Genomic DNA, 252,102 nt, shown 5'->3' on the forward strand with positions numbered 1-252,102 from the left:
GCAGAGTGGGGAGGAAGGACAGATGAGAAAGGAAAAGGGGGCCTCAGGACAGAGAATGGTGAGAATGAGCAGCCAGAGCTGGGGCTACATGTGGGGAAGTTTCAGGGTCAGCAGGGACTTAAAGGCATCATCCAGTCCATCCACCTGCGTCATGCCAGTCCATTCATCCACTTGGAGGCAGGATCAGTGACAGCTAGATTACCACAGACAGAGGTATCACCTGATCTTAAACCCCCCCACAGTGAAGGTGATTCAACAATCCTCCCTCTTCCAGTCTACAGATATCCTTACAGCTAGATAGTTCTTCCCAATTTCCAACTTCCTTTAAGATGGTTTGTTCTCGTGCTTCTCAAAGGGCACAAAGAATCACAGTCTTCTTTAGAACTCCTTTTTTCACACCTTTAAAGGCTAGGAAGGGTTTTCCCCCTCCACCCTAGCCTGCTCTGGGGAGGAAATAAATGTACCCCTGGTCCAGAACTGCTGGTCTAGCCCGGTGCATTCAGAAGCATACTCACACTACTATTACACTGGAAATGCTTGAAAACCTTGGGTGATCACTTTTAGGTGAGAAACCATGAAGCTGTCGGAGTGGCTCAATGCCACTCATTTCTTCTAGATATGTGGACCAAAACAAATCCTTTCTGTGCATCCTGGACATAGAAATTGAGGGCTATATTTCAGTTCAGCGCTGTTGTTATTGCAAATAGAATGTGTGCATGTGTGTGTGCGTGCGCCACCCACCACACTGGCAGGCAGCACTTTGTTCAGACCCTCCATGTAGTCTTGGTCTTCACTTTTTTAGGGAAAACCCTTTTTTCTTTTATTCTTTTTTACCCAAGAAAACAAGCTAGAATGGGCATTCTTAAAGAAGCTGCACTATGGCAAGAGAGAGTAGCGAAAACCTGGCTGAAAACCTCTTTTTTTAATAATAAAAAAGAGGGGAAGGTGCATGGTGTGTGGAAGGACTGTTCTTAGACATGCAAAGCCTTAAAAAGATATTTTTAGATTTTGCGTGAGGATGACCATTAAGTCATATTTTGATTACAGCAGAAAGCGCGCTATGCTAGATGCAATGAAACATGAAAGCATGAATGTTGTAATACTAAAGCCTGAAGCCTGTAGCTGTGGGGCCTTCAGGGATGGTGGGGGAAAGACTGTTTTGCCCCAGCAGGGTAGAATACCACGGCCAACAAGCTGCCCAGGCTGGAGTATATTTGGATGTAGAGCAGGGATGGGCAAAATGTAGCCTGGGGGGCTGGATGCGACCCGCCAGGCCATTCTAAGAACCTGGCCTGTGAGGCCCTTAAAAATTTAGAGAATTGGTATTAATCTGCTCTGGGCTGCCTGTCATGTCGCCCTTGATGGCTTGTTGAAACTCAGTAAGTGGCCCTCTGCCCAAGGTGATTGCCTGCTCTGATGTAGAGTTTACAAGTAAGGTTAAAAAAATTGGGACTAAGTTTAAAAAAAAAGTGGGGCTACACAGACAAAGAAAAAGGGTGGTGTGTGTGTGATGCCCTTGGTAGTGAAAAGCTGGCTGAAAAACTTATTTTTTTTGTGAAAAGAATAACATTATATCACAAAGTTTATTTTCAGCCAACACTTCAGATCTGCAGGTAGTCTTGGTCTTGACTTTTAGAGAGAACTTTTTAACCCAAGAAAACAGGCTAGAATGGGTGTTCAAGAAGCAAGAGTAAGAGGAGGCATGCAGGCCACCACCAACCAGGGGTGCTGTGAGCGAGCCACCAGTCATGTAGAAAGCATAATTACTTGGGATAATTATCTGCACTACATGAAAAGACAAAGAAAAGGAACATTATATTGCATTTTTACTGGAGACACAAATGGCGCCAGGCAAGTGTCTGAGGCTTCTGTTCTTTTCTGCCTGCTGTGCACAGCGGGAGCAGCATACGAAACAGCATTCGGGAACTAGAAACAGGAAGAAGGGGGAAGTTAAGAACATAAATCTTTGTATTGTAAAACCACCATGCAGTCATTCCAGCCCTGAAATGGTTGTACTTCTCCTATACGTAAGTGGGGAGGCTGGCGGGAGCGAGAAGGCAGGGAGGGTGTATCCCTCACCTTGCCTCGAAACCTTGTCCTGCAACTGCAGGACTTCATGCTGTGGGATAGCTTACACCAAAATTCATGGCAATTAAACCCTGTTTACATGAACATTTAAATAATCCAAGCCATGCTCCCTGAGGGCATAGCCGAGTGTCTTAGCTTTGCCTTGTTTGGGTGTCCTGGTTCAAGTGTTGCAAAAGCCCAGCAGCCAGCACTGCTGTTGAATTGTTCTTGAGGGGGCAAGCATCCTGCTGGACTGAGTCCTATCTGCCTCCAAATTGTGGATACGCTGCACTGTGCCAGATATCAGCAGCAAGTGTTGAACTGGTGGAACTGGTTTGTACCACCAGGACAAGTGTCCCACTGGGCTGAGTCCCATTTTCTGTTCGTGGACAGCTTACGCATCCCTATCCCTGCTCAATGAATTTAAAGACCCTCGGGACAGCTTCCACCTGCCAGCTGGCCTTTTCCTGGTGTAAAAAACCCAGACAGTCTGGTGCCGGCATGAAAAGCAACATGGGCTGCAAAAGCATGTGAAAAGCACAGCCTCAAAACCCCAATAAAACAGAACTGCTCTCTGTGCTGGAGCTAGCTTTGTAAAGTGAGTGCGTGGGAGATGTAATGCTTGTGTACACTGCAGCCCTAAAGTACCCCGCACCTAGCGCCTGGTGCCGAAAGTGTGCAGAAAAAGAGGCTGTTGCAAAAAGCACCAAAAAAGTGAGGGGAAGTAGGGCAAAGCAGAAGGCGTTGAAAACAAAAGAGACACTTGCAATGTGGGTGAAAAAACGTGTTGCTCCTGGGGGAGGGAAGAAGGTAGAGCGTTTGCACATTGGGGAACAATGAGAAGTTTGCAACCCCTTTTTAAACTGCTTGCACCCCCCCCCCCGGGGGTCACAACCCATAGTTTGAGAACCCCTGTACTGATGTATTCACACAATACGACGCCTTTGTCTGTGTTTAGAAACTGTCTATATCATGGCAGAGAGAGGCTTAAATTTTATACATACACTGCTAATGGATTCATAGATTCATAGATGTTAGGGTCGGAAGGGACCTCAATAGATCATCGGGTAGGCAGGAAAGAGTGCTGGGTCTAGATGACCCCAGCTAGATGCATATCCAACCTCCTCTTGAAGACCCCCAGGGTAGGGGAGAGCACCACCTCCCTTGGGAGCCCGTTCCAGACCTTGGCCACTCGAACTGTGAAGAAGTTCTTCCTGATGTCTAGTCTAAATCTGCTCTCTGCTAGCTTGTGGCCATTATTTCTTGTAACCCCCGGGGGCGCCTTGGTGAATAAAGCCTCACCAATTCCCTTCTGTGCCCCTGTGATGAACTTATAGGCAGCCACAAGGTTGCTTCTCAACCTTCTCTTTGAGAAGGAGGCTGAAAAGGTCCAGGTTCTCTAGTCTTTCCTCGTAGGGCTTGGTCTGCAAGCCCTTAACCATGTGAGCGGTCCTTCTCTGGACCCTCTCCGGGTTATCCGCATCCCTCTTGAATTGCAGTGCCCAGAATTGCATGCAGTACTCCAGCTGCGGTCTGACCAGTGCCCGATAGAGGGGAAGTATCACCTCTTTGGATCTATTTGTCATTGTACCTGCCTCCGTTCTACCAGGAGTTCACGCGCTGCCTTCGCCCGGGCCCCAGATCTTGCGTACCCAGGCTTTGCTAGTGCGCCCCGGAGTTTACCCCGGCTGGTATCAAGGGGGACCCCAGAACTGGCCTGCCACGACTTTGATGACGCCTTCAGTGGGGGGGGTCTTCCCTTGGGGTGTACCCCGGCGCTGGCGCGCTCCTCCGCGGGTACTCTCGGGGCTCCGTCCTCCCCTACACCCCGGCCATTCGCCACCTTAGGGTCTTCCTATTCTGGTCTCTAACCTGTTCTTGCCTTGTCCACACTTGCCTCACTCCACGTGGCCGTCAACAGCGGTCTTCGGACCGGGTATACCCCCAGTAGGGACGCTGACTTGGTCCCTCCTTCCCTGGGGTGCAGCTGGCCTCTTCGCTGCTCCAGTAGCCCACACCGTGGTTACCCTTGCCGTCAGCTCCGTGGTGCGGGATGCAGTCTGCCTCGCTCTGGGTGCTGCTGCCGGCACTGCTGCCGCCTCGGCTGCCGACTTCCCCACTGGCTGTGTCCCCACTTACGGAGCTGACTCCTCCCCTCCTCGTGCTGCTCCCGGCTGCTCCGCCGTGTTGCTCGCAGCCGTCTCTGCCTCCTTGTGCTGTCCCGCACTCCGCGGGTGGCGGCTGATTCCCCCCTCGCTGGGGCTCTGTGCTCCAGCTCTCTCCTCTCAGCCGCCTCGTTGCCTCGGTGGGGCCGCCTTTTGTTTCTCCTGGCAGGCGTGCCCCGCCCCCGCCGCTCAGCCGCAGCCAGATAAACACCCGTCTGATGACCCGCCGCCGGCACAGCCGGCGGGTTGGTATCCCTTCGGTTCCTCCGGCCCTGCGGGAGGTAAGCGGACCCCTTTGCCACTGCGGGGTTCTCCCGGCGTCCCCGTTCCCCTGGGACACAACCCCCCCCCTCAAGATGCCTTGGGGCGCTCCTATTTTACCTTTCCGGGGTACACCGGGGAAGTTGTCTGCCTTGTACATCTGCGGCTCTATTGTCTCGCCCGAGTCGCTGCTGTTGCACCTAGACAGGAAATCCGCCACAGCGTTTGATTTTCCAGGCCTGAACACGATTTGAAACTTGTAAGGTTGTAGGGCCAATGCCCACCGGGTGATCCGGGCATTATTGGTCCTGGCAGTGCTCAGCCATTGAAGCGGGGCATGGTCCGTTACTAGCTTGAATTCTCGGCCCATTAAATAATATCGGAAATGGTCCACGGGCCACCGAATGGCCAAGCATTCCCTTTCTATTGTGGCGTACCTCTTTTCTGCCGGTGTCAACTTGCAACTGGCATATGCTATCGGTCTTTCAATTCCTTCCTCCTCCTGTGTGAGGACGGCCCCCACTGCCGTTTCGGACGCGTCCATCTGTAAAACGAAAGTTTTCCCGAAGTTAGGAGTATGCATTATCACATCCTCACAGAGGGCCTGTTTTAATTTTTTAAAGCACTGCTCCATGTGCTTCATCCACCTTACCGCCCCGTTCTTCCTCCCCTTTAATGCCTCTGTCAAGGGAGCCGTCAGTTCCGAGAAGTGGGGCACGAACCTCCGGTAATAGTTGGTCAGTCCCAAGAATGATCGGAGCTGACGGCAATTTTGGGGGGCTGGGAAATTCCGCACTGTTTCTACTTTGTCGGCCAGGGGTCTGATAGTACCTCTACCTACCTACCAGGAATCCTAGGTATTTGGTCTCCCTTTTTGCTAAGGCGCATTTCCGCAGGTTCACTGTAAGCCCGGCCCACCTTAGTTCCAACAATACGGCCCGGAGGGCTTGTTTATGGTGCGTCCAGGTTGGTGAGTATATAATAATGTCGTCGATGTAGGCCGCCGCGTACTCTGCGTGTGGGGCCAGCAGTCGGTCCATCAACCGCTGGAATGTTGCGGCCGCCCCATGTAGCCCGAAGGGCATTCTTATGAACTCATATAGGCCCCATGGCATGCCGAAGGCCGTCTTTGGCCGGTCGGCCGGGGCCACTGGGATTTGTCAGTATCCCTTGGCCAAATCCAGCGTTGATATATATTGGGCCTCTCCGATCCTCTCTATTAACTCGTCTACCTGGGGCATGGAGAATGCGTCGAAGGTGGCCAGTGCGTTTAACCTTCTGTAGTCAACGCATAGTCTCAGTGACCCATCTGGTTTTTGTACGGGGACCAATGGGCTTCTCCAAGGGCTTTGGGACGGTCTCACCACTCCCAGTTGTAGCATGGAGTCCACCTCTTCCCGCACAGCGTCTAGCAAGTGGTGCGGGATGGGCCTCCACTTCTCCCTTACTATAGCCCCGGGAGGTGTCTTAATGGTATGCATCGCGCCATGGACCCACCCCGGCTCTTTACAGAACACATCCCGGAACTCCCGAATTACCTTCCATGTTTCCTGCTTCTGTGGTTCAGACAAGTCTTCCCCTATCCCGATTAGTTGCTGTGCCTCGCCGGTCGGTGTCACATCTCGCTGTTGCCCTTGGGGCCCCAAATCGTCCCCTTCAGTTTCCACGAAAGTTACCCAGCCCGTGGGTTCCTTCCATTCCCGCAGCAAATTCACGTGGAAGATTTGCTTCTCTCGGCGATGACCTGGCCGGTGCACTTCGTAGTCCACAGGCCCGACTCGCCGGAGGATCTCGAAGGGGCCTTGCCATTGCATCAGGAACCGGCTCGCGGACGTGGGTAATAGCACTAGTACTTGCTGCCCAGGTTCGAAGATCCACTCTCTGGTGGTGTTGTCGTACCTCTCCTTCTGCCGCGCCTGGGCGTGTCTCAAATTCTCGTGAGCTAAGTTCTGGGCCGTTCGTATTCTTTGTTGGAAAGCCTGGCAATATTCTGCCGGTTCCTGCAGCCCCCCGGGGTCCCGCTGCCACTCTTCTCGGAGGACCAGCTCAAACGGGGAAAACTTCATGGAGTCCTGAGGGGTATCTCTGAGAGAGAATAGGACCAACGGCAACAGTAGATCCCACTTCCGAGGATCTCCCTGGATGCACCATCTCAATACCCTCTTTAGGGTGCCATTCAGGCGTTCCACCAGCTCGTTGGTTTGGGGGTGGTACACCGAGGTTCGTATCTGTCGTATTTGCAGGGTCTGACACACCACCTTCATGACGCCGGACATAAACTTTCGGCCCTGGTCGGTCAAAATCTCTTCAGGGACCCCCATTCTTGCGACCCACTTTATCAGTTCTTCTGCCACCCGGGGAGCCGTGGCGGTTCGCAACGGGACGGCCTCGGGATACCGTGTCGCATAGTCCACCATGACTAGCACATACTGATGGCCGGAACTGCTGCGGGGTAAGGGCCCCACATTGTCTAGGGCTATTCTTGCAAAGGGGGTATCTATGACCGGCATTGGGTGTAAAGGGGCCCTAGCAGGGCGTTTGGTTCGGGTCTTCTGACACTGGACAGGCCGCACATCGGCGGGCCACTTCTCCCATCCCAGGCCAAAAGAACCACTGTCCTACCTTGGCCAAGGTTTTATCTCGCCCCAAATGGCCCCCCACTGGACTCGCATGGGCGAGTTGCCAGACCGCCTGGCGGACTTGTCTCGGGACTACCAGCTGCATTTCTGTGGGGCCCTCCCGCCTGGGCCCTGGTACGCGATAGAGGAGGTGGTTCCTTACCTCGAATTGGGGTTGCTCTCCTCTGGGTGACGCAGCCTCGGCTCGGTCCTTGCGGGCTCACCTCCAGTGGGTTTCAAGTTCCGGGTCCTCGTTCTGCGCCTCCCGGAACTGTTGGCTACTGGCGATACGGTTTAAGTCAAGGTTTACGGATCTCTCAATGCTGGTCGGATCTGCTTCTTCCTCACCTAGCCATCCTTCGCTGGCTCCCATCTTTTTACGGGCGCGTTCTACATCCCTCACTCGCTCCAGTACATCGTAGAGGGGTGTCCAATCCTGACCTAGTAGCATCTCGCATGCTAGCTTTGGCACCACCCCGACGAGAAGCTCCCCTTGGTGCTCCATCACGCGTAGCTGTATCCATTGTCGCCTCACGCGCTCGGTTTCTCCTTGGAGGCAGGCCACTGTCGCTGGTGGGGCCTCCCTTCCTTCTTGGCGTCGGACCACGTCGGCTCTTACCCTAGATTGGGCACACCCTGAGTCAAGAGTGGCCTGTACAGGCGGCCATCTACCCAGGCCTGGGCGGTCAGGCGGCTCCACGTTGCGTTCCCCTCACAGCGGGCGTAGCTGCAGTCCATAGGTTCACCCCCTTCCGTGCCGCGGCACCGGTCAGGGAAACCTCTGGGTTGGTTAGCTGGGACCCATCGTGTAGCGGGTTGCGTGGGGCATTCTCGCGAAAGTTGCCCCCTCTGCCCGCAGCAAAAACACACTACGTCCTTGCCAGCCCCCCGGATAGGGGCCTGCTGCCATTCCGTTTCTCTCGGTGGCGGCGATGTTGGCCTCGGGTTTCTCCGTTCCTTCAGATAACTCGCTTCTGCAGCCGCGTAGGCTTCCGCCAGTTTCAACGCTTCCTCGCAATTCCGAGGGGCGTGCTGCTGCACCCAGCGCTGCGTCCTCTTGTCTAGGTCAATCTGGAATTGCTCCAGAACGACCTGATCCGCCAAGTCCTTGCGGTCGGACCCCACCAGGCTCACCCATTTGTCGAGGAGGTCCTGCAGCAACTGTAGTAGCACCCGGGGACGTCTCTCGTCAGGCCTCTTCTTAGCCCGGAACAGGTGTCAATAATAGTCTGGGCTGATCTCCAGCCGGTAGAGCATTGCTGGTTTGACCCGTTCATAGTCCCGGGCCTCCTCTTGCAGGATGGCCTGGTAGGCTGCCTGTGCCACCCTGACTACCAGGGCTCCCAGCTGGCTGGCCCAGTGTTCCTGGGGAAGGCCGGTCATCAAGGTGTGATGCTAGAAGGTCTCTATGTACGCCTCAGGGTCATCGTCGTTCATCATTTTTGGCATCTTAAAAGGCGCCTGGCCTCGCCTGAACCATTCCTGCTCTTGGTCAAACATCCACTGCTGAGAGCCAACAATTTGGGTGAGGGCTTGCAGGTTTTGTCCCAAAACCTCAAGCGCTGACATAGGCACGGGTTGGGCACCGGCAAAGGCCACCACGTCAGGGTCTTCCATCTTCCCGGCCAATGCACTACTTTGTACCCGCCTCCGTTCTACCAGGAGTTCAAACGCCGCCTTCGCCCGGGCCCCAGATCTCGCGTGCCTGGGCTTTGCTAGTGCGCCCCGGAGTTTACCCCGGCTGGTATCAAGGGGGACCCCAGAACTCGCCTGCCACGACTTTGATGACGCCTTCAGTGGGGGGTCTTCCCTTGGGGTGTACCCCAGCGCTGGCGCACTCCTCCGCGGGTACTCTCGGGGCTCTGTCCTCCCCTACACCCTGGCCATTTGCCACCTTAGGGTCTTCCTATTCTGGTCTCTAACCTGTTCTTGCCTTGTCCTCACTTGCCTCACTCCACATGGCCGTCAACAGCAGTCTTCGGACCGGGTATACCGCCAGTAGGGATGCTGACTTGGTCCCTCCTTCCCTGGGATGCGGCTGGCCTCTTTGCTGCTCCAATAGCCCACACCGCGGTTACCCTCGCCGTCGGCTCTGTGGTGCGGGATGCAGTCTGCCCTGCTCTGGGCGCTGCTGCTGGTGCTGCTGCTGCCTCGGCTGCCGGCTTCCCCACTGGCTGTGTCCCCACTTACGGAGCTGACTCCTCCCCTCCTCGTGCTGCTCCGCCGTGTTGCTCGCAGCCATCTCCGCCGCCTCCTTGTGCTATCCCGCACTCTGCGGGTGGCGGCTGATTCCCCCCTCACTGGGGCTCCGTGCTCCAGCCTTCTCCTCTCAGCCGCCTCGTTGCCTCGGCAGGGCTGCCTTTTGTTTCTCCTGGCAGGCGTGCCCTGCCCCTGCCACTCAGCTGCAGCCGGATAAACACCCGGCTGACGACCTGCGCCGGCACAGCCGGCGCGTGGGCCCCCTTCGGATCCTCCGGCCATGCGGGAGGTAAGCGGACCCCTTTGCCACCGCGGGGTTCTCCCGGCGTCCCTGCTCCCCTGGGACAATGTGCATTGATGGTACGAGGTACAGATGGACGGTTTGCCCGCAGGGGTATCGTAACGCTCCGTTGCTGGCTACTGGTGCCATGAACAATACCCTGAAGAATTTTCAAGCCTTGCATTCTCTTCCCCCAGAGGAGGAATTAAGAATCTGGAGTTATGTCGACGACATTGCCATCATGGGTCGTGATAGTTCTGTAGTTACTAGTGTAGTCAACCAACTAGTCGCTCACCTTCAGAGTGAGGGATGGACGATCAATGAAGAAAAATCATGCCTACATCCTGTAGATGACATCACGTTCCTCGGCACCCGATACATCGGTTCCATCCGCCACGGAATCTCACATGATGGTCCTAACATCGATCCATTAAAAACATTCTCCCCTGTTACTAAGAGACACTGCCAACAGTTTTTAGGTCATTTGAATTGGTATCGGCATTATGTTGAACCCAGTCATTTGGCGTTCCTCACTAAGTTGCAGCGACAGATCCGTGACAAATCCTGAAAATCCATGCCTTGGATGGAGGGAGATCAGCGGAACCTGCTTTGCCTACTAGCCACGGTTAAAAACACACGGCTCCACGCCATCAATCTGGGTGAGCCATTAACCGTAACCCTTGGGTTCACCGCGAACCACGTGTGGGCTGTCGTGCACAACCCTCGCGATGAGCTAGTATACACTGCCCATAAGACGCTTCAAGCGGCACAACATTGATATGGAGCTGTAGGGAAAATCCTCCTAGCTGGACAACTGGTGGAGCCATTAGCAAGGCGGCATGGGACACTACGCGCTTCCAGTGCCACATTGTTACCCTTGCTGGATGCGGAAAAGGTCGACCCGCGTTTTCAGGGGGAGCCTGGCACTGCTGGAAGTTTGAAGATACGACGCCTAATCCTAGCCCAGAAGATGAGGAAAAGGTCCCTACACTGTATGGAACCTCTGCCCCGGCATGGATGGCCTCAGATGGATCCTCCCGACATGGCGGAGGCTATGGGTACTACTCCAAGGCTTGTCACGATAAGAAAATTATTTCAAGCCTACCCAGATGACAGTTTGGCCCAAAAATGTGAATTGTTAGGACTCCTCAAGGTACTGGAACATTGTCTGACACATCATGACGATACGCTCCCTGTTCCAATCATCGCAATCGACTCGCAGTACATTTACAAAATTCTTACTGGTACAGCCCTTCCTACCGAAAATTTGAATGATTGGCAAGATATCTGGAAAACGTTAACTAAATTTACACGGCTCCTGTTGGTTAAACACACTAAGTCACACCGTCCGGATACTGATCCAGTACATGAGGTCATCGATAAGCTCTTAGAAGACCCACTCTGGACCGACGTAGTTTTGCCTATTACATCTACCTCTGGTCCTGAAGTAAATCCATTCCTCGCGTGGCTTCATGAAAATTGGGGTCTCCCAGGACCGTGAGCTTGCCATCAACGTTGGTGCCAAACCATTACGGAGCCGGCCTCATATGGAGTTCGGCGCGGTTGGGAAAAGGTAGCTCAGGCCTGTGAGATATGTGCTACGGAAAAGTGTCATAGAACTAAACATCAGCTCGGAGCTTTCAACTCTTCGCAGTTCCAGGCAGGACAAGTCTGGCAGGTAGATCTGCTAGGATCCCTCCCAGGGTCTAAGCCGCCAAATAAAGGATTAGTCATTGTCGAGTTGGGAACGAGACAGTTGCAAGTCATTCCCTTACGAAAAAGCAATGCCACTGCTGTTATTTCCGCTTTAACTGCTGTATTTGCTACCTGGCAACCTCCTCATGAGATTCAGTCTGATGGGGGACCCCCTTTTAACTCTAAGGCTCTAGACAAATTTGCTCGTCTTCACAATGTAGCATGGCATCTCCATCTGCTGTACCACCCGCAGTCCAATGGCGTTGTAGAAAGACATATAGGCCTATACAAAGAACTTCGTCTCAGAGGGGGAGGGACGTTTAAAAACTGGACTAAATTCAATCATGATGTTCTCATCTCGCTGAACACCTCAAAACCGTTATGGGACAAAGCTAATGTCAAGAAACCTCTACCTTGGGAACCTAAGTTCCAACCAGATGAGTTAGCGTGGATCTCAATACCACACCCCCACCAGTCTCATCCGCAAGTTCACAAGGGAACAGTTCAACGGTCGGGACAGTATCCTAATACCTATTCTGTCCAATGAGAGGAAAAGCCCGATCGTCCCCCTATTATTGTTCATCACAACTGGATGACTCGTCGTTCTGACGTTCACCCAGTATCCTTATAGTAAATTCAATTACGATTCTCTTTTGTTTTTGTAACCCTGGGTGTGACACTACATGCACCCTCACCTGAATGATGGGATCCTGGGGTACCCGGTAGCCAGTCTCCCTGCCCAGCCCCCCTGGGGAGCTGCTGCAGTGCCCCGAGCGGAGAGCCTCCCCGTACAATCAAGCACCCTCGCAGACAGTTCTCAAACTGTTTACAAGATTTAGTTATTTACAGCATAATAAATAATCATGAAATAAACACATGGGTATCTGTATAATAAACCCTCAAGAACTTATTTACAGTCTCTCACTTGCACACGGTGTACTGCGGATCCCGTGTGCACGACCCCTGGCGGGGTATCCCAGGGAGCGGGACTGTCTGTGTCCCTGCACGTGGTCTTTGGGAGCTCTCAGGCACTGGTGTCCGTCTCCGTGCTCCTGGGGACTCTGGGCAGCAAGCGGCAGCTCCTCTGCAGTTCCTGCAAAACAGCCTTCCCCTGCCTTTGCCCCCCTTCCCTGGTTCTGCTGTGAGCAGTGTCTGGGCTGCAGGCTATAGCAACCCTCCTACTGCCTCACACAGCCTCACAGCCCCGGCAACTGCAGCCCCTCCCTGGGCTTTGCCTGCCCCTGGGGCCCCTCACCCCTCAGGGAAACTAGGGCAGACTCCGGCAGTCCCACCCCGGTTCTGCTGTGCTCCCCCAGCCTCACTGGCTGCAGTCAGGTCTCTCCGACTTGGGTTCTCCACACAAGCAGTCCCCGCCGGCTCCTGCCGCCGCAGCTTCTCCCTCTGCTCCGGCAGGCCTGTCTCGGGCTCTCCGAGGGACCACTCCGCTGAAACACTCAATCTGGTCTCCAGCCTGTCCCTCAGCCCCTCTCTCTCGTTCCCCCTGCGGGAAAACTTGCTCCCCCTCTTATCCGAGCCTCGCAGCCAATCCCAGCTCAGGGCTCTTCCCGGGCTTTTACTAATTGCCCTCTTTCAAAACTGTCTGTCTGGGGTTACATCACCCCTCCCACTTCCAACAGGGCTGCTCCCAAACAGCTTCACTTGCCCTCAGAGCCTACAGTGTCCCCTCTGGGACAAACTGTGTCTCTGCCAGGCAGCTCTTCCCCTTCTGCTCAGGTGGGTCCATTTTTAGAGGCTGCTACATCCTCCCCCGCGTCAAGGTTCGCTGTCTCAGAGAACAGGGCTGTATGCAGTCTCAGTCCCTAGTACTTCCACGGTGAAGAGATGGAGACCTCACCGCTGACTCCCGGCACATCGTATGTCAGCCGGGATACTCCTTTCCTTATTCGAATGGGCCGGGGTGTATCGAGCGCTATCTCCTTGAAGCTAACTTCTTCAGTGCCATCAGGACTCCAACCCTGACCACGTGGGGACTCCAACTCCTGGTCCCAGCTAATATTGCCCTCCTGTCCCGCACTGGTGCTGCCTGCAGCAGGATTTGATGAGAGTCCTGTTGTATTCTGAACCGGGCTACTACTCTGCCGGGCTCCAAGTGACGCCAGGCGACCCCAGTACCTAGGTCTAACCCTCCAGAATAGTCCTCTTCAGACTCACTACTGGGCTCGTGCCAGCGGTCCGTGAGCTCACGCCCTTCCTGCCTTGCACGACGGATCCGCCCCCGTGTGGTATTTTTCCGTGGGGACTCATGACCCCCTTCTCTTGTCAATGGGGGTCCCACCAGCTCCCCTACCGGAAGGAGCAAGTTCCTATGCACAGTCTTTTCTGGGCCGCTTCCACTTTCAGGGCGTATTTTGTAGACTGGTAAATTCCCAAGTTGTCTTTCAATAATATAAGGGAGAGGGCCGCCACCTATCAGCAATTTTGTGTTTTCCTACCACCCCAAGGTTCCTCAGCAGCACCCTATCTCCAACCTGTAGGCCTTGCGGACGCACTCGAAGGTCATACCTCTGCTTGTGCCGGGCTGTGTTTCGATGGGCAGCCTCCATTGCCAGCCGGTACGCTCGCCGCAGTCTCTCTCTCTCAGCTTTTGAGCATACTGCCCATATGATTCAGACTCGCCCTGGTCCTTGGCAACCCCGAAGCAGAGATCTATTGGTAGTCGAGGTTCCCTTCCAAACATGAGTGAGTAGGGGCTGGCTCCGGTGGCATCATTTCTGGTAGCGTTGTACGCGTGCACCAAAAAAGCCAGGTGTTGACTCCAACGATCCTTTTGTTCGTTCCTCAGTGTACACAACATATTATGTAGAGCCCGGTTAAACCTCTCTGGCTGAGGGTCCCCTTGAGGGTGATAGGGAGTGGTCCGTGATTTCCGGATGCCAGCCATCTGGAAAATTTCTCTTAACAGGTGACTTTGGAAGTCTGGACCTTGATCAGAATGGATTTGCTCCGGAAGGCCATACACCACAAAGTATTTTTCCCACAGAACCTTTGCCCCAGTGGTGGCCCTTTGGTCCCTGGTGGGGTAGGCCTGGGCATACCTGGTAAAGTGATCTGTGACTACTAGTACCTTGCTGATGTTTTTGCGATCAGTTTCAATAGTTAGGAAGTCAATACACACCAGCTCCAAAGGCTTTGAACTGCTGATGGTGTGCAGGTATGCCGTCCTAGTCGGCAAAATCTTCCGCTGTGCACAGCGTGCACAAGTTTCACATTTCTTTTGGACATCTCTGGCCATCCCAGGCCAATAAAATCGGTCCCGAACCAATGACAGCGTCCGCTCGATCCCAAGATGCCCGAGGTCGTCATGCAACGCTCTTAGTGCCAGTGTCCAGTATTCTTGGGACAGCACTAGTTGCTTGCAAGTGCCCCCATCCGGGGTGGTTACCATTTGATACAGCACTCCCTCTATGACCCTCAGTCGGGGCCATTCACGAAGGAGGTGTTGGCCACCAAGTGTTTTAGGCTTGAACTCTTTTGACAAGTCCCCCCCTTTTTTTTTCTCTGAAATTTCTTTTGTGTCAGGGTCAGCTTCTTAAGCTTGCCGCCATCCCATGGCATTGAGTCGTGGCAGCGGCGATTGATCTAGAGTCGCGTAACCCACCGTGGCCTGTGGGACACTGTCTGGTGGCAGCCCCAGCACTTCTGCTGCACAGTCAGGTGGTCTCTGCCTCAGATGTTCTTCTTTCCTCCAAACCACAGATGCTCTGCACTTCATCCACTGTTGCTACTTCTCTCTCCTGCTTATACCGTTGTCGCGACAAAGCATCAGCATCTATGTTTTTCTTCCCTGCTCTATAGTGTAAGCTGAAAAGGTACTCGGCCAATGCTGCCACCCATCGGTGCCCTGTTGCATCCAGCTTGGCACTTGTTAGCACATAGGTCAGTGGATTGTTATCAGTCCAAACTTCAAACTGGGTCCCATACAGGTAGTCCTTGAATTTGTCAGTCACCGCCCACTTGAGTGCAAGGAACTCTAGCTTATGCGTCGGGTACCGAGTTTCACTGTCGACTAAACCTTGGCTGGCAAAAGCAACGGGTTTTAATTTTCCTTGGTGCTCTTGGTATAGCACAGCCCCCAACCCCTCAAGGCTGGCATCCGTATGCAATACAAATGGCCGTTGCGGGTCTGCATAAACTAATACTGGGGCACATGTCAAACTCCGGATGAGGGCTCTGAATGCCCGCTCACAATTTTCATCCCATCGCGGCCCAAATGACTCTAATGGGTCCTGCAAATCTAAGGGCCTGTCTGCTCTTGCCTTAGACAGAGCTCCTTTACTTCGGATCTGGCTCCTTTTCACCTGACATCCCCGAGTGAGGTCGTTTAGGGGTTTTGCCAATCGGGCATAGTTCTGGACAAATCGTCTATAGTACCCAGCAAACCCCAAGAATCGCTTAAGTTCCTGAAAGTTCCTTGGCCACGTTGCCACGGCATTGATCTTATCGGGGTCTGTGCTGAGTCCCTCTTGGGACACTATATGTCCAACGTATTTGACTGACGTCTGGCAAAACTGGCACTTGTCCAGGGCAAGCTTAAGCCCAGCAGCTTGCAATCGATCCAGGACTTTCAACAGTCGCTCTTCATGCTCCTCTAGCGTCTTGCCAAATACTATGAGGTCATCCAGGTATACCAGCACTTGGGTCATGTTCATATCTCCCACTACCTTTTCCATTAACAGTTGAAATGTAGCAGGGGCACCGGAGATCCCCTGGGGCATCCGCTTGAATTGGTAGAACCCCAGTGGGCAGATGAAAGCCGTTTTTTCTTTATCCTCTTGTGCCAGTGGAATTTGGTAATAACCGCTCCACAGATCAAGCACTGAGAACCACTGGCTTCCCAACAAACAATCAAGGGCATCTTGCACTCGGGGAACGGTGTATTGGTCCACCGTAGTGTGGCTGTTGAGGGTTTGATAATCAATGCACATCCGAATTTTGCTAGATTTTTTCCTCACTACCACAGTTGGGGAGGCGTATGGGCTACGTGTCTCGGATATGATACCATGGTCCAAAAGTTCCTGGAGGTGACGCCTTACATCCTCCATCTCTGACAGGGCGATTCGTCGGGAACGCTTCCGGAACGGTCGGGTGTCTTGAAGCCGAATAGAATGCTCCGCTCCTTTAGCCAGCCCAACACCCCACTCATGCACAGAAAATGCGTTTCCTCGAGCACTTAGCTTTTCCTGCAGTCGGGTTTTCCAAGCGGCTGGCACTGGAGAGCTCCCAAAATTGAACTTTGCAGGGTCCACAATCTGGGTTTGTGAAAACTGTGTAGGCGACACAGCTACCTCTGCTTCAACCAGTTCAGCTACACATTGTCCCGGCTTCAGTGTGATGTCTTTTCCTGTGGGGTTCACTACTAATACAGTCACTGAAGATGGAGCTTGCCCTCCAATATCAACTACCCCACTGGGAACCAGCATCTGCCTTAAGGGTCCAGAGTTCTTAGGTGGCTCTACCACAGCCAGCTTCTTGCGATGGGTCTGGGCAATGCCCTTAGGGGCAGTGAGTAAAAACTGGCTGCTTCGCGCAGGCACCTTTTCGGGAGTCTCGCCTGCATAATACAAAGCTCCCAGCCTGACATCAGTTTCAGGGCCGGCTGAGGTCTCAATCCGCTGATATGCTCCAGCGCAAAGGGCGTGCATGGGCAAAGCTTTTAAGTACTGCTTCCCGGCCTTTTGCCGACAATATTGCGCTAGCACCTGGAACAGACTGGAATTCGTTCCAACAATTATATTGGCCCCCTGCATCCACTTAGGATCTGGGCACACAAGCGCAGCAACAGCCACAGACTTGCATACCCCAGCCACTTCCTTGGGGAACTCTAGCTGGGCAGTAACATACCCACTGTACGGGTAGACCTCTTGGCTTAAGCCACATAGCCCCAGCCCGTTAGTGGTAAATGCTTCAAAAACTTGTCATAGAAGGACTGGAATATGATAGTTACTTGTGACCCACTGTCTAACACAGCAATACACCTCCATCCCTCTATCACCACAGGGACCTCTGCCTTAGGTCCCACTAGTCCTGGTGGGAACTGCGCTGGGGTTCCTGGACTGTTAGAGCCTGAGGGAGCTGAGACTCAGGTCGGCTTCTTCCTTGATGCCTGTAGTCGCTGCCATACCAGGGACGGGTTTCCCTGACTTGTACACTGGCGCTTGAAATGTCCGTCTTCCCCTCACCGGTAACAAAATTTACCTCTCCCTTCAGGCCATCGAGGCCATTGTGACCTGCTAGCCAGTGAGCCTTGGGAGGCCCTGGGCTGATTTCCCTGTGTCACCCGGGCTTGCTGGTGCAGCACGGCCAGTGGCTGTGGGGCATCGTTGTCAAAGTCAGTCGCAGTCGGCATCTTGACAACCAATGCTTGTGGTGGGCACGGAGCCACAGCGATTCCCTGGGCTAGTGCTGGTGTTACCACTTTGATAGAGGCCTTTACAGCTTGTAGGCTTTCAGCCTCCCTGATTTCCTGAAGTAACTGCCCGAATGTAGGGGGATTCTCTCTCCTCCCAGTGAGGTTGAGATCCCTTACCAGTTGCTCATCCTAAAGTATTCCTACCTGGAGTTGCTGCAAGCGAACTTTGCCAGCCATCTCCCAAGTGAGTCCTCCTTGGGCCACTAGCTGCTGTAACACTCTCTCTAATCGCAGGATGTAAGCTGAGGCTGGTTCCCCCTTCTGTTGGTACGTCTTATTAAATTCCAGGAACAAAGCCTCAGCTTGCACTGATTTTCCAAAGACACTAGACAGAAGTTTGAGACACTGGAGAACGGAAATGTTGGAGTTTTCCTGCTTAATCATTCAAACCACTTCAAAAGCTGGATCTCGGAGACTCTCCAGCAGCCGCCTCCGCTTTTCCTTTTCTGAGACTGCCCACGAGGCCAAAGTCTCTGTCACATGGGAATGCCAAGCCTCAAAAGTCTCTTCCCCTGGGGGAAGTGAGTCCTTCCCTGAAAATATGCGGAGCCTTTTGTAGGCAACCGACTCAGGTGATGGCTGGAGTGCCTCCTTCAGGGCTTTTCCCAGTGCCCTTGCCCACTCTGGATCTGGTGCTCTGGAGCCCACCCCACTCTCACCTGAGGCAGCTGGTGCAGGGTCTTCAGCTCCTCTGGAGGCGGGTTCTTCAGATTCCCCTCCAGAGTCTGGGTGAGGAACCGGCCCACTATCTACTAGAGTTACAGCCCAGACTTCCTCATCTGTGACCTCTAGCATTTGGGGAATACACAGGGCATCCACTGCGGTTGTCAGTTCACATACTGCCATCTGATGATCCCCTCTCCCATCAGGGCGCACTCCACGCACCTGACATAGTCTAAGGCATCGAGAGGACCCCCTGAGCAGATCCCGAATGGCCTCGCCCGAAAGGCCCTTGGGGATGTTGGTAATCACAATCACCCTCCCTGGGCTGACCTGCAACTCCGTGCACTACTGCAGAAGCTCAGCCATGGCCATAACGATTGAGAACAACCCTCACACCAACACTCCCACAATACAGTGAAAAATTATTTGGGACAAGCAAATCAAAACATAAACACAAGCCTGAAGCAGGGTGGGGGAGACGCTCATCTACGGGTACATGCCACCTGTTAAAATGGGTACACTGCCAGAGATCCCGGACGAGCCCCCAAAATGTAACCCTGGGCGTGACACTACATGCACCCTCACCTGAATGATGGGATCCTGGGGTACCCGGTAGCCAGTAGACCTGCCCAGCCCCCCTGGGGAGCTGTTGCAGTGCCCCGAGGGGAGAGCCTCCCTGTACAATCAAGCACCCTTGCAGACAGGTCTCAAACTATTTACAAGATTTAATTATTTACAGCATAATAAATAATCATGAAATAAACACATGGGTATCTGTATAATAAACCCTCAAGAACTTATTTACAGTCTCTCACTTGCACACGGTGTACTGCAGATCCCGTGTGCATGACCCCTGGCGGGGTATCCCAGGGAGCGGGACTGTCTGTGTCCCTGCATGTGGTCTTTGGGAGCTCTCAGGCACTGGTATCCGTCTCCGTGATCCTGGGGTCTCTGGGCAGCAAGCGGCAGCTCCTCTGCAGTCCCTGCAAAACAGCCTTTCCCTGCCTTTGCCCCCTTCCCTGGTTCTGCTGTGAGCAGTGTCTGGGCTGCAGGCTATAGCAACCCTCCTGCTGCCCCACACAGCCTCACAGCCCCGGCAACTGCAGCCCCTCCCTGGGCTTTGCCTGCCCCTGGGGCCCCTCACCCCTCAGGGAAACTAGGGCAGACTCCAGCAATCCCCACCCCGGTTCTGCTGTGCTCCCCCAGCCTCACTGGCTGCAGTCAGGTCTCTCTCCGACTTGGGTTCTCCACACAAGCAGTCCCCGCCGGCTCCTGCCGCCGCAGCTTCTCCCTCTGCTCCGGCAGGCCTCTCTCAGGGCTCTCCGAGGGACCACTCCGCTGAGACACTCAATCCAGTCTCCAGCCTGTCCCTCAGCCCCTCTCTCTCGTTCCCCCCGTGGGAAAACTTGCTCTCCCTGTATTTGTACAGCAGCCACTGGGAAACCTGCTGCAAATATAAGTTGGGAAGGAGACTTCGGTAAAATGGAGCGTAGTTCAATTTCCTTTCCAAATAGAACGGAAACAGTTACAAGCCAATATAAGATCATTCCCACTAAATTTGTGAGGGGAAGGCGTATAACTTGTATTGTGAAACACCCAGCTTTGGACAGGGAAATAAGGTATTCTCACGTACTAGACATCCAATATGCTCCTGAAGTGTCAATAACTGGCTATAATAAAAATTGGTTTGTTGGACAAAAAAATGTTCAACTTAAGTGCAATGCTAATTCTAACCCGCCACCTATAAAGTTTACCTGGGCCAGACTAGATGGACAATGGCCTAAAGGCTTACTGTCTGTAAACAGTGCTCTGCATTTCAATAGCCCATTAACCCACAATCATGGCGGGACTTACATTTGTAGGGTGACAAATTCCCTTGGTCAAGGAAGCGATCAAAAAACTATTTACGTATTAGATCTCTCTACCATCGCTACCACACGATCACCCACGGTTTTATGGTATCCTTCAACTAATAGCATTACGGGTTTAGCACCAGCATTCACCCTAACAGTAATGCAGGAACGCAATTGGGGTACCATCATCGGTAGTGCAGTGGGTGGAACTATCTAATACTTGGAAGTATTTTAATTGGCATTGTCTGTTATGGGAGAAGACGGACGTTCCGCGGTGACTATTTCATTATGAACCGTATTTCACTAAGTAATAAACGAGGGGAGTCCCAAATAGATGTTCTCCAGTCAGATGATGACCAATAGTTGTTGTTATATGTTGAAGTTATTGTATTTTATAGTTTGTTAAAAAGACCAGTCTGTAAAATGGTTTGTTTGTATATATATGTAACCCTGGGCGGGACACTACATGCACCCTCACCTGAATGATGGGATCCTGGGGTACCCGGTAGCCAGTCTCCCTGCCCAGCCCCCCTGGGGAGCTGCTGCAGTGCCCCGAGCGGAGAGCCTCCCCGTACAATCAAGCACCCTCGCAGACAGTTTTCAAACTATTTACAAGTTTTAATTATTTACATCATAATAAATAATCATGAAATAAACACATGGATATACTGTCTTATAAACCCTCAAGAACTTATTTACACAGTCTCTCCTTTGCACACGGTGCACTGGGGATCCCGTGTGCACTGCCCCTGGCGGGGTATCTCAGGGAGCGGGGCTGTCTGTGTCCCTGCACGTGGTCTGTGGACGCTCTCTGGCGCTGGTGTCCGTCTCCGTGCTCCTGGGGTCTCTGGGCAGCAAGCGGCGGCTCCTCTGCAGTTCCTGCAAGACAGCCTTTCCCTGCCTTTGCCCCCCTTCCCTGGTTCTGCTGTGAGCAGTGTCTGGGCTGCAGTTTATAGCGACCCTCCTGCTGCCCCACACAGCCTCAGCAAATGCAACCCCTCCCTGGGCTTTGCCTGCCCCTGGGGCCCCTCACCCCTCAGGGAAACTAGGGCAGACTCCGGCAGTCCCACCCCGGCTCTGCTGTGCTCCCCCAGCCTCACTGGCTGCAGTCAGGTCTCTCCAGACTTGGGTTCTCCACACAAGCAGTCCCCGCCGGCTCCTGCCGCCGCAGCTTCTCCCTCTGCTCCGGCAGGCCTCTCTCAGGGCTCTCCGAGGGACCACTCCGCTGAGACACTCAATCCGGTCTCTACCCTGTCCCTCAGCGCCCCCCCACCCCTTGTTTCCCTCCGCGGGAAAACTGCTCCCCCTTTTATCTAAGCCTCTCAGCCAATCCCAGCTCAGGGCCCTTCCCGGGCTTTTGCTAACATCTCTCTTCCAAAACTGTCTGGGGTTACATCACCCCTCCCACTTCCAACAGGGCTGCTCCCAAACAGCTTCACTTGCCCTCACAGCCTACAGTGTCCCCTCTGGGACAAACTGTCTCTCTGCCAGGCAGCTCTTCCCCTTCTGCTCAGGTGGGTCCATTTTTTAGAGGCTGCTACATATATATTTTGTTGTTGTTGTTGTTGTTGTTGGTTGCTTAAGCTCTGTAAGGCCAGTGAATCCTGAAACGAAAATCCCTTATAACATGCTCATGTGTCTAAAATTCCAGTTGTGCCGTCGGCAAGGGGGCATGTCACAACCCAATGATTTTAGTGCCTCGGCACGATGGAATTTTCCCGCCGCATGAGTCTCTGTGCACAGCAAATTTTTCTGTTGCAATAGAAAACCCTGGTGCAAGAGAGTTCCCGCCATTCGTATGCAAATTTGTGTCCCACTATTGGCTAGTTCCAAATTATTCCTACATGGCGGCTAGTGATTGGCTAGTGATTGGTGGAGGTTTTAAGGCGCCTCCTTCTTGCCTTTTCCCCAGGGCGCACCGTGTGGGATTTCTCGGGAGTTACCTCGCCGCGGGTAGTCCCCCCACACTAGCCATCCCTGATAGGGTGCTAACCAGGCCTATCCTTCCTCTACAGTCCTCGACTACTTGGCAGCTAGGAGTCCATTTCTTTGCCACTGGCTATTCTCAAAAAGGGTCGACCCCCCCCTTTCTTTCTTGGTCACGGTTTTCCTGTTGCTCTCGGCCCCCCTTCCTCCTCATACTGCCTCGAGAGGAAATCCGCACTTACATTCTTCTTGCCCGGGTGATGTTTTATTTCAAAATAATAGGGTTGCAAACTCAGGGCCCATCTCATCAACCTGGCATTGTCCGTTTTCATGTTCTGTAACCAGCGGAGGGGCGCGTGGTCCGTAAGCAGCGTGAACTGTCTTCCCAGCAAATAGCAGCGGAATGTCTCCACGGCCCACTTGATGGCCAAACACTCTCTCTCTATTGTGGCATAACTCTGCTCTGGTGGATGTAATCTCCTACTTATATATGCTGTGGGACGCTCTTCCTCCCCTTCCAGCTGGATCAGTACCGCTCCAATCGCCGCTTCGGACACGTTGGTCTGTACCAAAAAGGGTCTATTAAAATCTGGGGTATATAACATAGGTTGCAGGCGTAACACTTCCTTCACTGTTTGGAAGGCCCTCTCCGCCTCCGGTGTCCATCTTACCTTGGCTGGTGCCCTCGCTTTGGTCATCTCTGTCAATGGCACCACTAGATCTGCAAAGTGGGGTACGAACCTTCTATAATAATTGGCTAGCCCCAGGAAAGCCCTCACTTGTTTTTTAGATTGGGGCGCTCGATACCTCTGCAAAGCCGCCACTTTGTTTAATAGCGGTCTCACTTTCCCGCTTCCTACTAGGAAGCCCAGGTACTGCGTTTCTTCCTTCCCTATGGTACATTTTTTTGGGTTGGCTGTCAGTCCCACCCGTCTCAGGTCACGTATCACCACCCTGAGTGCTTGGAGGTGGTTGGCCCACTCTTCCGTATAGATGATAATATCATCTATATATGCTGCCGCATGATCCATATGGGGGGCCAAAACTCTGTCCATCAATCGTTGGAATGTGGCTGCAGCTCCATGGAGTCCAAACAGCATGCGTTGGAACTGGAAGAGCCCCCATGGTGTTGCAAAGGCTGTCTTCTCTTGGTCCTCCGGGGCCACTGGCACCTGCCAATAGCCCTTTGTCAGGTCTAGAGTGGAGATGTAGCGGGCCTGTCCGATGTTCTCTACCAGTTCGTCCACTCTCGGCATGGGGTAGGCGTCAAACTTCGCCACCGCATTTACCTTCCGGAAATCTACGCATAGACGAATCTTCCCGTCCGGTTTGGGTACTACGACAATGGGGCTCTGCCAGTCACTGTGGGACCTGCATATGACGCCCTTCTCCAACATCATTTCAATCTCAGCTTTTATCTGACTCTGTATCCTCTGGGGAATCTGTCTCCAGCTCTCCCTGATCACCTGGCCTAGAGGAGTTTTTATCCGGTGTACCACACATCGAGCTTCCCCAGGCGTTTCCTGGAACACGTCTGTGAACTCCCTGATTAGCTCGGCAGCCTGTTCCCTCTGGTCCTTCGATAATCTCGACGCGAGATCCACGTCGCCTGGTCTGCTCTTCTCTGTCAAGGAGGGTCCTAAATGTAGCTCATTGGGCTGAGAGGCTAAATACATACACTCTCGCTCTTCCCACTTCTTCAGCATGTTGACATGATATACCTGCTTCTTCTTCTGTCTATCGGCCTGATATACCTCGTAGTCCACGGGCCCCACTCTGCGTGTGACTTCATAGGGTCCCTGCCATCGGGCGAGTAGCTTACTCTCTCTATCAGGTAATAGAACTAGTATGCGGTCTCCTTCCTCAAACCTCCTTTCCCGGGCACCTCGGTTATAGTACCCCGCCTGACGTTGCTGGGCCTTTCTGAGATTGCCCACGACCTCACTGCGAGCAGCCCCCAATTGCTCTCGCAGTTGTACCACGTGTTGTATCAAGTTCTGATCTTTATTGTGCTGGTCCTCCCAACCTTCTTTAATCAAATCAAGTATTCCCCGGGGCTGTCGGCCACATAACAGTTCAAAGGGTGAAAACCCTGTTGAGGCTTGGGGAGCCTCCCTTACTGCGAACAGCAAAGGTGGTATCATTTTGTCCCAGTCTTGTGGTCTCTCGGTTACGAACTTGTTTAGCATCTGTTTCAACGTCTGATTGAACCGTTCTACCAACCCGTCTGTTTGGGGGTGATAGACAGTCGTCTTCAGATGCTTAATCCCCAGGGCTTTACTCACGCCTTCAAAAATGCGGGAAGTAAAATTCGTCCCCTGGTCCGTTAACAATTCTTTGGGGAGTCCTACCCGCGAGAATATTTTCAATAGTTTGCTTGCCACCTTTGGAGCTGATATTGTCCTCATCGGCACAGCCTCTGGGTACCTGGTCGCATAATCCAGTATCACTAAAATATACTGGTTCCCAGTACTACTTCGGTGCAGTGGCCCCACAATATCCACAGCTACCCCTTCAAACGGAACCTCCATCAAAGGCATGGGAATTGAAGGGGCCTTTGGGGGGCGCCTCGGGTCGGCTTTTTGACACACCGGACAAGAGGCGCAATATCTCGCCACTTCTCTCAGCAGTCCGGGCCAAAAGAATCTTGCCCTAATGCGTGCTTCAGTTTTGTCCCGGCCCAAATGTCCCCCCATAGGTAGCTCGTGAGCCACCTTCATAACAGCCCGTCGATATCACCGAGGTACCAGGAGCTGCATGACCTCTTCCTCTCCAGGCTTGCCTCGCTCAATGCGGTAAAGAAGACTGTTCCATACCTCGAACCTCGGCAATACCTTCATCAGTTCAGGCCGTAGCACCTCGTCGTCTCTTCGCGCTAGGTGTTTGTGCAACGCATGGCGAAAATCTGCCTCGCGACTCTGCTCCAGCTGGAAGTGCTCATCCTCCCACAGAGCAGCGACATCCACCTCTCGTTCAGCCGCTTCTTCAGGGTGTCCCGTCTCCACGGCGAACCCCTCAACCGTCTTCTGCGACCTTGCCCTAACTATCTCCCCTAACAAGTCAGGCCAGTCGCAACCCAGTACCACTGGGTAGGGTAATTGCTCAACAACCCCTACTAGCATCTGCCGGTCTCTATTACCTACCCGAAGCCTGATCCTTATCCTGTCAATCTTACAGGAGTCCCCGCAATAGCATTGCACCTGTACACAATCGACTAACTCCCTTCCTCCTGTCGGTAGCACCTTGTTCTGCACCAGGGTCTGTAACGAGCCTGAATCTAGCATAGCTCGGACCATTCTGCCCTCTATCGTTACTTCAGCCGTGACTGCAGGTGGCTCATCTCCCACCTCAGGGTCCCACTTGGCTCCGTAGCCACACATCCCTACCGGGATCGCCGGTCGGGTGGGGTTGCTTTCCATCATTTCTGCCAACAGAGCCTGTTGCCTAGCGGTTTCCCGCAGGCCTTGAATTGCTTGCTGAAGCAACACCACATCCTGTGATAGAAACTCTGGGTCTGGGCCGGGCCTCTGTTCTCCCTTCTCTCTCTTTCTGGGCCCAAGGATTCTTTTCCTGATACGGCCAAACCAGTGTCCAATGCTGCGCACTGCCGTACAAAACTTTCCTGGCCAATGCACCATTGTAACAGGCATTGTTTCCGAGCCGAGCCAAGCTGCGGCCCGCTCACCTGTTCCTGTGGCAACTGCCCGCCTTCTCGCCTGCCACGTCTTGATGTTAATTAATTAATTAACGGGAGGCTGCCATTGTACTGCCACGATGCCAGGGGGCGCTATCTGCAGCTCCTTCCTCCCCCAGTACCGCAGCCCAAGCCTCGCGGATGTAATTGCTGTTATCTAATGTTGTCCCCCTTTCTCGGGGCTCACTGCGCCCTCGCTTGGGCTCCTCAGTGTTGCCTCCTCCTTGGGGCTCGCTATGCCCACACTTGGGCTCAATCGCCCCTCTCTGGGGCTGGGGTCTACGCACCCCGTACTCGCTATGCCCACACTTGGGCTCAATCGCCCCTCTCTGGGGCTGGGGTCTATGCACCCCGTAAACTGCGCCCTCACCGGCACCTGGCTGCGCCCCACTTGGGCTTACAAAATGGCCCCCTTCCTGGGAGCTCACCCCGCCCATGCTGGGGCTTCAGAAATGCCCTTCCCTAGGGCTGGGGTCTATACACCCCGTATGCTGTGTCCTCCTGGGCGCCGGGGTCCCCACACACTGCTGTGTGTTACCCCTGAGGATACTGCGCCCTCACTGGCGCTAGGGCCCCACCCCCTGTGGGTCCCTACGATTAGGTTGCGCCCGCACTGGCGCGTAGGCGGCGCCCGCACTGGCGCTGGGGTCCTCACTTTACCGTGAGTCCCCTATGAGGCCTCCTCCAACCCCTAATAGCCTCACCCAAACCACCGGTATAATAAACAAAACGAAACACAAGCCCTTAGGCTGCAACATAATTATAAGCTGCCTGGCTACAACCACACTGCTCTCACATCTTGGAGCTGGCTCTCAAGCAGTACCTGTGGTCGCATCTCTCCTCTGGGAGCTCCTGCCTCTCTGGCTGCTGGCAGGAAACTGCCAGCCTGGCCTCAGCCCTGGGCTTTATAAGGGCCGGCCCCTGCCCCCTTCTGGCCAGCTGACTCCCATTAGTTGCCCCAGCAACCTGCAGCTGGGCCCATTATGTTCTGCCAGGGATCTCTCTCCCTGGCAGTTTTCACTCCTTAGGAGCAAGGCACTGAGGTGCCCTGCGACAAACTTGTATTGTGAAACACCCAGCTTTGGACAGGGAAATAAGGTACTCTCACGTACTAGACATCCAATATGCTCCTGAAGTGTCAATAACTGGCTGTAATAAAAATTGGTTTGTTGGACAAAAAAATGTTCAACTTAAGTGCAATGCTAATTCTAACCCGCCACCTATAAAGTTTACCTGGGCCAGACTAGATGGACAGTGGCCTAAAGGCTTACTGTCTGTAAACAGTGCTCTGCATTTCAATAGCCCATTAACCCACAATCATGGCGGGACTTACATTTGTAGGGTGACAAATTCCCTTGGTCAAGGAAGCGATCAAAAAACTATTTACGTATTAGATCTCTCTACCATCGCTACCACACGATCACCCACGGTTTTATGGTATCCTTCAACTAATAACATTACGGGTTTAGCATCAGCATTCACCCTAACAGTAATGCAGGAACGCAGTTGGGGTACCATCATCGGTAGTGCAGTGGGTGGAACTATCTAATACTTGGAAGTATTTTAATTGGCATTGTCTGTTATGGGAGAAGACGGACGTTCCGCGGTGACTATTTCATTATGAACCGTATTTCACTAACTAATAAACGAGGGGAGTCCCAAATAGATGTTCTCCAGTCAGATGATGACCAATAGTTGTTGTTATACGTTTAAGTTATTGTATTTTATAGTTTGTTAAAAAGACTGGTCTGTAAAATTGTTTGTTTGTATATATATATTGTGACATCGGTGGGCCTCACGTCCAGTACCACCCTTCGTCTGGTAGCCCCTCCCCCTCGTCCCGCCTGCCACGACTTGGATGTTAAGTGATTCGAAGGAGGGGTTCAGTGGAGATTCATAGATTCATAGATGTTAGGGTCGGAAGGGACCTCAATAGATCATCGAGTCCGACCCCCTGCATAAGCAGGTCTAGATGACCCCAGCTAGATACTCATCTAACCTCTTCTTGAAGACCCCCAGGGTAGGGGAGAGCACCACCTCCCTTGGGAGCCCGTTCCAGACCTTGGCCACTCGAACTGTGAAGAAGTTCTTCCTACTGTCCAATCTAAATCTGCTCTCTGCTAGCTTGTGGCCATTATTTCTTGTAACCCCCGGGGGCGTCTTGGTGAATAAATACTCACCAATTCCTTTCTGTGCCCCCGTGATGAACTTATAGGCAGCCACAAGGTCGCCTCTCAACCTTCTCTTGAGGAGGCTGAAAAGATCCAGTTTCTCTAGTCTCTCCTCGTAGGGCTTGGTCTGTAGGCCCTTAACCATACGAGTGGCCCTCCTCTGGACCCTCTCCGGGTTATTCTCATCCTTCTTGAAGTGTGGTGCCCAGAATTGCACGCAGTACTCCAACTACGGTCTGACCAGCGCCCGATAGAGGGGAAGTATCACCTCCTTGGACCTATTCGTCATGCATCTGCTGATGCACGTTAAAGTGCTATTGGCTTTTTTGATGGCTTTTTCACACTGCCAACTCATGTTCATCTTGGAGTCCACTAGGACTCCAAGATCCCTTTCCACTTCCGTGCCACCCAGCAGGTCATTCCCTAGGCTGTAGGTGTGCTGGACATTTTTCCTCCCTAGGTGCAGCACTTTGCATTTCTCCTTGTTGAATTGCATTCTGTTGTTTTCTGCCCACCTGTCCAAGTCTGCCTGCAGCTGTTCCCTGCCCTCCGGCGTGTCCACTTCTCCCCATAGCTTTGTGTCATCTGCAAACTTGGACAGAGTACATTTCACTCCCTCGTCCAAGTCACTGATGAAGACATTAAAGAGTATCGGTCCAAGGACCGAACCCTGCGGGACCCCACTGCCCACACCCTTCCAGGTCGAAGCCGACCCATCCACCACGACTCTCTGGGTGCAACCCTCCAGCCAATTCGCCACCCACGGGACTGTGTAGTCATCCAAGTCACAGCCTCTTAACTTGTTCACCAGTATGGGGTGGGATACCGTATCAAAGGCCTTCCTGAAGTCTAAGTATACGACATCCACCCCTCCTCCTGTGTCCAGGCGTTTCGTAACCTGGTTGTAAAAAGAAACTAGATTGGTCAGGCACGATCTGCCTGCCACGAACCCGTGCTGGTTTCCCCTCAGCATAATTTGTCCTGCCGGGCTCTCACAAATGTGAGCTTTGATAATTTTTTCAAAGACTTTGCCAAGGATGGAGGTGAGACTGACTGGCCTATAGTTGCCCAGGTCCTCCTTCCTCCCCTTTTTGAAAATGGGGACCACGTTGGCCCTTTTCCAGTCCTCCGGGACTTGGCTCATGCGCCACGAGCTTTCAAATATTCCCGCTAGTGGCTCTGCAATGATATCAGCCAGTGCCTTCAGCACCCTCGGATGGAGCTCATCTGGGCCTGCTGACTTAAAGGCATCCAGTTCTTCCAAGTGACTCTGCACCACCTCAGGATCTACGCATGGAAGTCTGGCGCCTTGCTGCTGCCTCTCTACAACCCCAGTGAGAGCCTTGTCTTGCCCCTTGCTTAGGAACACTGAGGCAAAGAACTCGTTGAGGAGTTCAGCCTTGTCCCCTCTGTCCATCACCAATTGTTTCTGCCCATTTAGCAGGGGTCCTATTCCTCCCTGGGCCTTCCTTTTACTCCCTATATATCTAAAAAACAATTTCTTGTTGTCTTTTACTTGGGATGGCATCCTCAGCTCCATGGTAGCTTTGGCCTGTCTAACTGCCTCCCTACAAGCACAAGCAGAGGAGGTATATTCGTCTTTGGGGATCTCTCCCTGTTTCCACTTTTTACGTGCTCCCCTTTTGTCCCTTAGGCTGCCCTGGATTTCTCTGGTCAGCCAGGGAAGCTTCCTGGCCCCTTTCCCTCTTTTGCCTCGCTCGGGGATCATCTTGCTTTGTGCCCGAAGGATGGTTTCCTTAAGGCACAGCCACCCTTCTTGGGCTCCCATCACTTCAAAACTCCTACTCTGCAGTGTGTCCTTGACTAATCGCCTGAGTGCATTGAGATCAGCTTTCCTAAAGTCTAGCACTTTCACCCTACTAGTTACCTTACCCACTCGACGTCTTATGGTGAATTCTATTATTAGGTGATCGCTGTCCCCCAGATGGCTACCGATCTGGAGGTCCCCTACCATGTCATCCCCTGTTGCCAATACCAGATCCAGTATGGCATTCCCCCTAGTGGGACCGTGTACCTCCTGTGTCAGGTGGAGGTCCTGTACACAGGTTAGAAACCTGCGTGAGCGGTGGGACTTTGCTGTCTGTGACTCCCAGCAGATGTCCGGGTAGTTTAGGTCCCCCATGACTACCGCCTCTTTAGCTTTTATGGTCTCTGAGAGTTGCCTCAGGAGCCCCGAATCTCTTTCTTCCCCTTGATGTGGGGGTCTGTAGCAGACCCCTACCACCAAATCCCTTTCTCTTTGCCCCCCATGTAGCCTAACCCACAATCCTTCTACTTCCTCATCCTTGGATTCCGTCTTGATGAGGGTTGATGTATATTGCTCACTGACATAGAGCGCAACCCCTCCCCCTTTCTTCCCCGACCTGTCCTTTCTGTACAATCTATAGCCCTCAATATGTACTGCCCAGTCATGGGATGAATCCCACCAGATTTCCGTTAGCCCCACTAAGTCATAGGTGTTTAGTGCAAGCAGGAGCGCTAGTTCATCCTGCTTGTTCCCCTGCTCCTAGCATTAGTATATAGGCACTTGAGCCCTGCGACTGGTGCCTTTGCTGCCCCCCCCGCTCCGAGTCCCAAGGGGCCCTTTGATTCTTACCTTCTCGTTTCTTACCTGTGCCATAGTGCTGGCCTCCCCATGGCTTTCAGGTTCCCAATGCTCTCTTTCTTCAGGCTGGGCTGTCCTTGTGGGTGCCACATGGTTTGGTGGTCCACAGCTTCCCCCGCCCTCATCTTCCCCTCCCCCGACGAGCCTAGTTTAAAGCCCGCCGGAGGAGATCTGCCAACTTAGAAGAAAACATATGCTTCCTTTGGGGGACAGGTGAAGCCCATCCCAGCTGAGCATGTCCCTCGTCGTGATGTGCGGGTCGTTGTCCAGGAAGCTGAAGCCTGCCTCGAGACACCACTGCCGAAGCCGCCAGTTAGTCTCTCGGATGCAGTTCTCATGCCGTCTTCCGCGTCCGTTCACTGGTAGGATGGAAGAGAATACCACCTGTGCACCGAACTCCTTCAGCACGCCGCCCAGAGCACTGTAGTCCGCCATCAGGTGATCGGGGGTTCTCCTGGCCGCATCATTAGTACCCACACGGACTAGGACCATGGGAGATCTTCTGCCAGAGGGGCTTGCCCGACGTGAAGTGGGGGTACTCGCGGTTGGGTCCTTAGATGTTCCACGGGGCTCCGCCACCCACCCCGTCCACTCGCCAACCAGTCACTTGTTGATAAGATGGTCATCCACCGCTACTTGCAGCCCTTCTTACTGGCAGGCCTCCCCGAGGCCAACGGTCGTCCTCAGGCAGCCTGGCTCCGCCTCCGCCTTACCCGGCTGCTAGCTCAGGTCCTTTCCTTTCTTCTCTTCCCTGCTCTCAAAAATACTGCTCCTCGGGAATGGGAGAACTTCCCGAGTTGCTGCTCTGCTCCCAGCAACCCCTAGGAGTCACTCCTCTTGCACCGACCGGGGCTTCTGGCTCTCTCCTCAGCTGCTGGACTGATGCCCAGTTGCCTGCCTGAGGCTCTGGCTTTGGGGAAGCCGCAGCGGCAGCGATGTGCTGCACGCCTCCTCTCCCCTCCTCTGGCTTCCCCCTTACCGCGGGGTTTGTCGGGGCTTTTAAACTTCGGCTGCTGTGATTGGCTCAGCTGCTCCCCTTGTTGGGAACAGCTGTTTAAACAGCCGGCGTAGCACCGGCTCGCGCGGCCGTAATAGCGGCCGCGTCTCCCGCTGCGGTCCCAGCTCCGCCGCCGCCGTCCCTCCCGGGGGTGAGTAGCCCGGCCTGTGGCTTTCTTGAGGGGGAGTTGTTGCCCCCCTGTCCTGCCTATCCTCCGCCTGTACCCACAACGGCAGCCCGTCGTCGTCACATGTATACATATTTTTTTTTGTTGGTTGCTTAAGCTCTGTAAGGCCAATGAATCCTGAAACGAAAATCCCTTATAACCTGCTCACGTGTCTAAAATTCCAGTTGTGCCGTCGACAAGGGGGCATGTCACAACCCAATGATTTTAGTGCCTCGGCACGATGGAATTTGCCTGCCACATGAGAGTTTCTGTGCACAGCAAAAGTTTTCTGTTGCAATAGAAAACCCTGGTGCAAGAGAGTTCCCGCCATTCGTATGCAAATTTGTGTCCCACTATTGGCCAGTTCCAAATTATTCCTACGTGGCGGCTAGCGGTCCCAGCTCCGACGCCGCCGTCCCTCCCGGTGGTGAGTAGCCCGGCCCGTGGCTTTCTTGAGGGGGTGTTGTTGCCCCCCCTGTCCTGCCTATCCTCCGCCTGTACCCATGACGGCGGCGCGGCGCCGTCACAGACCTTCCCCTTCAAGTCGCCTTGTGGCGTCTGGGTAGTGTGTTGCGCGTTCCTTCTGCCGTGGCTCTCCTCGCCATGGTAGTGGTCTGGCTCTTCGAACCAGTCCGGGTCTTCCCATCTGGATGGGAAATCGGCAACAAAGTTATCCTTTCCCGGATGGTGTATTACAGTGAACTTAAAAGGTTGCAAAGCCAATGCCCAGCGGGTAATTCTGGCGTTAGTACTTTGCTTCCTTGTTAGCCATTGTAACGGAGCATGATCTGTTATCACTAGGAATTCCTTCCCCAGGAGATAATATTGGAAATACTCTATGGCCCATCGTATGGCCAGACATTCCCTCTCCATGGTAGCATACCTTGTCTCGGTGTGGTTCAGCTTCCGACTTGCAAAAGCAATCGGATGTTCGCCTTCCTTCCCTTTTTGTAGCAACACAGCTCCCAACACCTGTCCCGATGCGTCTGTCTGGAAGATAAAGGGGGTGTTAAAATCTGGGGTATGCATTATGACATCCTAGGGCATCGCCTCCTTCAGATGGTGGAAGCTGTCTCTCGTCCCTCGGGTCCATATTAAACATGCCGAGGAGGCTCCGGCCAACGCATCCGTGAGGGGGTGCTGCCATCCTTGCAAAGTGCAGTATGAACCGGCGGTAGTAGTTGATGAGCCCCAAGAAAGAGCGTAACTGCTTACGGGTCCGGGGCTCTGGAAACTGACTGACTGGCCCTGATTTTATCGGCCAAGGGGCGTATTGTTCCCTGTCCTACTCGAAACCCTAAATAGGCTGTTTCCCTCTCTGCCAACTTGCGCTTCTTAGGGTTAGCCGTTAAGCCCGCTGTGTGGAGTTGTGCTAGGACCGCTCTCAGGGCCCCTAGATGCTGCTCCCAGTTAGAGGTAAAGACGATTATGTCATCGATATACACTGCAGCGTAAGCTGCATGGGGAGCTAGTAGTGTCTCCATTAACCTTTGGAAGGTGGCGGCCTCTCCGTTAAGGCCAAAGGGCATTCTTACAAATTCGAACAGGCCCCAAGGAGGTCCAAACGCTGTCTTGGTGCAATCGCTGGGCCGCAGCGGGATCTGCCGGTAGCCCTTAGCCAGATCGAGGGTGGATATGTATCGAGCCTCTCCAATCCTCTCGATGAGGTGGCTCACATAGGGCACTGGGAAGGCGTTGAATGTTGTCAAGGCGTTTACTTTCCTAAAATCGATGCACAGTCTGAGGGAGCCATCGGGCTTAGCTACCGGCACGATGGGACTACGCCATGGGCTACGAGAGGGCCGTATAATTCCCTGCTCCTGCATCTTTACGACTTCCCGCCGTACCTCCTGCTGCCATTGCTGGGGTATCGGCCTCCATCTCTCTCTTACCAGTGTACCGATTGGCGTTCTTATTTCATGCTGGATACTCGCCGTCCTCCCTGGACTCTCTTGGAACACCTCGTGGAACTCCTCGACTATAGCCAATAGTTCCTGTCGCTGGCGATTATTTAACTCGTTACTCAAGTGGACGGCCTCCTTCGGGACGGCTCGCCCTAACCCTGGACAAAGAGGCCCTAGATCCCCCTCACCTGCCTTTTCTTGGGCCATCCAGCCTTGAGGGGTCTTCCACTCTTTCAGCCGGTTTACACGATAGACCTGCTGCTCCCGGCGGTGACCCGGTTTACGCACCTCGTAGTCCACTGGCCCCACTTGTCTAATGACGGAGAAGGGCCCTGGCCACGTCGTCAGCTGCTTACTGGAGGTGGTCGGTATCGAGACCAAGACTTGGTCTCCGGGTTGAAAGGCGCGGGGCCTCGCCCTCCTGTTGTAGTAGGTTTCCTGCCATTCTTGGGCCTCCCTCACGTTATGTCGTGCGATCCGTTGGGCCTTCTGAATACGATCCTGCAGGTCCCGGCGGTACTCTTCCGCGGAGACCCCCAACCCCATCAGGTTCCATTTTGATAAGGGTCGATGTATATCGCTCATTGACATAGAGCGCCACCCCTCCCCCTCTCTTCCCCACCCTGTCCTTCCTGTGCAGCCTATAACCCTCAATGTGTACCGCCCAGTCGTGGGAAGAATTCCACCAGGTTTCTGTTGACTCTACTAAGTCGTAGGTGTTTTCTGCAAGCAGGAGTGCTAGTTCATCCTGCTTGCTCCCCCATGCTCTTAGCATTAGTGTATAGGCACTTGAGCCCTGTGACTGGCGTCTTTGTTGCCCCCCGGCTCTGATGCCCAAAGGGCCCCTTATTGCTTACTTGCTTATTGCTTACCTGTGCTGTACTGCTGGCCGCATGGATTTCAGGTTCCCGATGTTCTCCTTCTTCAGGTTGGGCTGTCCTTGTGGGTGCTGTCACAACCCCAAATTGTGAGTTTTTGTTTGTGTGTGCTTCGGCATCGCTAAATTATGTTCCCGCTAAATTGCAGCTTCCTTGCACGGTGGAGTTCTCTGCTGCAGAAGAGAACTCCGGTGCAATGGGGAATTTCCCGCCAATTTGTAGCTTTCTTTGCATGGTGCATTTCTTTTGCATCTCAGAAATGCACGGTGCAAAGGAGTTCCCGCCATTTGTATGAAGATTTGTGCCACATTTTTGGCTGATTCTAATATATACACACGTAACGGCTAGTGATTGGCTTGTTAGCCGTATAAAGAGCTTGAGTGGTTTCCGCCCAAGTTGGAGGACTCCACGAACACCAGGAGAGAAATCACTTAGAGAGTGTGAAGATCTCTAAGCGCTGCGGATCCTCATGGACCCAACGCATTTCTTAAGCAGGCAACAGAGGTCTAAACAGCCTTTGGCCTCTCCCTGTCGCCGAGAGCAATCCTAGACGTATCCCTTTCCTTTATACTCAATTTTTGAACCCACGGAGATTTAACAACTCCGGGGCCTGAGAACCGAACAGAGCCCACGGAGCTTCGACAACTCCGTGGGAAAGAAATTGCCGAACCCGCGGAGCCTTAACAACTCTGGGGCCAAAGAACCGAATTTGTTGTAATCCTCCAACGAGGATTTAAGCGGAGCTGCACCTGGAAACTGTCCAGCCTACACCGCGACCATCTTGGGTGTAAGTAAACTTTCAGTCAACCATTACGCCGCTGTGACTAATTCTAGCCCGTGCGTGCCTTGCCGCTGCACGGTCTCCTCCGACCCTGCGTGCCGGGGCTGCTGGCCACAGCCCACGTGCGCAAAGATGGGCCTGGCTCGCCCCCGGCCCGCACAGGTGCCACATGGTTTGGTGGTCCACAGCTTCCCCCGCCCTCATCTTCCCCTCGCCCCGACGAGCCTGTTTAAAGCCTGCTGGAGGAGATCCGCCAACCTAGAAGAGAACACACGCTTACCTTCAGGAGACAGGTGAAGCCCATCCCAACTGAGCATGTCTCTCGTCGTGATGTGCGGGTCATTGTCAAGGAAGCCGAAGCCTGCCTCGAGACACCATTGCCAAAGCCGCCAGTTGGTCTCTCTAATGCAGTTCTCGTGTCGTCTTCCACGTCCACTCACTGGTAGGACAGAAGAGAATACCACCTGTGCACCAATCTCTCTCAGCACGCCGCCCAGAGCATGGTAGTCTGTGATCAGGGCTTCCCCTGGCTGCATCATTACTAGTTGTATCACCTAGTTGTATCAGCACCATCTCTGGTAGCCTAGCAAACTCACAGAGCCTTTCTTTTTATAAAGGAATTGAAAGCAAGAAGTAAAGACGTTGTGTTGGATATATGTTACTCATTGTGTGTGATGGTTTATCTTGTGTTTTTATGTGTATTATGGGGAAAAAAAGGGAATGGTTACAGAAATACATTTTAAGGAGCTTTTGGGTTGAAAAACCCTTTGTCAGGCTGAGGAAGCACCTGCAGTTTGTAAGTCTGCTGGTCCTGGATGGAAGGAATAGTAAAGAAGCCAGAGGCTGGCCAGGCATGCACTGCAGGCAAGAAAGGCAGTCAGTGAAAATGGAAATCGAGGCGTTGGGGGGTGAGGGACAGGCTGGGTGGGGAGTGGGGATGTAGCAGTGCAGGCAAAAGTGCAGATGTACCTGGAAAGTCAGCTCTTCGGCAGTTTGCAGTGTGTCAGAATTGCACTGTCTCTGCAGGCAGTCCTTGGACTTACGACACAATTGGTTCCTGAAAACCGCATCTTAAGTCAAAATGTTGTAACTTTGTTTCTTATGAGAAAATTGGTACCATGTTACAAATGGGGGATTCGTTCCTGAACCAAGGCCTGATACCCTATTTTCATGAAAAATACCCCAGAATATTGTATTAGAAGAGTTATAGCAATTGTATTGATTTGCAAGGACTTCTTTGAGGTGACGTTGCTGGACTTTTTGAAGGGCTCCAGGCTGGAGTCTTCTCAGGAGTCTTGGCTGCAAGTTTTTCTGGAGTCTTGTCTGCTTTCTTAAAGAAAGTGTCCAAGCAAGTTTGAACAGACGTTCTCCAGGGAGATGAGCAACACAGCAAACTTGTTTGCCGGCATGGCATCGCATCAGATCAAACGTTGTAAGTCGAAACTGATGTCACAAAGTTGAAACAGGGTGTCAGTTTATAAACGTAAGTTGAGGACTGCCTGTATTGAGTCCGTGAGTTTCTGTACCTACTACCTAGGAGGCTGAAGAAGTGAAGTTTATAGGCCCAGCTCTGAAAAGCAGTTTATAAATCCAGACAAACACCTAACCATCACCAGAACTGAAGCCAACTTCCTACAGCTCAAAACACAAAACCTGTCAGCTACCTCCAGTACCCCACAAACTGCACACCAGAATCTCTCAAAGACAACGAAACCCAACTACCTGTGGGGGCACGGTCCTCACCAAGAAAACACTCTGCCTCCAGTCTCTCCGGCCTGGTTGGTGGACAGGACAGGTGCTCGCAGGCAACTGTGGCCAGATCCAGCCACATCAGGCTGTGGCTTGCCCAGTAGGCCAAGGGGTCACACAGCAGCGGCTCCATGTCCGTGGCAAGATAGGCAGTTACCAAGGCACGAGCGCTACCTGCCTGATGGTTATCTGGTGATCTGGACCCCACCATGGAAGCCATGCTCTTGGCCCACATTGGCAGCACCTGTGGTGGAGGAAGAGATTGCTGGTGGATGGCATGCTAGCATGGGACAGTGGATCCCCCTGTTCCATGTCCGCTGTTCTGCCTCCCTGACGTTCTTTACCAGCACCTCTGTCCACTGATTCAGCATTTGGCTGCTGCATATGGTGCCCTTCACCTTTGGGTCACATGGACCACCTTCACCATATTGGCCCCATTGTTGGTGACTGAACCCGCGAGTGAGCTCGTCCTGCCTAGCGAGCCACCCCTGCACCAAGCGGTTCATGGCTCCCATTATCTCTGTTGCCATGTGAGACTCATCCATCACCTCAGTTGGAAAGAAAGCCCACCAACAGTGTGACTGGTCACGTCAGTGCCCTGTGAGGAAGAGGTAGGCATGATCTCCACCCCAGCTGCTCCAGATGTCTGAGGTGAAGTGTACGGCTACCTGTGGACCTGCCTTGGCAGTTCCTCCCTCAAGTACTCCCTGCAGGCCTCATACAGGGATGGCACCACTGTCCTACTGGAGGTGGTGTGTGTGGGCACCTGGTAAAATGGGGCCACGAGCGCCATGAGTTGCCTGAACCCTGGCCGCTCAACTAGGGAGAAGGGCGGCCATGGACAGTGTCGTGGAAAAAACACGCTGTAGAATTTGGAATCAGGTCAGGTAGAAACTTTATTTCAATAGCTATCGGAGAGAGACCCTTACAGGAAGATTTCTGCTGTGGCCTCTCTACTTTACATCCAGGACAATTAACCTTTTATAGATTCAAGACAAAGGGTTGCCTAAACTAGCTTTTCCCGCCTTGGGGCTATCTGTCTTGTGTCCTTCAAGACCGTTTAATGGTCATCTTCCTCTTATCGAAGGAATTTCTCTCTCCCCCCTTGAGGCCTTAGCCATCCTTTGCTTCCACAGCATCATGGAGTACCAGAAACAGATGTAAGCTGGGTGGTGGCCCAATAGTTGCCACCTCTGCCCAAATATCAGGGATGGTGTGGTGAGAGTGGGGCAGGGCTTCTGGCCAGCACCAATTTACTTTCCAGCCGGCCCCTGCTCCCCACAGAGCAGCCTGTGGTCCCAAGAAGGTCTAATACTTAACTGATTTAACTATTTACACTTCATTTGCAAACCAAGAATAATAGGAAAGGTTATTTACAAGTGAACTTAAATGGCAAAACAAACCAGAATGCATTAGTCAACCCTTGACCCAAGAAGCCCAGGTAGGGTAACTACCAGCTTTCAGCCACTGCTGAGACGCTACAGCAAGGAAGCAGGGTGCTTGTTTCCAGCAGCTCCAACAGGCTTCCCAATAAGCGACAGACTGCAGCAGTGTAAGCTCTTCTGGTCTGCAGCAATCATTGTATCAACCCCTCAAAGAGGCTAAAGGGTGACCCTCCGTGGCAACCAGAAAGACAAGCAACAGAGTAGGCTCCTGCAGGAATTGGCATGCCCTAAGCACAAAGCTCAGGGACTCCATCCAATGTCAATCAGCTGCAGAATAAGGGACATGACTGAGTCCCCTCTGGGGCAGTCTATGGCAGAGGTTAGCAGCACCGGCAGCTCCCAGGGGTCGCTGCTCTAACCTCCTGCTCCAGATGACTGGCCAGGCACCCCACACGCCTCGCCATTCCCTTTCCGAGCACCGGCCTGCACCCCGAACTCCTGGAGACTCTTGTCCTAGCGCTCTGCCACGCCTCAGGATCCCAATGCCTTGCCTCCTGCGGTCCTGCTTCCCCCGCATAAGTAAAGGGTTTCCTCAACTCACTACCCCAGCTCCCTGCTCTGGATAAAGATGCCATCTATGCTCCTGGCCACTGCTTCTCCGCAGTGGAGTGGGGGGCTGACTGCCACCCCTAGCCTCTGGGACTCCTGACATGTCCAGCACACTGTGATGGGGCCTTGGGGCACCAGCTCTCTGCCCCAAGCCCAGGCTGCGGCTCCCTCTCTGCTGCAGGGCTGGAGGCACCATCGACTGCCGCTGCCATCTTCTCCCAGGGCCTTCGAGGCTCTTCAGAGGGGTCTCTCTGCTCCCTCAGCTGGGTCAGCTCACCCCAGCTCTTCTTAGGCCTCCTGCGTTGTTCCCTGGAGTCACTGTCAGCAGCCCCCATGTGCCAGTTCGGCTGCTGCTTTTATCGGCTCTGGCAGTCCCTCCCTGGCTTGCAAACCGGCCAGCCAGGGCTCAGGGTGGCTGGCCCACAACCCCAGCCATCCCCCTTCCATGTGAATGAGGGGATTGAAAACTCCTTCTTTCAATTGGCTTCTCCTTTTCCATGGGGCAGGGCTCCCCTGCTCCAGCCCTGGGGTCGCTCAGAGTTCACTGGCACTTTCTACCCCAGGATAAGTATTTCAAGTCTATCCGGTGAGCTCACATTGGCAGTCTGTTACACATAAAATGGTACAGGATGGGCCTGTGGTGCCCAAGTGGTGTCTGAAACTACCCACTCTGATCTCAGCATCTCTGAGCCTAGAGGAGAGCACTAGAGAGATCCCTGTGTGCTGGTGGGTACTCCATGTTCACGTGCAGCCACCACTGATTTCAGTCGTTTCAGTTGCATTTGCAGTAGTTGCCTGAATAGAAGTTTGTGGCTGGCCGGTTTATCAACTTTACCAGGCTCGCTTCTCCACAGCTCACTGACAAAAGAAATTACGTGTACATTGTATGTAACTTGATTAGCATTTGGCATTACACCTGGAAGCAGATTGGAAAGGTTTCATGATGTAAAAGTTCCATTGTTGCTAATGAAAGCAGACCCTTGGTTGAAATCTGCACCGTATTTTGAAACACTTTTAATTATCTCTTGATAAAGTGTAGTGTAGTTGACAGCGTTCAGGTAAAGGCAGTTGGGAGAGCACTAGTTAACTTTCCTGTCTCCATCTTCAACCTGATCAGAAATAAAAATCAAACTAAACATGCGGTACATGATAGTTGTCTTGCTCACTGGTGGACTCATTAGATATAATGGCCAAAGATTTACATGAGTTAATTAGAGACTTTTATCTCCTCAAAATTTGTAGCAAAAACCTTTGAAAGGTAGCCCTGTCCTAGTTTATTTGCACTTGGCAAGCAATCGGCATTTTGTACATTGTGTCAAATGAATTCCTGCAGCTTTGCGTGGTCTTTTTCCAAAAGTATATTAGGGCTTGCAAAAGCATCCACAAATCCCATTGTAGCCAAATGACAGGGCTCAGCACTGACTCCAGGATTCATAGCTTCACAGATGTTAGGGTCGGAAGGGACCTCAATAGATCATCGAGTCCGACCCCCTGCATAGGCAGGAAAGAGTGCTGGGTCTAGATGACGCCAGCTAGATGCATATCCAACCTCCTCTTGAAGACCCCCAGGGTAGGGGAGAGCACCACCTCCCTTGGGAGCCCGTTCCAGACCTTGGCCACTCGAACTGTGAAGAAGTTCTTCCTAATGTCCAGTCTCAATCTGCTCTCTGCTAGCTTGTGGCCATTATTTCTTGTAACCCCCGGGGGCGCCTTGGTGAATAAAACCTCACCGATTCCCTTCCGTGCCCCCGTGATGAACTTACAGGCAGCCACAAGGTCGCCTCTCAACCTTCTCTTGCGGAGGCTGAAAAGGTCCAGGTTCTCTAGTCTCTCCTCGTAGGGCTTGGTCTGCAAGCCCTTAACCATACGAGTGGCCCTTCTCTGGACCCTCTCCAGGTTATTCACATCCCTCTTGAAGTGCGGTGCCCAGAATTGCACGCAGTACTCCAACTGCGGTCTGACCAGCGCCCGATAGAGGGGAAGTATCACCTCCCTGGACCTATTCGTCATGCATCTGCTGCTGCACGATAAAGTGCCATTGGCTTTTCTGATGGCTTCGTCACACTGCGACTCATGTTCATCTTGGAGTCCACTAGGACTCCAAGATCCCTTTCCACTTCCGTGCCACCCAGCAGGTCATTCTCTAGGCTGTAGGTGTGCTGGACATTTTTCCTCCCTAGGTGCAGCACTTTGGATTTCTCCTTGTTGAACTGCATCCTGTTGTTTTCTGCCGACTTGTCCAACCTGTCCAGGTCTGCCGGCAGCTGTTCCCTGCCCTCCGGCGTGTCCACTTCTCCCCATAACTTTGTGTCATCTGCAACCTTGGACAGAGTACACTTCACTCCCTCGTCCAAGTCGCTGATGAAGACATTAAAGAGTATCGGGCCAGGGACCGAGCCCTGCAGGACCCCACTGCCCACACCCTTCCAGGTCGAAGCCGACCCATCCACCACGACTCTCTGGGTGCAACCCTCCAGCCAATTCGCCACCCACTGGACTGTGTAGTCATCCAAGTCACAGCCTCTTAACTTGTTCACCAGTATGGGGTGGGATACCGTATCGAAGGCCTTCCTGAAGTCTAAGTATACGACATCCACCCTCCTCCTGTGTCCAGGCGTTTTGTAACCTGGTCATAAAAAGAGACTAGATTAGTCAGGCATGATCTGCCTGCCACGAGCCCGTGCTGGTTTCCCCTCAGCATAATTTGTCCTGCCGGGCTCTCACAAATGTGAGCCTTGATAATTTTTTCAAAGACTTTGCGAAGCATGGAGTTGAGACTGACTGGCCTATAGTTGCCTGGGTCCTCCTTCCTCCCCTTCTTGAAAATGGGGACCACATTGGCCCTTTTCCAGTCCTCTGGGACTCGGCCCGTGCACCACGAGCGTTCAAATATTCCCGCCAGTGGCTGTGCAATGACGTCGGCCAGTGCCTTCAGCACCCTCGGATGGAGCTCATCCGGGCCTGCTGACTTAAAGGTATCCAGCTCCTCCAAGTGACTCTGCACCATCTCAGGGTCTATGCTTGGTAGTCTGGCGCCTTGCTGCTGCCTCTCTACAACCCCAGTGAGAGACTTGTCGTGCCCCTCGCTTAGGAACACTGAGGCAAAGAACTCGTTGAGGAGTTCAGCTTTGTCCCCCCTGTCCGTCACCAATTGCTTCTGTCCATTTAGCAGGGGTCCTATTCCTCCCTGGGCCTTCCTTTTACTCCCTATATATCCAGAAAACAATTTCTTGTTGTCCTTTACTTGCGATGCCATCCTCAGCTCCATGGTAGCTTTGGCCCGTCTAACTGCCTCCCTACAAGTGCGAGCAGAGGAAGTATACTCCTCTTTGGTGATCTGTCCCTGTTCCACTTTTTATGTGTCCCCCTTTTAGCCCGTAGGCTGCCCTGGATTTCTCTGGTCAGCCAAGGAAGCCTCCTGGCCCCTTTCCCTTTTTTTCCTTGCATCGGGATTGTCTCCCTTTGTGCCCGAAGGATCATTTCCTTAAGGCACAGCCACCCTTCTTGGGCTCCCATCACTTCAAAACTTCAAAACTCCTACTCTGCAGTAGGAGTTTTGACTAATCGCCTGAGTTCATTGAAATCAGCTTTCCTAAAGTCTAGCACTTTCACCCTACTAGTTACCTTACCCACTCGCAGTCTTATGAAGAATTCTATTATTTGGTGATCGCTGTCCCCCAGATGACCACCAATCTGCACGTCCCCTACCATGTCATCCCCCGTTGCCAATACCAGGTCCAGTAAGGCATTCCCCCTAGTGGGACCGTGTACCTCCTGTGTCAGATGGAGGTCCTGTACACAGGTTAGAAACCTGCGTGAACAGTGGGACTTTGCCGTCTGTGTCTCCCAGCAGATGTCTGGGTAGTTTAGGTCCCCCATGACTACCGCCTCTTTAGCTTTTATGGTCTCCGAGAGCTGCCTCAGGAGCCCCAAATCTAGTTCTTCCCCTTGGTGTGGGGGTCTGTAACAGACCCCTACCACCAAATCCCTTTCTCCTTGCCCCCCATGTAACCTAACCCACAATCCTTCTACTTCCTCATCCTTCGATTCCGTCCTGATGAGGGTCGATGTATATTGCTCATTGACATAGAGCGCAACCCCTCCCCCTCTCTTCCCCACCCTGTCCTTTCTGTGCAGCCTATAACCCTCAATGTGTACCGCCCAGTCGTGACACGAATCCCACCAGGTTTCTGTTAGCCCTACCAAGTCATAGGTGTTTTCCGCAAGCAGGAGTGCTAGTTCATCCTGCTTGCTCCCCATGCTCCTAGCATTAGTATATAAGCACTTGAGCCCTGTGACTGGTGCCTTTGCTGCCCCCCAGCTCCGAGTCCCAAGGGGCCCTGTCACGGCGGGGTCCTCGTGGAGGGCCGTGATCTCCTTGAGGCCCTCTCACCGCGCTACTCCAGCCCGAGGGCACCCTCCATTCTCGCCCGCCACGTCTTGATGGAATATATGTAATAGGGAGGCTGCCTTGTGTTTCCTCGGGCCTGTCAGCTCCTGGACCCCTCGTGGGTCTCCCCGTATAATGGGCGCTACCCAAGCGCCCTAGCCTTATGGGCTATGCGTGGCTCCTACCTCCCCTGATACCACGCCCCAAGCCTCGCAGATGTAATGGACGTTGTTTGGTCTATACGCCCGCTTCCCAGGCCTCCTCTCTCATGTGGCCCACTCTGGGCTCTCTCTCTCGTGCCCAGCCTCTTGCTGGGACTCCCGTCTAGCCCACTCTGGGCCTCCCCTGCCGGTGTGGTTCCGCTCCGGGACTCTCCAGCGGGCCTCCGGTCCTATGGGCCAACCGCACGGACACCCTCCCTGACTCTGGCTCCCCGCGCTGCTACTCCCTGTCTTCTCAGGGGCAACCGCAGCGCCCTGCCTTGGTCTGAGGCCGAGCTCGCTATGCCCGTGCACCCACACTGGGCTACTCAACAAAGCACAATGGCGTTCCCCCTCTCTGGGGCTCGCCGCGCCCACACTGGGCTACTCAATACCGTACAAGGGCGTTCGCCCTCTCTGGGGGCTCACCGCGCCCCCGCTGGGCTACTCAATAAAACACAATGGCGTTCCCCCTCTCTGGGGCTCGCCGCACCCACACTGGGCTACTCAATAACGTACAAGGGCGTTCCCCCCCTCTGGGGGCTCGCCGCGCCCACACTGGGCTCCTCAGTAATACCGCCCCTTTCCTGGGGCTGGGGGGCTATGTTCCCCCACACGCAATCCGGGGTCTCGGTCCCCGTCTGCAACCTACGGGCTGCGCCCGTGACCCACTGGCCGCGCTCCTCGCCGCCAGCTGCTCGCGCAGTGGCGTGCGAGCTGCGCCTTCGGGGTCTATGTTCCCCCACATGCAATCCGGGGTCTAGGTCCCCATCTGCAACCTACGGGCTGCGCCCGCGACCCACTGGCTGCGCTCCTCGCTGCCAGTTGCTCACGCACTGGCGTACGAGTAATTGAGGCCTTCTCCAACCCCTACAGCCTCGCCCAAGCCTCCGGGTGTAATAATACAAACACAAAGCAAAACCACAAGCCCCTAGGCTGTAACACAAATGCAAGCCGCCTGGCCATAACTCCTCATCATAGCTCAAGCCTCCAGGGCTACCATGAGCTGTACTTGCGACTTAGGCTCCTTCCCATATCTCGGCCGAGGGAGCTCCTGCCTCTCCGGCTGCTGGCAGAGAACTCCCAGCCTGGCCTCAGCCCTGGGCTTTATAAGGGCCAGGCCCTGCCCCCTACAGGCAGCTGGCTCTGCTTGGTTGCTCCGGCAACCCACAGCTGTGCTCACTTGGTTCTGCCAGGGCTCTCTCCCTGGCAGTTTCTCCTCTCTTAGGAGCAGGCACTAAGGTGCCCTGCGACAGGCCCCTTATTTCTTACCTGCTTATTGCTTACCTGTGCTATACTGCTGGCCGCCCCATGGCTTGCAGGTTCCCAATGTTCTCCTTCTTCAGGCTGGGCTGTCCTTGTGGGTGCCACATGGTTTGGTGGTCCACAGCTTCCCCCGCCCTCATCTTCCACTCCCCCCGACGAGCCTAGTTTAAAGCCCGCCGGAGGAGATCCGCCAACCTAGAAGAAAACACTCGCTTACCTTTGGGGGACAGGTGAAGCCTATCCCAACTGAGCATGTCCCTCGTTGTGATGTGCGGGTCATTGTCCAGGAAGCCGAAGCCTGCCTCGAGACACCACTGTCGAAGCCGCCAGTTGGTCTCTCGGATGCAGTTCTCATGCCGTCTTCCACGTCCGTTCACTGGTAGGATGGAAGAGAATACCACCTGTGCACCGAACTCCCTCAGCACGCCGCCTACAGCACTGTAGTCCGCCATCAGGTGATCAGGGGTTCTCCTGGCCGCATCATTAGTACCCACATGGACTAGGACCATTGGATAGTAATTGGTGGGCTTAATCCTGGCCTGGATTACCTCCTTCACGTCCCGAATCTTTGGTCCGGGCAGGCAGTAGACCTGTCGTGTTGAGGGGTCCTGGCGACAGATCGGCCCTTCCGTACCTCTCAGGATGGAGTCGCCTAAGACGAGCACTCGTCGCCTCCTCCTCTGGGTCCGCGTGGATCTCTTGACCTGTTCGGAGTGTGGAGAATGTGGTGTTGCTTCCTGCCCAAGGGTTTTCTCCTCTCCTTCCATCTCCTGCAGGGTCGCCAGGGCCACGTACCTGTTCTCCAGTCGGACTGGAGGAGCTGGTACCAATTCGCTGCGAGCAGCTCCGGTCCTGGATGTGACCGTCTGCCACTGTTGTGGAGGGCACTCCCCGGGATGCTACTTTCTTAGGTGCCTGGTCCGGCAGGGAAAGGAAATAACTGTCAATTTCCTCCTCCGCCTCCCTGATCCCCCTCAGCCTGCCAACCTCCTCCCAGAGCTCCCTCACCTGCGCCTCCAGAGCCCTAAGACGGGCACCTGCCGGACAGGTGTGGGGGCCCCCAATTTCTGCCCCCCCTGACCCTGCTGGGGATCCCCCGCAAGCCAGGAGGTAGGGGGACATCAGCTCCCCCATGGGCTCGGTCTGGGTGGAGGCCTCAGACCAGCCCCAGGTAGGCTTGGCCCCCCCGGGGAGAGGCCCTAGCAGCACTCCTCGTCGACACCATTCTATAAGCTGCTATTGGTAGATCTGTGTGGTGTCTACGCCCTACCCATACAGGAGTCTCTCTCCTCACCCTTCCTGCCCACCTGCTGGCGCGAATGCCTGCGCAAATGCTGGTGCGCTGTGTTCGTGTTGCGCAGCTCGGGAGCGCGGCTCCCTACTGGTTCAGCTATGTGGGACCCGGGGGGCTTCCCCTCCATATCTGGCTCAGCTGTGCCGGGTCCCTCCGCCCCACTTACCTTCGGGGGATCAGCTGTTGCTGCCCCCGCTGCCGATTCCTCTGCTGCTGCTGCTGCTACCTCCGCCTCCGGTCAGCAAGTTAGTAAAGGGGCACATGTGCGTGCGGGACACACGTGTGCCTGGATCCTCTCCTTCCTGCTGCTGGTTCCTGTGGTAACCCATGGTAGTTACCAGTAAGACCATACTTGAATTTCTAATGTAATAAAACATGAAGAAAAAGAATTGGGAGAAAAGTTCCTTTTTAAGTCTTCTGCTATGTTAAAAAGAATCAGAAGAGGTCACAAACTTATATGTCATCCTACAGTTATATAGGGTATGATCTTGTGGTTAAGCATTGTTGATACTTGTGTTCTTAATTTTTTTTCTTTATAATATGGAAATTTCTCTGTTCTACAGCCAAGAACATTCAGTGCATTTGTGATGTTTGAGGAACCATATCCCAGAAAAATCTATTTGGATGCTAACTAGCATCAAAGCAAACTTTATTGAAGGTGTGTAAAGGAGGGCGTCACCTTGCAGGTTCCTCTTTGGCGAGAATGTTTACCCCTCAAGTGAGACTTGAAGAACAGCCCAGAACAACCTATCAAAAAAGTAGGCAGCCCACTTAAGATAGTATTGGAAGATCAGTATACGTGAATGGCTGACAAAACACACAAAAATGTAGTCTACGCATAGAAGCTGCTTGTTGAACTGTTCCCTAGGACACAGGAAATGGGGAAAAATTGTTTGAGTGAATTTCCCCACAAATTTCTCTGAACAAATCAAGGTGGTATTGACATGTCAACTGTTAAAATGAATAACTCAATTTTTATAGGCAACTAACTTGAAAGAGCGCATAAACAGTTACAAACCCACATCCTAAGGAAAGAGGAAATATAAATAATTGTTACTTTGAGTTCAGGCTTTATGGCAAAACTGCAGATATGGAAGGTTCCTATTTGGAAGGACTCATGATCTAATCCAGAGGCAAATGGATGCAGTTACATGATAACTGGGAGGCTGACTTTATATCTTTTTTCAGCAATTAGCAACTTTGGGCACTGACACAAGTGATATTTATCACATGATTGGTCCCCTGAAAGCACTCTACAGACATGCCCTGACTCTGCACAGCTGCAGAGTGCTTTAAAAGAGCCTGATTGCATGACAGATTAACCCTCATTTAATGAGGGTTCGGATGAAGGCACTCCAAAGCAGAGCAGCTTCATTAATTTCTGTTTCTCCCTGCATGTGAGTAGGGCTGGGCTACGTCGGTCCAGCCCCACTCCTGGTGCTGTTGAGGAGCTCCAATCCCCTTGCTCCCCCAAGTGCAAGCTGAACAAACCCCAGATCAGAGCTCCCTCCCCTGCCTTCTCCCCACTCTCATTTTGAAGACAGCATTGGAGCTGTGGGGGTGGGGGCATGGGGCTAGGGGAGAGAGGCTGCAGACATGTAGTCTCTCTCCACTGAATCAGCTCCAAACTGGAGCTCAATTTCTCCTCCCTCCTCCCCACAACGAAACAGTGAACATCTGTTGGGTCAGGGTGTTCGCTATAACTCATGGCGCTTTGTGTGAAGCACCATGAGTTACAGCAGGGAGCTGCATGTCTGTTAGTGCCCTTAGTTTTAGTCTAAGACATTCCAGCTTTCCTGTGTAAAGTCCCTAAAGAAGGTGTGGCACAAATGGAAGTTCAAATAAAACCTCTCCCTTGCCATCTGTAGCAACTTGTACCTTCTCCTTGCTCCACTCCAATCAGCCCTTCTCCCCAGGTGTTCCTGTCTGTTTTGCCTCCTACATCTTCATCTTATTCAGTGTGCAAGTCTCTGAAGAGAAGGAGAGTCCAGCAGCCAGGACATGTGGTTTTGCTGGACCTCCTAGTATGCGATATTCTTAGTTTGGACTTTCTTTTAGATACCCCTTTTATTTTTGTTGCCTATCTCTACCGGACTTTTTCCTACCTGGTAAGTCCACTAGTTATCCTTTTGCAGGCCAGCCCCTTCTTTTTCAAACTCCTGAATCCTTCTGAACAGGCCCAGCACTAAGCTGGCCTTTTTTGCCTCCTGTTAGGCCTCCCTCAGTTCTCTCCAGGCTTACCCATGTCATAGCCTGAGGTTTCTTCTTCTCCTCCAGCAGTTCTTTGCCTGCTGCCTGATCAAAACCCTTCTGACCCTACACTGTTGGGGCCCTTCCTTTATATTTCCTTGCACACCTATAGGCTGGGGAATACCCTTCTTGTCAACACGGTGGCAGAAAGGGATCTTGGAGTCATTGTTGACACCAGGATGAACATGAGCCGCCAATACGAGGAAGGTGTCACTAAGGCTAACCGGACCTTGTCATGTGTCTGCAGATGCATCACATGCAGGTCCAGGGAGGTGATTCTTCCCCTCTATGCGGTATTGGTCAGGCTACAGTTGGAGTACTGCATCCATTCTGGATGCCACACTTCAAGAGGGCTGTGGCTAGCATTGAGAGGGTCCAGAGGAGGGCCACTTGCATGGTCCAGGGGCAGTGGGGCAGGCCCTACAAGAGACACTAAAGGGCTGGAACCTATTTAGCCTCCACAAGAGAAGGCTGAGAGGGGATCTGGTGGCTGTTTACAAACTCACCGGGGGGACCAGCAAGAATTGGGGGAGGCTCTGTTCCCCCGGGCACCACCCGGGTTTACTAGGAATAACGGCCACAAATTATTAGAGAGAAGGTTCAGGCTGACCATCAGGAGACATTACTTTACAGTTATGGCTGCCAGGCTCTGGAATGGGCTCCCAAGTGGGGTGGTGCTTTCTCCTACTTTGGGGGACATCAAGAGGAGCCTGGACAGATATTTGGCTGGGGTGATATGGCCACAGCACCCATTCCTCCCTTGGGCAGCAGGTCAGACCTGATGAACTGTTTAGATCCCTTCCAACCCTAAGCATTATGATAGTATGATTTCTCTAAGGAGCAAGGCCTCCAGCCTGTCAATTTTCCTTGAAAGGCTCTGCCCCCTTTCCCCTGTAATGGGGATTAAAAGGGCCCTGTTATACCATCCCTTCCCTTCTACAAATATGTTATGAGCAAAGCGTGCTCCCTGCCCAGCTTTTCTCAAAAGAGCAGATAAAGATACCTACCCTCAGGAGAAGATTCTGGGCTCTAGATGCCCAGTGCATGGAGGCACCTATCTACATTCCTGAATAAGGCAGAGAGGTAGGAATTCAGAAACATCTCGGTCTTCTTGTTGGCTAGCTCTAGGTAGCTTCCCTTTTGCCATGCCTCATTTTTTCACATAGTCTGTGTAGGAAGTCTATACATCTTACCCAGGCATTGCAACACTGAATTTGTAGGTACCCAAGTCCTTTATTAGCCATAAGTGCCTATATAACTTTTGCAAATGAGACTAAGCACCTTAAGTGTGCTTTTTGCAAATTTCTCAGTGGGTTAACATTAGCGAACTGGATGCCCTATTTAAAGTGCATCCACCTTTTCTCTCAGTGTGGCAGGGCACCAATTGGTGCCTGCCACTCTAAGGCTTGAGAGCAGGCAGCAGGGCAGCCTGCAGGTGTGAGCTAGTGCTAATGAGGCAGTCCCATGACTGCAGGAGAGCTCTGGGATAGGAGGAGAGGACTGAGTTGTCTCTATTTTCGATCCAGGCTCTCAGGACTGAGGGAGCAGAGTGCTGCTGGCAGCTGGAATAACCACATCCGGCTGAGCTGCTGCTTGGAACATTTTGGAGGTAAGGGCAGGAGCTATGGAGATGGCAGGAAGCTCCTGGTCCTGGGTATGCTGTAAAACTGCAACCTGCTGAGGAAGGATGGCTTGGTGGGACTGCCCGTGGTGGGGCAATTCCCCAGAAATGCCAGGTCATTTGCCTCTCCAGTGAAAGGCAGATAGTGGGGACTGGGATTATAAGGCACCCCTATTTTGCAGGGAATTATGAGTGGGGACAGACAGTGGGAGGGCCAAGCATGCCTGGAGAGAGGCATCTGAGCCCCGCAGGGGTGTAAGACTCTGGAGGCCTCCGAGTGGAAGCAGTGGAAGGGAGCAGCCCCAGTGAGTGGGACAGAAGTTGTGTGTAGCCCGCCCAGAGTAGGGTGCACCATTGTGGCCTGAAGGCCTGGGTGTTGGTGGGTACAGAGTAGGGTTGCATAGGGTGACCTGAAGGGCTGAGTAGGGTTGCAGGAGAAGCCTGAAGGGCAGCACATGGGCCAACCCCCATGTGAGGGACAACAGGAGTAAGTTGCCCAGCGAGGGGTTAGAGGCTGAGCTCTACCCAGGGCAGGGCATAAGGTCAGTGCCTCGTAGAATAGGGATCGCTTGAGTGACCCAAAAGTGCTGCCTGTGCACTGGCCAGCGTGGGAGTAGGTAAGCCTGATGGCCCGGGGCGTTGCTTAGGAGGAGCAGGGCGAGTTGAGAGTGGCCCAGTGAGGAGCAGTATGTAGGAGGCCCTGTGAGACGGGGCGGAGTGAATGAGGTCTTGTGAGCGGGGCGGAGCGCGCGAATAGAACGTGAGAGGCCCAGCAAGGGGCCGAGTTGGCTCAGCCTCGAGCCGGAGTTATGATCAACTTATGATGCCATCTGCGAGGCATGGGACACCGTGTAGGAGTGGTATAGAACTGTGTACGATGCCCCCTGGCCTCAGGGCATTCAAATGAGCAGCCTCCCACATTTTACACCAGTTTATAAAACAGCAAGTCGTGGCAGGAAAGATTGGGTGGACTGTCCCACATAGACAAGGGGGTGGGCCCATGTTGAGACCTGGCCTTAAGCAGGCCCCCTGTCACACTCAGTTACAGGATTATAAATCTGGGGATAACTCCAAAAAAGATCAATGTAGCTACCCTGGAATTACATCAGGGCAAATGAAAGCAAAGTACGGCTTTTGCACTGGAACAAATCAGCCTGATTCTTGTAATCCGACTCTGCATTTTGTGAACCCTAATGCTAGGCAGGATAGTCAATACTGAACTGGTAAAAGGCAAACTGGCCCTTGGCCCTTAGGAATCAAAGTCCATAGCATTAACATACTACATTGTCTTGCTTTGTCCAGTATGCATTACCCTCTGCTTGTCAAATAATAATAATTCCACTTTAAGCTGTATCTCCAACAGCTCTCTACGATGGCATGATGTACACTTTCTCATTAAACAAGATAAATATGATTTGTGAACTATTTAATCAATGACAGACAATAATCTTGCAAATGTGAGAGATAAATATAGAACACTGACATTAATTATTAATTAATAAATAATTAATAATTAATAAATTAATAATAATTGTGTGTATATAATTTTTTTTATTTTTTTTTTTTACCTACAATTTTCTTTTAACTAGAATAACAAAAAATCTGTGCAGATGATGTATCAGCAAGGTAGATTTAAAATGGCCCACATACAAGAGATCAACGCTCAAATTCTTGAACTCCCTTATAATAAAAAATCACTGAGTAGGATCATACTGCTACCAGATGACACCACCGATAGAGATAATGGCCTGAAAAAGGTAGAGACATTATCCTGTGGAATAATACATAAGTGCCTGGATCCTGCCTTTCATGTCTATCTGAATTCAATTTGGATGTAGAGCTAAAATTTTAATAATCTCTCATTCCTCTATAGTTTATTTTGATCTCTCTTTTTTGTTCGTGTAGATTGAAAGGACAGTGACTGCTGTTCACAAGGCCTATGTGGAGGTTAACGAGGAGGGCACTGAGGCAGCAGCAGCCACAGGAGCAGTCATTAACCAAAGCTCCTTGCCATCTAGTGAACTATTTATGGCTGATCACCCTTTCTTCTTCTTTATCCGGCACAATCCCACCAATACCATACTCTTCTTGGCAAACTGTGCTCTCCTTAAAATCAAAGTACATTTTTTGTTTTTTACCACAGCCAGGGACAGATGGAACAATATTGAACTGCAGCCTGACATGAAATATTAAGGGAAAAGTTTATTTTCTCAATACTTTTCTAATCCCTTGACATTCAAACTAGAAATGCTGATGATAGCTCCTTCAATCCCTTTCACAGGGGCCATAGACTTAGGGTCCATTCTGCTTCCACATACCAGAATTCTTACTGTAATGTCATGTAGGCCAGCAGTTCACAAATGTTAAGAGCTCTCTGAAAGTCAAAAAAGGTACATGGTATACCACCCAAATGCTTATATTCACTACATGTGTAGCTCAGTCTTAGTGCTTTGGTTAGGGGCAGATCCAGGATTTCCTAAAGCAGGGTTCAGAATCAGTACCCCACACTGCAGGGGTATCTGTAGTCCCCCGCTCCCAACCTCCTCCTCTCCTCTGGTGCCAGTGCTGCAGAAACCTCTGGAGTCTTTTTTGAAGTCCCTAAAACAAATGAAAATTCCCCTCTCTCTTACCCTTCATGCTCAGAGGCACATCCCCTCCCTTTCCCTTCCTCCCAGGGGGGTGCAAAGTGTGCCCTATTTGATTCGGATTCGGCCCAAATCGGGGACAGTGATTCGATTTGTTGATTCGGATCACTGTCCCTGATTCGATTCAGCCGAATCCAAAACTGAAGATTTGATGCTGATTCGGAGAATCAGCACTTCAGACATAGACACAGCTTTAAATGTGTTTTTCTACGTACCTCAGGGTACTATGCGCAGCTTGCGAACACTGCAATGCTGGGGTGGGTGAAGTGTCCCACAGGAGCGTGGGGGGCCTTCCACGTGCTTGGCGGAGTACTTCTGGTCCATTTCCGGGTCTGCCAGGGGGCATGCAGGGGGGCACCCCCGCACCCTCCTGGCTCAGCAATCAGCCACAGGGGGACCCCAGGTGCCCCCTCAGATCTAGGAGGCACCAGTCGCCGAGCCGAGCACCCCCCAGTGCACTCCCCGGCAGACCCAGAAGTGCTTCTGGTCCACTTCCCAGTGTGCTGCCAAGCTTGCTGGGGAACCCCCTCGCACTCCTGTGGGACGCTCCATGTGCCCCAGCTTTGCCGCATTCATGAGCCGCCTGCTACCTAGAGGTATGTAGAAAAAACATTTAAAGCTGTGTCTATGTCTGAATCACAATCTTTCCGAATCGATTCAGAGAGATTAAAGGGTCCTCTGATTTGATTTGGAGATTCGGCCCCCGAAGTTTCGCACAGCCCTACGTCCTCCCTCTCCTACCTGCTGCTGCTGCTTTCCCTGCTGCCCTAGGAGAAGGAGGACCCTGTGTCTGCCCCAGTCAGGCTGCACCAGGGACTGGACTCAGCTGGGTTGGGGATTGGACAGTAAGAGCAGGAATGGGCAGAGGTAGCTCCCTTTCCCGCTGCACTGTTGCCCCTGTCACCATCCCCATTTGAGCCCAGCTGGGCTGGGCTGGGCAAAAGTGACTCTGAAGCTCCCCTTGTCCCCAAGACAGAAAAGAAAGGAGCAATGGGCAGGGCGGGGCAGGGAGGGAAGGAGAGGGGATATGCCTGTGAACACCGGGGGAAGGAGAGGGGGTTCACTTGCTTTAGGGTCTTAATGAAGTTTTCAGAGGCTCCCACCATGCACTCCAGTCCAAAATGGGGAGGGGTGCAGCAGCACCATTGCATTCCCTCAGGATCTGCCCAACTCTGGTATTACACGTCTAATCAAGCCGTATAGCAGCCAGTGGCAGCCACTGTACCTTCAGAGATACATATCCCTATTTGAGCAAATGGACAAAACAAAGCAAATAAGTGGCTTCCTTGAGCCAGATCGTCAACATCAGGGGCCAGAATGTTAATTCCAACTCAGCTGTCTGAAGAGACTGGCTGAAGACTGCCAGGTATCTGGCTTTCAGCTACTTGCTCCCTCCTACCTCCACATAGAGGATGTCTGTTGTGGAGCAGGATCCTGATCTGCACAGTGGCTCTTTACTTCAAGGTGGTCACTGAAGTAAGTTGACTTTGGAGCAGTCCTTAGAGTGCTTCTTTTGGGCTCTTTTGACACCTGACCAGCCTAATAACATGGAGCAGAAAGGTGATTTAGAGCCCTTCACAGCACACTCTTCAGCCCTGCCAAATCCCAGCTTGGCATTGAGTCGTGTCTGGCCCTATCAATTCTCTGTTTCCTGCAGCAGCCTTTGTATTCGAAGCAGGAAACATTTCCCATTTGATGAATCTTGCTCTGCTTTACCTTGTTGTGCTCACTTGATCTGTCTTTGTGCTATTTTGCATTATATTAAACCAATTGCTGCACGTGAAGGTTTTTGTGATTTGGACATAAACCTATAGCATTTGAGTCTGCCAAACTCCAAACTGGATGAGTGATGTAATGTGATATATTATTCACGTGACACCTGAATTTTGTCACATAGGGAGATCATTATTATTATTTTGTATCTCAGTAACCTGAAGGGGCCCCACCCAGGCAAGCTGACCCTGAGGGTCCCCTCCTAGCTGGGACTGCTCGGACCCCGCTCAATGTGCTGCAGTCTGGCCACACATGTAAACTGCACGCCCAGGAGCTTTCCAGGAGCAATAAGCTGTGGAGCAATAAGCTCCGCCATTTATTGCTGCACGCTAGTGGCACATGTAGATGAGCCCAGAAGTTACTATCCTCATTTCACCAATGGGGCAATGAGACAGAAAGATGAAATGAGTTGCCCGTGGTTGTAGAGGAAGTCTGGTAGAAATGGAAATTACTTAAATTTCATCCCATAGGTTACTCTCAGGATCATCCTTTCGGTTGTGCTGCCAGAGAGAAAAGGCCATAACACCTGAAAAGAAGCCTTAAAACAAAAAAAGGAAAAAAAATAGGGGCTTGATTCACCACATTATGACCAACAAGCACATTGGTTATCTGTGTTGCAGGGGGCTTAGCAATGGGATCATAGAAAGGGACAGATTGCTATGGTCCCATTGGGATTTAGCAATAGCAAACTCTCTTTTATATATATCCCTGTACATCTGAGCCACCCTGCAATATTTGTCATCATCGCCATAGTCACATTTATGATTCCACTTCTGAACGTTTTCAGGCAGTCGGAGCGCCAGTCCTCCCTGTGCTTTTTTCTTGTATTTCTTTTTTATTTCCTTTATTTGTTATGCTGCCCTTCCCAAAAGAGGCTCAGGGTGGCCTACAATTAAAAAAAAAAGTCACTTATAAAAACAAAACAAAATATTAAATAAGCTAGTGTAATGAAACAAACTCTCCCCCAAATACCTCAAAATTCAAAACCATCCACCTAACCCAACCCCCCTGCCTAAGGGTATTCCCTCTTAGCCCAACCCAGCCTCACTTTTCGACCCCCATTCACTGCCTCCATAAGAGAGAAACCTTTTTCTGCCCATATTCCCTCCCACTCCTACCTACTTCCATGTCCCTGCCTCAAAATCAGAGGATACCCCCTCTCTCCCTTACTGTCCCCCCTGAGCCCATGCCCTGCTCTTACACAGGGGGGCCATGGCTGTGCCATCCTACTCACTCCCCTGCCTCACACCCAGGGGACTCTCCTCCTCCCTCACTTAACGTCTCATGCAAGCCTGTAGCTGCCTCTCACAGGGGGACTGCGGCTGTTCCACCCCAGATATGTCTACAACTCAATGGCAAGGCCATCAGACAATAGGAAACTCAGACAGTGATGACAGTAAAATATGCAGGTAGCATGGATGGAATGGAACCAGAATAGGCATGAATGAGATTGGAAAAAATCATTTATTTGCAACAGTACTGTTCAAGTTCAGGGTGGCTGGGGGCCACAGGCCCCCTGGCCATACACCGCACGGACTGTACACTCAGCAGGATGCACGCCATGTAGGACATGCTGTGATATGACATGCTGCACAACAGCCACCCTCTCCCCCTCACTGCTCTGTGCTGGCAACCCCACGCTCTGTATGTCGCACCATGCCACATGAGCCCCTCTCACTGTACTGTACAGACAGGCCTGTACTGTGCTGCATGGGGTCCTTGGCTGCCCGGCTGTGGGCTCCTGTGGGCCACTCCCCCGCTACCCCATCCTAAGGGGTGGGGGCAGAAAGCAGAAGCCAGAGGAGGCAGACGGAGACTCTGCTGGCAGCAGCTGGAACAGTAGAGAGACTGGGAGCCTGAGGACCTCAGGGTAACCCCTCAGGGGCCAGATGTGGCCTCCAGGCCTCCACGTGGACAGCCCTGTTTGACAATAAAAAAGGAGAGAGAGGAAAGCATTGAAGACTGAAGACTTCCAAGGCTACTTGAAGGGCTGCAGAAATGCCTGCTGTATTCTATCCTGTTCACGGACCTCACTTAACAAAACTCTGGGGATGGGCACAACATCAAAGGGGGCAGGGACTTGGTGCATGCCAGCTGCCTCACGGTAATTACCTGGGTGCATGCTTTTATCCCACAGCAAAAGAAAAGTCCTGCTCAGTCTGGTCAGCTCTGCAGCCCTAAGCTGGAGCAGGTTTAGTTGGTGTGTGAGAACTGAGCATGTGCCATCCTGGCAGACGTGCGCTCCAAAAATCTGCAAAAGTTTGGCCCGTTCCCCTCCACTCCCCCCGCACCCTAAGGGGGGATTATGTGTTCTGTTTGCTGCCAACATAAACTATGCCGCTTACAGAAAACCGTGTAATTTAGATCAATGCTGCCTTGGCCTTTTGAATGTTGGTACCTAGCTCAGAAGTCCTTCACTAACTGTAGTGATGTTTGTGTGAGAATCAAACCTCTTTCCACACTTCATAGCTGGAGCCTGCCTTCATAACAAGCTGAAGATGAATGCTAACTGTGACCAGTGACACAATCGTTTCTCAGAAGAAACATTTTTTTGTGTTGCAACCTTGCGACTTGAGCCCACAGGGATGGAAAATGAAGCATCGAGATGCTCAAATGTTTTCTCGTGGAAAAAACAAACTAACCTCTTTTTCCAAAGCGCGGAAGTTGAGGTTGAAATGTTATTTTGCAGCTAATAACTCTATACCGCATGGTCAGGGAAAGGGGGAGAGGAGGGGAGGAGAGGGACAGAAAGAGAAAGATCACTACGACAAGCTGCCTTAGAGTGTCATGTTCTGACTTTAAGGGCGTGTGTACATGTGTGATTAAATGTGACCGAAAATACTCCAGCTCAAGTCGGAGTAAACTAATTACAACATCACCATCTACACATGTGTTTAAGCACATTAATTTACTGTGCTGCTGGATACCACTTGTATCTGACAGGACTATCCAGCAGCACAGTAAATTAGTCTACTGTGCCCTAATTGCCACTCATGTAGACAGTGACGCTTTACTTTGCAGCCAGTTAGGCTGCTGCACAGTAAGACATCTCATGTAGACGCACACTAAATGACTGAAGAGGATCACTCAGGATTCCCTGCTGTCTTCTTTCATGATCCAAGACTTGGATGGGTGACATAGAAACTGAAGGCCAGCCAATTTAACCAATAAATTCCTGGCTTAAGCCGTGCAAGGGGGTGCCCTGGTAACATTAGCAGCTTGCACAGTTATAGGTAAGCTGATATGTATCTCTACAATGACTGAAATATCTCTTATAATATATATGGGGTGTCTGTCTCTACTAGCATTTTTACATATGCAGACGCCACACCACAGCTTGGGGTGCTTTGAAATGTGCCCGGCGCTGCAGCACGTGCATTTGTATAAACAGTGAAGTGTGCATTGGTGTGTAGAAAATGGCGGCGGTCTGCTTTTGAACTAAAACACATCAGAAGTGTTTAGTTCAAAAGTGCGTCGCCACCATGTTCTGTGTACTGACTCCCATTTCACCATTTATACAAATGCATGCAACGCTTAAAGGAGCTTAAAGTTATATCACCACATAAAAATGAGAGCAGGAGGGCTGAAAACCAGAGGCTGGGGAAGCAGCTATGTTTCTCATTTGGAGGAAAAGATAACATTAGCGAGCGACTGTTGGAATTGCCTAATTATTGTGCCAACTCTGCCAAGGAAATGGGGCAAGAAAGACCAAGAAGATGCAAAGGCAATGGAAACAAAGAAATACATAATGTTAAGACAACAGCAGACCCTAAAGCCAAGACTTGCTAGATCTCTTGCACCTAGCCAGTCATTTTTGGAGACCACGAGAGCATTTTGTTCTGTACTAAATTTAACTGAAATGGTACTGGAGATCATGCTTTTAAAGGTTGACACAGAAAATGGTCAGCACTGGGCACTGCATTAGCACTAGGGATTTAGGTAGGGGAGACTCGGTGCAATTGTTGATTTTCAGAAGGGCTAAATTACAACAGATTTTTTTTACCCCTTAATAAATGTAAATAGCAAAATGTCAGTTCCAAAGTTTTATATGAAAGCTGTATGAATCACCACAGTATTATATACATGCACGAGTTCTTGCTAAATGTCAAAGTTTGGCCTATTTTGATGATTAGGAAAAGAAACACTGAGCGAGTCATGCTTTTCATGAGCAAGACCATCCATTGTCCCAATCACACATTTCAGTAAACTGGTCTCTTTTTAGAAAGTGTCTAAAACTGGAAAGAAATTCTTAAGCAAGAAAATGAAAGGTAATATTGTACATGGGTGGATCCAGCATTTTGTTAAGGGGGTGTGGTAGTAGCAATGGACATGGCAGGAGTGCCTGCATGCCTCTCAAGGTTTCTTATCCCACTTTCTCCCCAGCCTCCCAGCAGGCAGACCATGCTGCAGAAGCAGCAGCGGGGACTTTTATGTTAAGCCCCTAAATCAGGTAAGAATCCTGTCCCCTCCTTTCCTTCCTGCTCTCAGCACCCCTTCCCTTCCCCTCAGTCCTGAGTATCCCCTCCCTCCCATTCATGCCCTTCCCTGCCTGCTGGTGCCACTGTCACCAGCTGATTTGGAGGGGAGCTGGGATGCTTCAGAGCCACTTCTACCCCACTCTAGCTGGGAATAGCAACAGCATTGGAGGCAGTGGGCAAGCTCCTCCTCTCTGCCCAGTGCCCGCAAGTGTTCTCTGCCAGCCTGGGAGCAAATGCGGGATGGGAGAAGCCACCTGCTGCTCCTGCTGCTGTCCCCTGTAGCAGCCCTAGAGCTTCCAGCCCACAACCCTCCAAACTACAACTCTCCCAATTCATTTCATTGTCAGAAGGGACTTCAGAGCCACTGCAGTCAGGCACAGCAGGGACAGTGGGCAGGTTCCCTCATTTCAACTTGTTCCCAGGCTGGCAGAGAACACCTGGGGCGACGGAGCAGAGAGGAGGAACCTGCCTACTGCTGCTGCTGTTTCCAGCTAGAGCAAAGCAGAAGCAGCTTTGGAGCCCCACACTGCCAGCAGCTGGGGACAGTGGCAGACAGGCAGGGCAAGGGGTGAATAGGAGAGAATGGAATGTGCTGCCAAGGACAGAGGGAAGGGAGCAGGTACCAAGAGTGGAGGCAGGCATTTGGGGACATAAAGAAAAGTCCTCACCGCTGCTCCTACATTGAGGTCCGAAACCCGGGGTGGAGAATCTGTGCCACTGCACCTCCTCTGGATTCACTCCTGATGGTGTATAAAGTCATTTTACAAGACAGTGGATTAAATGTGAAAATACACACCACTAGATGATCTACGTGCACTGGAAAGAAAGCTTACTAAAGAAAGATACCATCTCGGTGGAAATTATGTAGCTGCACTGAACACACGCAGAGTATTTTCAGGGCAAATATGAAAAAGAAGTTTGAATCATATGATTTGCTCGTTGAACTTGCTATGTGTTTTATATAGATCTTTATAGGATCATCGGGCCATAGGAAAGTAAGGCTAGAAAAGAACTCCCAAGGTCATTTAGTCCCCCTCCCCCAGCTCAAGGCAGGATCATCCCTGAGTAAGCCATCCTAGCCAAGAGGTTTTCTAACCTGCTCTTGAAAATTTCCAGGGATGGAGATTCCACAGCTTCCCTGAGTAACCTGTTCCACTGCTTGACCACCTTCATAGTCAGAGAATTCCTCCAAATGTCCAGCCTAAATTTCCTCTGCTGCATCCTGAGGCCACTGCCCCTTGTCCTGTTCCCTGCAGCCACAGACAACTGTTTACCTCCATCCATCCTTTCTATAACTGTCCTTCAGATATTTCAAGTCTGTTATCAAATCCCCCCTCCGTCTTCTCTTAGCCAGACTAAATAACTCTAGTTCTTTCCACCTTAAGTCTTGTTTCTCAGGTCCCTGATCATTTTTGTTGTTCTCTGCTGGACTCTTTCCAATCTGTCCACATCTTTCTTGAAGCACGGGGCCCAAAACTGGACATGGTATTCCAGGGGAGGCCTCACCAGCGCTGAATACAGCAGAAGAATCACTTCCTTTGATCTGCAAGAAACATTCCTGTTAATGCAACCCAGGATGCTGTTGGTTTTTTTTGCAACAAGAGCACACTGTTGGCTCACATGTAACTTATGATACACTGTAACCTCAAGGTCCTTCTCTGCAGTTCTGTAACCTAGCCAGTGTGTATTTGTGCATAGAAAAATACTGCATCTTTGTGAAAAAATAAGTGGCAAGAAAACTCCTTCAGTAAAGCCAGTCTGAAATGCAATTGGGGTTAACAATGGGGAAGAATTTTATGTCTGAGAGAAGCTTACACAGAAAATGGTTAGCACTGGGTACTGCAGCAAGATTGGTGTGGGGGTGTGTAAGGAAGTGGGGGTGACCGCGACACCCCTGGGTGGTTGCTCAGCCCTAGCCTTCTGGGGAAGCCATCCCTTTGCTTTCCCACCATGCCTTGATGCTCTAGTCCTTTGAAGGAAGTGGGCTGCCCGAGGGCTCTTCAAGCCGGGTCTCATTCAGTGGCTCATGGGCTAATTGTGTGTCTTATGGTACCTATATATATATTTGTGGGGGCACGGTCTTCCTGACCTCAGTCCCCTTTTTCTATTGACTGGTTCCTGTGGCATAGGTCTACTGCGCCAGACTTGGCTTCTGGGTCCCAGCCTTGTCTCAGCCTTCCTTGGGCCTTGTGTCTGCTCAGCTCTGGGCTCGGGGCTCTCCAGCCCCAAAAGCTGCCTAGCTCTGGGCTCCCTGGCCCCAAATGATGCCTGGCTCTGGGCTCTGCATGCTTGCTCTGCCTTGAGCCTGACCCCAGCAGGGCTCTAGTATAACTGAAGATGCAGCAAGCAACCACTTAACACAAACCTTCCCTTCTGGGAAAACAAACATCAATTCACAGAAAACAGCATGCTACCACTTTAAAAAATAAAACCTTCCAGGCCCATCAGGGTCGGTAAGCAAACACCCAGGGTAGCCCTCCCTGTGTCCCACCAGAACCCCCAGCTCCTTATGTTATGTTATGTTCTCCTGTAGGCTCTAAGGCTGTGTGTAGATGAAACGAGAGGTTTGTTTGCATGACACTAAAGTGGGCTAAATGCTTTTGCACCGTTTTAATGGTGTCAGTGTTTGCACACCTCGGCGGCGTATTGCACGTTAATTCCAGCTGCTATAGGAAATTCGGCGGCATAATGTGTCTTAAATGACTTGGGGCGCAGCAAACTAAAACTCCTTGGAGGAGATTTAGTTTGCTGCCCCTACAGCCCTGGAGCCTGCCTGCCTGCCTTGCAGCTTTCCTAGCCAGCAGCTCCTTCCACTGCAGATTGCAGGGCCAGACTGCCATACTTAACTCAGGGTCTGTATTTATATGGCTTCCTGGCCCTGTCCTCTGCTGGTCACTTGCCTCTGAAAGCTGCCACAGGTGATTTATGATTTGGCTTGGTGGTACAGCCCCAGGGAGGTCCTGTGCTACTGGGACTTGTGGGGTTTCTATGCAAGCCCTCTAACCAGCAGGCCTTGAAGTGTGCTCCCACTTCTCAGTAATGGGGTAGAGGGTCTGTTTCAGACTGATTTTGCATTCATAGGCCATGTCCAGATGAGTGTGGACATTTGGCTCCCTGGGGACAAGCAGCAGTGGTGCACCTTGTGCCATAGCTACTTGTCCTTGGGGAATGCCCGTGCCATGTGACCTTTGGTGCACGGCAAGTTACCCTGGGGGTGGTAGGGGAGGCTGAGGCCAGCACTGGGCTGGCTCCAGCAGCCTCACCTGGGGTTCTGGGGGCCTCCTCGGGCTGCAGCAGCAGCAATCCTCCTGGGTAGAGCCTGGCTGGCAGCCGCAGTGAGGCTCCAGGTGCACTCATCTGGATGCACCCATAAAGCACGTCTACACATTGCCGTATGACAGTGTTGCTACGGCACTATGCCTTAGTACTTCCTTTTGAAGCAGTCTAAGTGAGAGGGGTTGGGAAGTCTGCTTCCTTTTGGAAGTACTAAAGCACGGCACAGTATGGGCACTTAATGCACCGCGCACGCAGGCACAGCTAGATTTTGCCTGCTACATCTCTGTAGCAGTGCGCTATACTGGGGGAGTGTGCCGCTATGGCAATGTAGCTGGTGATCATGTGCAGACCCACGTGATTGCTATGTCAACGTAGTGTGCTGCACAGCAATATAGCAATTTGCTACATCAGTGTAGGGTGACATGTAGACGCACCCATGCAGTCATGAGTAGGAATATTTTCCTTGAAAGTCATAGGTACAACATTGTGCTTGACTGCTCCGAGAATCTGCCTTACTCAACAGTTTATTCCCTGCAGGGCTGAGTGAAGAACTGGAGAGGAAACTGCTTTTTCTGCAAGAATGATTTTTTAAGAGCCAATATCCTATTCTTCTCAAGTCTTACAGGTTAAAATTTCAACTTCCCAACCTCTCTCACTGAGGCGGTTACCAAGCGTGAGGCTACTCATTTGTGTATGACTAGGAGGAAAGCCACTAAAACCTACGAAAAGAGACTGCCGAATTTGTATGTCTTGGTTTATTTTGTCACAGGCCTGTTGGATTTCAGGATGTCCTCTGTCTGTGAAGGAATACCAAATTTTGACGCAGTACTTTCAGACAGCTGGATGGAGAATTTCACGCTGAAGACATTTTCTACTTACCTCCAAGTATTTCAGTGGCCCTTGGATATGGTCCTTTTCTGGTATCAGAGGCAACACTGTGAACTGGTTAAAAAAAAAAGCAAGTATCAACAAGTCATTTCTTCTTTGCTTGTATATTTGTTCAGCAATGAGAAACCACTACCCTGTCACCAGGGTTTGAGGGCATTTCTTTTCCTGCAATTCAGTGTTTTTCCTTCTGTAGATATAGCCTATGTGCAGCCAGCAATTGCTCTTGTTAAGGCCTCAGTGGCCCTTCTACATTGAACAGTGTCAATGTCTATAGAAATAAAAAGGCTACTGGCACAAGCTGCAGGCTGTGATCAATAATGTGAACTATAAATAAATGTTTCACCTTAGGAACAACATATTTTTCTCCAATAATGCCTCATTCTTCAAACAATTACATACATGAATAACATGATTCTTCTGATCAGTGCATGAATCACGTTTCCAAGTGTCTCTGAGACCAGATCCTAAATATGTTGCAGCATCAGTCACTCTCTGCTATGGCTCATTCCTCTTACCCTGCAAACTCGTTTGAACCCCTCATCCCAGAGCACAGGGGTGGAAGGAACCTAGAGTCTTAGGGTAGAAACAGGAGTTGCCAAACGTAAGCAGATCCATCTTACTGAATGAAACGCACATCACCTGTTCTCCCACATCATCCCCGATGTGGGACAATGGGTATGTGTTCCCCTTGCCTGAGGATTCCCCTCATCCCTTAATGCCCTACATCACCTTGCAGAGACCCATGTCATGTCCCACACTGATCTGTGCCTTAGACGGAGTTACTGTGAACATGCTCAGTAGCATATTTGTCAGTGTTGAATGGTCTCCATTTTGGGTCACACTTACTGAAAAAAAACTGAACACCTAGTTTTGAAAAATTATAAAACTATTTCAAAGCACATTTTTCATGAGATAACATTTGTGGGGGCTAAAGCTTGGCAGGTAATAAAAATTAGTTTTTAGCAGTCTGGCCTGGCATTAACTGTGGTTGTAGCAGGATGAATTTATGGAAACTTGTCCTGGTCTCTAGGTCTACAGATACATTTATTTTTGGTGGCTGAAAGGATATTAGTTAATAAGCAGGCTGGCCAGAGGTGGCAACGTTTCCCCGCCATCCCCCCCGCCTCCCTCCGATCCTTGGGTGGCTGCCCAGCCTGGATTCTGGTAGTTGTTGGAATACACACAAGGGGAAGCAGGAATTCAAGGATAGAACAAGGGGAATTTATTGGACAGGAAATAAAAGAATAAAAGGAAGAGGGTAAAGGATAAGAATAACAAGATAAAAAAATAACAGCAAATACATTAAATACGTTAGCACATACAGCTGATGCAGATGAACAGTCAATACAACAGCTGCACACGATTTGAACAGATGAACAGAGGCAAACCAAGAGCAAAATCCAATGAACGGGTCCAAGAGTCAGCAATCTGGGAAGTCAAAATACAAGTCACCAAGAATCAAAAGACTGGATTTTCTTGTGAAGCAGCTCCTCCCTTTTCACGAGGGCAGTGCGCTCTCTACTCGCCATAGTCCCAATCACACCAGCACACATCACACCAAGACACACTGGCTACACAAAGCAAACACCAATCACTCCAAGCAATCCATACCACATGATCACACACCACTCAGTACCAGAGAGACTCACAAGAATACAACTCCTCAAGCACCCCATACGCACATGCCATGAGCACAGTCAAACCACTCTGAGGCACCAAAATGCAGGTATTGAAGGACCACTATCAGACCACGCTAACCAACCAATCATCTGAGGTAAAGTTATTGTCAATCAGTGTCAATCGTACAGTGACCAATCGCCTACGTTCACATTTGATACATGCTCCTGTCACTCAACAACCGTAGGCGGCAGAAGGCTGGGGCTAACGGGACTTTGTCCCCCCAAATGTGGGGCAGTGGGTAGGGCTGCAGGGCAGCCCGGGCACAGGCTGTGGGTGGCTGCAGCAGGTGGGGAAGGGGCTGCATAGACTCAGACACTGGGCTGCAGCCTGCAGCAGCCTGGGGGCATGTAAAGCACAGCCCACTACATCAAGTAAGTCTGTCATGGGGAAGGGGCATGGGGGGACAGATTGAGGCCCCCGCAGTGACGGAGGGAGTGGGGCAGGGGCTGCGGTAAATGGGGCTTCAAGGCCGGGGTGGGTCATGAGACACTTGGAGCCTGGCCGGCTTGTACAGGGGTTTGGGTCCCACCACTGTGTGCACCCTGGGGAGGCAAGGCACGTGCCCCCTGATCTGTGCATGGGACAGAGGCAGACTGCGCAGCGTTCCTCTTCGACATCCATTTTGACAGAACAGTGTTTCATTTCGAGTGTTGTTTCATTTTGAAAGCACTGTTCTATTCCATTTTGTTGAAATGGTTTTCCTGTTCTGATGCTGTTTCGACCTTTTGGTCGGGCTGAGATCAGGCCGGGTGAGTTCCCCTCCCCAGCACTGCGATCGGCTTCCCGAAGCCCTGTGGAACTCAGCCTGGTGGCGGGAGGCGGAGTGCAGCGGCTCTGCCCGCCTTCTGTCACTGGGCTGAGCTCCATGGGGCTGGCAGAGCCGACTGGAGCGCAGCCTGGCAGCGTGAGGCTGGCACAGCCGGCGCTGCATTCCCGTCGGCTCCGCCAGCCCCGCCAAGCACAGCCTGGCTGCAGGAGGTGGGGAAAGCCAGGGCTGCGCAGCCCTGGTTCTCCCCTGTCTCCCACCACCTGGCTGGCTGCTTCGAAACTCAAAACGTTTCGAAACTTTCATAACATTTTGACTGCCCTTGTTTCGTTTCAAGGCTGTTTCGAAGCCCTTTGTTTCATTTCGATTTTGCTGTTTTGAGCTCAAAATGAGTTGAAACAGTGTCGAAATGAAACAGTCAGAGAAATGTCACACAGCCCTAGTAAACAATAATAAATCTCTATATAGTTAGGTATTTGTATTGGCCTGGCTCTGTAGAGGAAAGAGGGAATTATCCTCCAATGACACACCCCGCTCACAGCCCTCTTGCCTGACCACCCCATCTCATCCAACTGAGGACAGGGCACACCCCAAGGGTGTACCCGGGCTACACCTATATACGTATATAGATGTCTTATGAAAAGAATCTCCATGGACTCAATTCAACCAGGGTTTATGGTAATCACAGCAGAAAGGTGTTTTAGGTTTATAAAAACAAAGAGGCTTGTGATGTTGTGGCAGATCTATACTATGGCTCTTTGCACCACAGAGGGGCCTCTGAGCTACAGGATTTCTACATCTGATCATAAGGCGGTCAACAATGAACCAATTTTCTATCTTAATGTTCTTTAGGAAAATAGGTATCAACTAGGGTGTTCTTTGCCAGGGCTCCCTGACAGCACCCCGATGGACAGGTTGTCAGAAAGTCAGTCGGCCCTTCTCCCCCTTGTTGGTAGGAGAGGGAGAGCAAAGCACTGTGGGATATTAAGGGCTGGATAGACTGGGGCAAATGTTAAATGTGTCACAGGACAATTCTGTGCTACAAGGAACTTGTCATTTCAAACAACAACTTATTTCAACAACTTCTTTGTATTGGAGTCATCTTTTTTTGTTACAAATGCACCACTTTTATAGTGCAACACAGTGCAAGCATGTGGCCATTCACATTTTGTCATTCAAACCGCATGTACCGCAACAAGAAATGTAATACCTACCAGCATCCTCATGTGGAGCACGCACAAGCCAGTTCTCCATAAGTTCAGTTTATCCAAGGTAAAGAATAAACTAGAACATTCTGCGCCTCTTCCTCCTCTTCAAGTTCAAGAGCTAAGAAGCTTACGTGCATTGGAACCACAAACAGACATCATCTATTTTCTTGCTCAGCTACTGAAATCAATTTCCCAAAACATGTTGCTTTGCAATGACATGTAGGCATCTTGTGAGTGCTTTATCAGTTTTATGTCCATTTCTGATTTCACAGCATGCAAAACTCAGAACATCTGGATTTAAAAGAGGTAGGCAAATCGAACTCTCAAGGATGACTCTATGAGCAAAAGTTATGCGAGCTAAAGTTAATGGGCACTGACCCTTTAGCCAAGGCCTAAAGCTAGATTCTCAGTTATTGTGAATCAGCATAGGTCCAAGAAAGTCAATAGAGCTTAAACCAATTTGCATCAGGACACAGTATGGGCAGGAGCTGTTAACATATGTGAGGAGAAGATGGTTATTTATATGGATACCTGAAAGATGCAATAATTCAAGAAGTGGGACAAAACCAGTCCAGCATCTCCCAGCCAAAAAGACACACTGGTTCTCATATCTAAAGGAGGGAGGGTAAGTCTCATTGATTAGACTGTACAGCAGCTTAGTAGTTTAGGGGATCCAACCAGACACAGTCGTGCTTTCCTGCAACTGTGTTGTACCCTTGATTTTTGTCCTCTGGGTCAGGCCCAGTATCTCTACCTGTGAAACAGGGGTGTGCAAAATGGCTATGTTTAGTTTCCATTTCAGATTTGGCCGTTTTGGAGGGACAGTGATTCGTTTTGATGTTTTGGATCACTCTTCCATTTTGATTTGGCTGAATCTGTTTCAGAGTTTTGACACACTTTCAGCTTTGATTTGGAAATTCGGATCAGCCGGGAAGAGACAGGCACAGCCAGGCAGCTGCAGGTTCTCCCATGGCTCCTCTGGTTGTGCCTGCCTCTCCCTGGGTGGGGGGAGCCATGGGAGAAGCCTCCATGGCTGCCCTACCTGGCCCAATCCCCGGCCTGGCCCTAGCCTCCCAGCACTTAAAAAAAAAAAAAAATGCCCCACACTCACCTTCTGTAGCAGCGGTGATCAGGGCCTGGAGGGCTCATGGCAGAGCCCCCCTATGCAGTGGGGGGCAGCAGGGATTGCCTTCCCCCCCACTTGGCACCTGCACAGCAGCTGTCATGTGCTTTCTGGGAGCTGGGGCAGCTCCACCTGTCAGCTGGAGCCTGGCACCACTCAGCCCCAGCTCCCAGGCAGCGTACGGCACCCTGCCGAGCTGCGCTGCACCCACGCCATGGGGCAGCTGCCATGCAATCTCCGCTGCTCCCCACTGTCCTACACTGCATGGGCGGGGCTCTGCCACGAGCCCACAAAGGCCCTGATCGCCACTGCTGCATCCAGTGAGTGCGGGGTTTGGTTTTGTTTTGTAAAGTGCCGGGAGGCTGGGGCTGGGCAAGGCAGTCATGGGGGCTTCTTGTGAAGCTCCCCCAGCCCCGGGAGAGGCAGGCACAGCCAGAGGAGCTGCGGGAGAACCTGCAGATGCCTAGCTGTGCCTGCCTCTCCCCAGCTGATCCCAATCTCCGAATCAGTGTCGGAGCTCCGAAACAGATGCAGCCAAATTGAAATGGAAGAGTGATCCGAAACACCAAAACGAATCACTGTCCCTCCAAAACAGACAAATCCACAACAGAAATGAAACATAGCCGTTTTGTACAGCCCTTAGGCTCACTTTCTCTCTTGCTCTCTCTTTCCCATATTTGTCCAGAGTAACAGAAAATAATTTGGCAATGCAGTACAGAGGCAGCCTAAGTCAGTACAAGGATATCTTCTGAAAAAACCCTCCATGAGCTCAGTTCAAGCAGGGCTTGTGATAATCACAGCAGAAAAGTGTTTTAGGTTTATCAAAACAAACAGGTTTGTGATGTTGTGGCAGATCTATACTATGGCTCTTTGCACCACAGAGGGGCCTCTGAGCCCCAGGATTTCTACATCTTCAGCAGAAACGTGCTTACAGAAGTTCTTGGTGACATACGGCTAAGTGCCAGGAAAGGTAGTTGCCACATTTGGACCACAAATCCCTTACTAAATATTATGATTTCCCAAATCCCTTACTAAATGTTATGATTTCCCATTTTCTTGTTTTGCATGCTTCTCTCTCTCCCTTGTCTGCTTAGAAAGGCATGTTCTGATACAATTGAGAACTAGCTTAGGTATAAATTATGCCACTATTTATTTATGTTTGCAATCAGATTACTTAGGTACTTATTGGGCCTAATTTTTGAAGGATTTATTTCCAAGGAAAAAATCTGTAGCCTCCTTCACTTCTAGTAACTTGATCCTGGATGTAAAAACAGTAGAGAGAGATTTGTTTTTTTCAGTTGGAAATGAATATTTGATTGCATCTCCTTTCCTTTGCTAGGAGACATGAAAAGTTGACCAAGATTTTATTTACCTGTCACTGCCCTGAACTCACAATTATTATATTAATTACTTGCAATAGAGAAGATGATGAATCACTGTGGATGAAAATTGCACATACACTGGTGGGAGTGGCCATGGCTTTAAATTTCAGCACTCCACCGGACACCACACCAAACTTCCCAGCCAGCCTTTAGCACCACATCCAAACAGAGAAGGTAAATATTTCGAGTGCTTTATCTTTAATGTCCTTCTTACTATTTGTATCATTGCAGTGACCTTAGCGGCGAACTACCTGGTACCTTTGCACTGTATTGTGTTGACCTAAGGAGTTGTTCCTTGTGGGGAATTCAACAGCATAGATACTGCTGGATAGGAACATATTTGCCTGAAACTTTTGGTGGATGCAAGGCAGTAGTTTTCATGCCGTAGTTTTCTCATTTGCCAGTTCTGGAGACAGTATTTTAAGGGTCAGATAGAAGAAAATCCAAAACCATTTGCAAGTACAGTGCAGGTATACAGCAGAAAACATTCCTGAATATTCTTGTGAATAAAACCAGCAGCTTTTCTGCAGGTGTTCCCAGCTCCATGCATTTCAAGGCATTTGGCTGGGCAAATTTTCATTACAAGTATCTTTGTGGAAAACAGAATTGTGAGCATACTGGCAGGAATAAGTTTTTATCTAAGTATCTGCACTGGAAGTGCTCTTGTATTCAATATAAAAAAGCTCTTTGATATCATGCAGAAGATTAATTGAATGAGGACTTACCTTCCTGCCTCTCAAGGGGACACCAGGATTTTGACCCATGTGCACAGGTGTAAGCGAAGCTACTTGCCTTCTGAGTGTTCTCCTGGAAGGATGGGAATTGCAAACACCAGGGAATGGGAAAAGCATTGGCTCCACTGGTGTATAACCGATGGACAGAATTGCTGAGTCAATATGATTAGTAGAAGTTTACTGCTGGTACAGACATTTACTGTGAAGCTGACTGATTAGCCCCGCAGTAAATGTCTCTCAGTGCCTACATCTTAGGCCCTATTAGTTTGAAGTAAACTAATGAACTTCACTGTAGGATAGTACTTATGAACACGTAAATACTAGCCTGCACTAAGTTTTTTAGTGCACAGCGACGCATGTGTAGACACTAATGTGTCTGGCTGGGGCATCAGGGTGCTCCAGTGCAGGCTGTGCATGCCTGCTAACCCCATTCTGGAGCACCCTTGTGCCCTAGTCAGCCCCTCTGCAGTACGTTGAACCGGGTTGGAGCAGCCCCAGGCTGGCAGGCTGACCCCCTTCCAGCCAAAGCTGCTCTGACCTGGCTCAATGTGCTGTGATCCTGGGCACACATTCAAACGCAGCACCCAGGAGCAATATCTGACATGAACTGTGCCAGAATGTATTGCTTTGAATTAATTGCATGTGTAGAAATGCCCCCCATGCCTAAAGTCACTCTACATTAGCTTCAAATTGGTTTGAAAAGATCACTGCTTGCAAATACACTGAGAACCAGGAGGGGTGGATACGAGGAACAGAATGACTTGGCTTCTTCGTATGAAGCGAGTTATTAGTGCTGCCTATATTCGAGGGGTACAAAACATGGGCTTTACAGAGAGGACACAGAGCTTTCCCAGAGATTTTACAAACAGCAGTTAGGGAGCAAAAGAAGGAAAGAAGTCTTTCATCTTTCTCTGGACAAAGCATGTAGCAGTGCTTGCTGTCGCCCTAGCAAAAGAACATCCTATTTAACAGCTGTTTTCCTAAAGAAAATTAAGATAGAAAATGTGTTCATATTGATCAGGGCTGAGAAGATGCTACTAGAGATGCACGGACTCCTATATCTTTTAATCATTTAGACATGCATACTGAGATGTTTCTTTAAAAATGTATTCTTACATAGAACGTAGCACAAATAATGACGATTTTCATTTCAGTGGGCCAGGATTTTACGGGGTAATTTAAAAGCTCCATTACAACAGCAGTAAAGTGACTTAAGAGCGCTAGTTTCATTAAAGTCCCGTCCCATTCCCTCATCCCCCTTCTCCCCTCCCATAAATACATGGGCATTCCAGTGACTTCAGTAGGCACTGAGTGCACACTAAGTCAGGATCTGCCCCCATTTATAGAGAGCTTATTTACATGTGTTAGGCAAAAAAAAATCTTTATTAAGTTGAATTAGTCTATAAGGTGCCAGTCTGCCCTGTCTTCTTCATTAAGGGCATGTCTACACATTGCCCTACATTGCCATAGCAATGCACTATGTTGTTGTACAGCATGCTGCGCTGATGTAGCGATCACACGAGTCGACACGTAATCGCTAGCTATGTTGCTGTAGCAGTGCGCTCCTATTTTAGCGCACCACAACAGCAACGTAGTGGCAAAATCTAACCTTGTGTTGCGTGCACAGCACAGTACGGGGGGTTACTGCATTGTGCTTTAGTACTTCCAAAAGGAAGTACTAAAACACAGTGCTGTAGCAATGTCACCGTACGGCAACCCGTAAACACACCGTAAGGATGTTATGTGCACAGTACCTACAAGGAGAAGACTAAGATACATGCATTCCTTAAGAGATTCTGTTCATTAAGGAAAGGAAGATGACATTCTTCACTGATATTAATTCCATTGGTGTCATTATTTGCAGAGAATTTGGTACATCGCTAAGACATATAGGGAAGGCAATTGCTCTCAGCTTTGGATGTAAAATGGATAGAGTCGATATACCACACGCTTAGACTCCTGGACAGATGTAAACCTTTAGATCACTTTATTCAGGTTAAAGTTAGTATAACATAAGGATTCCACAAGCCTTGGGGAAGTCCAAGCAATAAAAGTAAGTAGGGACTGAACAAGGGCTATTACATTGTACAACCTTTGGAAGGTAAGTCAGAAAGCGACTGTGATTGATTAATCTGAACATACAGTGAACCACAGAAAACTGTTACTGAGAATTGATAAATATCTACATTCAGGTGGTTGGCCACGGGGAGGATATAATTTGCAGTTTATGAAAAGATGAAGAGCTTTATGAGAGATGAGAGTTTTTCATGATATCTTCTATTGGACCAACCGTGTTAGTTGGATGAGTTGTGCGACACACTTTCAGGCACCACATGCTCTTCCTCAGGTCACAAAAAGCTGCCAGTTAGCATTTCATCAGTGAGAGGTGGGAAAAGGCTCCTTCTGTCTGAGAAGGAAAAGGCACGAACTTCGAGACAATCATGAGTCTCACACTTTAATTCTCTTGTCCCAGGCTTCACCGTCTTCACCATGGCCTCACTCAGCGAAGCAAATGCTAAATTCTGCTTTGACTTTTTCAAAGAGCTCCAGAAATCAAAAAGAAATGAAAACATCTTCTTCTCCCCTCTGAGCATCTCTTCGGCCATGGCCATGGTCCTCCTGGGTGCTAGAGGCAACACGGCCAAACAGATGGAAAAGGTAGGCTTTCCTCACTCTGCTACTGTCAACACTGCCTGTCAGTGCAGTGTCAGAATACAGGGGACTCCAAAAATGTTGTTAACAACGCACAGGATCTGAATAATAATGGTCAGATTTATAAGCCTACATTTGAAGCTTTTGACACGTTTCCCACATGTAGGAAACAGTAATCCAGCAAATCAAGGGGGCCCTCAGGAAGGGACTTATGCCTTTCAGGCTACGTCTACACAGTAAACTCGCTATCTTTAGCAGTGGTGCTAGGCTCTGCATGGGTTGCCTCCATGACCGGAAGCTTGCTGCATGGCAGAACTGGCTGAGTTGTTATTGATGGGTTCCCTCCAGGGCATCCTTCCCTTCCCTACCGGCTAACCAAGGTGTGTCAGGCCTTGGCCTCAAACAAGAGCTCTTTAGGAAACTCTGCTGTCCATTCAAATGCATCGCCAATGAAATGAAGTACATGAGCTTCCCTACCTGGCATGTCTAAAGGGTTTTCCAGTGTGCCAGGGGACACGCCAGTCCAGCCTCAAAATTATGTTTTGATGACAGTTATAGCTGCAATCACCCAGCATTTTTGTTTCAGGCGCTTCATTTTGATGAAGTTTCAAGTTCTTCTGGAGGAAGTACAAAGCATGGTAGCTCTGAGGTAAGGCAGCAGGTACATCAGGTTTGTCCTTTTCCCTTTGTATCAGCACTTCCCCAGAGAAGGGCATAGATCTGAGCATCCTGTCTTCCCAAACTCTCATCCCATATATTTACACTACATAAGGCCCATTTTTATTATATGAGTGGCATCTTTTTTTAATAAATAACCCTCTCCTTCAATGCTTGCAAGTGTTGAAAATGAAAGAGACTGTGAATGAGGAAAGTCCTTTTTTTGCATTTTTTTGGAAAGTGGAGGTAGAAATGTTTCATGTCCCTTCTTCTATGCCTATGATTGCTATGAGGGAGAACCACAGAAAGAGAAGAATCCAGGCAAAATAGTTTAACAAAGAAAAATATGTCTTTGTATGATAATTAAAGGCCCTCATGTTGAGGGCTAAAATAAGGGGCCTAGTCTATGATGTTTGACCTGGAGGTGTCATGAGGATATTTTGGTGGGGAGGTAACAATTCTACATCAGATACAGCTTCATGGTTGAAAGGGGAACCCTGCTAAAGAAATTATTATTTTGTTATTTGAAGTGTGAAGAAACTGGAGAAGTTCATTCTCAGTTCCAGGCACTCTTATCAGCAATCAACAGGCCCAGCACCCATTTTTCTCTAAGCATTGCTAACAGGCTGTACGGAGCAAAGGGTTTTCAATTCCTTGAGGTAAGCTGCAATGGTGTCCATGCTAGTAATGAATTTAGCACAATTACTGTCTACCCGGGAACATAATGGAATGTGTCCAAGATGGCATGGTGAGAGTGTTTTCCATAAAGATGTCCTATACAGTAGTCAAATTTGTTTCTTGTTTTGTTTTTTTCCATACAGGGAGTAAAGAAAAAAGCAAAAGCATAGATAGGTACTTGTTCACAACGGCTAGCAGAACTCATTAAACGTCTGACTTTCTCTTTTTTTGCAGGCAATATCAGTGTTTTTAATTTTGCTTTCATTCCAGTTCAGAATGAAGGCAGTTATTTGTAAAATTCTCACAGCAAAAAATACTAAAAAAGTTTATTTGGAAAAGTCCATGTTGGAATTTGTAAATGTCATGTTTATTTCAATTTCATGTATTATTATTTATAATATATTATTTTGGGACACGTTTATCCTTTATAATTTGCATTAGTAGTACTGATATGTCAGTTTGACAACTAGCAGCTACTGCATTCTCACATTGTATCATAGGCATTACTATAATTAACAGCTTGTGAAAACTATAAAAGTGACATAGACACGCAGAATTCCATTAAAGAAAGTACTACAAAGATTCACAATTTTTTTAAATGAAAACTTCTATTTGAGATTGTTTTATATTGATATATTTACCAAAACCAAATATTTAAAAAATTGAATTAAATAAAAAGGGTTTTTTGCTTTAAAAAACCTATCTATATGTGTATACACACACACATCTAGATAGACATACATACATACATATATATGTATCTATATATGTACACATGCACATATATATAAAGACATACTGTTATATTTTCTGACATGATCAGTGTCCCAGTTCTTATATGCACTTCACCTTTAATCAGAGGCCTTGTTTGGAAAACACCCATATTAATACATAATTTCTAATAAAAAATTATAAGGAATTCTAAGATTGTAAAATTAATTGCTCATAAAAATGCCAAAACAGGGTCACTTTAGCCCCAAGTGTGCACATTATGAGGAATCTTGCATGAAGTGATTAAAGAATATTCTTTCTGCAAGATCGTTCCTGCAAGAAGTGAATGAGGTAGATCGTCCACATTTGTTTCTACTCAATTCCTGTGAAATCAGTTGGACTCCACACAGGGCAACTTGCATTCCACATAGAGTACGCTTAGTGGGAACTTCCACACAGGATGTACTGCTGTTTCACACGCAGAACTAGGAGACCATTGGAAGATCATCAATAAAAAGAAGCTGTTGTCTGTTAGAAACAGAACGCGTTAGAGCCCATTTTGCAAACACTTTTAATTCAGACAACTGTCACATTATCTTCAGTGAACTGAGAAGGTCACATGTCTGACCCAGTACTTCTCTCTTGGCTAATATTGGGTTTCAGTAATGCCACAATCTTGCTCAAACGATTTTCAGAAATGCTATTTCTTATCACAAAGGTATATTCCTTTCATTGCTTTAATGCTCAAAAGCAGCTAATCCACTTTTGCTGAAACAGAAACCCTTGGCAAAGAAGGACCTTGACAAAAAGAAGGAGATCACCCCCCAAAATAAGAACATTGACAAAATTATAAGGAACTAGAAAGGGGCCTCTTGAATGGGGATACAAAGAAGATGCATCTTCAGTAATAGCTAACTGTGCCTAACTACTACAATAAAAGATATAGCACCGTCAAGGATACCTTCAGTATATATTACCTGGCACATATTCACTAGCACATGTTCACTTAATGGCACATGTGCATGGTCAACTGCACTATATTGGGATTGGGGATTAGATTGCAATCACATCATTATGCTGGCCAGTCCAGGGAGAGTCCAGGATTATGATCCTGATCCTGCCCTGCACCTGCAAGTAAAGAGCCAATTGCCCAGTGAACCTGTGCAGTCCAGAGAGCTGGGACTGACAATCACGTGGCACAGGAATTGTGACTGGAATCTTATCGTGCCAGTAATTGCCTGAACATGTGGCTGGATTACTATTTAAAACACGATTAACTGGTTAATCACATCTTAAATTTAACATGTGTCAGGGGCCTGAATGTCCTCTGCAGGCTGCAGAATTGCTTATGTAAAGTCTACACCGTGAACAAAAGAGAGTTTAATGCACTTCAATTATGAGGACAAAACATTTCAAAAAATCATTTCCATTTTCCCTTTTTCACTATAGTACAAGCTCAACCCCTCCCCCCACCTCGCAAAAAAAAAACAATAAGCAAGCCCAGCAGCCTAAATTTAAGTCCCTAAAAAGACATTAAGGGCAAAATTGTGAAAAACACAAGGCACAATTGGGTGCTCTGCTCCCTCTGAAAGTTAATGACAGATGTGTAACAATGGGTTTAGGGCATAAAGAGAGGCTCCTGTTTTGGACTTTACCAAATTTTCCTGTCAAGGAGTCATTCTGAGTTGCATCTTGAAACTGTAAAATAACTGTTACTATAACTGGAGACAAAGAAAGAATGAACATTGATTAGAAAAGTGGGTTTGAAAATAGATTTTCTTGAAAATAGTCTGTGCAGGATATGGGAGGTTGCACTGGCACAGCCTCAGATTTTAGTCTCACTCTCTACCCATATTCCATTCTTGCTCTGGTGCAATAGGGAAGGGTCTTGCACGCAGGAAGTTATAGGCCCTGTTACACACATTTGTCTCTCCTACTTTCCAGCAATACTTGAAGTGCACAGAGACACTGTACCATGCTGGGCTGGAAACTGTTGACTTTAGCAATGCTCTAGAAGAAACCAGAAAAAAAATTAACACCTGGGTGGAAGAACAGACCAGTGGTAAGTCCAGGAAATATTGGGTGCTTGGATGAATACATACATATGAGAATTAATGAGTAATATAATACCTGAAGATGAAGTTTTTTCTGCTTTGCTAAGCCTCACAGGCTTTTCAGTTTTTCCACAACATTGTCCTTTACTTGTTAATGCTAGAAAATTGGACACAGGTTCAAGACTTCTTTGAACATGTCTATCCTGCCTCCCAGCAGAACCAAGAAGTGCTACCAAGTTACAAGTCTCTTTCTCAGGAGAGAGGCACTGAGTCGTTCACTCCTGACCTCTACGGGCCAGCCACTCTGCCCCAGGAGAGCCTCGGAGTGGTGCCGGGGCATGCACTCAAGACCACTGTAACTTACTGATCTGCCTAATGATTAGGCTTGCCCAGGGGAGTGGGCAGGTTTGCTTCTTGACAGTGGTCTTAAGCTTGGCAGAAAAGAGCTAAATAGACATGGCCTCTGAGGTCTTCTGGCTTGCAGCTCTACAATAGTTTACTGTTGATGCATCAGTTTCATTTCAAGATCATTCTTGTCATCATTGAACTCTGAATTATTACAAATCAAGTCTAGTGGAATATCTGAACAAAGTATGTTAATGCAGCTGAATTGATTATTTTTAAAGGTAAAATCAAAGAGTTGTTCGCAGAGCGCGTTCTAGGTTCAGCTACTGTCCTGGTGCTGGTCAATGCTATCTACTTTAAAGGAAAGTGGACTTTAGAATTTAAGAAAGAAGACACCAAGGAAAGACCTTTCAGGTTAAACAAGGTACAGTATGGACTATGGCTGAAGTGAAGGAAACACAACCCTCTCTTTATTTTTATTAAAAGAGGTTGAGAGCTTCTCCTTGCTGCCTGTCAACCCTTTTAACTAACTCTATAGAGATGTTTCTACCACAATTTACTCAGGAGTTGCTCTGACATTCATCCCTCCACATTGTTATCTTCCACTGAAACCTCTTTGAGGATATCTCAGACGTATTTATGTATAAGGGAACTGGCCAATTAGGACTTCTATTTAGATACAAAAGCCTGGTAAGGGGAAAAGGTCATGTGAGCTGAACACACGACACACCTGATAAGAAGTTGCGTTCATGTTCTGTTCTTGAGCCTTAAGCAATCCAAATCTATAAAACAGGATCCTGGCATGGCGCTATTCTGGCTTTTATAATGTTGGGTTCCAAAATGAGGAATGTAACTATATCCAGGGGATTTTAACTTAATTCTTCTCCTTAACAAATGGATGTTTTGCTCTGGTGTTCTTTAAAACAAAATGTCCTCATTTGAGATGTCAAAACAAATGCATGATGGGGTTGAGGGAAATTCTATCCTAACCCATAAGTCGGAAAAAAGTCGATATTGTCCTCTGTAGAATGAAAAGGAGAGTTATAATGAACTTGATGTGAGAGGGGCTGAAAGGGAGGAACACAACATGCCACTGTTCAGGTCCAGAAAGCCGACAGATAGAACAGGGGCTGGCTACCTGTGGAGAATTTCATCCTGGGCCAGAAACAGATCCTAGACCCAGTTTGACTGTGTGACTTCCAGTACACAGATTCTGGATAGGGGAATGTCTGTGCTTTCTGCTTCTCTTCGTGTCTGTTCTTCATATTACAGAATCAGACCAAGAATGTGCAGATGATGTTTCAGAATGGCTACTACAATCTGGCCATCATAGAGGAACCTGAGATTCAAGTGCTCGAACTCCCCTACGGTGGAGAAGGAGAAGGAGAACTGAGTATGTTCATTTTTTTACCAAAAGATATCAAGGATAACTCCACTGGCCTGGAACAGGTAAATCCTCTGATCTCTGAGGGTGTGTATAAAAGGCTTATATACGCTGCCTATGAATGCACTGATATCTTTGCTCATCTTCAATTACCTGGGCAGTACAGACAGAAGAAAAGGCAATAGTAAAGGTTCTTTATATTTTCTCCCATTTACTGTGGATTTTGAAGATGCCCGTTATTAGACCGAGAACATTCTATTTCATTTCCTTAGAGAAAATATACATGGTAAATTGCTAATGAATAAAACTTTGGGGATTTAAAAAAAATTCAACAATTAATCCTGAAAATATGACTTTTTAGTGACAATCTAAAAAATGTTACTTTGGGAGTGCGGCAGGATTGAGCATCAATTGTGCTGGTTAGATATTTCCCGCATTTCAAATACAATTTGATATCTTTATCTCAAAAGACACAGGAAAAGATTAAAATATATTTGGAAACGGTCCTACTTCCCATTCTTCATTTGATTATGAGCTGTGTTCTGGTAATCCATTTGTTTTTTGTAATTAAATAAGCATACTAAACATGAAATTGAAAACCAGAATCACTCCACTTGCACAAATTCAGCTCTTTGGTCTCTTTGTTTTTTCATCCTAAGTTTTCTATTCTCCTGTTTTTGCCCCTGTAGCTTAACAGCGCACTCACCTATAAAAAATTTGTAGAGTGGACCACGATGACGAACATGCATAAACAAAGCGTGAATGTGTACCTGCCCCGATTCAAGATTCAGGAAAGCTATGACCTTGGGGAAACTCTGCAGGCTATGGGGATGCTTGATTTGTTTGACACTTCAAAGGCTGATTTATCAGGAATGAATGGAAAGCGTGATCTGGCTGTGTCCAAAGCCATCCATAAATCTTACGTGGATGTTAATGAAGAGGGCACTGAAGCAGCTGCTTCTACAGGGGTTGACATAATTTTTACAAGTCCTGGGATGCCTTATGCGTTTAAGGCTGACCACCCCTTCCTCTACCTTATCAAAGACAATGTAACCAGGAGCATTCTCTTTTATGGCCAATGTACCTCTCCTTAACTGGAGGGCACTTTGAAACAATATAGGAAGACCTACAACCTTGTTGTAGTGAGGATAAAAGATAATATTTCTCAAGTTTTTTGAAATTTTGCAAATTTGAAATGAGAGATTTTTTAATGCAATGGCTTCTAAGAAAAGTCTCCTAATACAGTGGCCAGCAACCTTTGACAAGCTGTGGCCAAAACCATACGGCTCCAGTCTGGTGTGGACCAAGTGCCTTTAGCAGCACATTGGCAGTGGGGAGTTTTTCCTGCGCCCAAGCCAGGGTCAGGCATCTAGGAGCTGTGCCTGTGCCACTGCCACTGCTTCTCTCAGCCCCCTACCCTCTGGCTGGGGGGGAGAGTGCAGCTTCCCACTGGCTGAAAGCTTTGCCTATGCTACAACTGAGGGACGGTGGTGGTGATAAGTGGCAGAGGCCTGGGTGCAGCTAGAAACTGCCCAGCTCTTGCACAACCCCTTGCTGCCTGACCTTGACATGGGGGCAGGTGCAGGCACAGGCAAAGCTCTCCACCGCCAGTGGTTCTGCAGACTGAATCTGAATATGTTGCTGGCCCCTCTTCTATGATGTTATTGTCTTTTGCCTTTATATTGCTTAGAACTTATTGTCTTTATATTGGTTATTATAATGTAACCAAAGCAGCTATCTCCTAAATTTGAAATCATTTTGACTCCATTACGTGTTCTTGTTTCCATGTGTTTTAAACTGAGGAAAGTCTGAGTAAATCAGGTGGCCAAGCGATGCCCCTGTTCATACAGAATGTGGCTGGAGACATTTCCCACAGTGAGTGAGCTGCAATCCTATTTTCTGGCTCCCTGGAGCCTTTCTTATAGAAAACCCAATGTTATGCCTTCCCTCACATCCTGGCATTACTCCTCCAATATAATCACATCAGCACTGCTTTAAAGAAGGGGTGCTTTCATGTACACTGAAAATTGGCAACAGAAGTAACTGGATAAACCCTCAGGTTTATGAAGTTTTGTAGTCACTCACCATATCGACAGCTACCCGGAGACCTTCTCCTTCACCATCATCCCCGTCCCCACCCTGGCCTTTCCCTGAGCACAGGGAAGGGGGAGATACTGTTGCACAGGTAGCTGACCTTCTTGCTGTGCACATGAGTAAAATCTCCTCCTTCCTTCATCAATCAGGTAGAGATCTCGGGAAAATTCTACAAATGTGGCAAGCGTTCCCATCTCTCTGCCCAAACGCTGGGAAGCAGGATGCCGCCTTCAAAATAACCCAACTTTCTGTCTGAGGACACCTGGGCATAAAGGTGCCTAGACCTAGACAACAGGAACCAGAGGGTTGTCTCTGAAATCCTGCTCCTCCTCAGAGCCCAGGTGCCTGACTCAGGGTGGTATGTCTGGCACTAAAAGGAGCCTACCTCTGAGGGGAAGCTGCAGTCATGTCCACCTTTTGCATAAGCTTAGTGGTTAGAGCACTCTCTCAGGAAGTTGGAAACCTGAACTTGAGGTCCCCCTCAGACTGGAAAGATTGCACCCTCCATTTCCTACTTCCCACAACAGTGAGCTAAGCCCTGACCACCAAGCTGTAGGCAAGGCTGGGATGGGAGGTTGGCGACACCCTCTACATCTCCCGAATGTGGCCAATGCGCAGAAAAGAATTCGTGAATGACAGGATGGGAAGGGGTCACAGTGTAGAGAGCACTCATCAGAAGCCCAGTGTTGAGCACACGTCTTGCAGAATGGAGAGACAAAGGTTTTTGCCTGTTCCAAGGAGTGGTCGAGTATTATACACTGGAGATTCCCTGGATAACGTGGAGGGAAAATAACTTGCGGAGCCTCCCTCCACCCTCGAACTTTTCTGGAGAGCTCCAGCCCAGCCCAGGTGGTATGCAGGGTTTGGGGCTGGACCGCGTGGCTCCGGGGCCGGGGTGGGGAGCGGGCTGGGGCTGCAGGCAGCTCATCCAGGAGGCAGGGTGGAGCTGGCTCCCCACATCTGTGCGCACTCCCAGAGGGGTATGGGGGACACATACTCCCAGATTTGTGTGCAGGGTGGGGGCAGGTGAGATTCAATGATTCGGACATAGACACAGCTTTATATATTTTTTCTACATACCTCAAGGTACCAGGTGGCTCGTGAACATCGGGATGGTGGGGCTGACGGAGCATCCCATGGGAGCGCAAGGGGGTCCCCAGCACGCTCAGCGGTGCACCCGGAAGTGGACAAGAAGCACTTTCGGTTCACTTCCAGGTCTGCTGCGGAGCGTGCAAGTGACCCCCCTACCCCCTGGCTTGACAACTAGTGCCTCCTGGGTTGGGGGGGCACCCGGGGTCTACTTGCAGCTGCTCACCGAACTGGGAGATGCGGGGGAGAGGGGTCCCCCACGTGCTTGGCGGCGGACCCGGAAATACTTCTGGTCCACTTCCAGGTCCGCCGCTGAGCACGCGGGCCACCCTCCCCCACGCTCCTGTGGGACGCCCCATCTGCCCCACCATCTCGGCGTTCACAAGCCGTGCCTGGTACCTCGAGCTATGTAGAAAAAACATTTAAAGCTGTGTCTATGGCTGAATCGCTGATTCTCCAAATCAGCACTGAATCTGCAGATTTGGATTCAGCCAAATCAAATCGGGACAGTGATCCAAATCAACAAATTGAATCAGTGTCCCCTGAATCAAGCCGAATGCAAGTCCAAATCAAATACGGCCTGCTTCGTACACCCCTAAGAGCTAACCTCTGGGATGAAATCCTCAGGGCTCCTTTAAAACAAATCACCTAATTTTCCCAAGGGGTCTTTGTCCCCTCAGTGATCCAAGACCAGAAACAACCCTCTGCTTGGTGCTACCAGTCCATTCCTTTTCTTTGCACCCTCGCCTTTTGGGTCCTGAACCCCCCCAATTTCTTCTCTCTGGCTCCCGTACCTTCTGGCTTAACTCTGGGAGGGGACTTTCCCTCTTCAAGGGGACGGAGCGCACCCAAAGCAAGCGGCTCTTCTTTGCTTTAAAGAGAAAGCAGTGTGTACTGGTCAGCTGCAATACACCGGGTGAACCCTTGGGCCCCAAACACCTGGCTACCTTGCAGGCAGTCTCTTTCAGGGAACATCCCTGCTGGCTTCTCACTTGTGCTCTCAGCTTCCTCCCCTGCTGCCTTTCTCTCTCAGTCTCCGTTTGCCTCTAGCATCTCCCTTTTCAAAAGGGTCTTTTTTCACTGCCCTGCCCTTCTCTCAGGTGCCTCCCAGGCACAAGAAACAGCGAGGAGCAGGGATCCTAGTTTTCTCTGATTTTAAAAACATCCCCAATTTTCAGTTTAAAAAAAGGAACTCCAAATCCACATTTTTCCACCATTTAAATGAAACACCACAAATATAGAGATGTGTACACAGTGGTGTTGCATTTTAATCATGGAAAAATGTAGATTTGGAGTTACTTTTTTTTAACTGAAATTTGGGATTTTTTTAAATCCGAGAAAATCAGGATCCCTGGTGGAAACTCTTACGTGCAGTTAGGTGGTGGCTGAAGTCCACTTGATGTGGCAGCATTGGCAAATGAGCTCCTTGTTGCTTGTGGGCCCGTTACCTACCGAACACCTAGGCGTATCTCTACAGCGCTGGTTCGAAACACAATTAATCCCCTTTTTCCCTGTGCACAAGCTACTTGGGGAAACTTGCATTTTGCCAGCTACAATTGAGCACCAGTTCACCATTTCCCATCCCCCCCGCCACCTATTTGTCTCACACTTATTGTCCCCCATCCCTTCTGATCCTCGCTGCCACATATTCGCATATTCACAGACCTGCAGTTTGCATATTGACTTCTTTTCCACCATGGAGAACACAAAGCGCCAGTGGATTGTCCCTATGCCTGAAGAAGGGTGTTTGTGCCCGAAAGCTTGCAAAGAACAGTTTTTCCAACTATTTAGTTGGTCTAATCAAAGATCAAGCAGCGTCCTTCCATTCGCACCGCAGCTCAGACTTACCACAGGAAACACCAGCAGCTGGTCTGCGCCTCCATGCAAGCCCCAGATAAGTACCTGGGGTTTACCCTTTCCCAGGGGGAGTCCATACTCACTGAGAGAGGGTTGGTACTCCTCAACCCCGTCGCCCGCAGGGTCGTTTTGCCGACCCCTCTGCAGAGCGCTCCTCGATGGCATCATCATCACCGTTCTCCCCTGCGTGTCCCGGGCAGCAAAGTTGTTGGGCTCCTGCGCTGCATTCCCGTCACACTGCCGCGTGGACCAGGCAAGCCTCCCTGGCTTGTGAGGGACAGCTTCCCCTCCATTTTGTGCGATACTGAGAGGCAGCGTCCCCTCCGTTTTGTGAGGCCGCAGAGCAGGCAGCTGCCCCTCCGTCTGGGAAGCCTTCACAACCCCTGTTACTGAACAGGACAACTCTTGGGCTAATTACCTGAGAAGAAGCCAAATCCAGAATATCTTCATTTTAATTATACAAGGACTCTTTAATTAGGTGTCATTAGTCAGTTATATGTATACCGAAGGCCACTTTAAATCTTTTAGCAGTTAGTAGATTGTTGTTTCCTGAAGGCTGAGGTGCTCAAGAGGTTGGCTATATAGTAACATTGTTTTTACCTCCAGACATTTCAGCACAGGCATTCAGGGAAGTATATGACTTGACATGACATTATTACCACTTCCTTTACTGCTTTGGTTAGTGGATTTTCGTATCTTAGTGAAATTAGTAATATTAACACATGGTCGATGGTGCAATAACAATCTGTTGTAACTGTTTAGTGTGTGGAGCGGTGAGTGTGGTCGTGTTAGTTGAAGCCATCAGGGACCTGGATGTGACCAAGCAGTGAGATATTGCTCTGGGGGTTTCTTGGTTACGTCTTGTCTTATGTCTTGTCCCTCTCTGCCCCAGGAGCTTGGCAACTTCATTCAATGTACAATGGGGATAACTAATGACAATGACTGTCATGTCATGCAATGGGAGAGCATTGAATGAGCCCACCGAAGGGACGAAAGTGCTCAGACCATTACCATCTCTGGACAGTCAGATTGCTTTTCTTACTAGAAATGCTTTGAAAAGCTGTATCCCACTCTTCGCGCAATTCTTGAAGCAGAGGTACAGCTATATTCATTCACAAACTAATAGCTGTCACATTCATTAACAAATGGGGCGACTCTGAGGGGAGGTAAGAGTAGTGGAGATGCTACCTTTTTGTCATACAGTACCAATATGTCAGCAACAAAGTCCAATCTTTTGGGTGGTGATTGGAACTGCGTATTGGATACGGTGCTTGAAAACTCAGTTACTGTTAACAGAGTCTATCAGAAAACTGAAAACAAGCCCTCTTATTTATTAAAAAGACCTAGGATTGGTAGATATCTGGAGGCTTCACCAACCCAGAGGTGAGAGGCTAGACCTGTTTCTCACCAGTTCACTTTTCGTACTTCAGGATTGATTATTTTCTCATACCCAGTCTCTGGTTCCTGCTTGTTTAGGTGCAGAAACACAACACATCTTAATTTCTGACCCAGCTCCCATTATAATAGCAATGGATTTAAATCATCGTATTAAGAACAAGGGAAGCTGGAAGCTTCATACTTCATTGCTTAAAGATACTAAATTCTGTGAGCAATGGAGAAATCGATCGCATAGTTTACTGAAGACAACAGGCATTACATGTCATCTGCTGTGACTGGTTAGGGAACCTTGAAAAGCTACTTTTTAGGGGGAAATAGATAAAGTGTGCTAATGAAAGGGCAAAAGACAGGTCTCAAATGTTATTTGCAGCAGAGCAAGATATTTCACATCATGAAAGAGCACATAAACTAGTTCCACAAAATGAAAATATATTTAGATCCCTCACAAAAGCAAAACAGAACTCCAACTAGCTGAAAACCTCAAAACAGTCACACTTAAGTTTTTATTGCAAAAGTATTTCTTTAAATACAGGATTTTTAGTAATCCTTTGACCAAGTACTACTGCTAAATGATTTCTTCAGTCAGCTTCTAAAGGTTGTTTTCTTTCTTCAGCCAATTCCTTTTTCTCTTGCTTGCCTGTTTCGCATTCTGTCATATTCATGTTCACTAGAAGGACTTCTAAGTCTTCCAGACTTCTTAAATTTTCTTTCCTGAAATCTTCTTATTCCATCATTTTAAAATTTTCTATTATAATGCCCTGCTTATTCTGCCTGTCATTAACCATTGTGACTGACTGCCAAGAATCGATAGTCTACTGCAATCTATTACTGGCGGGGACGGTGCATGGGGCACTGGAATACCACCAAGGCCGAGCTTCCCTGAGCACGGCCAGGCTTCCGGCGCCCCGTGCACCATTGGATCCAGTGGGTGCTGCTTGTGAGCTGGGGCTGCACCAGTGCGTCTAGCTCTCAGCCGGGTGGCTGCAGGGGAATCGCTGCCGCCGAGGGAAGCACCTGGGCCCCCGCAGCGCATGTGTTACTTGCTTTGGTGTGGTTTCTTTGGTGTATTTCTGTGATGACATGAAAGGAATCTAGAGTTTTACTTCTGTTTAAATATTGCAGTAAGATCCCCAAGGGTGTAAATTAAAATAATAATAATTCAAAACTAGATGAAACCAACAAAACATTTGTGATTACATTTTTATTGCAAAATTATTACTTTAAATACAGGATTTTAGGATAGTGATTGACCGAATACTTTAACAGAATCAAAAATTCTCACCCTTCAAATGGCTACATAAAGCTGTCCATGTGTAAACACAGGCTTAGGAATACAAGCACATATTTTGTCAAAAGTTTGACCTTGTGACTTGGTTACAGTCATAGAATAAGAGGGCCCTTGTATACGTGACTAACAGCTCTTGTATATGTGAGGAAATAGCCCATTTAAGTGGCTTCGTTGCCCATTTTTAACCATTTAAATGAGTAACCATGTACAGGTTCGGTGGCATGTTAAGATTTAATTGAGTTTTTACATAGCAAAGTAAAACACATCCCGTGTGTATTAGTTTTCTTCATAACATATTACAGCACTATTCCTCACATGTACAAGGGGCCTATCTGGAGGAGGCGATGGGGATGGTACATGGGGTGCTGGAGGAAGCTTGGGCTTGGTGGGTATTCACTGCCCCGTACCCCATCCCTGACACCTTCTCTGGCTGCCATCACACCCAGCTGCCATCCCACTACCATCCCGGGGCAGCCAGTCCATTCCCGGGTGGTTCCAGGTGGTGGGAAGGTGGCAGGGATGGTGCGCGGGGTGCTGGAAGCCCACCAAGCCTGAGTTTCCCTGAAAACACCCAGGCTTCCAGCGCCGCATGCACTGTTGGTTCTGGCAGATACTGCCTGAGAGCTGGGGCTGCACCCGAGCAGCTAGCACCCTGCCCAGCCGGCCCAGTGGGGGTCTGCCACCGCTGCGGGAAGTACAAGGCCCTCCTACAGCTCAGGGGCTGTAAGACCCAGTGGCAACTCATGCAGGCAGGCTCTGCCAAGTAAAAAACCCCACAAAAACAGTGAGGGGCCTGATCTTCATTTTTTTTCCTCCCGGTACCTGCCTGCATCTCCCGTGGCTGAGGAGTGAGCTGCCAGTGGTTCATGCAGCCCCTGAGCTGCAGGGAACTCCAGTGCTTCCCGCTGTGGTGGCGGCACTGCATGGGCAGCACCCACCCGCTGACACCCAGCCCGGCAGTCCTGTGGGGCACCATCACCATGCAGGGAAGCACTGGAGGCCCCCAGCAGCTCAGATCCCACTGGCAGCTCTCCCTCTGGCTGCAGGAGAGGCAGGCAGGTTCTGGAGGGGAAAAAAGGGGAACGGGCCCCTCACTGCTTTATTTCCCCACCTCTCAACCCTGCCCCCTCACCCCCGTGCCCTCGTCGGACCCTACCCACTCCACAGCAGAGCGCCCCAGTGCTTCGTTCTACCTCTAAGTTGTCTACATATCTGTCTGAAATGGTCTTATTCTGTCTGCACTTTTGGTTGTTTCAGTTTCAGCATTGCGATTGGCTGCCAAGACAACTAATCAGAGTGCTCCAGACAGACAGAATAAGTCTCTTGTGATGATACATAAACATTTTGACATGGGATTGCATGTCAGGTCAAGAGAGTTAACATGACTATGAGTGGCGTGACAAGGCAGGTAAGTTATTGGCTAGAAGACTTTAGGCAGAGGCATCAAATAGCAGATCTCTGCAATAATTACCTCCAATGATAATACAGTATTAGATTAGAAGCTATATGAATTAGATTTGAATATGTCAAGCAATTGAACTAGAGAAGGAGATCACGTTACAGAAAGTTACGGAGGTGCTGCATTTCTTAGAGAGGGGAAAGCTCTGGCAGTTTTCCATCTGAATTTTAGAAAACTTTCCAAAAAAGTCTGGCAACAATTATTATAAACTATGTACAGTGAAATAGTTGAAAATGGAATTCTGTCTAGAGAAGCAAGAACAGCTTTATCTATTTTTCTACTCAAGAAGTGAAAGAAAGGTTTAACATGTGGAGCCTACCGCCCAATCTCAATATTGAAAGTTGATAACCAGTTTCTCACAACACGATGAGCTCTAAGACGTAGTAAGGTGATTCCATTCTTGGTACATGCTGTTCAGGTAGGTTCTATAAAGGGTACTTTGGCCTCGGATAGTTCACACAACTGCCTGACTCATCAGCAGCTGTTCTCTCACTACACTGGCAAAGGTGCTACGATTGGAGTTGTGGGAGAGCTGTGCCTGGCTGCATCCGATTCTAAGAGACTGGTGAGTGTAATCTTCTCTGCTCCACATGGAGGGTGAGGCAATAGTGCTGAACAACCCAGTCCCAGGTGACCTTCCAACCTATTTGAACCACCTTGGATTGACAGACTGGTTTCATCCTCTGGATGCCATAATTTTCTGCCCTGTTCTTAACTGTCTGCTTCCTTGATGCCATTTTCCATTTTCCTGTTATTTCATTTGGGCCTTCCAGCTGATTGTGATATTTAGTAAAGTACTGCATCGGTATTATTGTGTGTGCTTCCCATTGTTTACCTGCCTTGTCATTATCACCCTTTATACTCTTTATTCTCATGTTCCTCTTAGTCCTAAAGCAATCCCTTTTATGTTTTTGAACCCTTAATCTAATTTCAGTGCGTCTCTCGCAAACACCAGCCAAATTCAGAGGGGTGTCCCAAGCAGGAGTCCCCCGCAACACCAGTGCTGCTGGTCAGTCTGGTTGAACCTTAATCCTCCTGTCCACTGGTAACAAGTGGGCATCCTGGGGCCGGTCAAATCGTTGACCCACCCACTTGTCTCAGGGCTAACCGCCCGCCTCCCTCACCTGCCACAACCTTGATGATACAGGTGAAAGATGAGAACATGGCAGGAAGCTGCCCACTTACTTGCACTGTGTAACAGGAGGCCCTTCCTGCCCACCTATTTCTGGGCTAAGCGCCCGCCTCTCTTTCCTGCCACACCGTGGCAATACAAAAGGATGGTCTTAATTAAGCGGTACGCTGTCCATTTCTTGCCCGAATGCCTGGGGATGTTACCTGCAGCTCCAAATCCTCCCCTATGCTGCAGCTCATGCCTCACAGCTGGCATCCCAGTTCTTAGCATCTTTGGCCCCATCCTGGGCCCCGTAATCCTCCAGTCTGGACCCCAACTGGCTCCTTCCAATCAGGCGGCCTACTCCGCCCTCATTCTGGGCTGTCTACCTCCCTGCACTCTTCCCCCTCTCAGGTGTGCCCCACACCCCGGGACCTTTGGCCACACAGGCCCTGGCCTCCCCTCCAAGGCCAGTCAGAAACCCCAGCCCCTTGGCTCTGGGCGTCCCTCACAGTGGGCCCCTGGCCCTTTTGACCCTTCTGATCCTGGCCCCAGCACTGACCAGTTGAGGGTGCCTCAAGTCAGGATTGTGAGCATCTAGTCCGCTCTCTCACAGGGGTCCGCCGGCTCAGGCCTACTATGGGGTTACCCACCTGGTTGTGGGAGCTGGGGTTATTAAGGCGCCCCGACCCGCCTTTCACCGGGGTGGTAACTGGCCTGGCATTTCCTGGGGGCTCCCACGCCACTAGGAGCCCCACCAGGCCACCCATTCCCGGCAGGGTGCAGTTTTCGGTCGTGCCCAGGACCAAGAGCCTCCTAGCCATCCCCATAAGCTCTTTCCCTTACCGCCTGGTTGTTCCTGCTGCAGCTCAGCGAGGCGATGTTTCTGCCTCGGCTGGCAGCAGCAGACTGCAGCCTTTATATACAAAGTTGTCAAAATGACTGCTGCCATCAGGCACTTGCTGGATGCCTGGTCCAGCCCTTAAAGTGGCAGGCACTAGCAGTGCCCTGCCACACGCTGATACCTAGGGCTTATATACACGGCTCCGACCTCCCCTACACCGTGTCCCATGCCTCGCAGTTGGCATCCGTGGCCTCACACCCAGCCTTCGCTTGCATCAGGATGGATGGGGCTGCTGCGGAGAGGAGGGGATCCTTGAGGCACTCTCCAGATGACTGTGCCTCTGCAGCTCTTTGGGCAGCTGATGGAAGCATTTCAGGATCAGGAGCTTCCTCAGTACCCTGACGGGAATTTCCTTCTCCTGCAAGGGTACACAAACCAGTCAGGGACTCCAGGGCCACCAGGGACAGTCAGGTAATGACATTGGAGCCAGCACAATCCCAAACCAGCCCAAAGCCATGTCTACCAGACGCGTTGTCCCCCACCAAACACACACCGTCTTTTGCTTCCCTACCGAGAAATCACCCTCTCCTTGGCTAGAAGTGAGAGTGTGTGTCCTGCCACTCATTTCCTGAATCCAACCATGCTGCTCACCTCTGCCCCCGTCAGGTGGCCAGCTTGTCCCAGGATGGCGTAGAGCAGAACCACCCCGGCCTGGCTCACGTGCAGTGTGATGTGGTGGATCCCCAGCAGTGCCCTCTGTGCAAACGCTCTCCTCTGGTCTTCGGAGAGGATCTTCCTGAAGGCCTGAAACCCACAGGACACAAGGCATTGTTGCATCCCAGAGCCAGGTTCCCTGTCAAGGAACTGGAATGCGTTGCCCTTTTGATGGGCTGTGGGGAGGATGAGAGCCTGGCTGGAGCCATGGCAGGTCACTCTGCTCGACAGCCTTTCAAATCTCTCAGCGGATGCAAAGTCCAGATAAGGAGAGGAGGACTCAGGTCTTGTTCCCCTCTCCTGCCCTGGCCTTCTCCCTGCCTTTCACACAGGGCTGTCAAGTAGCCTGGGATGGAAGCTCACAGTGCTGCCTACTGAAACCCAAGGGGAGGGTGGTTCTGCTTTTTAACTGTGGAGAGAAGAGCACAGCATGTCTGCGCTTCTGCACAGAATGGGACTTCCTGCAAGGATCTGTTGGAGCAATGGTGGGTGTGTGCTGGCTGCTTGCCAGCCCCAGGTCAGAGCTGCCCAGCTCAGGACCTCCAGTGTCAGTCAGGGAGGGACAGTGGGGTCCTGCAGTAACTTCCCTCCCAGGGGATTGTCCTTGGGCCACATTAGCATGACACCACGCAAGACATACAAACCGTGGACGCGACTAGGACTCGGACATACAACCATGCACCCTTGCTCCTCGTTCTAAGCCTGATGGAGGGTGCTGTGGGCTGAAGGTAGAGCCTTCCTCCTGAAGGCAGGAGGCAGGTATTCCAGGGAAACACAGCCCCATCCCCTGAGCTGGTGTACAGAATGGGCAGAGCATCCTTACCTCTCCCGTTGTGGCCAGATCGATGTAGAGGAGGATTCGGTGTAGGTGGTGCTGGTGCTGGCTGATGGGCCACAGCTCCTGTGCCTCTTGGATGTCTTGCCCTAGGACAGAGAGAGGCTGGTCAGAGCTGCTGTTCTGGCTTCAGAACTGAAAACATGTGAGTGCTCTGAACTGCAGACCCTGGGATTGGTGCCATGGTACAGATGATGTCTAAGAGGGGAATCTCCTGATCTCACTGAAGCCAGGCTGTAGCCCAAGGGTTATGTAACACCCTACAGTCCCTCCCCTGAGTTCAAGGCTGCTGCTCCTGCCCTCCCTGAGGCCACTTTGCCCTCATGTCTCCGTGAACTCTCCCCCTATGTCAACTTCCCAGCTTGCAGACCCTGGACAGGCTGATTTTCTTAGGTGATTCCCACAGCTGGACTCAAGGTTTCCATACCCTTCTGATGCATCAAGATCTTGTAGAGGTGGGAGAGGCCCTCCTTGGCCTGGCGGCTGATCTCCTCCACTGGGTCGCTGATGCACAGACCCAGCAGGGCCACCAGGTCACCCACCAGGGGCACCTTGGGCGAGTCCTAAGGAAAGGCAGAGGACAGGGGAGTCCATCTATGTCTGACTGGCAATCACCTCAGGCTCTCTGGGCCGTGTGCATCTCCTGAAGTCTGAGAACGAAATCCCTCTGCCTGCCATACAGCAGGAACCCAAGTGTCTAGGAGCGGGCCCCCCTGAGGACTCCCTGCATTTGTTGCTCCAGGAGGAGCAGCACGACTCCTGAGACAGGCATGAATCTGCCTGGAGCACTCTATGGCAGCTGCTGTCCTCTCCTGAGACAGGGGCTCTTAGCCAGGAGCACAAGCCCTTGAATCAAACACAGCCACTTCCCAGCCCTCACTCTGCCATGCAGGGATCCTCTCTCCTATCCCGCACTTACCACTGCCACTGCTATCCCACAGGCTTTTTCACCAGCCCTGCCTCTGCCTAAAGTCAGGACCTGACACAAGGCTCGTTTACCTCAAACTGTGGGAGGAGGGAGACTGCAAAGCAGAGCAGGCTGGTGGTGATCTTCATGGCCGTGGCTCTGTCCCTCTCATCTTCCAGCTGGAGCCACAAGGTCAAGTGCTGTGGGTGGAAGAAGTTCATGGCAGTGGACACGTGCTCCTGTTGTACCAATGATCCTCACCCCTGCCCGCTCCTGAGTGCTGCCCCTTTAAGCCCAGGGTAAAACATCAGCCTCAGGGGGCCAAACTCTGTAAGAAGGGATTGTTGCACCCAGCACGGCCCTGCCCCCAAACCCCCTTTCCCAGCCCCGACCCCTCCCTCTGCATCTCAGGGCTGGTTCTTGTCTCTTAAAGCTGGGACCAGATTCTGTCTCAGGGCTGCTCCTCTCCTCCCTGAACATAGACAGCATGACAGGAAGGAGACAAAATCCTGTATACCTGCCAAGTTTCAAACCCAATATCTAAAGTGGCATCTACCACTCGCTGGATAATGCCTGAGGGATAGGCATGCTGAACTTGCACCAGACTGCTATCCCAAGGAAGGAGCCAGGGATTCTTCTCTGAGGACCAGCTCCTGCAGTGCACAGGTCATTGAAGCTGCCCCCGCCCAAAACCCAGCCTCTCCCCATGGTGCTCACCTCTCCGATGAACTGCAGCCTGGCCAGGCTGGGGGCAGTTGCCAGCAGACACCTCAGCGTGGCCTCCAGGTACTCCACGCTGATCCGCTGCATGCCCTGGAAGAGGACAGAGAGCCAAGAGGGTCAGTGCTGGAAAGCCCTGTGCCATGTCTGCCAGGGGATGGCTGGTGGGACTGTGCGGTGAGAGAAAGAGGTACCTGGATGTGCTGGCTGTTGTGCCCTGTGGCCATCAGGAAGGTCTTGTGGAGGGCGGTGTAGAGGAGGCGCGATTCCAGGGCTGGCTCCAGGGCTGGCTTCAGTTTGCTGTCAGGAAAGAGGAGCCTGTCTGGATGGAGCTCTGTAGGCTTGGGAGTGGCTCTGATGTGGGCAGGTCTCGACAGGGAAATAGGCACCCAGAGGCGATACTATGAATTGAAACCTCAAGGAAGGCTGAAGTGTGCCACCATTTACCCAGGGTTGGCCCACTGACCCCTCTTTTGCCCTTCCCACCGATCCTTGACCCTCCTACAGCATCCGCACGGCCGCCCCTTTGCTGAAGGCCCTTGTGTCATCGCTACAGGGAAACTCAGTACCCAGCCTGGGGAAAGGACACATTCCCACCCCATCAGCAAAGCAGAGGAACTAGTTTAGGTGGGGTTGGGCCAAGGAGGATACTGAGCAGTGCTGCAGTTAGTGAAGTTAGACAAATGACCAAGTACCTGAGGATGCAAACAACAGCCATGCTGTAAGGAAGGATGGTGCTGGGCTCTTCACAGTGGGACAGCTTGTCAATCAGCACCTGAGACACACATGGGGGAGCGTGAGAAGGAGACCTCACAGTGCTCCTGGGGCACCTGGATGCCACCGCCAACCTGGGCCCCCCCTACTAGTTCTCTCCTCTGCCCTCACTGAACACGGCTCTCCTCTTCCCTCCGACATGCTCATGAACACCCTGTTGGTCACCCGGTTTCCCCACCCGCTCCCACATCTGTCCTCCAGCCCTCTCATTCCCCTACCACCCTGTACCCATTCACCCCACAATGTCCCGCTTCTCTACCCCCTATCCACACACCTAGCAACACCTGCCCTCTCCTCTTCACTCCAGCCCCCATTCACACATCCTCTCCTGGCTGCTTAACTTCTGACCCAAAGCAGCCAGTGCTCTTTTGAACTCACCACAATCCTCTCCACAAGTGCCGCTTTGCAGCAGGGCGGCTCCAGGCTGTCCTCGCCCCTCTCCATTGTAGCCAGGCACAGCGTGGGGATGGCACGGAGGAAAGTGAGCCCCTCATTCACAGTCTGCATACACCATAAGTTACAATGGGAAAAGGCCGGCTCATAGCCAGCGACCTGCCTGCCCTCCCAAGGGGAGCGTGGGGCTCAGATCTGGTGGTATCCCCCGTTCTCAATCCACATCTCCTCCTGGGCAAATGGGGTCTGGCACAGGGGTGGGGTCTCTGTGGGGAGGGGTCCCCAGGTTGTTTGGGACAAAAGCACCCCCGACGAGGGTCCCAGCCCACGTGGGCTGCACGTGCCCATCAAAGGCTGTGGCTCACTCGGTTCCTCCTCCCCAGAGGGCCACATGGTGGGAGAGTGGACGGGCTGGTGCTGGTGCTGGTCCAGCTCTGGGATGTTCCTACCTGGTCCGTGCTCTGGAGGTGCCGTAGGATGACTGAGAGGGCGGCTTCCTCCAGGTAGGTGAAGTCCTCCCTCTGCTCTTCCTCTGCCTTGTAGAAGGGCAGGACTGTATCTGCAGGGAGAGGGAGAGACTGTGATGCCTGCTGCTGCTGAGGGGAAACAGAGGGGCAATGCAGAGGAGAGGTGTGTCCACGTTCCTGCAGCCCAGGAAATGGCCCCGTGGCTGCCCAAGTGCTGTATGGCCCCTCTCCATGCACTGCCTCAGGCCCCGCCTGTCCCAGCACCCCAGGGAGGTGCCTGCCCCTCTGGGAGATTTGGGGACCCTCACGTACAAGGCTCCCTCTTCCCGCTCCCCACCCAGGACCATGTCTGTGGCCCACACTGGGGGTGCGAGGCCTCCTGTCACTCAGGCTGTTGCTCTCCCTGGGATCCCCCGGCCCCATCACAGAGCGACTCACTGCACTCAGGGGTCACTGCCCTGTTTGCACAGGACGTCTGGGTGTCACCTCACCTCTGGCGGTGGCAGCATGTTGCTGGAGGCCCACAGCCTCCTGGGGGCTGTCGCTGTCCTCCCTGGAGGAGCTGGAGCCCAGCTTGAAGCAGGGCCTGTGCAGCTCCTGCCCTGGGGAGCCTGGCTTCTCCTCCCAGGCCACACGTGGAGTGGCCTTCGGCTGGGCTTCAGCGCTGGGGTCCTGGCTGCTGAGTTTGGGGCTGGAGCTGCGCGGGGGCTGTGCCGGGGTCTCTGTTGGTGCTGGGCCCTGCCTGCCCAGCTGTATCCTGGGCCACCTCCATCGGGGCCTGACTGGCTCCTCTCCCTGCTTTTCTGTGGCTGCTGGAGGTGCCCTTCTTGTCCAGCCCACGAGACAGTGCCACCACCTGCCCTTCCTTGATGCAGCCTCTGCCTGGTGGTGGCCGACCTGCTCCTCCTCCTCAGGTTTCTTCCTGTCCTTCTCCTGTCCTGGGGCCATTCTTGCCGTCCTCTTTCTGAGGATCCACCTCAGCCTCTCCATCCTGACACAGAAACAGTCAGGAGTGTGGGTTCAAAGCTGTCTCTCCCTACTTGTCTGTCTGCCCCTTCCCCGAGCTGGGTGACTCCCCCACATCCCATGCTTTCCCCTCAATCTTGGGTGCCAGCTATTGGCTGTCAGAGGTTTCCAAGCTGTTGGCTCAGGACCAGAGACCTTCAGTTAGTTTAAACTAACAACTCCCTCCTCCTGCCCTTGCCTGCTCTCCTCATTCAAGTCAGGGGGACTGAACGTTGGGACTCAGGATACATCCTGGGAAGTAGGGCACCTTTTCTGGGAGCTGTGAGCTGTTAGAGGCTCCACAGATTTGGGCCCCCCGGGACACGTGGCCAGGGGAATAGCCCCTGGCAAGGGAGGTGTTGGGACCTCCACTCCTTGGGGATGTTTGCAAACACACTGATGATGGTGCTGGAGAGCCCCAGAGGAGATGTCACCACTTCTGGGGTTATGGTTTCCCGCCCACAGCTGCTCCTCCCTGGCCAGAAATGGGAAGGCGGCTGGGACAGGCTGCGGACCACTCACTTGCCCTGGAGGGCTGGCGGACTGCTAGGTAGAGTCTCGCAGTCCCTCTGGCTGGTTTCCTCGCCTTCTTCTGTGGTCCTTGGCCTCAACGGGTCCTGCCTCCCAGGAGTCTCTGCAGCTGCTGGGTGTCTCAGTTGATGTAGCTAGGTGGATCTCTCCTGTACCTGGAAGGGGACTCTGCCATGTATTAGGAGACTTGTTGGAATACACCGTCGTGCACTGCCCCTTCCCCTACAAACACATTAAAGCACTTCCCTTTCTCCTGCATCCCTCCTCCTTCCCCCTTCCCTTCCTGTCTCCCAGCCATAACTGCCCCTCCCTGATTTCCCCTTACAGCCCTCGGTGGCAAAACTGGATAAACTTGTACAGGCGCATTGCCCCTCATGGCTGCTCTTGGCCTCTCTTCTCAGAAGGCGTGCTCCCTCAACCTTTTCTTACCCAGTTCCTTTTTTCCAGACAAGGCCTGTACCCATGTTTTGCACCCTAAGTATATCTAACACGGTATCTCCTTAACCAACAACGGTTGTTGCCTCTACACTGGTGGGGTGCCAGATGCCATCCGTCCTGGCTGGATAGGGGGACCTGGAGCAGGAAGGATTTGGCAACCTGGAGTCACCAGGGCAGGCAGAGATGGTCTGAATCAAAAATAAAATACACAGACAAGGTTAAATTAGCACAAGCAATTCCTATCATGTGCTATTCAGGGCTTGGCCTCCAGAGTGACTTGGGCTCCTCTGCACTGCTCACGCGCTTGGAAGAAAACATTAGTAATCCCCAACCTGACATCAGAAAAGACCATTGCTTCCCTGCCACCTTCACAACCACCTGCGCCTCAGGGCGCATTGTCTCATTACCTGATCCTCAGCTGCTTGTGCAGGGGAAAGGTGACAGGAAAGAAATCCTCGTCTGGAACAGGCTCTCCTGGGACTCGGCGACGGTCACCAAGAAAATCACTAACAACAACAAAAGGTGTCTTTCATTCTCATGGATTTGTCTGAAATAGTTGCATCTGTTGACTGTGGGGCTAGGAAAGAAGTGCATCTTTCAATGCGATCAGTGAAGAGGTGTTGTGATTGAGCGACACCTCTGTGGGTTGCAATGTTAGGAGCTGTCTACGCTGTTAGCTAATAGTTTCATGGGTGAGTTTGAGGATGTGACAGGCAGAAGGAGGAAGGAATACAAACATTTCCTAGACGAAACTGCATCCTTTGGAGCCGCAACCTGGTAATCTGAGGTGTGATCCTAACGTGGCGCTCATGTTTGGCTGCCCTATTTAACCAGGGGGGGCATGGCCCTCTACGTCAGACCTCTTGAGCGCACATTGACAACATTTCGTAGAGGCAGGACACTGACTGCCGTGCTTCCCCTCTTTCACCTCTGTCAAGGTTCGGGTGTTAGGTGTGTGTTGTGGCAGGGTTGAGAGCAGGCTGGTACAGGGCTCGGCTAATGGTGTGTATGGGATGGTCTGAACAGGGCTGATGCTGCCTGAGGAAGGGGCTGGTGAGTCCTGTCTGCAAGCCTTGCTCACCTCATGTCGTGGCAGAAGAGGGGGCAGCTTTCCCCATCCCTCACTTACCCGCTCCTCTCCAGATGGAGAACAGCCGTCAGCACCGCTCCGGCCGCCGACTGCAACTGACTGCCGTTCCCCGGCGCCGGCGCGATGATACGAACGCTGCCGCGGCAACGCCCGGGGATGAGTTCCGCCAGGCCCCTCCCCCTCCCCCCAGGCTCCCCCGCCCCCAGGTCCACGCCCATTTCCTACTTCGCCCACGCTGCACGCTCCCCGGTGGCCCACGGTCCTGCGAGCACATCAGTTGACCCCCAAGTGAAGGGGGAAGAAAATGCCCCTTTTACTTGGCCATTTCACCAGACTGGCCTGGAGATTGGCAACGAGCAGAGCAAGGGAATTGAACCAGCCCCGAGGGCTGTAGGTTCCCCAAAGGAGTGCTGTTTAAGACTCTCTGACTTGGAAAATCAGAATGGTTTGGAAACCAGTGATACTTGTATTTATTTGGTTCCTTGGCGGCTTTCACATTTCTGTGAACATTTTGGAGAGCACCTGGTTCAAGTGCGTATCTATGGATGAATGAACACAAGTGGTGGTCTGCAACACTGACAAGCCAGTGCAGAGTATCCAAAAGGACGAGCCTGAATATGGCTCTCCCGTATTCCCTCTTTCCTTCCTCAAGCTCTTGTCTTCCTCTCTGGCCTGCCAATGATGCCAAGTTCACAAGTTTAACAACGCAGCTGGGCACCTGAGGAAGAGGCAGTGCATGGGACAGGTGACCTGCAGCCGTAGAGAGGTCATTTGAGAGATAGGAATGAGGCCACCAAAGAACCAGTGCTAGAGCTGGGATCAGTCCCCTAGTGCCTTGAAGGGGCACTTGGAGACACTGCACTGGTAATCGTCAGCTACCATGGGACCTTCCTGCGGGTTATGACCTGGTTTCCACTGTTTGCGCTTATTGTTAAGACTAGTTTGATTGCAGGATGAATTTGAATGCACCTGCAGCAGACTTTATAGCCACACACAGAAGAGATTTGAATATTAGTGCTATTTGTGATTTTGGTCAGTCTTGGGCTACCGCAACCACCACCACCAACACCCGAGAGCATGAATTCCACCACCTAACTCACTGAGACAAGGCCCGCAATCTGCACAATGGCCACAGGGACCAAGGTAAAATACCACTTCTTTCATAAGCAATAGGAAAAAAGGACTGAATCATTGTTTCCCCTCCCATTCTACAACTGACTCCATTAGAGCATTCAATGCCACTGACTGCACTGACATTATTTGAACACCCTTTACTGTGTAGTGCACAGTTTCCTTTTAGGAAGTTAGATCAAGTTTGGACCTGCTCATTAATTCATTCCTTTGGTGATTTTAGCCCGTCCTCCTAGGATTCTGGTTCCCTTGTTTGTATCTCTAGAGCTTGAAAAGACACTCACCTCTCAAATAGTAGCAATGTGTACCTGCCCCAGTTCCAGATGGAGTGAAGTTATGATTTTAGGAAATAGCTTTGAAGTAGACCTGTAGCAAAACCCCCAGTTTTTCTTTTGTTATTATTATTTAAAAAGATATTCCCTCCCCTTCCCCAACCATTTCTGACTTTCTCTCTGCCCTCTCTATCCCTTCTAAGTAATTACAAGTAGTACTAGGGAAACTAAGATAAGTTTTTATACTTCTTTATAGTAACAAGCCCCTTTTATACTGTCAATAATATTTTGTTATGTTTGTATTGATGTTTAATGTTTTATATTGAATTGATATGATTTAGGCCTGCATCTGTAAAGTAATGTCAAGTAATGTCAAGTTTCCATTATTTATGTCGAGCCTCCCTTTTGTGTCTTCTGCCCAGACACAACTTATTGAATAGTATGTTGTAACTGTGACTCATGTCTAACCAGTCTCATGTAAATTGGTTCCCGGATGAAAGGGAATGAATGAGGGTGCTTGAGGTATAATGATAGCAGGCCTCTACTGAATGATCAACTCAATGACTGGACCATCAACTTAACGACCGGACTATTCCCTTGCATTGACTCACCCAGGAACCACATGCCTCAGACAGGAACAGAGACAAGACCCAACATTTGTAAGATAAAGAACCTATAGGAACTCAACTTTTGGAAGACAAAGACCCTACAAAACCAGCAACCCCACCATTGTGTCCCACCAGACAATGAGGACACCCGGATCTGCACCTATACATCCGAGTAGGAATGTCCTTACCTCAACATGCCCTTCCCATAGGAGACACAGGTAGCCCACCCCTGTAAAAGGGATGGTAGTGTGTGATTTCTTTGGGACGCCCTCTCCATCTGGACCAGCACTATGCCACACCACCTATCCACCCATAGGCCCTGCCGACAACCCCCTCTGGACAACACCTTGCTACAGAAGACCCCGACTGGCCATCGAGAATCAACTCAGAGCCCAGGATAGGTAGCTATCACCCACCTTCCTTCCCCAAGCAAAGGACCTGGACACTGTCCCCGCACACCTTGACTCCAATCCCTCCACCAAGCCTTTCCTCTCCTGCTACCATAGTGTGTATGTGTGTGTGTGTGTAAACCAATAATTTTGTGGGGCTGTATAGTGAGCTGGCCCCCTGCCAGCTTGATGATGAGCCCAAGGATGAGCTTGATCTCTCATCCTTGGGCATTACTATAGGACATAATTTCTTAAGGTACGGTACATCCTAAAATCACACATACCCCGCGGCGTGTTGGAAATGTATAGAAAGTAGGTGAAAGAAAGGAATAGGAAAGCAGAAGGGGAAAGGGAAATATAGTTGGAGAAAAAGAAAAATGGAGAACAATTCTACGTATCTCTTCGGGTGTTAGGCAAGACAGGGTAATGCCTGAAAGACTGACTGGCTCAGAAAGGCATTAGCTTTTCTAGGCAACAATGTACTTTGATAGATGTTGGAAGGGTTATAGTGTGGTTGTAGTGACATACGCTATTACTTTTTTATTATCCATAACACAGAATCATAGGGATATCCAGCAGTATAACACAATTTAAAAGGGTACAGAACTGAAAAACATTTGTGAACCACAGCTGTTAAAGGCTAGCTGAAACTACAAGAAATTTTCTGTAGCGATGCCAAAAAAATTGCCCTCTTCTTTTTTCTGCCCCATGGTTCAAGAAGCAGTCACGGGAGATGCAATATATTTCAGCATCAGCCTATCTTACCATGTATCTCTGGTGTGTTTTGTCTTTGCTTTCTTTCTCTTACTGTCAATATAATTCATCTACTGTAAATTTAATTTTCATCTGTTTAGATTCCTTCATCCATCTGCCAGGGTTAGGCAATAAAATAATCATAGTATGTGCATTAAGATTCAATCATGGTTTTGATTACAATGTTCTCTTCCTACCTGCATGCAATCTCTGGACAGTGCCACACTCCAGTGAAACGTCCTTTCCTGGGTCTCAGCCAAGATAAGAAATGTTATGAAAAGTTTGAAAAAAATCTCCAAAGCCATGTTGAGTGAGTAGAGACTGAGGCTAGGTACAGGCGTTCAAAAAATCTGAGGGATTGATCTAAGTGACGTGGTTTTCTGTAAGTGGCACAGTTTAGATTGGTAGCAAACAGAACACATATTCTCCTTTCGATTGGCGGGAGGGCAAATCTTAAACCGGCTTCTGCCATCTTAAAACCAGTCTGTGTGCCAAACTTCTGTTCAGTTATGGGTATAGACTGGTTTCTGATCACTTACATTGGTAAAAGCGTAATGTCTGTACCTGGTCTGGATACGAGGAAAGAAATCCTTTGGTCAGCCTTTGATTTTACTCACTAGTAAGTACAGACTGACTGTAGGGAAAGGCCACCAAAACTGGGCTTAGTTTTGTCTGTTATAAGAAGAGGGTGGGAGACATTACCGCCTCCCAGAAAAGTGCAATACTTCCCAAGGCCCAGGTGGGGTTGAGAGGGGATGCTCCTTGCTGCAGCTCTTCAGTCATTTCTTTTAACACTTATCTCCAGGGATGGGGATGGAGCAATGGATCTGCCCAGGAAGATCCACTCTCTGGCCATGCGTGTCCTCATCTGGAACCTCTAGATGCTACAGTAATACGATAAAAGTAAGATGCCTGGATAGTTGGTTAGATGAGACATTTAGAGATCACTGAGGGAGTGACAGTGGCTGCTACTGATATGGAGCTTTGCTTCCTCTTTGTCAATGAGGGATTATAATGGAAACCCAGGGGCAACTAGTTTGAACAGTTTCAGGGAAACTCTGATGGTATCTTCTCTCTGTGCTATTGCTATCTACAGTCTATCTGTCTAGCTTCTTTCCTCCAGTGTCTAAGATCTATGTAACCTTCAGAGATCATAATGCCAGAGCCTTGATTCAGCAAACTTCTTTGCCGAAATGACCAGCTCCCTGGCTTCAGACCTTAGCTCCCCCACACCAAGTAGCACCAGAGGGAAAGCTTGCTCTGTTTAAGGGAAAAGACCCATTTTTCAGCTCTTGAACTGAACTCCTCTCTGACTGGAGGGGCTGTATTTCCACAGTCCAAGCAGCATTTCACATCAGTAGCTTCCTGAGATGAAGGAGATGTGAGGACAGAGGACTGGTGTTTGGAGCAAAGGCAGGGAGGAAAGGCAAAATGCCCTTTCTTGTTTCACAAGAGCACCTATTAAGACTTGCCTGTATTTCAGTAAAACACGGAGGGTACATTTATAGATTAATAGAAAATTAGGGTTGGAAGGGACCTCAGAAAGTCATCTAGTTTAATCCCCTGCTCAAAGCAGGATGGTCCCCAACTAGATCATCCCAGCTAAAGCTTTGTCTAGCCTGGTCTTAAAAACCTCCAAGGATTGCTGTGGGCAGGCTGACTTTCAGCTTTGCAGTGAACATCCACTCTTTTCCCTAACATACTGTTAGCCAGTAGTCTAACTGGGGGAGAAGCGAAAGGTGGGAAGAGGAGGGTGGAGAGGAGAAGAATTTGCAGTTAGCAGCCACTGCAACTGCTCTGGGGAACCTCTCCCCCTACCAAAAAAACTTTGTTATGCCTTTGCTGTTAGCCTTTTGATTTAGTTCTGTAGCTACAGGATAATTTTTCTTGCACTTGGTAACAGCTACCTTTCCTTACAGATCCTATTAGTTATTTTCAAAGTTAATTGAGGGACTGTAGCACAAGAAAAAATTGGTGAAGTTGCACGGACTATACAGAATTCCCACTTCGGACTGCAGAGCGCAGGGTTTAGGTTCAGCCCAGTGCATGGTACACATATCTTTTTAAAAAACTTTCTAACACTTTTTATGCTATCCAGTGTAACTGTGTTAGTTCATATTGTCTGCATGAATGTCTAAGCCTTTTTTTTTACTCTAGATCAGGGTGGGCAAAATGTGGCCTGCGGGCTGAATGCAGCCTGCCAGGTCATTCTATCTGGCCCACGGGGCCCCTAAAAAATTTAGAAATTTAATATTTATTAGTCCCTGGCTGCCTGTCATGTGGCCCTCCTTGATGGCTTGCCAAAACTCAGTAAGTGGCCCTCTGCCCAAAATAATTGCCCACCCCTGCTCTAGATGGTCTTTTTTACTTCAGGAATATCCTGTGGCAAAGGGTTCAATAAGTTAGTTATAAATATTTCCATTTACCAGTTTTAAATATGTTGACTTTCAGCTTAATAATGTGTTGTAAGATAAAAAAAAAAGTGAACAGGACCATGCAATCTGTCTTCTCTATACCATTAATAATAATAAATAATAATAATAAATTGTTATTCATACCACCATCACAGACTGATGCTCTTCAAGGCACTATCCATAGTGATGCTCAAGTTATTGTTCTCAGTGCCTAGAGTTAATTTAGAGCCCAACAGGGGTTATGAGCAGTTCAGATTATTTATTTCAACATGTGCTTACTGCTTAGTTTCTTTTATCAACACTGAATCTGCTACCATGCAGCCTGTTCCTTCAGCTGAGAGAGCTCCTTCAGAAGTTGATCCGAGTCTTTACCAGCCCTGACTTCATTGCTTTGTACCATTGTACCATCTCAACTTTCACCACCTTTGTTTTAGGTATCAATAAATCCATTGTGTTCCTTTACTAGCATAAAGCCATGTGAACACACTTATTATTTTGAAAATTAGCTTGAGTATGAGCATGAAAGCAGAGCTGAATTTCCTTTTTTTTTGCTTTCTGTTGTAAATTTTTAGATGCCTGAAGAATATCTTTATCCAGTGGCTGTAGAAACAGTCCACCATACAATACTTCTTAGGGGATGGAGCTCACTTCTAGGAGGGACCGTTAGACCTATATATCCCTGATTCCTATAATTTTAGACCTCCTCTATATAAAAATGCTCTGAGGTCCTTTTCAGGGGGTTGCTTCAGGCATGGTTGACACTTTAGACTAGTGACACTTAGGCCTAACAGACTCAGGAGCCACCTGTGAAGTCAGTGTCATAAGCCACAGCCATGTACAGTAAAAGCTCTGTTATCCGGCATCCCCCGGGGATGGGGGATGCTGGATAACAAAATATGCTGGTTAATTGAGCGGCCCGAACAGGCGTCCTTGGCTGTTCGGGTCACTGCTTCTCCCACCACATCCAGGGTGTTACCACCCCTCCTACGGGATAGGGAGGCGGGCTCCGTGCAACCTGTTATCCCATGTGGGCTCGGCAGTGCAGGCTGCTTTGCCCCAGGCCGTGGAGGCTCGGAGAAACCAGAAGTGCCATGACGGGCACTTCCGGTTTCACTTTACCTTACGAGCTAGCATGCTGGTTAGTAGAGCATGCTGGCTTATAAGGTGCCGGATAACACGGCTTTTACTGTATATAACTTTGGGTGAATTGGGGCAAATGCTGCAGTTCAAAAGAAAAACTCTGCCATACATGAGTAGCTCTCTCGTTATCCTAGGAGTATGATTCTTACTTGCATGTATGGGGTTTGTGTTTTCTGCAAGCACGAAAAATACCAAACAGGCGTTATTGGATGGTGCAAAATGTTATTTGGGCTAAATACAGGCGTTCAAAAAGCCTGAGTCTGAATTGATTCAATCTTTGCAGGTTAATCTAACCTGCATAGACTGAACTGGCAAGCAAGTGAATAGACATTCACTTTTGATTCAGGAAATGCAGGCACATACCTGCAGTGGGTCAGGCCAGCAGCTGCGGGGTGCTAGAACGAGCCCTCCCTTTCCTTCCACAATGCTGAGCTGAGGGGTGGGTGCAGCCAGGCCTGGGCAGACCACTATGATTAGGGAGGGATTTAAATCCCCACCCTGGGCTGTACAGTCCCCAGCTGAGGTGTGCCTGGAGGGGGAAGGGGAAGCAGCCCTTGTCTGGTTTCCCCCACCCCCTCCTCTCCTTGTTTGCTGCTCAAGGGATGGGGAGTGTTGCCAGAGGCAAAGTGGGGGAAGGGGGGAGGGAGGAGCTGCTTGTGTGGAGTGCACGCATTGGTTGATGATAGTGCATGAGCATTTCAATCTCCCTCTCCCTGCTTCTTCGTACTGTCTGCCGCTGTAGACAGGAAGTAAGTGGCACCAAAGCCTCTCAGAAGTGCCTCTGTTCTCTTGTTCTTTGAGGTATTCACAGCCACTTCCCAAATCGTTGGTGAGGGCAGCGTGACAGTGTGAACTGGTTTGCTCCAGGCAGATCTGCCGCCACCTTCTTATTATCCTGCTAGCTAGTGCTTCATATTTGCCTAAATCTCAAACTGACAGCACTGCCAGGTTCCATTCATTGCAAACCAGGTCACTTCTCACACCTTTCTCTGTCCCCTATTGAATACTGACATGTTGCAGGACTGGGAAGCCGCACTCTAACCAGGCTGAGTAGCTGATGTGCAGAAGCAATCGCCAGCATGAATCGCTGCATAGTGAAACTTCATTTGATATAAGGGTTTTAGGGAAGGGGATGCACTTGGGATGCCTGCACTCTGATGGCTTTGAAGCAAGCCAGCAGGGAGCTTATCAGAACACAAAGCATATCAGCCCATCAAGTTGCTTCTTGACTACAAAAGAAAATAAAAACGTCTCTCTCATTAGTTCCAGCTCTTCTTACCTGTAGCATGCAGACAAGGTTCTTTGGGTGAATCTGATATCTTTTATAAAAGATATCAGATTCACCCAAAGAACCTTGTCTGTCTATGTCCTCAGACCAACACGGCTACCACCTACACCCCTGTAGGGCGCAGGCATTTACAAGGCTTTTGCAAGCCACTGGCTTCTTGCTCAGCCATGCTGATCCCCACTCACACTCTCTTTCTAACAGCAACTGGAATGTAGCTGGAAAACAGAGCTGCTTTGCTGCTAGCCTCATCCCATTTAAGAAACAAAGAAGCTAAACAGAGAGAGATCCCAGACACACGCACACTGCTACCACTAATAATCACAGCAATGCAACTCTAGACCTCAGTGGGAGAGAGAAATGTACCTGCTCACTCTGTGCACTTCCACTGTGACGGGAAGATTAATCCCTATATAAAGAATCTTTGGGATTAAGCAAAGTGGTCAGCAAAGGTCTGGACATTTGATGTGTGGCAGGGGAAGTGTGGAGAGGGTGGCGAAAGCAGGAGAGCCACAAACCTCAAAGAAACCCAGGAAGAAGGGAGGGAGAACTGCAACCCTGGCTGGCTGACAGATATTCCCAGCTGACCTGCTGATTAGTTCCAGAAAGCCCTAAGTGGACACTGTTCTGTCTGCCTCCAGTCCAGTGAAATTGGAGACATGCACACATAGACACCTCTCAGCATTAGCTAGCATGGGGGGCATGGCCAGATGCCAGTAGCCTGAGGCAAAGGGGGATCCTGGCTGAGACCCTGCTGGTGGGAGGGGAGGGAGAAGGGGATCCCTGCTTGAACAGTGAGCAGGGAGGGAGGGTGGGGCAGGGGGAAGCCTGTCAGATGGTGCTGTGCCCCTGCCAGGCAGACCCTGCTGCAGTCGCCCACCCCCTTCTCAGTCAGCCGGAGCAGTGATAGTGTTGGGGAGGAGAGAGGCAGGGCCAGCCCTGGTCTCTGGAGCAGACAGCCCAGCCCAGCCCAGCCCAGCTCAGCTCAGAGCTGAAAAGCATGCTGGGATGCTGGGGGACTCTGATTTAACTTAAACCAGGAAGGCGTCTGGGACAGAAGTTCCATAAAGCGGCTTGACCTCAATCACTCAGTTAAGTCCGATACTACATTCAGCCAGGTTTATCTTAAACGAGTTTCAGCCGTCTTGAAACTGGTTTATGTGCACTGAACTTTTGTTCTGTTACAGATTTAAACCAGTTTCTGATCACTTAAACTGGTTTATGTGTAACTTCTGTCCCTAGCCCTAAAGTTTGCGGAGGGAGGGGGAGGTTTCAAACATGCTGCAGTTAAAAAAAAAAACAAGCCCCCCCCCCCCCCCCAAAAAAAAAACTTAAAAAACACACACACGCACACAACCCTCCACCCCCTAATACCTTTGATTTGAGCCAAAAGGCTGAGAAGTGATGAAAATGATGCACCCAAACGATACTCCATGATGTATATGAGAATGTTTTTTGTCTAGTTAAACAAATTTAAGATGAAGGCCAGTTTTAGAAGGAATATGTTTTTTTTAAATGTGTCATATTCAAAGAAATACAATAGTTAGTTACCTGGGAGAGGGAGAACCGGAAGATGATGTTTCTGCTGGGCAGCAGTACCCTCTAGTGGGAAATACAGTATCCTGCAGGTTCAGTTCACTACACACTGACTTCAAGCTGCTGGGGTGTGAAGATGCTGGGAAACATTTTCCTGTTCTCTGACAGTGACAGGACCTGGGTGATTATGTCTGTAGTCTAAGAGAGATCTAGACCTCCAGAGTAAATTGCTAATGCTAACTCCTCTCACACATCTCTCACGTACAGCTTACACCCCATTCGTCCCCCCTGCCTTTCCAGCTGCGGGGTTTGGACAGGTTTTGTTATATAGCGACAGATCTTGAAGCTTTCTGATGTGGCAGTGAAGTAAACGGGAAGATTTTGGCCAGTCCAGAACTTTGGGCACTGTGCATCTTACCTGAGTCCTCCGAGCAGCTTCTCAGTGCCTGGGCTCCACTTCCACCCCTGCTGTCTTGCTCACCGGGGACACGTTCTGATGAACGCGCACATGTGGTTTATGGTGCCTCAAAGCTGAAGCACCACAAACCACACACAGCACATATGCACCCATGCACTTCTCTGCTTATTTAAAGCACAGCAGTTTTTTTGCGGGGGGTTTCGACACCAGTATCTCCCTGTGTAAAAAACCCCCACCATTACACAAGTGGTGTGGCACATGGAGCAGCAGCATGCAGCACTATAAATGGAGCCTGGCTGACCAGAGCTATGCTCCTAGTGGCTGGCTCAATGCTGCTGATGCCCCAGGAGGTCCCCAGGACCCCACGTTAAGGCACAAGTGCTGGCCCCAGCCTCCCCTACCCCACCCGGGTCAATTTGCCATGCACTGGAGCATGCATGCAGGAGCATTTCCTGGGACAAAAGTGTTTTGAATACTTCAAAGTTCTTAGCCTCAGTGATATTTTGTGGTAGACAGCTCCACGAGTTAACTATGTTTCCTTAAAGCAAACCTATATTTCCCCCCTTTCCAGCCCACTCAACCTGTTCTCCTCCCTGTACTGTACAGGGCACCTGGGATAATGCCTAATATCGGGAGAATGGCAACCTTGTGCCTGATGGAACGAGTCCATATGCTTGGCATGTTACAGCTAGGTGTGTGTCTAGGGAGAGAGCACAGCTCTTTTTGAAAGCCATTTTTGAAAGCAGGGGGGAGGGAAGGAGAGAAGTATCATATGCTATCTGCATATGAAGAAGCTGCAAATAACTGAGATAATTATGGAGTCAATTGAATACCAAACGTGCAAAAAAAATGTTGGTAAACAGCATAATGCTTGAGGGTTGTGTTTTAAGGAATCTGCTGGTGAAATGACCCCAAATTTGAATCTGCAATCCTATCATGCACCCCCAAAAGGCACACCAACCTTCAAGGCAATTTGAGTATGCACATGGGTCTTAGAGCACTTAGGTATCTTGACCTGTAAATAGGAAGTAGTACTCGACCTTAACTATAGCAGAGCTGTCACTCCTTTGTAATAAATGACCCCCCTTTTTCTCTTCAGGTTCCTCTACTGCAGTTCCCAATCAGGGTGCCATGAGATCCTTTTAAGGGTGCTGCAGGATGCTGTACACTGTTAGCACTATTTGGTTTGCAATCATGATTCACAAGGTTACCCCAGAGATTTCAGAGAGAGACCACAACTATAGATGTCTAAGTTCTTTGCATCAGAAAATTTGCTCTATTATTTTTTAGTAAAAACAAAGTGTGAAAAATAAGAGCTGGCATTTTTTGAGCAGTGCCTCAAGTCTATCCAGGGAAGCCTCCAACCTATTGGGGGTATTGCAAAATCTCCTTCACTGAAGGTTTCTAAGAACAGGTTGGACAAACGTAGGTTAGGGATGATGTACTTCTCCTGCCTCAGTGCAAGGTAAAGGACTAGAAATTTAGTTGACGTCCTTCAGCCTCCATTTCTTGCATATACTAATATTAGCCATGTCCTAGCCACTCAGATTTAATGCATGTTTTGTGAGACTTGAAGTAGCATCTGTTTATTAAAAATATACTTGATAGGATTGAACAGAAGGCAACAGACATGTCAATTAGTTGTTAAATCTCAAGCAGTCCTTTTAATAACTACTGTTAATTGATGTTTAATTGATAGGTCTGTCTTCCTATTGTGCTTGGCTTCTTTCAAAGTCATGAAAAGTCATGCTGTATAATGCATGGCAATTGAGTATAAAGTGAATGTAATAAATCCAGTGTTATCAGCATTGTTTTGTAATCCAAACAATCCCTAAAGACTAGATTGTAAATTAGTTGCATTGCTGAATGATTAGTAGAAGGCGACTAGTGATTTTTGTCCCCTGGACAGAGAGGATGAAGAACCGGGACCAGGAGTTGGGGTTTCCAAGCACTAGAGAGCCTTACCTGAGCCTGGCTGCTGCTGGTGCACAGTTCCCCATGCACACACGGCTGCTACTGCTGCAGTGTCCCTGGGGGCTGCCAGCAGCCCCGCTTACCCAATCCTAGTTACACTCCCAACGATTAGTACCAAAGGTTGCAGATTTTAGATTCAGCAAGTGCTTGTCCACGCAAGGTCGCTCTGCACAGCACCTCAGTATTAAAAAAGTATATATTGCACAAGTATAAGACCAGGGTTATTTTTAATAGTCAACACATGACTAGTTTTTAATTAACATCACATTCTTGTTACTTGATCTATTTCTTTTAATGTATTAAGCTTCTTAATGTAACTACTTAACAAAATGGGAGCTCTTTTTTTAATTACATGGTCACATTTGCAGCAATGCTGCCTTTATTATATAAAATAAAATATAACAGGAGCAAGCAAGTAATTAAATTTGCTTTAACACTGTAAAATATACCTGCAATGCTAACTACATACATTCAATTTTATACTATTTACTCCAAGTCTGATTCCAGTCTAAATGATTCCTAGTTTCAATCTGTTGGCATAGGAGACCAAATCTACATAGCCTTTTAATTGTGTAAATACTAGGAGTGTATTCTGCCTGAAATCAGTAAGGCGACTTTGTTAAAAGGGATCACATGTATAAGTTAAGACTGTGCACGCTCAGTTCTCTGGCTTTATATTGGTGTAACTCAGATCAGAATCTGGACCCAAACATTTACACCATTTTCTATATTTGTTGTTTAAGCAAACCTATGTGGACCCACAGCCAGTCCTGCTCCTGCTCCTACTACTTCAGCTCCTGGACTTTCATTGCTTAAGCAAAATTAAATAAAGAGCCTAATGATTGTGCTGGCTGTGATACCATAGTCAGAGTGTGTCCTCCATTTCTCCATTTATTTAAGTCCCCAAAAGGACAGAGTCACTAGATATAAAATTGGTTTAGATGGAGACATAGTGGTAAGCAGCACTAAATGAGATTTCCTTCTCCCAAAGGAGAAGAGAGCATTGGTTAGATTAGGTTTTGGTTGAGAAATTCATTTCACTCGGAGCAGTGCAATTAAATCCCCCCGTCAGAATTGAAAAAAATCTTTACTTCTTCCTTTTTTTGTAATTCATTATAGCTTCTAGAGATACTGTATGTGTGTATTAATAAAGCTTCATTAACATTAATGGAGTTACACCTGCAGAGAACCGAATTAATACATTTTCTACTGACAATTGATATGCCTATGATACAGAACCTTATAGTAGTTCTATGTATATCTGTTGCCTAATACTGCTATAAAAGAGAGGTCCTTCATGAAAGGGAAGTGATTTTCCTTATCAAATTGAATTTGACATCTCAGAATGAGTGGCTCCTTTTACATACTCACAAGAAGCAGTAAAGATGCTCAAACCACAACTCGCAGGCTAGTATTATAAGCCTCCCTTTCCCAGTCTTACATACTTGGTTGATGGGACATAGGTGATGATGGCTTATTCCTGCTGGCAAACATGAGGCTGGACTCAGCAGCAGATGAAGAGAAGACCCAGTTCTGGGTTGTCTTCTGGGACACGCCGAAGAAGCGGAAACAGTGTAGCTGCACCCGGCGACGGAAGTGGTGATCCATAAAGGCATAGATGATGGGATTGATGCAACTGTTCATGAAAGCCAAGTAAGTACTAAGGCTCAGACCCCATTTGACAGCAATCTGTGCTGAGCAAGAGAGTGATGCTTCTTGGTCGAGCTCTGAAGGACTAGAGAGAATGAGGAATGCTTTAAAGGCATTGAAGGGCAGCCAGAAGCAGATGAAGGTGGTGATGATGGTGAAGATGATCTTGAGGGAGTTCTTTGTCCCCTTTCCCACACTGATGTGGCTCAGCAGCTTGTTGCAGATGGAACAATAGCAGAACAAGATGACCCCTAAGGGTAGGAGAAAGGTCAAGATGAGCAAAGCCAGGCTATACTTCTGGTAAGCGGAAGAGTCCTCATCCTGACAAAATTTATCAGAGGCGTTGAGCTTCCTGTACAGCAGAGATGGGATGCCCAGAAGGAGAGAGACAGCCCAAATGCAGCCACAGGTGGTGAAGATACATTTCTTAGTCACGGAGGACTTGGAGCGCACACGTTTCGTGACCACCAGGTAACGCTCCACGCCCATGCCCGTTAAGAATAGGATGCTGGAACAGCGGTTCACAGAGATGATGTAGCTGCTGACCTTGCATAGGCTTTCTCCGAAGTACCAGTGATTATTATGAGCTGCTGACAGCGCCCAGAAAGGCAGGGTGCAGACGAAGACCAGGTCAGCTACAGCCAGGTTCAGGACAAAGTTATCCACCATCCTCTTGTTGCCCTTCTTCACGGCCATCAGCACAATTACAAAGAGGTTGCCAATGAAGCCGATGAAAAAAACAAGGAAGTAGAGGATGGGAATGTAGACATGAGCGTAGGGCAGCTTCAGATGTTGGCATAAATCTCCCAGCTCGTAATCTCCAGACATTTCAAAACCAGTTGTCCAGGCTTCAGTTGTCATTTTAGCAGCTGTCTCCTGCACTGAGCAGATCCAGTTCAATGAGAGGTCCGCTGAGAGCTTTTGTAGAAATCGATGCAGGGGCTGAAGGAAATACGCTAACTCTGTAGCTACCTGGTTGTTTTTTAAAAAAAAAGTCAAGTGGTTTTCTGGTTTTATGAACTCGTGAAACAATATTTTGCATTTGCTTTCATCCCAGTGGTAAGGGCTGTGGGGCGGAGGACAGCACTGATGGGTGTGAGCAATTTGGGCTGAGATGAGTTTTTGGAAACCAGAAAAAAATAGTGAACAAAAATACAAACAAAACAAAGCATAGAGTGCAATTTGTAGGCAAATACAAAGTAACTGCAAAATGCCCTCCAACCTCCCTGCTAACTCAGGATCTTCAAACCTTAGTTTTCTCTTCTAGTACTTTTTAAACAACAAACTGAAAATATTACAAAAAGGGCATGATCAAAGCCAGTGTGTGTCGGGTGGGGGAGTGGGGATGAGGCTGTGGGAGGTTTTAAATCATTATGATGTTACACCGAAAGGCTGAAAGCTGATTTTTCTCTGAGTTTTACTTTGAAGAATTCAGGTTTTTTGTTTTGTACTTCACAGGTGGATTTCTTAGACCTTGCTTGGCTTAATTATAGGAGTGGAAAGATGGCACTTGAACAAAAGCTTTTCTCTAAAATATTTCTTAGGCATTTGTACTAATTCACCAAATAAAAATGTTAAAAGTCTGTGTAAACCTCTTGCAACCGGCATTTGATTCAAAGCCCATTCAAGTCAATGGAAAAGTTATTAACTTCAGGGGGTTTTAGATCAGATCTTTAAATCAGTTTAATTTGTATGGCTTTTCCTATGTCAGACTCATAATTCAGCCATCCACAGAGTCTTCCGCAGCAGACAAATCTACATTTCTTCCCCCCCACTACATAGAGTGATTTAAAAAACACAGGAAGGAAAGAAGATGCAAGCTTGGTTATTTGCAGGTCCCTTCAAAGCAGTAGTACAAACACAGCCATCTTTGGTTACCCTTTGGTTTGTAGTATCTGTTGTCTTGGATTCATTTCTGGCACATCAATAATTGTTTGGAGTCCTTGGCTCCTCAGTTGAGGTAGAAAAGTGTGGAAGGGTGTAGGTTGTAGCTGTGTCGGTCTAAGGACACAGGCAGACAAAGTTCTTTGGGTGAACCTGATATCTTTTATTAGACCAACTTAAATAGTTGGACATTTTTTTTCACTGTTCGTATGCTGCTAGAATCAGTTTCAGACAAAAAGTTAATCAGGAGCATGTTTAACTGGGAATCAACCAAGAAAGAAGTCAACATTGTCCTAGGCAGTGGGATGTGAGCCTTGCCTTTGTATAAAGTGTTTAATGATAGACAACTAAATCATTCTAGACAACTCAAATGGCAGAAATGTTCCACCATAGGTAACAATAATCATATTATTATACCCCCGATTGTTCCGTCACTTAAAACAGGATCAGATGTCAGCAGAGATACACCAGTTTACAACCAATATTGGAGGAAGAATCAGGCTTATTTATTACAGTAGTGCCCATAAGCTCAAATCAGAATCAGCCCCAGAGTGCTCTCTGGTGTACAAATGGACACGGATGGCACGGTTTCTACTCTGAAGATATTGCCATGTACCTGCCACCATTTGAAAGGCAAAAATACCAACACCTGGAAAGAAAGTTGCGGTCACTGAAGTGTATTAAATATTTTTAGAATGGAAGCATATGCAAAAAGATGCTTATAAACAGAGTAACGGAAGTATACTCTGCTACACCCAGTGCCCCTCTTAACAATGTGGCATGTGCCACAAGACTTAACAAAATGAAAACCTAACAGAATAAATAACCTGGTTTGCAAGACATTTTTGCATGGATGCATATCTAGCTGGGGTTGGGAATTTGGTTTCTTTTGGATCTGCTTATTCATGATGTGCCAGCAGGGCAAGAACTGGACAATCCCTTCAGTTTAATTGTTATTTTACCAACTACTGATTTCTCAGCCCATGGGAAACTGGCTTTCTTCTTTGTGTGGGCTCAGTGGATGAGGCGCTCCAAAATTTAGCGATGCAGCCAAGCAGAACAGTCTGACAAAGAAACATTATGACAGAACTCAACAAATGAGCAAATCTGAAATTCAGAGATGAATAGAGGGGACTGTGGTGCATTCCAGGTGATTAGATTAAATGTGCAAAAGCATTAGTATAGATGAAATTACTAGGGTTGGCAAGCTGATCAATTGACTGCATATTTTTGACTGGTCAAAAATTATAGCAATTTAACAACAACCCCCTCCCCCTACTTTTTTGTGGTTTTCTTGACAGAAATATGAGTTTTTATTGTTTTGACACATTTCTTAATGGAAAACGTGTGCTTTTCAGTATAGTATTTGGATCTACTGGCAATTTTTTACAATTTTTGACCAATATTTGACTGGTCAATTGACTGAACTTTATTTGACCAATCAAATTCCCAACTCTAGAAAATACTCCAGACTCTCTAATCCCAACTAGATCCTAACACTAGGGTTATCACTTTTAACCAGACTCCATTCATTCCCTGGTCTCTTGGTCCAAATAAGTGGTTCTCAACATTTTTAGATTCCTGACCAAGGTAGGAGGTCTTGCCAAATGTATAACCGTTATACGGATACATCTTTCAAATGCAGTAGAGTCCTGACTGCTCTTACCATTAGAAGTTGGAAAGTATTGTTGACTGCAATGGGAGAATAGATAGGTTTCTACTGAGAATATGGTCACATAGATGCAACTAATTTTTTCCCCTATGAGTTTCAAGGGCTTAGTCTTGCAGCTATGAATATCCCAATGGCTAGGCAAAAGGATTGCATTAGCAAGAATGCTTTTGCAGGGCCAGATATGAATTACATGAATCTTTTTCAGGGATGTAGTTTCCCATTGTCCAGTTTTGCAGTGCACTATTTCTATTTGAAATCTCTGGGTTTAACTTGTAAATCATGTTTGTGCACCTGGCTGGGCTAACATATGGTGGCATCCTTGAATGTATCTCTTGTCAATTGGGAGTCACTGCCCTAGGCTTTTAAGTGATCCCCTGCATATCCGCAATGGAGAAACATATCTCCCTGAGCATTGGTTTGGTTGGCAGTCTGAGCTATGAGTGTCCAAGGGCTTTGACAAAGCAGCATTATCATAAAAATGTGTTGCAAGGGTCAGCACAGCCAAATAACTCCAGTTCATTCCTTCGATACATCAGAAATGCCCTGAAGGTGAAATACTGGGGCCTCATGACAGAGGAACCTAATATTAGAGAAATGGTTATACGTTACTGAAATCTGTTTGTGGGCATAAGTCGTGCGCTATCAGAAAACGGATGACTTGGTTGCCTTTGTAGCTCTAACCACATATGTCTAATTTCAGATGGCACCCTCCCTACTTTTTCAGAGCCAACAGTTCCAAATAAGGTAAAAAATATATCAGTTGGTTTTGGCTTGACATGGGTATGTTGGCCTTTCTGCAAAGCCACTGTCCCCATGTTTTTTCACGTTCCTCTTGCACAGCCCCACCTCATCCCTCCACAAAAGCCTTTTGTTGCTGATGGATTTTACAACATTATCTTTAAATGCTTTCTTTTAAGGAAGTTGTCATCAAAATTGATCAGAGAACAAGGGCAAAACTAAATACTAACTATAATCACAAGCAAAACAAAATGTAGATCAACTGCTAAGGCAGGGACACAGATCCCTAAAAGCTCTTGCTTATGGTACCAATTCAGGAAGGCACAAAATCACACACATTAAAGGCAGCGCAACTTTGATACTCGCTTATTTAAAATTAGGAACTACCCAAAGCTGCAAAAATTCATATAAGATTCAGATCCAGCATCTGAGTTCTGATTTGAACTATAACATACTTTATTTACAATTACAAACAAAAACTATATGAAAAGAACTTTATTTATGTTACAAAGTCAAGCAAAGTTAGCAAATGCCAACGTTAAGGTTGCCTGTGTTAACAGTATAGAAGTCTTTAATTATTACATGCCCACATACTATTTTTCCACAAGATGTGTCTCATTTAGTCTATATGATGGGTGGTGCTCACTTTTTGAGCAGGTATTCTGTATTTTGGCTCAGCATCAATATTCAGTGTGACCCCAGACCTTACTACAAACTATTTCAACTTTGTTTTAAAGGTTGAATTATTAATGACCTCTTGGGCTTTCATTACAATGGTATCTGAGTATTTAACATACTTAAATCAATTTGCCTTAAGAAGTATCCACTATTCTTAGGGACTTAATCAGAGATCATTAAGCCCTGATAATGCTTCAATTAGATGAGCGCTTGTACAAGTGATGGGGGTTAGTCCCCTAAATTGAAATTGTGGGTTTTTAATTGCAATGATTAAAAACTCACTATTTCAATTTAGGAGCTTCCATCCCTGTTACGGTGAGGGACCCGATCCTTTTTTTTCTCCCCACAAGAGACCACCACCATGGAGGGAAGGGCCAGGTTGTCCTGCTGCTCAGGGGCTGTGTGGCCCACCAGTAGCTTGTGTGGGCAGGCTCTGCAGGGAAAAAGAAAAGAAAAAGTGGGGAGGGGCCCGATCCTTTTTCTCCCCGCAGAGCCTGGCAGCTTCTTCCACAGCTGGGAGATAAACTGCTGGCGGGCCCTGAGCTATGGGGGCCCCGGGTCCTTCCCTCCGTGGTGGCAGCGCCCCCTTGGGCCATCAAGGTGGGTGGCTAGTGGGTGGGTGCTGCCCCAGGTTGGAGGCAGCACCCAGTCCAATCCAGCTGTTCCCTGAATCTGAGTCGCGGCAGCATCCAGTCGGCTAGCAGCCCACCTGGGGGGTGCTGCCACTGCAGAGGGAAGGACCAGGGGTCCCCCACAGCTCAGGGGCCACTTGGCCTGCTGGCAGCTTGCCCCCTGGCCGTGGGAGATGCGGGCAGGCTCTGTGAAGGAAAAAAAACCCCAAAAGGATTAGGTCTCTTGCCACGTCTGCCTTCAGCTCGCCTCTTCTGTGGCAGGGGGAGCTGTCAAAAGGCTACGACATTACACATGGCTAGGTTGCAAACTAAAGTGCATGCAGATGTGGTTTCAATGAGTTTGTTACATTGCAAACTAAACTACATATGCATATAGTTTAGTTTGCAATGTAACAAACTCATTTAAATCGGCAAAAATCCTGCACGTGTACAGTGTGACGCAATTAAACTTAAAAAAATGGGCAACTTTGGTCATGTCTACAAGCACCCTTTAGTACCATATAGTACACACCTTTCCCCCTCACAATCAGGGTTAGCAGCAGGGGCACTCCAGGAAACCAGCAGGGAGATTCCTGAAAACACAGGTTAAAAGGTTCAGTTCTTATACCTGTTATACCCTAATTTGGAGCTGATAGGAGCAGCAGTTAGTGGGAAGATCCAGCTTCACCCCTACTGCTTTGGAGAAGAGGGAGCTAGCTCACCTGCTGGGTAGGGGTGGCACATTTGCAGTCTTGTTAACACAAGTTCAAGCATATTTAGTGAAGACAGAATACATGGAGGTGTAACTGCTAAAATTTGCAAAAAGACCCTACTGAGCATGTTTAAATTGCAATCTTTCCAAAGTCTATAATTCAGCTAAATCTGGATGGATTTACATGCAAGCAGGAAAAGGTGCAGCTCCGGACAGAAAAGCCACATATTTCAGTCTCTTGATTCATTGCATGGTGATGCTACGACTATTCAAAACAGTGTCTCCAGTTTTTTTTTAATGCAAGCATAACAACCTGCAGTATTTTCTCTTAACCTTGGTTTCATGAAGAGGCTGAGACATTTTGACTGAAATGTAAAAAAAAGCAATTAACCCTGAGAACAAAGTACAAGCAACTGAAATTAGAGGCTTGTGATGGGAAAGGCCAGACAACCTTAAATGCTGTAACAGGCAGCGTCACCAGCCCTGTATACCGAGATACTGAGGCATATTCCAAGTACCTTCTGTGCCAGAATTTCAGAGCACTACAAAGTATCATCAGTTTAGCCCCAAAACCACCCTTGGAGTAGCTGAGTATAAATATCCTAATATTACAGATAAAGCATAGCGAGGAGAATTGATGTACCCAGTGTCACACAACAGGTCAATGTTCATAAACCTTTCACAGCATCTGATAAAGTGAGCCTGGGCTCATGAAAGGTCAAGCCATACATCTCTGATTTAGTTAGCCTACAAGGTGCAAATCTGTGCTGCCTTCTACATGAACCTAGTGGCAACACAGTGGTGATAGCCAGATACCAGATACGGTTGTCTTGAAACCAGCTTCTAAAATGAAGTGTGCATGCTTCAAGAACTTTATTTTTATCTCCCTTTTGCAGCCATTAATAAACACAGGTTACATTTTTGCATGAACCTGTGGGATTGATATAAGCCCATAAAAGCCAGGTAGCATTTGGAGACCTGTGACACGGGATGTTTTGGAGAGGGGAGAAGGAAAGGGTACTCAACTCGTTCTGATTTGGTTCTGGTCTATGTGGATTTGTACATGCCATGCTCCCTCCCAAGTTTCCCTCTGAGCCCCAAAACTCAAAGTAAAATTTGAAACAGCCAATGCTACTCTTCTGCTACATCTACCTGCGATGCTGCTGAATTTCACGTGCACTCAGTTTGAACCCATAAATAGACTTTAGGTTCAGCTGCAATTGGACCTGGGTGCTTTTGAGAGATTCTTCAAGTCTAGTTAACAGACTAGACAGTGGATTTATTTTGCAGTTTCAGATTTCTTTGTGAACATTTGCAAACTCCAACCCTCTGTCTACTTTGCTGTCTCCCTTAAGACAACCTTTACTATTATGCCCAGGTTTGAGACCCATCATGATAGCTGATGTGAGGCACTGAGTCAGTTTTCAACATTTAGTCTGGATAGCCCTGACTTTTTGGGGCTAGATTAGAATATTAGCTAGATATACTATTGACCCAAAATGTATAAAGACCTGTCCAAATGCTTTGACATGGTCAAAGGTGGGTTCCAAGTCAAAGGTAGCTTTGACTTGGAACCCACCTCTGTACTTAATGTTACTGTATATTTTCTAAGTGTTTCATTTTTCCCTTCTTTCTTTATATCCTAATCGCCTTGATATTCAAAACTATATAATTACTAAACTAGTCTGATAGCTACTATTCTCGGGGACTTGATGGCTCCACCTGTACTGTAATAAATGTTGGAACCTGTATGCAGAATGAGCAGAATTTGAAATGCTGTTTCTGTACCACCCAGAAGTGATGTTTCTAAATAGAAAACATGGTTGAGAACAAGACAATTAAACAAGGAGGGCCTGCACCCTCAGTGAGGTGGGACATAGTCCTGAGAGGGAGGAGAGGGGAGAGATGGAGGGGTGAGATGGCTATATTGCATCTCCCTTTTCTTTATACCTGCTGCGTCTGCATTTCTGCCTTATCTGCTACTGTACATCATTGAGGATGTTTTATTATTCAAATGTGGCCACAATGCTGCTGTTTCCGGAAGCTGCTCTCTTAAAAAAAACAGCTTGCAAAACAAACATCTGAAAAATGTTCTGTATGCTGGGTGCTGCTAGGCTCTTTTAAAAAGATGGCCCTTATTTGAATGCCTGTAGGGAACTGAGGCATCAGGAAGAGAACAAAACACGACAAAAAACCAAGCATAGCCAGTCAGTGGGGACATTTCTATTAAGAATATACTGGGAATTAGAAATCAAGTGCTCTAATACAAGCAAGAGACCAACCAGAGGAAATTCCCCATCTGAGGGTTCAGCCAGAAGCGTGGAACCTGGCTTTTCTTTGGGGAATACGTGTCCCCAGTTTTCAAACAGCCAGGTCATATAGCCTGTCCGTTGAACACTTAATTTTTTTTTAAATAAATGTTTCACGTTCCAAGCCAAATCAAGTCCAAATCCATGAGTCAGTCCAGAGCCATATGTGGCCCTACAACTGGCAAACATCTTCCACCCCCACCAGGGGCTTCAGATGTTTCCAGCGTCTTTTGGCGGGCATCCTGCATGCAGGCCCAAGCCCGGAGACTTGGGATTCGGATGCCCCTGAGTTTCATCTGCCCTCAGTCATATGGCTGCAGGAGCAAGCTAGGGAGGAGCTTCCCATTTCCAAAAAGTGGGCTTTAAGCCCCAACACCTCGGCAGGTACTAAACCATGCCACAAGAACAGTTTTCCCTGGGAACGCTTAAGGACCCAGATACATGGTGTTTCCCCACACTGGGGCATCTGGAGGGAGGCAGGTGGCAGGGCTGCGCCAGTGCCATTGAACACTTAAAAAAGGTTTGGGACTCAGAGACCAGTTGAGCAGAGGTTACCCTTTTGTTCCCTAAAGAGTAGATAGTGCCCTCAGAGCTTGCACAGATAAGTGAGAGTTTTTCAATGTTCTTGAGACCTAAAAGTTTGGCTTAGTTTTATTTATAGAGAGATAAGTATAGGCATGTTTGTGCTCTCTAATGACAGCAGACAGGAAGGGAACAGTGGTGAGAGCTAATCCCATCAAGAGATTTGTGGAGAATCATAAACTGCAGGAGCTTGGGATGAGCACAAGTGCTTTGCTGATGCAAAGTGCTGTGTAACAGGGATCTCCCATTGGCTCGGTAGCTTTGAAGTCCTCCCCTGCATAAGAAATCCTGGCTTCCTGCTGGACATCAGCTCTCTGGTCTTCTAGACAGATGGAAGGCATACACTCAGAAGTCAGGAAGCATTCATATCTGTTGTGTGGCAGGCCCTCCAGGTTGCCACTCCATGCAGCGATGCTGACACAAGCCTATGTAATCAATAAGCTTGGTCTTCTGTCTTTCCAGGCTAGAGGGAAGAGAGCCATTGTAGCTGTTGGCAAAACAGAAGGAAGGGAGAAGACTAATATAAGTACACATATACCTATAACAGAGAGTAAATGTGCATGTGTGTGTGGGAGAAGGTTGAGGGGGAAGAAGCAAGAGAGGGCAAATATCAGGATCCCTCGCCAAATATAAGGCTTCTTAAAATTACCTGGTTGCACAGTAACTGTTTATAATACATGTCCATCCAGCCCACAGCAGCCTGGGCAGATTTGCCATCTCCCATCCCATAGAGTCTGGGCTAGAATCCTGGCTGGGGAGTCTTTCATTGGAAGCCTCCAGGAAGTGATGGCTCTTGCTGAGCACCTCATTCTCCCACCGTGGTCCTGCCTGACGGGAGCGGTGCTTCCCTAGCCACCAGGGCAGACGCAAGCCAACAGGGTCTGTGAAGGGCACTCACTGAAAATGCACTTGCCTTGCACAGAATGCTTCTGCCTGGGATTCTGCAAAGGAGCCTCCCCGGAGCTGGCTTTGCCGCCTGTCCCTTACGTCTGCCTCACGCCTGTTTCTGCAGACAGCTTGATCTTCTTCAGGCTCTCCTTGACAAGGATGAACTCAGGTCTGCGCTCCTGGTCCTGCTTCAGGGCCAGCTCTTGCTCATACTATAAAGAGGACAAAATGCATGTCCTAGCTGAACTAGTCTCAGGATACGTCCCTCCAACTAAATCCCAACCCAAACCCAAACCTTCTGCCAAACCTCAAATGGTCTCCACAACCCATCCTGAACTCCACGCTGTCATATTGAATGAAATAGTTTGAATGTTTGTAATGGTTGCCCATTAGCCAGTTTCAGGAAGAAGATAAGATTTATCTCCTTATCTAGGTCATTGTGTTGGACTACGTGCAAAAGGTCCTGACTTTGTTTAAAGTTTTAACTTTTGAATTTTATCTTTAGAAGTCTTTTACAAAGAGAACCTGAAATTGATCCTTTAGCAAATATCCTGAGTTCCGAGAGATCAAACCCTAGGGCCTTTTGACCAGATTGGTAAGAAAAGGTCACTTGCAGTGATATGGAAGTTTCCCAAAAGTAATTAAAATGATTAACAAAAGAAACTAATTACTAAGCAAAAGAATCTGTTGAGTAAGATCCGAGCCCAAATTTGGGGGTAATGACAGGTTTGAGTAGGAGTGGCCCAAGATGGCAGCTCACTCAATAAAAACTGTAACTTACTGTCCCAATTTGGAGGTGACTATACTTGCAGAACAACGAAGGAAGAATCGCAAGTGTAGGCCGGATCAGACTGATCACCTGAACCACCCTCTCCGTGAACACGAATTTCTTAGTTCACGCTGAAGCTGCAGAGCGCCCGAAAGGGACTGAAGGAAGGGGACTTAGTCCTATCACTGCTGAGCCCAGCTCATTGAATCGTATTGCTGAGGTGAGCCCATTGAACCGTACTACTGAGGCCAACCCATTCAATTGTACCACTGAGGAATGAAACCATATTTTGGTATTTGGCTTCTCGGAATTCTAGGATTGTAAGTATATTATGAAAATAATAGTATTGATTCAAATTTATCTTTTAGTTGTAATTGTAGTTGTTTTTGTAATACTAATTCTTATAGCAATGTTTGGGAAGGAAGTGCATTCGGAGCATTGTTTCTGATATATGTAATTATTGTGTTCTTAATGTTTGTGGTATTTCTTAAAGCTAAGCAGTGTTATATGCGTAGCAAAGAATTTTAAAATAAAATTGTGTTGTATGAATTAAGTGTGTAATCATTGTGAAATCGTGCAATCAGCTAACTACTTCCCCAGCCAGTGCATCAAAACGAATCAGTAAATTGTGTGGGATTTTCTCTATTCCATAACCCACTAGAGACACACGCCCACGCCTTCATCCATGCCTTGAATGAGCTCACAAGCCCAGACTTCATCCTGTGGCATCGATTAAGGGCATCCTTTGTGTTTTTAACAAAATTAGCTGCAGGTTTCCTCTGCCTGCTCCCTGTTTACATGTTATTTTTGAGATCAAAGGAATCATAGGAGCCAACTTTCATTTTTGCCAGGGTGGGGGGATGCCTAAGATGATGGACACGTAGAAAGTTTTACTCATTTCAGGTGACAGCCCTCTTCCCAAGTGGGGCCAGAGCCCTCGGGGCCCCATGTACTCAGCACCTCTGAAAGGAATAGTTGGACTCTCTCAATCAATGTTCATATAAATGTCCTAAAAAATTGTAGCGCAGCAACTGGTCAGGGGAAGATCCCAAATCCTGTCTTATAAATGAGTCTTACTGATATGAATGGAGAATGAGATGACATTTCCTGGACTATCACAGCTACAACACTCCAACTTAGGGTTACCATATTTCTAGTGTCAAAAAAGAGGACACGTGTGGGGGGGCAGGGGCATATGATTGGGGGGAGGCATTGATATGCCTGTGCCCTGCCCCTGCCTCTCACTCCCAAGCCACAACCCTCCCCAACCTTGCTGTGGCCCCTCACTCCCGACCCACAGTACCCTGCCCCCCAGACCATGCTGATACCCCTCACTCCTGACCCACATGCCCCTGACCACCCCAGCCCTGCCAGTGCCCCTCACTCCTGACCCACAGCCCCTGCTCCCTTGGCATTGGTGGTGCCCCTCTCTCCCGACCCACGGCCCCTTGTCCCCCCCAGCCCAGCAACTCCCTGCTGCCCCTGAAGGACCCCCCCACCCTCTTCTCCTGCCTCCTTGCCCTGCTGCAGTGCCAGCAGATGCGTGCACACGCGCACACACACACACACAGACTCACCTGTATGCAGTTGCTGTAAAGTAGAGGCAGAGCAAAATCCTGGACATTTGCTGATATTTTAAAAAACCACCTGGATGAGATGGGAGGACCCAAAAAGAGGATATGCCTGGGTAAACCCGGACGTATGGTAACCCTACTATAGCAGGGATAAAATTTGCTATCAAATAGTGTTAGCTGTTTTTAAAGTCTAAGGAAAAGACTTAATTCTCTGTTAGATTTTCTAAGAGCTTAGAGTAATCTCCAGCAAACCCTCTTGGTTTCAACCCTATTAAATTCTACATGACTTCAGCTAATTGGGGAATCCACTTAGATGCTATTTAAGTCACCTCTCTCTAACAGTTGCCTTAAAAGCTGTCAGCTTGGCTCCCTTTACTACCATCATCTATCTAGCTCTCTCAAGGCCAGATAGATGAGCAAAAAGCAGCTGGTTTCTAAAGTTTCAGCATGTATATTTTTATACATGCATCTGACTTGACTGTATGAAATCTATCCCTAAATCTAGCTGTGGGCATGCATCCTCAGATCTGGAGATGGTGTCGTTTTGTCTCCAAAAAATAAACCAGAAGTTTATGGAGGTACAGCCACTCTGCTGCTGGAGAGAGAGATGGATGGTCCTTTTCCTTGGATTTCTCAAGTGTATTTTAATAATCTACTTCCTGTCCTTGCTGTGGACAGCTCATCCTCCTGCTTTACCTGTGGCAAGTTAGGGTGTTCTTGGTGTTTTCAGGCACTGTGCTTGGTAGCTGTGGATGAAGGTTGCTCTTTTAGTTTTACGAACCGGTTAAATTAGACAAGAACTTCTTTAGGAGGACTTAAATGAGGACGATCTTGCCTTGAGCACAGAGTTGGCCCAAAGGCCTCTGGGGGTCCTTTCCAGCCCCTCTTTTCTCTGATAACAATCCTAAAGCCTTAGGGCATTTTCCAAACATGTTCCTTTATCTTACCATCCACACTCCTAAATCCAGATAGAAATTATATAGCACCACCTGAAGCACTCTTCTAGCCTTATCTCCTTCCCAGAATCACTAATAGTACATAAAAAGTCCTAGTTCATGGAGCTGTCCATGCCAAGTTTATATACTAGGCTACTTTTACTCAAATAATACTTGGACTATATAAGGAGACTGGACACAGATGTCACAGTAAGCCACATTTTCATAGACTCATAGAAAATTAGGGTTGGAAGGGACTTCAGGAGGTCATCTAGTCTAGTGGTTGTCAATCTTTTTCCTACTGAGACCCATTTGCAGAGATCCATGGCCCAACCCCCAGTCCCCTGCCCCCTCGGGCCATGCTGGTGTCCCTCACTCCTGACCCACAGCTCCCTGCCCTCCCCCAGCCCTGCCAGAAGGACCCCCAGCTGCCCCGTCCTGCTCGGTCAGAGCGCAGTGGTTGCAGCGGCTCTGGCTCACGTGGGCAGCAGTGGAGCGAGTCCAACCCCAGCTCAGGCTGGAGGGAGGAGGAGGAGAGGCCTGTGGCAGCCCCCTGCCCTGGGCTGGGGTTGCTGTGCTGCACCAGGTAGCCTGATCACCGCCCCTCCCACCCTGCAAGCAGCGTCTCCTGGCCGCCCCGCCCCTGTGAGCACGGCCATCAGTCCCAGTGCCACCAGCCCGGCCATGCAGCTCCCCCCACCCCCTTCCTCCACTGGAAGGGTCAGGCACCTTCCTGCCACCCCTCTGCCTTGCCACAGCTTGTGACCCTTTGCAATGTTCTTGTAACCCACTTTTGGGTCAAAATCCATGGGTTGAGAAATGCTGATCTCGTCCAAAGCCCCGCTCAAAGCAGGACAATCACCAACTAGATCACCCCAGCCAAGGCTTTGTCTTAAAAACCTCCAAGGATGGAGGGTCCACCACCTCTCTTGGTAGCTTATTCCAGTGCTTTACTACCCTCCTACTAAGAACGTTTTTCCTAATATCTAACCTAAATTTTCCTTGTTGCAACTTGAGACCACTGCTCCTTGTTCTGTCATCTGCCACCACTGAGAACAGGCCAGCTCCATCCTCTTTGTAACCACCCTTCAGGTAGCTGAAGGCTGCCATTAAATCCCGCCTTGGTCTTCTCTTCTCCAGACTAAACGAGCCCAGTTCCTTCAGCCTCTCCTCAGAAGTCACGTGCCCCAGCCCGTACCATTTTTGTTGCCCTCCATTGGACTCTCCAATTTGTCCAAATCCTTTCTGTAGTGAACAGAGTCCACTAATAGGAGCAAAGACAAGGAGGGCTGGAAGGGATCTCAAGAGATCAGCTAGTTCAAATCCCTGCACTATCAGGTGCACAGAAAGGTGAGAATGATGTCAGCGGCATGCCTCCACTAGCATTAGTGACGGTTGCCTATTAGTCATGCTATTCCACTTCAGTGAGTAGCTTTTCTTGTCATATCCAGCCATGAGTCTTTTTTTTTTCATTTATCATCCCTTCACTCTGTCTAAGAATCAGTGGGCACATCTACACGTGCATTAAGGCACTTTTTCTAATGCACATTAACATTTTGTACCTCCAGTGTGAGGTACTAAAGAAATACGTATCAGGCTACCTTAATGTGCAGTAACGAATGTGCATGATTTTTAAGTGATACCTAATGTGCAGTAGCCCATTTTACTGTGTATTAGCATAATTACACAGCTTGTTACATGATGCTTTAATACACAGTAAAATAGGCTACTGCAGATTAAAGCGCATGTGTAGACATGGCCAGTGTCATGCACTTCAAGGGCCCTGTCCTGAAATTCAAAATCCTGTCTAACAATGGTCCTGGTTCATAGAGAGATGCTTCTCCCTCCAAGACCATCTCAGCAGCTGTACTTCACTGGAAAAATGAAACTTTAACCAGCCTTGAAGTATGGCCCAGAAGTATGGGAGATGCAGCATTTCTGAGTCTGGACTTGAACCATAGTAATCACTACCACAACAGTAAGAATGACGGCAGTCATCGTCGTACTGATGACTCTGGCCTTAGCTTTCACTTTGAATTAGCTTCCTTTCAGCAAGTCATATGCACCCACTCGCATTACAACAAACACCACACTATCTCACCAGCAGCTGAGCAAAGACCCACAAACTAATGGGCAGCAGACTGGGAAGCAAGAAAAGATGTTATTTCCATGAATATTATTTGCAGTTATTTGGTCACACACCTCCTCAAGCTTCTGGTGCCGTTTCCTCAGCTCTTTCTCCAGATCTGTCAGCGGCCTCTGAGACTCTTCCTTCTGCTTCAGCTGTTTTAATCTCCTGGTTTCCAAAGCCTTCTGGAGCTCAGGTTTGTGTTCTGGCAACAGCCCTCTGAGTACAGGAAATAATTAAGGGTTTAATGGAGTGGAATAGACTTCCTCGTTTCTCCTGATTCAGCTCTCCATTACTGCCTCCCTTCTTGTCCTTTACTCTCTCCATTCTTTCTTTTGACCCAATATCCCAGTGCCCTGGCTGTGGACATACTGAGTGTATTGGAAGCCCTGCCAGCAAAGGTGGCCTCAGCTGGCCTCAGGTCCTGGGGTATAGTCACAGTAATAATGTGTTCATTTTTTCTCTGTTCCTGGGAAGTCCTGTTCTTCTAAGTCAAGATTCCTGCCTCCCTTCCCGTGCAGGTACCTCTGTCGGAAACACTGCACATGCCGTGCTGCTTGGGTACTAGGATACACCATCTTTCTCAGTGACTCCCTGGGGTGGTATCCAGCTTTGCAGTGAGTATGCCCTTGCTGCAGTATGCAGGGGCGGGCAATTATCTAGGCTTGTGGGCCACGTGCGGAGTTTTGTTGAGCTGTCGCAGGCCGGATCAGTACCCCTCCCGCCACACAGCAACTCAACAAAAGTCCCTATGTGGGATGGGGCATGCCGCCCAATTTGCTCATGCCTGTGTCTGGACCTGCCTGCCCGTGGAACCTGCGGGCAGTGGATCGTGGGTCTGCCCCGTCCTGGCCCTGGCTCTGCACTGTCACCACTGCAAGATTCTTGGTTATTTCACTCCTAGGTGCCTCTTCGCTAGCCTGCAGCCGCATCCCAGCTGCATGGCTGTGCACCCTGCCCATGCAGGTTCCACCCCTGGCAGTGGGTGCAGGTGGATGGGCTGGGGTGCATGGGCAGTGGGGCTGGGTCCGGCAGAGGTAGCTGGAAGGAGCTGCCTCTGCTTCTGCGGCCGAGAAATGGGTGCTGCTGGGAAGTGGAGTCCAGCCAGCGCTGCCTCAGTTCTGCCGCACATCCAGGGATGGCAGAACCGGTCACACATGCCATGGCCTGGGCTGCCCCTGCACCTGGGCAGGGTGGGGCCAAGAGACCTGCTGTGGGCTGGGAAAAATTGCTCTGCAGGCCATATTTTGCCCACTCCTGCTCTAGACCATTGATCCTCAACCTTTTTAGACTCAAGACACCCCACATAAGGCTCATATAAGGCACCCCTTGGAAACTGCCAGTTCTTAGTTTTCACTTGTTTTTTGACTACATAAAATAATAGAACAATTCTTCTGTTGCAAAGAGCTCAGCAGGGCAGAAATCTTCTAACTCTAGGATTTCTGTTTGAATCCCCCTGGTTTATCTTGTAAATCTTGTTTGCACACCTAACAGTGCTAACATTGTGCGACAGCCCACAGCATCCTTGAAAGGATCTAAAGGTACCCCAGGGTGCCACAGCACCCTGGTAAAGAATACTGCTCTAGGCTCAGGCACCATCATTCAGGACTCCTGTTCTTTGTTTCCTGGCTCACTGATCATGGGGCCTAGGGACCTCTTAAAAACTTGATGGCCTCCAAGTGCCCACATAAAGAAGGCTACAGGGGATGCCTGGTCTCGATGTTCCTGGCAAGCAAGGATCTCCAAGTAAAGCAGAAGAGTCCAAGGACTTTGTGCCACCCACTGCATCAGATAGAATAAGGCTATCCTTTGCCCTATGCCCTCCTGACAGCTTTATCCCATACCTCTTGTGGCTGAACAACAGCTCCCGATGGAGGTCCCGATGGTTCTTGGACTCCTTGACTGGATTTGGCAGCTTCTTTGGCTCAATGAGGCCACTGGTGCCACTGACTGTCCGGTAAGTGCCAGGTTCAAAGCCCTGTCTGCCAGCCTCTGAAATGCAAATGCCAGGTGAATGAGATCAGCCATGGTTTAAATGGTTATTGGCAACCTAACGGACTCGATAATAGATGACTGACTACTAGTTGTCAGAACAACTATTAACTGTGTATTAACCCTTTACAAACTATTTAAAAATGGAACCTTACTATAAGTTGTGATGGTTTTTCTCATCTAACTATAGGTGTGCTCATTATGCATATTTATGTTAAACATTTTATGAATCCTATTGAGCTCTTGACCTAAATGATGCTTTGTGGCAATTAGTTCCACAGACTTATGCATTAGGCAAAAAGTATGTTAGTTTTTAAAGATACCGCCTGATAGTTTAATAGAACATCCTGTTGTTTTCCTACTTTTTATATGACATTCGTATCAGGCTGCTGATCCTTCTCCTCTCTACCTCTAGGTTCCTTCTATTTTTGCAATACATTTTTCCTTCAAGTGACGAGATTATACTTATTTTGGACCCAGGAATCAATACTAGCAGTCTGTGTTGCAAAAAGTCGATAGCATACTGGGTTTTTGGAAGCAGGTCCTTTATTCTGCTAACTTTTGCAGGCCAGTTAGCAATGTTGTTAGTTGTTAGACAGATCAATTCTCACCAAACAGACTTTAGCTTCTAACAACAGAAATGAAACAACCCAAAGCCCTCTGTCCTCTCCAGACATTGGCAGAAAAGTCACTTTCTGCTCAATCTTTTCCCCAGCTTAGCAGCCTCACTTCTCCTTTTTGCAATCTGTTCCCTCATAGCTTGCTCCCTTCTGCTCTGTCCTCTGGGATTTTAAGCTCCCAGTTGGATGCTCCCTCATTAGCAGAATGCCCCACAGCTTAATACCCTTAACAGGACTGGCTTATAAGTGACTTATCAAAGACTGGGAAAGTTCAAATAAATGATGTCACCGAATGTTGTCATCATGCTTATAATACTGGTATGTTAATATGTTAATGAAGCATGAATATCCTTTGTAGCAGCAGATCTGGTTTGTCTCAATTGTATCATTTCCATTGAGATTTTTCTTTCCCTCTTTCAAATTTAGTGTTTAACTAGCACCCAGACCTAGATAAAAGTTAACTGGTCTGTAATTCTCAAGTTAAATTCTGGCACATAATTGGTGTATCAAGGGCTCCTACAAATTTCAGACAATGGGGCTTGGTTAATTAAGGTTGTGTTGTGTTTACTAGTCCCAGAATAATTAAGGGTATACCTGTGGCCTGTGTGGGTGGTGATGGCATTGCGGCTCAGGTGCCTCATTAGAACATCAGAGGTATATTAAGTATGAGACCCATTTTCAACACATTCCAAAGGCCAGCCCCAATTTATACTGCTGTAAATGATTTTTTTTTTCCTTTTAGGAGAGGGTTAAAAGCAGCTGGATGGGATGGTGGCTATACTGCTGCTGTGTGTGCTGTTGGCCACTGAATGGCACTTTGTGAAATTTTGTCTAACATTTCTCCCAGGTATACAGTTGGTCCAATAAAAAATACCACCAAGATACGCTTCTCACATATTTCCTGGACCATCATAGCTACAACTCTCTGATCTGACCATAGGCTATTGAAATGGGCATGCCTTCACCATGAGAGCCCGACAGGAGACTTAGCTCATGATCTACCACTTGAGTACACAGACGTGCACTGGAAAATGACCTTAACTGGTCTCTTTATTTTGCCACATGTGGCCAGTAAGGATGGAAATCAAGACCATTTTACGGACTGCTTAGAGGTTTTGAGTCCCTGGGGGTCCTACTTGGAGTCAATGAGCACCCCCTTCTGCAAATCAGATTCCACTAACAGCATCTCAAGTGGGGCCTCCAAAATCACTACTTATTTATAAAAGTGAGATTCAGGGATTTTTTTCCAATGGCTTGTTTCCTTTAATAAGTTTAGAAGCCTCTTTAAAATGTGACCTTTGATGCTGCTGGTCCCTGCATGTCATATAGCTTCCCAACCCGACGAAACAGTTCTCTCCCTCTCGCCTTGGCTCAGAGGCATGACAGGGCAGCTTTGTGCCCTGGACTGTGGCTGTGCACAGGGCAGCAGCGGCTGTTGGTAGTGGCGGCATGGCTAGCCACCAGCTGTGGCAGTGATTACTTTTCAGCCCCTCAAAGCAGTACTTGGGGCTGCTGCCCCAGTCACCCCCTGCCCCCCAGTTACATTACTGCCTCAGCCATTGCTCATGAACAAATTAATTTGCTTGGGAAAAAAACAAAACCCTCTGAATGCCCCATCCCTCTCTAGGGACAGTTAGATCTTCTTGTTATCTGGCAAATGTGGTTTTCCCACACCACAGATGCTTTCTTCTTTGGCGCAAGGAGCTCCTACCTGGAATCTGACGACTCCTCTGCGTTTTGCAGTCACCCTGTGAAATGAAAAGTTCAGCTTCAGAGAGAGGACAAAGGAGTCCAGGAAATAAAAAAGGCATTACTGCAGTAAGCACAAGGATGACCATGGGTCCTCATAGTCACAGCTTGTGCTATGTTGCTGGGCGTCTTATTTCCAATTCTGGGAAGAGAAAGAGGTCTAATGGTCCTGAGTGTTGGGCGGGCAGGTGGGAGGGCGGAGGAGAGGGTGTTGCAAATCAGGAGTCAAGGGTTTTTTTCACAGCTCTGCCACTGTCTTCTGTGTCTTGGTTTGCCTGTCTGTCAAATGTACATAGCTACTTGTCTACAGGTGCTTTGACTTTCAGAATAGGAAAGAATCATAAATGCAGATTCTGGTTGTGAATTAAAGTAGCAGTGACTGGAGTCAAACATAACAGAGGCAAGCGCCGTCTGTCGCAGCCCATGTCCCTATTAATGTGTGCATCTTCCTGGGGCAGAACAAACCCTTATATGCCATACGCAATGAGTGATGGCAATGACCCAAGTAAATGAACTTCCAGAAGGCAAGGGGATTGTTCAGCACAGGGACTCACCTCATACAAGCTCACCTTCTCAAGGGATGGTTTGATTTTTGAACAGGTGGAAACTGAACACTTACCATCTGTTCAGACTGATACTGGATAGGATACCACCAAACTTGACTTTGCATTCCAGCAGTAGAGTTTCTTATTTATCCCGTCCCGTTTTTCCCTACCCCAAGCCTGTGGTATGGAGTCTACATACCAATATGACAGGGAAAGCATTTGAGACTTGCCCTGAGCTGAGAAGCTAAAAAGGTAGGGTCCTCCTCTCTCCATTCACAAGACCATGATCTGCTTTGCTATTTCTTCAAGTATCTCAGTTTGGAAGAAAGACTTGGATCTCCTTGCCTCCCTCTGGGGTTTAAAGGTTACATCCTCCATATGTGGGCAGATTTCCCTTTTTAATCCTTCCCTAACAGCCTGATAATGGCAAACATAGTATCCTGCACCATTAAATTAAACAAATCTGGGGAACACAAAGGCCCCAAGCTGCATGTAGACTGGAAACACTAACGTGCAGCCACCTCTGAAGCAGAATTCAGCAGATGTTTAACAATCTCTGAGGGCACGGCTTATTAATCTCAATTTACAATTTAAAATACTAATGTTCAGCTTTTAAGTGTAAGGTGGAGATATAACTCCTTAACACAGATCTTCTGTGCTTGGCATGAATATTTAAGCTCCCTTGATAACTTCTATAGAAGAAGATATTTGTTCCAGTAATCCTCCAGCCTCCAGTAACAGGAGGTCTTTGGTAATATTTTTGTCTGACCAGCTATACAATAGGAAGAAATGGAAATATGTTAGACAAGCTTTGGGCAAGGAATGTCCTATCTAATTGAGGACAGCAGAATACCGTCATTTACCCAGACTGAAATGTAGCCAGATCTAATGATAACCACTACAACTGCTTTCTACACCTGGTGTGAGGGTCAGGTTACCCTATGGTTAGCTTAGAATTGAAAGCAGATTTAAAGCCATGCAAACAGAAATTCTTAGCCACAGCAACACTGCTTTTCTTCCACAATACCATGGCATCAAGCTGTACACAGAGACCTAGCCTGGATGGATTGGATGACCTGGGTTATATCTGTGAAGAAGACTGGCTGGTATATCAACGTTTTTCCAAAGCCTAAATTGTCATAGAGGGGACATACAAATGCCCTAAGAGCAATCAGACTGTGAAATTGTATACCCAGGCATACGATTAAGCTCATCCATGGGTTTATCTCAGCATGAGTCTTCTTGGTAGGGGAGGAGGGGAAGGATTTGTTTCACTGAAGCAGTGTCAGGGCAGGTGCAGCACTCTAAGCACTCATATTTCACCCTGGAGACCTTCTTGGCTCCAGATCCAGCCAAGCTTGTGGGCAAAAGGTCACTGTGGTCACCAGGTAAATCTCAGCCCCCAGAACACTTAAATAGTCATGATAGTAATGCAGCCAGTATCCCCTTCTTATTGTCCTTAACAAACATTGATGCTTATCATGAAATGACGTGATTAGTAGAATCATGACTCAGGAGGATCCCCAGACTGGATTTGCAAAATGGGTTCGGGTCCAGATTAAATTCCCACACAGAGCTCAGTGTGGGAAGAACAGGATGGAAATAGGAGGCCAGAAGTCAGAACTGAAGTGCAGGGGGGGAGCTGGGTGGGATAAGGACTAGGATGGTGTGGGGGTGAGAAAATGATGGGTCAGAATTGAGGTGTCTCAACAAAGCTGGGCTTGGCGAAGTTTTCCTGGTACCCGCTCTACAGGGCTAGCTTACAGCTTTATCAACCTGTGACTTTCATGTCCATCATGTTCATCAAGTTCTGCACAAATATCAAAAAGCCATAAAACTTCATTTCAAAATGATCCTTAAGACCAAGAGAGTCTGTTTGCGGCATCTCTGAGAACAATTGAGAGATTCTGGGGAGGGCAGTGAGGGCAGCATATGGGTGAGGACTGCTTCTCTTTACTGAACGCCTCTTGGTCTTTATCACATTTATCCTGTAACATCCTGGGCTGGTAGGAAAGTGCTGTTATCCCCATTTTACAGATTGGGAACAGGATGGGGAGTTTCAGGTAAGATGCACTTGGTCTCCATCTTTCCAGTCATTTTTGCATAAGAAATTACAACTTGGGAAAATGAGATTATATACAGTGGATGTCCAAGCCACTTGATCTCAAACCCAGCACCACCCACCCCAGCACCTGAAACAGCTAGTTCCTCCAGCTCTGCACTTTGACTTGCATTCTTTGACTTTCCCCCCTTAGACTTTCAAGGTGCCCCCTTTGACTTTCATTTGGGTCTTTCCCCGCTTTAGTCAGTGTTTTATGGGATGAGAACATGGTTTAGGCAAATGCTGATGATCATCTCCAGATACTTCTCCCAGCGGAGGAAGGTGGAGAGAAAAGAACAAGGGGAACAAAGAAGGTAAGGCAAGAAAGAAAGAAAGAAAATGACAAGGATGGGTTGGGGTGGGGGGGGGAGAAATAGGGAGTGAATTTCCTCCATATATACTATGATTCATTCTTTTTTAGTAAGCTCTATCCATGAGTTCAGCTTGGTGCAAAGCACAGAGGCATATGTCCAAAAATACAGTTTCCTAGTGACAGGAGAGCTACTCACCTGCTTGGTATGGGTGAGCCCCATGACTCCAAGGTAGGGGGAAATTATGCTTGAAGTTGTCTTTCAGCTCTCTCTCACTCCTTTGTTCCCGTCCTTGCCTTTCCCTTGGTACTGAAGAATCGTATTAGCCCCACTTGCTGACCTGAAGGGAACGTGCTGCTGGGTTCCAGAAAGACTGCGGGACTTTTCTCGCTCCAGGGAAAACCAGCAAGAAGGGAACTGGGATCTCCAGGATAATCGCACTGTTTCCCTTTGCAAGGGAGATAGTGTCAGTGATTCGAGATAGCCCCTATTCCTATCAACGGGCTCTTCATTATGTCAGTTAAACCCCTAAGACTAATTCTGCAGGGGAGGGCAGGCAGGAGTCATGTGACCAGCTTTAAGTGTCTTGCGCTATTTAAGCCATAATGAATAATCCCAATGTTTACCCAAGGGTCTGAACTGCCCCTTAGGGAGATGTATGCTGATGTGAAGGGAAAGCATAGATTCCTGCTTTGGGACCAACATTAAAACTAGGATTTATAAAGGATCCCAAGGGGAGGATTTAGATGCCTAAATCTCATGGGTTATATTAGAAAATCTCAGCTAAATTCATGGTGGTGAATCTGTCTTCCATTTCACAACTCTTTGTTCCCATTCATCATTCTATTTACATGTAAGGTGCTTTACAGACAAGTTAGGAAATAGAGCCGTGTCCCTGAGGTTCTTATTTTGTACTTGCTTGAGGTTTGTTCTCTGAAAATGTCATTCTGGGGCAGCTCTACTGCAGGTAAGCAACTGGAGTTTGGGGGTGGGGGTAGTATAATCCCATAAGAAACAAACAGACAAACCAGAAACACCAAGTCATTCAGCTGGAAATCTTGACCAAAGTAAATAGAATTAATCTAGACATGAAAGTATGTATAGAATTAGTAACAGTTCCTGGGCAAAAGGGATTCTTCCAGAGTCCAAGAAGCATTGCACAAAGTGGCACCTATTTAGCTAAAGATGAGGAGAATGAAGAACTTGGTGTTGGGGAATAAGAAAGTGTACATGGCAATTTAAATGCACAGATATAAATATATTAAAGGACCCTTCAGCAACCAGAGTGACTTTGGAACGGTCTCCAAGCCTCTCCGTTTGATTCTTATTGGGCACAAGACATTTACAGTGCAGCTGCCTAATTAGCTCTGCAATACACATCTCGACCCTATTAGGCCACAGGAAACTAATAAACTCCACAGCAAGGAATTACTTCTAAGTACCTGTAAGGGAAGTACTGGCTGGCTGAGGCACGAAGGTGCTTCAAAGTGGGGGCTGCTTACCAACTAGCCCTGCACTGGAGCACCCTGGTGCCCCAGCCAACCCCTCTGCAGCATGTTGAGTAGGGTCGGAGCAGCCCTGGGCTGAGAGGCTGACATCCCTCACCTCCACCTGGGTCCCCTGCCATGTGAGGCTGCTCCGACCCAGCTTAACATGCTGCGATCCTGGGTGCATGTTCAAACAGCACACCTGGGAGCAAAAAGCGCTGGTGTAATGCGCGCTGGAGTTTATTGCTCTGCATCAATTGCATGTGTAGATGCGCTCAGTTAGTCTGTTCTTCCCATAAGAAATAGGACCTCAGGAGATGTTAAGCCCCTTTAGGCAACCTCTACAGGCATTTATACACATACTTTTTTTCCAGTGACTTGCCGTAGATCTGCTGCTTCAGAGCAGACTCGATTAACCGAGTCTGCTCTGCACACGAGCTGAGGCAAACTGCAGCGCACCGCATGCAGTTGTATAAGCAGCGAAATACATGCCAGCGCACAGAAAGTGGTGGCGGCGCGCTTTTGAACTAAAGCACCTCTGAGGCGTTTTATTTCAAAAGCGCACCACTGCCATTTTCTCAGTGCTGATGCTCATTTTGCTGCTTATACAACTGCATGCATGTCGGTGCTGGGCACTTTTCAAAGTGCTCAGTGCTGTAACACATGCGCATGTAAAAATGCCCTACCTTTTGAGGTCTCCACGCACAGTAGATGAGAGGAGTTGCTAATCAAAAGAGCAAATTATTTTGTTTCAGAAACTATTTAAGGTTGTGTCAGCATCAATATACTGACTTACCTAAGACTAGTCAACTCTAACATGACTATTTATTTTATGCCAGCTGTCCATATAATAAAAACATACGCTGGTCCTTCTAAACGTATAGAAATCAATACGGATTACAAAACAATAAACTGACTCTGACCCATGAATTGTTTATGCATTGTTTTAATTATTTAAAAAAGGAAGTATCCTTTTTGAAATAATATAAATATATATATAAAAATGTCAGTTCATCATTTGAAAATTACCATTTATGTAAAGTACCTAGAATTGCTATTTCTTTAGAGTAATATTTCTATTTATGACTGTTAGAATACTATATCAGTGTTGCTGTGTGTCACGACCCAAAGTTGTGATTTTTTGTTTGTGTGTGCGCTTCGGCACCGCTAAATTATTTCCCGCCAATTTGCCGCTTTCTTTGCAGTGTGCATCTCTTTTTTGCATCGTAGTGATACACGCTGTAAAGAAGTTCCCGCCATTTGTATTAGGATTCACGCCATGTTATTGGCCCATTCCTAATTTAGGCACACGTGGTGGCTAGCGATTGGCTTGCTAGCCGTACATAAGGCTTGGGTAGTTTCCGCCCAAGTCGGAGGAGGGAGGACGAGAGGGATTCTGTGTGAAGATCTCCAAGCACTGCGGACCCAACGTGCCTCCCCTAAGCAGGCAATAGAGGCAATAGAACCGAACCTACGGAGCTTTCGCTTCTCGCCTCTCCCCGTCGCTGAGCGCAATCCTAGACGTATCTCTTTCCTGTAACTTCGGACCCCGCGGAGCCTAGCAAACTCCGGGGAAAACTTATCGGACCCGCGGAGCCTAAATAGCTCCGGGGAAACTTTTCGAATACAACTTAACCGGACCCGCGGAGCCTAGCAAACTCCGTGGGAGCAATCGATTTGTCAGAGTCCTCCAACGAGGGTTCAAGCAGGAGCTGTGCCTGGAAACCTGTCCAGCCTACACCAGTGCCATCTTCGGTGTAAGTAAACAATCTTTTCAATCAACCATTATGCCTCCGTAACTAATTCTAACTCGTGTGCACTAAACCGCCCCGCGGTTCTCTCCCGCCCCGTGTGCCCGGGCTGCCGGCCACAGCCCGCATGTACCGGAGACGGGTCCGGTACGACCCCGGTTCGCCCACAGCTAGCTCATGGCGGCCAGAGTGGGATCGGAATCACCGCCGCCCATGGCGACGAGGGCGGGATCGGGGCCCGGCCCGCGCACTGTGCACATATATCATTTTTATATATTCTTTTTTCACTAGGGTTTTTCTGTTTTACTTAATATTTTCTGATTGCTTCTGGAAAAATGGTATTTATTTTGGGCCAAAGTTAGGACAGTTATTTTAAAATATAAATATGCATTTACATTTGATAGAGATAATATAGTTAATTGTAGTTTGGCCAATTACATATTTACAATATCCTTGCCTACGTAAGTCCAATTTTTTAAGTGTGTTGATTCTGTAAACGATGTGATTAGCAATAACGGTAATGCTGTTTAACTGTCTTAACTGCTGTTTTGAAAAGGTTCAGAGGTTGGTGATATACCTAATCAACATTTGCTTTTTCAGTGGCACGCAGTGACAGATCAATATGTCTAGTTTTCACATAATGGGACATTTTCTTTAATAGTGTGCATTTTACCTCTTGAAAACAGCCTATGTAACCTATAAGGATGAGAATTAAAGAAATGGACCAACTGGCTAAGCTACAGCTCTGCAGAAAAGAACCTGGGGCTACAGTGCACAGTAAGCTGGATATGAGTCAACAGTGTCCCCTTGCTGCCAAGAAAGCTAACAGCATACTGGGCTGCATTAGTAGAAGCGTTGCCAGCAGCTCGAGGGAAGTGATTCTTCCCCTCTATTCAGCACTGGTGAGGCCACATCTGGAGTAGTGTGTCCAGTTTTGGGCCCCCCACTACAGACAGGATATGGACAAGTTAGAGTCTAACAGAGGGCAAGAAAAATGGTACAGGGGCTGGGGCATGTGACTTCTCAGGAAAGACTGAAGGAACTGAGTTTATTTAGTCTACAGAAGAGAAGACTGAGGGGGGATTCGATAGCAGCCTTTAACTACTTGAAGGGCGGTTCCAAAGAAGATGGAGCTGGACTGTTCTCAGCGGTGGCAGATGACAGAACAAGGAGCAATGGTCTCAAGGTGCAGCAAGGGAAGTTTAGGTTGGATATTAGGAAAAACTTTCTCACTAGGAGGGTAGTAAAGCCCTGGAACAGGTTACCCAGGGAGGTGGTGGACTCTCCATCCTTGGAGGTTTTTAAGACCCGGCTTGACAAAGCCCTGACTGGGATGATCTAGTTGGGGCTGGTCCTGCTTTGGGCAGGGGGTTGGACTAAATGTGACCTCCTGAGGTCCCTCCCAATCCTAATTGTCTATGGTTCTATGATCAGCCATACAATGGGCTAAGAGTGGCTGAAGAAGGGCATTTTGTCCTCAAAAGCTTGTCCAACATTCCTCCCAACCACACAATAAGTCCAATAAAAAGACCTCACCAACCCTCCCCCTCCCAGCTTCTTGCACATTTCCTGGATCACAGCTACAATTCTCTTTTCCTGATTTGACAAGATAAAAAGCTAAATTATTTAAATGATCTTTTTCCTGTGGTTTTATTCCAACTCTGCCGTCAGTCATTGGGTAAGTTGTGTTTCTTTTCTCTGCTTCAGTTTCATATCCTTTCAATGGTACAAGAAGACTGAGGGGTGATTCTGGTAACAATCTTCAAATAGGGTAACATTTATAAAGAGGGGGAAGGGTGATATTTATAAGGCGGATGGAGATGCGAAAGGAGAAGGAGCTCAAAGTGGACTTGAGCTGCAGCAGACAAAATTCAGGCTGGAACTTTCTGACTATGAGGGTGATCAGGCCTTGAGACAGGCTGGTTTGTAAGGGGGTTTTTAAAGGAAAATCTTCTGTCCCAAGTCAAATCAGCCAAATCAATTCCAAATCCATGTGAGTCATACATGGACCTGCAACCAGCAAGCATCCTCCACCCCCACCTAGGGCTTCAGATACTTACCTGGCAGGGAAAACACCATGACTGTGAAGGTGGTTTTCCTGCCGGCTGGGGAAAACCATAAACGTGGCAGAGGGTTGTACCCTGACCGAGGTAATGCATAGGTAGCCTCCCACTTTCACTTCCAGTGGGAAGATCTCGGCTACACACCAGCTTTATGGAAATGGGAGATTCCCCCCTAGCGTGCTCCTGCAGCCGTACAGCTGAGGGCAAACAAAACTCATGGGCATCCGAACCCCACGCCTCCGGGCTTGGGCCTACACACAGGATGCCCACCAAAGGATCTGGAAGCCTTGGGACAGGCTTAAGGTGGCCATCACAGAGGACAGTCCGGTTGTCCTCTATCGATACAAAACTGGATGCCTTTATATCCGCTATTTTTTCTCTTGAAGAAAAAAATAGGACATAAAGGTGTCGGGTTTCATATCAACAGAGGACAGAGTAGCAGAAAATGGGACTGTCCTCCACGATGGCCTCCCTAAGTCTGTCCCAAGGCTTCCAGATCCTTTGGCGGACATCCGACGCGCAGGCTTGGGGCCCGGATGCCAGCGTCCGGTTTGGTATCAGCAGAGGACAGCGGACAACCGGACGGCCCGCTATGATGGGCACCCATCACTGGCTACCTAGGGGCACCTCCGTCCCCAGAAATGTTCAGGAGCAGGCTGGAGAGACGCCTGCCTGGGGCGACGGTCAGAGCCGGCCCTGCCGGGAGCAGGGGCTGCACTAGACCTGGTGAGGTCCCTTCCAGCTCTACTTTGCTATCCCCGCAGATGGTGTTGTTTGTGATGCAGTGCCACCATCCAGATTAAGGATGACTCGTGTGCTGCCATCCCACCGTGCTGGCGGCGCGACCGCTCCTGCCGGTGCCTGCAGCAGCGGGGGGGAGAGGAGGCAGCTCGCCCGGCGCCCGCGCGCGCCGCACCAGAGTGCAGCATCGGCGATCGATTGAGCAGGTCTGCATGGGTGCGCATCGCTCCTACCCTCGCCTGGGCGGCGCTATCCGCATTCGGCTGCTTCTGCCTCCTGCTTCCGGCGGCCGCGTTGGCCGGCGGGTCGTGGCGCGCATGCGCGGGGGCCGCGGGACGCGGTGACAGGCGGCGGCGGACGCTGGAACCGGAGCGGCCGTCATGACCAACGGTGAGGGGAGGGGGGCGGGGTGGGGCGGGACGGGGCGCCGGGCTGGGCCGGGCCGGGCCGGGCTGACCTGTCCCTGCCCCTGCCCGCAGTGTACTCCCTGGACGGGCTGCTGGTCTTCGGGCTGCTCCTCGTCTGCACCTGCGCCTACCTGCGGAAGGTGCCGCGCCTCAAGGCCTGGCTGCTGTCCGAGAAGAAGGGTATCTGGGGCGTCTTCTACAAAGGTGGGTCCTGGGGAGCCGCTGTCCCGGAGCCGGTCAGTGAGTTGGGGGGGGGGCTGCTGGATGCCACCGCTTGCTTCCCAAGTACTCACCCGCCGCAGACCCCCTGCGCCCTTCTCAAGCAGTGCCGTGGGCCCTTCCCGCAGACCCCCTGGGCCCTTCCCAAGCGGTGCCGTGCGCGCGGTGTAGCACGAGCACAACTGCACACGCCGCACTGCTTGGAGGGAGCGCTGTTCCCCAGTACCCCCAGGAGTACGTGTCAGACCTGTGGCTGACAACCCACCCCTGCTTTAGATTTCATAGACATTAGTACTGGAAGGGACCGCGAGAGATCATCGAGTCCAGCCCCCTGCACCGGGGCAGGCAGTCCACTGGGGTCATAGGATCCCAGCCAGATAAGGATTTAGACTGAAGCGAAGGCTGACTGTGTCCCAGCGCCTCTAGAGCTGTGTTTTCCAACCTTTCCCAGCTTGCGTTAATAATGTTTTCCCGCAGCACACCTGTGAAGGCATCCCCCGTCCTTGTACCTATTGGAGCTCGTTGCCGTGGCAAAATTCCGCGGCACACCTGTTTATTTCGGACAACGCGCTTCTGTGCCGTGGCACGCGGGTTGGGAAGCACTGCTTTAGAGGTCTTGACAGTAGGCAACAGAGCCGGGAGCCTGTTGTTAGTTTTGCCACTGACTGTCTCTGATTTTTATTTGTCTTAAGTGGAGGATGGCTATCTAATTCTTTTTGACACATCTTTTAGCCTGTAAGTAAAAAAGCGTCTGATATTTACCTTCTTTGCATACAGAGTACACGTTAAGCCTTACCCTATGTGGCAGATTGTTCTGAAAATACTGAGCATCATTTCCTAAGCACGGTGTGTGCGTATGTCTGTGCTCATGTGTTTGCCTTTTAGCTGCTGTCATTGGAACCAGACTTCATGCCGCGGTGGCTATATCCTGCATCTTGATGGCTTTTTATGTTCTGTTCATAAAATGAATGCTGAGGCTTCAGATGCACAAGCCTGTTTGGGAGAAACTGCTGAAAAGGAGGGTTTACTTGAAGTGGGAGAGCAATTACTCATCTCGGGAGAGGAATGGACGGAGCGCTGTGTGATGATCCAAGAGGGACTCTCCGCATACCGGGCTTCTTCCAAATCAAGAGTGTGACACTGCTGTCCGTGACTGCCCCAAGTCTTCTATGCTTTTAGCAACATTGGAACATACTCTTTTATCTTCTTATCCCTTTTTGAAGTTATAGACATACATTATTTAGATCTCTGCCAGTATAGAAATCAAACTCTATTGGCTGTAACATTACACACAGTCTGCTCAAGGGAAACCTCTCGTGTATTAGTTTCTTTGGATCTAATTGATCAATGAGCTCTCAAAGTTTGGCAGGCTGTGGATGGGAAATGAGTTGTATTTAAGCTGTTTTCGAGGGGATTCCTTGAGGGTAATAAAAAATAACTGGGGAGGGAGAAGTTGAGGTATTCAGGTCTAACATATGAGTTGTGCATGTTTGAGGGGCCAAAGACATGGTATATTAAACACACAAGCTGAAACTTCAGTGGGCAGTAAAGTGAAATCTGAGGTGGCCCTGAAGAAGACCTTCATGCAAGACAGCTTTTGGAGAACTTGAGTGCCATTCTCAGCAGATTAGTGGATCAGCGATAGCAGTATACGAGTCCGTGGTGCAAGCCTAGAAATTGATATCCTGTAAATGGGACTGAAGTATAGCAGTACTGCTATCTGGGACTCTGAAATAGTCCAAAAATCATCCTCACTCTTGAATAGTAGAATGGATGAAAGTGCTTTGAAACTGTACATGGGATGTTAGTTCATACTAATGTGAGGGGATGGGGTAGGGAATCCTTATCTAACTTAGCAGATATGATCTTAAAGGGTAGCTAAAACCTAACTTGTTTGTTTGAAAAGTATAAAGATTGTTGAAGATAAGTCTCCTATTCTTATTTTATTTTGTATTGCCATCTCTAGTGGCCCTGTCCTCTCATCTGGTTTTCTGCGATATCCAGATTGACACGTAGGACTCAATCCCCTGCAGCAGTTCTAGTGAAATTACACACTTGGCTACTTTTTGTAGCTTTAGTTTTTTAAAAAAAATTTCTGTTTATAAAATTCTAATTTAAAACTTGCAAATAAAATGTTTTCCCTACTGACTTTGTCCTCTTTCATTAAGCAAGAGCTAAATCATTTTCCTCTCCTGCCTTTTTACCTCATGGAGGCTAGAACCTATTGGATTTAAGGGGCTTTGGTAGGCTTTGAATTAAGTCCTAACAATAAATAAAGTACTGCATTTATGTACTTATCTTACTAAAGTTTATTTGGTTGTGGATGGCTCTGGGTAACTGCTGTTACAAAATCTTAGGAAGGCAGCTGAGGTTGTGGAGCAATATGTAAAACTCACAGTGGTGGAGCTTTAAAACAACTTAAAAGGAAGTATTTCTAGCTATGTGATATCAGTTTTTGTAGGCACTGATAGATCTGGAATGAGTGCATATCTGGACCCCTATTACATTAGTATCTAAGCATCTCTCGGTCCCTAATGGATTCATTAACTGTACAGTGGCATGTAGGACAGTGCTTTTACCTTGTTTGTACATAGGGTAGGTGACTTGTCCAGGTCACACAAGGAAATGAACCTGGCTGCTAGAAGTCCAACAGCTGCTCTCTCACCAGTGGAACATATTACTTCCTCTTACATATGACTCTGCTTCCTTGACCTTGGCCTCTGAGGACTAAATGTATTAACTCCTTCATCCACTATGTTGTTTTAATAGCAAAGCTCCAGTGTTTACCAGGCCAAGAATCTAAACTCGCCCTCTTATTGTAGGACTTTGAAATCACATCATCCCCTCCATATTCTATATTATTGATTAAGCCAAGCTTGTGCTGTCCTCTTGGCAGAGGGAACTGTAGGACAGCAAATCTGAGAGGTGGCTGATCACAGATAACATAAGAATTGCCATTTACTGGTTCCATCTTGCCCAGTATCTTATGTCACACAGTGGCAGTGTGTGGATGCTGACAGAGTGAACTGGGTCTGATCAGGGTTTTTTTCCACTGTTCCTGTTGCTGGCAGCCTCAAGCACTTAAAAGTCTAGAAAGTTCTGGTTTAGAGGCTGTATCCCTAATTCCCATGCTCGGCGGCTGCTGATGCTCCTTTCGTCCAAGAACGTAGTGACTGAATTTAACCAGGCTTTAAGACTTCAGTCACATCTACCCCACTGCTAATATGTCCAGATCCAGCTGCAAGTCAGTTGTAGAAGCTGGGCTTTCCTTGTCCAAATGGCAAAGAATATTATCACTGAATTGTGCTGTCGATGAGTGTGTGTACTAACAAACACAGGGAAAACCTTTTTCTTGACAGCTGTTTAGAAGCGGCAACCGCAGGAGGCAGGTCCAAGGAGAGATGGAGTTCCAGGGGCCAGTGAAATAGAGGTCACTGTTGTGTTTCTGCCGTGTTTAAACTGTCCAGTGGATAAGAACTGGTATGGGAGGAAGCGAGACTTGCAGAAGGGAGAACGGCACAAGATCAGAAAGCAAGTAACAGCAGGCTGAAACACTGCTGTGCAACCCACATGAAAATACTGAAAGAAAAGACTGTCCTGCAGGGACAACAAATGAATCTTTAGAGCCGGAGAAGCAATAGGGAATTGCATTGGCTCTTACAAATAAAGTGGATCGGCCTGTACTCACATTAGGGCAGTTGTTCTTGGATGCAGGAAGCAATTACTAATCCCCCTGGTCCCTGGTACGTTAGGCAATTCACTTGTGAATGGCGCTAGACGTTTAGACGAGCCACGCGTGCACTGTACCCCGCACTGATGGATCATGGCATAAATTTGGGCGCAAGGCCATGCACTCCTCCGGCCAGCAGCAGGAGCTAGAGGAGCCCAGCGGGCGGGCGGCGGAAACGGCGGGGCGGGGCGAGCGGAGCTCAGAGCGGGGCAGCGCGTGGGGCGAGTGGAGGCAGCCGCGTGCGTGCGTGCGTGCATGGGGGAGCGGGCGGGCGGCCGGGCAGGGGGGCGCGCGTGGGGCGTGTGCGGGCTGCCGCGTGCGTGCGTGGGGTGTGTGCGGGCCCCGCCGTGTGCGCTACACGTTGATCTTATTCGATCGGGCCGGGACGGCGCCCGCCCGGCCCGAGATGAGAAGACCCCTCCGGCGAAGCCTGCGGGCGCTGTGCGGGAGCAGATCGGGGCGGCGCGGCCGGCGCGGCCGCGGGTCGGACGTGATGACTTGATCAGATAGACGAGGCGGAGCTGCCGCCTGTGAGTGCTGATGCGATTCTGATCCGACCCCGGCGCCGCCCTGCGGGCGCCCCGCGCTGTGCGGCGTGTCCCGGGGCCGGCCCGGCGCCCCGGCTGCGGCAGGGGGCAGGGAGCCCTTCCCCAGCCCCGCTCCCCCACTCCTCCCTTCCTAGCAAAGTGCTTTCTCAGCCTGACCAAGGGTCTTTGAACCTGAAAGATTGGTAAGAATTTTTCTCCCAACTATTTAAGTTGGTCTAATAAAAGATACCAGACTTTTCTTTGTATTTTAATTTTGTATCCGAGGCCAAATTAGCCAAAACTAAATCCATGTCCAAGAGTCCAGAACTGTAAGTGGCCCGACTACCGGCAAACATCCTCCACCCGCACCTGGGGTGTCGGATATTTCCAAATCCTTTGGCGGGCATCCTACGTGCAGGCCCAAGCCTGGAGCTGTGGGGTTCAGATGTCCCGAGTTTTGCTTGCCCCCAGCCGTACGGCTGCAAGAGCGAGCGAGGGAGGAGACTCCCATTTCCAGAAACGGGGCTTAAAGCTGCTGCACGTCAGTGGGAACCGAACTAGCCAGGAGAGCGGTTCTCCTGTGGGGCGGGTCAGGAAACCTGCCTTCTCGGACATGAGGGTGTAGGCTGTAGCCGTGTTAGTCTAAGGACACGGGCAGACAGAGTTCTTTGGGTGACTAATATCTTTTATTAGACCAACTTAAATAGTTGGAAAACAATTTTTTAGCAAGCTTTTGGGTTTAAAAACCCTTTGTCAGGCTGAGGAAGTCTCTGCAGTTGGTATGGCAACCTGGACACAGATGCATGGTATTGCCCCTGCCGGGTTAATAAGCCACTGTGCTTGATCTAAGCCTTTAAGAGGCCGAGAAGCAATTCGCCCAAATAACCTTGTCTGCAGGGTAGAAAGGTAGGGCTTCCTAAGCAGGAGGCTAGGGCACTCCCGGTGCCTTGAGAGCCATTCAGGCATGTTGCGGGTGCCACACACTGAGGTGTGCAAACACATTTCATGTGAATAAACCCAGAGATTTCAAATAGGTAAACATTCTGACCTGTCTGGGTCTTCCTGAGTTCTTTGCAATGGAGGAATCCAGGGGGTGCAGTCACACACCCACCTGCTTTGATTCCTGCTCCACCCAAAATTTAAAACCTACTCGGGGCAGCAGCGTTTCTTTTCAGACAGCAGGAGGGAGTGACTTGATTTTATGGCTCATTGTACTTGACCTGATTCTTCTAAACTCTTCAACCCACAGGTGTTAAGGGCCCCATCCATCCTTTTCAGATCATCTTGATGCTCCACTTGTGGAGAAGCTTTCTGCAATTCTGCTGCTTGTTAGCTGCTTCTCTGAATGTAGTTTCTAGTTCACAGCCCAGCACTTTTTAACTCTAGCTAAAAATATTAACTCAAGTGTACATCAACTTGGGTGTGGAAATAACTTCCATTGAAGCATTAGGTGCACTGCCAAGATGTTCAAGGCTAGGCTTTGTTTTATGAATCTAACTGCAACAGGACAAAAGAAGCAACATCTTTTGATTTTTTTTTTTTGCCTAATGTATTGTGGTTTTTTACATGCAATGCATTTGCCAATAAAATGGCCTTTGTTTTTTGCTTCAATCTTAAAACTGAATATTACCACTGTAGGCCTAGCACATTATTAAAGCTAATTTCTTTTTTACCTGGAGAAAAAAATTGTGTTGTGTTATCTGTGATGATGTATACCACCTGCACCCCTCTTCAAAGCCCTAGCCTCTGCCCATGGAAGAATTGCTCTAGTATTTTTCTGTAGTCAAAAAATGCGGGATGTTGGCATGTTCAGAGTGGGGGCTTTTAGTCTAACCAGGGTGGTCTGGAGTCTAAAAAGGTTGCAAGCCACTGGCTTAATGTTTCCCCAAAGAAAAGAAAGCTGCAGGATGATGGATTACTTCAATTATTTGGAGTTACTTTCACACAGGAGTCAGTTTAGTTTGGAGGCTAGGATTACAGCCATTCAAATGGCTCCAGCTTTTTGTTCTAATTCCTTCCTGCTTCTAGACCTTTCAATGTGGAGTTTGAGAACACATTTGGTTTTGGCATCCAAAGCCATCCTGTTTGCCATATCCTCCCTATGGTGATGGGTTGGATACCTTACATGTGTAAATGTGGCAGCTGAGAGCCTGGCACCATGTGAGCTGTAGGCTCTAGTTCAGGGGTGGGCAATTATTTTGAGCAGAGGGCCACTTGCTGAGCTTCGGCAAGCCATCGAGGGCCGCATGACAGGCAGTTCAGGGCAGATCAGTATTAATTTTCTAAATGTTTTAGGGGCCCTGTGGGCTGGATAGAATGGCCTGGCGGGCCGCATCTGGCTCCTGGGCTGCATTTTGCCCACCCCTGCTCTAGTTCCTGGGTGCCCTTGGGGTACTGTCATGCTTCACCAAGCCTAGTGAAATCAGCCTGGAGATATAACAGTTGTTCTATAGCAAATATTGGAAGAGTACTTAATATGACCCCAAGCTGAGCAGTTGGTTTGGTTTTTTTTGTTGAATCCAGCAATGGATGTGGGAGGTGAGGGTGGAGAAATCCCATGAGTGGGTGGGAAGGATTTGCTAATGACTAACTGCTGTAGAAGCTGATAGCATGCTCTGAAGTGAGAAAAACAATTACAATTAATTAATAGATGTTGGTGCCAGTCTCCCAGCTGGGCCAGCACATTTGGCACAAAAGTACATTTCACTGCTCCTTTTCTGTAAACCCTTATGGCACTGTCTGCTGCACCAAATATCACAGCAAGTGTAATGCTGTAACCTCTCAAACCAGGGGACTGAGATTCTGTGTGCCCTTCCTGAAGTCTTAGCCTGCCCTTTGGTGACCTTAGGCAGTGCAAAGCAGGGGCAGGGGTGGCTGCCTGAATAAGACCACATGTGTTGGGGCATTGGCTCTGATTTTCAGCCAAAACTTGTTTTGATTAAAATAGCTGCCTCTCCCTCCTGTTCAGTGCCTCGGTCCCTTTTCTCAGTCTTGCCAAATTCTTCCCCTCGGTGACTTCCCGGGGCTGGGAGTTCCACCGTCCCGCTAAGTGCTATGTGAAAATACATTTCCTTTTATTAGTTTTAAATTTGCTGCCTTTTCACTTCATTGAGCATCCCTATTTCTTCAGTAAATAAGTAACTGCTAATGTTTGAGGCCCTCGTCCTAGAAAGTAGGCTTTAATCATAGGTTTCTCCATTCTCGGTAGCCCAGGTCAATAAAAGGCATGAATGGCCACACGCTGCTTCTCAAGGAGAGATTGATACGCCACAACTTTGAAATGTTCCATCCAGAGTGTTTGAAGTTTGGATCACCAGAATTTGAGACTACTTGAATCTAGCCTGATGAAAGTTGGGTGGCTGGAGCCAAATTGGAGATGCAGAGATAGTGTAATGCAGGGGCGGGCAATTATTTCGGGTGGAGGGCCGCATACTGAGTTTTGGCAAGTCATTGAGGGCCGCATGACAGGCAGCCAGGGGCAGATAAATATTAATTTTCTAAAATTTTTAGGGGCCCATGGGCCGGATAGAATGGCCTGATGGGTCACGTTTTGCCCACCTCTGGTGTAATGTGTTCTGGGCAGTAGTTGCTTGTGGGCCAGGACAACTACACACAGTCCCTCCCTAGTGAGGGATGGAGCATTTATCTGGAATGGACAGAAGGGTGAGGTAGAAAGGAAAGGAAAAAACATGGAAATGAAATACCAGAGCTGTGTTCTTTTGGTGGGCTTAGCTGAATGAAGGGCTTTAGAAGAGTGCAAAGGGGATGAGAGTTATGTTCATCCAAAGAAGATCCAGTCCGGCAGCAGTGGCAAAGGCTGGCACAGTCTTCACTGAGAAAAGAAGCCTCCGTTATCTTTGCGGGAGTACCCGCTGTTGGTGGAAGCGTTATGTGGGCACTCTGGAAGAAGAAGGAGGCATGCACTTGTCAGGCCTACAAGCATTGAAAGTGTCCTAAAATAGCACCGCTGGGGCAGACTTCATGTAGTGTCATTCTGAGCTGGGACTACAGCTGACCGTCATAGCGGTGCTGCAGTGGTATTATAGATATGACTGTCCATAATCCCAAGATGCCGGATTTGTTGGTAATACCTTCTTTCGGACCAACTATGCAGTTGAGAGAGAGATAATTATTCTACCTGGTATTTAGTTTAGACTGTATTTTATCCTCAGAAAGGCATTTTTTGCTTGAAAACTTGTTTAACGTCTCTCTCAACCCTCTAGTTGGTCCAATAAAAGGTATTACCAAGCAAATCCTGCTACTGGTAATGGGAACACTTGGCTCCCCCAGGGCATCTTTTCATAGAATCCAAAGTATATTACAAAGGAATATTGGTGCCACTGCTTCTTGCACAGAAGGTGGAAGTGTATTACCCCAAAACAGCAGCTGATTGGTAGCATTGATTAGGTCTCCTGACTCCCAGCCTAGCACTTTGTCCATGAGTCGTTTCTGACTCCAGCGCGTTTCTGGCTCTGACACAGGCTCCCTGAATCATCTTGGGTGAAGCCCATGATGCTTGATTTTTAGCAAGGCTGAGCATGTGTACGTCCTGTTGTCTTTAGCTGGAATAGTAGATGCTCATTGCCTCTGACAGCTAGGCTCTCTCTGTCCCTCGGATCCTGTCTCTAAATCATTGAAGCCTAGTTTTCTTAACATGCTTCAAACAGGATTGGGCCACACTGAATCACATCTGCAGTGAGACCAGGATACCTAAAACAGCTGTGACGATAGCAGAACATCTGTCTACAGGGAGATGCCTTGGTTTCACACATTAAAGGAACAGCCCCTGCCCACTGCCCTTACCGATTGTGCCCTTGATGCTGTGGACTGATTCCTTTGTTGGGCTGACCCAGCATCTCATAGGCAGTCCCTGGGACATACGGCTCTCAGCAGGGGGTGGCTTAGGTTCCTGTACAGAGTCGAGCCCCTTCAGTACTCTGCAGTGAATAGTGAGATGTATTAGATGCTGTTTCAGACAGAGGCTACCTTTCTCTGGGGGGGTGTATAGCACCTGACACTATGCAGCCTGGATTCTTTATAAGGCATGTGGGTGCAACTATAACACAAATAAAACACTGTGGATCTGGTTTAATGCATCTAGTAGCTGATCCCAGCAAAGGCAGTAACCTGCTCCTTGCTCACAGCTGTCCATGTTATTGGGTCTGACTGCAGAACAGATCTTTTGAATGAGAAATGCCATGTTATTGTGCCTCTCTTCCCCTAGTAGCAACCACTTGTGCATAATAATGTGATAGTCTTTCTCTGTGCTAATTTCCTATTAGTGCTTTGTCAGTCCCAAGCATTTAGAAATTATGAGCCAGCCCCATTGTCACCTCCTTCCCCAACCGTGAGGTTTTACATGTTAGGAATTAGTATTTACATTGTGGGTTTTGAACCTGGTAAGTCACACTTGGGTCATGCTTTCAGCCTTTCTTCTGAAAGCCAGGGGACTAGGAACTTTCATTTAAAAAAAAGAAAAGAAAGAGAGCTCATATCCTCACAATCACCTGACTGTAAGCTGGCACTTGAAGAAAGACCCCACAAATACCCTGAAGCTTGTAAGAAAAAAATAAGAGTTGGCAACTGCTAACAGTGAGGAGATGCCAGCTGCCAGGAAGCACAACACACAGTCTGTCTTCCTCCTCTGTGTCTGACTAGCTGGAGAAATGAAGTAAGATCTGGGATTCCCTGGCTTCCTGCTGACACAGGGCTCTTCCAGTGACTGCCCTGCCCTGCTGCAGGGATGGCAGCTGCTAGCAAGTTGCTGAGTAATGTTCTGCTGGTTTGGCTGATTTACGTGCAGCTTGTTAACAAGCCTAGGATATAAAACGAATGGGGAGAGGGAGTATTTTTTGCTTAGAGAAACTTATGGGCAGGGAGCGTTTAGTAACAGTTTTAAGCAGCAAGCTTAACCTGAAGTTTCTCTTTTGTTATTACTGGTAGTCTCCCCAGCAAGGGGCTAGATATGGATTTTACAGGATATAAGACGACACTTCTTGGATGATGCTGAGAACATGATCTGCTTCCTACTAAGGCTATTTCGTCTCGGAGGAAAGGCAGCAAGAGGGCACAGCAGCCCCCTGGGCTTTCCAGGGAACTGGTGGTCCTGCTGCATCTAAAAAGACAGACCTACAAAAGATGGAGGACAGGATCCACCTCCAAGGAGGGATACTCTGTGCTGATCCAGACCTTCAAGAAGCGAGCCAGGAAAGCCAAGGCTGTGATGGAACTACAACTGGCTACAAGTATCAAGGACAATAAAAAGTCCTTTTTTAGATTTGTGGGGAGCCAGAGGAAAAGCAAGGGCAACATTGGACCCCTGCTAAACCAATGACCAACGCCCAGGAAAAAGCCAACTTGCTAAATGGGTACTTTGTGTCAGTCTTTCACAAGTCCCATGGGACGCCCCTACCCATTATGGGACAGGGATGCCTAAGCGTGGGTGGTTCCTTGCCTTCCATCAATGCTGACCAGGTGAAGGAACAGCTTGAGGGGCTGGACACCTTCAAGTCAGCCGGCCCTGACAGTTTACACCCCAGAGTACTCAAGGAGCTGGCTAGCATCATAGCCCAGCCCCTGGCACGGATCTTCAAGAGCTCCTGGCGCTCTGGTGAAGTTCCCAGTGATTGGAAGAAGGCCAATGTGGTGCATATCTTCAAGAAAAGGAGGAAAGTGGATCCAGCAAACTACAGGCCCATCAGCCTGACTTCTATCCTGGGGAAGGTCTTAGAAAAAATCATCAAGGAGGCCATTCTTAACAGACTGGCTGATGGCAACACCCTGAGGGACAGCCAGCATGGGTTTGTTGCGGGTAGGTCATGCTTGACCAATCTCATTTCCTTTTCCAACCAGGTGACCTATCACCTGGACAAGGGGGAAGAGGGGAAATAGATTGATGTCATATATCTCAACTTTAAAAAAGCCTTTGATCTGGTATCCCATGATCACCTTTTGGCAAAACTGGCCAACTGCAGCCTCAGGTCCACCACGATCCGCTGGCTGGGAAATTGGCTCCTTGGTCAGACCCAGAGGGTGGTGGTTGACAGAAGTCAATTGTCATGGCGCGCTGTGACCAGTCGGGTCCCTCAAGGCTCGTCCTTGGACCTATTTTGTTCAACCTCTTCATTAATGATGTGGACATTGGAGTCAGAAGTGGACTGGCCAAGTTCACCGATGATACCAAACTTTGGGGTAAAGCATCCACACCTGAGGATGGGGGTAATCCAGGCTGACCTTGACAGGCTCAGTAAATGGGCGGACGAAAACCTGATAGTTTTTAACACTGAAAAATGCAAGGTTCTCCACCTTGGGAGGAAAAACCTGCAGGATTCTTATAGGTTTGGCAGTGCTATGCTGACTAGCACTATGGACGAGAGCGACTTGGGGGTCAGGATTGACCACAAGATGAACACGAGCCTTCAATGTGATGCTGCAGCCAGTAAAGCGAGCAAAACGCTGGCTTGCATCCATAGATGCATCTAAAGCAAATCCCAGGACGTCATTCTCCTGTTGTATTCGGCCTTGGTGAGGCCGCAGCTGGAGTACTGCATCCAGTTTTGGGCTCCACAATTCAAAAAGGATGTGGAGAAGCTTGGGAGAGTCCGGAGGAGAGCCAAGTGCATGATCAGAGGTCAGGAAAACAGACCTTATGACAAGAGGCTGAGAGCCATGGGAATCTTCAGCCCGGAAAAGCGCAGGCTCAGGGGCAACCTGATGGCCACCTATAAGTTTATAAGGGGTGTTCACCAGTATCTGGGGGAATGTTTGTTCACCAGAGCGCCCCAAGGGATTACAAGGTTGAATGGTTATAAACTCCTGCAAGACCATTTCAGGCTGGACATAAGGAAGAATTTCTTTACTGTCCAAGCTCCCAAGGTCTGGAATGGCCTGCTGCTGGAGGTGGTTCAAACACCTACTTTGAACGCCTTCAAGAGAAACCTGGATGTTTTTCTTGCTGGGATCCTATGAGCCCAGCTGACTTCCTGCCCCTGGGGCAGGGGGCTGGACTCAATGATCTTCTGAGGTCCCTTCCAGCCCTAATGTCTATGAAACAAAATCTATGAAATCTAATAACAGTTCATCCTTCTTGCTGGTCTGTATTTTAACTCCAGACTTTTCTAGCAGAAGTAGCTTTAAAAGTTTAGCATCCTGTGATCAGATGACAAATTCCTATCGTGGTATCTCTCAATTAAGTCCTTTCAAAGTTGGGGTTGGTGTGAATGAGGCCATACTGTGCATTCTAGCACCTGAATTGCTGGTAAACGAAGTTGGAGAGGTAGCCAGCAGGTTGCTGCCTGGGCACAGTCTGGCTAAGGGATTTGCTGCTGCCCTGATCCTACTCAGTTTTCTGCAGGGTTGAAATTTGTGCAACTGGAATGAAAATGTTCAAGAGCCTCAGGGTAGGCAGTTGCAGCCTGTAGGAATGGGCAAGCAGCTCCAAACCCTTTAGTGCCTCAACTATATGTGGACAGCAGCTTCATATGGGAGATCTGTGTCCTAGGATATAGACTCTATACCCTTGTCTCTTTCCAGTGCTCTTTTGACCCAAAGTAGTCATGGTATGTGGAGGCTGAATCCCTCTTTTGGGTATAATAGATATGCCATACAACTGAATGGTGTGGTAAGGGGGGCATCAAGAGAACTGCCCACTCTGATGCATTGTATCCCATAGGTTTCTCTTGCCTTGTGCTCTCAAGACTGAGGTAAGCTGGTGGTGTGGTGAGCTGTGTCCTACCCTCTGGTACTCTGCATCCCATTCTGGCCTTGGACACGATGCTAGCCTCAAGGTGCTGCTGCTGCTAGTCTTCCATGCAATCTTGGTGGCAGCTGAATTTAGGCTCCTTCAGATCCCAGTTAAGTAAGAGCAGCTCTAGACTGACGGGAATGTGGGAAATGATGGGCACTGCCTGAGGTTTTAACTTAGCAGAAGGCTAACAAAGGCTAAGACACAAGCTGGAGCCTTAGGCCATGTTGGCTGCAGCACGTATATATGAGGTCACACGTGGGGGTGGCAGAGCTGCTGGCTCCCTCCCAGCTTAGGGGAATGGCACCCTGGTTGGCATGAAAAAGCTATTTCTAGCAGCAGCTGCACTATTGTCTGGGCTCTGGAAAAACATGTGATTGCGCTCACCCATGGTCATCAAAGAGGGTCTCCTTGTGGATGACTACCTGGTTCTTGTCTCTGAGCAACTCCTTGTGGTGGTCATACAACGAGCTCAGGTTAAAGTCCAAGCTGTCCTGGGGAACCTGCCAAAGGCGATCAGACAAAGTTGCTGCACATGTTAATAGATGGGATCTAGGAGGAACAGTCTCCTATAAATCTGTGTGTACTAGAGGAACCATCCCAGTGTGATGCCCGTAGTAGTTCCCCAGGGCCAGTGAGACAAGACTAGATACATTTGTCTCAATAGGGAGTTGCACACTGAAAAACCTGCCCAATCCAATAGCAAAACTGGGGACCTGGCTATCAACTTCTGAATGTTGTCACAGTCTAGATAGGGTAACATTCAGGACAGATGTCTATGACTGAGGACTCCTAGTTTCTATAATCCACCTGTGTTTACAGACCCATTGCACATTCATGCCCTGGGCAAGCTGCTTTGTCTCTCTTTTTCCCTTCTATAAAATGGATATAATAGCCAGCTTCCAAGGGGCTGAAACACCTTGAAGCCGAGTAATGTTGGGCTGGTGCTTTGATTTTATACTTTATAGAAATATGAAGTATTGTTCTCCCAGGAGAACACAGGCAGCTTGGCAGTGCCCCTCTGCCTGGGCTGTTGGTGAGCCCCAGTGTTACAGCTGCGGAGGGGGAAGGACATGACTCCATTTTACGATGCTGCATGAGAATGGAGAAGGGACACTGGACAGAGAGTGAAGCTGAGACAAAGTGAGTAAATGAGACCAAACACCATTCACCACTGATGGCCTTTGCCTGGCTGTTTTATGTTGTTGGCTTGAACCATCCAGCCAGCATGGGGTGATTCTGGGGAAGGAGAGAGATTTGGACTGGAAAGTTTTATCTGTGCAAATGCTCTTCAGATTTTAATTCCCCTTTTCCCCCTGCCTGGGCACCGGCTGTGCATACAGGCACTCAACCTGCTTGGAAGAGACACATGAGGACTCATCCATTTCATGACTTCTCCTTTGTGGGACAAGTCATGGCACAACTGGTCCTGACAAATGCGACATCTGTTTCTAGTCTGTGTGTGGGGAGGGAGCTGTTTGGGGGCAGGTGGGGAATAGGAAGGGTAAAACGGTACAGCAGTGCTATCTCCTTACCCCAGGTTCCAGGTACCAGACTTCCCTCCTGACACTAGACAAGGTGGGTGTTGCATGCAGGCGATTCCAAGGGTCCTGCTCCTGGGCAAGGGGAGCGAGCTCCATAAGAGAACCTCTCTGGAACAGAGGAAGAACTAGCAATAGTGCATGCTTGGAGAAACCTGCTGTCTAGATTTCTTCTGCCAGAAGCATCCTGTGGTGAACCTCATGCCCAGTGCAGAACAGTCAAGTGTGGCACATGGGCCTATAGAGTGCTACTGCAGGAAGTGTGTCTAGGCAGCACCCTTACATGCCATTAGAGCTGTGCAGGGGATCCCAAAAGCGCTATAAGAGATGCTCCAGATAGGCTTTTGCCTTTTAAAGGGAAGGCATCTCCCCCAGCACTGTTCAGACTACCAGGACTTGTAACAAAGGTTTTAGTTGCAAGGGAATGCTCCCCAGCTACCTTTCTAGTGACTGCCTTTAACAAACCTCTGCCTTGCAGTTTAAATATCTGTAAAAACCCTTTCTGTCTGCTAGTATCCCTTGTTCTTCTGCTAGGGAGATTATGTCCTGGATTATCTTGATCAAAGCTGTGGGATTCTGGACCATTTTTGTGCTTATTAACGGTGTCCAGGCAATCAGGCTAAACCAGGCTGTGCCCAAAGCCATTCAGTGCTATGGTACCAAACGATGCTAACTCGGGCTCAGATCTTGCATTGAGCTCTGTACAGCTGCACCCAGCATAAATTTATGCTCCCTGTTATTACAGCAGCGTCCTGAGGAACGTGTACCAGGCAGTAGTAAAATGCCAAAAAGCTCATTTTAAAATTGCACCCTGATATGAACTCTTTACAGTTTATAGAGAAGGGGAGTTACAGTATTTGTGTGCACTGCATTGTCCTTGAGTTTCCTCTGCTACGTTATACGATTTGCAGGCACACTTCAAAAAATTATAGCCTGTGTTATGTGCACAGCTTATAAAGAGAGGGAACCGAGGTCGGTGTTTTCACAAGCAGCCGCTGGATTTGGGCTCCTCATGGTACCTTTCACAGGAGCAAAGATATGATCCCTCCTGCAGGGCAGAGTCTAATCTGGGGGATTATATGCGCATCTCTCTCTCTCTGCCCCCTTCTCCCTACAATCTAAATTCCTTCTTATCAACCCGTTGCTCAGTGTTGCCATCCCGTGCACAAGTGCTGCTGCGTTCCACCCCAGAGGCAGATGCATTTTGGCAGAGGCGCAGACACGATCGCTCCGCCTGCTTGCATCCGAGGTCAAGGGCTGGGCTGAGACAGCTCCCAGTTTAACCCGATCAAATGTGCTTTGGGGAAAGGAAGGGAAACGCGTTTAAGGGAGCCAGGATCAAGATGAAGAGGAGCCGGGCATGATAACCACCACCTGCCTTGCTGCTCCTTGGATCCGCTTCATCGCTACCCAGCGTAAAGTCCCGATGGAGAGCAGAGGGAGCTAGATGCCCCTTACCTGGGGGGTCCCAGCCTTGCCCCCGGAGGTGTCTGGACTGTCACAGCTGCAGCAAGGGAAGGAGCCCCTGGTGGGCGGCATCCTTCAGCGGCAGGGCGCTCCACCATCCAGGGGTTTGTTTGAGATCCCGGCCATGGTTGCTAGGTGACGGGCCTCTGTGATTTCAGATGGAGGAGACGCCGGGGCAGGCGGGGCCGGGCCCGGGCAGAGGCTGCGAACAGGACCCTTGCCCTCAGGCGGACGGGACGGAGCAGGGGCTCGCCTGATGTTGTCATGAGGAGTGAAGGGGGGGGCTACAATTTGAATGCCCCCCCCCCGCCCCCACAGGCCCCTCTTCCTGCTGCATGAAGGGGAGAGATTATCAAGGCTGCGCGGGCAGTGGCGCTGCCCGCAGTGCGGCGGGGCCCCGCGTTGCGCGCCCGGGGAGGGCCCCCCACGGCCCCGCGCTGGGGGGGGGAGGGGGGAGCTGCGCGCGCAAGCGGCCGAGGCGCATCTTTCGAGCCGCAGGTGCGTGGCTGCCTGCGCAGGTGCGCTCGGCGCCGGCGGTTGCCGGAGCGCGGTGGGGGCGGCGCGGGGCGGCTTTCTCCCTCCTCCTTCTCCCGCCTCCTCCTCCTTCTGCCGCCGCCGCACCTGAGCCCCGCTGCGGTGCTTCCCGGGCGGCCGCACCGCCAGCGCCAGCGCCATGCCCCGTCCTGCGCCGCCCGCCGCGCCCCGGCTGCTGCTCCTGCTGCTGCTGCTCGGCGCGGACGCTGCCGTGCGGGGCGGCGGAGAGGAGCGGGAGCTGCACGCGTGCAAGGAGGTACCGGGCCCGGGCTGCGTGGGGCTGGCAGGGGCAGAGCTGGGGCTGGTGGCAGGCTTTTCCAAGCCCTTAGATCCCAGGGGGTGCCCCCGACTCGGGGGGCCCATTATATCCCCAGCATCCTCACCCTGCAGGAGAGAGACTGCCGCTGTGCGGGGCGGGGAGAGGGGCCTGCTGCCCGGTTGGAGGTGCCAGGCGCCCGGGCGAGGTGCCCGTCCAGCCCCACTTGTGGCCAAGGGAACAGAAGCGCTGTGCGTGGCATCGCTGGGGCTGGGTGCCGGGAGCCAGGAGTTCGCCCGCTGAATGGGATGCTCTGCCTAGTTAGTCAGGACAGTATGGGGCGAGAGATGGTCTTATAAAAACCCACTGCACTCATGAAAATCCCTGTTGCGATGCTCATCAGCAGTGGGAAGATGTATGGGGGGAAATGTGATTCCCTGGCCACCCCTTCCTCAACATGCATACGCAGTTTGCTTGGCGGTCCCCCGTGAAGGAGCAGTGCGAGCGCGGCACTACTGAAACGGGGGCTCTGAATGGGCTCGAAGTCAGGAAAATGTGAACGTGCTCGTCGCAACAGGAAAGAAAGAAAGAAAAAGAAATGGTGCACCGGGCCGGCGAGCGGAGCTTAGTGGGACTGTGTTACCAGACAAGCAGGTCGAACCAAAATGTTTTCCAGGTAGCAAAGGGGCATTCCTAAGGGAAGGTGGCTGCAAGCCAAGTAATGACATCAGGAAATGGCAGGCGCTGATAAGTCTCAAGTTTTTAGAGTAGGTTTCTCTAAGGTAGATGGGAAGAATTGGGGTTTTCATATGATCCCTGTTTTCAAAGATTAGGATAGCAAATTAACATGGGAAATGTGTGTAATTAGACAAAATGATGACCATTATAATGAAGAAAAGAGGTGGTGAAGAAGAATGCTGAACGCAAGCTGCTACTTACAGTTAGTCGCTTGTGCTTGAGCTTGCGCCTTTCAAAATCGATGGCAGTTTTTCCATCAGCTTGAGTGACCTCTGGATCAAGCTCTTAGATCGAAGGGGGTGTACCAGACTTCGGATGTCTCCTTATCCCCAGCGTCCTGTTCCCCGACTGCAGTGGTACTTATTCTTGCCCTTAATGAACTCAGTAGAAAGGCTTACGTGGACTTCAGTGGGATCAGGAGATCCCTCCGTGCTGGAGTGAGTTTCTTCCTTGCTGTTTACTTGTAGCTATAGTTTGCATTATCCTTTTCTCCTTGCATTGCATTGCCAAGTAGTATTTACCTTGGCATCTGCCTTCTTCTGTGGCCCTTAAGGATTTCACAGATTTATTCCTGGCAGAGAGATGATTAGCAATATCCATTCATCAGAAGGCTTGCAGTTGGAGGTTGCTGTTACAATGTACTGTGTGTCCAACCTTCCCATTCTGATCCTTCTCTCATTGCAGGCCAGTAGCAAAGTGTTCGTGACCACACCAGAAGTCTGGATCGGGTCCTTTATGTTTTAGCTGGGTGACAGGATGATTTTTGAAATTTCAGTTTTAAATCAAATTGCATTTTTTTTTCATGCTGGTGATAGCTCTGTCCTTACCATGTGGAAGGAATGGGAGTGCTGGATGTCTTATACCAGTTACCCTATAGGAGCAAGGGTTACAAAGGGTAATTATTTTGGCAAATTATCTAATTTTTTAAAACAAAATACTAGCTGCAAATGAATGTATCCAGTTAGTAACAAGTGCCAATGGAGATGTCTAGGTCAGGGGAAGCTGTTCTGTCTTTCACTGGACAGGAGGCATCTTTTTTGTCTCTCTGGATCTCAGCAGCCTTCTGATCAGAGCTACAGTATTGCTCTTGCAGTGCTCAAGTGGGGCGGATCTGTTGCTTAGGGCCTGTCGGGTTGGTTGGCTGGCGTAAGCTGGCATTGCTCCACTGACTTCAGTTCATGCCACCTGAGACTCTGGCCCACGTTGTCATCCTGATCAGTGTTCATGTGTATGCTCTGCTGTCAGCAGTGTGCTCTCGGGGACCAGAGCCAGGATCATCTTTGTTTTTATTGGGCTTCTTCTGTTCTTCCTGCAGGACTAGTCCTTGTGAGGTCTGGGGATGGATGGCTACATATGATATTATAGTGACCTGGGAGGTTGTCAGCTGGCCTTTGGACAAGTGGGAGACTATGGCAGGTTTCAGAAGGGGTAATAGTTGTCACCAGATCACTTCTGGTTGAGTTTCATGATGTGTGTCTAAAAGGTCAAGCCAGGGAGGGCCAACCTAGTGCAGGACTCTTGCAGCTACCTCAGGGTTAGCATTTGCTTGGCAAAGAAGCTTGTACATACTTGGCTTTAAGATTTTTGCCCTCCTGCCTAGGAGTGCCTGAGCATTGGATGATCCTAATAAAGCACTGTCAGCTATTATGATACCTTACAATCCTCAGAAAAAATTTCTGAATCTAGGAAAGCTTTTTATACCAAGAAGTCAGCTCCTACCTCTGGTTAGCCCATGGTACCAGTTTCCTGTCACCTGTTTGTTACACATTTCAAATAAGCTCCCTTATACTTTCTCCCATGCTGCCCCTCACACTTGAGAGGGGCTTTCCATAAACATATGTAAAGCAGCTTCGTTATCGTAATTAGAAATCCCCTGTACTGTGCATATAAAACCCCTTCACAATGAGGCTGTTCATGTGCTGTAACTGCAGGCTATTTTACTTACTAATACTGCCTTAATTTCCTTGTGCTCGCATGTCTATATCCGTTTCTTATCTTCTATTTAGATTGCAAGCTCTGTGGGGCGTGGGTCATCTTGTTCAGTTTGCACCGGTGCCTAGTGCAGTGGAGTCCTGGTACAGTAAAAGCTTCTGAAATTCTTTCCCATTTGTACTGCAGCTTTTGAAAACCCTTTAGGCTGTGCACAGTAATGGCTGTCTGCTGTGTGCTAACACTGGTGAATCAAAAATGGCCAGAATGAACCTTTCTAGCTTGTACTATTATCAGTAGCCAACTCATCTGGAACCCCACTTGTGAACAAAATTTGCAGTAAGTTCTTGTTGCTGCCATGGAACTGATCCATTTAGAAAATGGGACTAGCAGGCTGCAATAAGAGGTAGTCTTTCTTGTTTGATTTGAAAAGATCAGTGCCAACATTGGACTAAAGTTGATCAGGAATTTCATGTGGCTGGAATGCTGATCTTGCATTTTGTTTCCTGAATTGATTACAGATTTCATGCTTGGGTATCTTATCTCTGATGGCAGCATTTCATGCCTGACTGGAATAAGAAATCTCTATTTGTGTTCTTGCCTCTTCAGTACCCAGGCAGGCGTGGAGATTATGCTTAGTATTTTTGCCCTCTTGTGTGACGATATTGTGACATGCCGTTCTTTGCACGGGGTTTCACCATATGTGGCAGTCTCATCTGCCTGACTGTCCCTATGGAATTACTGAGTCATTTTGGTTCCCATTTGTGTTGGTCATTTTTTGTTCAGAAAATGGATAGGGCTTGTTGTTTCAAATTCATCTTCCAGCTTTCATCTTCCTTGCTTTCTGTGTTTACATGTAATCTTGAAAGCATGGATACTACCTGAAGACCTTAACTGGGTTTGTATTTTGTGTTTAATGACTACTTTGGCACTTGATTTCTCATGGAAGTCATTATACAAATCATCATACCAAGGTTTTGAAATACACGTTCCAAAGGTGTGATGATCTGTTTTTCTTTTGCCTGCTCCCATAACCGTGTGTTGCCAGACTTTAATATTAGACTTTAGGTAGTGACACTGGATTCATAATGCTTGAACAAGAATAGTTTGTTCTCTGAAGAGAACAAACAGCGATCTGCAATTTCAAGTATGGAACAAAGCACAATGCAACTGAAAACAACAGCCAGCATTTCAATTTTTGATCTGAGGGTAGCTGTGCTGTGGCTTGCCATGATCATCTTGCAGAAGGATTGCCCCCAAGCCAGGTAGGCTTGCATTAATTCAGATCTAAATCTTTCCATAAGTGGGGTTTTTTGCTTGCCCCAGTGCCATTCTGCTTTGTCTTCGAGCATTTTAAGCTGAGTGGAGTGCTTGCACAAGTCGGAGCTGAATTTATTGAGCTCTGTTAGTGTGGTGCACCAAGTCAGGCTTGCTAAAACCTGTTGTCTTGCCTTAAAAAAGGAGAATGACCTTTCCATTTGGAAATTTAGATAGGGTCTCCTCAGCTTTTCTGAAGGTGCAACATTTGCATTTGACAGCCATGTTCTAACCCCCTAATTAGTCCTGTAATCCAAATCCATAGCCTGTTGGGATTTGTTGCAGTGGCCATACTCTTAATACAGTTGATTTTTTGTGTCTAAATTCACTCCAAAATGCCTAATATTAGCTTCTAGCCAGGCTGAGCTCTTGTTCTAGGTCTTAATACAACTTCGTATTGTCAATGTGCTCCTGATGGCATTCTTGAATTCTTTAGCAGCATGATGCTTCTTCAGTCCATTAAATACCTTTTGTAGACTCTTAGTGAATATTGTATTTTTTTTTTTTTACAGGCAAGTTGTGTACCCATTTAATCATTTGTGTTGCAGATTTCTGCTCAGTCCAAGCTTAGGAGGATTGTTTTCCTTTATTCTTAACTTTTTACTAAATGGTGTACTGCTGAAGACATGCCAACATGGCTTATCTCATGGGCTCCTTCTGTTTCTACTACCTGAAACAATCTTTGGGTTACCACTAATAGTTTAGATTATATCAGCTGTGGTCATGTTGCTCACAGTTGCATTGATCTGTGCTCTGGTGTCTATCTCAAAAGTCTCATTCTCTTACTCTAAATTCCTGGTGTCGCAGAACCATGGATTATACATTAACAGGCTCAAGTCACCTCCCTGGCTCCTTGCTAACTCCCCTTCCAGATGAGGGATTCTACTGGCTGACACTTCTCCAGATGGAGGAGTTTTACTGAAAAGTACAGTTCTTGTCAAGGTTTCATTTTACCAGTGCTAGAATGTGGTAAAATAAGAATAAATTTATTCTGGCCACAGTGACTTGATAGAGATCATTGTGGCAAAAGGGTGGTGATATTCTCTTGCTTTTATAGGAGTTTGGAAGGAACAACTTGGTATTTTTAGATGTTTAATTTGTGCGAGGAAGGATTATAGCTATGGCCCAGATTGGTCCCTAGTGCTGTACCATTGCCTTGAAACAAGAGGATTTTTTTGGTAGTGTTTTTTCTTGAACCATCTGTATAGCTGGGAGAGAAGTTTGATGAGTTCTCAGGCACAAAGTGCCTTTCTCGGGTCTGGGAGGAAAGTAGCTAAGATAAATAACAGAAAAAAAGAGAACAGCAATTTTGTGTTTAACTCCATGTAAACAGAAGCCATCACTTTGTACCTGAAAGCTTGCTAAGAAGAATTTTTGAGTTGGTCTAATAAAAGATCTTGGATTTACCCCCAAAACCTTGTCAGCCATCACTTATGGACTTGAACATGGGTATGAAATAAGAACAAGAAGTGATCAGAAGTAGCTTCAAAAGGAGGGAAATCTAGTGAGTGAATAACCTAATTATGAAAAGAGCAAGACAATGCAGAAGGGAAAAGGGTTGCTTATTACCTGTGGAATGCAAAGAGTTGAATAGAAATAGCAGGTTGATTGTAATGAGTCCCATGACCATTATGTGTCTTTACTCCACTGGTTTTAGTGTCCAATAAGGTTATGAATTTTTGTTCCCAGGCCCTTCAGTGGCTGTTTGACACTTTAGTCACTTATTTTGCAAGCCTCTGGCCGCTCTGAAGTTGGACAGCCCTGTTTAACAGTTCAGGTGGGGAATTTGGGTTGTAAATGTGTCTTCCTTAAAACGCAGACCTTTTACTTCGCTATCGGGCCCCAACTGTGGCCCTTGTGCCTAGTTTTGGTATGTAACCCAAGGAGACTTGCACATGGAACAGCTGCTCCCAGTGTGTGCTGCACCCAGCTGCTTGAGGCTGAAACAGCGGCAGCTCCCGCATGCCAGCATGTTGGCCAGCAACAGCGGGTCTGCTGCCATCAGCTCCACGTGGCTAAGAGGAGACTGAGTGCAGAGTCCCTAAGTCTGGTGTAGGGGGACCAGCACTCGGGCTTCCATCTCCATGCCACTAAGACTCCCATTTACTGCAGTGAGTCTGGGGACTTGGTCCCATAGTTTAGGACCATTGGAGCTGTATTAAGCAATGCACAATTTTCAGGCTCCTTAACCCTGTACATTTTCTGTCCCAGGCTTTAGAATCTGAGCTGGTGTAAGCTACACCCAGGGTGATGGTAGATGTGAATTGTCTAGTCCCATACACTTGCTTAATGCTTGCTGTTGTGTTCAGCAAGCCAATTCCTGAAGGGCAAGGTATTAGAAAGCTAAGGAGCTAGATTGGAGATGATCCTTTGAAGGACTGTTGGAGGTTCTTCTGAATTCAGAAGTGCTTGGATAGCATACCAGAGCATAGGGACTCTATCAAGGGAGAAGTGGCACATCGCTGGATCAACAAACAGCTTTGGCAGCAGTATTTTGGGTGTGTTAGGAGTGTGGTATCCACCTAAGCATTTGAAGAAAGAGTGTGTTGGTGCAGTCAAGATGGGAGGTTAGCAGGGTCTGAGCATGACATTGCATTTGGACCTTTGGGATGGAAAAGTAGTATCAGGCTTGATGCATAAGACCTTACAGTTGCTACCAAGAAGTGGGAGTTATTACTTCAGCTCAAGCAGTAAAGCAGAGAAGTGGCGGTAAGGGTTGGCAATGACCTGGATGTGGAGTGCAGGGGTGAAGCCATGATGAGCCTGCAGGATGTCCGTGGCTGCCACAGAGGATTCAAGAGGGAAAAAAGAAAGGCTCAACTTTTGGGTAGGGTGAGAAGGGCAAGGATTCAGTCAGTGGTTGTAGTTGCCCAAGCATGGGACCTCTCTGTTCAAACTGAGCACGTAGAGGATTGGATCAATCTTCCAATTGCTGCAACCTTCCTTGTTTTGTTAATTAACCTAGCCGCCATCACTGCTGCTTTGCAATCACTGCTATGAAACTTAATGAGCTCTAAAAAATTCAATGAGTGTGAACTGCAGGAGGGGATCTTCCTCAGAGAGCTTATGAACCAGAATGCCAGTGAGGCTGTTCTGAATAGGCATTCTGTCTTAGGTGGATCTCTGATCAACAAATCCTTGTTTGATGCTGGCTAGAAAAATAAGGGGAGAGCCTAGTAAGCAGTTACCATGCTGGTAAAAGTGGGGTTCAGCTCTGTAGAACCAGCCCTTCCTTCCCCAGCAGGGCTGATCCTGGGATGGCTCCACTTGTTGCAGGTAGAGTGGAGTAACTGGAACATATGCAGTATACACATACTTTCCATCAACTTAGCTCACTGGTATGGGTTTTCCCTTGGTATGAGTGTGTCAACCTATTCATGACCATTGAGCCATGGAAGTGTAGGGGCGTAACTGGGCATTTGTGCACCCTGGGCAGTAGCTGTGTATGGGGCAGAGGGGGGCAGCATCTGTGGCTGCTGAGTTAGTGACTGGAACTGGTGCCCTGGATGCCCCCCAGCATTATGCTACTGTGACCATGTATATACTGTGTTGGCAGATCTGGGCAGCTGCCCTCTGTCTGGGCTGCAGATGGCAGAGATAGTGAGGAAGGTGAGTGGATGCTAACGTTGTGTAATGGACTCTGAGCCACCTGCATGGAGATCTGGATGATGGGCCAGAAGAACCTGATTCATAGCCTGACTCACTTGTTAAATTCTGGCCCATGGAAGCAGTGCATTAACCTATCATGGGCTGAGCAGGTTCTGGTAGGACTGAGGCACAGGTGCAGTGACCCTCTGCAGAGAGCCTGCCTATCCGGATGATGCCTTGCTTACAATGCTGGTCACACATGCAATACTGAGATGCTGCTTACAGAGAAAATGAGCCAAAGTGTGCAGTCCTCTACCTTGCCTCAATCAAGATTTCCTTCCCTCCTTGTGCTATACCTGGCAGCTCTGTATTGGAAGTGCTATACTGACTGCAAAGGTAGACTTGGGTCCACCTTCATCCCAAGAGCTCTTTACTGTCAGCTGAGCCAAATCCATTACTTTTCTTTACCACCCTGGATGGCTGTCCACTCCACAGCTGCAAATCTCTGTAAATAAAATGCAGCCTCATTAAGCAGCAATGTTCAGAGCCAGAACAGGTGCAATCTCTTAGTTTTGCTTGTGCCAGAATATTGTTCTGACTTCCTTTTGCATAAAAAAGCTAGGAGGGATTTATTCCCTGCTCTGAAGTTGCCATGCAGTCCACCTGCTCTTTCTGCTAGGCAAGGGCTGACTTGCGTCTTTATTGGGGCAACATAACTCCTGCACCTGTCTCCCAGGTCAGCCGCCTGTTCTTTCTGCAGTACATAAATTAATACATTAATCTGGAATGTGTGTACAGTAGAGTCCCTTTGAAGCAGGGTGGTTGGGGCATGTGTCACTCGGTGCTGTTTCCAGTAATACTTATCTCTTCAGCACAGGGATGCTGGATTTAGTTGGGTCCTCTTTTGGAAGATCCCCCCCACCTACCCTGGGGTGTGGTAAGAAAGAGCAGTTCCTGTGTACAGGTATGGAAGCAGAGGGACTTCAACAGGCAGCTGTGTGGGGGGGTGCATTAAGGGGAGGCACGCAGACCTACCCCAACTCATCAATGCTGGTGGTCATTAAATGCCAACCACGTATTTGGCCAAGCCCACTGTGGCAGTGGGATTATTTATTCCATGTGGCTTGTCTCCACTGTTTGTCACATCTTTATCCCTGTAACATCTTGCTAACTTAGATTTCTCTGGGACCCAGGCCCAAGGGAGTTAGGTCTTTGCTTTTTCTGGCAGCAAGATCAAGCTCTTTAAAGACTTGATGCCACTTAGCATCAATAGTGCAAAACTGGTAGATGGGGGTAGGTTGGAGTTGTACCCTTCCCATCCTGGCCAGTGTAGCTGACAAAGCACCCAGTCCTGGCCTGTTGTATTGTGGCAGAACTTTATCTGGCTTCAGTGGGAGCAGGATTGAGTCTGAAACATTCCCAGAGTTTCATGCAGCCCCTTGTCCTGTCCTGCGGGGTGATGGGCAGTTAGGCATGGCTCCAGGACCAGAAAAGGAGGAGGTCCCAGCTCCTACCTCCAGGCATGTGGTCAGAATACCGGTATTCATCTCTTCCTGAAGGAGTTCCTTGCCAGGCCAGGTGAGACTTCATGGTGAGCCTTTTGGGGCCCAGTTTCCCTTCATTTCCCAGTGTGAATGGGGCATCACCCCCATAAAAGTTGACCGAGCTTTGGTCCCAGGAGATCCTGAGCAGACTAGCTGGCAAAGGGTAAGGAGTTTGAAAAGGATGCTAATTTTTTGTGTAAACAATGGACAATGCCAGCTCTTAATTTTCACTTGTTTTTTGACTACAGAAAAATAAGAACAATTCTTCTGTGGCAAAGAGCTCAGAAAGGCTGCAGCAGGGCAGAATGGTTTCAACACTATGGATTCCTATTTGAAATCTCTGGGTTTGTCTTGTGAATCTTGTTTGGACACCTAACAGTGCTAGCATTGCCTGACACCCCATGGTACCCTGGTTGAGAATCACTATTCTAGATGAAAGGAAGGGTGGATATACAGCTAAGGCCCCGCTACTTTGTATGGGACATGTAGATTCAAGCCCTTCCAAGGCTGCCAGTGGCACCTTGTAAGGAGAGGTTCAGATACTACTTGTATAGTGGGGCAGACAGCATTACCTTTCTTCCCAGAAGTGTCTGAAGCTATAAATACAATAAAACAGGTGAGGAGCTTGGCTGTCACAGGAACAGAGACCTGATCAACACCATAGACAAGAGCACTGCATGCTTATAGAGCATGCATTAAGCAGGAGCTAGGCTTTGTTTTCTCTTGAGAATCCAGGGAAAGGTGAGTCCATGCAATGTTGTCCTGGACTGCAGTTGAACTTTGGCCAATGGATATTTTTGGGGTCCCATGAGTATTTTTCATCATAGAGAGCTGTCTCCTACATGCTATGTCCCAGTTCCACCCCTCCTCCCTCCCACCATCCCCCATATCTTCCCAGCAACGTGTCCTGGGTGCTGTTAACCCTTACCACTCTGGCATGTTCACTCCAGCAATGTTTTTCAGCCATGAGAAACTTCTCACTTTGAGGGAGGGGGTGTGATAGGGGAGGCTTCTCTGCCAAGAGGGGAGCAGTTAAAATTCTGGAAAAACCTGGGTCTATTTGGTCGTCTTTTTCAGCCCCAAGTCACCCTGCTACTCCTGCCCTGCTGACAATAGGAGCTCAGATGGTCTCAGTACCAGGGCCAGGGTGTTCTTGCACAGAATCTAGCAGCAAGTTCAGAAAGGATGGCTGTCGGGGCAATAGGAGGAATCGGAGAAGAGGCTTGCTGCCTAATGGAGGGGACACAGGTTGTGCCTGTGTTGAGTTGGGAGCCAGAAGCCAAATCTGTCCAGCTTCTCCTTTGAAGGGCAACTTCCCCAGCTGCTGCACCTGCTGAGGTGCCAGGTATATTTGCGCTCTGGGAGCCCTGTCAGCCAAGCTGTCTGCCCTCGCATCCCTTTTGCTACCCTGGTTTCTACGCTCCTTACGCTGATAGCATTGGCTGTAGGAAGATGGGATATTTCTGTCGGTTAGTTCACACTCACCAAACACTAGACCCAGACTTTTCAGGGTTGGAAAAATCTGTTTGCCTTGTTGTGAGCATCGGTTTCTGTAGACTCAGCTTGGTGTTTTTGTAAAATATTTAGCAAAGATGAATATCTAAACCTGTGCCACTCATAAAACTCCAGTACTGTCTCCTGGAGTCGACAGACAGCACCACAGCCTCTAAGCATTGGAAAGACCAGCCAGATTTCACTGATGATGTTCAGAATGCAGTGGGGGCAGAAGCAGTGATGTGGACAAGGACTAGGTGCAGTTCACTCTGCTTCTGCTTGGGGAAAAGCCCCAGCAGCAGGAAAGCGCTGCAGCTAGGCATGGGGGAACGAAGCGGGTTTTTTTGAAAGAAAGGGAGGGGTGGAGTAGCAGAGGCAGCTTCCTTTTTTCGCACAGCTTCTACAAGTCTATACCTTGCTTAAAGATGGACAAACCAGCCTGCACATGCTTTCATCCATCTGGCACCTAATTACTATTGTGTGGCTTATACAATCCAGCACATCCATTTGGTTACCCCTGAGGTTCCTTCACAAATAGCGAAGAGATCCCAGGAGTGTGCTTGCAGCTTGTGTATGTGATTCCAGCAACAGTAGTTCAGCTGGAGCATAAGCTCTTTGGGGCAAAGACAACTGTCATTCTTTGCATTGTTTAGCATAATGGGGCTCTGATTCTCTGATAGGGCTCTTAGGCTCATTACAGTGACACCTAATAGATGATGTCTGATCTTTTAATAGCTCATCCTCTGCAGAGTTGGCTTGACAGAAGTGCAGAAGCCTTATGCTTTTCAGCTTTACAAGTCATTACAAGGAAGCAGGATCATTTTAACCTAAACCGGATAAAACTTGTAATGTCAACCTGCTGTGGCAAATGTAAGTCTCATTTTGGATGACTGTGGTATAAAATGTCCAAGTACGGGATCATTTCTAGGGTGCAAGTGGTTCGAGGGACTCTGCCCATCGAAAAGGGAACTCTCCTTAGTTGCCTACTTGAGAGTCCAAGGCTGATGTTGCTCTCCAAGAATAGGAAAGCAAAGAATAGAAACTGCACTAAGTAGGGGTGCACTGATAGAGATTTTGGGGGCCAAAACTGTTGGACAATTTTTAAGAAGGCATATCAGCTGATACAGCTGTGTGCAGCTGGTAAGTCTGTTACGAAGGCGGGGCGGGCTGGGGCTGCGCCAGGCTGTTCCAAGTGGGGACTGGGCTGTGCTGTACTTGGGACGAGTGGCGGCAGTGGCACTGGGAGTGGGGCTATGGGGGAGGCTGCAGCCACCCTAGAACTCTCCGCAGCCCCCCCCACATCTCCTTCCAGCACCACTGCTGCCTGCCCCAATTGTATCCTCAGCCCATCCCCCACCTTCCCCCCACACGCCGGGAAGAGCCTGCAGCTGCAGCCCACCCTGCCTGTGCCCCACACATATCTGGGGGTACACTCCCCCTGTGCCCTTCTCCCAGGGTATGCAAAGTGGCAGGAACTGCCCCCTCGCCCCGCACCTCCTGGATGAGCCGTGGCTTGGTCCCAGCCTCTGCCCCAGCCCCACTCCCTCCCTCACCGCAGGGGGTGTTGATCTGCCCCCCCACATCCCTTCCCTCCCCCATCCCCTTCCACCACAGCAGACTCGGGCTGTCCTCCGCACTGCCTACGTGCCGCGCTGCGGCTGCATGCACATATGGGCATTTATTGGCCAAATTATCGGTCACGTTGATTGTATTGGAAATCGGCCCAACTTTCTTTATCGGTGCCAATCCGATATCAGACCGATGTATCAGTGCACCTCTAGCACTGAGCACATACACTTTGCCTTTCTCTATTAGCTTGCCTACTTTTTATAAGACAAAGAGCCTGGCATCACTCTGGTAGTATTTTGGAACTGTTAGCATCATTATCTTACAGACGGGGAAGACCAGAGCCAGTACTTTGAGGGGACAACCTGTTTTTGGTAGCCTTCATTTTTGGATGTCCAACTTGAGATGGAAGGTAATTGACTCTTTAAGAGGAAGACCATCTGTCATGTCTACTGGCTTTAACCGGAGGTGGATGTTTGACAGCTTCTGGAAATCATGCTTTAGGCACAAGCCAGTGGCCCAAAAATCAGTAGCTTCGCTTGAAAAGTGCAGGTTTGTATCAATATGGTGAAATGAAGGCGAGAACCATCAGACCTCAGAACCCCTGCCTTCCTGCTCTGAGCTTTGACCATTAGGTAAGACTTTCTTATTCAGTGGCTAGTCAGAAGGAGGTTCGGATTCACTACTTTAAGCTTTTGTGTCATACCTCAAGGGCCAGAGTCTTATACTGGGGACACTTCTCCCTACCTCACAATGGGTGCCAGATATGCAGAGGGATAGAAGGAAAAGTGGTAAAGCTTGTACAGTAAAAAGGTCAGGCTAGAAATCAGCTACACGCTTGAATAGTGAAGTTATCTAACCATTGGAGCAACTTGCTAAGGGATGTGGTGGATTCTCCATCTCTTGGATTCTCTCTATTTAGACTGGGTCTCTAAAACATCTGCTGTTGCTCAGGCAAGTTTAGGATTGCTGCAGAAATTGCTGGGTAAAGTACCCCAGCTTGTGCTATGCAGGAGCTTGGACAGTATCATCATGATTTTTACTTTCGCCTAAACCTCTGTGGACAAGATGCACACACTAGATGCATCTTTCTTTACCGTTCCATTGGTATACTCTGCTTAAAAGGGAAATGTGTACATTTTTGTATCGGCTGTGGTTTTTGGAGCATTGTGACAGAAATCTCTGCAAGTCAGACTGTCTTCCCGTAAGACCTTCTTTTCTGCTTTTCCTCCCACCCATTCCCCCTAGCTTTGAGCTGTTATGAAACATCAAAGGGTTGCTGTGCTTTCCCCCCCCTCCAACCTGCAAAAATGAATGTGTGCACTTGCATGCACGCACACGATGTCTTCTTCACCTGTCTGGGAGCATTTTGAAATAGAACTGATGGTGTTTGTATCTTTTGTTGCTTTGTCTGGAGCTGCTTTAAAGTGTTTGTAAGCCCCCTGATTGCACAGCCTCTAGTAACAAAAATGTAATGTGCCTCTCTTCTCTGCGTGCACGCCTATTAATGAAGCATTAAAACTGCACTGTGAGCATAAAAGTTGGAGAATGAAAAAGTTAGCCCCAGGGGAAAAAAAAACATTTTTAGCTCCATCACCTTTCGATTGTGTATATTTGTAGCATGCAGTTAAATGCAAAATTTGCCATGTGTATGATCGCACTGTGCATGATGAAAGGTTTGTCATGTGTATGATCTGTCTGGAGGACCCTAGAGGATATCCCCCTGCAGTCCATCCTGCCCAAGCATTGGGGCATGGACTCTGTTATTCTAAAGCTTAAAGCACAATGCTGGGGGAAAGAAATAAAGCTTGCTAACAGATTGACTACTATTAGAACTTGGAAAGGGTGAGTTAATGCTGCCATTTTCCCCCCAGCTTATAATTTTTGGGATGGGGTTTGGTTGAGGGAGGATCAGTTCAGCAGAGATGGTAGCAGAGATCTGGAAGGGTAGGGAGAGTGAAGCTGGAGAAGAGATGTTGAGAGCAAACAGCTGGTCAGCACAGGGGACAATGTTTAGAACAGGGGTGCTCAGTCTCTGTGTCCCCATGGGCTGGATGAGTGCTGTGGGGGTAGATCCATGGGCCAGATCCAGCATGAGGTCGTCAGTGCATGGAGTGGTCTGCGGATGTGATCTAGAGTCCCATGGGGTCCCGCTAACCAGATCTGGCCACACAACGCCTGTAAGCTGGTGCAGTCTGGCATCCATGGGACTCCCCGTAGGACTGGAAGTTTGGCAATGGGGAGCAATGATGACATTAATTGCCATGGCTCATGGTTCTTTGGACTGCATCAACAGGAATATTAAGAGTTGAGGCTTGGGAGATGGTAGTGCACCTGCTTGGCACTGGTTAGGCTTCATCTAGAGCAGTGATATCCAGTTGGCAGTCTGTGGGGTGCATGTGGGCTGCTAGGGGTTGATTTCCAAGGGCTGCCATCCAGCCACCATTCCTCCCCTTGCTCCTGCTGCTGCTGCGGAGGTGGCCAGTCTCTCCAGGCTCCTCCTTCCTCTGGCTTCTGCTCTGGTGGGACAGCACAGCAGGAGGGGTCCAGACTGTCCACACTGCGCACATGGCTGGGAGAAGAGCTGGGCTGCACACAGCTGGGAGAGGGGCTGAGCTGCCTATGCAGCATGGGGGAGGCAAGCATGTGGTGGGTGCTCAGGGGTGGGCTGTTCACATGGCAGAAGGACCCCAGGAGGCCATAGCCTGCATGTCACATGCAGCCTGCAACTTCAAGACATTGGTTCTCTCTTGCTGTCTGCAGCACAAGAGAAACAGTATTCTTCCTCTTCTTTTGGCAGCCCTTCAGATAAGACTGCTGTTGTGTCCTCCCATGTGTTTACACCCCATCCCAGATTAGTGTCACCTACAAATATGCCTAGGAAATTCTCTATTCCAGCATCCAAATTGTTAATAAACACATTGAACAATGCCTGGCCCAGGACCGTTCCTCTTGGGATTCTCCTCGAAACCTCCTGCCATACCAATGTGGATCGATTTGACCCGTTGGCAAGGGCCTTGCTCAGGAAGCAGAAGTCGCAGGTGCTAGGTTACCCCTGGTGCAGATGAGGTTTGAACTTGCATCTCTCCAGCTTCCCAGCATAGTTGTGCTAGCTGCCATTCTGTGTTGGGCATTAATGAATCCCCTCTCCAGCCTCTGCACATTGTCTATAATAGTCTTTCTATTAAACAGATGAAGAGCAGTAGGGAAATCTCTGCTCCATTAGGAATAGGAGTTTAGGCTACAACCCAGGTCCCTACTTGGCACTGTCTCTGACCTTTGTCTTTGGGACAGGAGGAGGAATGGTGATTTTATGGTACTGTATGTTTGTAATGGCCAGAGAGTGGCCTAGAAAGCAATAGGCAACCTTTTGTGGTTGCAAGCTGCACTGATGCACCTCAGGTCAGAGGCAGGCAGGAGGTAGGACCTCCCTGCAGCTGGTGCTTCTCCCTGTGGTGGCTCAGTGGGAGTGCCTGCATCTACAGTCCTCTGCCACCAAATGCTGGTCAATCTGTGTGCTGGATCCAATGGCTCCATGGGCCACAAGTTGCCAACCCCTGGCCTGGAAAGCTGAGCAAATATTCTTGCCCCATTGAGTCAATAAAAACATGACTATAAACATGACATATATTTATAAGTAGTGCTAAGATAGAACAAGCAGAGAATGGAATTGCATCAAAGCTGTTCCTCAGTGCTCAGAACTCGCCTCCAGTTACCTTCAGCACCTTTTAATTAAAAAAAATTTAAAAAAAATCAAATGTTTTCATTTAAAGAAGTCTTCTATGTCATCTCCATGGATAAAAACCCATAGCAAGACTGACAAACTACAAGCGTTATGTATTCACCTTATATGTACCTTCGTGTTCACAAACATCTACATTATAGGTAATAGCTAGAAGCCCTGTTTATAGGCCAAGACCCTTGCCTTACTCTAGTTCTAGGTGCTGTACAAATGTAGAACGCCGAGACCATTCCCCAAGCAGGTTAGAGTAACTTCTCATAAACGGTCAAGAAATAGGACTGAAAACGTTGCCCTCTATGGTTTAGATCTTGTTTACCTAATATCAGACCAGTGGGGAAAGAAAAGGTCAACGGGATTTAGCGTTAACATTGCTAAATCCTCTGGGCATTTGCCCATCACTTATTGAAATTAAATGTTCTGCTGGTCTACTTTGTCATAAGCATTGCTGTAATTCATGCAGAAACGCCCCTTCTCTCTCTGCTTCAAGAGTATTAGCTTTCAAGGTAGTTTGTGGTGACGGGGAAAACAAGCCCAGGGAACAGATGTTCTTCCATATGCATATACTGAATGTGATCAATGATGAGGTGAAGCTGCCTGGGATGTTAATGTGGCTGGTTTTCCTCTGAAGCTGGGGACGCTTATCTGTGGAACTATGTGTCTCCATCCCAAGATATCACAGCTGTTTTACATTGGGTTTTATGAAAATGTCTTTTAAAAAGGCGTTTTTTTTTCTTTTCTTTTCTTTGTTTTTTTTTTTTTTTTTTTTATGCAAACATGTGGCTTGACACTTGAGGTATAATGCTGCTGTTAATCATGGGAGCTGCACACACCATTCAAGGGCAGGGGAGAGCCAGGAGTCCAAGGTCTTCCATGCTGTTCTCCTGCCCTTGAGCAGGGAGAGGGAAACCTAAATTTAATCATTTCACCTGAGGGCCTGTTTAATTAGAATTGAACTGCAGACCTCCCCGCTGAGACAAATGACAGCTGTTAGTGCATTAAGTAACAGGATTAATGGAAGGCACTCAGCATGGTGATGAGAGCAGTATAAGAACCTGGGGAGAATAGAAATATCATGATTTCTCTGTTTCCTGTAGGGAAACTGAGGCACAGACAGAAGGGACTTGCTCAGGGTCACACTCCAAGTCAGCCTTACAGGCAGAAACAGAAGCCAGGAATCCTGATTTGTAATCTCCCTGCCACCCCTTTACCCCACTGATGCATTTTTCTGCCTCGCATCAGTCATCGGAGGTGCTGGAAGGTCCTGCAGCTCTGAGCAAACAAACTCCTGAGCTATCCAGACATCTTGCTCCAGGATGTGTAAATATTGTCCAGTTGTGCATGATACAGTAAGCAAACACTGCGGGCAGCCGTTCAGCTTAAACGTATGGCGTCACTGTCTCTTAATTGCTTATACTTTCTTAGGCAGAACTCCGTGTCCGGGTTTGCGGAGGAACCTGTTTAATGAACAATGCTCATTGTCACACAAATGTGTAAGTCCTGCCAAGATAAACACTCTGCTCTCCTAACGGTAGGGAGACTGCCCCAGCCACTTGCATACACTTCACAAATTAAAGGATCTCTGTCCAGTTGCATTACAGCCCAGGTTTTAAATTAAATTATATGACACCAAAGGGCAATCAAAAATTATTTTTGCATGAAGTCTGCAGAAACATGGCTCTCTTCTCTGTGTGTGAGCAACCCATAGGGAGAATTTTTTTTTTTTATTCCAGGCCCTGATCAGTGCTTCGTTGTAGCCAGAGTTGTCCATTACATTAAAAATATGATCCCAGCTCCAGAGTGTGAGCAGAGAGATAAATAGATGCAATGTAATAATGAGGGGAAATCACGTAGTTACAAGTGAAACTGTTAGGAACTGTGCAACTCACTCCGTTTCCTTGGACTCCTCTGCCTCTTTCAACCTAAGTATAAGAAAAGAGACAACAGGTTACAAATTCTGGAGGCAGGGACCATCTTGCATGGTTGCAAACTGGGTTGCCTGCAATAAATGATTGATAAATGGGGTCCCCTATTCCAGGGGCGGGCAATTATTTTGGGCAGAGGGCCACTTACTGAGTTCTGGCAAGCCACTGAGTGCCGTATGACAGACAGCCAGGGGTAGATAAACATTAATTTTCTAATTTTTTTAGGGGCTCCGCAGGCCAGATAGAATGGCCTGGCGGGCTGCATCTGGCCCACGGGCCGCATTTTGCCCACCCCTGCTCTATTCCCATCTTTTCCAGTCTTCAGGGAAGAAGCCAAGAATTCAGCCTTTATGTCCCTCTTCCCGCCTCCCCAAGACCTGCATCTGTGGACATGTGCTTGTTCTCTGACATACTGGTCAGTAGGATATAGTAGAGTGAATCCAGTTGTGGGCACTCTTTCTAATGAGCTTTCCACAATTTGGTTGAGCTTCAAGTTTGCAGAGCAGCATAATCAGTGTAACTCAGCTGTGACATGGCAGCAACTGGCTGAAATTATTTAATTAAACCCCCCCCCACTAAATGGAAATGTGCAATCCAGTAGGTAGATACTGGCATCCTCAATAAATATTTTGAGTAGCTCTCTGTTGAGGAGCTCCAGTGAGGAGCATGGTAAAATGAATAGCTTTTCCAGGCCAGCTGGTCTGTACCTTGCAAGGTTTTTACACAGGGCCTCAACCTTGATCCATAGGGCATCTATAATGGGAGGATCAAGTGGTGTCTTGCTGAGGAGCCATCTTTGCACCAAGACCCTCAAGATCAGATTTTTTCAAAGGCAAGGTTTCTGAATGCCAGAACTGGGACCAGATCTTCAGTAAGCTCAGTTTCAACTTTAAGACACCCAACAAAGACTGATTTTTCTCAAAGAAGCACATTCAATATGCTTAGCTCTTCTGAAGAACTGACCTTGGTTGTGTGAGTGCTGATCCCCCTTGTAAGTGATGGGCTTAATCCAAGGCCCTCCTACCTGTTGTTAGCACCTGGGTAATTGTCTGACCCTTTCTTTCTCCCTCTGGCCCCTAGTTGCCTGAGATTAGGTTGCCTTGCACTAAACTAATCATTCTGGTTTTGTCCAGGAGTGTCTGTTCAAGTGCCTGGGCTTGATCCTGACCTTTCAACAAGTAGTTTTTAAATGGTTATGCTCTTTTGTTGAGAAAAAGTAGAAGTGGAACTGCTCCTGCTTTACTCTGAGGATCAGATACTGGCCCCATTTGTGCAGACCAGTCATCCATTAGTTTTGCTGCCGCTCTGGCAAGCAGAGGCCCTTCAAAAACATTGTCTTATTCCACATCGGCACTTCCAGTGCTGGCTCCTTTTCCTCCCTCCATCCAGACTACCTGTGCTCAAGCAAATCTGCCTTGCTGATACCACTTAATAAAAGCAAAGGGGTCCTAATTGCTTTGATTGGTGCCCCTGCTGGCACAAGATAAAATGCGTGTGAGCAGTAAGATAGACCGTGTCCCAGTGACCTTTATGCCTTTGTTCGATAGCTCCAATATCACCTCCTAGCTGCATTCATGTGCTGATTTGCTTTTAACTTGACAAGCTGGCAAGCTAATTTTCAGCACGAGTCCCTGACAAATGAGGCACCTGACTTTGCCCTTCCAGGACAGCCTGGCTGATTTGCTTTGCTTCCACAATTGTGGGGTTGGAAGCAAGGATTTCTATTGTGTAAGGCTCGGTGAAAGATGTGTGTATGATATGGAGCTAATCACTGCCCTGCAAAAGGTCATACAAGCTAATCAAGTCTCAGCTAGTCATGCAGGGCTTTTCTGTGGGTTTCCCATTCAAACTGATAGGCAGTTCATGTGCAGAGGGTGCATTTCATGTGTGATGTTGGAAGGATGGGAAGAAGGTTGGTTTCAGTAATCAGCATGTTATTCTAGGAGTTAGAAGATCTGGGTTCATGGCCCTGCGCTGCTAATTCCCCTTTGACCATGAGCAATTAATTTGGGGTCAGACTTGAAGATTTAGACACCTAATTCCTTGAAATCCATGGGAAATAGGTGTCCAGATACCTTAAACTCCAGTTGTAAGCCTCATCAGTAACAACAACACGAGGTCCAGAGAGCTGCCTTTTCACTTCTTGCCCTCTCCTCCCATCTCTGTTGCAGGCTTATTTTTCCTCTACTGCCTTTTCCTTGCCTTGCACTGAGCAAGCCACCCAACTCCAGAACACATGGTGACCAGCGGTCACGCTTCAGCACAGGCAGGGAGGTTCTGGAGAAGTGGAGTACAAAACAGAAGCTGTTGTCTGAGCCAAGGCCAGCAAGGAAGCAGAGAGAGGACATGTGAACCATATAGCAGCTTGCTCAGGTTCACTGCCAGCCTAGTAAATGAGCCATGCATGTTTAAGGGAGCCCTCAGGTTCCTACACCTACTGTACAGGATAATGGGGAAGGAGTAAGTTCCAAGATGCAGCTTGGCACTGAATTGGTTTCTGTTCTTGGCTCTGCCACTTGCATGCTGGGTGACCATAGCCAAAGAACTTCTCTCCTCTGTGCTTCAGTTTCCACATCTGTAAGATGGAGATGAGCATCATTAACCCCTTTATAAAGTGCATTGAGGTCTACAGGTGGAAAGTACTCTGTGAGGACTGTGTGGTACTAGAATTGGCACTCGGCTGCTGCCAGAGGGGTGGGTGCTGGAGGGGCTGATTTCAGCTGTGGCTATAGGTCCAAACAGGGACTTAGATGCACAGTGCTGTGCATTGCATACGCAAACTTGTAGGCATCTGATCCTCCACCTGCCCTTTCTCCTGGTGTGGAATCCACAGCCTGGGCTCCAGACTCTGTACAATGCACAAGGTAAGTTGGGCACTTTGATACTGGATCCAAAATAGGTAGCTCATAGGGAGCACAACCAGGTTGCTTGAGCTCTTTTCCCTCTCTAGGGCTTGGGGACTCCCTTCAGGAGTTAGTTTTCCCCTGCTGCCCTTGAAGGTAGGCACACTTGCTTCCTTCAAGGTGGGGTGTCTCTCCCTTACACAGTAGCAGAGTGACTGGGACAGTCACTCAGGGCATGGGACACCCAGCTTCCATTTCCTCAGCATGAAGAGATTTAAGCCCACTTGTTCCACTTTGCAGGAGAGTGCCCTAGGCTCCAAGCTACAGCATGAAGTTCCCTCTTATGTTCTTTTTGTGCAGAAACAGAATTTGAGATAAGTGTTATCAGAGAAGCACTGGTCTGCAGCCTGGTAGCCAGGGTGCTCTTCTAGGAGGTAGGAAACATGTCTTTGAATTCCCCTGACTGCAGAGGGAATTAAACCCAGCCCACCTTATTCCTGGGAGAAGGGCAGCACCTCCTTGTGCATCAACTGCTTTAAAGGAAAGCCGAGGATTCCCACTGCATTGCCTATAGGCATGCAATAGTTGTGTCCAGAACCTGTGTCCTGGGTCAGGTCCTCAAGAACTGATATGGGCTGCTTGCTACAGCCTCAGGGCACAACTCCGTGTTGCTGCTCCTGCTGCTGCCTGGTGGGCAGGGAGTGCCTCTCTATGGGGCAAACTGTGTTCGGTTCGGGCTCCCAGGGAGAGGGCTCAGAGCTCCGAGACTGCAGCGGGCAGCCCGCATCTGACCCCACCCCATGCACAAATCTGGGGGCACATGCCTCCCCATACTCCCCTTCCTGGGAGTGCATGCAGCAGCAGGGAGCTACAACCCACTCGCCCCCTAGATGAGCTGCCTGCGGCTCTGTCCCACTCTCCACCCTGGCCCTGGGCCCCATGCACTACCCTGGCTGGGCAATGCCACCAGACCCAGCCCCTGCCCCTCCCCTACTACCTCCCCCCCATAGACTTACCTGCAGGGAGCTGGGGGAGTTGCTCTCTACCACTGCTTGGGGCTGGACTGGGACTTGATGTTCCCATTTTGGGACTGTCCCACCCAATTTAGGGATGGGTGGTACGCTGGTCTCTTCCCAAGAGGGACCAGGGCCCTTGGGCCCCCATGTACTGGGCATCTATGGGTGGAGGAAAGAGATGACCAGGGTCAGGACAGAGCTGGAGGATGAGGGAACAGTCTTCATTCGGGTTTCAGTAGCAGTGGAGCCACAAGAGCACAGACTACGCAAACTCACTTGGGGGCCTGGTTATGTTCTTGATGGTTGAAGGCTGCACTTTCATGACTTTTCAGAGCCAACTAACTAGATGCAAGCCAGCTCAGGTATCTGCTGCAGTGTCACTTCCAGCTGTAGTTAACTGTCAGTGACGTCTGATGAGAACTTGTGAAAGAGGAGATAGAGAAGTCAGATCCTTATTTTTCCTAGCAGCACCGATTTACCATGTGAGCTCAGTGGCATGTGCCAGGCCATGATGGGAACAATGCAGGGTGTGGGTAATCACAGCTCAGACCATGTTACAGTTAACAATGGTGAAATGAATACACTCCGACATGCCACTGTGCAGGCAGAAAACATGAGGGACTCTGCCACTAAATCTGGCAAATGTGGGGCAGAATCGATGAGCTTTCATGTTTTAAAGATTTTGGTGCAAGTTTTCTTGGCTCAATAGAAGCGGTCAGAGAGGGTTGGCAGGGAACTAGGAAATCGAGTTGGATTGTTAAAGGTGGATGTTGGGCTCAGCTCTCCAGTCATCTCCTCATTGATGTGAATGGTCTTCCCCTTCATTTCCCACCAATGCAAATAGAAGGAAAATGAGGTTACAGGTTGAGTATTTGCACTTATGCATAGCAGCCTGGGGTCTAATTTACTTCTCAGGATGCAGATAGACACCTGGTATAAAGTGTCTGTTTGCTTCATTAGGCAATAAAGTACTTCCATAAATCTGGCCTGCTGAGCTTGATTTTTATCAACCTGAAGTAAATCAGGAATCATTCCACTGGAGTTGCCGATCCATAATCTGTTCAGCAGAAACTCCCATCACGGTGATAATAAACATGCTAATGACATCCATTGAGCTGGGTAAGGTTGCTTGGCGGAGACAAAATGGGATGTAAGATTTTGAAAGAAGACCATACACACATGTGGATCTTCCTCTGGTTCAGAATCTAATCTCAGTGAAAGCAGTGTAAATCAGGAATATTTCCACTGAAAGCAGTGGATACGGTTCTGATTTGCAGGGTTGCAGCTGGGGCTGGATTCCAGTCGGCTGTCTTCACGTTGGCCCCTGTACTGTGTACACAGCGTGTTCAGGATGCTCTGATATCAATTAGAATTTATTGCACTGGAGTTGTTAGAGGGACCCAGCACTGGGGAGATGCATGAAGCCCTTATGACTGAACACCCAGCTAGGTCTTGCATGTATCCAGCTTTAGCTGTCTTCTGTGTTTTCTCTTCCAGTCTGAATACCACTACGAGTACACAGCCTGTGATAGCCTTGGCTCTCGGTGGAGGGTGGCCGTGCCACACACCCCAGGACTCTGCACGGGCCTGCCAGACCCCATCAAGGGCACTGAATGCTGTAAGCTCCTGCTGAGGCTGTTCAATGGTTCACATTCATCGATGACTGGTGTGGGCTGCTCTGAGCCAGAGGCTGTGTGGCAGGGAGTGACTCTACCTTTCACGTTTTCGCTGTGCCATTCTCTGTCCAAATCACTGTGGGATTATTAAATGATACAAGCCAGCTCTAGCTCCTGCTGGGTCAGCAAGCTCTTTACCACTGGCTTCTATGGAGACAAACCAGTAAATATTCAACTCAAATTTACACCACTGACAATCAGGAGAATTGAGTTGGATTTCTCTCTTACTCACAGTAGCATGAATGATTCCCAGCTGGGCCTGATTCATGCTTCTCTCTCATCCCAGTGCAGTTGAGGAGTAACACTTCTGAGGTCAACATAGTTAAACCAGAGTAAGCAAAAGGAGAATCAGACCCCCACATTATCCAAGTTTCTTTCATTAAGAGTGTGTTTTTTCCCATGCAGCAGTTACAATAGAGACTTCAAATGAAACTCAACATTACATAAGCTACATAATGGTGCAGTTCCTTAAAAGGTACCAAGAGAATCTGTCTGCTTGATAGCAGTAAACACTCATTAACCAAGACTTCAGCTGCTTTCCCATTCACGGGAGAGACTAAAGGAAGACAGGATTGCAGCGGTGGGGGGGAGACCTTTAAAGAGAACCAAGTATCAGTTCAGTCAGATAGAAAACCCATTTGACTGTTAAAACCAATTATGCATTCAGAAATGCTATTCCTTGCCTGAAGCACAGCTTCTTATTCGAGGTTATTCCCTGTTTATGGTTGTAGCCTTTTTAACACCTGGCAAGTATTTTCCGTTTGTTTTCCTTGGGCATTATTCTACCATCGTTCATCTCTTTGCAACCCTGTGGATGTCAACATATGACCTTGGCAGGCAAGGCTCTTTGGGTAGATGCGATATCTTGTATTAGACCCACTAAATAGTAGGGGAAAGTTCTTTGCAAGCTTTTGGGCACAAACACCCTTCCTCGGGCATTGGTAGACTCTGCTGCTGTCCTCAGTCTCCCAATGCCTGAAGAAGGATGTTTGTGCCCAAAAGCTTGCAAAGAACTTTTTCCAACTATTTAGTTGGTCTAATAAAAGATATCACATTTGTCCAAAGAGCCTTGCCTGCCTATCTCCTTTAGCCCAGCTACAACCAACAACCCTGCAACATATGACTGTAGCCCTTGAAAGAAGTGCAACAAATAAAGCAAAAGACCAGAGAGGAGATTCTGAGATCTCTCTCTCTCTCTCTCAACTTCCACTTCTAATTTTATTTTTAAATATGCATTCAGTTGAGATGCATATGATCACTGGAGAATTGCTGGACCAAGAAAATCAAGGATGTGTGGCTGCAATCCAAAAGGTTTCCACCTAACCACCACTTACAAAAATATTCATAACCAGATACAATTTTTTTTGATGCCTAATTTTTTTTTCAGATTCACCCCTACTATTTTGTAAATCGCCTTTTATCACTAGTTTTGTTTCATTCACACTTGATGTGACTTGAGCACTGTTTAATTAGACTGATACAGGAAGTCAGGATTCTGCTCCCAGTTACATGATTGCAAAGTAGGAGTAGGAGTAACTCCATAGCAATGGGCCACTCTGAGCTTACTCCCATTAGTGTTAGATGATTTTTGTTAGTCTAAAGCTTGAGGCAAATAAAGGCCATGAATGGGGTGTAAACATTCAGGAGGTTAGAATCTGGATCCAGAATTGGGTTGATTTTAGTGTGGAATTACAGTAGACAGCAGCACATGTTTAGACTGCAGAGTGCTGTAGATTCATAAGCTGTTCATATATAACGTTTAAGCTCTTAATGAGCAAAACCTCTCAGGATGGCATGAAAACCCACCATCTGTGGTAGGCGTGAGAATGTCAAGACTCTGATAACACCTGAACTCCCACTGCAGTGCAGGTTCATCTTTGCTGTGGACTGAGCCTGTGTGCCTGGAGAATAAATCCATGGTTTATTCTTGGACATCACCTTTCTTGGACAAGAGCTAAAAGTAGCCTGTGTGTGTCCTTTTGGCCTTACAGGGGGGTTTGTGGCCACATCTAAGCTGTAACTGAAGACACGATTCCACCACAGATAGACATAGCTCACGTAATAGCAGTGCAGCTGCATCAGCGCAGATATAAGGTATAGGCTGGAATCCTGCATACATATGTAGGGTCCCCTCACGCTCCCTTACTGAAATCTGTACCCCTGCAGTGTCACTGCTGTCATCGCCAATGCTACCAAGAGGAAAGCTTGCTCAAGGATACCTGCAAATGCTGCAGTTGCAGCCCTCGCTGCAGGGAGAACTTGCAAATTAACACACTGCTTGTGACCTTCCCCATATAACATGTGAGACCATGTATGTGTATGAAATGCACACATCCTTCCCATGCAAAGGGAGGAAACAAGTAGGGGCCTTACCACTTATGACTGGGTGAAAGTCTGGAGCCTGTGCTGCATAAAAGGCCAGATAAAAATGGCCCTGCTCTGGCTTTAAAATCAATGGAAATTCAAAGGATTAAATTTAATTTCTGCTTTTGTTCCCCAAATCTCCAGCAATGTTTTTGATAATGTCCTCTAATAAATGCTGGGCAGACTGGGGTAATTTTTTAACCAAGGCTGTCTTGCAGTCTCAGTTACTTCTGGCTTCACTAAAAGGCTAAAGCCTGGCTTTGCCTTGGACCCTTCTAAATGTCTGCATATCAGCTTGAAAATCATCACATGTCCACACCTAGAAACAACAGTTCATATGTAACCCAGCTGTAACATTACAGTTATGGAGAAATCTTTGCATGTGATGAGCTGTTTCATAGCACTGTTGCTAATTTATACATGCTCTGTGAGTAAGAACAAATCAGCCTTCTCCATGTCAGTTTTCCTGCCTGTAAAATGGAAATAATTAATAATCCCCTAACACTTCTCCAGAATTCTGTAAGGGGACTGTGTTTTGAGATCCAAGGGTCACAGAAGTAATGGATACAGATGGGATTGTTGGATGGAGACTCTTTCTGTGTCCCTTTCTCCCCTTTGTCCTGATCTTTCTTTCTCTGCTGTCCTACATTACAGCCTTTTCCTGCAAAGCAGGTGAATTCCTGGACATGAAAGACCAGTCATGCAAATCCTGTGCAGAGGGCAGATACTCCCTGGGCACTGGCGTTCGCTTCGATGAATGGGATGAGCTACCCCATGGCTTTGCAAATGTGGCAACCACCCTTGAGGTTGACAATAGCTTCTCAGAATCAGCAGAGAACTGCACCACGTGAGTCTGTTGTTGCTAGATGCTGAAAGAGCCACACAGCTTGAGAACAGAGCCATGCGAGCTACGAGTTTTCACCAACAACCTTGACCTGTCATGCTGGACAGCCTAATTTCAGAAGTGCTGAACATTGTAGTGGAAGTTGGTGTGGGTTGCAGACTTTTTTGTAACAACCCTAACCAGTTTTATTCTGCTCACATTCACACTGGTGTTACACATCTGGCTTTCCTCTGATATCACTGGTGTCACCTCTGTTTTACTGACACTCAGTGGACATGGCTACTAGATCAGCGTGTCCAGTCTGGTAGATCCTTCCTTGTCCATTTTCCCAATGTTTTGCTAACCCCAGTGTGAAAGGCTTCCAGTTTGGAAGCTTCTTCTCTTTCTTTTTGGTGAGCTCTCACCATGAATAAGGGCTTCATGATGTTGGACTCGAGTTTTCCCTCTCTTACAACTCCTCCAGGCCCCTGCAGATGTGCTACAACCTCATTGCTCCCCCCTTATTTAAAATTCTGCCCAGTGTTGGATTAACCTGTAGAACGCACTGTTGCATGATGTTATTGAGCCCACGAGTGCAGTGGGATTTGAAAAGCTCAGTGAGGTGTCTGTATACAGAGTAATCGCAGCTATGTTTAATATGATTAAGTATGTAAGGAAGCTAAACTCAAATGGGCAAGCCACTTTCAGTTTTGGGTTATATAGCTCTCTCCCTATGAACACATTTCCATTGTGTCTTACTGAGATTCTAGTCCCAGACTTGAAACATCTGGTGCTCAGCATGGACACAGACATGGGGGTAGATGGTTTCTTGGCCTATTGCACTTCAGCTGCTTCTTCCCTACTGCTAACTACAATCCCACTTTTACTGCTGTTTAAATAGCCTGTTTAAATAGAAACCTTGGCACTCTCTTGCAGGCGCTTTCAGCCTGAGGACTCTGACAAGCAAGGATGCAGGGTTAAATGAAGACTAGGTTTCTTTTTCTAGCGGGTCTGTTCTAACTCAGTCAGAAATAGTAGATTCTCTACAGGGATTTCTGGACAAGGGCCACTGGCCTGTACTAGGCAAAACTCAAATTAGATGGTCACAACCATTCCTTCTGGCCTTTAATATCTGAGTGCTGTACTTGCACCTGCCTTAGACTGACCATCAGAAACCTAGCCAGAGCAATCACATCTTGGATCCAGAGCTGGGATCTACCTGGTAGTGGAAGGTGGGTGAGCCCCAACTGTGAGGCCACTTCTGTCCATATCAACTCTTCTGCAAACCTATAGTTGGCAACATCATTGCAGTATCCCTCAGTGTTTTGTGGCTGTTTCAGACTAAACTCTGAATTAAATCAGTTGTTTCAAGTGAAGAGAGACAAGATCTCCATCTCAGAGAAACCAAGCCAAACTAATCCCCTTAAGGCAGCAACTTCCACCATACTGCAACAACAGTGGAACTTAACATTCATTAGTAGATAAAAACATAGGCAGACAATGTTCTTTGGGTAAATGTGATATCTTTTATTACACCAACTAAATAGTTGGAAAAATTGTTTTTTTTCAAGCTTTCGGACACAAACACCCTTCTTCAGGCATAGGAAGAGTCTATTAATGTTTGTATGTTCTCCTGGGTGGAATAGATCAATAGAAGCATAAGCCAATATGCAAATATTAATAAATTAATAAATAAAAGCATAGCCTTTGTTATCCTAAAGGTTGCCAAAGCATTTCACAAGTTTTGCTGGGATCCTTTTCATCACTACTGTATGGCAGTCAACTCTGGGTGGTAAACTATAGTTTTCAGCAAGGTAAGGAAATGAAGGAGAATGCTATAGGAAAGTGCAACTGCAGGTGGAAATAAAGGCCTATTATAGTCAGAGATTGCATTAGTTCAACTAATGGTGTCATTTTAAGTGCAAGATACAGTGTGGTCAGCCTTGATTTGATTTAAAATAGAATTATGTTGAATTTTAGCTTAATTTGGTAAAGAATTAAACCCCATTTATTTATTTAGCTTAAATCTGGCAGGGTGTCTACACGCTGTATGCATCAGTAATCGGAAAGAGCTTGGATTTAAAGTGCCAGCATTAGCGCTCTATGTTGACATTAATTCCACATACACAGGCACTCTTAAACTGTGTCTGTACTGCATATCTGAGATGTGACTGCAGCACATGTAGGCACACTCAGCTTAATTTTAATCTAGCTAGTTTGGGTCCTGATGGGGATGAAGTCACAGTGACATGAGCATCATCAGGGCCAGAACAAGGCTTCCTAGAACCATGGGCATTTCCTTGGGTTGCCAAATTAAAAGTCATCCATGGTGCAGTCACACCTCTCCAACTGCAGTGCAGACACACTACTCATCAGGTGGAATCAGAGTGCTCATACTAAGAACTACTGTGCAATAGCTATGCTGAGTTATTCCCCCATATAGACAAGCCCTTAGTGAAACCAGAGCATCCCTGAATAATAGGCATAGGGCTCCATAGACTTGATGCCATCTCCCTCCAGAAGGAATGATATCAACCCTGTCTTTCTGCTCAGTGCCTGAGTTCACTACCATACACCCTCCTCCTTTGTGCACAGGCTGCTCCCACACACTGCCTATATTCTGCGACACTGCCTTTATTTGTGTGCTCTCTTTGATCACTTCATGCAGAGAGAGGCAAGCTCAGATTCTTCAGTCAAACTATCCTTTTATGAGTAACTCCCCAGAAGACTGCAACTCAACCCTATCAAGAGAATTTATGCAATTTGCAAATGTAACCTACTTCTAGTGTCACTTTAATTATTCATTCAACGTCTAGGCATATTTGTAGCAGATGCAGCACTACTAATTTTCATCCCCATTTCTTTTGCAGTAGGATCAGATCATCTTATTTTCTCAGAGGGAAGACCAGATATTATAGAGATAGGAGTGGGACAGGGTTCCCCCCTGCCATGTGACATGCTAGGGAAAGCAGAACTAATGGAAGAGTGTGGGGGTAGGAGGTCCCCTCTACCTCCATTAGAGCAATCAGTGGAAGCAGAAAGTTATCTCTTTAGGCAGCTATACCATTCTGGACTATGTTTGACCCTTGTATTGGTGCTGTATTTCTCTGGCAACATACACTGCACAGTTGCTGCTAGGCTGAGATATTTTTGATCCTCATCCTGAGTTTCATACTGCTGAGATATTTTTAGGAGGGGAGGGGCTCTGTCTTTGTGTTGATATTCTAGTTCTTGTTAAGCTGTTTTGTTCTCTTTGTCCTCCTGTTTTATAAATTATTCTGTTGGCTTATTATAGTCCACCCTGGACCTTTGTTGGGAAGGGCAGTATCTAAATTGTATAAATGGAGATCAGAATTTGGCCTCTTATGTCAAAGCAGAAGGTTTGGTCCTTGTGACCTGCTTAGCAGTGTGTGCCTTTTTGCTGCAGTATAGTTTGAGCTGATATATCTTGGTGGGCTCAGCTGTCATCCAGCCTATGTTTCTCTTCCTTACACTAGTGCTAACCTCCCCAGTAGCATCCCAAGCAGCACCTGTGCTGCACTTGCCAACCACCATGCTTCTCTCTCAATCCTATTCCAGGTCAACGTGGGTGCCTCTGGGAGACTACATTGCCTCCAACACAGATGAGTGCACAGCCACCCTGATGTATGCTGTCAACTTGAAGCAGTCTGGCATGGTCTCCTTTGAGTACATCTACCCAGACAGCAGCATCGTCTTCGAGTTCTTTGTACGTTGCCTGAGGTTGCACCTCTTTCATTACAAATCTCCACCTCACATTCCTTTAAAAGATTCTCCCTGTGATGGTTAACCACCACGTCCCCAGGTGGGTCAGCAGCAGGGCTTGAACCTGTGATCTCCACCTTGCATATCAGTTGCCTGAGCTGAAGGATCCTATTTGGCTGGCTAAGACAACTGCAGCTTCCTAGCCTGCATATATGTCCTGAGACCACTCAAGTTTCCATAGGGCTGTCAGCTCCAGATGGAGATGTATTTTGAGAGTCTTCAGGCTCTATCTTCTAGCTCTGCAGGAAATGATTCAGTGTTGCCTATAGGAATCTGTCTATTCATTGGTTTGTCTGTCTGTCTAACTCATTTGTTTCCGATTCCAAAGCAGCTGCTGAAAATGTGATCTGTTTGCAGTGTCCCTAGGGGAAGAACAGCTAGAACAGGTCCTGCCCTAAAGCATGGCTGGCAGCTGTCCTTGGCTTTAATAAATAAAAAAACCTCACAAGCTCAGCACTCAGTGCTCCATAGGTACCTTGGTGTGGATATTCTGAGCTGGAGTGTTGCATGCTGGGCTATGTAGCCCCTCTAGCTTGAGTCTACTATTGCTTCATGTGATAAGTCAGGTGTGTGGCATTCAGGCTCCCAGTATGTTGGCAGTCTTACCTGTTCCCATTTTGAGAGCCTCTGTTTTGTGATAGTAGAGCTGAGAAGGTGGTGCAAAGCCCCTTTTAAAGACCAGTGAGTGATACTGTTGTCATCCACTGTGATTAAAAACCCAGTAGCTTGCTCCTCTGATCCCAGGCCTTCAGAAGCTGCATGCTCATCCCAAGTTCCCTATTGCCCTAGGTTCAGAATGACCAGTGCCAGCCAACCGTGGAGGAGTCAAGGTGGATGAAAACCACTGAGAAGGGATGGGAGTTCCACAGCGTAAGTACAAACCAAAGGGCAGAGCTTAATTCTGTTCAACTAAGTGGGATCCAGCTGGCAGTGTGGGAGGCTTTGGAGTCCAAGCCCCATGCCAACCCCAAAGTTCACAGCTAGCACTGGAGGTGCAGCAGAGAGATTAAACAGAAGTAATTTCTCCCAGACCATAGGGTAGATCATAGGAAGGTTAAAATGCAAGTAATAAGTGTTGGGTGTCACACATTCAGCGCCCAAAATCTCTAGTCCCCTTCGCTCTAGGGGTAACTCCACTCTCCCAGCCAAATTGCTTCTCTCTAACACAGGTTCTAGGGGGCAGGTCAAGGTTTGCAGGCAGCACTTAATGGGCTGAATGAATGCTGGACCCCTGGGATCCGATTCCAAACTCACTGGGTATGTCTACACTGGCTCCACCCCACTCTTCAAGCTGTCACTGTAGAATAAGCCCTGCTCATTCACACGCTCCAAACCCAGAAACTCAGTGGAGTGGCCACTCTAGGGTTGCTTCCTGCCACCATTCTCAAGCACACCAGAAACCAAGATCTTAAGAGTGGCACTAAGCAGCATTCTCAGAGTTGCCTCACTGTTGCATTCCCTAGTTTGGAGCACGTAGAATGGGAGCAGGTGGGTATGACTTTTTTTTCTCAGCTGCAGATGTGAAGGTGGCGCAGAGCCAGTGTGGATATAACCACTCACATCACTACAGATCTGGGGTGGCTGAAGCTGGGCTTTGGTAGGCGAGATCAATATTAGATCTTCGCTCTCACTGCAGAGCCAAACTCCTTCCTTGTCCAGTGTGCGTCGCTCTGGACCCTGCTCCAAGACCAAACAAAAACATGTTCCATCTCTTGTCGGGACCTGAGCCTTGTCCTGTTTTTGTTCTGTTTACCTCCTCAGGTGGAACTGAGCCATGGCAACAATGTCCTGTACTGGAGAACCACAGCATTCTCAGTGTGGTCCAAGATCCCCAAGCCTGTGCTTGTAAGGAACATTGGCATCACAGGTACATGAATGGCAGTGTCTACTTTCTATTCCAATGCCCATTTTGGGGGGGGGCAGCTGCCTTGACAGAAGCAGCCCAAGTGCTATTCACTGAGTGTTTCTCCTTTGTTCCTTCTCCTTCCCCCAGGAGTGGCCTACACCTCAGAATGCTTCCCCTGCAAGCCAGGCACCTATGCATCCAAACCGGGATCTTCCTTCTGCAAGCTTTGCCCACCAAACTCTTACTCTGGCAAGGGAGCCACCTCATGCCAGCAGTGCGAGCCAAACACTTACTCAGGTAATGAAGGGGTGTACACACAGACATACCCATGTGCATGCATGGCCTGTGTGCACTGCAGTCAGGAGGAGTGCTTAAAGGATATACAGGGGTGTAGGTTGCAGCCATGTTGGTCTAAGGACATAGGCAGACAAAGTTCCTTGGGTGAATCTGATATCTAAGATGACACTGCCACCTAAGATATCAGATTCACCCAAGGAACCTTGTCTGCCTAAAGGATATACAGGCCTGTCTGAGGTAGCTTTTAATCTAGCTAGCTTGGGTAATAAATCACAGTGAAGACTCAGCTGCATGGACTTAAGCACTGACTGTACAAGCTCATCCAGGACCCTGGTCACCTGTTCAACTAGGCAGCTCAGGCTGAAGCCCAGGCTGTGGTGGGTTTGCTACCTTGGTATGCAGCTAGCTTAGCTGGACCAGTACTTACTGTAGTCACATCTCTGCTTGCCATGTAGATGTAATTTAATACATACATGCATGCACACACACATGGCATTTGCATGACAGGACCTTTTGGAAATAAGACATACCTTTTCAGCAGTGTCAATCTCAACATGCTAGTCCACAAGACATCCTTACAGCAGCAAGATCCAACAGCCTAGTGTAGCTTTTAGAGCAGCTGGTTTCTTCCACTTTCCTCATCCCACTCTTCCCTGTCCTTCTCATTATCTTCCTCTCTCTTTAGAAGCAAGGGAAGCAAAAATTATTAATGATTTATTATTAATGCTCCAAATATTTCAGTTTTGCAGGACTGATACCGATGGAAGCTATTTGGTTAGAATCAAAATTTTTTTTGCAGTGGAATATGCTGCATTTAGGGGAAGAAAATGATACATGGAGAATACGGCCCAATGCAACAATAATTTTAGGACAGGCAAACTTCTTTATGGCATTCATTCTCAGTCAGTGTTGAACATCTACATTGGGTGTTTCCTTTCTCTTTGGATTGTAACTTTGTCCATGGTTTGTGCCCAGAACCACTTCATGATTGCATGTGACCCTGTTTCTCATCTGGCCAGTCTGGGCTAACTGATTGTCTGTGGGGCTCTCGAACCTTCCTTACAAGGTCTGTGGTCTAATTTGCAGTTTTGATTCCTAGTTTGGGAACTGATTTTTTAAACTGAAACCTCACAAAATCCCATTATCCAAAGCATCACATCTTCTAGAGGGTTTAGAGTAGTGTGGGTCAACCTTTTTGGCAGGTGTGCCACAAATTAGAAGTATAACTTTTCCGAGTGTCACTCTGATCCCCTCTCCCTGCCTGATCTGCTCTGCTTCCTGCCCTGTGCTTCCTGCCTGATCTGCTGCTCACTCTGCTTTCTATGCCCTTCCCTATCTTCCACTGTGTTGCCTGTCTCCTCTCCAGTCTGCTGCATGCTGCACACAAAGCCTTCCTTTGCTACAAGTTGGCCAGCCTTGGTTTAGAAGACAGAATAAACTGGTATAATAGTATAATACCTTGGTCTTACATAGTGCGTTTGTTGTAGATCTCCAAGTAGTGTTCCAAGGTGGTCAATATAATGACTCCCGTTTTACAAATGGAGAAACAGGCACAAAAAGGGAAGTAACTTACTCCAGACTGGCTGAACAAGGACTTGAACCCTCAGGCCTTAGTTCCTAGGTCAGCGTCCGTTCCACTAGGCCAGTGTTTCTCAACATGTAGGTTGTGACCCAAAAGCGGGTTGCAAAAATATATCAAAAGGGCCATGAGCAAACTTGGGGGGCACGAGGGAACTGGGGCCTAGGGGTGGGGGCAGTGGGTTGAGACTGGCTACTGATGTTTATAAATAGGTCCTGGTACAAAAAGGGTTGAGAACCACGTCTCTAGACCACAGGTTTATGTGGTGAGGGCATACAGTGCAGCCTCTTTTTCAGACATGCTTCAGGTTTTTAATATACAGCAGCCCTTTTGCAGCGCTGTGAAGGTCAAGCAAGGGCAGGCCTCTTCCATTGCGGTTATCCATTAACCAGACATAGCCAAGCTGTCAAGCAGTGAAGAGTGCAAGAGTTTTCCAAAGAACCAGGTGCTTGGCGGAGCCATGCTTTCATGTTAGGCAGTTGTTTGAAGAGTAAAAGCATATGCTTGTTCCTTCAGCGATAATTTTCTAGCTCTTTGTACAGCAGCTTACCAAGTCAACAGAGGGAGAGGGGCTCCCCTTCCTGGCTCCCTCCCAATTCTTTGATTAGAACTGAATATCGAGTGGTACCTTAAAACCAACATCTGGAGACTCAACTTGGCAAACCCCTCTCCTCTCCCCACAAAAAAATAGAAGGCAGCAGAAACAGCCCTGAGGTGCTAATCTTCACAGGGAGCCCAATAACATGCTAGTTACTGTGATAAATATGACAGGGAGGGCCAGCTGTTTCTATGCCTCTAATTACACACAGCTGGAGCTAGTAAGATTTGGATTATAAGAAACAAATCTTAATTGCGCAGCATTTTCCACTCGATTTAACAGAAATGCCTGCTGGTCTAGAGAGCTCTATGGTGTGATAAAGCTGGCAGGAGGAACAGGGTCTGGGCACAGCACAGATATATGAATGGGCTTGATTGGCCACTTGGGAGACAGTGATTTCCCTATTGCTTAGATTGGTGGTTCTCAACACTTTTAGACTCAGGGGTCACCCTTGGAAAATGCCAGTTCTTAGCTTTCGCTCTCTTTTTTCACTACAGAAAAAATAAGAGACTAATTCTTTTATTGTAAGCAACTTGGAAAGACCACAGCAGGTCAGAATGTCTTTAATGCTAATGAACGCTATTTGAAATCTCTTTAAGTTTTTGTGAATATTTGTACTGAGAATCACTGGCTTTGATTCTGATTTATCCCAGTGCTGCTGTTTGGAGGGTACTAGTCTGAAGCTCGGGGCTGGGTGCTTTGTGGAGCACAGGGTCTTCACTCAAGCTGGTATCACCGTGGGGCAGAGGCTGGGAGTGGACAGAACCAGTGGTCTCTTTCCAGCCCCTAGGCACTGGCCAGGCCAAGGCAGCTGGCTGAATGCATAGAGGAAAATGATTGTTTCTCATGGCTGCAGTACCCAACTCCTTTCCCCAAATGTGAGTGAGCAGAGGAAGTGTTTTGTTTCAGTCATGATAGTTCCTGGAAATTCCTGTAGGCAGAAGAGAACTTTAGGCGCAGCCCTAGGAGAAGGGGTGCTGTGCACAATACAATTTAGCCCCAAGGTATTCTTCACCTCTAGGGCAGAGTGACAAGTTGTCCTGGCCATCTTTTAGTGAGGTACCAAAACAGAGGTAGGCTGGTCCAGTGGCTCTAGGACAAGTGGGTTCAATTCCCAGATCTGCTGGAGACTCCTCATTGGACCTTGGGCAAGCTACTTAACCTCTCTGTAGCTCCATTTCCCATCTGTAAAACGGGAGTAGTAACATTGCCTTGCACTACAGAAAGGTAGCAGTAAAGAGTGCAAGATGCTCAGCTAGTCAGGTAACCAGAGCCAAATACCTTAGGCTTATAAACAGAAGACAAAAAATACAGTACACAACCAATGTGCCTGAAGCGGGGCTATCTGGATAATGTGCACCATTAGATCCTCAAAGGGTTAGACACTGAGCAAGCAGCTACTCCACAGAGCCTGGACTTGACACATGCTTTCTTTGATAGCTGTTCTGCCAGGAAATCTAACCAAGGCTTGACATCCAGATGAAACAGAGCGCCTCTGAATGCAGAGCCAGAGCATCTTCTTTCACTGCACTTGTTATGGGCACAAGCGGGCTCTGTTCCCTGAGGCTCCAGGGTTTTAATTCTAACAGTGGTCTCTTTCCTTCCCTTGACGTTAAAGAACAAGGCTCAGCAGCTTGCAAACCTCGTCCTCCCTGCACCGATAAGGATTATTTCTACACGCACACTGCCTGCGACACTAATGGGGAGGTGAGTACCTATCAGTCCCCAGGGCTGTTTCAACACGGGTTGTTAAACCACAGGGTTCCCTCATTTTACTGCAGCTGTAACACTGCTCTTCAGTGCTGTTCTTTCCATGTTCAAAGCATAGTAGAGGCATTAGCTAATTAAAGAGGGGCAGTTTACTTGACAGTCCTTTCTGCAATGTTTACCTGCGTCTTGTTACAAATAACCACCAAGATTCTCTGCCCCAGATTCCCAGCACGTTTGCTGTGGCTAAACTCCCAATCCGTTGAATGCTGGAAGCTAAAGTGGGAGTGAAGCTGGTGGGCGGTGGAGGGACATGCTGGACATGCCCCATTCACCATCCTCCTCGGCATCCACACTGTGTGAGAGACCGGATACTGGGCTAGATGCATTTATGATCTGACTTAGTAAATGGCTGTTCTTATGTTCTTGTAGCTACACAGTCAGTGTCACCGTTTCCCCGTGCAGTCTGAGAGTCAGTTTTCCCTGATGTGTGTTCTGGGTCTTTCACACAAGCCACTGGAGACTGGAGGCATGCTCTTGTGAAGGCAGATCCACCTGTTGAACAGGAGTGACTTTAGCTAGTATTGAGGCGTTTTCCTCCCTGTTACCCCATACACAATATGAAGGAAATCCATAAGAACAATGGGGCTGAATATCCATATTTATTAACAATGCACAACATGCAAGGTCTGCATATCCATGCAGACTTCTGCTTCAGTGGTTTCAGTGATTTCTGATTCATAAAACATAGTGAGCACTGCTAGAAGGGCTCACAGACTATTTAAAAGCATATTACCCAATTTTGTTATTCCACAGCTAGGGCTTGTGTGCACATGCAAATTCTCTCATTTCACAGGCACAGTTACAATTCCTGCCCCATCACGATCCTTAGTCTGTGTTCACAGTTGTATTTGTACAATGTTGCTTATATACAGAAGCTGGTTGCTTTAAGGAAAGAGAAATGAGCTGTAATAGTAGAAGGCATTTATGCAAATACCTGCATTCTAATTTAGACACATTATTGCTGCTCTTATTTATTTTCTCATGCTACCTGAGGGCCTACAAGTTTCAGTTGTGGACCAGACCCCCAATGCAGGGTTAATCCAGGTGTGGGGGCAGAGCACAGTTCTGGGAGCCTGGAATCCTGTGCTGTATTTCTTGGCACTGCCTGATACATGGTCTTGGGTGCCTTCCTTTCTCTGTCAGAAAGGTACTGTACTTGAGCACAGTGCACTTCCCAGTCTTGTTAGGCTTTATCTTAACTTGGAAAGCATTGGCTGCAAGGGAGGGGAAAAGCAATGTTATGCTACTGTGATGCCCTAAGCTGTCTTGCATGGTAGAGATGCTCATTTTTGCCAGCTGAAGTTGAGTTTGCTTATGCCTTTCCAGACTCAGTTAATGTTTAAGTGGGCAGAGCCGAAAATCTGCAGTGAAGAGCTGCCTGATGCGATGAACCTGCCTCCCTCTGGTGTGAAAACCAAGTGCCCACCATGCAACCCGGGCTTCTTCAAAACCAACTCCAGCACCTGCGAGCCCTGTCCCTATGGGGCATACTCAAATGGGTCCGGTAATGCCACTGGGTTTGTTCTGCTGGGCTCCGTGGGAGCATAGCTTGATTCCTGGTTCTTTACCCTGAAACGTGGAGAAAGCTGGGCTGTGCTGAGCACATGCACTGTGTGCCTGGGAAACAGGCAGTGTCAGCCTCTTCCCGGTGGTGGGGCTGAGGTGGGCTAGATGGAAAATTGGGGAGGCTGTGCAGACAAAGGTGGGACATGGGCCCTGCAGGCTGGGCTGGGCCAAGAGCGCCACATGGCTGCGGGTGGGAGTGGGGTGAGCTCAGCTGTGTGGGGTGGGTGGTGGCAGCAGCCTAGGGGGGAAGCGGGGGGCTTGGACAGAGGCAGCGCTGGGAGGGTTAGCTATGAGGGTGTTAAGGTGAATTTTAGGGTAGCTATAGCCTCCCCTCCTCAATCCCCCCTAGTGCCACCCCAGCTGGGAAAGCAGCAATTGGAGGTTTATTCTCTGCTCACTCTTGCACTCTGCTATCTAGACTTCCAGGGCCAAACTTAGGGCTGAGGTGTGAGGGACTGAGCAGGTCTGACCCCCCTCAGAGGATTTCCCAGAGGTTTGTGACACTCTGTCCTTTCCCATATTGCTATGGGAGCAAGCAGGAAGTGGCTCCATCATGGCCAGGTGGAAGGGAGCCTTGGATAGGGTGTGTTAGTATGGAGAAGGAGCTCCCAGCCCTGGAAGGGATGAGAACCACTGACTCGTGCTTTTGCCAGCCCCTCACTGTGAGCCACTGCCTTCTCATTAGGGCCAGAAAGAACCAGTCCAATCCTGTAGCCAGAGCCACGCAGGAAGTTATGGGAAGCCCATGGCTTATGAGCCAGTGAGAGTATCGTTCTTAGAAAGACACCCAGTTCTGGGGTTCCAAAAAGTGCGTCCCCAAAAATCTCCGCGAACCTCTGGATCAACTTGCATATAGTACCCATACATTTAGCTTATCCAGAACTGATGTATATATATATTTTTAAAGTGCTGCAAGTTTTAGCACAGGTACTCCATAAACATGCTTTTGAACAGTACTATGGCACTTATTTTTTTATAGTACAAACCATATATGATATTTATCTAAAGGCTTATTACTTACCACATTGTTCATTGGGCTAGGCCCCACCAGAGGCAACAGCATTTCAAGCCATGGTGACTGCACAGCTCAGCACTGCTCAGTATGTTTGTATATTCCAGATACCCCCACAAAGGATCCATGTGCTAATTAGCTCCCACTCATGATTGAAACTGGGTGTTCTTGTTACAAGTCCTGGGATGCTCCAAAAATGATATGCAAATGAGGTGCAGGTTCCGCTTCACCTCATGGAGGGTGGGGCCACACTAATAATGTGCACTCAGCTGAGAGAAGGGCCAACAGAGGGATTCTGGGTGAACTGTATGCAATGCTGTGGCTCACCATGACTTGAAAAAGAGTTGGCAGTGAGAGGGACTGCACTTAATGGGCACAACCATATGTCCTATCCAGATGTGTTATACTAATTTGTTTTTGTGATAGGCTTGTATCAACATGTTTGCTCAATGTGGGCCATGTGTTTTATAGTCATGCTCAGTATTGGCTGCATTTAATCAACTTCATAGTTAGTCTCAATTGCTGAGCAAATGCTATTTTTGGCATCAGTTTAATGATAGTATATTTAATGAGATTTCCTTGTATGCAATTATAAAGAGAGGAGCTTTTTTCCCCAGAGCAACTGGAAGAAAAAAAACCTACTCTTGGCTTTCATAGTGAAGTAATGTTGGAAGGGGCCTGAAGAGATTATCTAGTCCAACTGGGGGTCAAACCTGCCACCTTAGTGTTATTAGCCCCATGCTCTAATCTAACCAACTGAGGTAAATGGTCTTGTATTTGAATAAATATGGTAGGTCAGTGGTGGATCCTGGGAAGGATGGGACATAATCAAGTCTAATGACATTCTCCAGAGCCTGAAGTTTATCCATGGAGCAGTTCTGTTCTGGTCCCTAATGCCTACTTTGAAGCCCTCAGTCTGTAGCTGGCCAGAAAGCAGGTACTTCATTTGAATCCAGAATGGCTTCTTGGGCAACTTCTGACTCAGGAGTACATTCGCGGGCTTGAATTGGTGGGACGTGTTCAGTCCCATCCTCCCTAGGGCCCATTGGTGATAGTATGGACAAGCCCTTGGTTTGTCTGAGAATACTATCGCCTTCACATTCTCTTTCTTCGCTCATTCTGTATACACATTCCCATTGATGGGGGCATCATGGGATCATAGACAGAGCTGGGAGAGGATAATTAGCACTGAAAGGTGGTCATACTCCACAGAGTGTAAGAAAGCTGCAAGGAAATTGTGTTCCTATTCTGTAGGGTGCATTAGGCAAAGTGCAGGAAGGTTCCTCTGCTTGTTGTTACCCAGTATCAGTCTAACACAGACCTACAGTACCACTGCTGTTTTCTTTTATCTCTAGGTTGCATTAGCTGCCCTGCTGGAACTGAACCTGCGCTGGGGTTGGAATATAAATGGTGGAACACGCTGCCAGCTAATATGGAGACAACTGTCCTCAGCGGGATCAACTTTGAATATAAAGGGATGGCAGGTATATGCCAAAGAGCCTTTAACTCTGCCCACATGGGGGTTTGAAAGTATTCCCCCTTTTATTCACAAAATACTTGAGCAAATAGAAGAGTCCCTCTATCTCTCAGCAGTCAAAATTGCCCCAGGTGTTGCTTGAAGCTTGCCTTGCATGCAGATTTATGTAATTGCTAAAGTATCACAGTTAATGGATGCGAGAAAGACTCACTAGGTAGTGCTGCCCACACAAGTCTAGTGTGGGTATAACTGTGCCCACAAAAAACCCCCAAAATCTTGTTCTCTTTCCTATACAAAAATAGCTGTTCCAGTGTAAGCCCCTTTTGTGCTGACATGGCAATGTCCACATTAGGCAAGGTGTATGCTGCTCTAACTCAAGCAGTATAGTTACATTAGTATAACTTCTAGATTTAGCTGAGCTGGGCTTGGTCTACACAGAGTTTTGTCAGCAGAGCTGTGTCAGCTAGGGAAGTGGAAAACTCACCCCCCACAGCCAACATAGCCCTGCCGCCACAACCTCTAACACGGACACAGCTCTGCCAACAGACAAGAGCTTCTGCCAGTAGAAATTCTGTCATGGCATCTCAAAGCCAGCCAAAAAAACCCTCCTGCCACCATAAGCTGTATTTCCATTACCTCTGCTGCTGTAGCGGTGCCAACAAAGCTGTGGTAGCAGCAGCCCTGTAATGTAGTCAAGTCCATGCGCAGCCATCAGCTAATAGAAGACCCTTGAGCAGTACTCGATCCTGCCCCTACCAGCTAAAAGCCTCTGGGGAACAAAGGTGCAAAGCAGGTGTCAGATTGGAATACTTCCAGCACTTACACAAGTAGCAGTTTTTTTTCTCCAGTGAGGACAAGTGTAAATGATGACTCCAGAGACAAACTCGGGGGCATGAGGCCCTCGGCTGTGTTCTGCTTAGTAAAATGCCGTGTACATTTCTGGCTCGCTTCAGGTAGCAATTGGAAGTTGTTGTAAGACAAGCCCTTCTGATGAGCTGCATTGTATCTAATTCCTGTGTCCGCTGTTACAGGGTGGGAGGTGGCCAGCGACTATATCTACACAGCAGCAGGAGCCTCTGATAATGACTTCATGATCCTGACGCTGATCATTCCAGGATTCAGGTGAGGGGCAAGGTGGTGCCAAGCTGAGGCTGACTCTGGTTCATGTAAAGCCTACCCCAGAAGGTGGGAGGATGTCTATTCAGTGTGATTGATATGTTTAGCTGTTAGGTTATCGTGACCCCTGTAGGAAAATACACCTGAATAAACATCATTGCACAAGCTGCTTGGTTTGGCAGCTCAGTGACGCTCCAGCGCAGGAGGTGAGGCACCCACAGTCACCATCTGTACCATGAACACAGAGGACCAGATTCTGCTGCCACATGTGGGGGCTTAAATTTGGAGTGAAGGTTACTGATTTTATTGGTATCCGTGGGACTCCAGCTTGGCCCATGAACCTGCAATGGCTCCCAGGCAGTCATTCTAACAAGAATGCCTAAATTCAGCAGTCCCTGCACATGAATTCAGTCTCTCTCCAGGAACTTCCTGATGTCTTTGGCCTGTGGGGGCCAACCTTTTTAGTAGGCATGCTATGAATTAGCCTCACACCCTCCTCAAGTGCTACTCCAATCCACTTCACTTGCCTTATCTGCTGCTCTGCTTTCTGTCCCCTACCCTGTGCTGCTTGCCCATTCTGTTGCTCTGCTTTCTGCCCTTTCTGCTGCTGTATTCCCTGCACCCTCCCTGGTCTGCCACATGCCATGCACAGAGGCTGCCCATGCCACTCAGGTATGCATGCTGTAGGTTGGCCACCCCTGTCTTAAGCAATAGAGCTACAGCCTCTGATATATGCCTTTTTATTTACAGCCCCCTGCAGTCAGTGATGGAGGATGCTGAAAACAAAGAGGTGGCAAGAATTACCTTTGTCTTTGAGACTGTCTGCACTGTAAGCTGTGAGCTGTACTTCATGGTGGTAGGTTAACATGGCTCTTCCTGCCATGGCTCCCTTTCATGATAAATCAATGCTATTTCCTCATTCTGTTTGAAGGGCTTTCCCCCCACTCCCTGCAGACATGGAGCTTTCACCAGGTTGCTGGTTTGATTTCTTTGCAGGAGGAGCAAAGACCAAGTGCCAGTGTGATCTGTAAGTGGCTTAGAGGCCAGGGGCTCCAAATTGGGCTCACTTCTGCAGTCTGTGGATGTGGAATTGTAGGAAAAGCCTGCCCAGTTACCACTCACCCAGACTGTACCACTCGATCAGCCTTGTGCCTCTCTCCTGGCTACTGCAGCGCACCTACACTGGGTTCCAGTGTCCCGCATGAGCCTGTGGCTGTCGTGTCCTCCACTTGCTTGCTGCCTTCAACCAAGTACCTCGTCCATCTTATATTGTTGTGTTTGGTCTTCCCTCCCATGCAGCACATTTGCTGTTTTTCTCCTTATACGCCATGACAGAACTGGCACAAAGTAGGGGAGGGATGAACAGAGTTAAATGACAAGGGGTGAGGCACTTGAAACTGGAGTTCCCAGTCTGATCCATGGACCACTATGTGGCCCACCATTGGTCTGTGGATTACACTTTTTAAAATTAAAAATCTGGTAAGAAGGGAACGTCATGATGTAATGGATACTTACTTGTTTTGAGGCTGGCAAAAAAAGTAACCAGACAGCTAGCAAAAATAATATGGACAAGATTGGAAAAGACTGAGGCTCATAGTAACTAAAGTGAGCATCAGAGAACTTTTGAGTAGTTTGATTGGATTTTGGTCAGCAGGCCCTGGTGAATGTCAGCCCAGGTGCTGAAGAATTTGGCAGAAGGAATCATGGTACCCTCGGCAATATTATGTACAAAGTCATGGGAGACACATGAGATTCCAGAGGTCAGGAAAAGGGCCAACAGTGCCCCTCTTACAGAAAGGCAAAGAAGAGGGCCTAAGAAATTATAGAGCAGTTAGCCTGACTTCAGTATATAGGAAGTTACAGGAGCAAATTATAAAAGACATTTGGTAAACATCTGGAGGAGGAAAGGTAGCAGCCAGCATGGAATTGCTAAGAACAAGTCATGCCAAACCAACTTGATCTGCTTCTTTGGCAAAGTAACTAGTTGGGTGAGTGAAGGGAATGCAGTGGACAGACTGTACAAGACTTTAGCTGGGCTTTTGATAAAGTCTTTCAAAATGTTCTCATAAGTAAACTAGCGAAATGAAGGTTAGATAAGACTGCTATAAGATAGGCACCAAAGTAACTCAATAACTGCAAGCAAATAGTAATTGTGAGTGGCAGGAGGTTTTGAATGGGATTCCACAAGGTCCAGTGCTAATTAGCTTGTTTGTTAATAATTTGAATGCTGGAATAGAAAGCTTTCTGATGAAGTTTGCAGAACACAGCAAACTGGGAAAGATTGCAAAAGCTTTGGAGGATAGGAGTAGAATTAAGAGTGTATCAATCTTGATAGATGGGAAAGCCGGGATAGAGACAACGTAATAAAATTCAGCACAGAATGAAGTTCTTTCCTGCGACACATAGGGAAGAATGTACAAATAAACAGTGGGAGATAACTGGCCTTGTGGCAGCATTGCTGAGAAGGATCTTGGAGTGTGGTGGGTCACAGATGCAACATGAGTCAGCAATGTGATGTAGCTGCAAAAAAAACCCCAAATGCAACTTCAGGCTGCATCACCACTTCAGGTGTAAGGCATAGCGCTGAGGCACTTTGTATCATTACAAATACATATCTTGTCTGTAGCCACAGATGGTGGAATTTGCAAGGGTCTTGAGTGGATGCAAAAGCAGGTGTCTGCATATAACACATATTTGGTAAAAGCACCCAATGGCTTTTGCTCTACAGCAGGGATGTCTAATATATGACCTGCAGGCTGGATTTAGCCCATGGGACCGTGTTATCTGGCCTGCGGGGTTCCTAGAAGGGCCAGGAATTTGAGGGGGATGGGGAAGGGGAGGCATGCAGCAAGCAGGGGTGGGGCTTGCCACAAAAATATGGGGTCCAGAGGCCCCTTGGTGATGTGTCAGAGGTAGGAGGCGAGTGACAGCTGCATTAACCCTGTGCCACTGCCACTCACCATGCCACTGCTGCACCTGGATCCAGCCCACAAAGAGCTCTGCAGTCCAGATCCAGCCTGTGAGGAGGGTGAGTTCAACCCCCGTTCCCTAAAGTGTAGGCACTACTACATGGCTTCTGAAAATGGGGCTTTGAAAATTTCCCCAAATACATCATCATAAATATAAGCAGAGCCACCTCCTTTTCTGTATCCATGAAGATATTTGCCCCTTCAGGGCAGGTCATGGGATATGTGTTGTTTTGGGTTGCCTTTCTTTTTAGCTATTTGACCAGCTGTAGTAAAACTCATTGGGGTAGAAATGGCATCTGTTAGTGAGCCACTTTTTATTCTCCCATCCGTGGCAGGGTGTGAATTCGAAGACCAACACACCAGTAGAGACCTGGACCGGCTCCAAGGGGAAACAATCCTACACGTACATCGTTGAAAAGAACGCCACTATGAGCTTCACTTGGGCCTTCCAACGGACGCCGTATCATGAGGCAGTAAGAGTGTGGTGTCACAGTCCCAGGTCTTCATAGGTCGTGACCCATTAAGAGTTGATTGCATCCTCCTTTCCTTCACCAGTCCTGCAAGATGTAGCTTCCAGAACCTTTCAAATACATGCCATGCCCTTTAGTAGAACAGGGATAATCAGCAGAGAGGAAGGATGACTCAGGCTAAATCTATATGAATACTTACTGCTCCTGGCAACAGTGCCCTCAAGAACAGTGCATTGCCTCCTAAACCAGAAGCGGTGTAGATGCATCTGTGAGCAGGCTAGTTAGCTTGGGGACAGGCTAATTGGCCTGCCAGGCTATTTGACCTCCAGGGTTGCCCCCAAGCAAGCCATAACTGCTTCCCATTTAAGAAGCAATTCAGTCAGTGCACCAGTAATTTAGGGCACTAACAGGAGTCTAGAAATCCATGTGCGAGTCCCTGCTTTGTCACAAGCTTTGTGTGTGAGCTTGCTCAAATCACTTAACCTCCTTAGGTTTCTGTTTCCCATCTTTCCTATGGGGATAATGATATTTCCCTGCTGCCCGGGTATGGGCAATGATAATCGAGAAAATTGTAAGGACTCAAATATTCCAGTTGTCTGGGTGGGGGGTGGAGAATGTAGAAGTACTCATGACAGATGGTAGAAAAGCTCTGTCCTACTGTAATGGGCTTGATTCTTATTTTTATCCTAAAATATCCAGGCTAATCTCAGTAAGATCCTGAGTCCTCAATTCTAGCAAAAATGCTACTTCCATGCAGGGTTAATGGGAATGTCTTTGTTCCAGGGGAGGAAGTACACAAATGACATCGCCAAGCTCTACTCAATCAACGTGACCAACGTTATGGATGGTGTGGCCTCCTACTGCCGGCGTTGTGCCCTGGAGTCATCAGGGTCTTCCTGCACCTCCTGCCCACCTGGGAACTACATCGACCGAACGTCTGGCGCCTGCCACCCCTGTGCACCAAACACTTACCTGAAAGCTCACCAGCCCTACGGCCATCAGGCCTGCATCCCCTGTGGCCCAGGCACAGTTAGCAATAAGGTGTCATTACCCTTCCTAGTAGTCAGTAGCAATATGATAGGGCCTGCAGTGCTAGATGCTGTATGCACATGCAAAGATGAAGGATCCTGATCCTGAAGCACGGTCTGTGGTTAATCTGCCCTTCTCATCTGCTGACTTTAAGATTCCCCACACCCCTCAGGGATGTGATTGTGGGATCAGGTCCTAGCACTCTGTGTGTGATGGACAGCAAGTCCTGTTTCTTGTCCACAGTAGACATGAGTGGACCAGCCAGTGATCGACACTTTGCAGACCTCAACAGCTATATTGTAGGGTCTTGGAACTAAATAGTTTCTTTCTTTCCTGCTGTGCTCAAGGGTTGTTTGTTTGGTTTGGTTTTGATTTGTTCTTTAAATGTGATCATACATTAAAAAAAACCCTTTCTTCCATCTAGAATCAATCTGCTGCATGTGATTTAAGGGGAGGGTTTCTTGCAGTAGAGAAAACAAGCCTGGGCCTGTAATGAATATTTTCTGAATATATCTATTGAGGCTACTGGATACAGATGAACTTTGAGGTTCTCTCTGGCTACTGGAATATCTAACAGTAGGGTCTGCAAAGCCTAATATCATCATGTAGGGTCTCTCCAAGTCCTGACCTACAGTTGTCATTCAGGCAATGCTGGTGCCTGTTAAGATTGCCCTGCACTTACTACAGGTGCCTGGTCACATTTTGCTATGAATTGCACTGATGTAAATCCAGCAACTTGGGCTGTGTTTAAGCATAATATTTGTAATGCTATATACAACCTTATAGTACTTCAAAATGTGGGTTTCAGACCTGCACCCTGCATGTAATGCTACAAAATGGTGCAAGCACTCAAGAAAGGTACTTGGATGAAACAAGAACTTCTCTGTAGTGCAGTATTTCTTCAACTTCTTTCTTTGGACTAAAATTGGTGGCACATTTCATTCTTAGGCCCAAACAGGGTGCGGGTGCAGGGGGGAGGGTGTGAGAGAGGATGACTTCTTAGTATATGCACATGCACATGTGCGCGTGTGCACACACACACACACATACACACTCAAAACTCAAGGATTGATGAAAATAAAATGTAATCTTTTGGCCTAGCGGGCTAGATGAGTAGTTCCCGGTCAATCTGTTGACCAGATTCAGTCTGTGAGCTTGATCCCTCCTCCTCGGGCTGGCATGGTTGGGCCCCATCCAGCCAACTTTTCACAGCACATTTCTCCTGGTCTTTTGCCATGCCCTTTGGTAATAACTGCTGTATCGGTACATTTTGTAGTACCACGTGTAATGTCTGAACAGTTCTGTTCAGACATTAGTGCTAGAACAGCTAGTGCTGGAGGAGCGCTTTTGTCCTCGCAGCATCCCAACATGCTCCATGTAGCTGTTTATCATGCTCCAGCATGATCATGGTTAACTGACTGCCTAATGTTCCTCTTCCTCAGATACACTCCCTGTGCTATAATGACTGTCACTTCTCAGTGAACAAGGATGGCAGAACTCTGGAGTATGACTTCTCAACCCTAGCTAACAGCACATCCTTCACTAGTGGGCCAAGCTTCACTACTAAGGGACTGAAATATTTCCATCACTTCAACATCAGCCTTTGTGGGAACCATGTAAGTGCATACCTACAAGATTGAGGATTTTCTTTCTTCTGCTGATTTCTCCCCAGTTTGAGAGGGTGAAGGTTGTGACTTAAATGCCAGCACTCAGTCTGGCTGCTTGACTTATTAGCACTGCCAGCAAAAAATGGGAATATCGGCAAATTCAGTAGTTACGACTGGCGGGGGCTGGCTAACAAGCAAGCTCCTATCTGCAGGTGCTGTACTTAAACATGTCGTTTGACACTTACAGGTCATGCCTGCATTGTAAGCTTACTGTGCCCGATTGTACCACCCTCAGGCACACTGCACTGCTCCCGAAGGCCATCTCTTAAACTGCAGCTGAATAACTGAGTCCACAGTGGTGCTGATGGGCTAATTATTAGCACGGGTGAGTTAATTGGCCCTGAGCCTAGCAGTGCTAATTAGTCTGCCTGAAGTGCTGCCCAGACACCACTAAACTGCTTGCATTTAAGGACAAGTGTTTGAAGCCGGTGCTACCTGGCACAGACCATTTGCTGTGAAGACAGCACCCTACCTATTCTGAAGAACAGATACAGGTTTCTCTCGCTTTATGTGGGTTCTGTACGTGCAAATTCGCTCTTATGCAATGACCCTTTGTATACCAAAAATTCATTATATGCAAGGTAAATTCACTCTTATACAATTGGTGTGGTGGAAGCCCGCAGTCAGCTGCTTTGTGCAGTGCATTGTGGGCGTGATGCACACCAAAATCTAGTCTCCTGTGTGGATCTGTGCTCCTCACTCATTGTCTGCGACACGTGTTTCTGTAGTTGCCATCCCCATTATGATAGTTCCCGGTGCTTGTGTGTAATGTCTGCTGTTGGTGAGTGCCAAAATTGTCTTGTAAAAGTGGTAGAAATGGGTCTGGGGGTCAGTACAGCTGAGGTCTTGGACTATATCCCTATTTGTTACATTGCAAAGTGGGTTCCCTTTACGTGAATTTGAGATATGCGCCATTTTCCAGGAACTCATGTACAGCAGAAAGCAAGGGAAACCTGTACTTTGAAGGGCATGTTACATCTGTAGACTGCAAATGCTACCTTATTTTCATGCATACAACAGGTACCTTTTCCCCAAAACCCAGCTGTTGGGAACTTCAGTGCATATTTCATGCAAGAAATATGGTAAGAACAGTTTCTGCTGGTTACAGGCAAACGTGAAAGTACAGTCTGCTCTTTGTTCGGGGAGTGGAACAATGAGTGGGCTCTGCTCCCTAGCTGCTCCTATTCAGTTACTTAGTCACTTACTAAAAAATTAGTAAGTGACTTACATTAGTCACTTACTAATTTTTAATTAATTCTGCCTTTCAAAAACAAGGTGTGTATTATATTCTAGGAAGTCTTATATGTGAGAAAATATGGTATGTGGAGAAGCTTGCTTGGAGCTCTGTGCAGTGCTCAGGCCAGCCCCTGCTGCTGTTTTTAGGTGTTAGAATTCCCTTAATCCCTTTCTACACAAAGCAAACTGATGGCCTTGTCCTGGCGCTCACTGTGCTCTGCTCCTCCACCCAAGGGAAGGAAGATGGCTTTCTGCACAGACAACGTCACCGACATCCGGGTCCCAGACGGGGAAGTCGAGTTTTCTAAATCTGTCACCTCCTACGCCTGCCAGTCCATCGTTGTGCCCTCTGACGTCATGGGCTATAAAACAGTGGTGTCCTCCCAGCCTGTGAGCCTGGCTGACCGCTTTGTTGGTAAGTGCTGCCTGACATGAGGGTCAGGGCGGTGGGTGTTTGTTTTACAAGCCTGATCCTATTCTAGCCTGTACATTGAGCCACTGGCTTCTGGGCAGAGTGGGTGTAAGCTATGCTGGTGTGCAACAGGAAAGTCTTGAACGCACTTGGCAGATAGGTCAGTCACTCCACTCAGTACGAGGCAAGGGAGGACAGAGCCCTTGGCACCCTGTTTGTCACTGGAGCCTTTGCCTCATGCTGGTCACTTCTGTTTGTGGTGGTAGTGGGGTGCATATTTTGGGTATAGGAATATCTTCTTGCCATGCAGTCAGGGAAGTGTTCAGTCCTACACTACTGCATGACCATGACAGGGGGGTAAAGAGCCCGTCCCACTCAGGGACTAGGCATTTCAGCCCATAGCTATATCAGTCTACATAGAGGCCCACAGGGTAGGTTACTGCTGCAGCCCACAGAGTGGTGTGGACACTACTCCCTCTGAACAGCTGGAACAGTGGCTGCACACGTGGACCATACAGCCCCAGTTTGCAAGGGTTCCCTTACTGTTTTATGAAGGCAAGGGAACTCCTTCAGCAGGAACATAGGGCTGGATGGGCCCTTGAATCAAGTCTTCTGCATTTACAAATGATCTTCAAGGAATCCCCAAATCTCTACTTCAAACACTCGCACACAGCTGCCAGTCACAAAACCAGATACACCAAGAACACGCTATCATGTGTCATTAGTAAGAGCGGGGGAGACGAGGAAACTGCCAGTGCCCTACCACTGTAGCCCCTAGCCACTCAGAAGTTGGACAGGTCTGTGATAAGGCATGCTTTCCAGCTCCTGGCTTGTTTCTGTGATCCCCTTTTGAAGCTTTTCCAATATTTCCATGACCTTTTCCAGCTGTGGACACCAGCATTGGACAGACGCGTTGCATGAGTCATTTTCTTGCTCAGGCTGTGCCTAAAAGCAAGATCATTTTTATAGGTCTACTTGATGTTCCCCTTTTATATATCCAATGATTGCATCACTCATTTTAGTTACAGTGTGATTATCCACCACAACCCTCAAGTCCTTTTTTGAGTCACTACTTCCCAAGACAGATACAAGACTTTATTCCACTAAAAATGGTCCTGCTCACTGGTGTCTTCCCATTAATAGCAACATTTGGAGATCTGTCAGTGAGCTGATTTTAACCCATCAAATATGTGTCCATGTAAAGCAAAATTTTTTTTTAAATTAAAATGTCACATGCAGTCAACTCAAATGCCTTTGTGAACCCAAGCATACCATATGAGCACAATTGCTTTTATCAACAAGATTAGTCATTTTGTCAAAAAATGATAATGGGTTTGACAAAAATTACTTCCCTGAAACCATGTGACCAGCATTAATTAACTTGTTAACGCTCTAATCTTTTTTCAGTGATAAAAGACCCTAATGAACCATTGTAATATTTTTGTCTGGGACTGATATCAAACAAATCTGTCTGTAGTTTCCAGGCTCATATCTTTTTTTCTCTTTAAATATTGGAATTAGATAGGGAAATTCCAAATAATTTTCAAGGGAGGACTGCCCAGTTTGAAAAGATTTGTTGGATGAACTAATATTAGCAGGTCAGCTTTAAGGCTCTTAGCTTAGTTTTATTTTACTCATACCTGGTGATTTGAAAATATTTTACCTTAGCAGGTGTTTCCTCCCATTTCCATTGTTACAGGAGGTAAACTTTCTATTGCATTTACAGCACCATTTAGGATAAATATATCCTCCTGCTTGTTCTAGATACAGAACAGAAATAGCTATTGGCTGTTTCAGCAATATAAAAAGGCAGCTGATAAATTTATCATGTGTATCCAAAAATGGAGAAATGCCTGATTTAAGGGCCTTTTTGTTTCTAATAAGTTTAAAATATCTTTATTCCTATTGACTATGGATATTTTGCTTCCATTCACTTGTTTTTTGAGTTGTTTACCCTTTTAACTTCTCTCGTGTATTCATTGTCATTTATTTCTTCTTTTTTCCATTATTTAGATATTGATATTTGAAGTTGTACAGCCTCTTTTTACATTTCCTTTTAATCAGGATGGGGTTTTTTTGTCCAGCCTAACTAATTTTCATTTCTGTGAGATCATGGCTTTTTTGGGAGGCTGGTATGATTATCTTTGAGTAATTCCTAGTTTTTACTCGCAATTCCCACTCCTAAGTAACATTCCCCATATAGTTATGGTGACAGTTGCTTTAACTTTTGGGGAGCTTTCCCTTTTAAAAGTCCATGCAAACACGGTATTAGTCAGTGTCCTCTTCTATTTGCACAAAGCAAATGTACCAAGATCACAGTCATCAGTGTCTAAGCAATCACTAATGATTAGATCCATAATTAACTCTTCTTTGTCCATCAGAATGAGGTCCAGGGCTTGGAATGGAGTGAACAAGGCTCCATAAACCAACTCCCCCTGTGCATCCTTGCCAGTTGCTGACATCGCTGACTAAACAGCTGGTTATATTATTCATTCCCAATAGCCTCAAGAAACCAGCTTAGCACTCTACTCCCAGTAGCCGACAGGGTCATCCCAGCTACGGGAGAGGGTTCTAGAGCCTATTTCTACTAATGCTGGAGCATTAGAAATCTTAACTAGGTGCAAACTGTAGCACTGACCAGTAATCCCTGAGCTACCAGTTGCACTTGCAAAGGTTTAGTTTAACCATAGGTAAAGTTTAAACTGCACAGCATCTGTGCCTGGTGATCATGCAGAAGTCCAAATTTAGGGGGGTGCACAGGGGAGGCAAGATGAAATATCAGCTTTCTGCTTGCCAACTACACCTCTCTGGAGTTGTTGGGAGCTGCTTTCTGGACAGCTTGTAACCAAGTGCATTTGGGAGCAGAGCAGTAGCTGCTCTCTGTGCTGCTTTCTTATTGGGATGAATGCTATTTCAGGAGTGACAACTGAGACGACCGTGGACCACATCACCTCCCCTCCTGACTACTTCCCTACTGAGAATGTCGTGGTGCCTGAAGTAATATTCTTCTACAGGTAATGGGGCAGCCATGCTAGATGGAGGTCAAGCACAGTGAGAAGCACACGTGTCCCACACATGGCACTCAATATTGCCCACAATGTCACCCCAGCTCCCCAGTCTGGAGCTTTTCCAAGCCCTGAAGAAGCATGTAAGAAAGTCACTTCCCCAACCCACCGTTTATCCCAGGAGCAAGGGAACCACAGTTCCATTCACACACCGGCTTTGGCAGTACCCAGGCCTTAGGGAGGGTGGAAGGTGGGAAACAACGATGACCCCTCCATGTCCTATGCAGCCTATGAACCAGATACAATCATAGGACAAGGACCTTTCCGCTAGTCAGGTGCGTTGGTATGTACAGGTGGGACGTGCTGGATAGCAGGATGATACCAAAGGCTCTGTTTATTTCCTTAATGGGCAGATCTAATGATGTGACTCAGTCATGTAATTCTGGAAGGGCCACTGCCATCCGCATGCGCTGCAACCCTCTGAAGACCGGCTCGGGAACACTCTCCATGCCAAGGTAGAAATGATCACCCTTTTTTCTGAATGATGCAGATAAAGCAGCATGCGGGAAGGGCTGCCTCTCCCTCCAGATGCAGTTATTTTCATCAGGCCTCTTGGTAGGTCAAGTGCCCTCAGGTTGCCAATGTCAGGGTGGTACTGGCACCTTGCCAGCTAATGGAGGGCCATGGCCTCCTGGCATGCGATGGAGCGTATTGCAAGTTGCCTTGATTCTGAGAAAATGGACCTCCTGAAAGTCACCAGGACTGATGCTGCAAATGACAGCAGGAGCCATAATATACACAGGATGCCAGTGTACATGCTTCTTACATGCTTAACCACCATAGTGCATGTATGCCCACTTCGAGCTGGGTTAAAATTTTGGCCAATGGCCACCTGAAACTACATGTGCCGTCCTTGGTGATGGTGTTGAACAGCTTGGCTAAAGGAGGAGCGTTGCATGCTGTGGACCGTAGTTACTTCCTCTCTCTTCATGCTGAGAGCATCAAACAGGCCATAGAGTAGAAGTGTCTCAAGCCAGGTTTAGCCTTCTCTGTCACAAGGTCTTGCTGATGGAGAATAACGCTTCGATCCCAGGATGGTTTGGGCTGGATAAATGGAAGTCATAGGGCCTGGAGGGGTTTCCCTGCATGCAGCACCAGGACGACTGCTTCCTCAGAAAGGAAGGAGAAGCAGTTCCTTGTCTCACTAGGCCTGCAGCCTTTGCAGAGCAGCTGGCTTTTGCAACTTCACTCAACCCACAGGAGCTTTTTAAGCTGGGAGTGTGGATGAAGACGAGACTTGATACAAGCCAGCTGGCTTCTGCTTGGACACACACTGGCCCTTGTCCTGAAGGCCTCACAAAGCTGCTGGGGATTCTGCTAGAAGCAGTCTGGGGCCTGTGCACCTCCCTGGTTTCCCTAGAGGCTTGCCGCAGGCTGCCACCTGCCTCTGCTCTCATCTCCCCGTCTCTCTCCCTTCTCCTCTGGCATCATCCGTATCTGCTGTAGTGTGCTCTGTTCCATCGTAAATAAATGCAATGTTGTAAACCCAGTTGCTGAATATCATGCACTTTCCCTTACTAGGCATGAAGAGGGGTGGGGCAAGCTCACGGTTCCTCTCCAAGCCTGCCCCTGTGGGAATAATATGGGATCCTGAATCACCCAGAAATAGCTTCATTATCATAAGCGAATACTGAGTTCAGGTGGCCAGAGTGAGGCCCAGAAGTTTGTTTTTTTTAATTCAGGAGTGCGGAGCACCTCTCATTTTGACTTTTGCTGAAGCTATACTGGTGCACTGTCTGGCTTCAGCATCATAATTGGCCTAGAGACCCACCAGGCTGCCCTTTTCTGTAAGTTAATCCATGTGTGATGTGCTGGCTGAGTGCTAAGGGTAATCCTCCTCCTTTCTTCTGACAGGAAGTGCTCTGATGGAACCTGTGATGGGTGTACCTTCCATTTTCTGTGGGAGACTGCTGAAGCCTGCCCACTCTGCTCAGCTTACGATTACCGTGCCATTGTTAGTGCCTGTGTTGGTGGGATTCAGGTAGGCACTCAAAGCCATGGAGCTTTGTCTTCTAAGACCATGACCTAAAAATGAGTGTGGAAGTGAGTGGCTATTGATTTGAGCTGATGCGATAGCACCAATATAAGCTTTAACAAAGCCAAGGTGTCCATACTCACCGTGCTGTTTCAGGTACCTTGCATCCATACTTGCATCATGGTCACACACCCTTGGGGTAGCTGTTCCACAGTTCCCTAAAGTAGCAGCTTGTGGGAGATCCCAGCAGGTCTTCTGGGACCCTGGAATGGCAGGAATGGTTGGTCACCGATGGCTCACTGGCCAGATCCAGCCTTTCAAGCAATTGCATTCAGCTGGCAGAGCCAGGACATTGGTAGTAATTCTGCAGCTGGGGAGAAAGGTGCAATAGTGTTCCTCTGCCCCGAATAGTCTTTTTGCAGTGCTGTCTGCCTCCATCCCTGCCCTCCCTTGTGTACCCTGTCCTCACTCCTCTCATCACCGAATGTGTCTCTGGCTGCAGTCAGTGGTGATAGGAACCAGGGTGAGGGGTAGCAGTGGCAGCAGCTGCAGTAGGGGGTAGGAGAACTGTTGGCACAGAGCAGGGAGTTCTGGGGCAGGCAGCTTGGAGTTGCAGTGGCAGTGACTGGGTCACAAGTGGTGGCCTGCCTTTGGATCCAGCTGCCTTATTTTGGCCTGTCACCCCCTGGCCTAAAGGGTTTGCAGAAGAGGCTGGGGTCCCACAATACCTTGTGAAATTCCCTCCAAATTCCTAGGAAGCAGAGACATTGCCCAGTCATGGCCTCAGGGTGGGTAAGGCTTCTGCCAAAAAGCATCTCAGTTGCAGGTGACTCTGAGGAAGCAGTGGACAATGCCTAGGTAGAACTGCCAGGGAGCTAAGGGCTAGTTCAACAGATGGGGTTATTGCTACACTGCCTAACCCTTACATGAGGAACCATCCTTAAATGTGGTATTGGTGCTACAGCATTGCTTTCAAATCCCAGCTGTGCCCATAGGCTGTCAAGATATACTGTGTGAGTAACGGAAGGACTTGGCTGCTTTTACTTCTGTAGAGAACCACGTATGTGTGGCGGGAGCCAAAGCTTTGCACAGGAGGCAGTCTCCTCCCAGAACAGACAGTCAGCATCTGCAAAACCATGGATTTCTGGCTCAAAGTTGGCATCTCAGCCGGTACCTGTGCTGCTGTGCTGCTGACCGTCATGACCTGTTACTTCTGGAAGAAAAACCAAAAGTGAGTAGCTTCCGGCCTCTGTTACATTGCTGTGTCCACAGGCAGTACATGTAGAATCAGTATGGACTCCCCCTTCTGTGCCCCTTTCAACCAACCTCCTGCCTCTCTTTTGGAGACCCCTCACACCTGGCTCCCTTTGAGCTTGTTTAGTTTGGGATTGCTCCTGGGATCCTTGCACAAAGTGGCCCAACTTCAGGAGATAAGTCCTTGATGACAGAATAGCTACCAGCACTGGAGTGATAGGGAGAAGTAACCTTTGCTGTGTAGTTATTAGTGATTTACTGAAGTAGCCAGAGAGGCCACGTGGCCAGATGTTTTGGCTTGATAACAAGTAGTAACCATTCCTGCCACAGAAAGCCCTCTGGATATGGGTCTCTGGCAGAGGCAGACTAAGCAAGAAGCAAATCCCTGCCAGAGTTGCTCTTTGGAAGAAATCAGCTTCTCTGCTGCAGTCTGCACAGTCACTCACTCACTTCCCATGCCCTGATTTGCTTCTGCTCCTATGTCAAGTCTTCTGGGCTTCTGCTGCTGCCTCCCAGTGCTCCCAAATAGCTGATGCAGCTGCTTACCTGCCACGGCATGGAGCTGTGGGGAGGACATGCAGCACATCCCAGCCAGGCTGCCTTGAAACCTTGCCATAGGGGCAACCGGAGCTGCCAGGCAGTGCTGCCACATCCAGAGAGAAGCCGTACCTCTGCCAGACCTGCCATAGTGGGACGAGTGCCAAGTCTTGTCTGTAGCCCCGCATTTTGCCCCCATATATTTCCCACTGAATGAAAATCAGGCTTATAAAGCACATGAGATCCTTTGTATACATAGCTTTGCTGGGACCTGCCTTTTAGGGCTTTACTCCACAAATGGTATTGTTTCTTCCTTTGAAGGTTGGAGTATAAATACTCTAAGCTCGTGATGAACGCTACCACAAAGGACAGCGAGTTGCCAGCTCCTGACAGTTGTGCCATTATGGAGGGAGAAGATGCAGAAGATGATCTAATATTCACAAGCAAGAAGTCTCTCTTTGGCAAGATAAAGTCCTTCACTACCAAGGTGAGAGTTTGTTCTTTCCCCGTAACAGCTGGTTGGTGGCTACAACCAATGCTGCTTACCTATATCAGGCACCTAGTGTTTGAATTCACTTTTTCTGATTCTTCTACCTTGTGGAAAATGTCACTGTTTTGACCACAGAGTTGCAGGACAAAGGCTGCAGGTCACTTAGCTCTGTACTTCAGTGCTCAAACCAGCTTGCCAGAAATACAAAAACAAAGGCAACTAAATGGGGCAGGAGGGAAGGAGAAGCCACACAAAGGGTTTTGGAACTTCAGACCCAAGCATAGCTGGGGGAATGTCCTTGGTCTGTTGCGGCATTTGTACAGAAGGGTAATAGTGCAAATATAACCTCCTTCTGGATATGTGGCTCTTCTGGGATCTATATCCTGAAAGTTGGCTAGACCTGGGTTTTCTCTTCCCCAGATCTTCCTAGCTCCAGCCTGACTTAACTGCTGAATTTTTAAAATAGAATTGGAGTCTTTTTTCATCCCCAAGATGCTGAGAAAATTCTCTTCCATCTATCCAGTAGGGGGTAATGTTACACACGGTATCCTCTCTCTCTGACATACCCGTGTAGATTTCCCTGCATACCGCACGTGACATTAGCTCGATATCAGAGCAAATTTGCCAGGCTAGAATATGGCAGCGGAGGGCTAATAACACTGGTCATCTTCTTCAGTTGTGCTAATCCTCCTCAGACCTGCCTCTGCCATATAGCAAGCAGAATGATTTCAGTTCTTACTGCTCTGACATGAATTGCCTTTGGTTAGTCACCATGAAGTGCTACAGACCAGTGTAGCAAAAACCTCTAACCCTGGGTTGGCCTGGGACCCGTGTATCCAAATTCCCTTTTGATGCTGGAGTTCCCCACGTGCCCCTGCTGCCCCCCTTTCAGACTGTTGCTGCAACTGCTGAGAGATGTTAATGTTTATTTTCCCTTAGGTTATGCAGAGCTACAGTCGGGCTTTGCAAGACTTTGGCTATAGGGCTGCTCTCAATAAAATAAGAAGAGGTGGGAGCTTTCAGGTAGATAGAGACACATAACACAAGACATAAGGTACGGGGTGTCTGCTCAGCCCCTGCTCTAAGGATCAAACCCATTGTCTGTGGATGCACTGTGAAGAGGATTAGAAGGCAGCAGGGTCCAATAATCAGGGCTTTGAACAGCCTCTGGGTCTGACCTGGCTGTGTGTCCTGAGCGAGTCCTTTTTCCCTCCCATCCTCTGCCTATTTAAATTAAACACTGTAAGGCTGAGTACAAGGAATGCCCAAGTATAAGGAGTGCCCAGTTCTGCTTGAGGCCTTTACACCTTACCAAAATGCAAATAATAAAAGATTATAGAGCCAGGAGCTGAGTGGTCCTTCATTCTGCTCCCAGTCCTGTAGCTGACTTACTCTCAGTTCCCTTCTCTGTGCCTCAGTGTCCCCATCCCTAAAATGGAGATGATATTGAACCCCTCTGCTGGAGCTGTTTTGGGTCTGGGAAAGGGAAATGAAAGTCTGTCCTGTTGCTCTTTATCATAAAACAGCCCCATGGTTTATGCACGTACAGACTGAGATAAATTCTGTTTTAACCAGGGTTCTCCACCTAGGTGTCCTGAACTAGTACCCAGAAGTCACAACCACTCTGCCCTTCATCCAGTGGGTAAAGGACCAAGAAGCTAAAAAAAGAAAAAGACCCCCCAGCTACCCTGCTATGGGAAGCAACTGACTAAAAATCACATTCAAATATTCCCTTTGCTGCTGGGGGCAGGGGCCAGGCCTTGTTCTGTGTCTGTACGGTACCTAGAGCCAAAGGGTCCTGGTCCATAATTTGGGTTCTTCAGTCTGTTACTGTGATGCAACTAAGTGCTAAGGGAGAGTGGGTCCTGGCTAGGTGGGCTGGAAGTATGGGGACAGGTAAGATCCACTGAATTAAGCTTACTGACAGTCACTGTCCACTGCTGTTTCCAGAGGACATCAGATGGGTTTGATTCCGTTCCGCTCAAGACTTCGTCAGGCAGCACAGACATGGATCTCTAAGGTGGAGCACACCCAGCTGGCCTCCTGCACAATGCCTTGGCTGTGAGATAACTCGATGCTTCTCCTTGGTGGATCCCTGCACTCTGATAAACTCATCATGTGGCCTTATTGGATACACTTTTAACTTGAGCTCCTTATTGCTTTCTTTTAAAAAAAACCAACAGACTCGGAACATACCCTCCAAAAAAAAAAAAAGAAGCCAAATACAGGTGTGTTTTTAAACTACATATTTGCATGTTTCCTGTGTTCCCAGTTCCTGGCAGCTGACTACAAATCTCTGTGCTGCTGCATGGTTTGTTTCTTGTCAAATTATTCTGTCCAAATGCACTCATAATAATTCGCACTTACCCCTCTCTGAGATATCAGGCCATCCCGTGCCATCCACTCCCATATCTGGGGATTACTGGGCATCCTTTCTGGCTGCCTCTGCAACTGATGAATCAATACAGAGGTTTGACTTTTGCAAGATCCTTCCAGCAGCTATGCCAGTGTGCTAGAGGCATGTTCTCCTTAATTGGCAGAGTCCATGCACAAAAGGATCTGATCTCTTGGGACCTTTGGCAGGGAAATTAGGGTTTGTGAAGAGAGCAGTTTTCTTTCTTCTTTCCTAATGCCGGAGCCCCTCCCACTCTTTTCATCTTGGCTTTCAGTAGAAATGGGTCTGTGCTGCAAGGCTTGAGCTCCCCCACAGATTGGGCAGTGTTTGGATGAAGTGCTCTGGTTCAGCCCAGTGTCACGTGCAGTAAAAAAGGGCTGAGCTTTTGTGATTACAAAGGGGAATCTTTACCCGGACTGCCGGACACAGATAGACCATGCCATTCTCTCTAGCTCTCTAACACCCTTACTGCACTGACCAGTTTCATCACCTAGGTCTCCAAAAGTCCTGGTGTGGACTTTGCAGTGATGACAGGGGCTGTTGACCGAGCTACAAAGTGGAGACAGAAACCAGATTAAACTAATAATATTCTCCTAGGGATGGAATTGGCACACGTGTCTCAGCCGTCTTGCTTTAAACTTGCTCCATTCTAGGTTTTTTCTCAAATGAAAATGATAAGCTATCACTGGGCAGTCTCCCTCCCTGTGGTATTACCCACATCCCTTAGGCTGCCACAGGAAAACATGCAGAATATTTTACAACATGGCAAAAATCTCCCCAAATGTGCGTCAAAAGAAACTCTGTGTTAGCGAGTGTTCAACTTAACAGCCAAATGCTTGGCAGAGAGCTAGAAACCCATCTCCTTTTGTTGCTTATGAGGGGCACTGAGTATATTGCTCCCTTATCTGCCAAGCTAAACAAATATTTAAAGGGATATGTTTGGGACTGGCACAGTAGTCTGCAGCATTTAAAACACCTATTGCTAATATTAGCAGCTATTTATATTGGGTAAATCTCGCTAGCCGTTTTCCATCTCAGTAGAGGTCAATGATAAGGACACTACTTGGGCCCTGTTTACCATGGAAGAGGGGCTATTTTTGCAGACTCAGCTGTTCTTGTCAGTGTCTCCCCTAATACCAGCTACAGAATTGATGTTCTTATTAGTTTTGCTGATAGTATTAACTTAGTTTTACCGTTCACCTCATTTAGCAGGCATATAACTGTTAGCCCACCCAGACTGCTGTAAGTAGTGGGGACTAGCCTGTACATTAAATACGGAGGGATGCATCTATGCTAGCAGGGGAAAGTTTGCAGACATCACAGTAGACCAGGGCATCATACAAAAAGGAGAAATATTCAGCATGACTATCCCTGCTTGGATTAATTACCCACTCTCTCTAATAACTTGTGCTCAGGAGCCAGAGGGATAGAAGAGGCCTGCACATGCTACCATTTCTAAGCCATGGTACGATCAGATAATCAAGCTACATGGTCTTTATTTGAGGCGGGGGGGAGGGGGATATCATCTTAAATACCCTTCTAATTTTCCTGGTTTAATGCACTCAATCAGTGCCTCTGTGGGGCACTACAGGGGTTAAACCTGCATCTGGAAGGTGATTTCACTTTTTAACGGTGTTTATCATTCTTGAGTCTCTATATGGCTGTTGCTGAAATGGACTCTAATTGCAGCCTCCACCCAGAGATGGATCCAGGGTAGTGCAATGGCATGGATGTACCCAACCATGGCTGTGCACTGCATATGGAGAGAGCTATTGGAGCTCACCAGCATGTCAGCTCAGCTCCTGCCTGAGGTCCACATGTGCTGTGAGTGCTGAGCTCAACAGCTGTTCAGCACAGTCTCAGCCTTGAGCCCGTGCTTTCACAGAGCTTCAGAGCCCCAGGGGTGAGCACTGCTGCTGTTCACCCTTTCCCTCCCCAACCTCCAGGGCTGGGGGTGGGGGGCTTCAGAGCTGTGCAAAATTGGGGACCCCAGCCAGATCCTGTGTTGACCAGCTGGTGAGCTCATGATGCATGTGGAGCTCCAGCAGGGATGGTGAGGCACCCCCATAGCTTCATTTTGGCACCCCCCCACCAGACAGCACTCAAGTCTAGGGCCCTGCTTGCCCACCCATTGTTATAACACTGTACCTAGGCAAGAGGCTGTGGGTTTTGATCAGAGATGCTCAGTTGTGTGGCCCATGGGTAGCCCAGTCAACCGTCCTTGGTTTCCACAATCATGTATTGACGACATGAATTTATTGCTCGTGTTGATACTTCCTTCGTGAGTTTGTGTTAGTTTATTTTAACCTTCCCAAGCAACAGTGTGAATTTGCATTTCGAATCAGAATAGTCACAGCCTGAAGCAACTGAAGAGGAGAGCAAACAGATGTCCTCATTGCTCTTTGGTTTCATCGCAATGTAACTAGACTGTCAAGAAGTTGTTCCCTGATTCTTCCTCGCGTGTGAATGAGATCAGAGGCAAAGTCAAAACGTGCATGACTAACGCATACAATCTGAAAAAGGTCTCTTTGTCTGGTCTATACCTTTCAAAACATTAGATAAGTCCAGACAAGAATTCCTGCCCAAGAAACGCATGCTTTCTAGAGCCATCAGTTGTTCTTATTGCTTTCCTCTATACCCTTTCTCAAAAAGGCATCATCACTTCAGCCAATTTCATGAATGGGAAAAAGACCAGACGGCCTTCTCAGTATTTCTTTAAAGCTATGTAACACTGCCACTCCATTTTCCAGTTGCCCTTAGACTGAGGTCCATTGCCAGCTATACTTTGGGCAGGCATAGATATGTTTTAACTTGCCAACCTTTACCATAGTTACAGCGTTGCATTTTTAATTGCGCCATCATCTTCCTTCTTCACCTTCTGGCCTACTGCAGATAAAGTGCACTTGGTTGAAGAAAAATTTAAAATAGCAGGCAGTACAGGGTGCCTCCTGAGTCGCCATTGGACTTGGGCAGAGAAGCGAGTTGGGGATACATTGCTTTTAAAAGCAAAAACCCCACAAAAATTAGCATAGCCCAGAATCTCCTGCAATTGCAGTTTGTAAGTTGCTGAGAATATCCCTTGATCGCAACTTCTAGAGACCAAGACATGAAAGAGCAGAACCCTCTCTCACCCTGTACTGATAAAAATTTGAAAGGATGGTACAGTGATTAGGGGCTTGTCTATATAGGGAAATTGTACCAGCATGTTTCCTCTGTGAACATATAGTCTTGTTCATTGAGTTAAATTGGTATAGTTCTACTGGCCAACAAACCCTGCATAGACTAACTCTTAAGTAACATGAGTTTTAAAGGGGGACTGTCATATTTGAAATCTTAAGTCCTTGTTTAAAACAAGAGTGAAAAATGTAATGCACAATTACCCCTGCTTCTCCATTTTTCTGCTAATTATCCTATGGGGTTGTTCAATCAAATTTTTCATGTGGTTTTCTTCTAATGCTTTTTCCCCTCCTTGCTATGTAAAGACCTAGATGAATAAGAGAAGAAACTGGTATAATTTTTCACTGTGCAAATATTGAAGTAAATGTGTTCCCATTGAAGTTCATGGGGTTGCTCACACGAGTCTTGCAAACAAACGTGTGTGTAGCTCAGTTTGACTATACACCTTGACTAGACAGGGCAAACAGTGAAGTCGACAAGACGGTACAGTAAAATAACAACCAAAAAAGCTGAGAAGATTTTTGGTAACTCTGGATAGTGAACTCCCCTACTGTTTGCAGCAACCATAGATTTAAAAAATCCAGATAGGGCATGAGCTTTAGCAGACCTTTGGGGTAGGCTGATTCTGGGAGTTACTCAAATGTATTTTACTACTCGGAGAGACTTCTCCCCATACACTAGAGTTCAGGGTTGCTGAGGGTGGGCATCTTGAACAGAATGGTCCATGTGTGAATAGTCTAGGAGGAGGTAATTGCATTGCCATTCTGTACTTTATCCTCATTACCAGTAGCTCTTGAGTTGCTCATTATTGTTTGAATATCTAGTTAGCTTGGATCCTTCAGATAAGGGAAATGGCCAAAAATTCAGGTCTGGATTTTTATGAGATGAACCACACATGTCATCTTTACAGCTGTTTGACCCTCTTGACTTCAGTGGAGATACTCCTGGTTTACATCAGCACAAAAGAGATCAGAATCAGATGCTTTCTCTATTTAACAGCACCATTATTATTATTTTTTTTATAACGTGATTGACATAGGCACTTTGGTTTTGCAATATTTTGTACATGGTAATATTGTTATAGAAAACTCCTTTTTTGGATTAAACTGTGTAATATTTGTAATATGTCACCAATGTGCAAACTGTTTTGAGTCTTGTAAATACTTGCAATCTTTGAGGTTTTTAAGGTATGGCTAAGTGGTGGGGCGTAGGCTGTTATTCAGGGATTAGAAGATACATTTCTTACATAAATGACAAAGAATTTTTTGCAACTCTGTACATTACAGATGAGACTGGATTATATTTATAAAATTAGGATCTTGTACTGCATTTTTTTCAGCTTTGTCAAGACAAAGCCGTTTACCTTTCTGTATTACAGATGTGGGGCAGGTTTCCTTTTTACACTGTTTTAAAATAATTTTTTAGACTTCTGGGGGCAGGAGATGCATGTACCATTTTGATGAAATAAAACATGTACGTTTCTGACTACTCCAGTTGAGGCTACTTGCTTGAGGAGGGGGAGGAGAGGGAAGGGAAGGTGGATGCATCTTTTCAGTTGCTGCAACCGGGCCCGCGCAGGGACATCCTTCAGAGCACCGTCTGCACTGTGACAAGGGGAGGGAGGTGAACTACAAGTAGGATTAGAGCTTGGTTGGACAGAACTGAACCGCGTGTCCATAATCCGATGATACCTCGGGCAGTCTGCAACATTAGCGGGTTAGTTGCATGGATGCTGAGAGGTCAAGTCTTGGCCTGGCCGAGGTTTCCGTGGATTTTAGGCAGGGGGAGAGGTTGTTCATCTGGAGTCAGGCACAAAGCAGGACATTTGATTGCCTGTCCCGTAGCACCTGGAGTGAGCGCTGGCTCATGGAAGCTTATGCATCTCTGACCCAGTCAGTCTATCAGGTGCATCTGTACCCTGCCTCCTGGTTGCTGATGGGGACGCACTAAGGTCCTGTCTAACCTAGTTCTGGCCCTGTCTTTGGCTTCACTTGAAGTCTGTTTAGGATGGGGCCGTCCAGCCCATTCATTTGGGGGCAGTCACCTCCTCTCGGCCCAAGCACGTGTCTGCAATACCAGCAGGGTCCGCATCCACCTTGGCATCCCCCCTTCTCCGCAGCGCTGATGCAAGACGGCGCTGCGATCCCGCGCGGAGCCTGCAGGGGCCGCTACAGCGCCCACGCCGGGGACCCCGAGTGGGCGGAGCCTCCCCGGCGCCGGGATGGGTGCATGCGCAAGACGCCCTTCGCCCTCCGCCGGGGGTGTGCGCAGGCGCCGGGAGGGAGCGGTGACACCATCCTTTCTCGGCGCATGCGCAGTGGGCGTGCGCCGCTTCCTCCTCCGCGCTGACAGGCACCGGCACTCGCCGCCGCCGCCGCCGTCATGGTGCTGGACCTGGACCTGTTCCGCGCCGACAAGGGCGGGGACCCCGCCGTGGTGCGCGACATGCAGATCAAGCGCTTCAAGGACCCGGGGCTGGTGGACGCGCTGGTGCAAGCGGACGCGGCCTGGCGGCGATGTAAGCGCGGGGAGGCCCTGCTAGATGCGGTCCGGGGCGGCGCAGTGCGCGTGCGCGGGAGGGGGAATCCCGGGGGGCTGTGGTTCGAGTCCCGCCTTGTCCCGGGGTCGGGGGCGCCCGGCCCTGGCGCCTCGCAGCCTGCAGGGGCAAAGCTGCGGTTCCCCCCGTTAAAGGAGAGTCCAGTTTTGAAGTCTGTGCATAACTCTTTCATATATATTCTTGCGACCCATTTTGGGGTCACAACTGATGGGTTGAGAAACGTGGGGTTAACGCACACTCCTGTCGTGGGGCCCTTGTGGAAGAATCGGGGTCCTTATTTTACACCTCCTGTCTGCAGCCTGCTGCCTTGCTCCACATTGTATCCACGGCTTAGATCTCTTTGTAGGGCCTTGCTGGTACCTCGCTGGGGTCACCAGGAGTCTTTCCTGCTTGGTGCAGGGGGCTGGACCCGACGGTTTTCTGAGGTCCCTTCTGCCCCTTACGATTTATGAACCCTTCCTTCGCCCTGAAGGGCGTCACAAAGTGCGTATGGAGATTGCTTGTTAAATGCAGCCAGGGCGGGTGGCAGGGCTTGCTGCATTACAGTGCGGTGTGGAGGACTGCACCGCGACCTGTGACCTCCTGTGAGGAGCTGTCTCGGTGCACGGCAAGAGAAGCCTCTTGCGTTTGGTCCCTGTGAGCATGTGCTGCCATGTAAATCATTGGAGCACTATTTGGCAGGATGCGGGGCGGGAGCATGGGTGAATCATTCAGCCTGATGCAATCCAGCTGCAACTAGCATAGCCGCCCATCTATTGACGCCACAAACCGGAAGGGATTGCTGTTCGGCCAGCTGGTGCTGCCAGGTGTCTGAGAGCACATGTTTGGTTTTTGGGTGCTCGGTTTTTATGGCTTACATTTCAGACTGTGTCATCACATTCACTGATCATGTTTCGTCTGTTTTTTCTTAGCCTGTCTTGACAGGAGTCAGACATCCTTCTAACTCTGACTTTGGTTCCTGATTCTGTAAATTAATACTCTATCTCAAAACAGGGGTGCGTGGGAGTGAAGGAGCTTTGCTTAGTTGTCATCAGTGTTTCATAGATTTCATAGACATTAGGGCTGGAAGGGACCTCGGAAGATCATTGAGTCCAGCCCCCCGCCCAAAGGGCAGGAAGTCAGCTGGGGTCATAGGATCCCAGCAAGATAAGCATCCAGTTTCATCTTGAAGGTGTTCAACGAAGGCGCTTGAACCACCTCCGGTGGCAGGCTGTTCCAGACCTTGGGGGCTCGGACAGTAAAGAAATTCTTCCTTATGTCCAGCCTGAAACGATCTTGTAGTAGTTTGTGACCATTCGACCTCGTCATCCCTTGGGGCGCTCTGGTGAACAAACGTTCCCCCAGATACTGGTGGTCACCCCTGATAAACTTGTAGGTGGCCATCAGATCACCCCTGAGCCTGCGCTTTTTCAGGCTAAAGAGCCCCAGGGCTCTCAGCCTGTCATCGTAGGGTCTGCTTCCCTGACCCCGATCATGCGCGTGGCTCTTCTCTGGACTCTCTCAAGCTTCTCCACATCCTTTTTGAATTGTGGAGCCCAAAACTGGACGCAGTACTCCAGCTGCGGCCTCACTAAGGCCGAGTACAGGGGGAGAATGACGTCCCGGGATTTGCTTGAGAAGCATCTATGGATGCAAGCCAGCATTTTGGTCACTTTACTAGCCGCAGCATCGCATTGCAGGCTCATGTTCATCTTGTGGTCAATGATGACCCCCAAGTCTCTTTCTTGCATAGTGCTAGCCAACATAGCACTGCGAGCCTATAAGGATGCTGCGGGTTTTTTTTCCCAAGGTTTTTTTTACAAGGCTTGAATTATTTAGAATTGATCTCTTCACTGTCCAGAGCCCAAAACAGACCAGTCAGAGGCTGATAAAGGGGGGATGGAGATGCACCATCAGGAGTATTAATGCCAGTGCTCTAGTGAGGAACCGGATTCTGTTCTCTCCTGGAAAAGGAAGGGAGACCTTAGAACCGGGTGGTTATCCCTGGCTGCAGTTTTTGATTCCTTCATTACAATGTGCCTTTAGTTAGTAGGCTTCTGATAAATCCCTCTCTTCTTCCCTGGAGGCGCGAGAGCTTCCTTGCTTTGGGGAGCAGAAAGGGCATGTGTCCTGGGCTCTATCCTTCCCCAGCCATCTGGACATCACTGGGGTGGTTGGCCTCTGCTACTCTGACTGTCCTTGCTCCTCTCTTTGGGAGGTCTTCATTCTAAGGAAGGACGCTATTTCCTGCTTCTGCCCTCGCCACACTCAGATTTCCAAAATAGTAGTAGATAAGATGCATGTCTGTTTCTTCTTCTGCACAGTGGTAGTGAAACTGCCCTAGGTTTTGTCGATCGCACCATGTTGCTGTTTGGAAAGTGGAGCAGAGGAAATTTGGCCCTTTTTGTAGCCTGTGCAATATGGTGCCACTGCAGACTCACATTTAGGAACCCATCTTAGCACCAGGAAGAAACTAGACATGTTCAAAATGAAAGCATACATTTTTCAGGAACTGTTAGGGGTGGATGTAGGCTAATCTCTTCTAAGGAAAAGGTTTCTGTTTCCCCTGTGGGGAGTGACCAAACTTTTTCAAGCCTTGAAATGTCAGATAAGATGAGGGGTGCACTGATAAAGATTTTGTTGACCGATACCGCTAGCTGATTATTAACCAGTAGAGGTGCACCTCTACATTGGTCCACGTTATCAGCAATCGGCTTTTTTTGGCTGATGTGGCCGATAATGTCACCGATAAATGCCATGTGCATGTGTGCAGCTGCAGCCCGTATGTGGCTAGAAGTGCAGCCTGGCGGCATGGAGAGCAGCATCTAGCTAGTAAATCGGGGCATGGGGGTGCAGGTTGAGGCCCCCACAGTGAGGGAGGGAATGGGGCAGGGGCAGGCACTGCTCAGCCAGGGCAGGGCATGGGACAGAGCTGCAGCTTGTCTGGGGGGATGGGAAGGGGGGATGGCTCCTGCCACTGCACACACCCCTGGAGGAGGCATGGGAGCATGTGCCCACCAGATTTGTGCGTGGGGTGCTGGCAGTCTGCCGGTGAGGTCTTGGGCCAGGGGCTTCGCCAGCCTCTTCTTGGTTGGGGAAAGGGGGCCCAGGTTGGGGCTGAGGGCAGGGCAGGGTAGGTGGTGGCTGCACTGGGAGGGTATAGGTTGGTCTACAGCTACCCCAAAATTTGCCATAGCCCCCCACTCCCAGCGCTGCTGTCGCCTGCCCTGAGTTCAGCCCTGGCCAAGCTTCCCCACGGGGAATAGGCTGGCACAGCCCCCTGCCCTGAGCCTGCCCGCAGTGAGCAGTCCACCCTTGTCCCATGCACAAATCTGGAGGGGCACATGCCCTCTATGCCTCCCCCAGGGGTGTATGCAGCAGCAGGAGCCACCTCCCCCTGCACCTGCTGGACAAGCTGCCCACAGCTCCTTCCTGCACCCTGCCCTACCCTGGCTGGGCAGCCCCTGCCCCACTCTCTCCCTCACCGTGGGGGCATCAGTCTGCGCCCCCCATGCCCCTTCCACCCCGCAGTCTTACCGGCCAGATGCTGCTCTCCAAGCTGCTGTGCTGTATTCCTGGCCACATGTATGTTGTGGCTGCACACATGCATGTGGCATTTATCAGTGACATTATTGGCTACATATTACTGATAATATCAATTTTCCTTTTATCAGTGCCATTACAATATGGACCGATATATTGGTGCACCTCTAGTTAAGGCTACAGTCTGTTTATGTACAATGACACTAGAATGATAGCATTTCAATGTTCTTCTTGTTTTGTAGGGTATTGAGCAATGCAAAATGGCAAGTGGAGTTTTGCATGCCTGACTTAAACCTCCCAATGCTCCTGCGAGGTAGTGAAGCATTACACTTAATCTATTGATGGGAAAACTAGTACAGAGAGGCAGTGGCTTGCCTAGGGGCACAGTGCTCTCAGTGTTTATTCCTCATGCATTGGCTTTGAAGCCATCCTTTCATTACAGACTGAAGTGCCTACTCTCCACAAGCATTTCTCCACTCCTCTTTACAAATCTTATTCAGAGAGTTGGCAGTTCTTTTGAAGTGAAGAGGGAATGAGTTTTACATCATTTACATGGATAACGGTATTCCAACTCAACAGGTCTCTGAAGCCACTAGTAAAATTGTGTAAACCAGCAGTCTCTGTGATGAAACTACATTTTCCTCCAATGCCTTATTCCTAGGTCGATTTCGTACAGATTACCTGAACAAACTGAAGAACCTTTGCAGCAGAACGATAGGTGAGAAAATGAAGGTAAGAGAGAGAAGCACCATATGTTTGTAATAGTTATATTGTCTTGTAATATAGTCCTCACCTTGAGCTGGTATGGCACCAGCTCAGAGCAGTCTTTACTTCAAAACAGTCTGGTCTGGTCCTAACTTTCTTACCTGGATTGGTTTTGCTGGGAGGATTTTGCTCAGGAAATGATCTGAAGAAATGTCCGCTGAAACTTCTAGCTAATCTAAATCGAGGCTGCTGTAGGTTTGAAAAATTATTGCTGGACTGTTGAAATTTTAATCAACTCAAGCCATGATTTCATATTACTCCATATTCTGGGCCACTTCCTAAAGTGAAGATTCTCATGTGGACCCTTCTCCTCCCAGTCCTAATTCCACCCTTTCTCTTCCGGCAGCTGTAGTTGCCTCCTCATCATTATTGTTTAAGATGCATGTTCTTGGAAAAGTCTTACTGTTTTCTCTCTGTCTTGGTGGTACTATGGATTTTTTTTGTCACAGAAAAAGGAGCCTGTAGGGGATGATGAGTCTCTACCAGAAAGTGCACAAAAACTTGATGATCTCACTGCAGACATACTAGCGGTAAGTTAGATTTCCATCTTCCATTGGTCTTTGGACATTATGAAAAAATAGCCATTACCTGGCTTCTATTTTGATGTTTTTCTGATTCTTTTCTTGACTTAAGTATGATTCCTTGCTGTACATTACTGTATATGTATGTCTGCATTCAGGGACCTCGACCACATCATTTAGTTCAGCCAGCCTGTTGGATTTTGCTTAGAGGTGCACTGATATATCGGTCCATATTGTATCGACACTGATAAAAGGAAGATTTACCTTATCAGCAATTAGCTTTTTTGGGGCAGTGTAGCTGATAAAGTCACCAATAAATGCGCCCCAGCTGGGCAGCGCCTGCCGCTACCCCAGCCCCACTCCCACCCTCACCATGGAGGGGCCTCAATCTGCCATGTCATTCCCCTCCCCCCGAATTACTGGTCGGACGCTGTTTTTTAAGCTGCTGGGCTGCCTATCGGCAATTGCATCAGTATCAGCCGATATGGCTGGTTAATAATCGGCCATTAGTATCAATCAAAAATATTTTTATTGGTGCACCCTTATAATTTGGCAATATCCCAATTTCAGATGGGATGATTAGTGCTGCATGCAGTAGTCTAGACATAACTGCACACTTGATTCATATAATTAAAAGGTTTTTTTCTTCTCCACCCCAGTCCCTCTGCATGCTACCATCTTTGTTTTACTTACCAGAGCAGCACAGAGAGCAGAAGGTTGTCTTTGAGCTGTCTATAGCGATGCTGGGTCCCATTTCTGCACTGATAGAATAAATTTAGAATGCTGCTAGGTTTTGGAGTAGTTCCTGTTATTCCTAACAACATACAGTATTTGGTATTCTTCAGTGGTGAACTTAATTAGCCATTGTATTACCTATTTGTTTGGCTTCCTTGTAGTTTTCTTTGGATTTGACCAAACTAAGTCGTTCCCTGTCGTCTCCAATCTCGACCACCCCCTGCTTTCTAGCTTATTAATAAATAATAAACACATGTAGAATTTTGAAGCACTTCTGCTTTGGAAACTGCCCTTTTGTTCCTAGTCCTTTTCCTATTTTTCCAGTGCTTTGTTTCTTTCCACATGACAACCTAGCTTCTTCAGTAGCTTCTTGTGAAAGTCTTTGTTCAAAGCCTTGCAAAAGTCTAAATTTTGCCAAAGTCTAACATCCCAATTTTGGGGGCTGATTTTTTTTTGGGGGGGGAAGGTGTATATCAGGTGTCAGCAACCCCCAGCATGTGTGTCAGTGTGGCATATGAAGCCATTTTTCTCAGCACGCCACAGCCAGCCCCAGCTCTGGGCAATCCTGTACTGCCAGCCGTGGAGCCTGAGCTGCTTGCAGCAGGTGGTGGGGAGGCTGTAAACAGCTGCACCAGCCCTGCCTGGCTTGTTGCTGGTGGCAAGCGCACATGCACCTTGGGGCAGACAGCAGAGAAGGGGCTGTGCTGCTTCAATAAGGATCAGGCCCCTTGTGGTGCCCTTGCCATCTGCCCCTGGGATCTTACAAGTCGAGGTTGCAGGGTTTTTTGGCACTTTGCCCAAAAGTATTGCTGACCCCTGATGTATATGAGAATACAGCATGTCAACTAGTGGCCTTTTATCCAGTACTGTATTGACACATTCAGTGAATTCTGATTGATGATGAAATAAAACTTTTCATTGCAAAAGCCAGGTAGATTAAACAGAGAATCACGGTGGTTAGTGGTACTTACAGGGCCATTGTCCTTTTGCTAGAATAAGGATGTTAAAGCTATTTTTTCATGTTTATAAAGTTTCAGTTGTGATGTACCTAGTGTTTTGTTTGTAACAGGGCCTTCAGGTATCCCAGATCAAGAAAGTTCGGATTCTGATTGATAATGCTATTCTGAAGTGTGATTCAGAGCGGGTGAAACTGGAAGCACAGAGGTTTGAAAACCTGAGAGAAATTGGAAACCTCCTTCATCCCTCTGTGCCCATCAGCAACGACGAGGTACGAACAGATGCATCCCCTTCATGTAGATGGTAATTCCGGTGAGTATAGGGAAGTAACATATAGTCAGTTCCAAACAGCCGTGCACGGGCACATCAAAGCAAAATGCCGAGGGTCCTGGTGAGCAGGGAACACTGAAATGAGGTCCCTGCCGAAAGGGCTTGCTGAGATCTGGGATCAAGTGAATGAAATCTGCATGACAAGACTGCGTTCCCTGTGGAGAAGGAGCTCACCGAGCATAAAGAACTGCTCAGAGTGCAGCATGCTGTCATTGTTTGAGGAATACATGGGAAACTTAGTCAGAGCCAGACGCTGGGATCTGCCTTTGCTGATTAATTCATTCAGAAAGAACATTTATCTTCAGGACTACAGTTGGGTTGGGCTGGCATCCAAGTGGCAGGATAATGTGTTGTCAGTAGGGGGCAGCGTTGGGGTTCCACACTCTTGCTCACTTGGTCACTCTATAGACAGCATAAAGTCTGGAGTAGACATTCACACAGGTTAGAGCCTCAGCGTGAGTTAAAGCATGTCTGCTCCACTTCTCAAGCACAATCTGCCTTTCACAAAACACACTGACCTGGGATTATACAAACTGTGTTGGAATTCCTGCCTGAAGGGGCCAGGCTTCTGGTGTGTCTGTGAGCAGAAATTCTTGAGTCACTTTTCATTTTTCTTTCTCTCTTGCTCTTTCCATCTTGTGTGCAGGATGTGGATAACAAAGTAGAAAGGATATGGGGAGACTGCACAACGACAAAAAAGTACTCCCATGTTGACTTAGTGGTGATGGTGGATGGCTACGAGGGAGAAAAGGGGGCCATAGTAGCTGGAAGCAGAGGGTACTTCCTTAAGGTGAGAGGGCCCCCCAGCACGCAAACCCTTCCTGTCTGTAGAGCACGTCAGAGAACCTCAAATCAGACAAGCACAAGAGCAGAAATGGGCAGCCCATTTCCATCACTTGTGCTGTGCCTACTGCTGTTTTAGCTGAAAGTACCAGGCCAGGCTCTAGTGTTGAATTTGATCCCTGATTGTGTAGGAGGCCAACGGAGCCTTCTCTAGGGAGAGGAGCTCCCCTTCTGTACTCGAAGCCTGCCCCTTAGTACATTTTGTTCTAAAGATCCTTGTTTTTACTATATACATGATATTCTTAAAAGCTATCAAAGGGTATTGAGCTGGGCCTGGGTGTTAAACTGAGTGCTGTATGTGTTAAGCTGCAGGGAAGGAAGTTTTGAGTCCCAAATACTCCATCTTGCAGCTCTGTGTAATTTTTACTTATTTATTGTTTGTTTGATTTATGGGATAGATTTTGGATGGTGGCTAGTGGTGCATTGTTTAGGCTTATCCATGGTGTCTGAGGTCCTTTTCCTACCCTAGTTATTTTGGTGAGGCTGGACTCCTTTGACTTTGTTCCATACGTGCTTATGGCTTGATCTTAGAGGAGCTCAACATATGTATCTGCCCTTATAGTCTGTGGGAACAGTGGGTGCTCATTCCTTGGAAATACAGTCCTTTCTGTAACCTGACAGTGGCTTTTCTTGTTTTTGTAGGGTGCCTTGGTCTTCCTTGAACAGGCTCTAATTCAGTATGCCCTGCAGACGCTGGCAAAGAGTGGGTACACCCCCATCTACACCCCCTTCTTCATGAGAAAAGAGGTGATGCAGGAGGTTGCTCAGCTCAGTCAGTTTGATGAGGAGCTTTACAAGGTAAGCTGGTGGGAAGAGAGTAGCTGTGCGCAGTGACAGGCTTGCATGGGAAGCTTCCATTTATCATGTCCTATAGGCAGCACCTGTGGGCAGTTAGCAAGAGAGTCTCTTGGGATTTTCAAATCAGACCTTGTTGATCTAGACCAGGGATGTCACACCTGTGACTGGGGTATGTATGCCTCATGGGCTGTACTAATGTGAGTTCTGGGAGCCCCCTTCCCCACTAGCACAGGCACACAGGAGCCTCCACTGTGCCCCCACCCAGGCACCACATGCAGCCCCCTGCTGGCTTCCCTACGGCACCATGTCACATGGAAGTTCTGGGCTGCCAGCTCACCTGATCCCAGAGGCTGCACTGTGCCATTCCTTGCTTATGGGGACATGCAGTGGAGGCCGGGGGATGGAGACAAAGCCCCAAGACCCTGGCTGCTATGACAGCTGGAGTGCCAGGGCAGTGGCAGCTGGGCAGGAGCTGCATGTTAACCTCTTACAGTTCATGTGACTCGTGGGCTGCCAGTTGGATAACCTTGATCTAGACTTTTCAGAAGATTTTAGGGTAAGCTTGGAGTTACTAAGTGATAGTCTCTGGCTCAAAAAGGATCAGAAGAGGCTTTTTCAAGCCTTGAAATCAGTGAGTCTGTTCATTATTTATCCTTCATTCATATCCTCATTCTAAAGAAACTTTGGTCTTTTTTTCCTACAGAACCAGATTTTCTGGTTTTTATATGTAGTGTCTTTAGGAATATTTCCTGCTCATGAAAGCCAGAGACCAAAGGTCCCTCATGTATAACTAAATATGGGCACTGTAGTATCTGCTTCCCTGTTCCACTACTTCCAGGGTCCATCTTTTGGAGTGAAAATAGTCTCCTGTCCTGCTTCATTTTTGGTCTGTGTTCTGAGACTACTCCTGACAGGGCCAGTTGTCATAATAACTTTGTGATGATGACAAATGTCTGTCACAAACTGTATCATCGGGACCTGGACAGAGGCCAGCATCACATTTTGGGGAAGTCAAATATCCAGCAACAGGGGCTTTCCATCCTTGCTCATTTCTAAATAATTAGTTTGAGCTGGACTATTTCATAATTAATCTCCTGAGTTGTCCTGCTGAGTCTTCTGCATTTCAGAGTGTCGTGCAATGCCTAGATGTCCTTGTTCATAGCTATCTTTTTCTCTGTGAATTTACAACTGGAGACGCAGTGTCATGCTGAGATGTCAGTTAGCTCATTAGCCCACTGTTGCACCTTGTCTCAGTAAAGAACCGTAGTTGGCAGTAACTGTGCTATCTTGTGTAGAGATAGTAGAAAGAACTTTATAACAGTGAAGGTGATTTAAGCAAGTTAACATACGTTATCTGACGAGGTGAATAGAACCTGTGTTGTTGAAAGCATTGGATTGCAGTTAGACATTTGTCTGGGATGGTTTAGGCAGGGCTGATCCTACTTGGGGCGTGTTAGAAGTTCCTTCCAGGCTTATTTTTCTATTTATTTCTGAACAGCACCCCATTGTATATGGTAGATGTACCCTCTGTCATGGTACAATGAAGAAAATGCATGTACACAGAATACAGTTTTCCATTAGCATTTGTCCTGTTAGAGGATTTTTTGACCTGGGGGCTGTTGCAGTTCTGTGACAGAACTGTATCACTCAGTATTGCACATCCTCACGGACCAGTTTGTTCAACTCTGATACCCTAATGGAGGGATATTGCCTCCCCACCTTTTCTAGGTAATTGGCAAGGGTAGTGAGAGATCGGATGACAGCTCCATTGATGAGAAGTACCTCATTGCAACATCTGAACAGCCAATTGCAGCTCTCCACAGGGATGAATGGTTGAAGCCAGAAGATCTGCCCATCAAATATGCTGGGCTGTCTACGTGTTTTAGGCAGGAAGTTGGCTCCCACGGCCGTGACACTAGAGGCATCTTCCGCGTTCACCAATTTGAAAAGGTAAGAAAGAGGTATTTAGCTCGTTTGGGAAACATTGTAGATGATATTTCCTTGAAGGTACAGTGTATTTGAAGGGGAAACTAAAACACTAAACCCTGAATTGGAGAGGTTTGGCATATCTACACATGCACTCTCTCCTATACCAAACTCCTTTAAAATTAATGCCTTCCTAATGTGTCAGGGCACATGATACAACTGAGAGGTTTCACAAGGTCAGTCTAGTCAAAGAATGTTTTATTCAGAAAAGTCATCTCTGTGTATAGGTGCTGCACTGACTGGCTGCCATGCCTTGCCTTAGTGGTGGCTGCGCTTAAAATATTTAATCTGGCATAGAGTTTGAGGCTGCAGCAGGCTTGAGGCACTCTGAAAAATGCTAGTATGTGTATGCATGTTGTTATTTCCCTTTCCTGTAGCTCCATTAGACCTGAATCCATCAAGTAAAGTCTGGTTTCTGCTGTCAACTCTTTGTGCATTGTTCTTGGTCCTTACTCTGCCTTCAAACTTGGACAGACTGAAAGGAGGCAATTTACCTGTTTCTCTTTCCTAGATTGAGCAGTTTGTCTATGCGTCACCTCATGACAACAAGTCGTGGGAAATGTTTGATGAAATGATTGCAACTGCTGAGGAGTTCTACCAGTCGCTGGGCATTCCTTACCATATTGTGAATATTGTCTCAGGTACAGAATTTGGCTCTCTGAGTCCTGAGTGTGCCTGCATATCTTTTGGGGTGAAGTGAAGGGACCAGCTGTTGATCTGCGCTGAGAAAATCAATGCAGGGCTCTAGTGGGCACGGCATTATACTAGGAGTAAAGCAGGGGTGGGCAAAATGCGGCCCGGGGGCCAGATGCAGCCCACCAGGCCATTCTAACCGGCCCGCGGGGCCCCTAAAAATTTAGAAAATTAATATTTATCTGCCCCTGGCTGCCTGTCATGCGGTCCTTGATGGCTTGCCAAAACTCAGTAAGCGGCCCTCTGCTCAAAATTACTGCCCGCCCCTGGAGTAAAGTCTACAGTGCTATTCCTGGCTTGACCTGTGGCTTGTTGCTGATCTGTAGGCTTGTTTGCCTGGTTTATGAGATTGGCCATTTAAACTGAATTGTTCAGCATAAAGACTGTCCTAGAACTGTAATTGCATTGAGGTTTCCTCTGAAAACCTTTGGCTTGATCAACCTTTATCCCTCTTTAAAGCAAATAAGTAGGAGCACTGCAACATGTGCATGTTGTGTAAAACTTTGAGTGCATTGTCTCCTGATATATTTGGGATTGAAAGGATACTTCACTTTCATATTTTGGGTGCTGTTACTGTTCACAGTCACTGATGGGTTTGAGAAAACAGCCCCTTTTTGCATGCCTATGCAATGTTTCTGAATCTGTCTTCTCTGGTAACTGCTACCCTGTGATGTTTCAGGCTCTTTGAATCATGCTGCCAGTAAGAAGCTGGACCTGGAGGCTTGGTTCCCAGGCTCGGGTGCATTCCGCGAGCTTGTGTCCTGCTCAAATTGCACAGACTACCAGGCACGTCGGTTACGGATTCGCTATGGTCAGACCAAGAAAATGATGGACAAAGTAGGTGATGTTTCAATACCATGCTTCAGTTCCTAGCGTCTGATGAAGTAGATTGTTCCCTACAAAAGCTTATGCCTCTCTGAAATGGTTAAACTCTAAGGTGTCACCCTGACCTATATTCTACCTTAGAATCATAGAAAAGTAGGGCTAGAAGAGACCTCTGGAGGTCATCTAGTCCAGCTGTTGGCCTGAGGCAAGGTCATCCCTATCCAAATCATCCCATACAAATCAAACCTTTCACACAACAACAAAGCACAGCACCTTAACCTGCCACAGGTAAGGTCGGGGGACAATGCTGGTCAGGGTCCTGTTGCTGCAGGGATTGTTAGAACACACTCAGGAGGTCCAAGGAGGAGATCTGTGCTCCTGCTACAGAGGATGGCAAAACCCCCATAGTCCTTAACAGTCTGACCATGGGGTAAAATTCCTTGCTGACTCCAAATATGGCAGTTGATCTGACCGCGAGGAAAGGAGCAAGGCCCTCTAGCCAGTAACCTCTGGGTTTTAGTCTCAACAGGAGCACTGGCACACCCCAGTTTATCTCCCCAGCCTTGGTTGCAGCCAACACCCAATGCTTCTGAGGAAGGCCGGGAGTAGAGGGTGCAAAACCCTGACACGTAGCAACAGGAAGAAAGGGGAAAATCCTCCCTAGCCCCAGGAAAACCCAGGAGCACAGGGACTACCCATAGCATAGTTTGGCATAGCTACTCATAGATCCTGACCAATGCGTATCCAGCTTCTAGCTTAGTCTCCCAACATGCCCTCTTGAGAGCAGTTAAGAAAACAGGCACCAAAGTCCTGGGAATCAAGTGTCTGAAGAGTAAACCGTTTCCCAGGGTTCTCCCTGCCTTTGCTCCCCCAGTCCACAGCTGCTAGGTCAACTTGTTTTTGTTTATCGTCAACAATTTTTTCATCGGAGGTATTCAGTACTCAGTTCCAAAGGATTAGGAGTCTAGCAGTGCTGTATAGAACCTCAGCCTGTGTCAGACAATTCAGCTTTCTTGGTCGTATTGGTTTCCAGTTAGAGCTGGTCCGAAAATGGAGTTTTTGCAACAGAAATTATGAATGAAGAAAAGCCTGTAGTTAAATAGGTTGAGCTGCTGTATTAGACTGCATTTCCCATGGTGCATTATAGCTGTAGAACATGGTTTTCTTAGCAAAAATTTGATTAGCAAAATACTCAGGTTTAAATCCAAAATTTTGATTTGTAAGGGCTCTTGCAGCATCGAATGGGAGACATAGTTTGGAAAACTTGTTCCCATTTGCCTTGGTAGGTTGAGCTGCTGTATTGGGCTGTATTTCCCATGGTGCATTATAGTTGCCTTTATTGAAAGGGGGGGGGGGGAAGTGGCTCCTTAGCTTCTATAGGGATGGTGTCTGTGGAGTTTATCTTAAGTCCTGGTTGCAGTGCTATTGGTTTTGTCCCTTCAGGTGGAGTTCGTACATATGCTGAATGCCACCATGTGTGCTACAACCCGCACTATCTGTGCCATCCTGGAGAACTACCAGACAGAAGAAGGGATCATCATACCTGACAAACTGAAGGACTTCATGCCACCAGGTAAAACCAGAGAAAGCCTTTTTATATGGCCCATGCATTCTTAATCTTCCCCTATGTTTCCTTCCCTGTTACCCTGTTGCTTGTCGTCGCCCCCCCCCCCGTGCCTCTGTTCCTACATTCTCTTTTGGGTAGAAGGTTAGAGAGAGGGTATGCAGGAAAGCTGGGACTCTTTATCTTGTGCAAGTCCACTTGGGCTTTTGATTCCCTGTGCTGCTACTCCTGCCTGATCTTTTCCCTCACCTCTGCTTCCCACTTGACCCTGCTCTAAGTTTCTTCAAGCTGATTTTTCAGGCCAGTGGATCAGCAGCGGGTTAGAAATGGGGAGGGAGGAACTCTTCCATTGGGATGGGGTGAAGGTAGGAAATTAAAAGGGGGTTGGGAGTGGAGGTTTAAGAGATTCATGGTAACATTGTCCTTCATGATCTGAAGGCTGGAAGGGGAATGGCTCTTACCCTGGTAGGGATAGAGCAGCTCAGGAGCCTTCCCAGCCAGGTCTCTCCCAAGGTTAATCTGCCTCACTTCTCTTGCTAGATCTAAAAGAAATGATTCGGTTTGTGAAACCTGCTCCCATTGATCAGGAACAGTCCAAGAAACAGAAGAAGCAGCAAGAGGGAGGCAAGAAGAAACCGGCTGGAGGTGACAATGCCTTGGAACAGCAAATGCAGGACATGGGTGTAGATGATGCCTAACCCCACCTCATGCCATTGGCAGGCAGCTTGGTTTGAGCAAACCACTTCACTTGGCCTCAACTTCCCCACGTGTAATGTGGGGTAAAATACTGATCTCACCTACCTTGCAGAGGATCCATCCATGCCTGCCCAGCACTTTCAGCTACAGCTAGGAGTGCTAGGCAGTATTCTTCCCAGGAACCATGTCTCTTCAACTATTAGGCAGAATATATGGCTTCCTGGGAGACCCTCACCACAAATCTGACCAAAGGGAACAAAGTGGTGATTTCATGTTCATCCTCATTTAACAGAACACTTTTCCCCACCTGAATATCACAGGGTAAGAGCTAAAAAAGGGAAACATATGGATAGGCTCTCAAGTTCCTTGTGCAGTTTTACTGTATTGGTAAGCTATTTGCATGGATGTAGGATTTTATCTCGGATTCAGTACAAGACAATAAATCAAGCTATTGAGAAAGCAAGTGTGTACTTCTTTGCCTCATTGATATCACCATTTATTTGGATTTACCTTGCCTGGTGGATCAACCATCACCACACAGATATTCACCTGGAGGCTGCAGTTAATGGAGCAGTTGTCTTAGTAGCACTAGCACATGACAAGGTTGAAGTCACCTATGCTCCCTCTGCTCCCTAAGCAGTAAATGCTCTGTGTTTTGCTCTATGTTTTGGTAGTGTTGAAGTGATGTAGCCATGATGGTTCAGGAAATAGGCAAGAGTGTTTGTGGGTGATCTCTTTTATTGGACCAACTATGTGCCTGGGATAGATTTAAACAAGCTTTTTGGTTATCACAATACCTTTCCTTGTGTCTCACCGCTACTTGTCTGCAGTGCTGAACCACTGACTACATTATACTGATTCTGGTTCCAGCCAGAACATTTCCAGGTGCCATGTGTAGTAGGTCTCAGATCTACATAGTGCTCTAAACTTTGACTAAAAGAAGTCGATTGCCTCAGTCACATAACAGATGAGAACTTCACCATGGGAATCCTCTCACCTTTACATTTCCAGAGCGTGGGTATTTCTTCTTGTCAACTGACTGAAATCTCACTTTTCCCCGTTACTGTTCCAGCTGGCTCCTGTCTTCCACTCCAGAGGTAGCTGCATCATAATGCTTTGTCTATTAATTTTTATGTTAGTCTGTGAGGAATGAGGCTCTTGCCATTGTATTAGAGAAATGGGTAACTTCTGCTCAGGACAGACTGACCTAGAAGGGTGTCCTGTTTGTTGCACTGCTGACTATCCCAGGGTTTCCTGTTATGGATAATTAAAAAAAACAAACCAAAAAACCCAGAAAGGCAGCAAATCATTTAACTCCAACCGTACTGTCACCCTTGTGTTGGGTGGATGTTGTGAAGTTGTACCTTATTCTCGGTTTTGCTTTTCTCTTCTTCACTTTTATTTCCCCTTTCTCCTCTTTTGATTTCCCATTCCTCTTTTACCTATTTCCTCCTAAGCTTGCCACATGCCCTCATGGTAGGTGTACCTCCATTTGAGAAACACTGGCTTGAACTCACCAGTGCTGAGAAGAGCATCTTCCAGGCTGTGATACCTGGACGGCTGTTAATTCTTTGCTGAGGATAATAAGCAAGTGCATCAACCCCTGCTTCCACAGAGATTGCAAAGTAGCCACCGAGGAGACCTTGCATGTTGCTGGCTGCCTCTCGAGACCCCACCTTTCTGCATGAGATAGACTACTACAGGGTCTTCCAAGCTCAGCATCCTATAACAGCAGGACTGTTGTCAACATTTGCAGAAGTTGGGAGTACAGGTAGCTGCTGGTAGGACAAGTCCCCTCGTACTCAACGCTGCAGGAGGCATTACAATGAGAGGGGTCTAATGTATGGGGTGATTGGTGCAGAAGGCTTCTATTTACTTGTTCCCTTTCTAGGGATGGTATAACAGGGGTCCCAACCCCTATTACTGAGAGTGGGGTCAGGTAGCTAATCAAGTATTGGCTCTAGGAAGCAGCAGAGCACAGACTGCTTAACGAAGCCTACAGTGGGCTCATAGAAAACTCCTGTAGCCAGTTCAATGAGGTAGAACTGCAGGGTTGTGAGCCGGCTGGCTGGGTGTAGGGGCAAATTGCAGGTTGTAGAGCTATAAACCTGGACATGGATTGGTAGTACCTGGGCCCTCTTGCAAGGGGAGAGGGGGCCAGGTGACTAAAAGGGGGAGGGGAATGTAAGCCTAGCACCTAGGCTAGAGAGGGGAGTTTGGCTTGGGATGGGCTAGCAGAAGGAACTCTTTGCACGAAGTTGAGAAACACTACTGGAGATGATGGGAGCTGTGAGAAGCCAGTGGAACTGAGTAGGAGTCTAGGGAGGGCTTGGAGAAAGGTGCAGTTGGTTGGGTTTGGGTTTGGGTTTTGGTTATTGGTTGTATTTGAACTGTGAGGCTTGAGAGTAGCTGAAGGGGAGAAAAGGAGGCTGCAGTGGGTGCCAGGGAGGCATTTTGCATTTTGAGTTGCAGGCTAAGGAGCCTGTTAAACCAAGGAGGGCCTCAGAGCCCAGGAAGACTACAGAGAAATGTGGCCAGGCCAGGCCTGTGGACTCTGTAGGGGTCATTGCTATGTCCAGAAAAAGAGAGATCTTGGCAGTAGCAAAAGGGTTTCTGGACTGACAGCCTGGCTGTTCAAAGGCAGCCTCAAAGCATAGCAGGCAAAGTAGGAGAGCATGTTAGGTGCCAGGGATGGAAGTGGACTAGACAGGCTGCCCAAGAGACTCAAAGTCTTGGTACAGATGGCACCTGCCATTGTGAATTGGGCTTCCCCAGCCAGTCTTGTTCCCACTGTCAATAGAGCTATTGCTCAAAGTCTTGTTTTGATTGAGCTCCTAACAGTACTCAGGTCTGAGGAGTGTACACAGTCCATGTCTACCTTCACCTCTGCTTTGAGCAACAGCACAAAAGAACCACACTGCTTTATACACAACCCTTTTATTTGCTGTAGGAGATGCCACTTGCAGTGTCCTTTCCACCCCTATAGTCCACAAGATAAATGTACAGTGGAAAACACCCAGCACTGCTGTACTTGGTACAGTTCTTCACAGAATGGATAATCTAGTATACCACGTCATTGCAAACTTTCTGTGCTCCAAATCCTGCTGTCCAGGCTTGACTGCAGGCAATAAGACTGCTTTCCTCTTATTTGTTGCCCTATTTTCTTCTTGATCATAAATGCTGCTGCTAAATGAGCATCCTGCAGCAGTGATAGAGCATCTCATGGAGACCGTTCCAGGTGCTCCTCTCTGAGATAGGACTCTACATTGGGCCTGGTTAGTCACTTAACTCATAGCTGTGCTTTGTGTTGAAAGGCTGATCTAAGCATACATGCCACTTGCTTTTCACCTACACCTGACAGGCTGTTTATCTTTGTAAGGAGGTGCAGCCTTCAGGGGCTGAAACCCCACCTGCAGAGAGGCAGTAGTTCATAGGTGGCCTGGCTGGAAGGCTGGGAGTCAGCTGCAACTTGTGATGAATGGATGAAGGTGGAGCCACCAAGAGGGTTAAAAGCTCCAGGAGCAGAGTGTGAAGGAAGGGAGGGAAGGCTGTGGTGCTGAAGGAGCAGTTCAGAGTCTGGGTTGCCCTCCTAAGGTCTTAGAGAAGACCACAGGTTTTGGTTTCTGTAGGGACAAGCTAGTGCCACGGAAAAATAAACTTCCTGGAAATGCAGAACTTAGTCTTGTACTAGCTGTCTGTGCAGGAAGGGATTTCACCCTTACAAAACCACTGCTCATGTCCTGGCCATTGGTCCATTGCAACCTGGAGCTTTGGGATCTTTCTTCATAGGACCCTTTCTTCAGCTGCTTCCCTGAAGTTTTTCCACCAGCCTGTTGTTTAAAACTTCAGAGCTCCCTCCAGTCCCTACCACATTTCTTCTTCAACCTTTTTTGCATTGGGATCCATTTGTAAACATTGATGGCCAGTCCTGACCCAATGCCACTCAATCCCCACCTGCTGCCCCCATGCTCCAGCCCCCCGGTGTGTGGGGCAGGGGGTGGGTATGTGGGACATGGGGGGGGCCCAAGCAACCCCTCGCAAGCTGGAACTCTGCCAGCCTGCAAGGGAAAAGCCAGTCTCCCATGTTTTTCTCCTTTAAAGGAAAATCCATTTTTAAAGTTTGTTCCTGACCCCTTTCATATATTCTTGTGACCTACTTTGGGGTCGTGACCCATGGGTTGAGAAATGCTGTGCTCGATTGCACTAGGTGTCTCTTACTGCAGTCACTCTGGATGGCAAACCAGGCCCTGAAAGGTGGGAATCCTTAACTACCTCTAGCTGAGTCTTGGAAAGGTTACTCCTCTCACTCCAGGTTTGCTGGCTCCATCAGTGTTGAGCCCTCTGCCCCCACAGTCAATAGGCAGCTTGGTTCAGTGTTTAGGGCATTAGCCTGGGGCTTTGGAAATCTGCATTTAGTTCCCTGATTCATCCACCACCTCCCTGCATAATCTTGGGCAAGTCGCTTTGAGCCTTTAGGTGCCCATTTGTGAAAGGAGATTGCTCTGCCCTACCCTCCAGGAAGGATGAGGTGAAGGCTATCTGATAATAGGACGGGGGCCAGAGAGGCCCCAGAACGGAGGGCTCTTCCACAGCCTGGGTTGAATGCCTGGGTCCTGCTGTGCAGTCTTTCATAGCACGGCTGGGTGCTGGCCGGCTGCTGGTATGTAGCTGCACTCTCCAGAGAGCTGCCTGGCTGTTTTGCCTCTCTGCACTCAAGCAATTCTGCTCACGCAGCAGTGCCGGAGACTAATGAGATGTTGCAGTAGGGAAGAAAACAAAGTTATTAATCATCAGATGGGGAATGAAATCCTGCCCACATGCTGGCAGGGCTGGGAGCTGTAGGTCTCTGCAGAGAAGCAGGTCAGCCTCCTGCCCTAACAGGCAGGCGCTGCCTCAGCTTGCAGCTTGCCTGCTCGGATCAGCCAAGTCATGCTCTGTCGTCAGTGCCAGCTCATCTTAAACCCACATTTGAGGCATTGCTGTTTCATCTCGCTAGGGCTTTGCACATCTCTGCGTTGAGCAGTGCCCCTCTCTGCTTTGCACACTGGAAGGAGGCACCCCAGGCTGTCCAGCCATCTGATGTCTGCACGCAGTAGCCCTGCTTCCTTGTTGCATGGCGACTCCATGATCAGTCAACCTGCTTTAAGTGGGGACCTGTGGTTCTTTGGGGCATGTAGATATTAACCTGGAGAAATAAAGGTGGTAATACTGGTACTTTGTGCCAAGCTGGAACTAAACCCATTGGTTTTTAAAAGGATGAACAGGATTTTACTGCTTTTTACTGCTAATAGCTGTTTTTACTGCTTATAGCTATTATGACTGAAGTATTTTTAAGTTCCGATCCCTGTTTTGTTTTATGCTCAGAAATACAGAGGATATTCAGCTTTATTTTGTTAGCAGCCTTCTTGGATATCCCAGTCATAAACTATTTTTTTTTCTTTTGCTGGTTTTCATTTGTGTGTGTTTCTTCAACCTTTAATTGAAGGAATAGGGGAATATAACCCTTAACATGGAGAGTGTTTCCTCCTAAGCATTCGCCAGGCATTGGAGCTAAATAAGTATCTTTCAAAATCTTGTGCTTACTTAAAAGGAAAAGCACACACCAACTGCAGACACTTCCTCAGCCTGACGAAGGGTTTTTAAACCCGACTGCTTGCTATACATTTTTTTCCCCAACTATTTAAGTTGCTCTAATAAAAGATATCAGGTTCACCCAAAGAACCTTGTCTGCCTATGTCCTGAGACCAACACGGCTACAAACTACACCCCTGTAAATAAAAATCCCTCCCTTTCCCAGTAAATCAGGTTCTGCTTGCTTAGTATTTGTGATGTCATGATCTAACCAGCTATCTACAAAGATATTCAACAAAATTAGACTGTTTTTTGAATGAAAGACACTTCAACAAAATGAGAGCAGATGCCTGGATTCCTAATGGGGTTAAAACTAGCAGAAATTGTTCTTAAAAACATTTTAAACAACAGAAAAAAATTCTTTCTTGGGCATCTTAATTCTTCCTGGCATGAAAAAGGAAAAATCGGATTTGTTGTTCTTTCAGGTTTCCTTTAAGGATGCAATGCCAAATGCCTCTCTGTAAATCCACTGATACCAATGCAGTTATACCAAGGCTGATTTAGGTCCAGTGTACTTAGCTGGTGTTCTTGCATCTTTTTTTCCTTATAATTATCCCAAGTAACTGCATTTGCCAGCTATGCACAAATACCTGAGGTTTAGGAAGTACTGCTTCATTGCCTTGGGACAGGGACTGTCTTGGTTCTGTTTGCACAGCTCCTAGCACTGTGGGGTTCTGGGCCACAGTGGCTTTTTCAGTGTTACTGTGATACAACTAGCTAATGATCATACTAATCAGGACATAATGCTGATCTGGCTGGTTTCTGGCAGCTTCCAAACATAGACCACAGTGAGCACCACTAAGGAGCTCACAAATTTGTATAGAAATAGGAGCAGAGATGGTTAGCCGGCAGCTGCTGTGTGTGGCACGGGAGCCCTGAGCACTCGGTAAAGAAAGGCTCTGGAATGGAGGCAGGGGGCTTCAGTCTCCATCCTTGCAGGAGCAGGACACTGCCAGAGGTGGAAAGAGCCAGATGAACCCTTCCTTGGCCTTGTAGCCACCAGGCTTTGGATCTTCTCTTACCATGTAAAACTGCAGCTGTTGTGGAGCCAGGGAAGGCTTAGCCTGGTTCCTGGTAGGATGCTGCTGTCAAGCATCACTACCCTGGTCCACTGCTTGGCTGGGTATGCCTGAGTCCCCCGCCCCCATCTAGCACCTCAGGGTGCAAGCTCCATCAGGTACAACTCTGTGGGAGAGGGGATCAGAGCAGCACCCAGGGGTGGGGTTTAACTTGTGGCATGCTGGCAAAAAGGTTGGTGACTACTGCTGGAGAGGCTACAGTCTGCAGTAGCAGATGAAGGATGCAGCAGCAGCAGAGAGCTCACTGTGTGCATGCAGCAAACCCACTGTATCAGTGTCTGTGTCTGGTAGCTGAGACTGGAGCCCCCCACCCCCATATCTACCCCTGAAGGACTATTACAGCTGCCCAGAGTACAAGCAAAGAGGAAAGGTGGGGTCTAATAGGTGAGCAATAGAATAGAATAGTTCAAGGCTTTTATGGGGAGGGGGCAGTATGAGGGTGCTGTTAACACCCATCTTGAATGATGTGGGCAGCAGCTCCTACCACGTTTACAAGAGCCCAGCACCCACCGTGCTGAGCCGCTCTGAAAATCCAGCTTGTTATGGCTACTGGACCCTAAAAACTGTGTCCCAAGTGGCCTTTCTGTGATCAACTGGCACAAAGCCAGCATCCCCCAAACACATTTCATGTTGGAGATCGCTGAACTCTCACAGCATGTGGGGCACAAATAACATTCCCCTGTGTTTGCTTGTGAGCTAGCGACAGGCGGCAGTAGCTGGGGATTACTGATTTGCCGTCAAGGAGTCTGTCCCTAGTGTGAGATTAGCTAGTGCCCTATGCTCCTCCTAGCACTTAACGCCCCTGGTTAACTGCACCGTCCTCTAATAGAGCAGCGTTTCTCAACCTGTGAGACACAACTCAAAAGTGGGTCACAAGAGTATATGAAAGGGTTGCAAACAAACTTTTAAAAATGGATTCTCCTTTAAAGTAGAAAAATGTGGGAAAACTTTGTTTTTTCCCTTGCAGGCTGGCAGAGCTCCAGCCTGCAAGGAGCTGCTTGAGCCCCCCCTGCTCCACACACTGGGGGAGGGCAGTGGGTCTGGAGTGAGGGGCACTGGGTTGGGACTGGCCATTAAGGTTTACAAATGGGTCCTGGTACAAAAAAGGATGAGAACCACTGAGCTTAGAGGTAACTGCAGTCAATGTCTTCCTATTTAGCGGATGCCTCTGAGTTTAGTGCAACCCCTGGTCAATGTGCGTTATAACTGATGGGGTCCTAATATTTGGGTCCAAGCTGTAGCAGCTCACTCATTCATCTCTGCATAGCCCCAATTCCTTGAGAGGGCAGACATCACATTGATGCCTGATGACCCTTATGTTAGGCTTGGGTTTCTCTGGTCAGTCTATCTATATTCAACTGGCAAAGCCCTCTAAATAGGTTACTAGTGCTTTAATTAAAAGATTCAGTCTGGCCCTTTGGAAGAGGAAGCTGTTAATGGCTTTCCTGCAAAGCTTGTTAAAAGCTCTGGGTCTGTGAGGGTTTTTATCCTATTAACTACAGCTAGAAACAAATCTGGCCAAACTTTTTACACATGAAAGAGCAGCTGGACTAGAGAGTCACTGATCACCTTTCTTGGCCAGTTGCTTTCCAGCATCAGCCTCCCTGCCTCTGATTAGCTACACAGGAGGACAATACAAGAGAGAGACACACAAAGGGAGCTGCTCAGAGCCACTCCAATTTGTAATTCAAAAGAGGCTTGGAATTCACATTCCTACTTGCTTCAGGCATGGGGGGAGCTGTTGGGGATGTGAATTCAGCCAGCCCTGCAGGAAGCTATGGTTGGAAACTACCTCGTTTTAAACTGCTGACCTGGCCCTGGGGAACTTGATCCATGTAGGAGCAAGCAAAGAAAAAAGGATGGAGCCAAGATGATAGAAAATCCCTTCTCTTCTGCCCATTAGGGTGATTCTACGCTGTCTAACAGGCTCCAGCTCAACAGAATTGAGATTCAGCCACAGCCCTCCGGTGAATCAAGGATCCAGAAATACCAGAACTGGGGGTGTGGGGCAGACTTCTCCACAACAGGTATTCCAGAAGGATAGGAGTGGAGAAGTACAAAATTCAGCCCAGATTTCTTTGAATCTGTTCAAGTGCCAGCAGTTCTCTGGCATTGTACTGGGGTTTGTTCACCTACGCAGCTGGCATCACTGTGTTCAGCAAGGGGGCTCCTATATGCAGCCTTTTGGATGTTAGGCCTGATTTCTTCAATGGTGCTGAGGGTCCACGCTGCTTGTTGTCTTCAGATTCACCCCAGCAGGAGGAGAATTGGTCCCCCCTAAACGATTCTCGGGGTTCAGGTGCAGCGTGAGGGTGGTGCTAGGCGCTTAGGACAGCTCAAGCCAGTGCTTGGGGTACTGATGAAAGGCAGGGCTTCCCCGTCTGGCTCCCCAACTGCTATTCATTGAAGGAGTGCCGTGGGACTTGGGAGATCTGAGTCCTCTTCCAGGAAGTGCCACAGATTCACTGTGTGACCTGAAGTAAATCAACTCACTTCCCCTCCCTCTGAGAACTTGACACCTGGAAGGCTGACTTGATCGAAGTCCTGTGTGTACTTTGAGATCCCAAGATGGAGAGTGCTTCGAGGGGCAAAGTCTTACCACTGAGCAGGTGCCCAGAGCAATGCTCCTTCTCTCTGCTCTGTATATTTGCACAGATTTTACCAGGGAAGCTCCTGGTACCCCCTACCCTTTGGGTTAGCTTTGCTGCCCACGCAGCTCCTGGTCTCAGTTTTCATCTGCTAGCTGAACCGGACATGATAAGTAGATGAGTTTTGGGTGCAGAATTACCTCCCAGTCTCTATCAGATAAGATGTGCTTATGCACTCTACAGCCCACAGGCTGTTTCTAGTGATAATACAGCTCATAGACTTGACAGGATGATAGTCTCTGTATCAAAGTGTCAGTAGAAATACACAGTCATGTGTCATAAGAGGGAAAATCCTAAGCCTGACTTTTTATGAGCACTAAGATAATTTGTTCCCGAATGTGGTTTGGGGCCTCTCATTGTCCACAAGACAATCTTGTGGTAAATGAATGGTCTGTGGATTGTATCAAACCAACCCCTTCTCAATAAAAAGCTTGATGATAAGGGTGTATGATAATCTACAAAAAATGTGGAGCACCGATGAGGAGCCTGCCAGACAAAAATGTCTGGGAATCGGTGAGGTTGACATGACTTTAGGAATGGGAGAAAGATGCAGAACAGCTGCTCTCCCAAGTTAACTAGGCTTGATGTATGATTTATCTGTATACAGGGTTGTCTGGCTGATGATTGGAGGACAGATTTATAGTTAAAGCACTAGGATGGGACCAGGGTTTGATGCTCAGTGCTGCCACAGACTCCCTGCAGCAAATCCAGAGAGGTCACCCTGTGCCTCAGTGTCCCCAGCTGGTCCATGTCATGCATCTTTATTTTGCCAGCTGTTTGGAGTTGGGGGGATCTATTCCTTGCTTTGTGAGCTGTGCCTCTCCAAATGAGGCCTTACACTCTCTTGGGACCTCTGAGCACTTATATTGTTATGTGTTTAGATCCAGGCACCCTTGAAACTCCAGTACGATGTAAAGCTTTGTGGAAGGCCCTTGAACAGTAGTCAGATGCAGCATGGCTCACGGTATCTCCAATTCTTGCATCAGAAGCAGCTCTCACCACCTGCCCCACATGTATCCTGTGTATTGATACTGCATCCTTCATACCTCAGCCTGCCAGAGGGGACAGGGTGGTGGATGATTGGTACTGAAAAGAAACATCAGTCTGCAAACAAGTCCATCTTTTTTCATGTTAGCAACAAATCAGCGTTCCCACACGGCCATCAGTTGTGTCCTGCACCATAGCAACACAGAAACAGAATTGAGTCTCTTCCCTGCCAGCACATACATTCTTTGTGCCATATGTCCTGCCGTTGGAGTTGCCGGCACTAGAGGACGTCGGAACCACAAATCCTGGAGCAGTTTGTTCCATGCACAAGAAGCAGCAGCAAGCATATGCCCCTCCACTAACTGAAGCTCCAACTAGTTTTTCAAGAGATTGACAGCTCTGGAGCAGCATAACCTAATGTCCTTCAGGGTATGGTAGCTTTGATCTCTCCCCTGAATGGTCTGCTCTGATACCTGTATTTGATATCTGTACCCTCCAGACTAGGATGATCTGTAAGAAAGCCAGATGTGGCAAAACTTTGACCAGACTGTCCCCTATATGGGAGACTGTGCTGTTTAATGGCTAGACTGAGGCACAAGGGGATGAAACAGCCAGGCTCTATTCCCAGCTCTGCCACTGACCTGATGGATGACCTTGGGCATGTTGCTTTTCCTTTTTTTGCCACAGTTTTCCCCCTCTGTAAAATGGGGAGGGGAGTGTTTAATAGCACTGATCTCCTTTTGTAAAGTGCTGTGAGATCTACTGATACACTGTGAGCGCATCTACACGTGGCCCTATGGCAGCATTGTTACTGCACTGTCATTTTTTAAGTACTAAATGATGGCAGAATAGCAGCCGTTTCTGCACCATGCTGGCGATGCATAGTTATTTTTAGCCACTATGTAACCGTATTGAGGCTCTATAGCATCATGGTTTGTGCTTTGCTATGGTGATGTAGCATCTTGTGTAGACACGCCTAGTATAAGGCAGAACTGGCACTTCTTATTTTCCCCCAGTCACAGCCCCAACTTCCCTGTACAACCAACTGGCTAGCTTCCAAGGACTCGAGGAGCAGCTCCTCTGGTGTCGGAAGCTGTGGATGGTCCTACAGTGGAAATTAGCAGAGGCTGATATTAATTGGTTTGTCATGGATGGCTTGGATCCTTGCTTGTCTTCATCCACCCACCTTCCTGGGCCAAGGGAAGCCAGCAGTAGGCAGTGGACTATGGCAAAACTCTAGCAGAAGAGGATTATCCATGACTCTTGTAGTAATTCAGTTCAGTTCTGTAGAGGTGCTGGGGCAGGTGCCTCATTCTAGTCATTTGGTCTTAGTTTCTGCTGAAGGCGAGAGAATCCTGGAGATATGCCTGTCTCAGAATATCTGATGGCTCCCATACTGCAATGATGGATAATAGACTAGATAAATGTAACAACTTGCTAACTAGGCATGAATATAGTACTAGTAAGTTATTGCAATACATGATCAAGAATGCTAGAGGGTGTGGGAAAGTCTGGGATGCAGAAGACCAAGGTGGTAGAGAACCAGTCTACTGTGGAGCATAAAACAGCAAAGCCAGCCTCCTCTGTTGCTGCTTCAGCCAAAATTCGCTGGGTCTGGGTGATCCAGGTTGACCTATGCAAGGCACATGCCCCTGAATGTCTCCTACGTTCAGCACTGGAACTGACTGGACTTGATTCCAAGGTTAAAACAAGCTGCCTAAGACTAAGGTATTGTTACTAGCTCTCTACCAGTTCCAGCTGGGATTTGAAGTAAAAAAGCATCCAAATGCTGTGAGGGAGAGGCTGCTCTCATACATTCAGCAATATCCAAAAGCAAGAAGCACCAGAAAACTCCTAGTGTTGAGCTAGGAACAGGAGAGTCCCAACGCGGGTTTTGAAGACCAGCAGACATGCATCCAAATCCTGAGAGCTTAATATCCAGCATGCTTGCTGCCCCTGCTGTCCAGTTCCCAGCTAAGGCAGCCACAGAGGAAACGCAGGCTGACACAGCATGTAGGTGATGCTGGACTGGTGAATGAATGATGAACGTGAAAAAAGCTCCAGGAGCCTTGGAAACAGATGGATGTTTGGAAAGGGCAAAATCAAGTTGCCTTGTGCCAAAATCCAGCTGCCTTGCTAATGCTTGCAGGAGGAAGATCAAAGCTCAGCCAGCCCATCAAGACCTCCAAGAGGCCTCTTCCTTGGTCATTCCTCAAAAATGTTTCTCTGTGCATCACTGTCATTAAGCAGAGGGTGACTCACCCAAGGCTCTGCAACGAGTCAGTGCCTGAACCAAGACCAGAACTCAGGAGTCCTGGTGCCTACTCTTATTCTAACCACCAGACCATAGTATGCAGTGTGTGCTGTACATCTTTCTTAGTGTAAAGTGCTGGCAGGCCTCTTTAGCTCTAGACATGTCCATGATCATCCTGTTCTCTAACCCTGAGTGTGCCGCTGCTCTCTAACCCTAGCTCTGCAGTTCCCTCCTGCTTTTTCAATAGAACCAAGGTGCTTGTTAAGTTTAACTAGACTAGGAAGATGACCTTCCCAAAGCTGGGGAGTGCAGACATCTCTGGCAGCCTCTAGCAGGGGAGGTGGATCATTTACCAGCCCCTGCCCCAGGCTTAGACCTCTAGATGAGTCAATAGGACCTTTTAATAAGCTCCCACTCGCACAACTCACCCCCACTGCATCATTCGCCAAGTGGGCTATTCCTTCACTCCCTCCCCCAGCCATGCACATAGACTTGGGGACTTTTTGCCATCCTTACTCTGGGGGGGAAGGACCCTAGGTTCTCTCCTGGGGGTGGGTAAGCCGTAATCCCCTCTGCTGCACCCCTGCACAGAGCACTTCCCTTTGATACCTGTCCAACTCGTTCTCTTCTGTGGTTCACATAGGCCACTCCTCATGCTGCCTGGGGGCTCTTAATGCAGAGAAACCCAGACCCACCCAAAACTCAGGGCCCAATCCTGACTTCTGTAGGAAGCTGCTTACAGGTTCTCAGGATCTGAGATCAGACCCCTGTCTCCTAGTTTTTGATGCCAACACAGTGACCTGCAGTCTTCATTCCTCACAGAATCTAGCCAGAGCTGATGCTTCTTAAGGGGTGCTTCTGCGGCTGAGACGGGCACTTCAAATGTGGCCTCATTTAAGACCTTAGCTGCCACGCACCTGCCCCCTTCTCCATAACTCACCTCTTTAGGGGCAGGATCATCTTTTTTTCTGTTTTACAGCACCAGGGGCCAGTCCAGGACTCAGGTTCCTGGATACCATGACGGTACAAATGATAAATAATGATACTATTGTGCTGGCCAGCTAAGCATGCACTGCTGATGATATCCACCATAGCAGAATCCCATTTGTCCTCCTCTTTCACCAGCCGCTTGTGGGTCACTGTTAAATGGGACTAGCAAACTTTAGAGAGCCAGGGAGAGGCTTCATTTGGCACCCTCTAATATACCCCCCAGGTCCATATTATTTGTTCCCTTCCTTATGCTACCAAACACCATATCTTCCAAGTGTTAAACATTTAAATGGCAGCTGGCTCTAGAAAGAAATGCTGCGTCCTCTGAAATTAATCATTTAGCTGGAGTGAAGTTGGCATGATACACTGAGCCCTATGCTACCTTTTTTGTGCACCTGGTAGCATAGCTCTGTCTTGTTTTACGACTCAGGCGTGGCTCATGTTCTGAGAAGCTTGTACTTAGAAATGTACTCTTTCACGGGAGGCTTCTGTACAGTTTGTCATTCAGAGGAAGAATTTAATCCAAGAATCTCCAGCTGGGATAAATCGATACTGCTTTGCTGAAGAACAAGGCGGCTTTGCTGATTTATATGAGCTAAAGATCCGGCTCAGAATAGCTGCAGAGCACCCCCATTATCTGAACACAGTTAAACAAGCCGCTTGATACAATTCTTTTATTTTTTGCCAAACTTCCCACTGCAGCCCTGAATACAACAGGTGCGAAGGAGAATTTCAATTTGAAATGTCAAATCCATGACTTAGAGTCTGTTTCAGACGTTTCCCCTGCATCCTCTTGTCAGTTTGTGGGGGTATTGCTGCTATGCTTCCCTGCGCTTTAAAATGTCTTTCTTTCCTCTGCTGCTGGGAAGGACCCACACAAGCAGCAGGGGCAAGTGACTAATCAAGGCCCCCGTCCTAAGATGGATTTGGTGTAGGCAGGGCCTTGCGTGCTTGCAGGAATCTCACTGTAAGATGGGAGCACGACTGACTATCTTGGGAAGAGTGAAATTGGTGACACACAAGAGGCAATGAAAGGACAGAGCCAAGAAACTGGAGAAACTGAAAACAACCTTCTGGTCTCTGACCCTGTTCATGTGCAGCAATTTGAGGAGGGACTTGTAAAGAGAGTGGTGCAACTCCAGCACAGAACTTCTCTCCCAAGCCCTTTTGCTGATGGAAGGAGGAAAAATAAGTGAAAAAAGAAAAAAAAAAGCAGGGGCAGGGGGAAATTAGTATTTTTCTGGCAAAGATCATGTAACGAACCAGCTGCTGTATGCGTGTTTCTGCTGTCTCCTACAAGATGGTACAGAGAGAGCAGCTCCACTGTGCGTCATGGATCTTGCAGGGCTCATGGAGGCCCAGTGTAACCCACCATATGCAGAGGCTGACTCTACATGGGAGAACTCCCTAGTGAAGTCAGTGGGAGTTTTCCTTGATGGAGGACTGCCATGTGACCATTGCTCCATGTAGCATGTGTATGTGTGTGTGTCAACATCTCCAGCTCCACAATGTCTACACTCCCCTATAAAACAGGGTTGGGAAGGGGTACTGTGCTTGAAGCGTTGTCTAACATCCCATCCAACCATACAGCTGTTCAAGTAAAAGAGATCACCCCCAAAAATCCTTGCCTCTTGTATAAAATAGGTCCTTTTACCCAATCTCTTTGTCAAATTACAGGCTTAACCAAAATGGTATCTAGGGTCTAGCGTCCACTGCATGTTTGCAGAATTGGCCCCAAACATTAATAGCGCTTTGTGATTCTTCTGTTTTTGGTGCTAAGGCCCATGCAGGTCTCTTTGCTCTCTGTGGCTCAGCCTAAGCAAGGAGGATGAACTCTCTTCGTTGTTCTGTGAAGATTTCTACCTGTCAGCCCTGTTTCCAGAGTGACCCTGAGCAGCCCCAAGGAGAGATAAAGCTGCTTAAACACCAGAGCCACTTGAGCAGTGCTGAAATCTGTCGCTCCACCTGGTTGATTTGCTTGTTCTGCTGCTTCTTGGGAACATTCATTCAGGGCAGGGG

At 48.4% G+C, this 252,102-nt stretch overlaps 8 protein-coding genes, 1 long non-coding RNA gene and 1 other non-coding gene across 12 annotated transcripts; 5 read left to right on the top strand and 5 right to left on the bottom strand.

Annotated features, from left to right (window-relative positions):
* Positions 1-69,422: 69,422 nt before the first annotated feature.
* LOC132244755 (serpin B4-like) lies at positions 69,423-80,339 on the top strand. Its single transcript, XM_059717172.1, has 8 exons — positions 69,423-69,531; positions 72,565-72,749; positions 73,330-73,392; positions 73,931-74,059; positions 76,734-76,851; positions 77,470-77,612; positions 78,461-78,637; positions 79,262-80,339. Exons 2-8 carry the CDS (start codon positions 72,582-72,584, stop codon positions 79,664-79,666), a joined length of 1,203 nt encoding a protein of 400 aa, XP_059573155.1. The 5' UTR covers positions 69,423-69,531; positions 72,565-72,581; the 3' UTR covers positions 79,667-80,339.
* A 5,857-nt stretch (positions 80,340-86,196) lies between these two features.
* LOC132244746 (uncharacterized) lies at positions 86,197-93,631 on the bottom strand. Its single transcript, XM_059717155.1, has 8 exons — positions 93,584-93,631; positions 93,083-93,188; positions 92,886-92,981; positions 92,261-92,368; positions 91,689-91,824; positions 91,250-91,350; positions 90,364-90,516; positions 86,197-90,130 (listed from the first exon to the last, which is right to left on the bottom strand). The coding sequence occupies exons 1-8, from the start codon at positions 93,604-93,606 to the stop codon at positions 89,987-89,989; spliced, it is 867 nt and encodes a 288-aa protein (XP_059573138.1). The 5' UTR covers positions 93,607-93,631; the 3' UTR covers positions 86,197-89,986.
* Positions 93,632-110,777: 17,146 nt separating this feature from the next.
* Positions 110,778-112,017, bottom strand: LOC106737370 (probable G-protein coupled receptor 25). Its single transcript, XM_059717565.1, has one exon. The coding sequence runs from the start codon at positions 112,015-112,017 to the stop codon at positions 110,944-110,946; it is 1,074 nt and encodes a 357-aa protein (XP_059573548.1). The 3' UTR covers positions 110,778-110,943.
* Positions 112,018-121,325: 9,308 nt separating this feature from the next.
* On the bottom strand, positions 121,326-129,870 carry LOC132244889 (protein FAM107B-like). Its single transcript, XM_059717566.1, has 4 exons — positions 129,843-129,870; positions 128,481-128,628; positions 126,711-126,855; positions 121,326-121,442 (listed from the first exon to the last, which is right to left on the bottom strand). The coding sequence occupies exons 1-4, from the start codon at positions 129,868-129,870 to the stop codon at positions 121,326-121,328; spliced, it is 438 nt and encodes a 145-aa protein (XP_059573549.1).
* Positions 129,871-140,276: 10,406 nt separating this feature from the next.
* Positions 140,277-142,766, top strand: TMEM167B (transmembrane protein 167B). Its single transcript, XM_006260036.4, has 3 exons — positions 140,277-140,386; positions 140,476-140,607; positions 141,508-142,766. The coding sequence occupies exons 1-3, from the start codon at positions 140,377-140,379 to the stop codon at positions 141,588-141,590; spliced, it is 225 nt and encodes a 74-aa protein (XP_006260098.1). The 5' UTR covers positions 140,277-140,376; the 3' UTR covers positions 141,591-142,766.
* A 1,874-nt stretch (positions 142,767-144,640) lies between these two features.
* On the top strand, positions 144,641-144,909 carry LOC132245287 (small Cajal body-specific RNA 2). Its single transcript, XR_009457111.1, has one exon. It is a non-coding gene; the product is annotated as a small Cajal body-specific RNA 2 (non-coding RNA).
* A 3,133-nt stretch (positions 144,910-148,042) lies between these two features.
* CFAP276 (cilia and flagella associated protein 276) lies at positions 148,043-156,790 on the bottom strand. The gene is made up of 5 exons (XM_014605448.3): positions 156,622-156,790; positions 155,158-155,274; positions 154,010-154,125; positions 149,683-149,816; positions 148,043-148,779 (listed from the first exon to the last, which is right to left on the bottom strand). Exons 1-5 carry the CDS (start codon positions 156,700-156,702, stop codon positions 148,709-148,711), a joined length of 519 nt encoding a protein of 172 aa, XP_014460934.1. The 5' UTR covers positions 156,703-156,790; the 3' UTR covers positions 148,043-148,708.
* Positions 156,791-157,197: 407 nt separating this feature from the next.
* On the top strand, positions 157,198-221,190 carry ELAPOR1 (endosome-lysosome associated apoptosis and autophagy regulator 1). Of its 3 annotated transcripts, none has more exons than XM_014605435.3 (23): positions 157,198-157,420; positions 180,617-180,737; positions 183,814-184,006; positions 187,562-187,709; positions 188,555-188,635; positions 189,527-189,632; positions 189,759-189,908; positions 193,704-193,792; positions 195,182-195,359; positions 197,789-197,917; positions 198,942-199,032; positions 199,777-199,882; positions 202,331-202,468; positions 203,249-203,506; positions 204,937-205,110; positions 206,632-206,812; positions 209,727-209,823; positions 210,228-210,329; positions 211,729-211,855; positions 212,902-213,080; positions 213,962-214,127; positions 215,070-215,153; positions 216,081-221,190. In XM_014605435.3, exons 1-23 carry the CDS (start codon positions 157,304-157,306, stop codon positions 216,147-216,149), a joined length of 3,084 nt encoding a protein of 1,027 aa, XP_014460921.2. In that variant the 5' UTR covers positions 157,198-157,303; the 3' UTR covers positions 216,150-221,190. The 3 variants fall into 3 exon arrangements, with proteins under 3 accessions (XP_014460921.2, XP_019348094.1, XP_019348095.1); XM_019492550.2 differs by lacking the exon at positions 157,198-157,420 and adding an exon at positions 168,771-168,900; XM_019492549.2 differs by lacking the exon at positions 215,070-215,153 and having other exon boundaries at positions 157,202-157,420.
* Positions 209,726-212,912, bottom strand: LOC132244823 (uncharacterized). The gene is made up of 2 exons (XR_009456605.1): positions 211,993-212,912; positions 209,726-211,899 (listed from the first exon to the last, which is right to left on the bottom strand). It is a non-coding gene; the product is annotated as an uncharacterized LOC132244823 (long non-coding RNA).
* An 825-nt stretch (positions 221,191-222,015) lies between the features above and the next one.
* Positions 222,016-236,957, top strand: SARS1 (seryl-tRNA synthetase 1). Its single transcript, XM_006260038.4, has 11 exons — positions 222,016-222,220; positions 226,443-226,513; positions 226,996-227,076; positions 228,872-229,030; positions 229,736-229,879; positions 230,575-230,730; positions 232,459-232,680; positions 233,228-233,357; positions 234,089-234,246; positions 235,678-235,807; positions 236,339-236,957. Exons 1-11 carry the CDS (start codon positions 222,085-222,087, stop codon positions 236,494-236,496), a joined length of 1,545 nt encoding a protein of 514 aa, XP_006260100.1. The 5' UTR covers positions 222,016-222,084; the 3' UTR covers positions 236,497-236,957.
* The last annotated feature ends 15,145 nt before the right edge of the window (positions 236,958-252,102 follow it).

The sequence above is a fragment of the Alligator mississippiensis genome, chromosome 14, assembly GCF_030867095.1.
Source record: "Alligator mississippiensis isolate rAllMis1 chromosome 14, rAllMis1, whole genome shotgun sequence".
Lineage (NCBI taxonomy): Eukaryota > Metazoa > Chordata > Crocodylia > Alligatoridae > Alligator > Alligator mississippiensis.

What these genes read in the sequence shown, in the direction of transcription:
- LOC132244755 (XM_059717172.1), top strand. Translation starts at nt 72,582, where the DNA reads ATGGCCTCACTCAGCGAAGCAAATGCTAAATTCTGCTTTGACTTTTTC. An exon ending in CAAAGCATGGTAGCTCTGAG is followed by an intron (nt 73,393 to 73,930) that starts GTAAGGCAGCAG and finishes TGTTATTTGAAG; the next exon opens with TGTGAAGAAACTGGAGAAGT. An exon ending in GACCTTTCAGGTTAAACAAG is followed by an intron (nt 77,613 to 78,460) that starts GTACAGTATGGA and finishes TTCATATTACAG; the next exon opens with AATCAGACCAAGAATGTGCA.
- LOC132244746 (XM_059717155.1), bottom strand. Translation starts at nt 93,606, where the DNA reads ATGGCTGTTGTTTGCATCCTCAG. An exon ending in GCTGTTGTTTGCATCCTCAG is followed by an intron (nt 93,189 to 93,583) that starts GTACTTGGTCAT and finishes CTTTCCTGACAG; the next exon opens with CAAACTGAAGCCAGCCCTGG. An exon ending in GGCTGCAGTTCATCGGAGAG is followed by an intron (nt 92,369 to 92,885) that starts GTGAGCACCATG and finishes TTCCACCCACAG; the next exon opens with CACTTGACCTTGTGGCTCCA.
- LOC106737370 (XM_059717565.1), bottom strand. Translation starts at nt 112,017, where the DNA reads ATGACAACTGAAGCCTGGACAACTGGTTTTGAAATGTCTGGAGATTAC.
- LOC132244889 (XM_059717566.1), bottom strand. Translation starts at nt 129,870, where the DNA reads ATGCCATCACCACCCACACAGGCCACAG. An exon ending in ACCACCCACACAGGCCACAG is followed by an intron (nt 128,629 to 129,842) that starts GTATACCCTTAA and finishes TTTGCATTTCAG; the next exon opens with AGGCTGGCAGACAGGGCTTT. An exon ending in CTGTTGTTCAGCCACAAGAG is followed by an intron (nt 126,856 to 128,480) that starts GTATGGGATAAA and finishes TCCTGTACTCAG; the next exon opens with AGGGCTGTTGCCAGAACACA.
- TMEM167B (XM_006260036.4), top strand. An exon ending in CTGGGGCGTCTTCTACAAAG is followed by an intron (nt 140,608 to 141,507) that starts GTGGGTCCTGGG and finishes TTTGCCTTTTAG; the next exon opens with CTGCTGTCATTGGAACCAGA.
- CFAP276 (XM_014605448.3), bottom strand. Translation starts at nt 156,702, where the DNA reads ATGCCGCCCACCAGGGGCTCCTTCCCTTGCTGCAGCTGTGACAGTCCA. An exon ending in ACCCTCTTTGATGACCATGG is followed by an intron (nt 149,817 to 154,009) that starts GTGAGCGCAATC and finishes TATTCACTGCAG; the next exon opens with AGTACTGAAGGGGCTCGACT. An exon ending in CAGCATCAAGGGCACAATCG is followed by an intron (nt 148,780 to 149,682) that starts GTAAGGGCAGTG and finishes TTCTTCTTCCAG; the next exon opens with AGTGCCCACATAACGCTTCC.
- ELAPOR1 (XM_014605435.3), top strand. Translation starts at nt 157,304, where the DNA reads ATGCCCCGTCCTGCGCCGCCCGCCGCGCCCCGGCTGCTGCTCCTGCTG. An exon ending in AGGGATGGGAGTTCCACAGC is followed by an intron (nt 188,636 to 189,526) that starts GTAAGTACAAAC and finishes TTACCTCCTCAG; the next exon opens with GTGGAACTGAGCCATGGCAA. An exon ending in GAAGTAATATTCTTCTACAG is followed by an intron (nt 209,824 to 210,227) that starts GTAATGGGGCAG and finishes CTTAATGGGCAG; the next exon opens with ATCTAATGATGTGACTCAGT.
- SARS1 (XM_006260038.4), top strand. Translation starts at nt 222,085, where the DNA reads ATGGTGCTGGACCTGGACCTGTTCCGCGCCGACAAGGGCGGGGACCCC. An exon ending in CGATAGGTGAGAAAATGAAG is followed by an intron (nt 226,514 to 226,995) that starts GTAAGAGAGAGA and finishes TTTTTGTCACAG; the next exon opens with AAAAAGGAGCCTGTAGGGGA. An exon ending in TTGATGAGGAGCTTTACAAG is followed by an intron (nt 230,731 to 232,458) that starts GTAAGCTGGTGG and finishes CACCTTTTCTAG; the next exon opens with GTAATTGGCAAGGGTAGTGA.